The sequence below is a fragment of the Mauremys mutica genome, chromosome 9, assembly GCF_020497125.1.
Source record: "Mauremys mutica isolate MM-2020 ecotype Southern chromosome 9, ASM2049712v1, whole genome shotgun sequence".
NCBI classification, from domain to species: Eukaryota; Metazoa; Chordata; order Testudines; family Geoemydidae; genus Mauremys; species Mauremys mutica.
In genome coordinates, this window is record NC_059080.1 from 19,446,323 (window position 1) to 19,734,680 (window position 288,358).

The following is a 288,358-nucleotide window of genomic DNA, read 5'->3' on the forward strand; positions in this document are numbered from 1 at the left end:
ATTTCCTAGCCAGAAGACTAGTTTTCTCCTATCTTGGTCTTATGGATTTTCGTGTACATTCCCTCTGATGCATTTGGCCACTGTCCTGAGAGAAGATATTGGGCTAGATGGACTACTGGTCTTATCCAGTATGGCATTTTGTATAGGAAGAAGCAAGCTAGCACTGAGTGCTGGAACTTTGAAGATGTTTGCAATGCAATTATTAATTGTTTCAGCTGTTGCTTTTTCATCAATACTTCAAGAATGCTGCCATTAGATAGTTTCAAGCTTGCTGAACTTCAACTGTTGGGAACCTACAGTCATGATATCTAAACTATCCAACCATAGCCACTTAGGACTCAGTTTCTGAGAAGGTAAAATCTTTGTTGCTTTAACTGTTAGGCTTGTTTCTAGTAATAGTTTTGAATACATGAGGTACATTTTTATAGGCTCTTCAGAGGAGAACGTAGTTATATGACTGATTAGCTTTCAGGCAGTTGCAGGAAACCTGTGGACCAGACCATTTTAGTGGGTAGAGAGGAAGGTTGGCATTTATGGTTAAGACAGTGGACTTTAAGTGAAGAGATCTAGATTCTCCTGCTCTGTGACTTTTAGCAAGCCACTTAATCTCTGTGGCTGAGTGTCTCACTTACAAAATGGGGATAATGGTGTGAGAAGTAAAACATTTTCTCTGTCTTCTCTACCAAGACTGTAAATACAACGCATAGACTTGAAGGCAAGGTGAATTAAAATAGAGCAAAAAAAGAGTAAGTGTTCTAATAAAGACCTGTAAGGTCCCTGTCTTGTGCCAAGGAGATCTGCTTATGGAGCTAACAGTCAGGGTTGAAATACCTACTCTGTAGAACCATTAGTTTGAATTTTAGCAGATTCCACTTGCCCCTTCAATTCGTTTAGATCAACTGGACCCCGTCAGTTTCCTCCCTGTGTGCCTTTAGACCAAGGGGTTGTCTGTTCTGTGCAGACATTAAAGATCCATTATACTGTTCAGAAGAGTGAGTGGCTCTGAGCTGGCCTTCTCAGCAAAAATTTTCCATTCCAGCATTGTTGTGGTGTGATCTGAGTTGACTGTTGCCCTCAGTTGTGCTATTGTGGTAGCTATATCTTTAAATATTTTGGAATTACAGACTATGTGTAAGTGTAAAAGTATGCAGACAGCATAAGGCAAGTACATTAGGCTTGGCTGTAAACTGCTATGCAAATTGGGTTTACCAAATCATGTAACCAGACTGTCAGACTAAGCATTTCCAGTCTTAGAATTTAATTCTGTTTCTTTAAAAAAACAAAAATAAAACTACACTTCTCTGGAGGTGGAGAGAAATCAAGTAGCTTTTTCTGGGTAATGCAGCAGCAGTGAACATAGGGGCTCACATGTAATACGGCAGTGGCCACATTTCATATTGCCTTTTCCTCTTCGCATAAGACAGTCATGCTTTGAAGGGAGAGTTCTTATAAATTAAATTCCCTGCTACCAGAGCAAGTTTGTGCCCACAAACCAAAGTGAGAGCATTTTATGTAGCAGGAGTGCTGCAATTAAGAGAACAATTTACTATATAAAAAAATTGTAAAAGTAGAAAAGGGGAGGGAGGGCAGTTTTTTCTCTAATGAAATAGAAAATTGAGTGGAAAATGAACAACTGGAGTGATTTTGTTTATGTCCACAAGACCTGACAATGAAAGTCTGATTCCTCAGTATGGCAGAGAAGAGAACTTGCTGGTTTCCTCCTTTTGAAGAAATGACTGAGAATGAATTCTTTGTGTATGCTAGACACTGCTTTTAGAATAATAGTAACTGAATGCAATTTTTGGGAGCCCTTTGGGTGCTAAGGTAGGTGATTGTCCTACAAAAAGGGAGTAATCTAGATGATTTTAAATCTGGTTCCATCTGGTAAATTTGTCCAAGCAGGACAAAACCATATTGTGCAACTATGCTTTAACACTATATTTCGATCATCTCTCTCAATGGCCATCAAAGAGTACTGTTTCCATGTCCTTTTCTGTAAAATGGAGAGAATTAGAAACTCATCTACAGAGGTGGTGTGAAGTTTAACTAGTGATTATAATATGCTTATGATTAAAAATAGCAATAGGTTAAAAAAAATCAGCACAAACTTTGGAATGCCATTATTTTTATTGCTTGGATAGCAAAAGTTACCAAATGCATAGAACCTAAATGTTCATTTTTTTTAAAAAGTGAATTCCTACCCCTATTGTAGTCAATAGGACCAGGATTTCACCAATTATGGACAGGGACTAGCATGAACCAGGAGATGGGGGTCACAAACAAGTACTTCTGCTGGCCCTATCAGTTTCTGCAGAATTTAAGCATTAAAGTTTTAGGCTGGATGCTTTTGAAGATAATCTTCTGAACATTACTCAATTAAATGCTCTCTTCCCCTGTCTTCCCCAATCCTCTTAATGGAATGTTTAGTCTGAAACCTAACATTGTCACTGACTGTTTCAGTAAAAACACTTACCTACTGTGAAATTTTGTGTGGGGCTAAAATACAACATTTCCTCCTCCCAGTTATGCAGGAAATTGGCTCCAGCCAAACAAACCTCTCCATTTCACATCACTAAGATGTGAAGATTAATGCATCGATGAGATTTGCTTGTTGAATATTATTGTGCTTGTAGAAGATACAGTCTCTGTCCCAAGGGTTTTATGATATAAGAATAGAAGCTCCCAGCCAAGGAATAGAAGACATATATCCAATTGCATAGCAAGGCTCATTCTAAACTTATTCAAATACATAATAGCAAAAATTATGATAAAATGGTTACCTACCTCTCTATAACTCTTGTTCTTCAAGATATTGCACCTATCTGCTCTACTGTAAGTGTGTGCATACCTTGTGCACAGTTGTTGGAGAACTTTTTTCCTCAGTGGTACCTCTTGGGGTGGCTTGAGCACCCTCTCTCATCATGTGTGCTAGTATAAGAGATGGAGTCATCCCCATTCCCCCTCAGTTCCTTCATATGGGCTAAGACACTGATAGAGAGAGGGGAGGGAGTGTGGGTTGTGGAATGGACAGTTGCAATGTATCTCAAAGAACAACATCATGCTTAAGACCTAAGTTCCCTGTAAGCTGTGCGGCTGCGCAGGAAGCTATCAAGGGCTACGCAGGCGGGGAGAGATGCCCCTACTCAGGCCCGCCACAGTTGCTGGGGAGAGGAGCCCCTCTGCCAGCCTGGCCCAGCCCTGCCAGAACTGCCCAGGAGAGGCACCTCTCCCCCGGCCCAGCCCAGCCCCACCAGAGCTGCTGCAGCCGGGGAGAGGTGCCTCTTACCCGGGCCTGAGCTGCTGCGGTGAGAGAGGGCTGGTGGGAGTCATCTCTTCCCACCACAGCCCTGGGGCAGCCTGTACCCCAAACACCTCATCCCCAGAGCCTGCACTCTAAACCTCTGTCCCAGCCCTGAACCCCTTCCCATACCCTGAACTCCTCATCCCTGGCCCCACCCCAGAGCCTTCACCCCAGCCAGAGCCCTCACCCGCCCCCACACCCCGACCCTTTGCTCCAGCTCCGAGCCCCCTCCCACACTCCAAACCCCTTGGCCCCACCCCCACCACACATCACCGCTGTAGTGGTGCATATAACAAAATTCATTCTGCATATGGACATAAAAAGTTAGAGGAAACACTGCTTAAGACCCATTCATCTGATGTTACAAGCCCTTAGGAAGTGGGATAAACAATTTGTAAACAAAAGGTAGGAAACAAATAGAACAGGTACACCACCTTCGACCAATGCATCAAAATGTCTGTTTGGATGAGGGGGCTGGACAGGATGAGCCCACTGATGCTGAAGAGTGTGGTGGTGGACGTTGTCTTCTATAACCCCTGTACTTTCTCCTCAGCAGATCTTGAGACTTGGAAGCAAAATCCTGGTATCTGCATGGCAGTTGAGGATTAAACTGTTTCCTCTTTGTTACCTGAGTATAGTACCCTATAGATTTTAATGTCGCCCTGGAATCTTTTAGGCTTCTAGGTCCTCGACGGTCTCCTGGACTTCTGAGAAGATCCCAGATGACTGTAACCATGAACATCTCATAGAAATGGGTGATGCCAGGGTTTGAGCTGCCATGTTTGTGCCATCTAAACTGTCCTGACTAGCAGTTCTGCCAACTAGCTTGTCCTCACCCACTATTACTTCAAAATACAGCCTATGGTCCTCTGGTAACTTGTCTTTAAAATTTATAATGCTATCCCAAAGGCTGAAGTCATAGTAGCTCAGCAGTGCCTGCTGGTTTGCAATCCTGAGTTGCAGATTCCCTGTAGAAGAAAGGTTGCATCCAACAAGTCCAGCCTCTTGAAAACTTTGCCTTTGGCTGTCAATGGTTGGTGTCCTTGTTCATTAGCATGCTCTCCTGTTCATTAGCAACTGCCACCACCAAAGAACTTGCGGAAGGGTGAAAGTATAAATGGTAATACCCCTTAGAGGGGATATAGTATCTCTGTTCAGCTTGCTTTGCTGTTGGGGTAAGGAGAATGGTGTCTGCCACAGTGCCTTGACTGGCTCCATAATGGCTTCATTAATTGGGACAGCCACTCTGGAAGAATGTCCACTAACTTGTGACAGCTTTCACGCATCTCCTCTGCCTGAATGTGAAGAATAGAGGACACCTTTCTCATTAGATCTTGATGAGCTCTGTGGTCTTCTGGTGGTAGTTGATTCCTTGCTGCCTCAATAGCCTCATCTAGCGATGAAGAGGATGCCACAAGATTCTGAGATGGTGGCTGCTTCATGACTTGTGCTGGGGGAAGCTGGCTGACTTTTGGCTGCTTGGTAGTGGGTACCAGAGAATGATGCTGTTGGTGCCGATAACCTGAGAGCAGTCTCAATGACAAAGAACTAGGTAGCTGAGAGGGGGTCCTAGTGGGAAGAGGGGTGCCTCACATGCCCAGAATGGCCACTCATATGGACCTGAGACCCATCCTTGACTGGGCAATTGATCCTTAGGAGGAGGCCAGTGCTGTAAGTGTGGTATGACGTATAGTTCCCATCTCTGATGGATGGTATGCCCTCTGTCTTGGATGTCATAAAGATGAATGCACCTCTGAGTCCGATGAGGAAGAATCCAAAATGTCTGACAATGGGGCACAGGGGGCCAGAACCAGTTGGAACTGGGGATGGGTAGTCTGGTACCAGGGATATCATCCTAGGCTTGCCCTTGAACTACACTGGCCTTTGCGGAAGCTTGGGAAGTAACAGTACTATGAGGGAGGCACTGCAAGCATTGGTACTGAGTGTAAACCTTCTTGTGCTGCTGAGGATATCAGTACAGAGAAGCTTAGAAGGTCCCTTGTGGCTGTATAGGCCTCCACATGGTTGAGCTGTGCTCCCAGTGCTGGTAGCTATTCCCCTCATGGAGGTGGTTTTTTTATAGCACTGGGAGAGCTTTAAAGCGGCAGTGCTTTAACATGGCTAGTGAATACATGCACCTACCTGCATGAGGCCACACCAGGGGAATTGCTTAACCTTGCCTGGAGACAGCAATGCCCACCCAGACATGTCTGGACTTGTGTTTTCCAAGCACATGGACTGAGGGTATAAAACCAAACACAGAGGGCCCATGCTTGGCCTTTCTCCTTCACCCACGTATGCTGCAAGCAACGAGGAAACTCTGAAGACTCCAACTGAGGGGACTGGCACAGATTTAAGGGACAAATCTGTATATTAAGGACTGCAATATCCAGTGGGGTGAGAAAAACTGCTTAATCTAGATGTTACCCAGTCTAATAAGGTTGAGAGTTTAGACTGCATGCTTATATTTTATTTTATTTTGGTAACTCATGCTGACTTTTTGCTTATCACTTAAAATCTATCTCTTGTAGTCAATACACTTTTTACTGTCTATCTTTACCAGTGAGTTTGTGTGGCAAATCTGCTCAGGTTTTGCAAAGGCTGGTATATTTACACTTTCCATTGATGAAGTGGTGAACCAATTAGTAAATTTGCACTACTCATCTTGAGCAGTGCAAGATGGTCTATTCCTGAAGTATAGTGCTAGGAGCTGGGGGGATCTGGTTGGTACCTTTCTGTGTGATTAATGAGTGGGTCTGGGAGCATTCATGCAATCTAGCTGGCTCTGGGTCTCCACATATGGTTGTGCTGAGTGATAACAGTACCTGGAGGGATTTGCTGCTGATCACTAGCAAGGCATTGTGAGAGACAGCCCAGGCAGGAGAAAGTTCAGGGGGCACAGCAGTCTCACAGTCCTAGGCTGCACCCTGAGGATCCTGTCACACCTGGCTATTACTTGTTTCTTACAGGTTTATGTCCCTTGTTTCTCAATTTTTTTTTATTCAACTTTAGAAAAATCATCTGTTCTTTTAAGGCCTGATCCTGCACCATTGACTTCCAATAGGTACAGGATTGAGTCCTTCACTCTGTCCCGGATACCAATTCAGGGCAACAAGTCTGTTGCTCTCATGAAAGGGTGAGAGGCTGGCAGCAAATCAAAAGTTACAAAGCTGCAGCTGACTGTCTATTTTAAGTGTTATCCTTAGCTGAAGTTACTTAATGATGCTGGGCAAGTATTTTAGGAAGGGTGCTTTTGTATACAGCTTAATGGGTATTTGCTGGATTCAGTTTATGACCTTTGAATATTTAAAATGTTATAAACATACTTATATACTTATAACTACTGGGATAGGCCATCAAAGAAATCCAAGTAAATATATTATTGACTCATGTTATTTCCGTGATTTTGCTCTTTGTCACTGATTTCTCAATTGACAGGAAAGATGCCCACAGTTAACACTGAGGACAGCTAATTACCATCTCCAGTGTTGGTGAATAAAGTGGCATTTGGATTTCCCTTGCAGATGCCATATTTCTATAGTCCATTAATTCAAACTGATTTAATTCGGGAATTCTTGTGAACCTAACTTGCGGCTTGTTAATGAGTCCCAAAAATATTTTGTGTTCCCAAGAAATTATTAATATTACAATTATGCCTAGACACTTAAACTGAGCTGAAGAGCCATAGGGCTGGGTACTATACAAAGTGTAAGAGATAGTCACTGACCTGAATAGATTACAGTCTAAGGTCCTGATTCTCCATGTGTCTACTCATTTAAATTTACAACGGTGAGTAGTTGCACTGATTGTACAATAGTAAAGTTAATCATGTACATAAATGGTCATCTCAGGGCCTAATTTATGCAAAACGTGTGAGGAAAGGGACATAACATACAAGCAGCGTGATGTAATGACTTGAAGTGTCAATCCATTTTTCTGAGTTTTAATTTTTAAATCTGTAAATACTGCAGTGCACAGACGTTTTCTACATTGATGTCTGACACATTCAAAAAGCCCATCGCTGTAGCAAAGGACATTCTCTACTTCAGTCATGAATGACACTATGTTTAAGTATCATGGTGATGATTGCATACAAAAAATAGCTAGAGACAGACACAATGTTGCCTTGCTAAGTGCCTGTGGCTGCAGCTGCCTGGGCGAATGAGATAGCTTACCAACGTAGCCGCGGAGAGGACAAAGTGAACAAGCTTTCTTCTCCTTTTCATGGGTAACGTCATACCATTCCATATCTGACGTCAAGCACTCAAGGATGACGTAACCATTATACAGCCAATCACAGCTGGAAAGATGACGTAAACGACCTTAGCAACAGGCCCAGTCGGAGCGGGCCAATTAGAAAATCGACGGGGGTGGCAGGTAGCCAATGGGATAGGGCGAGGGAGGAAGGCGGCAGGAGGCCGGTCGTCTCCCTCATCTTCCCTCCGACAAGATGGCGGCGGCGCTGGTGATGGCGGCACTAGCGGCTTTGTGTCCCTTCAGCGCCTGAGCTCGGTTCCGGCCTGGCCGGGGGTACCGAGCAGCGGCGACATGACCGCGGAGCCCATGAGGTACGGCCCGAAACACCCTCCCGCCAGGGTCTGACTAGCCCCGCTGAGGAGAGGCGGCTGGGGATACTGTAATCACTTTCCTCCCACCCGTGGAGTAGGGGCGGCAGCGCCGCTCCCCGCTGCGGGCCGGTACCGCAGGAGGGTGGAGGGGGAGGCTGGGGAAGGCAGCGGCAGGGAAGGCCGCGGGTCTGAGTAAGGGATCGCGGGGGAGGGGACCGGCGGGACGGAGGTTAAGTGCGGTCTGGCTGCTGCCTGCGCGCGCGGGACTTAACCCGGCCGGGCTGAGGGAAAGAGGGGCCCGTGGGCGCTTATATTCCTCTCGCCGGTGGCCTTGGGGGCAGTGCTGCGCCCCTGGCTCGGCCGGGGCAGGCGGACGGCCTGGTCCCTCTGCCGGTCCCACCGCGGGCGGAGGGGGCCCCGCTCCGAATCCTGCGTTCTGAAGGTTAGGGACGTTGATGCTTCGTTTCCATTCTCTGTCTTGCCCGGAGAGAGCCGGAGCGGGACCTGGCTTGGCAGAGCAGGTGGAGGGGCGGTGCCCTCTCCTGACCCCCAGCCCTGGATAGAGGTTTTCGCGTTAGCGAATGTCTTGGTACCCTAGTGGTCCTGCCTCCGCTCCCCTCCTTCCTCAACGTGTTTATCCCACAGTGAAAGTCCCTTCTCCTTTACTGCCCCTCCACAGTAGAGGATCTATTTTTACATCACGACCAGTGTCTGCCACCGCAGGAAAGCTGATCTTCACACAAGGTGTTCAGCCTAAGCATCATTCTAGACAGACTTTTCTCTAGCTTGCAGACTGGAAACGTTTTCTCTTCCCTCCCAGCAGGGGAGGCTTCTTGCAGTTCTTTGCTTTCTAGGACCTACTCTTGTCTGCGGTGTTAAATTCCTTCCTTCGCTGCATACAGTAAATTATGCTATGTCAGGCCACAAATCAGCTTCAGTGCTGACAAACAGGTGCTATGTTTTACCATTAATACATAATTAGTTTTGTGTGCCTTCCAACATGCAGACATTTCAGGGGAAGGTGACCAAGGAGCATGGTCCATCAACTGCACAGCACTCTGAATGCTTAAGATGTGATATGAATAATAAACAAATGATTGTCAGTTAACCTTCATGATTGTTGACTAGCCTTGTCCACAAAATCAAAACAAAAATTGAAGGTAAAGTAGTATCACATGAACTTGTATTATGAGCCTCAATAAAGGTTCTTAAGTAGTCATAGTTGTTTACATGGATTTTTTTTGCTCTGTAGCTCTAAACTCTTTTTGACATCTTTGCAGTTGGTAGCACATTAACATTACAGCATCGTCTTAGTGAAGTTTGGGTTTGATTACATTTCTATTTGTTTGTATTATTTTTCAGTCAAAACAAAAGGAGGAGCTGATTTTTTTTTCCTTTGCTTTCCCTTGTGTGGGTAGTTGTTTGTAATTTACCATAAACTCCCAGTAGGGTTTCTGCCAGTACTGATAGGAATGGTAATTTTCTCCCCTTATATGTTCCCTGCACTGAAAGCCCTTTAATTTCTTAGTTAGGTGTGCCTGAAGGCCTCTAGCAGTGTAAACAAAATTATTAACACAGTTAACATAAAGCAGGTTGACCAAATCCAGGAGCAGAAACTACAACAAACAAGCTGTCCCTAACATAAAATAGGGTGACCTTAAACAGATACACCATTACAGGGTCTGCGTTGTATATACATTTTTTTATTTTAAATTAATTGATTTATTATTTTACAAAAGGAGCGATCTCCTCAGACCCTCCCCTCCCCCCCACTCCTCCCCTCAGATACCCTCCATGAGCCTTTGGGTCATGATCTCCAAAGTTTGGGAAACACTGGTTTGAAATGTTGAGTATGAGAATATAAAACAAAGCAGTGTAGTCACTGGAACAAATTATCTCTTAAAGCAGGGGTTCTAACCCTTTTTCTTTCTGAGGCCCCCTCAACATGCTATAAAAACTCCACGGCCCACCTGTGCCACAACAACTGTTTTTTCTGCATATAAAAGCCAGGGCCAGCATTAGGGGGTAGCAAACAGAGCAGTTGCCTGGGGCCCCATGCCACAGGGGGCCCTCCACGCAGCTACATTGCTCAGGGTTTAGGGCACTGGGCTTCAGACCTATCCGGTGGGGCTTCAGCTTTGTGCCCTGGGCCCCAGTGAGTCTAATGCTGGCTCTGCTTGGCAGACCCCCGAGGCTTGCGGACTCCCAGGGAGCCCTGGACGACTGGTTGAGAATCACTGTCTTAAAGGATCCTTCATGAGTAATGGTAACACACTGGTTTGGGTGTGTGTGTGTGAGATTTGGTATAGCAGGGTGTAACAAATGTGAAGTTATTTTCTTAAAGGAAGAAATTAGTTAATGGAATTTTTCTGTGCTGGTACTATGGGGTGAAAAATTGACAACTTTGGACTGTACTTAGAAATATTTACAAAATATTTACAAAAAGTCAAACAATACTAAAGATAGTTTATGGAGTAGAAAATATCTACTGCTGGCTTCTTTCAAATTAAATTATTGCTGCATTACACAGCATGCATCATGTCATGCTGCAACATCACTCATTCAGAGTAAATGGATGCCTTACCTTAAGAAAGAAAAATGAGATCAGGTTTCCCACCAAGATTTTAGGTCAAATCTCTCAACATATGCTCTGTACAAGACAAATCTTGAATGTATTAACTTAAAAGCTAAAGCAAAGTTGTTAGTTCCATTGAACTATGCATTATTCATCTGTAGCATCATTAAGGCTGCATTGAAAGAAGCCCCTTTACTCAGCAGAAGACAGGTGAATTTTCTACAAAGGTGTTGCACGAAGTCTTTTCTAACTGCAGAAGAAACATTTTAAAATAACTCCCTTTCACAGTTTTCTCTGTCTTCATATTTCTTTGAGTTCCGCATAGTCCACTCAAACTTCACATCTGTTCTGGTAATATCTTGGACGTAGGCCACTTCTGAATGTTTAACATTAAACATCTAGTTAGTTATTCTCCTTATTTGTCATAACCTTAGTACCTCCCCAAGATTAGCAGCAGAACTGCTCAGTTACTTTCATTTTAAACACTGGCAACCTGGGTTACAAAAAATGACCCCCAAAAGTCTGTTTTCAATAAAATTTCATTTTTGTCTGGGTTTCCAATCAGTTCTATCCCTGACTTGCCAGCTGTGCTCTGTACCAGAAAAGATGAACCAGAAAAGCTTGCTGGACAGCATTAGGCACTGGGGTGGACTGTGGGGTGATACCAAGCAGTGAGCAGAGATGCAGGAGTCAGGGAGAGAGAACGGGGCTTGTGGGAGAGAATGGAGTTAAGCAGGGATGATTAAAGGGAGCAGGGGTGGCACCAGCACGCCAAGTGCATGCCTGGGGCGGCAAGCCACGGGGGGGGGGCTCTGCTGGTTGCCGTGAGGGCGGCAGGCAGGTTGCCTTTGGCGGCATGCCTGCGGAGGGTCCGCTGGTCCCGCAGCTTCAGCGGACCTTCCGCAGGCATGCCGCCGAATCCACAAGACCGGGGACCTCCCACAGGCAAGCCGCAGAAGGCAGCCTGCCTGCCGTACTTGGGGCGGCAAAATACCTAGAGCTGCCCCTGAAAGGGAGAGTCATTCGTGGCACAGTTTCTGTGCCAAGGCATTAGTACAGTGGCACAGTTTCTGTGCCAAGACAGTACATCAAGGGCTACCCTCATACTGCTGCTCTCCTCTCCACCTCTTCCTCTGGTTCAAGTCAGCTTAAGCCCAACTTTTTAATCATATTCCCTGCTTACTTCCCATGGTGTCCTACAACTTCATGCCTTATACACCACCCTATTTACCCATAGAACAAAGGCTGCAAGTTGTTCAAGATTAAATATATTTGGGCTATGAATTATGAAAAGCAGGTAGTTCAGGCTGAGGAGGAGAGTTAATACGTGGATCAGAGCTGGGCATCGAATGACTTAACTGCTTATTTTATTTTATTTTCATATGGGCCAGATCCAGCCCAACTGATGTATTTATGTAGCCTACGTGACATTCAGATTGTGCAAAATACCAGCTTTCATTTAAAAAAAAACAAAAAAAGTTTATGGCCCTCCCGGTTTTGAAGAAAACCTTCCAAATGTGAAAAACAACAGTAAAAAGATGTAATAATGCCTTTCCAAATCTGCAAACAACCTAAAACAAAGGCTTAGAACAATGAACTCCCATATTCCCTATTAATCTCAATGGAATGGCAACAAAAACATTTTAATGTGAACACTATCTCTTGCACTGCTGATTATTTTAACAGATGGAAATAGATGGGAGTGAAGCTCACAGGAGGGGTACAGGGAATAGAAGTTGCTGCAGGAAAGGAAAGACAGGGGAAAAAGTAGAGGAGATACAAAAAGACAAGGCAGCAGAAAGAAACAGAAAGAAGGGTAAAAAGGGAAGAAAAACAAAGGGTAGAAACAGTAGCAGCCCAAACAAGGAGAAGAGCATATTTTCACTGTAGACTAGTGCAGAGTAAGTGTGTGTTACTCTCTGCAGAAAAAACAGCATGAAACCTGTATCTGTCTGTGCCTGGATTTATCTTAGGAAAAACATCCTTTATTAAAAGTGTATTTTGTGTGGGGCAAAGTGCAGGTGCAAAGGCACATAGTCCATGACAAAACATGTCACTGAATTGGAATATTGGATATATCTGCAGTAATCATGAAGGCCTTAGTGTACTGCTGAGCCTCACATGACCATATTTCATGTCATTGGACCTCAGTTCTTCTGGCTGATGGGTGATACAGAAAGATGAACTGGTTTGTGAATAGGGCAGTGGCAAGTTGTTCCAATGATGGCTCAGAAAGAAAAAAAAATACAGAAATATAATGGCAAACTTGATGTAGTGTTTTACACTGATTCGAAACCATGGTATGTAGTGTGCTCTGAAGTTCTAACTGCAGAGTATATGGTGCCTTCACAGTTCTTGTAACATTTAGAGACCAGACAGCTGTCACTGAAAGATAAAACTAAAGCTTTTTTTCAGAGAAAGCTTGAAGCCTTGAAAAATCAACAAGGCTTGATTACTCAGACTAGCAGTGTCAACACCAGTGCCCTTCAGGCGACTTATTTGGTGTGTCTGCAAATCACAGAGTTGTGTATGGTGTATATCAGGGGTCTCAAACTCAAATGACCATGAGGACCACATGAGGGCTAGTGCATTGGCCCGAGGGCCACATCACTGACACCCACCCCTTGCTGCCCCTGGCCCTGCCCCCACTCCACCCCTTCCATGAGGCCCTTCCCCTGCCCTGTCTCTTCCCTGCCCCCATTCCAACCCCTTCCCCAAAGTCCTCACCCCAACTCTGCCCCCTTTCTTCCCCCAGGGGGTGCAGGAGGGGTGCAGGGTGTGGCAGGGGGTTGGGGGTGCGGGGTGTGGCAGGGGGTTGGGGTGCAGGAGGGGTGCGGGCTCTGGCCCGGCGCCGCTTACCTAGAGCGGCTCCAGGGTGGCAGCGCTGCACATCATGGCCAGAGCAGGCTCCCTGCCTGCCTGCCCTGGCCCCTGACCCCGCTCCACTCTGCTCTGCTCCAGGAAGCAGCCAGAGTCCCAGGGGCGGGGGAAAATGGCACCATGTGCTGCTTTTGCTGGTCCTCCAGGTACCTCCCCTAAAAGCTCCCATTGGCTGTGTTTCCCTGTTCCCGGCCAATGGGAGCTGTGGGGGGGCGGTGCCTGGAAGCGAGAGCACAGAGCCCTCTACTTCCCCCCCCCCCCCCCCCCCCCCCCCCCCCCCCCCCCCCCCCCCCCCCCCCCCCCCCCCCCCCCCCCCCCCCCCCCCCCCCCCCCGGGCTGCAGGGCCATAGTTCCAGCCACTGTGCAGGGCTCGCACTGCCACAGGGTAGGCGAGGGGGGGAGCACGGGGAGCTTGGCAGGCTGCATGAAAGAACCCGGCGGGCCACGTGTTTGAGACCCCTGGTGTATATGATTGTTTGTTTCAGAATTTTGTTAGGGTTAGAAACACCTACCAGATAATGTGGTTTCTCATGTTTGTGACATGGGTGAAGATATGAGAGAAACTGCTTTCATAACTTTGGAAAAATCTCTAGCTGGCAATTCAGCTTGATGAGTCAAAAGAAGTCTGAAGATCTCTCTCTGAGGGGTATGCCTACACTGCAAAGGGTACTTAAAGCCTCTCCTCACTCTCCTTCCACCCCCCACCCCGTGAAAGACCAAAGTTTTGCTAATGCAAGTGTCAGTGCGAATGCAGCTTTGTCTGACAAAGCTAACATCGTCCGTGGGGCTGGAAGTATTTTGTGGGCAAAAGGGCGACAAAATACTGACAGAGAGCATTTACACATGCTGACTTTTAGTGACAAGACTGTGTCGAGACAGCCTTGCTGCTAAAAGCTGCATGGTGTAGACAAGCCCTAAGATACTGCCTGATCTGAGGGGTGGTTTGATATCTCTGGTGCTACAGAGCTAATTTTTGTAAGGTAGGTTTCTGATGGTTCTGTTGAAGACTTGATCTTCTGTAAAGCACAACAGTAGAATGCCATTCAAATATTTCAAAACGTATTTAGACTTCCACATTTAGTAGGAGCTGTGTATGATAATCTGGATGCGTAGTGCCAAAGTGGTGACAGATAAGGGTAGTGTACTAGTCCACTGATCCAGAACATCACACCAAATACATCCCTGCCTCACTGTTTCATAAACTGTTGATAAGAAAATGCCTGAATGTCTGTGTCAGGTCATAGATGAATTCAGAACTTTTGCATTGCTCTGTAACTACCAACAATGCTTTCAGACTGAAGACTTGTGAGACTGTTTTCCTCCTGTCTCACACATGGCAAAGAGATGTAGTGACAAGTAAAGTGTTAACTTGATTCTTTTAATTTCAAGCAAAAGAGGAAATTTCCCATAATAATCAACAATTTCCCTGTAGTGAGGGGGCGTGGCCTCCCTCCTAAATGGACAGGCAAACTCCCTCACCTAGCCCCTGGTGGGCAGAGCCAGGGCATCCACACCCACCCCGCTGGAAATAAAAGGGCAGGACAGGAACCAGAAGTATAATGGGTGGGCCCTCAAGCTCAGTTGGGCCAGAGTCGCCAGAGGAGAAGGACATCTCCCACCTGCTGCTAGAGCTTGAGCCTGCTGGACACCACTACAGCACCAAAGCCCTAGAGGAGCTGCCAGGTGCTGAGGATGCTGAGGAGCTGTTAGGGCTGCTATTAGCTGTCTACCCCGGGAATACTGATGATGACCCTGAGACCTGAGTACCGCACAATGGGAGTGTAGGAAGTAGACCAGGGGAACCAGATGATCTGTTTGTAATGTGACCTGAAACTAGGTCAGCATGTTTTGGGCAGATCCCCACTGACCAGTGACAGAACACTCCGTCCAGCCCTGGGCTGGGACCCCCCGATTAAGTTGGGTGGGCTCAGGTCCCCCTATCGCTCCACCTCTGGGGTGGCAGCCACCCTATCTCAGGCCAAGATGCCCGCATTGGTCTGCTGTCTGCAGGAGCTAGGACATCAGACTGTTTGCTGTCTGCCCAGCCAGAGAGCTGAACACCTAACTGTTTGTTGCTCCTCCTTGCCTAGGGGCAGGGTCCCTAGACTCCTTTGCCCTGACTGCAAGGCACGGCTACTTAAATGTTTGGTGTTCTGTCCTGCTGGAAGCTCAAGCTGCCAGTGCTAATTCCCCCTGAACTTGACGCTTACAGCAAGAGGATGTGGCCTCCCTCACAGATGGACAGGCAGGGACGAACCCAACCTCCTACACTACCCTTGCTGACACTCTAAATAATTCATATAGGTGGCATATTTAGCCTACCTTGTTGACATCTTTGATCACCTGAACCCACTGAACACTTATTTCAGGGCAAAATATGAATGATTCTGCCTGCACAAACAGGGTAGAAACATTCTTTAGAAAATTTGTTCTTCCAAAGTGCAAAGAAAACCTGGAGTCATGATATTCTGTACCTTGGGGGAGCGCCCTGTAACTCCCATATTTCTCATTTATATATGATTGTGATCTTGCATATAAAGCAGGCCCTTTGAGTATCAGGGGAAAGGTTATGATCTGCTGGAAGTCATTTCTCTATCCATATACGTATATCATTAATGCATATGAAGTTATGAGAATTGTGTTGTATGGCTGTCACTAAAACATGCTATAAGTTGGGCACTCTCCCCAGAGGCAATAGAAAGGAAAGTAGCCAACACCATGGTGGGGTGTCAAGCAACCCATCACCAGCCATTGTTCAGCAAGGGAGCTATAATGCAATGATTCATCTGCGTGAGGCCACACCAGGGGAATTGCTCAACCTTGCCTGGAGAATCAGCAGTGCCCACCCAGGCATGCCTGGACTTGTGTTTTCCAAGCACGTGGACTGAGGGTATAAAACCGAACACAGGGGGCTCATGCTTGGCCTTTCTCCTTCATCCACCTACACTGTAAATAACAAGGACACTCACAAAACTGAAGACTCCAGCTGAGGGGACTGGCAAAGATTTCAAGGGTGAAATCTGTGTAAATGTACTAAGTGCAAATGTACTGTCAACTGTGGGGTGAGAAAAACTGCTTAATCTAGATGTTGCCCAGACTAATAAGATTGAGAGTTTAGACTGCATGCTTACATTTTCTTTTCTTTTGGTAACTAACTCTGACTTTTTGCCTATCACTTAATATCACTTAAAATCTGTCTCTTGCAGTCAATACATTTGTTTTACTGTTTATCTTTACCAGTGAGTTTGTATGAAGTGTATGGCAAATCTGCTCAGGTTTTGCAAAGGCTGGTGTAGATCCACTTTCCATTGATGAAGTGGTGAACCAATTAATAAATTTGCGCTGCTCAAGATGAGCAGTGCAAGATGGTGTATTCCTGAGGTACAGTGCTAGGAGCTGGGGGAATTTGGCTCTGGTGCTTTTCTCTATGTAATTCATGAGTGGGTCTGGGAGCATTCATGCAATCTAGCTGGCTCTGGGGCTCCACATGTGGTTGTGCTGAGTTATCACAGCGCCTGGAGGGGTTTGCTGTTGGTCAATAACAAGGCATTATGAGAGACAGCCCAGGGTGAAGAGAGTTCAGGGGGCACAGCGGTCTCTCAGTCCCAGGCTGCACCCCGGGGATCCCATCACAGTCATTTTTATCTTCTTTGAGAGACTTTAGGAGGCTATCGGACTATCAAATACTCATAAATCACCTTTGAAGAGAACTTACGACTTAATTATTAGACTGTTTTTCTACTGTCTCATAGTTGTGGAAAGAAGTTTACCGCTATTGTCTTTACCCTTGGTGGTGTTGATGCTGACTGGGTCATTGCAAAAAACTGATGGACCGCTCTTGGGCCAAGACCCGCAACTAACTTGTCTATGGAGTTTCTGCTAGAGAATTGTCTGTCTTCTGAAGGAATCACCAGCCATCTTTAGTTGCAGAAGCCATGGAAGTTTAATCTCACCTTCATTCCTTATTTCCGTAAGTCAGGTTTCTTTTCAGTGGTGATTTTTTTTTTTTTAAATCAAAACTGCCTTTTCTATTGACAGTGAAGTAGAATTGTATCGCCCCAATTCCATTTTGTCTAAAATATCATTCATCAACAAAGCAGGTTCATTCATCAGATGGAATTGTGAGTGTATATAGTATAGCCTGCACCCAATTAACAAAAAATAGGTACTTCTCTACTTGAAAGAGGTGAAGAGAAAGTAGAAGTCAGGAAGAATGGTTGTAGCTGAGGGTTGCACATCACCACCAAGGCAATTCAGATGGATAAAAGCACACTAAGTATAAGAACATAACTTTCTACATCCAGAATTTCAGTTTCTATGTCCATTTAGCTTCCCCCTTTCCTTTTAAAAGGCTGAATATTGAGAAGAATTACAAGTTCTCAAATGTGGATTTTTATACTCCGAAAAGAAACCTTAGTCCTATATGTATTAGTGAAATGATAACTAAAACTCAGGAATGCGCAGCTGAGAGAAAAGGGTCATATATTTATTTTGTGGACTATGAATTGGTTGCCACCTTTGTGGAAACAGGCAGTGCTGGAGCACTGGATGAGGACAGGAGAGCAAGATCAGTTCAGACATGTATCTAAATGAATTTAACAGTAACAGTCTTCACAAAGAATGTGATAGAATAAACTTAATCTTGTTTGGGGAACATCTTCAGAAAATCTGAATACGAAGAAGTCTTCAAAATAGTATCTGAGTTGCCTTTGATATCGTTTTTTTGTTGTTGTTTTATGCTGAAATGCTAATTTTTGAAGCACTGATTGAAAAATGAAACTCTTCAGAGGCAGGAGTATGTGTGGTTTTAGGATGAAATTAAGCTCAGTGCAAATGTGTACTGTATTCAAGACTAAAATAAATTGGGGCCTGGGAGGGGGCTGGGGAAGGGAGGAATTGTGGTGGTCAATGTATATTATCCAAACTCAAGGTGAAGTGAAGAGACTTGAGCCTGGATAAGACTGTGAAATAAATATTATGTAGACCAAAGGTGCCTCTGCCTAAACAGTTTTTATTGCTTGTTTACTATTAGCAGTTGCACATTTAACAGAAACATAGGGCTACCAAGAAAACTGAGCAGGAATGAAAATTGTGCAGTAAACTGGAGAGAAAATAGAGCAAACCAAGACAATTGATATCTTAAGAACTGGTGTGTCCTTGTTTCAGGCATAAATGAAATAGAGACCAACCTTTAGACTTTAATGTGAGGAAACACTAACCTGGGACCCTTTGCTGGACCTATTTGGCTGTCGCTAGTCCATGACAAAGATATTTGGCAACGTCCTAGGGAGGCCTTCATTCAAAATGAGGTAATGATGCAGCATCATAGAGAGTTTGTTGCAAACAGTTTAGAGGAAAAAACAGAAAATAATAAAAGCAATTTTTGTACTAAAGCAGTAAAGTATTTATCTGCCATTGGATGTAATCCTTACTTCTGTATATCTAAAACTGTTTTACATGAAAATGACTATTGCCTGTCTGTTCTTGTTTGATTTTTTTATGCTAAACTTTTGCTTTGATTATGCTTTTTGCGGGGGAATCTAGCATTACCATATAGCAGTGTTTCTTAACCTTTTTGTGCTGGCAACCTCCTTTGGACATTAAAAAAAAATTGTCTCCCCCCTCGCCCCCACACTTTAAGCTTGGGACTTCAGCTTCTCACGGCTCAGGGCTTCAGTGCAGCATGGGGCTACAACATGTAAACTAGCTTTACAGCATCTCCTATGGCATGGGGCCCCAGGCAGTTGCCCTGATTCCTACCCCCTAACACCAGCCCTGCTTGTGACCCCCCCCCTAAATCTCTCCAGCAACCCTTGTGAGGGTCACAACCCCCAGGTTGAGAAACACACTGCCATATGGTATATTTACCCATCAAAGCTCTCTGTATGCTTAACATTCCTACACTTGTTTTCCAGTACCTATTTTTTTTCTATTCTCAAGCTTGTCCTAAGTAGTCTTCCTAGTTATCAACTTCTCAGCTTGGTTATTTGAAAAGAAAAATGTTCACCCTTTTAGTACAACAGTGCAGCCTTCAGGAAAACCCATGCTATTGTCAGTTAGTTTGGATACCGTCTGAATAAAACTAAATTGTTTAATCTTCCTCGAATAGAGTAGAGATTCTCTTAGTGAACTTTTGTTCACCTGTTTTCCATTTCCCTCTTATGAACAGTTAGTGTCTCTAGAGAGTCTTTCATGATGTTTGCTTTCCTTACTCATTATACTCTGAGGGCATTTCATTCATGTCCCCAGGTGTCCTCAAGTTTGCTGGGTATCCTTTGATTAGACCCCTGTGATTATAAAGTCAATTCTTACCAAAATAAGATATTAATCAAGTAATAAGTTAATGAAATCTAAGAATAGCACCTCAGGATATAATACAGTAATATGGGACATGATGCCTGTGCCGTCTCTTTAAAAAAATCAGTACTTTGATAGTCTGCTATTTTTGAGGACATTCATGGTTTGAATTTTCAAGTTGCTACCACACTAAATTTAATTTAAATTGTCCTGGTAATTGAGTCGCAGATGTAAGCAAAGACTGATTTGAAACTGCTTAATTAGCATATACATTTGAAATCATTTACAAAAATGTTCAGTTTTAGCCCAATATTTTGAGCTACCACAACTGCTGCCCCAGTTGAAATCTGTTAATGAGTTTTGAACATTTAAATTAAGTTATGTCCTTTGTGGTAGTTAAATTGTTTTATATAGTAGTAAAAACATGTTTTTTATGTTATAGGATGGTTTGATTTTTTTACAATGTATTTTGGACCACTATTTGTATACTATATGGTGTGTTAAGTACTTAGTGCAAGGCAGATTTATTCACTTCTGCTATGACTGGTTATCAGTAAATGAGTAAAATATTTAATTGTATACAATGTCTACTTCAGCCCTTTCAGTTTGTCTGTTTCATGTTCTTGAGTCATTTTTCATGTGTACAACTGTCAGACCACAGCCTTGACACATTTTATGGGAGAGTACTCTGTAGTCTCTGTCCTTTTGATGGGGACCTCTGAATTGGGGTAAGGCTCTAGACATCTTTTCTTCTGGGTGTAGCATCTCTTCAGGGTTATCTCTGTGAAAGTTCTGAAACGACTGTCTGAAAGTAATGGTCTCATAAAACAAGATTCATAAAGACTAGAGAGAAAACATTTTAAAATCAATAACTGTATGCATAAAGTCCAGTTTAAAACTGAAAACCTTAACTAGGTAGCCTCACTGTAGTTTTACTTACAATGAAATAAGAATACTTTCAATTTTTGTCTGCTATTAGATCAAGGAACATTTTGGAGACATAACCCCAGAGTCTCTTTCACTTTTACTCTCTCCCACTCTTCCACTCTCTCCCCTTTCACTCTGGCTATGGCTAGCTTATCATACCAGGCACACTTCAGAGTTATTTACATAAATGTTCTCCCTGATGGGGGTCATCATTGCTTTTATGAAATAACAATTGTATATTTTAAAGTCATGCATTCTAATGTCCACTGGTCTTGTTTAAACCAATTCGAGGGGGGTTATTTTATTTACTTTGCCTTTCTTTTTCATATATTTATTGGAAGGTGTGTTCCTGCCATAATAGATTTTTCAGCCCTCCTTTGCATCTCCTCTGTCTCTTGTGTGCTTGTCTTAACAAGAGGTGTTAACTTTGAAATCAGTTAATTTTCAGCCCCTTAAAGAAATAGTTATATTTCTTTTAGTTATTCCATCTTATCAGAATCCCAACTGTAGATGAAATATGAATTCACAGATGCAAAATCCATCACATTGTAATTTACTTTACCACTTAACTGACATTTTTGGAAGTAAACATATTTAAATGTTGTAAATACTTAATACTGAACAGACATTGGTCACTATTGACATAGGCTATATGCAGCAGTGATTTTTGAGGTGAAGAAAATCACTCTTGTTACCATTCACTTTAGCCATCCAGCTCCCCAGAATTTTAATTGTGTGAAGTTGCAGGATATGAAAGAAGGGAGGTGGGTAAGGTAATATCTTTTATTAGACCAACTTTTGTTTGTGAAAGAGACAAGATGTTTGAGCTACACAGTGCTCTTTTTCAGGTCAAAGATACTACCTCATCCACCTTGTCTCTCTATTATGTGAAATGAAAGTTATAGAGGATGGGAGAGTAAAGTGAATTAGTACTCCTGTTTATGACAATTTACCCAACCTGTCTGCAGTTTAAAAAAAAAAATCTGCACAGATTTTTGAATCAGTAAAGAGCTACTTAGTGTGGCCACTGAGTACTTGTTATGCTGCAAGATGCTATTTTACCTTTTAAAGTGGAAAGTGATAATGATTTAACATTTTATAGTTGCCTAAAAAAGGTAGTGAAAATCTTGTGTACTTTAAGTAAATATTAAAAAAGCTACAACTGACTAAAGAATCTGCAGACATGTGCGCTAGTGTTCTGATAAAGTAAACGAATGAACACACAAATTGCTCTCAGATGTTTTTGAAAGATTTTTAATTTAACAGCGGTTCCTACACCATTGATTGTCAGGAACCATTCAAAATTCAATATGTTTATATGTGTGGATAACTTAAAAAGAGTGGGGTTTCAAAGAGGAATGTGGAAGTAGTTTAGTAAAAAGGAAAAGTAAATAGAAATTTATAGTTAGAGTGGATAATTAATTGTGAGGCAGTCCATACCTGTATTTTGAAGATGTCTGAGGAAAGTAATTCTAAATAATACATTTTGGAAGGTCACAAATTAATAGTTTGTATTTTTAAAGCACTTCCATCTAAGGATCTCAAAATTTTTGGCGTCTATCTAGATTAGGAATTTTTTTTTACTCATTTATCTTAGTGTAGATATACCCTAAATGTTTGTAAGGCACTTTAACTAACATGTTTTAAAACTCTAGTGTATTTTAACATTCTCTGTCTATGCTAAAGTTTTAAAATATTTTAATTGACATTAAAAAATGTTTGTCTTATCCTATGCTACCCTTATAAAATTAAGACTCACAACACCACTGTGAATGCAGATCATTAGCAAATATACTGTAGGGAACAATGCTGCATGGCAAAGGAATAGACTGTAGGACTTAATGGTTCTATTCTATTTCTGATTTTTTTATTAAGATTTTTTTTAAAATTACCATTTAAAGTGTACACAATCAGAAAATTCGATGTCCTAAAATAGTTTTAAAAAGCACAATTTGGATGTGTCCCTTTTAATGGCAGTGTTGAGGGGTTATCTTACACAGGGCTTAGTATAGCTGATTATGTATGATTTTTCAGTTACTGTACAAACAGCTGGAAAAAGGCATATGAGCACAGGTAAGCTTTTGACAGTGGTCTCCAACCTTTTTATGCAGAAGATCACTTTTTGAATTTAAGATCAACCCAGGATCTACCCTGCCCCTTCCCCAAGGCCCTGTCCTGCTCACTCTCCGTCGCTCATTCTCCCCCACCCTCACTCACCTTCACCGGGCTGGGACAGGAGGTTGGGGTGTGGGAGAGGGTGCAGGCTCTGAGCTGTAGCTGAGGGGTTTGGAGTGTGGGAGGGGGCTTGGGGCTGAGCCTGGGGCAGGGTATTGGGGTGCAGGTGAGGGGTATGGGCTCTGGGAGGGAGTTTGGGTGCAGGAGGGGGCTCTGGGCTAAGATAGGGGCTTGGAGTGCAGGAGAGGATGAGGGGTGCAAGCTCTGGGAGGGAGTTTGGATGTGGGCTCAGGGCTGGGGCAGGAGGTTGGGGTCTGAGAGAGTTGGGGTTCAGGAGGGGGCTCTGGCTGAGGCAGAGTGTTAGGGTGGAGGAGGGGTGAGGGGTGTGGGCTCTGGGAAGGAGTTGGGGTGCGGGCTCAGGGCAGGGGGTTGGGGTGCGAGGTGCAGGCTGCGGCTGGGAGGCGCTTACTACAGGCAGCTCCTGGTCAGTGGTGCAGGAGGGTTAAGACAGGCTATCTGCCTGCCCTGGCCCCACGCTGCTCCTGGAAGCAGCTGGCATGTCTCTGCGGCCCAGGGGCCCGCAGGTGGTTCTGTGTGCTGCCGCTGACCCTGCCCTCCAGTGCCGACTCTGCAGCTCCCATTGGCTGGGAGCTGCAGGGGCGGTGGGCGTGGGCAGCATGCAGAGACCTGTGCTGGCTGCTTCTGGGAGTGGCGTGGGGCCAGGGCAGGCAGGCAGCCTGCTGAGCCCTGCTGTGCCGCCAGACTTTTAGCAGCCGGCGATTGGCTGGCAGAGGCTCCAGGATCGACCAGTCGATCACGATTGACTGGTTGGTGACCGCTGCTTTAGGAGGTGGGAGAAAAATAGTTGGAGGGCCTGACACAAGAAACCTTTTTAAATAGGCAGTGCTAATAAGGTAACTGGTGAATTAGAGCCTTGTCTTATTCATAAGAAAACTTGTGTACATGGTAGAGAAATTACCAGTGGTTCCTATTCTGGAAAACTGGCTAATTTAAAATTCTGTTGGCAATTGTATCAGTAAACTAATTCAAGTAAAGATATCAGGCAATCAATCGTGATCCTACACAATTGTCTTTTGAGAAGATACACGTGTTGCTGGTTATCTTCTGAGACACTCAGTAAATAGATTGGGATGGCTGGTTTGATGTAAACTTTGTATGGATAAGCTAAAATATTGTCTGATTCCATGCATCTTTACAATTTTTTTTTCTTTAGGCCATGTAGAGAAACTGCTAGCAATTGCTGTTTGGGTTATGTATCCACAGACAGACCAATATAAGTGATTCAAATTTTTAGCTATTATTTAAGGAATCTCTTAGTTAAGCACAATGTTTTAGCTATGTTCTTTCCTTTTAATTTCTTTGAATAGCAATGCACTTTTCTTGGCTTTTGTAAATCTTTCATTTTTTTAATGACATGAAATATAGCTTTTAAAAATGTGACATGGTTTATTGTTAACTTTATACTAATGTAGTCCTAAATGCTTATATTTCAGTGCCAAATTTGCACTTACCAATTTTTTTCAAAATTACAAGTGGGTTATTTTTGCTTATTTTGGTAACAAAGTGTTGCTTTGGAAGATCTTCAGTTCTATGGATATGTAGTACTTAAAAACAAACAACATTCGTTTCATGCTTGCACTATATATTAATAAAGTAGCATGAGATAGTGAGACTAATTTCAAGTGACACTTCTGTGTTTTATCAGTGAAAGCAAGTTGAATACGTTGGTGCAGAAGCTTCATGACTTTTTGGCTCACTCATCCGAAGAATCTGAGGACGCAAACTCGCCTCCAAGACTATCTGTGAGCAAAAGTATAGGTAAAAATATATATATTTTCCCTCTTTTAAATGTACACTCTTATTCAGCATCTTGGAATGTAGTGCAATAAAATGCATTTTGATGTACAGATATTCAATATTGTTCTTACTGTTTCCTTCTTAAGTGGAGATATCTGGATAAATATACAGTAGATTTTTGGTATAAATTGCATTTCATGTGTGAATATAAATGTTCTGTATGTTAAAACATTATAAAAACAACAAAAAAGTATCCCAGTATTTGTTCCTTGGTATTCCGTTCCATGGACATTAAACTGTGTTCTTGGGGTTTGGGATGTTTGTATCTTCCTCTAGGATACTTTTGGTTCAGATTTCTCATGGTTCCCTCTATTAACACTGTGTAATAGACATATCTTGTTTTTCTGCTGAAGTTAAGATCTTTTGACCCTCACAATTGTGGAACAGTGTGTGGGGGAGTTCCTTTCATGTTAATTCACAAAGTGTTTTCACAATTAAGTCAGAAACCACTGAAAACAAAAGGGCTCTTCTAAAGTAAATGATTAGGTTTCTTCTTGAAAATTATTGGTATCTCCAAAAAATCTAATAGGTAAGTGCTGGATTTGAAAAAAACAAAAAACAAAAACTTCATTTTAACTGCTGTCAATAATGAAATCTTTTAAAATAAACAAACAGGAGAAAATTATAAACTAATGTATAGTAGGAATCTGGATTTGTTATAGATATAGACCTTTTCAGACTCCAACTTTCTTAAAACACTTTCCATAGCAATGAACTTAAAAACTGTTATGAAGTGACTGTGTGAGGAAAGTTGGGATTGTATTAGCTGAGGAGTATATTTTCTTCTGTTTGCAGACAGATCCATGGGATCACTAAAGGGATACTATCAAGATAAATAGTTAACTTTTCACTAGCAACTCATTACCTTATTAAAATTGACAAATTTAAAATCTAATTTTACTTGATTACCACCTGTGTTTTTTCTCTTGTACTTCTCAGATCATATAGTGAAATAAGTGGTCGTTTTCACTTTGTGGTTAGTTCAGCTTTCTTGATATAATAGGATTCTAATGTTTAGGAATATTTGAAATAAAAATTATTTTTATACGAAAAAAATAAGTGCTGTGTCAGATACTCAGCATTAATGTCAATGGAGCGAAGACAATTTACATCACCTGAAGATCTTTATATTCATATTGGGTTATGTAAAACTTCTGTTAAAGTCACAAACTTCTGCTATACTTGATAATATCCCTTTGATTTAATGGAGTTCTGCTTAAAATTTCATCTTAAGTTGAGCATCTCTGACAATATTGTCCCCTTATTACTGTATTGTAATGTCAACACTGAGTGTACAATTCAGTTTCTCTTTGGTGCTTCAATACTTTATTTTAGGGCACCTTTGACAAAACCAAACTGTGACATGGATAAACAGATAATATCTGTCATTGTGAAGTTGTTCTGAGGATGATACTGTTTGCAGCACCTCTTTCCCAGTCCTGTGTAGTTACAAATGTGACTCTAGCTCTTGTCCATGAAATACAGAATTACTGTGTAGCAGAGATACACCGATTGCTTAGTCCTTTTGACAAATTTCAAGGGTGTGTGTGTGATGTGAAATACATTATATATAATTACAAAAAACTACTGTTTCCTTGTGCGTATGAATAATGATAGTCTTTATTTATTTGGTTGCATGCTATTTTTCCATAGGACCTCTGCCTCATTCAATGCCCTGCTCTGGGGATGAATTGTGTAATAAAAAGGATTGTCTTTAAAGGCACCTTCCTCATTTGTTGGAAGGTGTCTAATGAATGAGGCAGAGGATTTCAGAAAGAGAAAGGATGGTCTCACGATCTTCATTGTTGTCCTGGAGTACTGGATATTAGCCCAGCCTCTGCCACAGACTTCCTGTATGATGCTAAACAAGTCACTTAAACCAAACCTTTGAGGTGCTTGCTAATTGTGTGTGTGTCATTTTCTGAGTGCCTAGTTTGATATCTTGAAGTCTGATTGGCAGAAGTGCTGAACACTCATAATTGAAATCAATGGGAGTTGTCCTTTGAACGTATTCTGAAAGTATTCTGAAAAATCAGATCCTAGGATTCTCAAATTGGGTCCCCAAAATTAGTGGATGCTTTTGACCATAATCTCTGGGCGTCAGTTCCCCATCTGTAAAAGTGGAATAATATCACCCCCTCATCTCAGAGAAGTTTTGAGAAGACCAATTAATTTTTCTTTGAAGCACTCAGCTTACTATAGTGATGAGCACCATAGAAAAGCCCACGTGGAAATAATTTTTTCTTCATAACAGGATTTGAACAGTCTACAATAAATTGAACAATGAGGAGAAAACAAAATATTGAATAGCTGATCATTAATCACTGTTTATCCAGTGAACTGAATGAGGCTGCAGTCCTGTAGAAAAATACTATGTGATCATATAGTTTAACACTATATCGTAAATCATACACACAAGGGGGCTTGAATGAAGCTTGTTCAGGCAACCTTAATCTTGGAAGTTCCTAAATTTTGTGTGCCTGATTATGCAACCTTAGTAGTCTTTTAACTTAGTTTTTGTGTGTGTAACTTTCTCTTTTTTTGTTTAAGAAGAACTTCTGTTTTTTGCTGTCATGTGGCATCACAACACCACATGGGTGGAACCTTTAGATAAACTACATAGACTTCTGCCACTTGAACTGGTGGAATAACTGATAGCAATAGTAAGTTGTTATCCTCTATGTGGATTAGTACTAGAGGGACATCAAACACACATTTGACCAGTGGTTTTCACAGATATTTGCCTACAGAGGAGGAATAGTGAGACTCAGGAATCTGCCATTCCAGGCTCTGGAGGGGAGTGTTCTCTAGTGGTCACAGCCACTTCTGTCCATTTCCTCCAAACTTGACCGCCTTCTGCCTCATCCCTTCCAAGGTGTTCCAGTCCTTCCCCTCCCCAGCTCCTTGCTCCAGTCCTAGTATCCTTGTTTTGCCAGTCCCAGACTTTACTCAAGCTTCTCGTTCCAGTCTTCTTGCCCAGCAAGTTCTTCTTTCCCCCTCCAGGCTTGCTGTCATAGTTCGGATCTCTGACTTCATCATTCTCTCATCCCCTCCCCACACCTAGTCATGGTCTCTGCCCAGCCAGTTCTGATTTCACTCCCTTTTGAGCTCCTTGCCCACTCTCTGTCCTCCGTACCCCTCTTGCTCCTCACTGCGTTCTCCTGGTCCAGCCAGTCTGCCCTTCACCAACCTGACCCCTAGTCTTCTTGCCCAGAAGTCAGTCTCCTCCCAGCTTCCTGCTCCAGCCTCTTCACTTCCAAGTGCATAACTGTTGTCTCAGTCTCACCAGACTTTGTGTGCCAGCACACTCTCCTTCCTGCCCAGTCTGGCTTCTGTCTCCTGTGTATTTGAATCGGGCAGCTTCCTCCTTCATATTGCACTGCCTGGATGCGTTACAAGGCAGTAGAGGTGTCATTGAGAACATAGGAAAGACAGGCTCCCTGCTCTCAATTCCCCAGCCTGGTGCTCTCTCAGCTCTGTACCCCTAGACTGGAGAGAACATGCTCAGTTGCTGTGGTGATGACATGTTCAGTCTGGTCAGTACTGTGATGCAAGGGGGTGCAACATGCTCAGTCACTCTGTGGGCATGGTGAGAGTCCGGTCACACGAAAGTACAGTGAGATTTGAGCCTGCTCAGTGAAGGTGGATTCTTCAGAAATTTTAGCTGCTAAAATCAAAGTATTCTCTACTGAGCATGTGCAAACTGAAATTGTTACAATTTAACCAAAGTTAGGCAAATTTTAATGCAGATGCTGAGAGGGACATCTTTAGCACGTCACCCCTCAGCCAAATTTCAAGTCATTAGTTGTCACAATTTTGGCATGAGTGTACCATATACCCCTCTCTTGGTTTCTTAAGGGCACCCGCTTAGGGTTTTCAGTACTCAGACGTCGCCTCTCTTAAGTGGACACCTGCATCTTGATGAGGATTTTAAGGCTTCCCTTCCCAAATCCCTGCACTTTGATATCCCTGGCAAGCCAGTCTCCTTAAAGGCCAGTCTACCTGTACTTTATTTTCTGTTGGAAGGCTATAAACAGCATATTACCATCAGTTACAAGTTATCATATTGCTCTTTCTAAGCAAGCATGTTTATTCTTAAGGTAAAAGCTTTGAAGGGGGAGGAGTTCCTTCAGGCATGCTAAAAGCTTACCATAGGTTACCCATTATTCTTATAGGGCCCTAGTAGGCCAGAGTCTTTCCAACTCTTCCACAAGGGTTTGGACCCACTTGGACAGAAGGTCTTGTCTGTTTGCTAGATCAGAAAGAAGTCAGTTTAAATGCAGCCCTTTTCAGCCAAAAGCCCTTTCTTGGTTTTCCTAGTCTCTTGTAACCCAGTTTGAGTCCCTCTATGCAAATACCCCAGCAGGTGGTACCTGTCTGGTACAGTGACTGATTCTCCTTAATCACCCTACAGTGTTTTAGTTCCTGAAGGAGCTTTAGTAATTCAGCCCATGGAGTAGAACACAATCATACATATAATTGCTGGCCCACAGTGATACACATAAGCATGATATAATATGTTCCCCCAAAGACACTGCATATGGTTGCAATATCTGTCACAATAGTCACAGGGTTTAAGGTCAGAAGGGACCACCAGATCAGCTAGCCTGACCTCCTGTATGTCACGTGCAACCAACACCACCCAGCACCCACATGCTAAACCCAACAATTGAAATGTGACCAAAAAGTTACAGCCCACAGGACACTAAACTGTTATGTGCCACAGGCAGAGAATAGGAGGGACTGAGGTGCACCAATGACTTAAACCCCTGCAATGGCATGGAATTGATTAAGTGAGAGATACCCAGATGACTCCAGCAAATTACATGTATCACATGCTGCAAAGGAAGGTGAACCCCTCCCCAAAGTCACTGCCAATCTGACTTGGGGGAAAATTCCTTCCTGATGCCACATGGTGATCAGAGCATGAGGATGTTAGCAAGAAAAATCCAGCTAAACATCTTGCTGCAAAACAGAGGGACATGAGAGCACTTCAGAGAAATGGTCTGAAGAATTTAATACATGGAAAACATCTTTTTCCTTACTTTCATTTTCATAAACACCTGCATTGTATTGGCTGAAATTTTCTAAAAAACATTAAGCCTGAGGCAGACACAGCCAGTGTGGAAAAATTCAACCCATACAGTTTGCAAAGTTATAAGCAGCTGAAATTAGGTCTTACGATGTAAAGAATGCTATGAGCCTAATCTATTATAATCACATGATATCTGTATGAAAAATAACATTTTTGTACGTCCCATTAATCCATTTCCTATGAGGCTACTTCTAACATTCTAAGCCTTTGAGCAGTTTCATATAGCTGCATTATAAAGAATGCTGAAACGGAAATATTCCCTTCTCCCCCCCAAAAAAAATCTGTAACATTTCTCTCAGAATTACACTAGATGGGGGTGCAGAACAGGTAGTAATCAGTCCTGGACCAATGACATGTTTAAGGTTTAATATCCCACATCCCATTAGGGCTAGAAATAGGTCTGTATATCTGGAAAAAGGAGAATCCACAATATCAAATGGGGTACATCACTTATTTTTGGTTGTGCTAGCTAGGTCCATGATATATCAGTCCTTAAAGTCACAATGTTATGTACAGAGGCTTCAGGAATGTATTGGTTGTTGCTGCTTTTCGTGTAAAGCATATATAGTTGCCCTCTGGCTCCTCTAGTATGAGTTCTTTATTGGTGGAAAAAGGTTGAAAAATAGTAGCAATGACATTACAAAAAAAATTATTTAGAATTTTGTTTTAAATTATTTGGCATATGTGCAATAAATGATGCTGTGGTGTTATGCAAAGGTTTTATTGTGATGATATAAATCTCACTCCTCATCCCCACTGACTAATTATCCATTTAGTAATGTTTTTTAATAATGCTGATAAAATGTTTATACCAAACCATCGTTTATAATTTAAAGAATTGTTAGTGATTTCTACCATTCAGTGAATTATACTTTTTTTCTCCCCCCCCCGCCTAGGTAAAAGTAGCAGGCCTGAAAATAGTCCAACTCCAATGGAAAACAACAGGGAAGAGGTAGGAATAAAGTATATGGTGCATTTGATTTACAGTAACGCTGGTAGTGCAAAAATGGCTGGTATAGAAGATACTGATTAAATTTGAATTAAAATCTGTATTGGATTACACTACCATATCTGCTGAATGTGAAAGTTGATTAGTTGATTAACTTTTTTCTAAAAGTTGAATTAAAAAAACACAATATAACCTTTTAAATGTATATGAATGACATCCATTATGACTTAGCAGCAATTAAGCATTCACAATTTAAAAATAAAAAGTAAAATAATAAATTCAATGTGCTTTCATAGTTTTGACTATTTCCGTATTTTTCCTATGGTCCTTCATAATGCATGAGTAAATGTATACTTTGTGGAAGGTATCATACTGTACTATCATGAGGCTTCTAACCACTATTAAATCTTTGCTGAGAAGTAGGGAGCTGCTGCAATTTTGGGAATTCTTATGGTTGAGGATTGGCAAATTGCATAACAGTTAGTTATACCCCTTTTCATGGAAGTATTAGGGCTGTCAATTAATCGCAGTTAATTCACACAATTAACTAAAAAATACAAACTCCTAACTGTGACTAAAAAAACAATTGCGATTAATTGCAGTTTTAATTGCACTGTTAAACAATAATAGAATACCAATTGAATAAATTGAAATTTATTGTAAATATTTTTCGATTTTTTCTACATTTTCAAATATATTGATTTCAATTACAACACAATACAAAGTGATCAGTGTTCACTTTATTATTTTTTATTAGTTGCACTGTAAAAAAGGTAAACAAAAGATAGTGTTTTTCAGTTCACCACATACAAGTATTGTAGTGCAATCTCTTTTATGTGAAAGTGTAACTCACAAATGTAGATTTTGCTTTGTTACATAACTGCACTCAAAAACAAAAGAATGTAAACCGTTAGAGCTTACATAGTCCATTTAGTTCTACTTCTTGTTCAGCCAGTCGCTAAGAGAAACAAGTTTGTTTACATTTATGGGAGATAATGCTACCCACTTCTTATTTATAATATCACCTGAAAGTGAAAACGGGTTCGCGTGGCACTTTCATAGCCGGCATTGCAAGGTATTTATGTGTTAGATATGCTAACTTTTCATGCTTCGGCCACTATTCCAGAGGACATGCTTCCATGCTGATGATAGGTTCTACTCCATAATGATCCAAAGGAATTCAGACTGATGCACGTTCATTTTCATCATCTGAGTCAGATGCCACCAACAGAAGGTTGATTTTCTTTTTTGGTGGTTCGGGTTCTGTCCTCTGGAATTGTGGCCGAAGCATGAAGGGACATACGAAGATTTAGCATATCTCACACGTAAATTTGGCAGCATTATCTCCCAAAAATGTAAACAAACTTGTTTGTCTTAGCGATTGGCTGAACAAGAAGTAGGAGTGAGTGGACTTGTAGGCTCTAAATGTTATGTTTTGTTTTTGAGTGCAATTATATAACAAAACAAAATCTACATTTGTAAGTTACATTTTCATGATAAAAAGATTGCACTATAGTACTTCTATGAAGTGAACTGAAAAAAAGTATCTTTTGCTTACCTTTTTTACAGTGCAAATATCTGTAATCAAAAATAATATAAAGCGAGCACTGTACACTTTGTATTCTGTGTTATAACTGAAATCAATATATTTGAAAATGTAAAAAAAAATAAAATCCAAAAATATTTATCATTTCAATTGGTAGTCTGTTATTAACAGTGCAGTTAATCACACCCTCAAGTGACTCACGAATATTGGTGATATGCTCTTGAGTGAGCCACACCCAGTCTTTAGCCCAGAAACTTGTGAAGTGCAAGCCTTAACTGTTAAATGGACCCTTTGGGGTGGGAGATTGCAGGGAAATAAAATCTTATGCAAAGGTCCTCTACTATTTTTAATACTTCCTCAATTTCCTGCAAATTTGGTGCATAAGAAATATGGTGTATGATTCTGTGAATTTCTCAAATCACAATAATATTCCTTTATAATTTCTGATGCAGTGTATGCTTGGTGGGGTTCAAAGTATACATTAATTTTAAGAGATCTTAATCCAGTAGTAATTTATAAACTAAAAAGTCTCATCATTGAACCCAGCTAATTACAACACTACATTTACAAGCAAAACTTTAATTTTTGTTTTGCTGCCCTTGATATGAAATATAGTATTAACAAGAAATGGGATATGATTGGTTTAAACCCAGGTAGAATTTGACTTCTGAGTTGCTGCTGTATACCTAAGAATCCAAGAAATTAAATTTTTGTTGATGTATGTTCTGGTCACACACTAACAGATGTTTGTGACTTCAAATTTTTCCTTGTTTTTAGGGCAATAGCTCTTCAGAAAGATCCAAATCTTTAGGATCATCACGTTCAAAAAGGTTAGTTTGAAAAGGAAGATGTGAATAATACTCTTTGTAACTAGGTGCCTTCCCTAACTTGGTCTACAGAAACAATCTACACAGGGCCAGATTACCATAAAGTGTAGATTGGCATGGAGCCATGTAACCTCAGGCTGATTTACACCAGCTGAGGAGGCTCACTGTGTCAAGTCCAAATTTACTCCCTTCCTGGAGTATGGCTTTATTAACAAACTCTTCATGGTATCTTGTTTTCTATCTCAAGGCTCATCAGGCATAGATGCTCATTGGGTTCCTCCTTCAGGACTACTCACCCCACACCCAGGATTTTTTTCCCTTGGAAAAGTCATTTCTTTGTATCCAAGTGGGGTAATGAGTTTACCCTGTCTCAGTGAGTCAATAATACCCAGTTTACTCTTTACCAATAAAATCAATACCTGGTAACAGTATGGGGTGTTCCAGGCGTACACTGCCAGTCTGATGCACTTCAGTTTATTAATTTTTGTTTGCTCTCTTTCAAGAAGTAATGCACTAAGGTAATTGCTTATCAGTTTGTGCCTAAAGAAAACAAATTCTCAGTGTGGCCAACAATAACTGCATTTTAGGAACCTTACACTGATCACATTCCTTTGTATCTTTTGCTGTCTTATGGTAAACCTTACAGTTCTGTCCTTCAGATCCTTTTAAAATATGTAAAACAAAACAACATATCTTTTCTCTGGGGAGATAAAAAAAACCCCTATGTATCTCTAAGAATAAAATTCCTCTTCTGTTGTTTACTGTTGTCACTCTTGCCCAGTCTATTTCTCTCTGCTTCGTCATCTCATGCAGTTTAAATTAGATTAAAAAATAGAATTTTAAAATTACAAGGTTCCCGATCCAAGAAGATTGTTTGATTGGAAACCACCATATACATCTAAATTGCTATAAAATATTTATCATAAATGTGGATTTTTTTCTGTTCATACAGGAAACCTACAGTTGTAACAAAGTATGTTGGATCAGATGATGAACAAACCTTACCTGAAACTGTAAATGAAGATGTTTCAAATGAAAACTCAGAAAATGATGTTGATATGAAAAGCTTACCTAAAGGTAGATCATGCGTTTTCTGCGTGTCTGAATTCTGCGAATTAGTGTCAAGACTATGATGGAATATGCATAATAGCCATAAAGGGAAACGTTGTATACTTTGTCTGGTTTTATTTATTTATTTATTTTTTTTTTTAATGTGCCAACCTTCGCAAGCAGGATATTGAGGACCTATATGATTATAGCATCCAAAAGGTTAAAGTATTTTGTTTTTAAATGTCTACTTTGAACCCCACATATATAAATCACTGGATCTACCAGGATGCACTGATTACTTAATTCAAAATATGCATTGAAATCCATATTTTTGTGGAAATAAAGACAACATGAAACAGGAAATGGTATTTTGGTTTTGTTTTTTGGTAAACATTCTGGGTAAAATTTTCATAGGTATCTAAATCCCATTTGAGAATGGGACTGAGTTCTCGTAAGTGACTGACTTTTTGAAAAATTTACCCTTTGCTTAAAAGTATCAGAGGTTAGGCCAGATCTTGAAATATGTTTAAAAACAAAACAAAAAAACCCCTTGTCATTATTGGGTTATTTTTAGGTACAATACATTTAAAACACCCTCTACACCATATTTTTAGTTTTAGCGTGGTTTAAAAACAACAAAAAAGCTTGCTTTTCTTAGCTCTATAAAAGCCACAGTATTGCAGAGAGACCACGACTGCCCCTTGCGCCAGAAGCAGTCATTGCAGGGTTATTTTTATAGAATGTTGTATTACTGCAAGTTCCCAGGAGACACAGGATTGAAACCCAGCTCTAAATATGAAATTACACTTTTTTTTCTTCCTGTAACTTTGGTTAGCACTGTTCGGTTTTGTTTAAACATTAGTAAATTTAAGAATTTTATAAAAAAGAAAATGAGATTTTGTCCTGTTGGTCAGGGAGGGAAGAAATTTCTCTGGCTTTTGAGAGATGCTCAGTTAGCTGTCCTAAAACTTCTGGAGTCACAGAACAGTTGCATTGCAAGCTCACCCTCATTGTCTCACTGTTATGCTTTGTTCTGTTTTTCATGGACTGCATCTGGGGGTAGAGAAGATAGTTTGCTCTCCAGTGTCCATTCAGTTTTTGATCTCTGTCCTACAATTGCAATATCAGTGCCAGTTCGATGTGTTTTGGTATTGATATTTGTAATATGGACACGTGCAGTAGAATATGTGTTGTTTATCAGTCAGTCATCATATAGCTTGTTGGGGAAAAATATATGCAGTGTTGGTTTTTATTTAAACAGGAGTCTTGCACTTCACTGGAATGTCACTTGGATATATAATGGTTTCCAACTTTTAAATGAAATCATTCTAGGTACAGTGGTTGTACAACCAGAGCCAGTGCTGAATGAAGACAAAGATGATTTTAAAGGGCCTGAATTTAGAAGCAGAAATATCGTTAAAATGAAACCTGAAGCTCCCAAAAAGCGTGGAGGTAAATACATTTTATAACTTGTTTAAAATGGGTTTAAACTATTGTTTATAGCCACATTTGGTACATCCAACAATTGTACATATTTCCTAAAAATACCTCCACTCTTCTGGCTTTTAGTTCACTATGGGTTCTGTCCTGCTGAAATTAGCCTCCATTGCTGTCCCTGCAGTGCAGCACTGAAAGCTAAGATTAGTTTTTGTAAAATCTCCTGCCTTGGGTAGCCATAGGTATTCTGTATAAATCTTTTTCACTCTATTCCCAAGAGTTTGATTCCACTCTGCTATTTTGCCATGTCCTTTTTTAGGGAACAGTGGCATACCATTGCAAACCCCCAATTTAAAAAAAAAACATGGTCGATCTGGTAGCCTATGGGCTGAATCTCACCTGCAGAATATTTCCGTCTGGCCCCTGAACACACATTATAGAACAAAATGGCATCCTCTGCATAGTGAGACCTTGTACATACGGTACATCCAAAGACAGTGTGTGGAGGGTGCAATTTTGGACTTCTTAAGGCATGCAAGTATAACTGCATGCCTTAGTAAAAATGTCATGCATGCCACTGCTAGGGAATGATGTTGGAATTCCACTGAATGTATTTTCTGAGGCTCCAAGAAATCCATACACATGTAAGCAGATATAGAACGTTAGTTGGTGAGGAAGATGTTTCTGTTTTGAAATCCCAGATTAATTTAATTTCTTGGCACTTCTCTGGCTATTGGTTATATACCTTAGGTCATCTGTGGAAAGTTGTTATGCCAGCCAATTTTCCTCGACCTCTACTAGGATTGATAAGCAAGTACATAGGTGCTAATGGATAATATAAGTTCATCTTTTATGGACTTGGCAAACAGAAAAGAACAAGCAAGAGGCCATGCATAAACTACTCTGAAAAAAAAAATAAAAATAAGTGATTTTACATTCCTTTCCCCCCTTATAGTACAGGCAGTTTTGTAATTCACATAGGAAAAATAGCAATCAGTAACTTACTCCAGCCTAATTACTCCTTTTTTAGTATATTAGTTTATATAAATAACTTTTTTCTTCATATGTAGTTTGGGTATTTAATGGGAACCAAAAAATGATGACTATGAAAAAGTTTACTTGCTCTTTTGTGTGTGCATGTGTGAGGTTTTTAGGTTTTTGTTTTTTGAACATTGATCTTTCCTCTAACTAGATTGGCTAATTCAAGGGCCACATGGTTTATTTTTAATTATATTATTAGATGTTACATTCAGGACAGAATTTCATGGTTTTGTCTGAAGTGATACAGGGCGATCACTGAGGTCGTTCCTGCCAGTGCCAGCTCCAGGCACCAGCCGAACAAGCTGGTGCTTGGGGCAGCAGGTTCCAAGGGGCGGCATCCCGCTGAATCCTTTTTTATTTTTTTATTTTTTGCGCTTCCTTCCTCCGCCCTTGCAGGTTTTTTTATTTTTGGTTTGCTGCTCCTGCCGCCCTGTAGAGGGCGGCAGCGCAGAGGAGGGGAGCTGCTGGGAGCCATGCCAGGTCTGCAGCAAGCCCCGCACGCAGACCGCGTCCTTCCCTGCCTGCCCACCGGAGCGGCGCGGAGCCCTCCCAGCAGGCGGCGCGGCAGGAGGGGCCGCATGGCGAGCACCCCGCTTAAGGAAGCCCTGGCCACCCCCCCCCCCCCAGCTGGGGTGTGCACTCGGCTGCCCGGGATCTGTAGGGCTGGGAGTCCCCCTGCACCCACGCTCCCGCCGCCCCGCAGGTATTTTTTTTGTTTTGTTTTTTCTTCCCTTCGCCGCTCTGGCCAGCTGGGCAGTTTGTTTTGCACCCACCCGCCCTTTGCTGCTCCGGCCAGCAGGTTTGTTTCCCGCCTCCCCGACGCTGCTCTGGCTGGCTGGCTTGTTTCACATCCCCCCTGCCCTCGCTGCTCCAGCCGGCAGGTTTGTTTCCCACCCTCCCTCCTTTGTCGCTCTGACCGGCCGGCAGGTTTCCTCCCCCCCCCCCCCTTCATTGCTCCGGCCAGCAGGTTTGTTTCACGCCCCCCCCTCCCTTTGCAGGTTTGTTTCGCACACCCCCCCCCCCCCTTGCTGCTCTGGTCGGCTGGTTTGTTTCACGCCTTTCCCCCCCTCCCCCCCCACTTTTGCTGCTCCGGCCGGCAGGTTTGTTTCTGGCCGGCAGGTTTGTTTCCCGCCCTCCCTCCTTCATTGCTATGGCAGGTTTCCTTCCCCCCGCCCCCGGCCCTTGCTGTTCAGGCTGGCTGGCAGGTTTGTTCTCCCCCGCCCCTTCGCCGCTCCAGCCGAGCGGCAGGTTTGTCCCCCACCCGCCCTCCTCTGCCCTTTGCTCCGGCCCCACGCAGGTTGTTTATTTATTTATTTTTTTTGCTTGTGGCGGCAAAAAAGCCAGAGCCGGCCCTGCGGGGGCAGCGGGGAGAGGGGGCAGGCTGTGTGCCCTTAGGACGGCAGGCGCGTTTCCGCGGCGGCAGCTTCTATGTTTAGCTGTCCGGGGCAGCTTCAGCTAAACATAGAAGCTGCCGCCGAATTGCCGCCGCCGCGGAAACGCGCCTGCTGCCCTAAGGGCACACAAACTGCCCCCCCCCCCTCCAGCCCAGGGCGGCAATTCCGCGCGCTGCTTGGGGCGGCGAAAAGTGTAGAGCTGGCCCTGGTTCCTGCTCATGGCCACATGGTCCGAATCGGAGCCTCTACTGGTCTCTTGTCTCTTGTGAGGTGCTTTTTAAAACACAGGAAAAAAAGACTCTTTTATTCTTGTAAATGGTATTTTTGTTTTTTTTATGTAGTTTTAGTGTTAGTAGTAGTTTTTAGTATTTTAAGGACGTTGGGACGCCATTTTGCCAGTCTCCCTCAACTCCTCTAACACCCATGCCTGGGTACTGGATTATGCTGAAGACACTGGGGTTCAAGAGCTGCGCTGTCTGCCCTTGCTCGTTCTCAGTCAGCAACAAGCACCAACACTGCCTTTATACATTGTATCCAAGTGCAGCATCTGCCTCTCCTTCTCAAGCCATACCCAAGAAGGCTGGGTTCTCCACCTCAAGAAGCACCTCATGGAGGTTGCCATGAAGCTGCAGTTGGATCCAGATCAGGGAACCCCCTCGTAGATTGGTCTGAGCAATTGAGGAGCGTGCCTCCTATCATGGAGCTCCAGTCCGGTTCTGCTGGTACCAGTGCTGTGGACCCCGGGCCAGGGCCTAGTCGTGAGGGAATGTAAGAATGGCAGTAAGTTTTCCTCCAGGCCTAGGAAGGATACTGCTTCATCCACGAGTTCTGTCCACAGGGAAGTGGCACGTTCCAAAGCTCCCAAGCATGATAAAAAGTTTCAGAGACCATTGGATCTGCTGGTTCCATTCACTGAGCCACATACACCTTCTAGGTTGGCACTGCTGGAACGTTCGGTTCTGTGGCAGTCCTCTGTTCGGTTCCTGTTCTGGCTCTGGTTCCAACTACAGTATGTATTGCTGACACCAGGGAGACTTGAGTTGGCCCCTGAGCTTCATGAGCTCTTTGTTATGGAGGAGGTGAGGTCTCTGTGTTTTCAAGTGCCATCGCCTTCTAGGGCAGTACGCTCTCTTACATTAAACTTGCCTGTTACTCTATGGCTTCCATGGTTCTGCTGGTGGCCCTGGGGCTTCTTTGGGCATGGGCATGGGCAGGGTGCTCCGAGCAAGTGGTGGGGTGGGGGGGGCCTCGGGGCTTCAGCCAGCCTGGGGCTCCTTTGGTGGGGGGGGAAGGGACACACATTCGGGGCTTCTTGGGGAGGGGGCACTTGTCTCTTGGGCCACAGCCCGGGGGTCGCAGCTGGAAGTGGCAGAATTGGGGGTTCCACCCCCTGCCAATGCTGAAGAAGACGACTGATCTTAGAACTGTCATCTTAACTGCTTCATATGCAAGCCAAAATTTCATATGGTCATGATAGCAGCCACCATTACTTTGTTAGAAAGAGGCATGTTGTTTATGGCCCTTGATCTGTAGGACGCTTACTTCTACGTGATATCCATTCTACCCACAGATGTTTCCTGAGATTCACCTCAGGCCTTTGTCACTTCCGATACAGGATTTTACCATTCCAAATCACCACTGCTCCATGGGTCTTTACCAAAGTTTGCTTGGTACTGGCAGCCCACCTCTGGTGCCAAGGGATCCTTATAGTCCCATCTCTCAATGATTGGCAGCTAGCAGCGTAATGAAGAAGGGAGGGTTGCGCCTTGACCTCCGTGCTGCTCACACTCCACTCCTCTTTTGGGGTGAGTGTAAACATTGAAAAATTGCCTTTGGCTCCTATACAGTCCCTGAAATTCATTGGGGCCTACATCCATGCAATCTTGGCATAAGCCTACCTACTTGAGAACAGGTTCCAGATCCTATAAGAGCTGAGTTTCCAAGGTGATTTTGAGTCCTTCTGTTCAGGCCAAGACTTACCTTTCTCTTCTTGGCCTCATAGCAGCTGGCACATATGTTACCCCCTTCACTCGTCTCCACTTTTGCTGCCTACAATTGTGGCTCCAGAGGACCTGTTCTCTCACATGTCACACCATGGACTTCCTGCTGACTGTTTCCCACGAGGTTCTCTCCTCCCTCAAGTGGTGGACAGACCCAGGCCAAGTCTACACCAGGATACCATTCCTTCCATCCTCACCAAACACAACAATCATCACAGAGGGGTCACTCGTCGGATAGGACGCCCACATGAATAAGCACATGATTCAGGGGAGTTGGACTGCTATGGAATCCCAGGTGCACATCAACATTCTGGAATTTCGGGCCGTGCAGAAAGCGTGTCCTGCATTTCTCCCATCTATCCACTCCTGTTATGTTCTCATCATGTCAGACAACACCACAGCCGTTTGCTACATCAACCAACAAGGGGCCTGCACTTTGTGTGGAGGCAGTTCGTCTTTAGGATTGGTGCATTGCCCACAAGATCCTTTTGTTGGCAGTAGGGATGTAAAAGTGTAACCAGTTAACCAATAAGCATCAGTCTTTCAGGTTTCATCTCATCGTTAACCCAAACCAGTGAGTCTCTGGATTAAGTTTAGAAGCGTGAGCCAGAAGGGTGATGTTGTGGTGGGAGTCTGCTATAGACCACCATACCAGGGGGATGAGGTGGACGAGTCTTTCTTCAGGCAACTAACAGAAGTTACTAGATCACATGCCCTGGTTCTCATGCAGGACTTCAGTCACCCCGATATCTACCAGGAAGTTTTTGGAAAGTGTAGGGGACAATTTCCTGGTGCAGGTGCCGGAGGAACCAACTTGGGGCAGAGCTCTTCTCGACCTGCTGCTCACAAACAGGGAAGAATTAGTAGGGGAAGCAAAAGTGGATGGGAACCTGGGAGGCAGTGACCATGCGATGGTTGAGTTCAGGATCCTGACACAAGGAAGAAAGGAGAGCAGCAGAATATGGACCCTGGACTCCCTCAGGGAACTGATGGGCAGGATCCCTTGGGAGAATAACATGACGGGGCGGGGAAAGGAGTCCAGGCTAGCTGGCTGTATTTTAAAGAATTCTTATTTAGGTTGCAGGAACAAACCATCCCGATGTGTAGAAAGAATAGTAAATATGGCAGGCAACCAGCTTGGCTTAACAGTGAAATCCTTGCTGATCTTAAATGCAAAAAAGAAGCTTGCAAGAAGTGGAAGATTGGACAAATGACCAGGGAAGAGTATAAAAATATTGCTCGGGCATGCAGGAGTGAAATCAGGAAGGCTAAATCACACTTGGAGTTGCAGCTAGCAAGGGATGTTAAGAGTAACAAGAAGGGTTTCTTCAGGTATGTTAGCAATAAGAAGATGATCAAGGAAAGTGTGGGCCCCTTACTGAATGAGGCAGGCAACCTGGTGACAGAGGATGTAGAAAAAGCTAATGTATTCAATGCTTATTTTGGCTCTGTCTTCACGAACAAGGTCAGCTCCCAGACTACTGCACTGAGCAGCACAGTATGAGGAGGAGGTGACCAGCCCTCTGTGGAGAAAGAAGTGGTTAAGGACTATTTAGAAAAACTGGACGAGCACGAGTACATGGGGCCGGATGCGCTGCATCCAAGGGTGCTAAAGGAGTTGGCGGATGTGATTGAAGAGCCATTGGCCATTATCTTTGAAAACTCTTGGCAATTGTGGGAGGTCCCAGATGACTGGAAAAAGCCTAATGTAGTGCCCATCTTTAAACAAAAGGAAGGAGGAGGATCCAGGGAACTACAGGCCAGTCAGCCTCACCTCAGTCCCTGGAAAAATCATGGAGCAGGTCCTCAAGGAACCAATTTTGAAGCACTTAGAGGAGAGGAAAGTGATCAGGAACAGTCAGCATGGATTCACCAAGGACAAGTCATGCCTGACTAACCTAATTGCCTTCTATGACGAGATAACTGGCTCTGTGGATTAGGGGAAAGCAGTGGACGTGTTATTCCTTAACTTTAGCAAAGCTGTTGATACTGTCTCCCACAGTATTCTTGCCAGCAAGTTAAAGAAGTATAGGCTGGATGAATGGACTATAAGGTGGATAGAAAGCTGGGTAGATCATCGGGATCAACGGGTAGTGATCAATGGCTCCATGTCTAGTTGGCAGCCGGTATCAAGCGGAGTGCCCCAATGGTTGGTCCTGGGGCCGGTTTTGGATGATGGCGTGTATTGCACCCTCAGCAAGTTTGCAGATGACACTAAACTGGGAGGAGTGGTAGATATGCTGAAGGGTAGGGATACGATACAGAGGGACCTAGGCAAATTAGAGGATTGGGCCAAAAGAAATCTGAGGAGGGTCAGCAAGGACAAGTGCAGAGTCCTGCACTTAGGACGGAAGAATCCCATGCACAGCTACAGACTTAGGACCAAGTGGTTAGGCAGCAGTTCAGCAGAAAAGGACCGAGGGGTTACAGTGGACAAGTAGCTGGATATGAGTCAACAGTGTGCCCTCGTTCCCAAAAAGGCTGACGGAGCATTGCCAGCAGATCGAGGGACGTGATCATTCCCCTATGTTCGACATTGGTGAGGCCTCATCTGGAGTACTGTGTCTAGTTTTGGGACCCACACTACAAGAAGGATGTGGAAAAATTGGAAAGAGTCCAGCGGAGGGCAACAAAAATGATTAGGGGGCTGGGGCACATGACTTATGAGGAGAGCCTGAGGGAACTGAGATTATTTAGTCTGCAGAAGAGAAAAATGAGGAGGGATTTGATAGCTGCTTTCAACTACCTGAAAGAGAGTTCCAAAGAGGATGGATCTAGACTGTTCTCAGTGGTACCAGATGACAGAACAAGGAGTAATGGCCTCAAGTTGCAGTAGTGTAGGTTTAGGTTGGATATTAGGAAAAACTTTCATTAGGAGGGTGGTGAGGCACTGTAATGGGTTACCTAGGGAGGTGGTGAAATCTCCTTCCTTAGAGGTTTTTAAGGTCAGGCTTGACAGAGCCCTGTCTGGGATGATTTAGTTGGGGATTGGTTCTGCTTTGAGCAGGGGGTCAGACTAGATGACCTCCTGAGGTCCCTTCCAACCCTCATGTTCTATGATTCTATGATTAAACTCTGCTGCTGCCATCTCGGCTTCCACCTGCCATCCCAGCTTCTGGCCCAGCATCCAGGGGCTCTGCTGCCACCCTGAATCCAAGGCTCAGTTGCCAATGCAGGCCAGCAGCCAGGCCCCGCATAAGACGTGGGGGTGCTGCAGCACCCACTGCACCTCTAGTTCCCCGCCTATGTGGATTCTTAACAGTTAACCGTTTAGCCGATAGAATTTTAACAGTTTTAACGGTTACTATTTTTAAACCATATTTACATCCCTAGTCGGAAGCATATCTTTCCAGGACTCAGAAAGTAATTGCAGACTCTCTTACCAGGAAATTCATGACTGACCACGAATGGGAGCTTCACGACTCCATGGTCACCAACATTTTCGACTACTGGAGGATTCCTGCCTGGAGCTCTTCACCTTCCATGGCAACAGCAAATGCAGCCAGTATTGCTCTGGGGGGGGGGGGGGGAAGAGACGGACTTGGCGCCCTTTCCTAAGGCGATGCCCTTGCCCTCCACTGGTTGGACCAGATCTATTACACCTTTCCTCCCCTACCGCTCCTGAGGCGTGAGGATCCGGCATCCGATCTACAGATGTCACCTCAGAGCTTGGTTTTTGGATGGACATCTTTGCTAGTGTGGGAATATTCATCAGCAGTACAAGAAATCTTCTCAAGTAGCAGAGAGAAGCCCAGAAGGTGGTCCTATAGGGCCATGAGGAAGCATTTCACCTCATGGGCCCGATAGAGGGGTCTTGCTCCTGAATATGTGGACATCCTTCTTTTGGACTGTCTCCTCTTCCTGAAGATGTCAGGCCTCACTCTCAAATCCATCAAGGTACACATAGCCGCTATCCGTGCCTTCCACCCCTCTGTGGAAGGACACTCCCTTCACTAACCCCCCTGACTACCAGGTTTTGGAAAGGCCTCCTATTGACTTATCCTCCTGTTCAACCCATCGCTCGCCACTCACACTTCAGTCTTGTCCTCATGGCATTGATGAAATAGCCCTTTGAACCTCTAGCCTTCTGCTCCCTGTCTCACCTCTCCATGAAGGGTGCCTTCCTGGCACCTATTACTGCCGCAAGAAGGGTTGGCGAACTGAGGGACATGATGGCAGATCTCCCCCCCACACACACACCCAGTACCATATTCATAAGTGCAAAATTTCCCTGAGCTTGCACCCCAAGTTTCTGCCAAAGGCTTTATCCCGCTTTCATCTTAACCAGTTCGTACACTTAACCTCGTTTCTTCTGAAACCTCATGCCCCAGCGACAGAATACCGCCTTCACTCCCTCGACATCTGCTGGGCCCTGACTTTCTGTCTGCAGAGGGACAAAATCCTTCAGAAAGTCTCCTAGACTTTTTATCGCTAGAGCGGGAAGAATTAAAGGCAAGCAATCTCCACTCAGAGGGCTTCTAAGTGGGTTTCAGGGTGCATTACACCCTATTATCAGTTATCGGGCTGTCTCCACTCCTTGGGGTACAAGCCCACTCCATGAGAGCGCAAGCATTGACTATAGCTGCGCTTCATGACATACTGCTTATGGACATATGTAGGGAGGCCACATGGAGTTCAGTACATACATTCTCTTCCCATTATGCTTCGATGTGAGACTCTGCAACGGATGCCTCATTAGGTGCAGCTGTTCTCCGTTCCATCGTCATCTTCACACCCTCCTCTTAGCTAGGTACCCTCAGTGGAATACACTAGGGACCATCACTTGAAGAAGAATAGGAGGAGGTTACTTACATGTAACGGGAGTTCTTCTGAGATGTGTGGCCTCTGTATTCCAGTCCCACCCTCCTACTCCTCTGCTGTGGATTTCTTGGTTTGCAATGGAGAAGGAACTGAGGGTGTGGTCGGTCCGCCCTGCCCTTTATCACCTCAGACGAAACCATGAGGTGTAGCAAGGGCACATGCATGTACCAATGGACACTACTACTTTCAAAATCTCTGGCTCCGGATGCATGGTGCATTTATATAACCCTTCAGTGGAATACAGATAGGGACCGCACATCTCAAAGAACCTCCAGTTACATTTATGTAACCTCCTCTTATTACAAATAGATCCTATCAAATTATTTCCTTTTTTGGTGAGACTAGAAGTTTGGTTCATAAAGGTAAGAGTATTGATGTACTAGACTTCTGTGAAACGCATTTGACTTGGTATTGTACAACATTTTGATTAAAACCCCCCGCTAAAATGATATAAAATCAACACAGCACATGTTAAATGGATTAAAACTATCTGATAGGTCTCAAAATTTAATTGTAAATGGGGAATCCATCATCAGGCAGGTGTTTTTCCTACTTGGGGTCCTATAGGGACTAGTTCTTGGCCCTATGCTATTTTAACTTTATCAGTGACCTGAAAGAAAACCGAATTAGAGAGTATTTGAAAATTACCCTGCATCCCCACTCAGCCACTCCCCTCCCATGTTATCCTGCACCCTCCTCCTATTCAGTGTCCCCCCAGTCTTCTCCCCATCAGCCCTTCTGAACCCCAGTCTGTGACCCTGGCCCCGAGCAACCCCATGTGCCCCATGCCGTATGTCCACCCATGCCTCCTGACCTGGCCCCACAGGCAGGGTGCTATGAGGAACACAGCCTCTTCTTTTCCCTATATGCAGCTGAGGCTGCTCCCTCGTGGAAGCAGCTGCTGTCCCAGGGCCACAGCAGCTCCTGGTGAGTGAAAGATATAATTGCAGGACTTCTCCACAGAAAATACATTCTGCTGAAGAATAAAATATTCTGTGCAGGACATGAATTCTGTAAAATAAGCACTCCCTACAGAAGGTTACCTTCTGTTAAATGGAGTTTTCCTAATATAAGGTTACCTTCTGTTAAATGGAGTTTTCCTAATATATTGCTTCTGAAGAGTCATATATCAGCCCTTCCTCCTTCAGAGTCTATAAATACGCATGAAGAGTGAGGGTCAGAGAATGTGTAGAAGGGTTATGTGACCTTTTATAGTACTATTTTCTAGAATGCTCAGATCCAAGGGCCCCATAATGGTTATACTGTTAAAGGTTTCTTGGCTCCTGAGCGTGCTGTGTGATTCCTACATTGTGGTTCTGCAGCGGTAATGCATTTGGACAACTCAGTTTTTGAGGTAGTAACTTTCTGTTTTGCAATGTTTCATGTCATCTTTATATGATATATTTCCTACAGAAATATCTATAGGTCCCAATACATGCAAGGGATGAATGGGATGTGGAGAGGATAGTTTTGCAGCAACTCTACAGTTTTTCATGTGTCTTCCTGGAAATTCGGTATTTCTTCACATTGGAACCCCTTCATGGTTTTGATTCCAAAAGATATTAATTTTCTCTCAGAATCATTAGGCTTGTATGAACTAAGAAGATGCATGGGTTTAACTAAAGGTGTGATAATATTAATGTGTGTAAGGGGGATGATGATAAATTGGTGCAGTGTCACACCTCTAATTAAAATGGTGCAACTTTGTGTTGTCTTTGCTGGTGCTTTCTACTTTTTCATGCCCAGTTGATGGGTGAGTGATCGCTCTGTGTAGATTGCAAAACACTATAAAAACAACAGTGCAGTGTTATGTAAAATTTTACATAGTGAATAGTATTCATTACTTTGTGGAAACTTAATTGTATTTTTTTCTAACATATTTAAGTGAATATAGTACTTGTGAAAACTGCCAAGTTGGTACCCCTGGAAATGAAAACCCTCGTTCTATCCATGAAACAAGCATAGCACAGGCTGTGGCAGTGCAGATTTTCCCCATGCTGACATGGTAGTATGCTTCCACCATATTTTGGAGGGACTATGTCTCTTAACCTCTAGATAGTGTCCATTGTATCTTTGGCTGTCTTCTAAATGTGACAGTTTCGGTAATATTTTGTGTGTTGTGTAATGGACAGAGACTAGCAACTCCTCTTACATTAGACACCAAGCAGTCATTGGCTGATAATGACTTTTGACAACTATCATCTTGGGCTACATTTGGTCTTGTGACCTAGTTGTGAAAGACTCTGTATTTCATTAGTGATTGCCTCATAACCATCTAGCTCCTGTAATTCTTAACTATTCCTTCTTTTCCCCCCAAATAAAAGTTTTGGTTAAACAATGTTTCTGAGACTCTTGCTGCCTGCAGATGTACTGATAGACATGGCCTCACTTTTTATCTTGAAATATTTTTAGTGATGGTAATGTAAACCATTTTAGCAAGAACACAGACCTTGTAACTTTATTTAAAAAAAACACTGTAACCTTGTAGTATAGCTTGAATAAAAACAAGCATAACAGTCAGAATATTGATATAACCAGGTATTTATCTACCATGCAAATCTGGTGAAATTTCTGTGAGGAGAAGACAGTTTTGAATGCTCTGATATTCATGAAAATAGAACACTGATAATAGCATATGTAGTATAAAATCACTGACCAGATATACTAATGGCAATATTCTTTGATTCAGATCTTGTCATGGTCATCCATATTAGTAGTCTACAGTATTGAAATAGGTTGTATCTGGCACACACCTTACTATAGGATGTAGCTATTTACTTTGTGAGCAAGAGAATATTAAACATATATTTCATACTCAGCTTTGGCAGCCCGGAAACTTCTAGGTGAAATTCAGGATTTTAATTACCATTTTCAAAGTGGCACACCTCCGTCAAGAGCTGCTTTCCACACTCTAACCTGCCAGACAGTTTTGTATTCATATCAATCTAGTGAACCAAGCTTAAGGTCCTAAAGGATGAGGCTTGAGTGGGCATGGAGTTCCTTGGTAACAGGATGTCAACTATGGAATTTTGCTGCCAGAAATTTGAGTTCAAGGCAATACCATAATATTATAAAACTACGGCTTTTTCCTATTCTTTGGTTCTGACCTTTATAAGAACCAGTTTAGACACTATGGGAGGGATAAAATCTTGAGGAGTTACAGAAATGGTGCAACTGGCCTGGGATTGGTCAGGTCTTCATGTATTCTTTTTATAGATGTGGTGCTGAACAGGATTGTAAAGTGAAAATACCACCCAAATGTTTCTCATCTTCTTCCTGGTAAGCTGAATTGTCAGTTAAGAGATCTTACTATCTTGTCAAAATTAAGGATAATATACTTATTCTGACCCAGATATAACCTGCAGTTCTGCAAGGTAAAACACCATAAATCGTTGCCTCTAGACTAGTACTTGATAAAAATGGGGTTGATCAAGTCAAACTTGTATATCCTGTTGTGAGGTGTTCGGGACTCAAATGCTAGCATAGAGAATTCCATAAATAAGAGAACTTATTTTCCTTCAGTGACAAAAATGTATTTCATGTTAGCCAAAGGAAGGAAAAGCCAAGAGTATACAACAGGGGTTGGAAAGCTGTCTTACTGTACCTATTTTACAAAACCCATCTTAAGCCTGAAGTTGGTTTAAGGATTTGAAATGCCCTTTCCATTTCATATCAAGTACTTTGTTCTAAGAATCCCAAAATATTCTCAAGTCTGTTAACCCATTCTGATGTACAGCTGAACATTTCTGACTCTCTGAATGAGATCTGTTGTTTTCACCTTTCTTTGTAAAGCTTTCTTTTTCTTTACTTATGCCTAACAGGCTCTTAGTCCATTTAAGGCTCTGTCTCCAATTTCAAAATCTCTGAATCTTTGCCAGTAGTCTGTGTTTTGTTTTGGAAAAAGTTCAGTAGGTTCCTGGACTCTTTTTGGTATTTGTGCCTGATTCTGTGTATGTGTGTTAAAGCCTTTAAACAAAGTCTCATTTCTTGGATTCACAACCTCCTGAATTGATACAGGCGGGCAGGTTGCAGTTGACATAAGTCATCCTGCAGCCTTCTCCTGCTTTACTGCTTGATACCAACTTAAAACGGTGGCTGTGGGGTTTCTCAGGTGGCTTCTCTTTTTTCTTGGCAGCGTCACTGCTTATAAGTAAGAATAAAAGTTGTTAAATTGAACAGTTTGTACTAAAAGACCACTTTACAGGTGGAAGCCCTACCACAGCAAACAGGACTAAACCAACTGGAAAACTGGGCCTGTAGCTACCAATAGGATGGTCAAAGTGTATTTTTGTCAAACTGTCATTTCAAATACAGAAAACATTTAGAGATGACAAGATAAATGTGAACTTCCAGGATAGTGTGTTGAGCAGAATGGTCTGGAGGTGTCCTGTACAACTGCTACAAAATACTGTTTTAATCTATTTTGATCTCATATAATGCTTCACATGAAACCAGAGGGGATTTTATTTATATTTTTTACTTGTTTCATAGACTTGTTTTCCTTATTTCTCATTAAGAAATACATTTAAAAATCTGAAGGAAATATAATTAAAATATTTATTTATAAACTGCCATGTATTTTATGAAGAACAACAACTGAAAGTTGAGGGATTTTACTGTACAATGCAGGACCATGATTAAATGTGTTTTTACTGACAATTCAGGTATGTCTTCATAAAATAACAATTTAATCCAAGTGTATAACCTCACAAAGGAAGACATTTCTTCTGGATAAAATTTATCCAGGAAGGAGATAATTGCCCCAAAACTCTTCATTAGCCTTTTAAGAAAAGGTGAGTGGTTATAGAAAGCTTTCTCGAAAGCTGGGTGGTAAAGCATTAGAGTGGGTTTTGAAGTAAACAAATAATTTGCCAAACCAAAATGTTGTAACAAGGAAACACAATAGTTGTTCATAGATTTCTTTTTAAAACTAATATGTGGTTTATAATCCTCTATAGAGGAAGGACTGCATGGAATTGTAAGCTGTACAGCCTGTGGGCAACAGGTGAACCATTTTCAAAAAGATTCCATCTATAGACATCCTACACTGAAAGTCCTTATCTGTAAGGTATGTAATGAGTGATTTGTACTCCATGTGCCTTCGTACTTAAAAAGTGATCTATCACTACTTGTTTTCTGTGTGTATTGTTTTCTCTTGTTAGCCTTTTAAATTTGCAGTGTACATAAACAAGGAAACTGGTAGCAGAAAAGGGAAAAGCAAGTATTAAAATGTGAAGTTACACGGATAAAGTTTATACACCACAAATGTTTAATTTATTGTGGTTTCTTTAGAATTTATTTTTAAAGTGTTAATAAGTTTGGAATACATCATGAAAGTATTCTGATTTTGGTGTTTATGGCTTTATATGCTATAATGGGGCTCCAAATCACAGTCTGCATCTCCTAAGAGGCATAGCACAGAAGGCTCAGCACCAAGGTAAAGAAGAAGTGGTGATTTTAAAGACTCTCTTGCACCACTTGGAGCTAGGCAGCTACTTGGGGTTCAAACAGCCCCTGATATAAATTAGAGCAGTGACAGGTCCATTCTAATTTATGGCAGCTTTCCCACTGGCTGTGTATGGGCAGCACCACAGTCCAGAATTCTGTAGCACTGATCACTATGAGTAGATCACCTCCAGCCCATGTCCATCCCATCATGCCCCTACATTAAAGCCTTTGAAGGAGGCAGTATAGGGTGGCTTACATTGGCCCAGTGCTGTGCCTGCAATGGGGGAATTCACTGATGCCCTGTTGTTTCAATGCTTTTAAGCTGGTTGAGTGGCATATAGGGTCTGTGATGTGGGCTATATTTGGCCTTCAGGTATTTTAGTTAGTCCAGTACTATATCCTTAAGAATTGACACACTGGATTTGAACAGGTCCATCTTGTCCAGTATCCTGACTCAGACAGTGGGCCAATAACAGCTGCTTCTGAGGAAATTAGCTACTTTCTTCAGAGTTTTTGTACAGAATATCCAGTCCACAAGGAACGTTGCTTCCAGTCCCCAGTAAAGCTCTGAATCCTTTCCATTTTGATTTTTTTAATCTTTACCATTGTAACTCTGAATAGTCTTGTTATATGTATAAGTGTCCAATCTATTTTTTTTTAATCTCACTAAACTCTTAACCTCAATTATGCCTTGTGTCAGTGAGTTCTGCTGGTTAATTGTGAGGTGATATTTACTTTTATCAGTTTTGCATTTCCTTTCTTTTAAATTCATCGAATGCCATCTTGTTTTTTAATATTATAAGAAGGGAAAACAGATTAGGAATTCTCTATACCTTTCATTATTTTCTATCCCTGTGTCATTTCCTTTCTTATTTGTCTCCTAACTAAGGTAAACAGTGCCACACTTTTCAATATCTCATAATGGGGGAATTTTCCTGCGCCTCTTAACTATTCTTATTGTCTGTCTCTGAATCATGTTTTTGCTATAATTTTTTTTGACATAGGATGACCAGGTATTGAACTCTGTATTCCAGGTGAGGGTGCATCATTACTTCACACACACCACCATATAGGCAGATTCCGAAGCTGTTTTTCAGGATTGTGAAGACAGTGGGTACAAGTGAGGGCAGAATTTGATCTACAGTCTTTAGTCAGTCTTTATTCAAGGAAAACTGATAAGTCACTGGAGCTCTACTTAAATAAAGACTGAATAAGGACCTAAGAATTTGACCTAACAAATTCAGGAACTGCAGCCATTACTATTAATCACGTAGGTTTAATGTTTAGCAGCCTTTGGTGGCACACAAATCTTATTTAAAAAGTTTTAAGCTTAATTTCATAAGCTCTGTTCTGGTACTAATTGCTGCATTGCTAACATCAACAACATGAGGTTGAAACAATAGATAGAATAAAATTCTGCATTCCAATGAAAGTATGTAATTTTGGTTCTTACTGTGGTGCCAGTGTAGCCTACTAGTGTAGATTCAGCCTACACCAACAAAAATTTTTCTTTTGGTTTAGGACACGTGACATCAGCTACATCAGCGGAAGCCCTCTTCCATCAACGTAGTTGCAGCTACACGGGGTTTTTGTTGGTTTAACTGTGTTGGTCAGGGGTTTTTGTTTTGTTTTGTTTTGTTCTTTTTTTCTTTCCACGCGTCTGACCAATGTAGCTATGCAGACATAAGTGTAGACCAAAACTGAATATAAAAAATAATAGTCAACTTGGAAGTTTTAGAATACAAAAAAACTGTGGCCTTCAAAAGAAGGCAAACATATGTAATTTTCAAATAAGGCTTGTACTATTCAATTCAGAAAAGTCATTGTTTAGGAGCTGCTGTATCTTTGGAGAGTGTTAAAATTAGTTACAATTTTGTAAACAGCAGGTGAAAATGAGAGAGAACATTTTAAAGAGGTTTCTAGTTTTCATTTATAGACAGTGATCTGAAGTTCTAAGAACATTTTAAGAGTCTGACTTTAATGCATTCATTAGATTAAGTCATAAAGATTTATTAAATTCCATCTCACTTTAATTGAAAAAAAAATTCCTTGTCCACCCATTTTCCTTGCAGACTTGCTACAAATATTATATGAGTGATGACATTAGCCGTGATTCAGATGGAATGGATGAACAGTGTAGGTAAGTATGTAAACACCACTGTAATATTACCCACATCAATTAAAGCAATAATGAAATGCCCACTGTCCAGCCAACAGACCCATAATATTATGTTGATATTTAAATTTTAATACAAACTAGGAAAACTTAAATATAAGGAAATCAAGTACTTAGCCTTGTTGGTTAAAAGTTTAATATCACATGACAAAAACCTAAACATCAGTTTATGTATACTTATTTAAGTTTCCAACACCAGCTTTATATTTGTCTTCTGATCATTATCCCATAAATAGCATTTATCAATGGGCCACTGAAGCTCACTTTCCCAGAGAAAACTTGATATATTGGTCTGTAAACTGCAAACCCACTAACATATATATGAGATAGAAGCTAAAACCCTCACTCGCTCTTATGTCATCAACCAGAGGCCACGTTGTCTCATATACTATCCAGATATGGTCCACTCAGAACTTTTGCCTTTGATTAGTAACCTGTAAAATATTATAACTGTTTGATTATTTTTAAAGTTTGATTTAATTACACTTTATTTGTCTAAACACTTAATGTAATTTGTTTTTGGGTTGCATTTTAACATTTCCCAATCATCATTTCAGATGGTGTGCTGAAGGTGGAAATTTAATTTGCTGCGACTTTTGCCATAATGCCTTCTGCAAAAAGTGCATTTTGCGCAACCTGGGCCGAAAGGAGCTGTCAGCCATAATGGATGAAAATAACCAATGGCATTGCTACATTTGCCACCCAGAACCTTTGTTGGACTTGGTCACTGCATGTGACAGTGTTTTTGAAAATTTAGAACAGTTATTGCAACAAAACAAGAAGAAGATCAGAGTTGAGAATGAAAAAAGTAAAATATATGATCACACACTCAAATTTTCTCCAAAGAGAAATATTTCAAATTGTAATGGAGAAGAAAAGAAATTAGATGACTCATATTCTGGTTCTTTAACCTATTCGTATAAAGCACTAATGGTGCCAAAAGACATGCTTAAAAAGACAAAAAAACTGGTTGAGACCACAACTAATATGAACGCTAGTTTTGTAAGTTTTTTGAAAACGGCAGCAGAAAATTCAGAAATAAACTCTACCATACAGCTACGTCAGCTGAAAGCTTTTAAATCTGTTTTGAGTGACTTAAAAAAAGCTCATTTAGCATTAGAGGAAGGTCTGAATCAAGAGATTCAAGCTTTGGATGTTAAAATCAAAGAGAAGAATACCAAAGAGAGAAAAATTGATATTAAACTAGAAAAAAATGAGGTGAAAAGAGATGAAGGAAAGGAACATGCAGAGTTGAAAGAGGACACTGTAAAGTCAGTGAAAAAAGCTGTGTCAGAACAGCCTGACAATGAGTCCATGGACCAAAACATTCCAGCAACACAACAAACAGAAAGCAAGAATACTAGCAGTGAAGATAAAAAATCTGAGACAAATGAAGAGCCTCAATATGAACCTAAGAGTACTGAGGCTTTAGACATGGATATTGTATCTGTTCCTTCATCAGTCCCTGAAGATATTTTTGAGACTCTAGAATCAGCTATGGAAACTCAGAGTGCAGCAGATGAACAGGGCAATGGAAGTACAGCAACAGAGCTGGAGACAGTAAATATGAATATAAAATGTACTACAGCTTCAAAAGACATTAAAGGAGGTACCAAGTTAAAAGCATCAGCTAAAGTAAGAAAAGAATTGTTTGTAAAACTGACTCCTGTTTCCCTTTCTGATTCTCCAGTTAAAGCTGAAGATCAAGACAGTAATCCAGTAAAGGGAGATCAGAATGCTGATATAATACCCAAGGCAGAAAACTGTGATTCTGGAAAAGAAAATCATTACATTGGTAATGAACGCTCACCTGAAAATGAAAATGCCCCCTTGGTAGAGGAATCTGATCTCAGGAGGTCTCCACGTGTGAAGACTACACCTCTGAGGCGTCAAACAGACATGAATCCTTTAACATCTAATTCAGAAGAGGACAGCAATGAAGCATACTGTGAGAAGCGCAAGCGAAAATCATCAACCCAGTCACGGAGAAAAAAAGATAAAAGAAATTCTTCTGACAGTACTACTGATCATCCTAAACCTAATAAGCTTTCTAAATCAAAAAAATCAGACATATTGGACCAAAGTTCGGATTCAGATGAGATGCCAGCAGTCCTTAAAGAAGTAGCCATGATGAGTCATAGTTCCTCAGATATTGATAGCAATAGTGAGACATCCAATAATATTCAGAAGAATGCTTTAAATGATCTAACGAAACAACCAATGAAGTATGAGAATGGAAAGCGCAAAAGAAAAAGCTCTACTTCTGGTTCAGATTTAGTTGCCAAAAAAGGCAAATCAACTAAAGGCTCCACTTGTGCAAAAAAGAAACGACAGAACCCTTCAGATTCTTCAAATTACGACTCAGAGTTAGAAAGAGAGATAAAGAGTTTGAGTAAAATAGAGTCTGCAAAAAAAGCCAAGAAGAAATACCCCAGAAAAGAAGAGAATTATGATTCTTCTTCTGAAGAACAGAATAAAAAAGGATCTACTAGTAAGAAAAAAATAAATTTGAAGAAACAGCAGGTTGAATCATCTGATGATGCTGAGAAGTCATCCCCAGAGAAAGAGGAGACTAGTCATTCTTCTGAAGATAAAAAAATTAGGAAGGGGGCAGCAATCAGTGAAAAGAAAAACAGAGATTTAAAAGAAAGAACTTCGAAGGGGAAGCATGATGGATCATCTGATACTGAGAAATCATCCTTGGAGAAGGAGGAGAGTTGCCATTCTTCTGATGGTAAAAAGAGAGCAGAAGCAAAAGAAAAGAAAAACAGAAATTTGAAAAAGAGAAAGATACAGAATGATTCGTCTTTGGACGGAACTGAGAAATCTGCAGAGAAGGAGCAGAGTTGTGATTCTTCAGAAGACAAAACCAAGAATAAAAAAGGAACAGAAGGTAAAGAAAACAAAAAAGAAAACTTGAAAAAGAAAAATTATAAGAAAGAACAAGATGGTGGTTCTTCTGATGGAGATAAATCATCCCCAGAGAAAAAGAGTTGCATTTCCTCTGAAAATAAGAGTAAAAATGAAATGGCAGTTGAGGAAAAGAGAGAGAGAAATTTGAGAGAGAGAACATTGAAGAAGTTGCAGAATGATTCATCTTCAGATGCTGAGAAGTCCCCAAAGAAAGAGGAGAGTTCTTCTGAAGATGTTAAACAGAATAAAAAACGAATAGAAGCTAAAGAAAAGAAAAAAGTAAGCCACAAAAAGAAAACTTCCAAAAAAGAACAGAATGACTCATTGTCCTCTTCTGATGAGGAGCCTTACGAAGACAATAAAAAAAAGAGTAAAAAGAGTACCGCTAAGGAGAATAAAAAGGGTAACTTAAAAGTGGAAAAAAGAATTTCTAAAAAACAGAAGGATGACATCAGCTGTTCCTCCTCATCAGATGAGGAAGAAAATGATGACCAGAATTCAGCAGGCGATGGAAGCAGTGATGAGCAGAAGATTAAGCCAGTGACTGAAAGCTTAATACTGTCCTCCAACACAGGATTTTGTCAGTCTTCAGGTGTGCAAAGGTCTACAATTTGATTAGTATATTAATATGGGGAGGTCAATAGTATGAGTTGGATAGTCATATTGATTTTAATAATCTAGTACTGCAAATGCTTAAGTGAAAATATCTCTAAATATGACTATGCATTCCAAAACTTAAGCCATATTTCTAAAACCTGTTTTCTAATGTGATGTGTTCAGAAGTTTTGTGATGCCACTTGCAATCAGTTACCGTTTGACTTGTACTAACCTTGGCAAACAGCCGTTTAACTTAATTTACAAATCACCTTGGACGTTTTATTTAATTTTAATACCTTTTCTAGGAAGAGATTTGAGAAACTCTGTAATACCAAGTGGGTTGCATTGTAGGTTGCCTTTCTTATGCCTATTCTTAGTTGCTTTCGTCTGCCTAATGAATACAGAACATGAATTGGGTTTAGGTAGTAGAGAACAGGAGAGATCACATCAGCTGTTCTAGCTTTGGGTCATGTAAGGGAGAAGAGTATCAAGCTTTGCGGTATAATGTGGCCTTTGGAGGTTTAGCTATAGTTATGCATGTGCACTTTTTAAATTGGGCCAGATTATCTTTGTGTCCCATGAAATAGATTCTAGTAATTTTATTTAACTAAAGTAATACCTGTTGCTAAAGTCTATCAGGCTGCTATTTATTACTTGAGCAGATTTTTATGCATTTTAAACGTGCTTCTGAGAGCATGGGGGCTAATTCTTTTTTTTTGCCCAGACTTGAGGGGAGGACCCCCTTTTATCAGCATCTGATTAGTCCTTTGTTCTTTTAAAAAAAAACAACAACAAAAAATCAAGGCAGCACAGCTGGAACTTTTAGGCTTGGAGAACCTAAAAATAAAGAGGAAGTGTGATCTTGAGGTTAAAAGGACACTATTAAGTTTCATTTCCTGCTGAACAACTTATATCTACTGTTGTTAATAAGATTACTCTGAGAGAGAAACTTTTTCCAGACTGTTTCCATTGACATTCTATAGTACTTCTTTCTGTACTTGATTTCACTGCATTTCACACCCTTCCCTGTGGCTTGTGAGACCGTAGCTGAAACGGAAAATTCAGTAGGCAGGAGTATGCACAGAGAGGGAAGGATGAGGGCGAGAGGGCATTGTTGCTTTTGGGTCTTCCTTCTCAAAAAAGTAACAAAACCAAAAAAATCGAAAATGTATTTCAAAGGAAATCATACTGTATCAGAAAATTGATTTTAAAAAAATTACTTAATTCAGAAAATTCAAGTTGACAATGTTCCTGTAAAGCACAGACCTCAGGAACTCCCAAGTTCTGTTTCAAGTTCTGCCACAGACTGTTTGACTTCAGGGGAATTATTGAACCTTTGTGTTTTATTATCCCTATATGTAAAATGGAGAAAATACTTGCCAATTTCACTTTATTCAGTAATGTTTGTAAATTACTTTGAGATCTTTGGATAGAAGGGACTATAAAAGAGCACAGTTTTGTTAACAATATATTGAGCCAATGCTTTTAGAGTAGTAGTTACTGATACATTTTGTTCATATATTACTATCCTGATTATAATAGGGTCAAAATCTAAAACAGGCAGAAATCTTGTAAAAAAGTTGATTTTCATGTACAATTAGAGTGGAGCTGGAACATGCTCATTTACCTAGCAAGCAGTGGTGTAATGGGTGTTGTTAAATTCTGACGATTCAGTCTTTTAGTGATTGTTTTTGTTTTTTAAATTTTCTGCTTTAGGGAGAGAGAACCTTATGCTCAGTGTTAATGTAGGAGCTTCTAATTTGCCTAGTATCAATGGATTGATTTAACCATTCTTAAATTAAAAATTTAAGGCTCTTTGCTGGTCTCTTATATAAAGAATTTAGACTGTTCAGAAAGTCTGGCAACTACGGATAGTTCAAGTTCTATTTATAAGATATGTTCCCTGTTTGAAGCTATTTTGATTTGGAATCCGTGCGTTTAATTCAGCTCTGAATATGCAGTAAGCACAAATTTTAACACAAAGTTTTATGTACGTCTCTCTTGTGTTCCACCTAAAGAATACCTTAGAGGAGATTTGGTGTGTTATAAGAGCTACTTAACACTGAGCCATTATTCAAATTCAACAGGTCATTTTAGGGTAACCAGTACTTTGAGTATGTGTCAATATGGATTCCAGTGCAGTTGTGCATGCACCACATGCATGTGAGATTGGAGTCTTTGGATTAGAAATGTCTTTTGGGACCATGTATGTGCCCTGTGTCTACTCATGCTACAGTGCCAGGGAGAAAGGGTGAAGCAGCTGCAGCCCATCCCTCAATTCCTCTTACCACCCATGGCAGTGAGATTGAACAGTGGTGCCTGAGTCGCTACTAATTTTCATTTGCTGATTATTCTACCCAACAATTATCTTGCCAATCATCTGCCTAACTAGTAGGAAATCTTAGTCTCCAGAACACCACTACACAATTTGACATGATATATACAGTGGTTGTTAAGTAGAGGTTCAAAAGTGAAGCTGCTTGATATATATGTCAATATTGTGGAGCATTAATAAAAGATTTCACTATACCTGACTTTTTTGCCAGTACTATTAGTCCATTTTTCAGTGGGCTATTAAATTTACACAGGTTCATGCCATTTAATATAAAAATGTAAAGAGAATAGCATTAAATTATAGAATGTTTTTCTTCCTTAAATGGGCCATAAACTTCAAGATACTACTCAGACAAGGATCTAAGAGTGACAAATGGAAACTTAAACCATTATCTCAATGTCTGGCAGCATTTAGGAATTCAAGCATATATATATGGTAGAGGACTATACCACAAACCATAATGGTAATGTACAATATAACATTATTTCTGCAGCTTCATGGAAGTGCAAGGTGAAGGATTTTATACAGTTTAAAGAGAGACTTCTCTTCCCCAAGTCCTTATATAAAATTACATCAAATAATCTAATAGTGATACCCTATAAGGAAAACAGTTCATCATTTTGTGAATCATATTACACGAATGATATAAAAAAATTGTAAAGAAGTAAGTAGCAGTGTAGCCCATAGGGCAAGTTTGCCCAGTGATATTCACCCCATTATATGCATTGACTTGCTTTCTATTCTATTCTGCTGTAATGCAAGAAGACTACAGGCTTATCCTGTAAGATATTAGCGGGAGCATAAGTTAGCATAACTGTGGTTAAGTAGGCCATCTCCCTTAACACAGATCAACGGTTACCTTTAGATTTGGGGAACTCAGAAGAGGTAGCTCAACAGTAGGTGCTACAATGTTCCAGTAAGTGCTACTACAAGGAACATGGAAGTAATAACTGCAAATCCACTTAAGCAAGGGATGATGGTATGATCATGTGCTGAAATGGTGGTCACACGTATCAATATGTTAACATATAAAGTAAGTACACCTCAGTGTTATACTGGTAAAAAGGCTACATGTGAGCAGATGCATAGGCCCTGTAATAGGGCAATCACCATGTGGTCCGGAGCTGGTCTTTCCCACTGGGCAACTTCCATTGCTGTCTGCTTCTTTTCTACTTAACCCTTCAACTCATTGGGGGACTTGTACCATTGGACACTGCATGCCAGAGACCGAGTTGGTCCATTTGTCCCCAGCTAAGGATGTGAGTATGCAATTCTAAAGTTTATACATGGAATGATACCACAGATTACCCTGATCCTGTATTATCTTTATTTTATGTGCCTTGGATCATATCTGGCTTTCTCCATTATTTTAATAAAGGTATCTAAGGTTTTATTTTGCCCTCAGTGTGAGTATCTTGTTACTCACCCTGAAACTCCCCACAAAATATTGAACTCCTTAGTGTGAATTCTATGTAGCCTGATTCTGGGGTGTAACTGGGTCCTTTCCTGGGCCGCCCCCATGCTGAGCTCTTTCTCTCTACCAATAATGCACGGTGAGGCTTTTCTTACTGCAGCACCCGTGGCTTTTATTTACATACAGTTCCCACCATCAGCGATACTATTTACAAACACACAGGTCTTCCTATCTCCTCTTTTACAGGGAGTCTCCCTTCAGCCTGGAGACTGCCCCTTCCCTGGCCATTCCCCCCCGCTTTGCACTGGCTGCCAGCCAGCCTTTATAGCTCTTCTACTAGCAGGCCCACAGGTGCAGCCAGTTCCAGAGGCCAGGCACCAGCCTTTCTCCCAGCCTCAATCTGTTTCTCCTGATTGGGGCTGGCTGAGCAGGGGCTAATTAGGTGCCTTTGCACCAGCACCCTGCTACATGGGGGAAGAACCTTATTGCAGTCAGATCAATTGGTCATTAATCAGAGGGGTAGCCGTGTTAGTCTGGTTCTGTAGAAGCAGCAAAGAATCCTGTGGCACCTTATAGACTAACAGACGTTTTGCAGCATGAGCTTTCGTGGGTGAATACCCACTTCTTCGGATGCATCCGAAGAAGTGGGTATTCACCCACGAAAGCTCATGCTGCAAAACGTCTGTTAGTCTATAAGGTGCCACAGGATTCTTTGCTGCTTGGTCATTAATGTAAACATTATCAACCTTAAAAAGGGTCAGGCAACAATAGGAACGAGAGAACATCTGAAGCTTAAAATAATTGGGTACTAAGGAACTTGTAAAGAAATCCAAGAGAGCTGGACACCTTTGATTCCCATTGGAATTGAATTGGGCCTTAAGGGACTTTAAGCAGAGGAGAAAATAATTTGTGTGTGGAGTGGACTTCTAAAGGAAAAGAAGCTTCTAGTGTTAACATATTAAAAGTGACCTACAAGTGGAATTTAAAAGAAATCCACCAACACACTAGGAATATCTGTTGAATGTCCCTACTAACCAAGCAGAGGAAAGTATTGAATGCAAGAACTACTGACACTTCACCATTCTTTAGTAGGTTCCCTGATAATCAGTCCTACTGCTGATTGCTTGCTGGCTCCCACTCTATGGCAATGTTACATCAACTAGAGAACTTTAAAAGCCATATGAAGTATCAACAAAGAAAACTTACTTTACCATTTATGAACCAATTCCTCTTTTCATTGGTGTTCTGTAGCTGCATCAATGTGTCTTACTGGAAACAGTCGGTTAGTAACAGTGCTAGACATCACTGGACCATCAGAAATTTGTTTTTAAAAAATGAATTTTCAGTGGGTAGACTGAATGTCCACAGACTATACTGGAAGTAGTTTAGCACACATTGCCAGATACTCTTGTGTCATTACAATTCCATTTGCAAGCCAACTTTTAAAAAACTTAATAACATTTTAGAGAAAAAATACAGTGTGAACTAAAAAGGTAGGTGGCAAGGTCAAGATCAGAATGAATAAGCTCCCTTCTCTCATATGTAATTTTAAGGAAGGAAAAAATTTCCTCCTTAAGTTGACTTCTGGTTTTAATAGATAAGTTAGGTACATTAACTTCCTGTATTTGTGAGGTATGTTATATAATAAGCTGAATTTTGATATTATTGCTCTAAGGCTAATGAACATTGTTCTCAAAATATAAGTCTTCATATATAAATGTGCATGCTCTAAGACGGATGGGTGTCGTGTGGTTTTCCTTGGTAGTACAGAGAGGGAAGTAGATCAGCAGGAGAAACTCTTCCTGCTGAAATAGCTCTTGTGAAGACTAGGCAGCTCAGTTATGAGTAAGCAAGCTCTTGTATGCTTGGAAGTTGATAGTACTGTTGCTTATTTGCCATCTTTTCAGTCTGAATTTGGTGATGGGAATCCCATTGTGAAGTGAACAATAAAATCTTAAATTTTTATTTTTAAAATACCTGAAGAGTGGAGCATTCAATTATTGTGCATTTTAAAGTAAAATCTATACAGATTATAGCTTCATTTTATATGGTATTAAAGATTTGCTTGCCACTTACAATAGTAGATATAGATGGTAACAAGGCTCTTGCTTCAAAGAGCTTTCTACTGTTAGATATTGTATGGGGGAACACTTATTTGTCTACTTTTTATATATATATATATATATATATATATATATATATTTATTTATTTATTTATTTATTTATTTTAAGGTAGGGTTGTGATATTTAGTACCATGTTATCTTTAAATTGAGTGTTTGATACAGTAGGTCACATATAATAGAAAATTTTATATTTGCATTGCTGATTTTATCTTTATGTCAAATGTCTCTGACTTTTTTCCCCAGGGGATGAAGGAGAGACTAAATCGGGGGCTGTTCCAGTGGAGGAGGAGGAGGAGGATGATGACGATCCTGAGAATAGGTATGATTCCATCCATAAGGACTTTAAAAAGATTATAACACACCCTAGGCGTGGGCGCAAACCGGCGCAGCGGAACAGCAAGCAGGTTGTAAAAACCAGGACTGCCTGCCTTGTAAAGACTCGCTCACAGGCTTCCCGCAAGTTTGAACGAGAGGCCAGAAAACAGAGGCCAAAATCCAGAAATGCAAAGAAAATATTTAGAAGTGTTAACTAACACACCTTGCATAGGGTGTGTTATAAATGCATTGCAGCACTGTCTGTTTTATATTCCTATGTAAAATGTGGGTTTTGTGATAAGCTCTTCATTGAGGCAAGTAAAAGCCTGCTTTGATAAATGTGAATTTCAGCTACTTATATGAATAGATGATAAAAAGTAGCATCTGTGCAATATACAGTGATAAAATCTTTATAGTGGATCTTGATTATTAGTGCTACATAATTTGTTTTTTATTAAAACACCTTTTCTCATTTAGAAAGATAAACCAATGAGGTTTAATTCATTGATGAGTACCTGAAATCACCTACGTGATGGTTAAGGTCTTGATGCTACAAGCACACATACATAGGCTTACTTTCCATCAAGGGAACTACTCACATGCGTAGTGAAGCATGTGCATGAGTGATTTCAGGATCTGGGCCTATATATTACTTAGTTTTTAAAATTTAAATTTATAAAAACTAATAGATGTAACTTTTAGTTGTAGGTTGTTGTTTTTTTTTAAACGTATGTCATATTTTACTATTACAATGTAGTTGTCAAAAAGTAGCTTGGATAGCGAATAAAATACAATGTAAAAGTTTGGCTTTCTAATTAGTAACATCAAGTATTAATTTAAAGGGACTCAATGCTAAACACTCAATTATGAGCAGGAGTTTCTTTTTGGAAGCTATTGTAGTTACATTAAGTTTTTCCAAGAAAACTTTATATAGTATTTCTAAAACTGAATTTTTTTTGTCCTGTAGTAAATGTGGGACTGACTTTGTAACTTTGCAACACAACTGTTGGAGTCTGCTTTTCTGCTTCTGAGCCTTATTAGCATAGAACATGGTGTCTGTTCCACAGAGTAACTGCCTTTTGTTACATAGCTGAAGTGAATTTAAAAACATAATTTTGTTATATGGACCTCAGTTGGGTACAGAAATATTGCTGCTAATCTAGCTCTTCTGTATGTTCAGTTTTAAAATTTAAGCATTTTAATTCACTTTTTAAAAATAACTTTTTAGGAACTGACAGCACAGGTCCATAAGCACAACATTTAAACATTGTTAACCTTTATTTCTATTTAAATATACTTTAATTTCACTCTACCTTTGTTATATTTTTAAGAATTTCTGGTTGATAATTCAGCTGATTTAAAGCAAATATTTATCATAGAAAGCTCAGCATTTTACAGTACAAATGCTAACTGGTAGATTTTACCTATTATCTTGGGGTGATTATCCTGTTTCTCAATACAACCCCAACAGGTCTTGAACAAAATAGATTTGATCACTAAATATCATTATATTTTCTTTTAGGTGTTAAAATTAGTTTGTGTAACTTTTCAAACTGAATCATTGTTTAAATTTTTATCTAGGAAATATTCTGAATATATATTTCTGAGTGTAAGGGGAGGTAACTGTTACCAAATAGTCTTTCCAACCTTCAGGAGGTAATTGATAACTGAACTCACTAATATTACGTTCAATACTCATTGTACTTGGTACCATAATCACTGGTACAAAATTGTAAAAAGATAGAAAACATTTTGAGAAGATTAAAAAAAAAAATTCTTAACACAACTTAAATTTTTTTCTCTCTGTTACTCAGACAAGCTGCCTCTTTTCTACCAGACCAAAGAGGGTACCTAGTACCCAATGAGATATTTATAGTGTGGTCACTCATGGTTGCAAGTCTCTAGTTTAGAAGTTGTGTTGTTTGAATACATTTGAATGTGAATGACATGAATAATTTTTTTTTAAAAGTCTTGAAATCATCTTTGCCAAAGTGCAATATATGCGTGGGTCATAATATGACAGGCAGTGCTGTATGCTGTCATTTTATGTTGTGTATTTGTTTATTGTTGGTCCTTTTGATCTTTTAAATGGTACTGTTAATATGTTTGCAGTAGTTTTGTTTATTAAGAGGTAAATAGTGTATTAATGCAGAATGCCTTTAAGTATTTGATGGATGCAATAAATTTTTGTAAAACATTTTTCTTGTCCAAGCATTTAATTTAATTGTAATACTTCTATGAGAGTTTGAAAATCAGATCATTGAAACAAAGGCATAGTACAGTCTATAGAACAAAGTATTTGGTAGATTATTAATCTGAAGGAAAGTATTTTTGTGTGTGCACTAAATGTCAGTCAAACATAAGTATATAAAACTATAAATGAAAATACAACTTAAATATTAAAAATATGCTAAAGGTTACATTTAATTAAAATTTTAATACTCAGTCTTAAAGGATGGTGCTTTCTATTAGCACAGCCTTATAGTTTTGTCTCTTTAGCAGCTTACTTTGGACAATTTGATTATACATATAACTAATGTGTGTTTATGGACACCACCTGTGAGTTGAGTTGATTTAATTAAGAATGTTAACACATAGTGTTAATCATTATTTTTAGTTAAATTCTTAGCTAAATTTGTTTTTCAGTGGCAACATTGTAGCCTCAAGATTTTGACAAGCTATAAATGAGTCAGTCTTTGCCTAAAGGTTACTGCCTATTTAGACATTACAGGGCATGGGGAACAGAGTCACAAAGGTGTGAAATAACTTGCTAAAGATCACACAGAAAGTCAATGGCAGAGCTGGGAATAGCATTCAAGTCTCCTCGCTTGCAGTCCAGTGTGCTATTGAGTGGATCGCATGGCCCCAGTTTTTGTTTTTGTTTTTATTTTCATGTAAAAGTTTTAAAGCATTTAATTGTAATTGATGTTGGCTAAGAATCTACCTCAGTTCTCTGCTCCCAGGAAAATAAATAAATAAATCCCCCACAGGTTTGTTGGGGGAGACAGATTTTCACACTATCATAACCTGTATTGTCTTGGCACTTCTACAGTTTGATGGTTAAACAAGTGCTGAAAAGAATAAAAGTTTATCAGTGTAGGTAACTGTTCATCTTCAGTCTTAATTACCTTCTAAAGATGCGGAAGTTGAATTTGAAGTTGGAATAGATTTTATTACTTTGAGGCCAGATATAATTTAACTTAATAAAACTGATTTCAAGAACTAAACATCCAGTTTCACATGATGATGTGAATACTGTTATGCCAGACATTTACCAGAAGCATGTATAGGGTTTGATCTGTTCAGCACTGTCTTTTTGGTATTGTTTATCCATTTCATTATATATAATCCTTTGATTACACCAAAAGTGGAAAAATAGTCCTAATTTCTAAACATGCTTTACATTTTCAGACTAAAGCACCACTTCAGTGGAACATACTAGAGAGAATCTAGTTTTTGAGGCCCATAATTTGAATCTTTTCTGCTAAATAAATAGTTGCATCCCCTGTTGATGTGAAGTTTGAACTTTCATTCACTAGCTGAAAAATTAGTGTTTTTAATATCTTGTGGAACATAAAAGTATTTAGTTATTTGCCAACTTCAGAAATGCTAATTAATTAGTAATCATTAAAATTATTCAGCTTGAGGAAGTTCAGATGATCGTACTGTGGACAGTGACCTGGGGATATTTAGGAGCAGTCTGGAATAGAGAAGAAATAGTATTCTATGTGTGCATACTCGAGTTTGTACTTCTGAAGAAATTCTGATGAATGTATTCTTTAGATTTCTCTCAGCAAACATTATTCTGTAAATGTGAAAAAACCCTTCCTTTTAAGAGTCAAAATCCACTTTATTTAAAATATATATTTAAAAGATGGCTTGCAATGCAGGTAAGACTTTGTTATCCAATTTCAATTTTACTAACTCTTTTAGCACTATTGAGGATAATGTGAAATCATTTAGGTGCATTGGTACAGGACAGTATGTTGAGACTTCTGAACTTAATTTTAAGTTTTGCAAATTTGTTTTCATTTCAGAACCGTAATCCTGTCCCAGTGTTTGAGTGGGTTTCTTATGTAAAAGATAGCAAACCTACTGGTGATGTCCACATTATCTAGATTATACTTTAAGGTTAAAATAATATATATATGAAAGGTACAAAATAATTTAAAAATAAGGGAATAGTTCTTTTTTGAGAATCCAAGCCTTTGTATTCTGAAGAAAATTACAACTGATCTGGGCAAATAAGTACAGTATTTTAAAAAAAACAAACAAACTACAAAATGGGAAAGATTTAATTTTCAAATACAGGTAACCATTTATTCCTCCTGTCAGATATTACACACATTCATTAATATTTAAAATTTTACTATCTTGTCTTATTTCTCCTACACGGACTGATACAAAGCTAATTGAAATTAATGGGACTTTGTCCATATGAACTTCAATAAATGTTGGGTCAGGTCCACAAAATTAAGTCTGTTCATATAAATAATTAAAAGCAACTCTTTTAGGTAAACTTGTTTTTTAAAAATAGCTTTTACATCATGACTCATCTAGTTATATATATGGGTTAAATAATTCTTTCATGTCTTAATATTTCTACTGTGGATGCTGCAGATCAGTGTGACTTAGTGCACCAACCATAAACATCTTCATGCTCTTGGATAATTCCCCCTTTCCTTTTAAATTAATAACAATTGAACATATGCTAGTCTTGAACTCTTACTTGAAAATATATTAACATGTATTAAAAGATGGAAAATATTGTATGGTTGAAGTATAATTGCAAAAAAAGGTGGGAAAATAAAATAGAGTGGTCTTGGAAAATTTGGCATTGTTTTGGGGGCACAAATTACTTCCTGGAAAATTAAATAAAATAAAATGTATATTTTATAGTTCAGTGTGACTACTAATTACTTGAATTGTGTGACATAAAAAGCAACACAGTAGGGTCAGTTGTTTCTGTGCCAGTTCCAAATGAAGCATAGAACTGTTCAGTTTCCTGGCTTTTGAACTGGGTTTCTGATTAGGTATAGATACTTCCCCTTTCTGAATAATATGTATAGAAAATATAAAATGCTTTTCATCATTACTGCTAAAATGATCGGGTCTGATTGAGAAAATACATGAAGTCTTGCAGTTAACATTACAGACATTAGAAATATATTTAAAAACATTACTATTTTTATTCCACAGTTCCATAGGACCTGATCCCCTATGAGGGACAATTCTTTTTTCCCCCCTTGAAGTAAAGTATCAGATTAAGTCCACAGTTTTCTTGTCCATTTGTACATCACTTTTCCTGTATGTATTTTCATACTGGATTTTCCTTTGTTGAAAAATCCTGTAAATAATGTATTTTTCATAGTCTAAATTATTGTATTTTAATTGAAAATATTTTTGGGGTGGAATGGGAGGCTATGAGAAGTTGATCAACCTTTTTTTTGTTCTACAGGAAGTGGGATAATAGTCTGACTCTGCAAGTTTATATAGACCCGTAACTTTTGACAAATCACTGTTTTCTTCATCTGTGGGTCATATGCCTAAGAGGGTTGCTGGCAGATATTTGAGGGGATGTGAGACTGCTCTCATCCCTTTTCTCTGGTCTTCCACTGATGTAGATTTTCCCAGCCGTTTGCAACTACATCTTCTTGAGAAACCGTGTGCGCCCTATAAAACACTGCACTTATTCCTGCTGCATCTCCTTTGAAGTACAAGGGCGCAGACATAAAGGATTGTAACACATGCCTCGGGAACAGCTGTCAGGAGCAAAATGTGGAGTTATAGTATAAAAAATTGTTTTAGTGCATATCATTTACCTTCAGAATTTAAGGTGTTCAGTGCATACTGCCTTTACCACTAATTAAATGCATAGAGGAAAGTGTCCAGAGATTGACTGTTGCTTTAACACTGTTTTTGTCTCTAATCGTTTAGAGACTTGGTCCAAAACACTTACGTGTTCTTGAGACCATTAGAGCTATAAATAAATTGTTCAGCTTAACATTGCATCACAGTTGATTAGAAGGATGACTGACATGGAAGATGGGACAGGTGGGGAGGAATAAAATGGGCCCAAGTTATTAAATGTTGCTTTAGAAAAACAGATTTGAGCAAATCTACAATAAACATGGTTTAAAATTGGAAAGTGCTTATTTGGGGGCACTGTAAAGAACCATTTTCAAACCATACCATGTTTAACATATGAAATGTCAGTTAGAATATCCTCTCATTACCACCCATGATTGCTCTCCATTCATAATTCTTTCTGAGCTCACAACCCTGTTACTGAACTTGTGAATTATATAAGATTACATATGTCATTCATTGATTTATTGTGTAAACAATGGAATACATAGTATTTTTTGTTTTACTTCAAAGAATTGCCAAGAAAATGCTTTTAGAAGAAATCAAAGCCAATCTTTCCTCTGATGAGGATGCATCTTCAGATGAAGAATCAGATGAAGGAAAAAAGAAAAGAGGAAAGAAGAATGAAAACGCAGAAGATGATGGTGAGCACCAAAATGTGGCAGAAAAAAGTGGCGCTTTAGAATCTGTCATAATTTCAGAAGTCTTTCAGGGAAAATAACAGCAAAATCAGTAAACAATCCCCAAACAACATACATTTTTTGATGCCAACTGCTAAACTGAACTCAGTTAGTATGGTTCTGCGGGTTTCTCTGTTTGATTTCTGTAAAAGTACACTTTTACTTTGTGATCATATCTTTATAACCAATTTAGAACCGAGTATGTGCTAAGCCATATTTGATTAATAAAAGACAAGAAGACATACAGGTATTATTACTGGGGGAATCCTGCACCAAAAAAATTAAAAATTCTGCATACAAAGCATTTTAATATTCTGCCTATTTTATTTGTCAAAATAATGCAATATAATCACGCTGGTTTCAATTATTTTGGTAATTAATTTAAACTACAATGCAATGGATGGAGAATGGGAGTGGGGAACACTGGAGAAAATCCCTAAGCCCCCTTGTCTAATAGTAATGTAACTAGGTTTGACCTTTTATTTCTAGTTATTAGACATCAAATATATGCAGCCATATGCTCAGTGTTGCACCATAGGCAACTGAAGAGCTACTGAGGGCTGTGGAATCAAACTCACAATTTATATTGGCTACTGACCATGTCCAGATAGGTCAGTAGCAAACAGGAGCATATTTTGTGAGGAAATTTTTTCAGTCCAAAAATTTAGTTCAGTTCTAATAATTAAATCAGTAAGCATTTATAAGACCATACTGTCCTTTACACCAGTCTGGCAATATGTAAAGGAGCCTTAAAACTTTTACACCTGTTTTATACTCCTGGGGGAATTCACAAAGACAATGGGAACAATTCACTAAGCAGGCTGGCTGCTACATTCTGCTCTCCCTTAGGGGACATGCCTACCTCCTCAGAAACACGCTGCCCAACGCGCTGCCCCTCCATGCCGAGCATGCTGCAAGAGCAAGCGAGAGGGACAGTGTATGTGTGTCTCTCTCAGGCATGATTGCCAAGTCTCCCTTCCTTCCCCTCCCCCACAACAGTGCTTTATGTCTCTACTGGCTGCTCCAGGAGCCCAAACTGACCTGTCTGCGCTGCCGGGGAGGGGTGTGTGATCACTCTTGTAGCTTTCCTTTGCTTCCCCATCAGAATTCATTTTTCTTCAGGAAAACAAAGAAATCTGTGGGGGACATGAATTCTGTGCACGCGCAGTGATGCAGAATTTCCTCAGGAGTGAAGTGCATTGCTTCTGTTGATAATCCATGTGATAACTGTAAAATCAAATAGTTTCCATTGCAAAGATAAGGTGGAGTGGGAGGGGGAAGTGCATATGTGCGTTCGTTCAATCACATCTTCCTGGAAATACTTAATAGATGAAATGCAACTTAAATGAGCAAATAGCTACCCTTATAAGTTCTGTGCTGATTTTTCTCTGACAGAGGAGAACGAAAAGGAAGAAAATTCTGAATCTGATTCAGATGATGATGAGTCTAAGAAGCCTAGATATAGACACAGACTGCTGAGACACAAGCTAAGTATGAGTGATGGAGAATCTGAGGAAGAAAAAAAAGGAAAATCTAAAGACACAAAAGAAGGCAAACGCAGAAATAGAAGGAAAGGTACAAAATTTAAATGTTTGTGTGGCAGGATGTATTTGTGATTCGATGAAATATGTTCATTTATGTGGCGTAATGGAGCTTTCCAGTGAAAAAAAGATTTCCTGGAATTCCAAGTTGTCTTCCTCACATCTCCTCTCACACCTTCACGCCATTAGTTGTTTCTTGTTTTGCAGTTGAGATTGAGGAAGTCAGTGCCATCAACTCTACAAGCAGAGAAGGGAAAACGGTGTTGTTGTCATTGAATTTTTGTCATTAAGGTTCTTGTTTGTTTGTTTGTTTTCAAAATACTCTAATTATCTCTAATCATGGGACAGTGAACGCACCATAAAATTATGTGGTAAATTCTTGATTCATTAAATAATAATTAAAAAATCTAACTATCATTGAAAGTATTTGAAAGATTTATTTAGAAGGACAAAAGCTAGCAAATTCAAAAATAATGATGTTAACTCAAACACATTTTCTTAAAGTCCATTTAAACTAAATCAATATATTTAAAACTAGAACAATTTGGACAGAACTCAAATTTTGAACTAGGAATTTTAAAATATATATTTGTACACACCTCCTCCTGTGCAGTCATCCCAGACTGTTGTTGTCTGTTTTTGTTCATTTACTAGGTTTATTATAACACAGTGACTATTCCAGGATAGTTTACTCTTTTATTTAATCCCCTTCTCTCTTTTTAATCTCCCTCCCTCTCTTCCTCCCACCCCCTAAAAATTAGGTTAATCTGGTTGAGTCCTGAAATTTTAATACCAAATCAAATAGATATAATTCAGGAAAACCCAATTTTTCCTCCTCTTCCTCCTGCAACTGCCATCTCTTCCTCACACTATACATAGGCCCTTGTGTCACCAGAAATTTCCATCATCCTAGAGAGTTAAACTCTACATCCCTCCAATTTCTTTTTAGGTGGTTCACAATGGGACTGCAGGTGGAACTCTTAAATGAAAACTTGGGTTTATTTCTCATTTTTCTTGTCTTAAAAACGCTAAGAATGCAGCTCTTCTAGCTTTTTCTGGGTTGAGGAACAAGGGGGAATGACTGTTAGTGCAGATCTCTTGCATCTAATAATAATGGGACCAACGGGTACCAGCACCGCTATAGCAACTGCAAACTCCAATAACCAGGGCATTTCAGAATGTAAATGGTTTGTTTACATTGGAAGCAAATTATCCCTATTGCACAATTTGAAAGTATAGTTATATTTTTAGTGTTGCTGTGATGGTAGTATACCATACATGAGTAGTTTCCCATGTACCTAAAGATGAATTATCCTGTATTGTATTATGTTTATAGTGTTCCCCCTTAAAACTTCTAATTTTTGTGTCTTCTGTAATATTATTGTAACTTTTACAGTATTTTAGCAAATAAAATGCCAGACCATGGCATGGCCGGACCAATCTCTAGAACCCTTTGGTTATAAGTCTCCTCAATTACCTCAGCACTGACCTGGAGCAGTAAAATTTCTTTCACTTCAAATAGCTCAATGACTTGGTCCTCCATTATTATACCTCTCCAAGTACATAAAACAAAAACTTAACTCCCAGTTACTCATATTCTTTTATTTACTGAGTAGCATTTTATTTATTTATTGCAACATATACCATTTAGTAAAAAAACCGTATAGCTTTCCGGTGTGTTCAGAATTAATCTTAAATGATAAAATAGGACTGAATAGCATACTATATCTTTAGCTGCTTATAAATGTCAAACATTAAAAAATCATGAGTCAGGCCCCCCAGAATTATGAACTATAGATACTGGCTTCTTTTTGAGTATTCATGACTTAAATGTAATGAGCTCATGATAAAATCATTATAGATGGCAACCTGGTATAAAGAGGTGACACACTTTGCACGAGATGGGAGCAATGAAATAAACTCTAAGCATAGAGAGTTTAGATTTGCCTGTGTTTATTTCTAAGAAATAGTTGATCCTGACAATGCTCGTTGGCATTGGCAATGCTGATATCCGAAAAATCCATAAAAAGGAGATAGTGTGACTGAGTAAAGCAACGTGTATTCTAACTCAGTCTTTGCATCAGCATATTAAATCCACAAACTTCACCAACAGTCACAGTGTCTCAATCTGGGTTGAGCTCTTGTTTTCATATAAAATATTCAGATTTGTGCATGTTTTAAAACTTGGTTATGTATATCAACTTTTACTGGTGGTATGATTGATTCTGTTTAGAACTCCTTTCAGCTAGAAAGGTCCTAATCTGGGATTATTTTCTTTATCACTGACTTGATTTTTGTAGTACTTATTTTAATATGAATTGGATAAATACTACATTCCACCTCCTATGCACAAAGCATAGTTACAATGGCTGTAAATAAGGAACTGCACAGGGCTTGAAGGAAACACTACTATCAACCCTTGGAAACAGTGCAGGATGCCTCCATAGATCCTCTGTTCCTGCTCTTGCAGCTCCTGAGTAACAGCTGTAATCTCTGAATGCACCGTGAATCTGCATTGTCATTATCATGGTTGGGGGATCTTGATTGGCTTCAACATCCCTGGGAGTATTTACTTGTTTTGAATAAGTATCTATTTATGTACACCTCATCTTCAGCTACCCCCTCTCCCGTTTTAATGGGAAAAACTGTTCAGCTTCCTATCCGGAGATCACAATCAACTGGGAGAGTTTCCAGGATTGACTGGTTGGTGACCACTGTACTAGACCAATAAAGGAAAATCAAATCCAAGCAAAACTGTTCAGTGAATTAAAGAGAATCATAAAATATTACTGTTAATATTAGAGTTTCTAACAACATCTTACTTACATTATACCTTTAAAAGATCTCTTTATTACCTTTTGAGTTATTTTTTTAAAATTTGCATTGGATTTTTAATATGTAGCAGTTCAAAGCTATGTGTGTGACATTTCAATTGCATTTCAGGCATTTCATGCTATCTTCTCTGCTCTTTCTATTGAAACAACTATTGCACTACCTTTCTGAGATTTTTTCTTAGCTGCACGCAAGGGCATTTATTGACCAAGAATGTACAGGTGCTGCGAGCAGCAGAAATTAATTTCAAACAAATTACAGTAATTTTGTATTATTAGTAAAGCTATATTGTTATTACTTCAGGTTACAACAGAGGTTGCTATGTTTTTTTTATTCTTAAAGTGAGCAGTGATGATTCAGATGACTCAGAATTTCATGAAACTGGAGTTAGTGAAGAAGTCAGTGAATCTGAAGATGAGCAACGTCCTAGAACAAGGTATAAATAAACATTAGTTCTAGTCCTCTCAGTTGAGCTTTTTTTAAACTGATTATTCAGAAGGTACAGTCCTGTCACATGCCATGTTGGAAACATTTATGTGTGTTGTAAGAACCTGATCCAAAGACTGCCATTGATTTCAATGGGTTTTGGATCAGACACTAAATTTTAGTTATTCACCTTACAGAATTTCGGTATCTGCAGTTTAGTTTATCTCAAAAGCCTGGAAGTTGAGTTGAGTGTCTAAGTTCAAACTTTAAGTTCAAAATTAGGAGAGTTGGGAGGTGAGATAAGACCATTAAAAACACTTGGTATTTTTCTAACAAGTTTGCTTGAGTCAAGGAACAATGGGTTCTAATTAAGGATTGAGTTTTAGTGAGGTTATTGGAAGTTGTCTGTGATGTAATCTTATTGTTTGTATAGAGTGAAAGAGACAGTTTGAAAAGAAACCACTAACATTGATTCCATTTTGCTATGGAAGTGATGTGTGTACAAACCAGTTACAATGTAGGTGTCTCAATACTCAGAACAAAACTATGATGTGGCATTTTCCTTTGCCCCTTTAGAAATTATAGGACCTAGTTGGTAAACTCTGCAGTCTACTACATTATTGCCTGATAAGGTCAATAACTCATCATTATTGCATATCCGAAAATAGTAAAGGGGTCCACAATACAGAAGAACATATTGTTTTGCATTTCTGTTAAGGAATAAACAGTTAATCATTCTAGAACAGGGGTCGGCAACCTTTCAGAAGTGGTGTGCCGAGTTTTCATGTATTCACTCTAATCTAAGGTTTTGCGTGCCAGTAATATATTTTAATGTTTTTAGAAGGTCTCTTTTTATGAGTCTATAGTATATAACTAAACTGTTGTTGTATGTAAAGTAAATAAGGTTTTTAAAATGTTTAAGAAGCTTCATTTAAAATTAAATTAAAATTCAGAGCCCCCTGGACCGGTGGTCAGGACCCGGGCAGCATGAGTGCCCCTGAAAATCGGCTTGCGTGCCACCTTCGGCACACATGCCATAGGTTGCCTACTCCTGTTCTAGAATATTGATATAATAGTGATGCTATTCTTGTAAATAATGTTAGTCTATAGGGTGAAAAGAGAGAAATACACCATTTTGTTGAGTAGTAGAGTATTTTATACTGTTTATTTTATTTTATTTTATTACTGTTTATCAATGAGATTTTTTTCAATTTCTTAGATCTGCTAAGAAAGCTGAGGCAGAAGAAAATCAGCGCAGTTACAAGCAGAAAAAGAAAAGACGACGCATAAAGGTTCAGGAGGATTCTTCTAGCGAAAACAATAACAAGGTACTATATAGCAATGCCTTATATTCTGACCAAATTGTTGAAACAATGATGATGACTAAGATTTTGTCATGGATATTTTTAGGGAAAGTCATGGACAGGTCATGGGCAGTAAAGTAAAATTCACAGAAGCCCATGACCTGTCTGTGACTTTTCCTGAAAATATCCATGACAAAATGGGGAGCTCAACTTGTGGGGGAGGGTCCCTACACTGCCCACAGTGGCTAGGCAGCTGTGGGGTACCCCTCGGAGCTCCAGGGCCCCCACTACCACCCATGGTGGCCAAGAGCTCCAAGTGCCGGGTTATCCCACAGCTCTCAGCCACCACGAGCTGAAGTCATGGGTGTCGCTGGAAGTCATCGATTCCGTGACTTCCCCAACCTCCGTGGAAAAAATCATAATCTTAATGTCAAGTATCAGAGGGGTAGCCGTGTTAGTCTGGTTCTGTAGAAGCAGCAAAGAATCCTGTGGCACCTTATAGACTAACAGACGTTTTGCAGCATGAGCTTTCGTGGGTGAATACCCACTTCTTCGGATGCAAGCATCCGAAGAAGTGGGTATTCAAGCATCCGAAGAAGTGGGTATTCACCCACGAAAGCTCATGCTGCAAAACATCTGTTAGTCTATAAGGTGCCACATAATCTTAATGATAACTAGATCTTGCTTTCACAAAGTGCAATTAGGGAGTCTTCATTTTCTGTGTGTCTTCTAACATTTAAAAATTTTAACTCAAATATTCTCTTTATTAAAATTACAAGTTTTACATTGAACTGTTAGTAGGTGATTGAGTCTGCCAAACAAGATTAAACTTCAATTGCAGATGACTGTATACCTAAGCTTCTGAGGTCTTTCAAGAGTCTTTATTTTTGGCACTTGTTCTGCCTTATGAGACTTCAATCCAAACCTAAATTACAGTATATCACAGTGAAAAAAGTTTGGTCTAAATGATCTTATTCGCTGATGGCATTCTTTATACACTACAAACTAATCCATAAAGCTCAGTACTCTGGCAGCCTTCAAACTCATACTTGATATTCTGTTCTTCTGTGACACTTCCAATATATTGCTAGTTGATAATAGGTACCTAAGAGAATTACTGATATTATTAATATTCATTCCTTTATTAATTCATTCTTTATTTAAAATATTTAAAACCTGTTAATTTTACATGCAGCTTGTTTTTGTAATCTTATTTTCCTGTCACTGTCACTCACATCCTCTGTCCCCCATCATTCTAATATTTCCATGGTTGCATCTTGTTTTAAACTAAATTGTAATCTGTTGGGATTAGAGGTGGTCTCTTAATGTGTTCGTACAGCCCCAGTGCATTGGGACACCATTCCTGATTTGGGCGACCTTCTGGGTGCTATTCTATTGTAAACTTCAATTCTTGACTCTTTTTCCTGTTTACATGGGGTCGGAGGTGCCCGCCATTCTTCGCCACGCCTTCTGGTCCGTGGCAATTGTTTGTAGGTCTTTGACTTCCAGTCCCTTTCTCTTCAAACTTCTCTTGACAGAGTCTTTCCATTGAATCCTTGATCTACTATGTTCTTCTGTGCTCTCTTCTTCCTCCCACGCTTTCTTTGATGGTCATTCTTTTCCCATTTCCATTCTTATCACATCTCCAGCCAACCTCAAATAGGATGTTATTCTAATACTAACAATACATAATATAAATCTCTACACACTTGATTTTTTGTTTTATTTATACCCTTTAGTCAGAGACCCTGTGCTGGAATAGTAGGGATATGGATTATTAAGAGATCAATTTAAGGAGCAGTGGCAGACTTCTGTGGGCAACAGCTGTCTATAGTATGCCTGATTCTAGCCAGTGGTTTTGATCTTTTAAATGTTGAACAAGAAACATATTTTGCATTTAGACAAAATTTGAAAACACACATTAAGTAACAGTTGAACACCTTTCATTATATCTCACAATATGGTGCAATTATAGTGTCCAACTCTGAACAGTGTAGGGAAAAAATGTAAATCAGGTGATTTAAAATGTCTTACTTTTTTTGGACTATCCTCTTTATTTATGAACGCACCGATAATGTATTTCTGTATATGACTACCTATAGAATAATATGTACATTTTGTTTAATCAATGGACGTTTTCTGAAAGATACAGGCATGCAGTAATAGTAAATATTCAAGATTAAAATGGGAAACCACCAAGTATGTTTGTCTTGCGTATGCAGAAAGATCCTCAGTTTATTCAAGTGGAAAGAAATATAAAAAAAAAAAAATTTCTTCCAGGTGCAATAGTGTAAAATAAAATATATACTAAGCAGATTGTTGAATTTAGTATCTTTATTTAATTCATAGAAACAGAGAATTCATTAGCACACAAGTTATAATTGCTGGCTATTTTAGAAAGTCCCTCGGCCTGCACCGCTTCCAGCAGCTCCCATTGGCATGGAGCGGCGAACCGCGGCCAGTGGGAGCCGCGATCGGCCGAAACTGCAGACGCGGCAGGTAAACAAACCGGCCTGGCCCGCCAGGGGCTTTCCCTGCGCATGCAGCGGAACAAGTTTGGGAACCACTGATCTAAAGGATAGATACAAGCTGTTAAACCATCAAAATCAGTTGCAATAGAGTCCTGGCTGTTTTTAGTAAAGTTGTTCTCCATAATTGTTGTATCAAGCAAATATTTTGTTTGGTCGCAAACTTAAAAAATACATTTATTATTGAAGTTTGTCCCTTAATTTAAGAGGGTATAACACAGCAACTCTGTATACATTTTTTTAAAATGCGGGAATTTACAGTAGTGCCCTTATGTAGTGTTGGTTAGACTAGTTAGTAGCTATTTCACAACTTTAAATAAACCCCTTACAACTTTCTTTCACTTTGGAAATAATGAAAGTTGTGTGAATTACTGTCTGAAGAGAACAGTTCAGCTGACATATTTTTTCTACTTCAGGATCCAGATATTTTTAGTTGATATCCATAATGGAGATTTAAAAAGCTCTTTCAACTGGATTATTATTTCAGGTCTCAGTTAAAACTTGTCTCAATATATTGTTTGTGAGGGGGGAAAATCCAATGTTTTTGTTACATTTCTTTTTTTCAGAATATTTCCCAAGGAGTCACATTTAGAGCTCAAAGAAACATCGTTTTTTTTTTTTGTTTTTGTTTTTTTACAGTAAACAGTCCCATTACAGTGAAGGAGTGAGAGAGTTCTTCCCAATTTTTAATTTCGCCTGCAGATCTCCAACCTGCTTATCTATAGAGATCACTTTTCAGTCAGAATAATCCCTTTTTTCTCTAACTGCTTAACAGCGTACTCAAATTTTAAACCTATAGATTGTACAGTGGAATAATTTTTTTTCTTTCATTGTCCTTAGACTTTCTAATGGTTGGTTTTTCTGTTTTAGAAGTAGCTCGTTAATCCTGTGAATGAAGGACATTTCAGATATAAGACTTTATTTTAAAATCAGGTGTTCCTGATGATAAACTATTTGATTTAGGACATATTTAATTTCTCTTTAGATTTTGATTTATATTTTTTCAAGCCATAAAACAGACCATTTGAACAGTAAAAACAAATACTTTAAGTAAAACAAGCCAAAACAGAACTTTGTTACATAACCATTTTTTCTTAAATAAGAAAACTGTTGAGCAGACTAGATAAAATTCCATTAATAGAAACTAAAACCAGCTACATTTCGGAGTTAGGTGAAGATACACAGCTATTACTTTTAAATAAAGTGGAATTTCTTAACCAAACTTGAAAGAGTCATTATCCACCTGACCAGTGGATTTTGCTGGTTATACCACATTGAATAGCAGTAATGGAGAGGAAAATATAAGCTTCCCTTTGTGTTATCACAACTGAAATTACTGGTGGTAGAAGTGGATTTAGGTTCAGCTATGGGTATGTCTAATTGAAAAGGAAAAGAGTGCTTTTTTCATTGTTAGCAACGTCATTTGAAAACACCCCTTACCATCTTTGTGTAGGCATAATTTAAAATGTAAGCTGTGTTTTTTAAATGTATTAAACTGTTAACACAAGGTGCTAAAGGTTCAAATTATGCTGGATAACTCAATTTGAAAACTCCCTTTTCTGTTTAGGTAAGAACTGTGTCACAAAGTTTGATCATTTGTTCAAAAGTCAGAATTATAATAGTCCTTGTGTCTCAGATTTTATACTAATGATTAATTGTTTTGAATTGCGATAGAGTAATTCTGAGGATGAAGATGACAATGATTCAAAATCTCCTGGAAAAGGCCGGAAAAAAATACGAAAGATTCTTAAAGATGATAAGCTTAGAACAGAAACACAAAATGCACTGAAGGAGGAGGAAGAGAGAAGAAAACGTATTGCAGAAAGAGAAAGAGAGAGAGAGAAATTAAGAGAGGTACATCTCATTTATTTATTTTTACTTTTGCATGAGATATTGTTTGAACGTTTAATTGCTGATGGTGTTTAAAGACATAAATTTAGCTAAGGATGAGGAATTTGAAGTGTTTAAAAGGTATAGATTTGTGTAACCATTTGTAATAGGATGACAAGTCCCTTAAGGATAGTAAGGATTAGTGGTCAGTCATCTTAAAGTGATGGTTCTCAACCTACTTACCATTGTGGGTCACATGTGCAGCTCTCTGTTCTTCTTTGAGTGATTGCTCCTATGCATTCCAGTTAGGTGTGCGCGCCGTGCGTGCACGGCTCTTCGGAAGATTTTTACCCTAGCAACTCCGGCGGGCTGGCTGGGCGCCCCCTGGAGTGGCGCCGCTATAGCGCTAGATATATACCCCAGCCGGCCCGTCTGCTCCTCAGTTCCTTCTTCCCGCCCTTGACGGCCGTTGGAACAGTGGAGTGCTCCTTTGACCTCCACATCCCTAGCTTTTCTCTGGTTCTCGTATTTAGTGTATATAGTTTAGTTAGTTAAGTTAGTTTATTAAGTAGATTAAGGGGAATTAGGGGGGTTTAACCCCTCTTTTCCCGAACCGGTGCGGGCTTATGCCCAAGGCACCGGGGTTTAAGCCCTGTGCGGCTTGCCAGCGGCACATGCCGATTGGGGACCCTCACGACTCCTGCCTGCGCTGCTTAGGAGAGGCCCATCGCGCAGATAAGTGCCCAATTTGCAAATCGTTCAAACCAAGAACGAAGAAAGAGCGGGACATTAGATTGAAGCAGCTCTTAATGGAGTCGGCGCTTGCCCCTGCGGTGCCGACACCATCAGCTCTGCAGTCGTCTTCGGCGCGGAGCGCCCCAGCGGTTCCCAACCGATCCGGTACCGAGACTCTTAAAAAGAAGCAGCCGGCACCGATGCCTCGGCACCGTTTCCTCTCGCCATCGGGGAAACGCAAGCCGCAGCAGAAGTCTACCAAGACACCTGCGTTGGGACCGCTCGTCCAGCCGCCAGCGCCGGCTCCCTCGGCACCGGCTACGACAGCGCATAGACCATGCGCGGTACCGTTGACTCCGGCTCCGATGGGGGCATTGAGTCCGGTACCTCCGTGCTCCCCGGTGCAAACCGTGGTCGAGCTGCCTCTCCCGTCGACGCCCGAGACTTTCTCGATGGCGAGAGAGCTCATAGAGCTCACAGAGGCACCGAGCCTCCGGCACCGCCGGTGCGGGCTGTGCAGTCAGTGGGCAAACCGGCCATCATGAGGCTGCCTTCCCCTGCCAGACGGGATTGAAGGCGTTCCAGGTCATGTTCCCGATCCCGATCCTGGAGACGGTCGCCTTCACGCCGATCTAGATTCCGGCACCGGTCACCATCCTGGTACCGTTCTCCTTCTCGGCGCCGGTCGCAGTCCCGGTACCGCTCCACATCGCGGTACTGGTCGCACTCCCGGAGACGATCCCGGTCCCGATCTCCCGACCGTCGGTACCTAAGAAGGTCCGGATCCTGGTACCGATCATCACGAAGCCGCTCCTGCCGACGTCGGTCGAGATCGCGGTCGACCTCCCGGTACCCGCACGGTCGATGGTCCCGCTCTCGCTCTCGGCACCGCGACGACCGGCACCGATCCCCGGCACCGTCCAGGGACAGACCGGCAGCATCGACGGCGCAGTCCCTGAGCACCTCTGCCCCCCCGTGGCCTTCCCGCCAACCTTCGGTCGCCTCTCTAGCGGGCAGCGGTGGTGATCTCCGGGCCGATCCCCAAGGGCAGGACCACGGTCCGCAGCAGTGAGGCTTCTGGACCCCCTGGGCCTATCACGAGGCTCAAGGGGTCCCCTCCCTTCAGCGACCCAGGACCTCCAACCACAGGGTGCCGGACGCCACGGTCAGCAGGCCCCCTCCATCACCGCCGGTTGAGGCTCCACCGCCACCTGTAGCGGCAGAGCATCCCGTAGAAGCAGAGGCTTCGCACCCCATGGACGAACCACCTCTACAAGCCATGGGCCCGGGCCTATCCTCGTCTTCCTCGCCGGATGAGGCGGTGGCGGGGGCATCAACATCTGACCCCCCACCGATTGACTTGTGGGCCCACCAGGACCTGCTTCAACGGGTGGCACAGGCCATTGACCTCCCGGTCGAAGAGGTCGCTGAAGACGAGGATCCGGTGACCAGGGTGCTTGGAGCTGAGGCCCCGCTGCGGGTGGCCCTGCCCTTTATTCGGACCATCCAAAAGAATGCCACTGCGATCTGGCAGTCGCCGGCGTCCATCCCTCCCACCGCTCGAGGGGTGGAACGGAAATACTCGGTTCCCCCCAGCGGGTTCGAGTATCTTTACACGCACCCAACTCCGGACTCCCTCGTGGTACAGTCCGTGAATGACCGGGAGAGACATGGGCAACCCGCTCCGGCGCCAAAGTCCAAGGACGCGCGGAGGATGGACCTGTTGGGCCGGAAGGTCTATTCGGCTGGTGGCCTCCAGCTACGGATTGCCAATCATCTGGCTCTCCTTGGTCACTACACCTATGACGCCTTCGTGTCCCTTTCTAAATTTACGGAGCTGATATCAGCAGCCTCCAGACCGGAATTCTCAGCCCTTCTTGAGGAGGGCAAGAAAGCCTCCCGGTCCTCCCTCCAGGCCTCACTGGACTCCGCAGATTCCGGAGCCAGAACTTTGGCATCGGGAGTGACCATGAGAAGAATCTCCTGGCTGCAGTCTTCCACCTTGCCGTCCGAGGTCCAGCACACTCTACAGGACCTGCCCTTCGATACCAAGGGCCTCTTCTCAGAGAAAACAGACTCCAGAATTCAGACTCTTAAAGATGGCCGAGTCGCCATCCGCACCCTGGGCATGCACACGCCAGCTACCCAGTGGAGGTTCTTCCGGCAGCAGTTGTACCGCCGGTTTAATCAGGCCAGGCCACGGCCTGACAATCTGCGCAGAGGCAGGGTGAACCGCCGGAGACCGTCGGGCAACCGGGGAAATCAGTCCCAAGCGCCCTCCAAAGCCCCTCAGGGGCCTAAGTCTGCCTTTTGATGGGACGCCCGAGGACGGCCCATCAGTCTCTTCACCGGATCCTTCCCCGTTATTTTTCAACCGTCTTTCCCACTTTCTCCCGGCGTGGTCCCAGATAACAACGGACAACTGGGTACTGCGCACGGTAGAGTCTGGTCACCGCCTTCAGTTTGTTTCGCCCCCTCCCTCCCACCCACTCTCCCCGTCCCTCTTCAGGGACCCCTCTCATGAGCAATTCCTCTCGCAAGAGGTCGAGACTCTGCTGAGTTTGGGTGCCATAGAGGAGGTGCCGAGCGACATGCGAGGCCGGGGATTCTATTCCCGATATTTCCTAATCCCCAAAGCGAAAGGAGGTCTACGACCTATACTAGACCTCCGAGAGCTCAACAGATACCTGCTCAAGCTCAAGTTTCGCATGGTAACCCTGGGGACCATCATTCCCTCCCTGGATCCGGGAGACTGGTTTGCCGCCCTCGACATGAAGGACGCGTATTTCCATATCGCAATTTACCCTCCTCATCGACGCTACCTGCATTTCGTCGTCAACAGCATGCACTACCAGTTTGCGGTGCTACCCTTTGGCCTCTCCACCGCGCCGAGAGTCTTCACCAAGTGCATGGCAGTGGTTGCCGCAGCCCTCCGCCGTCGTCGTATACATGTCTACCCGTATCTCGACGACTGGCTGGTCCGCGGATCATCCCGCCAACTGGTAGCAAGTCAGATGGCCACGATCCTAGCCCTGTTTCAGCGCCTAAGACTTATGATAAATGCCGAGAAGTCCACGTTAGCTCCATCACAGAGAGTGGAGTTCATCGGAGCGGTCCTGGATTCCAATTTGGCCAGGGCCTGCCTCCCTCGACCTCGGCATCAGACTATGGTTTCCTTAGTCCGGGACCTACAATCCTTTCCCACAACAACGGTGCGATCCTGCCTCCGCCTCCTGGGCCACATGGCGTCGTGCACGTTCGTGACTACATATGCGAGGCTGCGCCTTTGCCCGTTTCAAACTTGGCTTGCGTCGGTGAACCGGCCGCACCGCGACCCCATAGACATGGTAGTCACAGTCACGAAACTGACCCTCACTTCACTCAACTGGTGGCTGGACCCAGAGGTCGTGTGTGCCGGAGTCCCATTCCGCCCTCCTCGCCTGTCCGTCACCCTGACCACGGATGCCTCGGAGTTGGGGTGGGGAGCACACCTCGGCGACCTACACACCAGGGGGTCTGGTCGCCCCGAGAGCTCTCCCTACATATCAATGTCAGGGAGCTGCGGGCGATCCGCCTCGCGTGTCAAGCTTTCCACGCCCATCTCCAAGGGTGCTGTGTGGCGGTGTTTACGGACAACACGATGGCGATGTTTTATGTCCACAAGCAGGGCGGGGCCCGCTCCTCCCTGCTTTGCACAGAAGCGATGCTCCTGTGGGACTTCTGCATAACCCACTCGATTCACCTGGTAGCGTCCTTTCTTCCAGGAGTGCAGAACACGCTGGCCGACGTCGTTCCTCTCCCACAAGTGGTTTTTTCGTCCAGATGTGGTGCACACAATTTTCCGACGGTGGGGGTTTCCCCAGATAGACCTGTTTGCCTCCAAAGAGAACAGGAAGTGCCACCAGTTCTGTTCTTACCAGGGTCGCTCCCGAGGCTCCCTGTCGGACGCATTCCTCTGCTCCTGGACGGATCACCTCCTATATGCCTTCCCTCCGTTCCCACTCGTACATCGGGTGCTACTCAAGCTTCGGAGGGACAGGGTCCGCCTCATACTCGTCGCTCCGGCCTGGCCGAGACAGCACTGGTACACTCTGCTGCTCGAGCTCTCCGTACGGGATCCCATTCCCCTCCCATTGTGGCCGGACCTGATAACGCAGGACTTCGGCAGGCTCCGCCACCCGGACCTACAGTCCCTCCATCTTACAGCTTGGTACCTGTGTGGTTGACCCACGCGGAGCGTGACTGTTCGGCGGCAGTGCAGCAAGTCCTGATGGAAAGCAGGAAGCCTTCCACTGGCTCAACCTACCTCGCGAAATGGAAGCGTTTCGCACTCTGGTGCGATCAGAGAGGCCTTAATCCGTTCGTTGTCCCTATTCCAACGATCCTGGACTACCTCTGGTCCCTTAAGGAGCAAGGTCTCATGGTCTCGTCTTTGAAAGTACACCTAGTGGCCATTTCCGCCTTTCGGCCGCCCGTAGGTCACCGGTCCATCTTTTCCGATCCGATGGTTTCCCGCTTCCTTAAGGGCCTAGATCGCTTGTTCCCACCAGTACGACGCCCGGCCCCGTCCTGGGATCTGAACCTAGTTCTAGCCAGGCTCATGGGAGCCCCCTTCGAGGCCTTGGCCACGTGTTCCCTGCTTTATCTATCATGGAAAACGGCTTTTCTCGTCGCTATAACTTCAGCGCGACGAGTTTCCGAGCTTCGTGCCCTAACGGCTGGTCCGCCGTATACCATCTTCCATGGAGACAAGGTGCAGCTTCGGCCACACCCGGCCTTCCTCCCTAAGGTTGTGTCGGCCTTCCATTTGAACCAGGACATTTTCCTCCCGGTCTTTTTCCCGAAGCCGCACGCCTCAAGTCGTGAACAACAGCTTCACACCCTGGACGTCCGCAGGGCCCTCGCATTTTACATAGAGTGGACGAAGCCCTTCCAGCGTTCGCCCCAGCTATTCGTAGCGGTTGCTGATCGCATGAAAGGCAAGCCGGTCTCCTCTCAGAGGATTTCCTCCTGGGTAACATCTTGTATCCGGACATGTTACGAGCTTGCTTGAGTGCCAGCTAGCCGCCTCACCGCTCACTCTACGAGAGCGCAAGCCTCGTCTGCCGCCTTCCTGGCCCATGTCCCTATCCAGGACATCTGTAGAGCGGCCACCTGGTCTTCCGTCCACACCTTCGCTTCCCACTACGCGTTGGTGCAACAATCTCGAGATGATGCAGCCTTCGGCTCAGCAGTCTTACACTCTGCCACGTCTCACTCCGACCCCACTGCCTAGATAAGGCTTGGGAATCACCTAACTGGAATGCATAGGAGCAATCACTCGAAGAAGAAAAGACGGTTACTCACCGTTGTAACTGTTGTTCTTCGAGATGTGTTGCTCCTATCCATTCCAGACCCGCCCTCCTTCCCCACTGTCGGAGTAGCCGGCAAGAAGGAACTGAGGAGCGGACGGGCCGGCTGGGGTATATATCTAGCGCTATAGCGGCGCCACTCCAGGGGGCACCCAGCCGGCCCGCCGGAGTTGCTAGGGTAAAAATCTTCCGAAGAGCCGTGCACGCGCGGCGCGCACACCTAATTGGAATGGATAGGAGCAACACATCTCGAAGAACAACAGTTACAACGGTGAGTAACCGTCTTTTATGTGGGCCACATCCACACAGTATATGTACTACCTGTATGGCCCTGAGGATGTTGCATGGGCCGCAGCTCTGATTGGGCCGCAAGTGGGCCACGGGTTGAGAACCACTGTTTTAAAGGGACACACCACAGAACAGGTGTTGACTGATCACCCTGAAAGGGACAGTCACACCATGAGTCACACATTCATACTTAAACTTGTAATTTGTTGCAGAATAAGGCTCTTCTATTTAAGGTTAATGATCAATAAACAAGGAATTATTGTTTCGTGTCTCAATTGTTTAAATTATTTTTTGTGGAGACAAATCTTGAACAGAGATGTTAGGGGATAAAAGGGGCATATTGCTTAAAATCTTTCTTTTTGAATTTAGCAAATAGAGCCTTGCTATTTCATTGAACTTCTGTGTTTAAAAGGGCCCGAATTATTCAAGTGCAAAGCATTCTTATAATACATTATGTTGTTTACTTCCAGGTGATAGAAATAGAAGATGCTTCACCTCTAAAGTGTCCGATCACAACTAAACTGGTTTTAGATGAAGATGAAGAAACCAAAGAACCTATAGTACAGGTTCACAGAAACATAGTTACTAAACTGAAACCACATCAAGTAGATGGTAGGAAAATATAAAGAGAATTATGTTAATCAAATTTTTTTTTCTTGTGCTGGCAGGGCCTACATGTTGAACTAGTGTCTTATGTACAGTTACTTGGGAAATGCTGCTAACTTTGGGTTTTTATTTTATTATGTTGGAAATATCTTAGTTTGATTGTTGATTTATATAAAAATATCTTTTCAGATAAGTTCTGTAGTAAATTTAAAATGTTTAATACTTTTTAAAGGAGCTCTTAAAAAAAATTCTCTCCAGGTGTTCAGTTCATGTGGGATTGCTGTTGTGAATCTGTGAAAAAAACAAAGAAATCTGCAGGTTCCGGATGCATTCTTGCCCATTGCATGGGTCTAGGAAAAACATTGCAGGTAAGTGGCAAAGGACTTTTGATGAGGCATGTCCTGTACTCTGGAACCCGCTCCCTCATCTGGTCTAACCAGATGCCAAGTTTAATAGCTTTCAGGACACAGTGTAAGACCCACCCCTTCTCCTGGGCAATGGCCTGATGAGGTTGTTTAAAAAAAGGAAGTGCGTGTTGGTAGAGATTGGTCCTCTTTTCCTCAGAGTTGGAGTTAATATGTATTTGCCGTTTATAAAATATGTTCATGCACCCTGAGCTCTATCAATGTGCATATTGTACTTGCCTAAAAATAACTAAATTAGATTAAAAGCGTATGATTTGTATAGAGTTAATACATACAGCTTCTTTGCATTCCAAAATAATATATAGCTACAGGAGGATGAACACACATCTGTTATGTTCGTTTGAAACCCATATTTCTGAATTTGTTTAACATTACTCTTATTTTTCAAGTAGGCTATGTTCTCTTAAAACGTTCCTTCTTCAGTGTGTGTGCTATTTAAACTGGTTCCTTTCCTCAGTGGCTCCTGGATTATCCCCTGGTCATGTCTGAGATACTTGTCTGTTCACTGTCAATTATTTCATTTGCGGTACTACTATAGCAGAGTTCTGTAGAGATTTAGTCCTTATTTTCTCAAGGGGTATTAAGTTGTATTAAAGTTAGGCAACTCAGATGCAGTATAGATTTTAATATATTAAAAAGAATAGTCTCATTTCCAGTGTGAGGAGACTGCTGTCTTTAGAAGTAGCATCCTTTTGGAAGATATGATGCTTCTAAGAGTATCAACATTTATGGATGTCGCACATGATTATTTTGTCAGTCTTAAATCATAGGAAGTGTTATGGTTTCACATAAATCTTGAATTTGACCTTTAAGTATTTCCTAAAACAATTCCGAATTCTGGATTAGGCATAATATAACTTTTAGGCAAACCTTTAGTACCTTATACTGGACATTGCAAAATATTGGAGTCTATTAATGTGACAAATGTGCTAGTTGGATCAACTGATAACTCTTTTCTTTCAATTGATAACTATCTGTCATTAGGAAATATTTTCACAGCAGAATGTTTCTTTTTTCTGTCACCTGTAACTACTCACATGATTAAGGAATTAATGTGTGTAACTTTCCTATAATTGGACAGAAGGCTAGTAACAAACATACATTGTGTCTTCATGGGCATTCTTTGCAATCTAATCACAGTTGATTACCACCCCCTTTTTACAATTATTTTTCAGTACTTCCTCTCTAACCTTTAGCTGCTTCTGTGTTCTTTTGTCCTCCAGTTATATGCATTGTAAGAAGCGGATTTAAGAGATTTTCTATAATACCTTGAAATAACAATGAGATGAAAGTCAAGTAAAATGAGTGGTCAAAGTCTCCAGGATGGCTTAAATTACCAATTTCTTTGGGCACTCTTTCCTTTCATATTTGAATATTTTTAGCATAAGATGTTAACAGCAACTCTCATCTTAATAAGAGCAGCTCTACTAGTTCTCCCCCTGGTGATGGCATGCTGCATAGTTCCAAGGGCTGCTAAAAGCAGTTTAGTGTCCGTTGAACATTGCATATTTGCAGCACAGTCCTGAAGTTTGGAATGAACTGTTACATGGTGTACAGAACTGATCACCATACTGAAAGAATTGTTAACTTGGAAAGCATGTAATGCAAGATTGGTGCCAAGTTTCAAGAAACTCCAGTCTTTCTTTATAAGTAATTTAAGGAGTGGGCTTAGTCTCACTGGTAAAGAAAGGAGGCTCAAACACAGGGCTGTCCCCAGGGAGGTGCGGGGCCTGGGACAATATCCCCCCACCCCCGCTCCAGGCCCTGCCCCCACTCCATCTCACCCTGCCTCTGCCTGCCCCTGCCCTGCCTCTTTTCAGCTTCCATCTCCCCTCCTCCCCCACCCCACTCCCCGTGATGCCAGGAGCTGGCAGAGCAGGGTGGGCTGGGTCCGCTGCTGCTGCTTCCTGCCAGTGAGTGTGGGCCCGACCCCCGCTGTCGGCACCAGGCCCCTCACTAATCCCCTGGGCCAGCCTAGCCTCCCGCACCATAACCCTACCTCCTCCTGGTCCGGCGTAGCATCCCATGCACAACACACACACAGAGCCATCCCCCAAAGCGTGGAGCCCAGGGTGGCTGCCCCGATTTGCTATACCCTAGGGATGGCTCTGCTCAAACATGACCTAATTTTTGTAATTTTTCAAGTTTCTATTATTAATGAAATTGTGAGACGATTTTTATGCTTGTGAAATGGATCAACTACTTGGAGATATCCAAAATTAGGAAGCGGTGAATAAATTAAGAACTTTGGCGGACATGTTTCACACACAGAGTAATAAATGTATGCCATATGTTAACCAGGGAAGGAAATTTGAGACATACAACGTTCCAGAGACAGTTAGACTTGATCTTGAAAATGAGAGGATTGAAGGAAATAGTTAAAAGCAGAAAAGTGAGTTGTTTAACTACTGCTCCCCAAAAAAGGGTGAGGCTGTTTGGGTAGGAAGATTGATGTTTGTAAACTTTATATATGTTGTTTGGAGAAAATGAAGACTGGATATGGATGTGTGTGTAATGATGGTGGTTCTGTGTGTGTCTGTGTGCAGCTTTTTTTCCCCCCCCTTAAGTATTCTCATACTAAGTAGTAGTTTGCTTGGTTCCCTTTACAGGTAGTGAGTTTTCTCCATACAGTTCTGTTGTGTGATAAACTGGAGTTCAGCACAGCTCTCGTGGTGTGTCCACTGAACACTGCTTTGAACTGGCTGAATGAGTTTGAAAAATGGCAAGAAGGTTTAGAAGATGATGAGAAACTCGAGGTATTTCATTTTTAAGAGTTCTCTTTTTTTTTTAAAGTCCCTTATATAGCTGAACAGTTTGAGTAACTATGATAAACTTACACCATTCGAAATACACACTAGAGACTGTGTTTTATGTATACAGAAAATTTACTTGTACTGATATAGTAAGTGTGATCTAGGTATGTAAAAGTTGTGTAATACTCTGCAAGGCTCCTGTTTTGTCTTGGCTAAAGGCAGAGTACAACATCCAGTATTCTCTTTCAAAAGGTCTCTGAACTAGCAACTGTAAAACGCCCTCAAGAAAGATCCTATATGCTGCAGCGATGGCAGGAAGATGGAGGAGTTATGATCATAGGCTATGAGATGTACCGTAATCTTGCACAAGGCAGGAATGTCAAAAGTAGAAAACTTAAGGAAATATTTAACAAGGCTCTGGTTGATCCAGGTAAGTGAATGTTGTTAATGTAAGGATTCAAAGTAGCAATTAAGGTGCCCATTTAAGGGGATGGGCTGAATTTAGAACTCTAGCAAGTGGAAAATGTTTTAGTATTTTTCTTTTTAAATATACTTTAAGGAAAATCATTTAATGATGTATTAATGAACCCACTAAGCTATTTTATTTACAGTTAACTTAGTTTCTGCATGGGTGATTTCTATAACACAGCTATCTTACAAAAATTTGCAGTTATGACTTAGAGTATTTTAAGTTAGGACTCTCTTGCGGATATGAATGAGATATACCCATATGAAAAAAGATACCAGGTACAAGAAATATGTTGATTACCTTTCATCATCTGTTAAATTATCCCTTTTGGTCAGCCTTGTTTTTTCTTCAAGTGATTGCACATGTCTGTTCCAGTGCAGGTGTGTGCATGCCCTGAGCACAGTCACCAGAAATTTTTTCTTCAGTAGTATCCACCAGGTCAGCTCTGGGGCCACGTGTCCATTTCGCCAGTATAAAGGGCCCTGCCGACCCCACGCCCCCTCAGTTCCTTCTTACCACCCATGACAGTTGCTGAAACTGTTCCTCTCACTCTTGCAAGTTCTCAGTGGACGTTGTCTTCTCTGTGTTTGTTTGTTAGTTGGTTGCCAGTGTTGATAGTTAGTTACATCTTGGTAGTTAGTTCAGTTAGTTCTCTCTGTTTAGCATCTGCTCTCAGTACCGAGGCATGCCTCAGTCACCAGGCTTCAAGCCTTGTGCTTGTTGAAACTAGGCTATGCCCCCAAGTGACTTGCACTCCATTTGTCTTAAGTGCTTGGGTGAAGCTCATATTGGGGACTTCTGCAAAATTTGCAGAGACTTTAAGCCCCATACCAAAAAGGACAGGGAGGCTAGACTGAAGTCCCTGCTAATGGAAGCAGAGCTGAGACCCTCCTTGGAACCGTGCCATTTGGACTTGGCACCGAGTATCTCAGCGTCAGTGAGGAGTGCTCCTCCCACTATCCAGGAGTCACAGCACCGTTTGTCATCCCCAGTGCCAGGGAAGAAACAGAAGAAGCTGCTGACTGAGAGAGGACGTTCTCCAACCGCAAGGATGGCCAGACATGGAGACCAGAGCGGAGTGTGACCTGTATCAAGTCACTTCTTGGCTCTGGCAGCTCAGTCAATGCTTTGATTCCTGCCCCTAAGTGGGCTCTGAGTCTGCTACCAGCCGAACTGTCAGCACTGGCATGTCAGCATGCTGCCGGACTATTGCGATGCCATCACACCTGAGACTTAAGCTTTGGCCAGAAACTTGCTCTTGCTGTTGGTACCAGAGTTACAGACAGTACAAGAGTTGGTGGCGTTGGTGCTGGCGGGTGGAAGGGAGCATGTGGTCACTGGTTACCATTTGACTGGGGCCTTCAGTGCCATCTAAAAGGAAACTGGCCATGTTGGCTCAGTCCTTGTCTTCCCCACCCCGGCACTGGTCACCGGCACCAGTGGGAACTACTCCTCCATGGTCGCCATGGAGAGACGACTCCTCCAACAGTTTTAAATGAATGGGTAACACAAGAGATTTGGGGGGGGGGAAAGGGCAAGGAGGATCTAGTTCAAAAACCTAAAACAGGGTGAAAAGATATTTAAAGACATACTGACGAAACGTATGTGCATCTCCAGTGGTTTGATTAATGTGCAACTCTACTAATTGGGACGCTCAGATCCCTGGATGCTTTTTTTTTTTTTTTTCCTGAGTAGGGAAATTAAAAATTAAGGAAAAATCAGAATCTGGGAGGGAAGAAGTCAACAATGAACTAGATATTTTGAGCGGGTTGGGAGTCTGGAAAGCTGCAGCTGCATGAAGTGGAGAGCCATGGCAAAACTGTTTACCTAATATGTAATCTCCCTGCTACAGACAGGATTGCCTTGGCTTCCCTGTTTCATGCAGTAGGGTGGCCACTGAAGTATAACAAGAGTGAAGAAAAGCTGTGAACTCTCTTCAGCTGAAGCTAAGGCAAAGATATGGATCTTACATTGAGTTTAGGGGCTAGTTAATAAAAGATGGTCTGTGGATGTCATGTTTTATCATTATTAAGAATAGTGGCATTGTCTTTGAGTGTAGCTGACCTGCACCACTCTTCTGATGAATAGACCCTAAATAGTTCTTGGCTTTCTGATGGCTCATTGTGTTCTGCCTTGTCTCCATCTCCATCATGTCCAAACTCATGTCCTTGTTCTGGGTTGGTCCTTCACCGCAGCATGGGAAAAATTAATGGATGACCAAATGACAATGACCACAAAGCAAGAAAAATTAATTTTAAATTCTGCGTCTTTGGCTTCATGAAGGTGCATTGGGCAAGATGCATTTCGTCACAAAGGAGTTGCCAGCTTATTCTTACTGATGAGGAAAGCATGGTCTTGTGACTAAAATACATGATTAGTAGCCCTGAGATCTGTCTCTATTTGATTTTGGGCTTCTTTGTGCCTCAGTTTTCTCTATTTGTAAAGCTCTTTGAGATTCTTTAATGGAAAATACAATATAAATGCACTGTGTAATTTAATATGTATACACTCTGAGTTATGGGTCTCTGATCCCAGCATTAGTTTCTAGGAGAATGATGAGCTATTCTACAATAGCCTAGATTAGACATGCATATTTGTCATGAAAAAGTACTAGGCTATGCACAAACCCTAGTTATTTGGCTTTGACTGTGATAATGAAGGAAACACATCGTATGTTACTTGTTAAAAAAGACTACTTATCGTGGATGAATGGGCAGGTAGAATTTTGCAAAGCTGTACTGGAAACAAACTATCTTTATGAGGGATTGATCAGGCGGGTGGCTTCCTAAAAGTTGTTTTCATATTTTTTCCTCTCTCTCGCTATCTTGGCATCCGAATTTGTAGTGGTAGTTGTAAATTTTAATCTTAAGAATTTTTGTGTAAGTTAAATATCAAGAAGTGATTGAGATGTCTTGGCATTAAACCCAATAAAAATGAAGTTGTTACTTTGCTTGAAATTATGAAATTAATGTAAAAAAAAAAGTTTGGGGGAACTTTGAGTTGGGCCTTTGATATAATTTGACATCAAATAAAATTTGCCTTTTATCAGTGGGCAGATCAAGTTTACCACTTGGGTAACTTTCATCAGGCTTTCAGCTCTATCTGTTGTCAAGTAGGATATTGCATACTGCTCTATTGTCTTCATATAGAATGTTGCTGTTGGACTTTGGTTCTCTTTATAACTTCTTATCAGTCACCAATAGATGGCAGTGTAACGTGACTTTTAAAAATGTGTGCTTATGAAATTTGACAGAGAAAACGTGCATTGCTAAGATACATTTTACAGTGTTGTTGTTGACGTGTTGATTCCAGGATATTAGAGAAACAAGGTGGGTGAGATAATACCTTTTATTGGACCAACTTCTGTTGGTGAAATAGACAAGCTTTTGAGCTACCCAGAACTCTTCCTCAGGTTCAGTAAAACATATTCCCTCACTCATCTTGTCTCTATAGTATATGTTTAGACATTTTTAATAGGAATGAACTGTAAAACTTTTTCCTTAAATCTGCCCACTAATACATTGTGCACTACGCTATGTATCTTAGAAAAATCAACTACTGTGAATGCATTTGCAAGCCAAGAGTATGGGCTTTAATGCCCTTAAATCTAGAGAGCTTTATTTAAAAATAGCATATGGTTGCCTGTTAATAGAGCAAAGTCAGACTCTTGTATAGCCAGCGTCCTAGTGGTTACAGAAAATAAAGTTAATTGCATTAGACGTCTTGATTTTCTTCTAGGCCCTGACTTTGTTATATGTGATGAAGGGCACATATTAAAAAATGAAGCTTCTGCTGTTTCTAAGGCTATGAATTCTATACGATCCAGGAGGAGGATAATTCTTACAGGAACACCACTGCAGAATAATCTTATAGAATGTAAGTAAATGCTTCTGTAGTCAGTGCAGAAAACATTTCCTTCCATACATTTCTGCCAGTATAGTAATATATTATTATAAATATATTTAGTTTTGAAGTAGGAGAAAATAATGTGTTCCTGTTGGTACCAGACCACACTTTACAGCTAATAGAACAATTGTCATTACTTTTTAGTTTACCTTCTGTATAAATGTATTAGAGATGTAAACTGTTTTACATGCTAAGTCACTCTTGGAAGTCTAGTTAATTTAGAATGAAATCCCCCAGTAATGCATGCCTCTACTAACTGCCATAATTTTGTTTTCAACTATTACAAAACCTACTATAAATATAATTTTGCTATATCATTGCTTCCCTGCATATTTAAGCCCACAGGCAGTATGACATTCCAGATAAGTCTTACATCAGTGCATCAGATCAACGTTTATGCCAGATTTTCAAAAATGTTTACTACCTTCTGAAAATCTAAGTACTTAGGTGCCTAAATATGGATGGTAGGTGTTTAAGGACTCATTTGGGAAAAATTTGGCCTTAAATTACCTTGCTTAACAGAAAAGTGTTTATGAAAGGTGTACACACACCCATTCTCTGCTTTTCTTAAAACAAATCTTTCCATAGGAACTATTTAATTTTAAAGAACTGGAGTTGATCTTTCTCTTCCAGATCATTGCATGGTTAATTTTATCAAGGAGAATTTGCTTGGATCAATTAAGGAATTCAGAAATCGGTTTATAAATCCAATCCAGAATGGTCAGTGTGCAGACTCCACCATGATAGATGTTCGAGTAATGAAGAAGCGTGCCCACATACTGTATGAGATGCTAGCGGGATGTGTTCAGGTATGGAAATACTTTACCACCACGTTAACTCAAGTAACTTAATATTATAGTAATCTACTTTACTTTGAATTAAAAAATATTATAGTCTGAGGCCTCTAAAGTTGCATCTACAATTGCTACATACATAGTCCAGTAATCTCATTATCATTTGGACTCAATGTGTAGTTTTTGTAACTAGTTTGAATTGTAAATAATTCAGAAATCCCATATAAACAGAAAATCTTGTAAAAGCTTTACTGTCTTTACAAACCCTGTCAGTGTATCTTAGGGAGGACACATACAACTTAGAGAATTGTTTTCCTGACTTACTGGACAAGTAATTTATATTATAGGGTAGGAGATCAGTACTTCAGTTTTGAAATATTCTGAATTTAAACTTAAAAACCATCCTGCCTTTTACTGTTTCCTAAAATGTATGGTAAGATGGTGGTCCGTGGAGAACTGTCTAACTGTTGAAGCTGGCTCCCCTGTTTCCATTTGAGAGGATCAAAACAGATGGAAGTGTTGGGCCGGGGAGATGAAGACCAATTAACTTTTTTTAAAAAGGATGATACACCTGTTGCCCGAAAGACAACTAAAAATACATAAATCCTTTCCCAATATTACTTTTTCATGTTTAGGCAGTTGCTAGCATTGCCACAGAGATGTTATAAATGATTGTGAAGGAGAGTGATGGTGAGCCACGTGGTCATAAATAGGGAAGGGGGCTGGTCCATCAGGCAGTGTCTCTATTTAAAAAAAAAAAAATGGTCCACACTGGAAATGTTTTTGGTATCTCCTGCACCAGTACATCTGAAAATGGAAATGTACACAGTAGCAAGAGGGGCCTTACCCAGCTGAAGCTAAATATTCAGTAGTACAGTACTGGAAAACAAAGCCATTCCCACTGAGCCGTCTTGCTCATATCAGAAAGAAGGAAGTCAGCAACTATGAAAATCTTAATACACAAATAATGTAATATTTAAGCATTATTAGATGTCCTAAACTAGTCCCTGGGTCCAACAAACTTCTCTTGGTTTTCCACAAAAGGAGTAGTCCTATGACAAACCTTGGGGAGTTTGTCAGCCCCCAAACTGTCAACACCTACCATTTTGAGGGTGAGGAGGCAGATGAAGAGAGGCAGAGACGGTAGGCAAGTGAATGAGGAAATGGATTAGAAATAGCATTGCCAAACAAGCATTCAAAAATCATGAATCACACCCACCCTCCAAAATCATGCGTGACTTTCCTGTGGAGTCACAGTCAGTGTCCATATACAAACGCTGTCATTTGGGGCTTGTTCACCCAGACCTGAAGAAGGGTAACTATGCTGAAGAGAAGCAGTCACTTGAAACAACTATTGAAAACTGCATTTGACACAGCAGAGACTTAAAATGTGTGCATAGAGGAGATATGTGTAGTGTGCAACCAGCTGCACTAGATTAAATGGTCCTGTGCAGATGGGCTGGTATAATTAGCTTTCATTGTGTATTATAGTTTTTTCTCTGTGGTTAGAAAACATCCTAGAGGTGGCTTTTGTGGTACATTTTGTCTTTTAAGGTGCCAAAGGTTATTAAACTCTGAGTAAGAATCCACTTGCTTTATACACACTTATCTGTTTCACTAACATCCTTTTGTAAAATTACAGAGGAAAGATTACACAGCATTAACAAAGTTCCTACCACCAAAATATGAATATGTTCTAGCAGTTAGAATGACATCTATTCAGTGTAAGCTGTATCAGTACTACTTGGATCACTTGACAGGTAGGTAACTAAAGTACACTTAGGTAATGTGATTAATCATCATTTAATCATTTTTTTCCATGTTTTCATAACATGCTACAAATGGTCCCTTTTGGTTTGCTGTAGAAGTCCACTTTGGCGCTAATGGTTACATATAACTAAATATTTATTGAAGACTACGAATACTTACATTTCTTGTTTGTGGTTCATTACTCCTTTCCTTTCTCTTCCTCTCCAAAAATATAATTTAAGTAATTCATACATTATGTGGACTAATTGCTGTTACTCTTTAAGCAAACACGTTATTTCATATGAACTTTGGATTATTACACAAGTCTTTTACATCTGGAGCCCCACATTTGTTTCCAGAGGAAATTAGTTGATTTGATCGCATCCTAAACCTGGTTTGTCCCCTACATTGTCCCCTACGTTGTTTGTCCCCTACCACAAAGATTGGCACGAGGGCAACTCAGAATTGAAGTGCAGTGACACAAGTGTATTTCAGAATCTTTCAGCGTGCCTTTGTTCCGAGGGCAGTACTTATTAATCTTTCAAGTTATTCATTTGCAAACATGATATGGAGTTTCCCCCCTCTCTCATTCCACATCCCACTGGTCTGGTAGTGAAAAGACTTAAGTTTGTCATCAGATTTCCGTGATGTCTCAGGATCAGTCTGCCTTTCTAATTTTTAACTCCTTTAGTATTTTAGAAGCAGCAAGGCCGTACACAAACTTGTTGAATTTAATCTTACAGCTTGAGCAAAGGCATGTTCAAATGCTGTGTACTGCTGTGCTCTTGACTCTAAAACGTTGGTGGTTTTCTTGGGTCTTGCAGTTCAGCATCTTGCAAGACCTGCAAGTGTCAGCAGCACTTTTAAAGTGATAGTGTTGTATTTACCATCAATAATGGTAACTCAAGAAGCTACCAAAAGCCTTATGTGACACAACTGGACCAAATTCCACAGCAGCAGCTCTAAAGTTCTACAGCAACAATCCCTAAACTCTCTAGCAATGCTAATTTATTCTATGATGATGAAATATCCTTCATGTTAAATTCTGTAGTTGCAGAATACGTGGGGTCATGATGATGATAGTAATATTTTTATCTAATGAATAACCTAGCATACATTTGCTTTTTAGAACTGCTACTAAATTAGTCCATCATACAAATGTACTAACTTAATCGTTTTAGCATTGGACAGGCTGAAGTATGTGGCACAGTTTAAATTGATTGTGTATACCTGCTGCAGTTACTGTTCATGATTTTTTTTTTTTTGCTGTTGCAGTTACCCTCCCAAGTTTAATTCAAGAAAAGGATGATAAAAGATTAATTGCGTTTTGTATCAAACTGTGATTTACAGCAGACGTTCAACTTGGATATGATATTCACAGTGTTCTCTTACTTGCTTGGATTATAGTTGGGTGTAGTTTGTGGTGTCTTAGCTAAATTGCCAGCTAGGTTCTCTTTTTCAAACTTTGTGTGGGCTGTTTCCTTTATTTCAGTTAAGATGCTAATCTAAATAGTCATCAAGGACCAGTGTTGGTAATTTCATTTATAAAAATTGCAGGTCTAATAACCAAAAGCTATTTTTCAATTTGTTTTTTTTAATAAGGAGTAAAACCTTTATTTAAAAAAAAACCCATCTACATGAGTGTGTTTCAAAGCAGAACACACACAGTGTTTTAGTAGTCTTGTAGAGCTCATCGCTAATCAACCCTATAACTTAGTCTATTCTGTATTAACAAATTTATTTGAGCATAAGCTTTCGTGGGCTAAAACCCACTTCATCAGATGCATGGAGTGAAAAATACAGTAAACAGTATATGTATTACAGCACATGAAAAGATGGGAGTTTCCTTACCAAGTGGGAGGTCAGCATCATCAAGGATCTACAACCTATCCTGAAGGAGATCCCTCACTCTCACAGACCTTGGGAAACAGGCCAGTCCTCACTTACAGACAGCCCCCCAACCTGAAGCAAATACTCATCAGCAACTACACACCACACAACAAAAACACTAACCCAAGCACCAATCCCTGCAACAAACCCCGGTGCGTACTCTGTCTGCATATCTATTCAAGGGACACATCATAGGACCTAACCACATCAGCCACACCATCAGGGACTTGTTCACCTGCACATCTACCAATGCGATATATGCCCTCATGTGCCAGCAATGCCCCTCTGCCATGTACATTGGTCAAACTGGACAGTCTGTGCGCAAAAGAATAAATGGACACAAATCAGACATCAAAAATTGTAACATTCAAAAACCAGTAGGAGAACACTTCAGTCTCCCTGGACACTCAATAACAGACTTAAAAGGGGCAATTCTTCAACAAAAAAACCTTCAAAAACAGACTTCAGTGAGAAACTGCAGAACTGGAATGAATTTGCAAACTGGACACCATCAAATTAGGCCTGAATAAAGACTGGGAGGGGATGGGTCACTACAAAAAGGAATTTTCCCTCTGCTGACACTCACACCTTGTCAACTGTTGGGAATGGGCAACGTTCACCGTGAATGCATTGGCCTCGTTAGCACTACAAAAGTAATTTTCCCTCTGATATTCACCCCTTCTTGTCAACTGTTGAGAATAGACCAATTCCACCTTAATTGAATTGGCCTCGTTAGCACTGACCCCCGCTTGGTAAGGCAACTCCCATCTTTTCATGTGCTTTTATATATATATATATACAGCCTACTGTATTTTCACTCCATGCATCTGATGACGTGGGTTTTAGCCCACGAAAGCTTATGCCCAAATAAATTGGTTAGACTCTAAGGTGCCACAAGGACTCCTTTGTTGTTTTTGCCGATACAGACTAACACGGCTACCACTATGAAACCTCTATTCTGTATTGGCTCTCACCTATATAAATGCACTGAAGGAAAATATATTTGTATTCTGTTACTACAACATTCCAAATGCATATCCTCCTAAAGTTATCCATGTGCTTAAAAATAAGTCAGCTGTAAGTTTCATCAAAATAGGTCAGTAGGTGAAAATACCCTGCTTCCTTAGAGCAACTGTTTTCTATCAAAGCAATAGAAGTAATTTTGCGAAGTCTTCAAAACTTTTGCTGGCTTCTTATACGTGTTTGTTTGTCTGCTGACATTTTAAAAATCCATCCATTTTGCTATCTTCTAAGCCATTTGACTGGTCCCTAAATTAAGTGCCACTCTCTGCATTTGGTATTCCAGCAGTTTCAACTAAGCAAAGTACCTTTTGATTTGTATTAGTTAAATATCTGAAAAATTAATCCTTCTACTGAGGGTAAAGTTCCAGTAGAAGAAATTTCTTTTTACCTGCAAATACAAATAAAAGTAAAAAATTCAGTGTTTTTGTTGAAGTACTTTCAGATGTGGTACAAGTTGCCAGTAAAATACATAATCTTAGAACATTAGTTTTTACTCCAAATCTGAAAATAGTTTTTCCACTTTTCATTAATGTAGAAAATATTATATATCATCTGTAATAATTTTGTTAATTGCATGACAGATTTTAGGGGAGATGGTCTCTTCTGTGTTTCTGTAACATGGAGTTAGGACATCTGAACTTTGTGCTTTTGTAGGGACCCTTCCAAATCAGTGAGAGCCATCCCAGCTACCACAGTGTTATTTTTACATTTTATTAGGAACATAAAGGAATAATTATTACGTGGAGCTAACTATAGAGTAACTCTTTATAATGTGGCAAAAAGCAGCTTGCTATCATACTTTCCCTTATGCTTTCATTTTACTACAGTCTTATTCTATAGCCTGTTGACTGAAATTCTTGAACAAGTTTTTGAGCCTGGTTCACTCACAGGCATTTATTTTTGTGATTCAGAAAATATATGATTTTCCCAGTTATTTTGTTTAAACAGGCTTCACTGTACAAATAAGTCAGTTTCAAAAACTTCAAGTTGATAGTGTTTCTTTGTCAACCCTTTAGGCCAGTGGTTCCCAACCTTATTACGCAGGTGGGCCACATAAACCTAAGCACAAACGTGTGTGAGCCAACAGATTGTTTTGTATGTATTTAGATAGGTTGTTTCTATGTACGGTATTGTCTATTTAAAAACAAATAAAGAAATCCAGTGCATAAAACGTGTATCAGCATTATAGAAAACAGAAAAAAAAACAGCATAGAACACATAAAATGATGTAAACCTGATGACAAAACACTAATGAATCGTCTGTTACTATATTGTGTTGAAGCAGGCCGCAGGCCTTATGAAATGCTCTGGTGGGCCATAGGTTGGACACCTCTGCTTTATGCTATTAAAAATAAAAAAAAATTTAATCCAGTCGTTCACCACTGAAATGCTGTTCACTTTTTGCAGCAAATTCAGCTTGGTCAATGAAAATAGACAAGGTATTTACACCTTCTGGCTGTTTTAGATTCACACAGTTAAAGTTACAAAATATGTAAGGAAAATGATCTGAATTAATTGAAACTTTAAAAAATCATAACATTTATATTAATCTTAGGTTTTATAAATAATTGCTTTTACAAACTTGAATAAACATGAGTGCCCCTTCACTGGGATTTATATGAATTCCCATTGAAGAAAGAATGCACTCCTTTGTAAAAATGTTATCATGTAACTCATTATCAAGAAAAAGATGGAAATCTAATTTTGACCATTTTAACTAGGAAAAAATCTTGTAACTAGGTAATTTGAACTCTTCAAAAGAGAAATTACAATGTGAGATGTGCACCTGGAGAGAACACTCTATACTAAACAAATGTGTTGTTCAAAGGGGGAACAGTATATGGCAAACTTACTTCAAGCTTTCATTCTATAATCTGAACTTTATTGTCAGGTGTAGGTAGTGGCAGTGAAGGTGGAAGAGGCAAAGCTGGAGCTAAGCTCTTCCAGGACTTCCAGATGTTAAGCAGAATCTGGACTCACCCTTGGTGTTTGCAGCTGGACTATATTAGTAAAGAAAATAAGGTAAATTAGATATATCAAAATACATACTTCTGCCTCTATTGAAAACTTTCCAGATAAGACATGACAAATGCTAGGTAGATTTTTGGCAAATTAATGAAAATTTCTGTTGTTGTGGGGCACAGTGATTTTGCTGGCTATTTCAATTATGGCAAGAATTCCTTTTTTCCTGGAAATTTTGTCGTCATTAAAACATTTTGAAATGTTGATCTCTCACTGAACTCTTCATTTGTTTAAATGAAGAATAAACAGATGTTTAAGTGTTTAATTGAGGCTTCAGTCTAGATGATGGGACTTAATAAAATCTGTGTTTTAAGAATATTAATTTTGTTTTTCAGGGCTACTTTGATGAAGACAGTTTGGATGAGTTCATAGCTTCAGATTCAGATGAAACTTCAATGAGTTTAAGCTCTGATGATTATGCTAAGTAAATTGAGCTTTTCTGTGTGAAACATACATGCTTAACTTAAATTCTGTTCGATTAATTTCTTTTCTTTTAAAGTAACGAAAATTTAAGCAATGATTTGGGGAGGGAGTTGTTTTTTTGTTTTGTTTTTTTACTGTTACAGCTGTTGGATCTGTCGCCTGCAGATTTTTAAATAGTGAACGTACAATATTCTGTTTCTAGGAAAAAAAAATCCAAGGGGAAAAAAGCTAAGAAAGAGAGTAGCTCAAGTGGAAGTGGAAGTGATAATGATGTTGAAGTGATTAAAGTCTGGAATTCAAGATCTCGTGGGGGTGGAGAAGGAAATACAGAGGAACTTGCAAACAACCCTCCATTGGCTGTAAAGTCAGATGAAGGTGAGTGTAATGCACAAGTAAACCAGGATATGATGCTGCATCATTTTGAAAAAAGGTGATCTTGACAAGGCTGGGAAATGCCTGGTTACAACTGATGAGTCCTCAGTTCAATAAAGCCATTCTCCCCACCAATTCCCCTCCCCCAAAACAAACCCTAATATAGATACACTTGTAATGATATATCTTTTAGAAAACAAAGGGCAAATCAGCCTAAGGTGAGTTTGTGTTGTAACAGAGCAACTAACAAATAATTGTGTTTTTTCTTTTATTTTTGAGCAAAATGCCCATTCTTGTAAAACTTAAGGTCGATCCTGAGTAGAATTCAGAGGTGAACAGTGCTGCTGGATGATAGAGAAATGTGTTACTTTTCACCTTCTTCTAAATGGGATCTGTGAGGAAATCTGAACAGAAAGATTAGTGACAACAGTATTCTACATAATTCATTGATGCATCTGGAATTTTATTTGGATGTTGAGCTAGCAGACGGCTGTAATAGAGTTAGAATAAGGTGGCTGTTGTGAGATTTGTTGTTCAGCCTGCATACATCTGTAAACTTCACTTTCAAATAGTTGTTTTTAAATAATCTTGTCTTCTGTTTCTGCTGAGAGATGAGAATCATTTGTAAGTGAATCTTTTATATATAGATAATATATATAGGAATATATTACCAGCATTAATTTATAATAATAAAAAGAAGATAATCTGTCATACCATTTCTTACTAATCACAAATCACTCCAATGTTAGTGGATAATACTAAAGGTTCTACTATCCATGACCTCATCTAACTTCATATACGTAGTTTTAAAATGGATGCTTGGTACAGTGTGAGTTTGAGGAGGCTTTGCCATGTTTCCATCTTGCTTCAGATATAAAAGGTCCACCTGCACTGTAGACTGCTGTGAGTATGTCTCCTGTGTGCAAATTCTGGAATGAGATTAAGATGGGAATAGATGTGATCCCATCGCACATATAAGTATAGGCTTGTCCCCTTACACATACAGGTATCATTTTGAACTAAGTGGCTCGTTCACTGTCATTTGACTCATCTGGATTTATTGGTGGATTTTGGATTGTGTCCCGGGTCTTGTCTGAAAGGATGGGATTCAGTAACATAAGGGATGAAGACTGCCTTCCTTTCCTGCCTCCACTTCTCTTCCCACACATGATCTTGCTGATTTCTTCCAAGAAAAAGTTGATAAAATACAATGTGACCTTCTCCCTCTGCTGGGCTTAACTTCTCTTCTCTTCCTATAGTTCTCCCCTCCTCCTCTCTCAAAGACACAGAAGTTTCTCATCTATTGTCCTCCTCTAATTCCCCAGTGACCCCATGCCCTCCCATCTCCTGCTCACCTACCCACGTTCTCATCCATTTCCTTACTCTTCTCCAATACTCTGACTCTCCTCTGGGTTTTTTTTCCCTCACAATTCAAGCATACTTCAGTTTCTCTCATCTTAAAAAACACATCTTTGATCCATTTGCCTCTCCAACTACTGCCCCCTCCTCTCCCTTCCTTTCATCTCTGAGTTCTTGAATGTGCTGTCTACAGTCAGTCTCTGGGGTTCTTCTCCAGTCTATCTTCCGATCCTTGCATTCCACTGAAACCACTCTTACCAAAGTCTCTCTAATGACCTCTTTCTAGCCAAAGTGCTGAACTAATACTCCATCCCGGTCCTCCTTGAACTGTGAGCTGATTTTGACACTATTGACCACGTTCGTCTTGAAATCTTATCTTCCCTTGGCTTCCATGACTCTGACCTTTCCTAGTTCTCCTTCTCTGATTGCTCCTTCAGCATGTCCTTTGGAGAATTCTCCTCCCCCCCCAACCCCCTCATAATTTTTTGTGGTATTCCTTGTTCGCTTTCGCTTCTCCCTCTACACCTTATTTCTCCTAGATCTACCTTCACTCCAGATCTGCCTCCTTCTGTCCAAACTAAAATCTCAGCCTCTCTCCGAGATGCAGAAATAAAGGTGCGAGATATCCAACATCCTTTTCTGTGGCAGTGATGAATGTAATCTTGCCCTTCTCATATCCATTCAAAATGCTATTGTAAAGATACTTTTCCTTGCCCATCACTTTAACCATGTCCCCCCTCTTTGCATTCCTCCACTAGCTCTCCTTATGGTTTTGCATAACATAAGCTACTTGTCCTCTCTTTAAAGGCTCTTCACAGCCTATCCTTACTCATTCACTATTGAGATGTCAACTGCTTTCAGTCAGCCCATGGTTCCAGCCTCCATCACCCACTTGTTAAATTTTCAAACAAGGACCTTTTGCACATGCTTGGGAGGACCTCCCTGTAAACTTCCTCAACACCTACTTCATCATACTCCTTCAAAACCCTCCTTAAACATTCCTTCGACATGGTTACAAAATGCTTAATGACGGTTAGGCTGCTGCTGTGTTGAAACCACTGTCTAGCATGCTGACCAATATTGTCTCCATAGTTTCTTTGTACTCCCCTTTTTGTCTGTCCCTCTGTTGGGCGCAGGGTCGGAGGCCACACCACGCTTGAGGTAAACGCCGCTCGGAGCCTGCCCCCTATGTCCCTGCCCCAGCCCTGATCCCCCTCCCACTCTACAAACCTCTCATCCTCATCCCAGAGCCTGCACCCCCAGCTGGAACCTGCATCCCTTCCCACACCCCTGCCCCAGCCCTGATCCCCGTCCTGCCCTCCGAACCCCTCGGTCCCAGCCCAAAGCACTCTCTTACACCCCAAACTCCTCAGCCCCAGCCTGCACCACCACCCCAATTTTGTGAGCATTCATGGCCCGCCATAAAATTTCTATTCCCCAATGTGGCCCTTGGGCCAAAAAGTTTACGCCCCCCCCCCCCGATATATACAGTGGCTCTTTCATACACTTATGCTGATTTCACAGTCTGTTTAACTTTTTAAAGAAAATTGATATAGCAGCAGTACAACTAAATGTGTGATACATACATACTTTCAAAAACAGAAATTTATAGGTGAGACATGCACAGCCTGCATCCTTTACATGCTGCATTGTGTCAGGTATTAACAACAAACAATGTCACTAACATGACTTAAACACAGTCACACCAGCCTACATTAGGGACAGAATTCAGCATTTATTTAAAAGTATGCTTAAATATGTGCAAAGATATTTTCAAATGAGAGTTCTTTTGCAGGTTAATTTCTTCCTCTGCACTGAAGGAGGTATTTGCAGAAATGTTGAGGATGACTGTTCTGTCATGATGAAGTTGCCTTTCAGCTAGTTTGCTATATGTGGTCTTAAAAGTTGAATGTTTTGAATTAGTATCAAGATAGGAGAAAAATATTCTGTATAAGTAAATACTTCAGTAAGATCAAAGTTTTTAAGTGAAAGAAGGTTTGTAGTGTAATTCTAATAAATCAATATTTATCACACTAAAGCAAAGGAGATTAAAGGCAGAAACATACAGCACCGTAAAAAGAATTTAGGTAACATAAATAAAGTCAGCTCCTGATTCCTGTCTACATTTCAGGATCAATGATGAGGTTGCAAATAAGTCTTCATGTATATTTGAATTCAACGGTCTTTCACAACAGATAGAGAGAATACTGATACCCTGGAAGGAGAGCATGCTGTATTTCAAATAGTTCACAACCAGGTGTTGTTGAATGGCAAATCTAGAACTAAACAAATGTTGCTTGTTTTGTTGGGTATGCAGTTATTTTGGCACAGAAATACAGTGAGATACAGACTTTCCTAATTCTCTCTAGCTTGTAAGATTTACCCCTTTTAATCTTCTACATTTTTAGGAAGAGTGACTCAGATGTATCATCACTTGCTCAAAGTTTGACTGAAGTCAGTTTATTAGGATATAGAAGTGGCAAGTTAACTCAATGTTTTATGTAAATAGCAGATTAGACAACTATTTGTGATCTCAAGTCAATAACGTTATATAGACTTGAATTAGGAAGACGTTTATGTTCCAAAACAAAATGTAAACTCTTTAGGGAGAGACTCTGAGTGTACTTGTACAGTGCCTAGTACAAAGGATCTTTCCTGATGAAGGCCTCTGAGTATTACCTCAGTATGGATTTTTAATAATCATATAAAAATTGTCTCCTCCTTTTGCTTTTTTTGTTAAACAACTAAATATTAGAATCCCTTTTCTAGGCAAATATGGATGACACCATTAACAGGAATGTGTTAAAAAAAATAATTGTTTTGTACTTGATGTTAACTGTTGCAAAAGAAACAAATTCCAAACTTGAGTTTTGATATCACTTCCTGTATATTGTGCCTTTTGCAAAGAGGTTTTTTTTTTTTGTTTGTTTTTTTTAAAGTCTCATCACTGAGATAAGTTAAAACTATTTCCCCCACTCCCTACCCCCTAAATGCAAGAAAATGTATTGTTGGGAAGAATCCTGCATGGCTCTGGTTGGATGAACTAGATAACCCCAAGGCCCAAGTACAGTGTTCTTTCTAGGGGTTGTAGATATTTGCTTGGGATTTAAGATCAGTATTTTAAAAGCAGTTATATCATTCTTGTAAAATCTGTGATTGAGTTTACATTAGTTGTGGATGAAGAAGTTGAATGCTACTTTAGGAAAATGGCAGGTGACAGGACTATGAGTTAAAGCAGTACATAACACAGAAAAAGTGTGTGGTAGCTAATGACCCTCTGAGGATAACAGACTAGTCTCTTTAATTCCATACCACTAACTGGCAGAACCTTTGGTTGAAGGGATAAGTCTTCTATATCTTACAACATAAGAATGGCCATACTGGGTCATACCAAACGTCCATCTAGCCCCGTATCCGGTCTTCTGACAGTGGCCAATGCCAGGTGCCCCCGAGGGATTGAACAGAACAGGTAATCACCGAGTGATCCATCCCATCACCCATTCCCAGCCTCTGGCAAACAGAGGCTAGGGACACCATCCCTGTCCATCCTGGCTAATTGCCATTGATGGACCTATCCTTCATGAACTTATCTACTACTTTTTTGAAGAAAAAAGAAAATCCTATTATAGTCTTGGCCTTCACAACATCCTCTGGCAAGGAGTTCTACAGGTTGACTGTGCGTTGTGTGAAGAAATACTTCTTTTTGTTTGTTTTAAACCTGCTGCCTATTAATTTCATTTGGGGACCCCTAGTTCTTGTGATATGAGGAGTAAAGAACACTTTATTTACTTTCTCCACACCAGTCATGATTTTATAGACCTCTGTCATATCTCCCCACCCTCCCCGACCCCAGTCGTCTCTTTTCCAAACTGAAAAGTCAGTCTTATTAATCTCTCCTCATAAGGCAGCCGTTCCATACCCCTAATAATTTTTGTTGCCCTTTTCTGAACCTTTTCCAATTCCAGCATATCGTTTTTGAGATGGGGCAACCACATTTGCATGCAGTATTGATGTGGGTGTACCATGGATTTATATAGAGGAAATATATTTTCTGTCTGTCTTATCCTTTTCTTAATGATTCCCAACATTCTGTTCGCTTTTTTGACTGCCGCTGCACATTGAGTGGATGTTTTCAGAGCACTAGCCACAATGACTCCAAGATCTTTCTTGAGTGGTAACAGCCAATTTAGACTCCATTGTTTTATACATATAGTTGGGATTATGTTTTCCAATGTGCATTACTTTGCATTTATCAACATTGAATTTCATCTGCCATTTTGTTGCCCAGTCACCCAGTTTTTAGCGATCCTTTTATAGCTCTTCACAGTCTGCCTGGAACTTAACTATCTTGAGCAATTCTGTATCATCTGCAAATTTTGCCCCCTCACTGTTTACCCCTTTTTCCAGGTCATATATGAATATGTTGAATAGGACTGGGGGCTACCACTATTTACCTCTCTCCATTCTGAAAACTGACCATTTATTTCTTCCCTTTGTTTCCTATCTTTTAACCAGTTACCAATTCATGGGAGGACCTTCCCTCTTATCCCATGACAGCTTACTTTGCTCAAGAGCCTTTGATGAGGGACCTTGTTGAAGGCTTTCTGAAAATCTAAGTACACTATATCCACTGGATCCCCTTTGTCCAGATGCTTGTTGACCCCCTCAGAGAATTCTGGTAGATTGGTGAGGCATGATTTCCCTTTACAGAAACCATGTTGACTCTTTCCCCCAATAAATTATGTTCATCTATGTGTCAGACAGTTTTGTTCTTTACTATATTTTCAATCAGTTTGCCCGGTACTGAAGTCAGACTTACTGGCCTGTTACTGCTGGAATTCACCTCTGGAGCCCTTTTTTAAAAACTGGCGTCACTTTTAAAAATTGGCATCTTAAGAGTTTTTAAAGTCTTAAAATCTTTAAAATCTTAAGAGTTTTTAAACATTTGCATTTTAGGAAAAGTCTCTCATGCCTTCATTTTAAGGAGATTCTTTTTAGCTTAGTAGTATTTTTGTTCTACAGGTAAAGCCACATCCTCTTCCAATCCAGGCAGCCCAGCTCCAGACTGGTACAAAGATTTTGTAACCGATGCAGATGCTGAAGTATTGGAACATTCTGGGAAAATGATGCTTCTCTTTGAAATTCTTCGCATGGCAGAGGAGCTTGGAGATAAAGTGTAAGTCATGTTAAATAATATATAGATTTGTGGAAATTTTTTAAATTGTTTAAATATACTATTCTGCCTTAGCATTCTCTGTTGTCCACCCTTTGTTAATGCTTATTTTGAGCTCAGCTCTGTAGCTCAGTTTGCGTTAGAGATGTGTGTGTTTAACTTATTTTTATCAGAAGAGTGTTCCATGCTTGTCCTATACTCCACCAAAGACATTCACTCTGTTTTAAAGATCACGATCAGGGTGAAAGAAGAGAAGTAAAGCAAAACAATACAATAATTACATGTACTGAATGAATTTTAGTGGAAAATGTTGTATATTTCCATATTTCTCTTTTCAGTCTAGTTTTTAGCCAGTCTCTAATATCACTGGATTTGATAGAAGATTTTCTGGAACTGGCAAGCAGGGACAAAACTGACAAAGATAAACCTGTTATTTATAAAGGTTAGTATAGCATTTCTATATCTTCCGAAACAGTGACAGTGAAGAGAATTTCTTAATATAATTTTCTGCTACAGATAGTATAGGTGTGAATTTTAATCCAATCCAGGGTACACTGATTTTTTTTTTTCACTTAACTGACCTATTGCTAATTCCTCTGGTTTCCCTGCTTGTCACTGGGGATATCTCTGTAGAAACCCAATATTTGACATATTGTGGTCCAAACTCCTTTTTAAAGAAAAAGTGAAACATTGGGTCTATCTCAAGATGTTGTTTGATTATTGTAACATTCTCTAGAAGGATAAATTTGAGTAAAATTGATTCAATTCTCCAGATGACTTGCCAAAACCAATATAAATAAGTTGATCTTTAGCTAGTTTTTGTATTTTTGGGACAACACATTGTATAATTTGGTGTAGCATCTGTAATATTTCCATCTTTCCAGCTCAAAATTGTTCTGTAAAATTAATTTGGTGATGGAGGCATCTGCAGAAGGAAGAATTATTTTTTGCCTATGAAAGTCACTAAGAAAATTAGTTATTAAACTCCTTAATGTATTTGTTCTTGAATATATGTATGCTAATTCTGTAGTTGGAATGGTATATGGTTGTGTGGACTGAATATGGGCCCAAGGGCCAGGAAGTCTTGCATACTAATCCCACATCTGGCACAGTCTCACTGGGTGGCCTTCAGCAAGTCACTTAACCTGTCTATCTGTACCTCTTCTAAAAGAAGGGGGTGATAATACCTACCTCACATGAGTATTATGAGAATCAAACTGAAGCACAGACATTAATCAGACATGTAAAATATAATAGGTAAATATTGTTTGTTTCAGATGTTAGTTCCATTCTAAACCCCGTGGTCAGCTATGCATATCACCAAAAAAGTACATTTGCTGGTGACATTTCTCAGGCTTGGTTTCAAATGTGTGCCTCATTTCTAAATGTATTTAACATGTTGAGGAGGCTATATTTTATCTAAGATTTTTTTTCAGATGTTTAATTATTTTGCAATTGATTATCTCAAAAATGGCTCCTTTTTAAATCTTTCAATTTGGCACATTTATAATCTTGAATAAGGGCTGTGCGCTTTGTTTTTGAAATAAAAGTTCTGGATATTTGAAGAGAGCATTCTGAATGGAAACAATAGATTAGTTTCTTAAACTTTGCAAATAGAAACCACAATGTGATACTCTAAATCTTTCCTCTTAATCATTTAGGGGTGTCAAGATGAAGGAGTCCATTACACAGCTAGTTTATTAACCCTTTAAAGAGTATGGATCTGTTACTCAGGTTGAAGGCTGCTTATCACCCTTTTCCTGTGACAGTAATGCTCACATTTCAACTTGTCACCTGCACAACAGACTTTAAAATTGTGAAGCTAATTATTCTTTTTTAGCATTTTGTTCATTCTAGATGGAGGGCAGATTAAATAGCTAATTCATTCTCAGACCAGAAAAGTTGCTACTCTTTCCCAACATCACCAAATATGGGAGGGCTATTGGTCCGATTGCATGCTGTCTACCCCACCTGCTGTGGATCTTAGGCTGTTGCTACTGATTTCAGGCGTGTGCTATATTTCATATTATATATATATATATATATATTATATATATATATATATATATTTTATTCTATTCTAAGCAGATGAGATGTCTGTCTTCTAGAAATAGTGAGCGGAAGGTCTAGTCAGGGGCCTACAAAATGAAAACAATTTTACAAATGGAAAAACACTGAGTCTGATCATCATTTTTAAGAAAGGGTTATTAAAGGAAATGACTGACAGTGGTTGTGCTGAAAAATTTAACATTTTGAGATTTTAATCACACACACATTTCTAAATCTAAACCTGCTCCCTTGTGTTGCACTGAAATAGGCTTTTTCATGTTCTCATACCTGGAACAAGGTATATCGTATTAGATCATATTTTCTTAGTAATGTGTCGGTAGTGTAGACTTTTTTCTCTAACCAGAGATGTACGTGTGTACTGTAGCATTTTGCTTTACAGCATCTCTCTAATCCTGCAATGAAAGACATTTCACACTATTTTTTATATGAATTCATATAACATTCCTTAAATGTTGGCAGCATGGTGTTGGGCAATTAAATACCAAGTGATACAGGGACTTAGAAATATCAGTATCATAGTTAGATCTCCAGCTGCTCTCTATTTATATATGTATTTATTGCTCATTGCTGCTTTATTACCTGGAGCTCTGTTGTCCATATAGCAAGCTTCTAAAGAATATTTCCAGTATTTTGCTTCAGAACACTGGTCATCTGTGACCTCTGAGCTGTATATGTCATATACATGTCCATATAACCTGAGCTAATTTTAAATGGTCTTTGGTTTTTCCTGTTTTGTGGTGGTTCTGTTGATGTACAACTAGGTCATCAATTCTATATAGACATCTCTGGCATGACTTAGCATGCAGTTTCTCATAATTCATTGTCACTCAGCATTGCTACTTCCTACAAGAGCTGCTCTGATTTTAATCGATGGCACAGTGGGGTTCATTTTGTGTAAATAAACCTTGACCTCCAGAGAAAATGAAAGGTTAGTTCTAAAAGGGAAGAAAAAAATCTGCTTCTATCAGCTGTAATTTTTTTTTACATTTGGCAAGAAGTAGCCATAACTCACAGGCTAGTTAAACTCAAGCAGCTGTTCTAAATTTCAGCTCCAAAATGATTATACCTTGACTTTTTGAAATCCCCTTTCAAGCATTTACCTAAGGGGTACAATTTGTATGAGAGAGACTGCAGCCTAGAGTAATTGAAAACATACAAACTACAAAGATCAATTAGAAAATTAGGGTTACTGGCATAATGCCTAAAGGTTAAAAGTAGTTACTTTTTACAATTAACTTTTGCACTGAAATTAAACAAGAAACTCACCTGATTTTGTTGCAAATGTGTCCAGACCTCTGGAAATTTGATATGACAAAGGGGGCTGGGAAACACGCGAATCTTAGAAGAGCTAACTAAAAGTTACTGAAAATATTGCAATTAAAGTTTGCCCTCCGTGTATAAATCTTAATTGTGTCCTTGTCTCTCTAAATTGCAAGCCGTATAAAGCTGCTTGTGGAAGTTTCACTTAGCTCAAGTTTTTTAAATTGATAACTTTTCCTTGGGAAGAAGACAATACTGCTGGACCCTACATAGGGAGTAGAATCCTATTCAGACAATAAATTTTATTTCATTCTTAGCTAACTCTAATTCTGCACTTCTTATTTTGGGCAAGGCTACATGCGTATTGAGGGGTATCACAAGATATATGGACTATTAGAGTACAGGCTTTAGATACTTACAGTCCCAAATTATGATTACGACTATTTTTTCTGTAATCCTGCTGTGGATTATATTTCATAATTCAGGTTACAATGCATCAGTTTCACAGCTCAACTGAGACAAGCAGCAATGGCAGGTACCACCTTATGGGTTCTTCATTTTTTTGTGCACGTGTACTTTGGGGCACAGACATCATAGAAGCAAGTTCCTTGGGAGTAAAAGATTTTGATTGTTATAGAATAGCTGGTTCATGTGAGGTTGCATGATTGCTCCCTTCACTTTTAGTATCAATCTGGCCCTGAAAGATCAGTATTTAAATCATTGTGCTACTAATATTTTCATATTGTGCTGGTGTCATTTAATCACCTTATCTTCAAATTTCTAGGTGAAGGAAAGTGGTTCAGAAATATTGACTACTATCGTTTAGATGGTTCAACCACAGCTCAGTCAAGAAAGAAATGGGCTGAAGAATTTAATGATGAAACTAATGTGAGGTAAGATCATTCTATGTAGCTTTTTACTTCCTACCTCTTTTTTTTTTCTTCCTACATCTGTTTTATACATTTATGAACTCTTTTTTTAAGATTGTGCAGATACCAAAATATCCTACCAGTAATAGAACTTTAATTATTTTAAAAGATATTTTACATGTTTTGTACCTGTACTGTTGCTCCTTCTTCCTGTGTGTGTGTGTGTGTGTGTGTGTGTGTATGTAATATTTATAGGTAAGTTGCCCGGCACTTTCTGTTACACAATCCTGTTTTCAGTTGCTTATAACTCAGAATTGCAACAGAGGTGAATGGGAATTCTGTTCTGACCATACAAAGTGCTATCAAATACTAATTATGCTGAAATAGTAGGCTCTAGGTATCTCAAAGTGAGCACCCAGAATTAGTTGACAGTTTTGCCTTTAGTCTCTGTGCCTCAGTGCCCCCTGTGTAAAAAATATTGATACTACCGCACCTCATGGGGGTGTTAAACTTCAGTCATGAGATTATTACATGGTGCCACTATATGGCAGAGTTAAGGTATTTCAGTATCCTAACTATGTATTTTTGTACTTCAAATTTTTTTGTTTTCTTTTAAGTTTAACATTAACTCTGAATTTCCTGGGTATATACACTTGGCTTTGGGATAATTGCAAAATCCATATAATGTACATTACTCTACGTTACTAATATGTATTCTTAACATTAACTCTATCTTAATGTAATTTTTGTCTCGGAATTTTAGTCTTATCCAGGAGAGAATTTTCTGTGTGTGTGTGTGTGTGTGTGTGTGTGTGTGTGTGTGTGTGTGTGTGTGTGTGTAATGTAAACTATGCATGTGCAAGGCCACTGCATCAAGCTGTTAACATTTAAATTAGTACTGTAGTTTGTCTCTGGACACACACTCTCTCAATACTGGCCCATGTGAATGAATTTTAAAGACAACTATTTACACTAAACATAGAGATGACCAGACTGCAAAAATTAATGAATTAAATAAGGGGTAGCTTTCATATGATTTTTCTTAACTTTGAGTTAAGTCAGTGAAATAATTAAAAACAACTTTTAGTTTTGACTTGAGTTTGACAATGTGTGGTTCCGCCCTTAATGAGGAGAAATGCATTTGATGTTGGGATTTTATTTGAGAAGAAAGGACTTCTGTCATTTTGTTAAAGGTTTCCTATTAAGTTGGTTGATTATAGGGTTTACTCTATGCCACATGCCTTGTCCTTTGATGTGGCATGCTTACTATCCCTTGCACATGTTGAATATATTCAGCCAGCTTCTGAACGGAACAAATAAGAATCACTCTGTTGCAGCATTGGCCCATTAATCTGACAATAAGTGCATCTCGCTAATATTTACTAAATTAGCTCTAAAGTGAATGAAAAGGTTATCACTTATATCTCCTCAACAAGGTTAGGTTTTCTCCAATAAACAGCTCACAGTGTAACAGGTATGCTTTGTATTGCATTTTCACAGCTATTCGTGTACAATTTTGAATTTTCATAAATATAAATGTTCTCTTTCTGTAGCACCATTTCATGGATAATTTAGTTATGGTTGGAAAAGACACTATTTTCAGATGCATATAACAGTTTGAAAATATTAACTGTTGGCTGATATTTTTCATGATTGTTGACATTGGTTTTTGTGGAGAAATTCTAGTAAAATTCTAGCTGGTTTTGTTTTGTTTTTTCAGGCCCCTTGTTGTGTGTGGATAAGTTTGAAATATAAACTTTAAACCATAGTGATTAAACCTGTCCCTCAATTTCTCTGTCAATTTGGTTTTGGTTTTATAATTATATTTCCCTCTTCCTTAAAATTTTTCTCCTTCTGTTGCAATTGGAAAGGTCTACTCAAACAGGGGGAAGAAGACTGCCTGAACAGTGAAACCAGCTATACATTAAGTTTTTGTCAGATGAATAAAGCAAACTGAAAAACAGATTTTTTTTCCCCCTCCAGTCCTAATTTAGAGTCATCTTAAGTTTTATTTGTATCAATATCAGTTATGGAACTTCTGTCTGAATTTTTGTATTAAATGTTTGAAAATTTCATATCAAATATACAGGCGGCTAACATTTCTGGATCCTGACACTGCCCCAGTCTGAGACATTTGAGCCATGACATGCTTCCTGCAAATATGGGAGGCTGTTCAGATTTGTCAGTGAGGCCATTGAGCATGACCACACTCCTTCTGCTTTCATGCCAAAGTCTCTGCCTCAGTTTTGAAAATCTACAGAATCTAGAACACAAATATTCTCTTTTTATCCTCTCTAAGATACATGCACCAGTGGCATCAAATTTAAAGTATATGTCAATACCTGTTGTGAGGAGGTTTTCTTCCCTAGATGGAAAAATAGAAGTCATCCACAGAGAGAACCTTGAAGCTATTTCAGCAGCCCAAAGGGGCTTACAGGGCAACCACATGCTGCAGATGACCTAAAAATCCTTAACTCCCAGAACCATGGTTGATTCAAGTGATATGCTAAGTAGAGTGTTCATAGTGAATAGATCCATGGGACATCAGGAGGCTGGCAGCCATTGAAGCTAATGCAGTGACCTGGCATTGACTCTAGCTTAGTTCCTGAGTAGCAGATAACTATTCAAAGGAAATCCTCTGTGCATCAAAATTCTCAGATAGAATTCTGGTTGGTGAGAAATCCAATGAAGTTCAAGGAGGACTACATCCTTATATAAGGGCATAAGCTCCTTTCATTCCAACATCTCTTCTCCCCCCTCCCCCACAAAATACCAGAAAAGAGATGCCAAATGGAAGTCCAGATCAGAGAATGGGTCCAATCCCTCTTTCCAATCCAAACATTACGTATTAACACAACTAGGATTACTGCCATCTACAAATTGGTTTAGAGACAGGCTATTCCACTTCTCAGACATCTAGTTTTAATCAGCATCAGACAGGTGGGTACAGGCGATAGTGCAACATAAATACTTAGTTACTCTGGAACTTTAAACCCTCTCCATCCTCAAGAAATAGCAAGCACTTTCAAAGTGTTATTCCAGATTTTTCTTAGTATGAAAAGAACAAGAGGAAATCAAGCCCAAGAGAGTAAAAAGTTGGCGAAGAAAACAATTCAGAATGGAGACTCTAGCTTTTGCTACCATTGGAATATCTTCAGAAGACTTTGTGGACTCAACAGAACCTTTTGTGCATTTTCTAATCACACCCTATTTTCACCAGTTTCTTCATTTTGCCTACAAAAATCACCAATATTAATAAATAACATTTACCTTTCAATCTGTCCTCTGCTCCTTTGGTACTCTCAAAGCTATTTGGTTACACTAACTTACATCATTAAAGACAGATTCATCATAGCATCGTTTTCAGGGACCACAGAGGAAATTACATTAAGGATCCTCTCTGTACTTCAAGCATAAGGGTTCCTAATAAACGTATCTGTTTTTCAAGAGAATCATCCACCTAGGGATAGGTTAGTATGGGGGTGCTGGGTGGGGTTGGCAGCCTGTGATACACATCAGGTCAGACTAGATGATCTAGTGGTCACTTCTGGCCTTAAACTCTATGGTTCCATGGTGATAGAAAAACCCATATGATGGCAGGATCCTCCTTCCACTACCCAGTCTCTGAAATCTTATCTACTGATACCAGTATTTCAGATTGCAGAGCACACATGGAGGATCAAAATACAAAGAGGGATAAAAAGGTCAGAGGCAGAAAGGTTCCTGAACAACATCTTGAAAGAGATCTAGATAGAGTTAGGCTGGCTATTCAGCATTTCTGAGTGCTAAGGGAAAGAGTATATCCTAGTTAAGACAAAAAAAAGAAACCCCACAACTGTGGCATATATGAATCAGTAGTGGAGTACAACAGGTTCCAGTCTAAATGCTGAAACAATACAGATTTTTTTCCTGGACAAAAGCTCAGCTGGCCTCCATTAAAATGATCCACATAAAGAAGTCACTGAACACATAACCAGACTGGTTAAACAATCTGCAGATAGTCAATATTCTATATGGTCCCTGAATCAGGAAGTATTCTTTCTGATATCCGTAGATCCAGGTGCATGTATATGCATCCATGTGAAACTCAGAGGTGTGGCGTTTCTTCACCAGGAAAGTAGACCACAGATTACTGAGGCAAAACTGATTCACAGATAGCTAGACTGGCTTCTTTCCTTCTTCCCCATCTTTTGCCACTAGAAAGAAAGTGATTTAGTAGATAAAAGAGGAAACATCTATCATTCTTCTCTCTGCAAATTGGCCAAGAAGGTATTTAGACCTAGTGGAAACATGGCAAAAGTCCCTGCTGCATCTTTCCATTAGACAGGATCTCCTGTTCCAATGTCTGCTCCTGCATTCTGCTCTAGACTTTGGCTTTGAGTAGCAAGAACTGAACAAAATGGGATACTTCTCCTCTTCTAACCTCATTCAGGCTGTCATATTCTCTACCTATGCAAGCTTTTGGTCAGAATGCCCGTAAGGGTGTTAACATACAAAAATCAGCACCAGGAAATCAGGCATTCCAACTCTTCGGATTTCTTGCACGGTGGCCTAGACTTGAATCTTAGACTTCCTTCCATAGTATCTCATGGCTCAGTTTTAAACTATGCCATAAACTCATGCTTATCTAAATACCTGATGTCATCAAAGTAGCTTATAGTAGTATAACTGTCGAAACCAACCATTAGGTGTATCTTTCTTATCTAGAATTGGTACAAGTTCTTATGAACCATCCAGTGGCCTGAAATGCCCTTTTTTATTTCTTTTCCATGAAAGCTTTCTTCTTGGTTGTAACCAGGTTGGCAGTCTTGGAAATCTCTTTTAGGAATACACAACATCTTACTGTATCTTCCGTGATGACAAAGTAGTTATTGGTAATCAAGGTTAAATCTTTCCTACCTCATGGGAAATCATTTTGTCTTCATTTACTTTGAATCTTCGACACCTGAAAGAATAAGTACAGCATAAGTTAGAACAGCAATTAAAATATTCCTAGGTAGAACTGATCAGTATAGAAAAACATCATCTTTGTTCATTTCTATTTATCCTAAATGTCTAGCCTTGAATGCATCCAAATACTCTGTGGCTAGAAGGATCAAATAATGTGTCACTGAAGCATATTAAGCCACAGATAGACTGATTCCAGACGAGGGGGGGGGAACTATTCAATTTATTCCACAATAACATCCTGGTCAGAAAGAACATCAGCTACCATAGATGAAATCTGTGAAGCTACCACCTTGTCATCCATGGATACTTTTTTTTATCAGTACAGACAGAAAAGTGTCTCTAAACAATGTTGTCTCAAAATAGATTAATACCATTTTAGGCAAGGGGAAACAGTTTGCTTCTATCCTACTTATGTCTTCCTCTCTCTAATATTTTCTTCCTGCTCACTACATCCCAAATGTCTTGGATTTGGGGAACTTTCAGGATTGAGAATGGAAAATTTACCAAATTACTGCTTTTCTGGGTCTGACCTGTCCCAATGTCCACCAGTTTTTCAGGTATGTTGATGATGGTCTCTGCAGGGTCCATCTGTTTAGTTAACACAGTTGAATTAGGCATTATGGTTGTTTGCTTAATTTAATAAGGATTCAGAGTTTCCATAAAGCATTGGAAGTTCATATCTGGAGTAAAGGCAGAAGGGGCATCGCCAAGCCCTGGTGCCTCATGAACTACCTCTGCTCTAATATATCATACATATTGTACATATTAATTTAAGCTCTGTTTTGTTTCATGAATTTTCCCAAATACACATGTCAACATTCAGATTAATAGCTGTAATGCAGCCAGTTGTATATTTAAAAAGCAATAAATGGAATAAACTTAATTCATGCAGTGTTAAAACTTGGACTATAAAACTGCAGTAATCAGTGACTTTTAAGTTACATTTCCAAAACTCTGTCATTACTTACATGCTAAGTCACAAGTTAAAACTTATGCAGTAATAAAAATATTACATACTTGCAAAGAGGTACAATTACAGTTGTTAGAACTTAAAAATCCCTGCATTTTGTGTTTTTTAAAATATCAATCTTAACGTTACATGAGATTTTTTGCATTGTTAATTTTAAGTTAATCGTGGCTGATAGTGACATGTAAAGAAACAAAAGTGCATCGTTTATAAAAGATGTCCTAGAAACAGTTTCATGCCAAGGAATTTTTAAAGTCTGCTTTCCAGATAATAGTTCCAATAACACCAACCAGCATATATTCATTTTTAAATGATGGTTTAACTTGGCATAACTAATTTTCTTACATTTGATCCTGAATTCTAACGTCTGAAGAAAAGTTATTTTTTCTCTCAGAACAATTCTTGGTAACAAATTACTTCTTAAAGTCCCTGATCTGTAGTTCTGACAGCTGGCTAGCAGCTTTGCCCTTTTATTTAGAACATTACAGATGCAAATTTTATAACTTCATGGTTTTTAGAATATTTTGAATCATTATAATTTATGAATAATTCATAATAGGACCCCAGAGGATTTAGGTTACAGCATTTCAAAAACTTCATGTTTATAATCATTAAGGAATCCAAGGTAAGAGAAGTCGGTTTGTAAAATATTAAATTTCATAATTTTTTGTTGTTCCAGAGGCCGTTTGTTTATTATTTCCACTAAAGCAGGATCCCTTGGAATTAATCTGGTGGCTGCTAATAGAGTGATTATCTTTGACGCCTCTTGGAATCCATCCTATGATATTCAGAGTATCTTCAGGGTTTACCGCTTTGGGCAGAACAAACCTGTGTTTGTGTACAGGTTCTTGGCTCAGGTACGTGCAATTTGGACATTTCTCATTCATCCTTTAAGGCTCAGATCCTGATGTTTTATCTGTAAAGGCGGACCATTACATCCTTGTGGACTCTTGTTGAAGTCAGTGGGGGGCTACACAGGAAAAGGGGTCCATTGGTGTAGATCAGACAGTAGAATTGGGGCTTAAGATTGTCAAACCATTAGAAAAGAAAAAAACTGTGTATATTATGTCCAGAGGGGTCCATTAAGATCAGTTAGTCTGACCTACTCCATAATACATACCGTAGATTTTCACCCATGGTTCCTGCATCAAGTTCACAGCTTCTGGTTGAGCCAGAGCATATCTTTTAGACGTCCAGTACTGATTTAAAGACTCCCAAGTGATGAAGAATCCACCATATCCATAGGTATTTGTTCCTATTTTTGTTTAACCTCACTATTTAAAAATCTCTGCCTTATTTTTAGTCTGAATTTGTCTAGCTCCAGCTTCAAGCCATTGGATCTTGTTCCTTTTTCTGGTAGATTCAAGAGCCCTCTACTACAAGAATTTTTTCCCATTTAGGTAGTTATAGGTTGTCTTCAATTCATATCTTAATCTTCTAATTATTTATCTTAATAGCTTGAATTTCTTTAGTCTCTTACTGTAAGACCTTAAATCATTCTTGTAACTTTTATCTGAATCATTTTCAATTTGTCAACATCCTTTTTAAATTGCGAACACCAGAACTACAAACACGCAATTCTCATTTAATCTATATAGAATGCCAATACTATATAAGTCCCCTCCCTACATCTGCTCTCTATTCTCCTGCTTATACATTCAAAGATCACATTTTCTTACCCACCATATTGCACCAGAATTCATGTTCAGTTGAGCCCTGACCTGTCCCCTAATTTTTTTTAAAAGCTGTCGTTGAATGTAACGCATCTGTATTTCTTATTTAGTGTGATTTTTATTTTTGTTTAACTTAAAATAAGGTGAACAATGCAATAGAATTATCATTTTTTTCATATTAATATTTTTTAAACTACAATTTAGGGAGCTTGTGCAAAAGCCAGTTTCTTCAGGGAGCTAAAGAAGTTAAAATATATTGATTACTCTAATAAATAGACATGCACCATTAGTTGCATCAGCAGTTCATGTTCCTTTGTGGTGTTTCATTAAGGGACTACATTAATTTTTAAACAATTTAGCAAACTACAGGAGATGTATATGGCTAAAGTTCTTTAGCTGTTTTAACAAACATTAATGATAGAGTAGTGTTGTTCTTACCATTGCTGTTTTTCTCAGTGACAGAATAACTTTCCCATTTGTGTGTTTAGATTTATAAAAACAAATATTTGGGGTTTTTTAGGGAACAATGGAGGACAAGATATATGATCGTCAAGTAACGAAGCAGTCACTGTCTTTCCGAGTAGTTGACCAGCAGCAGGTTGAGCGTCACTTTACCATGAATGAGCTTACAGAGCTTTATACCTTTGAGCCAGACTTGCTGGATGACCCTAATTCAGAAAAGAAAAAGAAGAGGGATACACCCATGCTGCCAAAGGTAACATAATTCACAAATCTTTCATAAATCTTGAAGCCTGTTCAAGTAGATAGTGCTGTCTTTCTTAGGAGGGAAAGAGTGTTATGAAAAGATTGGGATTGTTTACATTTAAAAGGAAACAAATAAGAGGGGACATTGTAAAAGTATATAAAATAATGAATGATATAGAGAAGGTAAATTGATTTTCTTTTCTTCCTGACTCTCAACACAAGAACAAGGGGACCTTCAATTCAATTAAAAGGTGGGAAATTCACTACCAAAAAAGGGAATACTTTTTCCTGCAACATGTGATTAAACTGTGGAACTTGTTGTCACAGGAAGTCATTGAGGCCAAGATTAAAAAAGGGATTGGATATTTACATGGATGTCAGGAATATTCAGAGTTATCACACTGAATGATGACAAATTTTTAGCGGCTATTAAACCTTGTTCTTCAGCGTTTAAGTCAATCTGTCAGTCTTACAGTAACGTCAAGTAAAGAAAATGTGTTCTAGCCATAAATACACAGAGCACTTGTTTTGTTCATTGTTTTCAAAACAGATTTGAAAATAAGGTAAGTGTAAGATAGCTATTGTTTGTAGTAAATTTATTTTTATTAACTGTGATCTTAAATGTAACATTAAATATAGTCTGATAAAGGTTAATTCCTGAGTAACCAACCTATTGTGAAATTGTCTTTCACTTAGTATAACAATCATTTCATACAACTTAACATTTTCCATGTATAAAATAATCTAAGTGGGTCCTTTACTTAGTAAAGTGATCATATTTCTTTCAGTATTATTTGTAAGTCTTATGTAGTTGGCTCTTGGAGAAAATATTTAGGGCTTTTTTAGGTAGGCTTTTTTTTCAGTTTCAGCTGAATTAGTATTGAATGGTTTCATAATATTGAAACAAAGTGGACCAAACTTCAGCAGGACCTAAGAACCACCACAAACCCCACCACCAAGTGCAAGACACATTCTTTTGACTTTGCATTTGCTAATATTAACATATGAAAAAAAACTTATTTATTTAATTTTTTTTATTCCCATGCAGTTCCTGAGGAAAGGAAGGGAGAAGGAAAGAAACCGTGCATGGTAGAAACTACTCATGTAACTTAATATATTTCTGTTAGGCACTGAGGTACTACAATAATGAAGGTGCTATAAGAACCTGAAAAGAATACAGTAAAATAGAAATGATGATGTCAAAACCATGTAATCAGTATTAATTTAAATTTGTTGTAAGTAATTAAAGAGCAAATGTTCCAAGCATACCTGGATCGATCGATCTTCAGCTGTCGTTAAGACTGTGCCGATCACAACACGTCCACCATTCTTTTCGCACTCTTGCTTGCCTTCTCCACGTTCGTCCGAAACGTTTTTAACAATGTCATCTTCCCATCTTCTTGGAGGCCGACCGGGTGGTCTTTTCTGTTCTTGTGGGTACCACTCAGCAATGATTCCGGTCCACCTATTGTCTGTGAGCCATGCTGTGTGGCCTGCCCATCGCATCTTGTTATATCTCCTTTCCATAACTATATCTTTCACACCGCTGCGTTCTCTGATCATTTCATTTGGGATGCGATCCAGAAGGGAAATTCCCAACATAGCTTGTTCCATTACCCTTTCAGCTACCAACAGCCACTGCTCTTCTCTCTTCGTCAGTGCCTAGGTTTCACTGCCATACAGCATGGCTGGCAGCACTGTTGAATTGAAGATATGTGTACATGTGGTCTTGTCGATTTTTCCTTTGAGGACGTCCTTGATGGAATTAAACGCACACCATCCTGCCCGAATCCTTCGCGAGAGTTCTCCATTTAGGTCTTGGTGCATATTAACTTCTTGGCCCAAATATATGTACTATTCCACTTCTTTGATTTCTTCTCCTGTTACCGTTATTGGGGCTTTTTGTAAGACGTCTGATCACATGTATTTCGTTTTGCAGCGGTTCATCTTCAGGCCAACCTGACTGCTTTTCTTGTCAAGTCTTCATAGCATGCTCTGCAGTTGGTTGATGCTTTTGGCAGTTAGTACGATGTCATCCACGAATCTGAGATGATCATTCTCCATTTATGTTGACACCACTCCTCCAGTTGATCTTGTTCATAACCATTTTGAGGCAGGCAGTGAATAGTTTCGCCTTTCTCAATTGGGATGCAGGGGGGAGTTTCGAGGAGAGTAATGTATGTTGTACAGCCAGTATTCTCTTCCTTCAACAAACTGATGTACTGTGTGTTAATACCCTGCTCTGTGAGCACATTTAATATTGCATTAAACTCTATGCTATCGAAGGCCTTTTCATAGTCGACAAAAGCAATGCACAGTGGGAGTTTGTATTTCCTCGCCCTTTCTAGGGCTAAGGGTAAATATATGGTCAATCGTGCTAAAATTTCTTTGAAACCCTGCCTGCTCTCTTGGCTGTTGTTCATCCAGACTCTGCGAGAGTCGGTTCGTTATCACCTTTGTAAAGAACTTGTAGATGTGAGAGAGCAGGCATATAGGGCAGTAGTTGTTAAGATTTTCTCAATTGCCTCCTTCCAGCTTGATGGTATTTTTCCTTCTTCAAGATACCAACTGAATCTTAAAGCGAGGGCCTTCCAAAGCTTTTTGCCTCCTGCAGAAATCATTTCTGACTTTATTCCATCTTTGACTGGAGCTTTTCCCTTCTTCATCTGGTATAGTGTGCTTCGGACTTCACTGACCATTACTGGAGGTGGGGGAGGCGTTCTTCTGACTCTTGGAGTGTTGGGAGAGGGACATTGATTCTTGATTTGAACAGTTCTGTATAGAAGTCCTTGCAGGACCTCCTCCATCCCTGCTCTATTGATTACTGTCTCTCCGTCCTTGTTCTTAAGTGCTGTTACACTTAATCTGTACTGTGTCAATTCCCGCTTGCATGTCTTGAGGCTCTTGCATAATTCAGCTGTTTTGAGGAACTTTTCTTTCCGGGAGTTCTCAATGTCATCCTTCAGTTTTCGCCGTATAAGCTTGCACAGAATAGAGTACTCGAGGTTGTTATCCGAGCTCCTTTTCATATTTCTCTGCTTCTCCAACAAGCTTTTCATTTCATTTGAGATTCTTCCCTTCACCACCTTCAGCTTTTCAATTTCAGCTGCTTTTATGCAGTGTCTCAGCTTGTCAGCAAAAATGCTATAGTCCTCATCACACTTTTCCGTCTGGCTCCAGACAAACCCAGAAACTCCGAGCATACATGTGAGAAAAATATAGATATTTCTAAATGACTTGGTTGCTACTGTATTTAATTGATTGTAAACTGTCGAGGGGAGAGGGGGGATGCTTTTCTCCTGCTTTATTGTGACCGTGTTTCTTTTTCAATGAAAGATGGCATGTTCTCCATTTTAAAGATAATCTTTTTTAGATTACTAGAATGTGATTCATTATTGTTAAACACCAGACTGGTTTTCCTTGAAGTGTTAGATCATACACTATATTTTTTTAGATGGATTTTTACTAGACCACCTAGAGTGCCATGCAGCTGTCAGAGGGATTTAGGAGATGTCAGCCTAGTACAGAGCCACTATAGCGTGGTCATTTTAAAACACTTGAAAACAAACTTTATCGACTTAATCTAAACCCTTCTTATTATGAAGTTTTTCAATTCAAGCAGTAAGTCATAGATCATCTTCTTAATAGTGGTTTTATTGTAACTTTGTCAGTGAATTAAATTCTCTATTTCATTTTTTCATCACTTTAGAATGAACATCTGCTTTAAAAGAAAAATTATTTGTAAAGTTAATATATTATGCTATTTTGATTATTTTATTTATTGTATGTTGATAGCTCCGCAAAGAATAATTGATGCATCTCAGGATATTTCTATATTCTTAAGAATAGTTCTTCATAATATATCAAAATGCCTTTTCAGTAAAATTTGGAGTGTTTTTGGTCTTCATGAAATGATCTGATTATGCTTAGTGATTTTGGAATGTTGAGCAAACCATCTTCTGTAGTAATTGTACTCTGAAAGTTATGGATTTTCTAATGTACAATTTTAGTAATGCTCACAAGATTCTATCTAGTTGTGAATATTAAAATAGCACTAAGGAGTTAAATGTTGGAAATAAATTCCAAAAATATAGATTATTTTAAATAAGAAGTCCGTATCATTAGAATGGATATCTTGACATAGAGACATGAGTGTAGAAAAAAGACAGTTATATATGAGTTGACAAACTGATATTATAATACTTCATCTTCAGAACAAATTTGCAAACATCAACTAAATTCCTCATTCCATTGAAGTGATAGGCAAGTTGTGAAGAGACAGACTGAACACAAGGTTAGGTTATCCACCTTGACACAAAAGGTAAAAATTACCCATTCAGCATATGGGATGAGGAACTAGAGACATCTTGTAAATCTATTTAAAAAGAAGTTGTACTGATTTAATTCAGCACAAGAATTTAAACATTCATTTGTTGAAAAACACTTAATTTCAAATATTTGTTTAGGTTTTTTTATTTATATGTGAGTAGATTGCTGGCTGGGGCAGTCTTTCTTGAGAGGAAACAGTCTTCAGGGCTGGTTTTAATATTCAGAACAATTTGTGTCAACATTTAGTTTTAAATATTAAACTTCACACATTAGTTATCTTCCTATCATTCAGATAGAGACAGATAGGCCAGGGGGTGAATTCATGCTCATACACAAGTCCCCCTGCTAGAAAAAAGAAAATCTCTGTAATTCTGCTGGGCTGTTGCTTAGTTCTCTTTCCAGTCCAGTTGCCAGTCTGGTGTGCTTTTAAAGATGTGCACTTCATTATATGCTATGTACAAACTTCTAAGTATTTGTAACTTTTCACTTGAAAGGCTGTAAATTATCAGTTATCTCCTCGTTTTAGCAGCTTCTACATTTGGCTTGCACAGAATAATTTCTTGTGTGCTGTTTCCTGTACCCTCACAACACTAACTGAAAGTACTGATTATCTGTTAACTCGTAAGGCGTCTTTCCTTTTCTCCCTCCTCCTCAACTAAATTTTTGGGTAGGATAGTTTAATATCCAGTCATGTGAGGTGCTGAGCGTTCTCAGCTCCTGCTGAAGTTGGGAATTAAGGGTGCTCAAAACCTCCCTGGAGATACTCATTGTCTTGCACAAGGGGCACAAACTTGCATAAATCATGAATCTGTCAAAGGAGGTATATATTTTTTAATGTATGTTTTCAAACAACACTGTGTGGCATATATCAGCAGTTCTCAACCAGGGGCCCGGGGTGCTGCGAGCAGGTTTCAGGGGGTCCGCCAAGCAGGACCAGTGTTAGATTCACCGAGGCCCAGGGCAGAAAGCTAAAGCCCCAGGCCTTGAGCCATGTCAACCAGGGCTGAAGCCGAAACCTGAGCAACTTAGCTTTGTGGAACTTCCTGTGACATGGGGCCCCAAGCAATTGCCCTGCTTGCTACTCCCTAATGATGGCCTTGGCTTTTATATGCAGAAAAACAGTTGTTGAGGCATGGAGTTTTTATAGCATGTTGGGGCGGGGGGCGCTCAGAAGGAAAAAGATTGAGATCCTCTGGCATAGATGACACCTAGTGTCTCTTTGTATCATGGGTCAGTTTATGCTGAAACCTTACAAACCTGTTTTAAAATGTGAAGTTTTGAGGAATATAAACCATTTAAAAAAAAATCAGTTTTTGTGAAAGTCCTTCTTAAAGAGCAACTTGTGTAGATTTCCATGATTTCCCAATTGTATATTTTTTCAAGTACAATTAATTTGACACTTATTTCAAAGTTAAACATAAAAAAGAAAATTTATTCTGAACGTGGAGCCAGACATTTTTCTGTCCATAAATTAGGGCAGAATCAAATTCCATCTCCATTAGATTCAGTAGGAGAAATTGGGCAGTTTACTACTTTTAGCTAGTTTGGATTCTGCAATAATTTTTTCTATAGCTTTGTTTTATGCCTTAACTTTGGATTTTTTTTTTCCCATAATCAGATCTCTTTTCTCCAAACTGTATGCTCCTCCAAAACCAGCTATTTCCTTACACTCCTCTGCTTAATTTTTCTCACAAGGGCCAGGTTCCTTGCCTGAATGTTGCATTATTCTCATAGCTTTCCTCAACCACTCCTCCTCTTCCCACCCACAGTCTATATTTTGCTCTTCCAAAATCAGCAGCCACCCCCACACCTCCCAAAACCATTGCTGTAGGGTCAGTGAATAACTGGAAGTAGCTATACATTTATGATGAGTAGAATTTTGGGACTTAATCAAGCAGCCTAGCACTGGAGAGGGCGAGGAGGATTGGGCTGAGGTGTGCAATGAAAGAAGATGGTTTTTGAAGGACCATCAGATATGGGCATGCAAGTTACTTGTCATCTCTGGACACCATCTGCCTACAAAAAATATATAGTTAAAGAAAACAAAACTACACATAGGAGAAAAAAAATCACGTAAGATTCCAAATGACCTAAAAAATATTGTTTTCTCTCATTAAAACTAATGGAGAGTGATTTCATTCCTGTCCTACTTTGCCATCACAAGTTGGCAACCTCTTTTGATATTTGTGACTGGTTCTAACAGAAATCAGAATATTCCAAGTTCATCAGGTATTTCTCAGGTACAGTTTTATATTATGGGATTGTATATGTGAAATATTTTTCATTCTCTCTTCCTCCCTCCCCCCCCATTTACTATGGAAAAAATTGAAGATGAATCCCTGGAGTTTTACTTTAATTCCATTGGCTTCAGTTCACTTTGCTCTTTTAAGCTGTATTTATTTATTCACTGTAAATTGATTAATTCTTCCATTCTTTCCAGCACTGAGTTATGTTATCTACAGATCCTTGAGTAGTCCAGTAACCATTTTGACTGCTTCTTGATCCATACATTTTACATATAAATGTCATTGCTGATTGTGTCTTACTTATGGCTGTTACTTGTTTCATTTTTGTTTTATTTCTTTTGAATTATACCTTATTTTTAAAAAGTCTCTCTCTCAGGCTCTAGGCATCTTTAACATAAAGACAAACATCATCATAAATCTATACAAAAGTAGCATAGGATGCTCCAGCCTTCTTCCACACTACTGGTTTCAGTCCTAATAACTGTGGTTCCTACTTACTGTAATATCAACAGTTTTCCTTCTAATATCTGTGAGTTTGATTATTCATGAGAAACAAGAGGAAGTCTAAGGAAAAGGTTGGCCCATTACTCACTGAGAAGGGAAAGGCAGTAACAGAAAATGCAGCAATGGCCGGAGTCTTAAATGCCATTTTTGTTTTAGTTCTCACCTAAACGTTTAGCAGTTATCAGATGACTAACCAAACGTCCATGAAAATGGGGTAGGATCGGAGGCTAAAATAGGGAAAGAACAAGTTTAAGAATTACTTTGACAAGCTAGATATCTTCAAGTCGGCAGGGCCTGTTGAAATATGTCCTAGAATGCTTAAGGAACTGGCTGAAGAGATCTTTGAGGCGTTAGATCTTTGAGAATGCATGGAGGGGAGGAGAGATCCCATCAGCTGAAAAGTACAAATATAGAGCCTGTCTATAAAAAGGGAAATAAAGACAACCCAGGGAATTATAGGCCAGTCAGCTAACTTTGGTACCCAGAAAGATAGTGGAGCAAATAAACAATCAGTTTGCAAGCACCTAGAGGACAATAAGATAAGTAACAGTCAACATGGATTTGTCAAGAACAAATCATGTCAAACCAACCTAATATCCTTCTTTGACAGGGTAACAAGTCTTGTAGATGGGGGGAGGGAGTAGATGTGATATTTATCAACTTTATTTAGTAAGGCTTTTGATACAATCTCACATAACCTTCTCATAAGCAAACTAGGAAAATACAGCCTAAACGAATCAACTATAAGATGGGTGCACAACTGATTGGAAAACCATAATCAGAGTAAATATCAATGGTTCACAGTTAAGCAGGAAGGGCATATTGAGTGAGGTCCTGTAAGGATCTGTCCTGGGTTTGGTTCTATTCAGTATTTTCATAAGTGATTTTGATAATGGCAGGGAGTGTACACTTATAAAATTTGTGGATGATACCAAGCTGGGAGGAGTTGCAAGTGCTTTGGAGGACAGGATAAGAATTTGAAATGATTTTGACAAACAGAAGAAATTGTCTGAAATAAATAGGATGAAATTCCATAGGGACAAATGCAAAGTACTACATTTAGGAGGACAGGAGAGGAAGTAATGGGCTTAATGGCAGCAAGGGAGATTTAGGTTACACATTAGGAAAAATGTCCTAACGGTAAGGGTAGTTAAGCACTGGAACAAATTACCTAAGGAGAATGTGGAATCTTTGTCATTGGAGGTTTTTAAGAACTGGTTAGACCAGTAGTGGGCAACCTGCAGCCCGTCAGGGTAATCCGCTGGGGGCTGTGAGACAGTTTGTTTACATTGACTGTCCGCAGGCACAGCCACTGGGAGCTGCGGGCGACCGTTGCTGCACACAGTCAATATAAACAAACTGTGTCGTGGCCCGTCGGTAATCTGCTGACAGGCTGCGGGCGGGCTGCAGGTCGACCTGCCCAAACCTACATTTTTATGATTCTGTGATTCTTTCTTTAATAGTTTGAATTCAGATAGTTTACTAGCATTAGTTTCTCTGTTACCTTCCTGCTATATTGGTGTTTTCCTTATTTCAGTGTAATTTTAATAGCAATCCCTATTTCTGGCTTTATAATTGTAATACCTGCAATATTAACGAGACAAATTCAATATCTGGTTCATGCTTGGTTCTTTTGCAAAAATCAAAACAGAAGCAAGAGGCATCTAATATTAATTATATTTAGGAAAACTTTTTATTATTATAATCATGAATTGCACAGTAATCAGAGAGGAAAATCTTGGTCAAAGTCATGTTGCATAATTAGATATTTTGTTCCTGATAAATTTAGCATACACAATCTGATCTCTACAGCCTTTAGTAGGGAACAAAGGCTAGTAAAACCTATTACAAACATTTACCTGCATTTCTTCTTTTTGACACTGAACTTGCCTATACCTTTCTTACAAAGACAGAACTGTTCCTTTGTAATTATCAGAAAAGCAAGATAGGCATTTAAGCTAACGTGAGGCTTTAGTTTGGTTTTTTTACAGGTTTGGGGTATAATTTCCCCCCTTGTGTTCAGGCCCCTTCAGCTTTTATTTCTTCAAAGCATAGTTTGCTGAACAATGATGTCATTGTGGAATTTTATTACTGTGCAGATGGTAAGATAAGGAACTTTTGCCTCTGTAATCCTTGGCATTGGCAAGAAATGCACCACAGTAATCATGCAAATGTACTAGAAGCAATATGTGGAACTACAGCTAGAATCCAGAAAAACAACACCCCCCCCCCCCAAACCCCAATACATGAACAAATGTTGAAAACATGGATTTTGGAATTTAAGTGAATATGTAATCAAACCCTTAAGGCTAGTTCTTGAAAGGGGGTAGATTGTGAATTGCGTAGTGTATTTTCTCTTCCATCTTTCTCTACAACCGTCAAAATGTAGATTAGCCATCTTTCTCTCTCTAAGGTCTCCTCATGAAAAGGTTACTTGCTAGTTGAGTGCAGACCCAGCACACTTGTTGACTTCATTAAAGCCCAATAGCAGGGCTTTTCCAGCTCTGCTAGGAGGAGTTGCATACCTTAGGAAGGAATTGTTCAAGACTCCATAGTTACATTGAGTCTAGACTTCCTAGACTTATCTTTAGCACCTATAATTATGATTTGAGCAGCTGATCTGTTTGTAAATTCTTTTGCTTTAAATATGTTAGGATTCTTCAGGTGCTTTTGGAAATTTCATAATAAAAGACTTTCTTAGGTTAGATAAACAAAAATTGCCTGTTTTCTAATATTCTCAGTGTCTGTGAATTTTTGGCTTGTTTTCTTAGTGCTCTAAATTTGAGATATATATCTTCACACACATACACAGTTTCCTTATAAAGAGTAATTTGTGGAGGAAAAAATATTATAATTATGTGCCAGATCCACATGGCAAAAAAGCAGGAGTATACAAATTTACCTGGCAGTTAGCAAAATTAATCTGCATATAGCTAACAGTTACATTTTTAAACATCATGCCATGTAACATTTTACTGGTAGTTAAATACATCTGTGTTTACTGTTTTCACCATAATGGGCTTTTACAATATCTCATTACTCGGGTGTTGAATTTTAAGAGATCGTCAATAATAAAAACACAAAACATCAGAGTTGCAAGGAATGTTTTAATGTCAGATTTTCTAATATAACAATATTGCTTCCAAATAAAGAGCAATATTTGGGGACATTATGGGTGTAGTAGTAAGAGGGCCTGAGATATAAGCCCTTGTATCAGAGGCCTGGTATGATGCCTGAGACCTGTGCTAAAGTAGTGGTCAAAGATTTGCTGATATAAAACAAAGTCCTGCTGTGAGCTAGGCAGGGCCTGCACATAGAATCTGGCAAAAACAGGGCTGATATTGCAAAAACACATTCCTAAGAGGTGCTAGGCACAAAGCACGCACACAAACACATTCCAGAAGGGTGGTACCAGAGCACCTCGATACCAATACATTCCCCAAAGGTAACAAAAACACACTGACCCATTTTAAAAACAAGGTCCGGAAAACAGCATGATGGATAGAAATGTTTTAATCTAACCAACAGGCACAAGGTAATGGGTGGTGGTTAGCTAGGTCAGAGAGTGGTCTCTAGGTACATCAGAGGGCAGTAACTAGCCATGTCAGGGGGGAAATACATAACTTGTTTGTATGTGTGTATAGAAATGTATCTCAGAGGAAGTGTCTTTGGCCGAGGGGAAAATGGAAAGTCCCGCCATTCACTGAGCCAGTCCGTTATCTCAAGCATACATGTGTTAGTGTACCTGTAACCATTGAGCCTGGGCATTAGCACCATGCTTCATTGGCAATAAACCTGACCAAGTTCCTTTGCTGAAAACTGAGTCTGTGAATTTATTGGGCAGGTCAGTCAAAATCTGTCTGCGCAGAGCTGGGACACCATGTTAAAAAGAACACACGCAGACAAACATCTATCAACAATAGGGATTTTTACCGTATTTAAAAAAAAAAAAAAGAGACCCATGCCAGCAAGTCTCAGACCCTGAGTCAAGTGACTGGGGCTCACACTACAGAGCTAAAATTAGCAGTGTAGACATTTGGGCTCAGGCTGGAGCCTGGACTCAGAAACCCGGTGAGGGGGATGGTCCTCGGAGCCTAGGCTCCAGCACGAGCCTGAACATCTACATTGATATTTTTAGCCCTGTAGCTCAAGCCTGAGTCAGTTGACCCTGACTATAAGACTTACTGTGGGTCTTTTTTTGCAGTGTACACATCCTCTATTGTGAAAATTTTTATAATCATTTAGTTTATGTAAAAATGAAGAGAAATCACAAAACTTTCACAAAGGCAAGACAGTAGTACTTTTAATCAAATATTGAACAGAGGAAAAGCCACCTTACAGATTTCTGTATTGATGGTTATCAAGGCATATGTCATAACTTGTGCACATTTTTAGCCTTCTCATTACACAAAAGCAATGACACTTACAAGTTGAAGTATAACCACTGCTTATAGGCATATACTTGGCATTGGAAATATTTATGCAAAATTTGCATATATAACAGGTATGTTTCTTTGACATAGCTAGCAACATTTACATGATACAAAGGTTAACTGGAAGGAGGTAGAAATTTGTCTCTATATTTTAGTCTTTGGGATTTTTTTAAAGAAATCATCCAAGTGATTGTGTAATTTGAATTGTTTTGAAAATTCAGCTGGTTTCAATTTCATGAGATCTACATGTGTAATCCAAAAACATATTGCTCCTACAAAAATCATAGAAACTCAGGACAAAAACTTAGTTCAGCTATAGTTATGGTTGCAAAGTGCTACTAGAAAAAGGACATACTTATTACACTCATAACCTCATTTTACCACCCTTAATCACGTAAGGGTTTGAAGGCTCAGATCCTTGGTATGAAATATAATAAAGAAAGATTGGAGGCAGATGTCACTACAGGGAGAATGTTAAGATAATTGCCCAGAACATAAATTTTCAGTTCACTGGTGTGTGCAAATAAATAGTGTGGTGAGCGTGGTATTAGAACTGCTTATTTACATAAGGCTGGATTGTTAAAGGTATTTAGGCTGTTAATGCCTTTTTTAACAATATGATTATACTGCTACATCTTTTTGATTAGCACTGACCCAACTGTTGCATAACAATTTGTGTTTGTTTTGGAATAAAGATGGCATGACTGCTAGATCTTTCACTGTGTTTTGTTTATGATGTAGTATGTACGCTAGTGATTGTGTGACTCTTGTCACCTTCAAAAGAGTTAACATGTAGCTACTGTTCAGTTTTTCTGGTGGACTATATTCTTCTTCAGTCCCCATCAGTACTACCTTTTTATCACACAGACAGGCTGCTGTTGTGGTATAAAATGTTTCGCGAGGAATGCGTGCATTGACTCTTCAGTACTCCTAGTCAGCTTGAGGATTGAGAGTTTGGTTCTCTGTAAGGCAGAGCACTATTGCTAGGATTTTAATTTAACACTAGTTGCTGAAAGCCCCCGCTGTCACACAGGTATAATTCATAAATTCATGTGTAAGAAAGCTAAAAGTGGAGCTCTTGTTTCTGTGCACTGTTTGTAGTGAGCAGTGTTGCTGTTTGTACACAGAGCTGCCTCTTGGCTGGAGGCATAGCCACCTCTTGCCTCACATAGCTGTTACCCCCATCTTTCCTGATCAACTGTCATATTCCAACCTCCACAAAACTCTCATTCTCACAGCATGCATTGATGATTGAACCTGGTGATATTCTAAACAAAAAGAGCTCTCAACCATGCTTGTAGCTGTGTCCATCACTTTACAACAGTGGTCCCCAAACTTTTTACCTCACGCCCCACCTCTTACCCCTGTCCCTCCCACGACCACCCCACCCCCACCCCCAGAGCGGGGCCATGGCTCCAGGAGGGCACGATGCGGACAGTGGTAAAGGGGCCGAGGCTGGTGCCACAGCTGGGGGCGGGGACAGGAGTGGAGCTGAGTGGTGCGCCCCACCCCACTTCCCCCTCTGTGGACTGACTCGGGCCCTAGCTGTGCTCTCCTGCGGGAGCGGAGGCACATTCTGCAGTTTGGGGACCTTTGCTTTACACTGACTCAGTTGACATTTGTGGCTTCAGAGTGACACAGAAAATAATGTTGTTGGAATCTTGTTATATAGATACTAGTTTATTTTTAACAGTGCTATTACAAGAAAAGGAACCATGGGGAAGGCAGATTCAGTTTTTGATTTTTGTGTTTAAAAGGCTATTTTTATATTAAAAAGTTCTGTATAAAAGTACAGAAAAAATTGTTAAATTATCCTTAACTTTCACTGATTAAAAGCAAATTTTTATTAATCCACTATCTCTGCATCTTTGCAAAAAGGCTGTATTAAAAATGATCTCTGTCAGTCCAAGAAAAGCATACCAGGTGCACTATGGCTAATTAGTCAGTGGCTCAAATTTAGATGATGTAAGTATAGAAATAATTACTCTATATGCAGTGGGCTTTGTGTAGATTTCTGTTAGGCTGGTGACTAGTTATCTAATCCAGATTGAAGTTTTGGGCACTTCAAAACATTTTTAGTTTTGTAGAACAGCAGATTAAAAGGTTAGAAGGCACACTGGAGCTATTACCTATACCTTGAAAGAGAGAGTTTAAACAGAACTTTCTCAGTTAACATCTGAAATATAATAAAAAATATAGTAATGTTTTTCTTTGCGTTGGACTTTTTAGCAATGGAGGTGGGTGCTTTAAATAAGTTAACTTATGAGTACTATTATAGTATTTTTAAATAGATTCTCACAAATTTTTACATTGAACTCCCACAGGATTATGTGCTGGGGGAAAGATTAAGCGCAGCAATTCTCAACCAGGGGTCCATGGTCCCCTGTTGGGCAGCAAGCCCTTTTACAGGGGCCCAGGGGCTGAAGCCAGGAGACACAGGGCTGAAGCCCCAAGCCCCAGCATGCCCCCCGCTGTCTCCACCCTGAGCTACCCTCTTTCCCGTACACAGCCCCTAGTTGCCCCCTGCCTGCACCCTGAGCAGTTTTCAAACTTTTTGAGCTGAGCCCCTCCCCCCTTTGAGTTATAATTTTTGGTTGTGTGCCCCTCTCAACCAAGACAGGCCAGGTGGCCGCCTGAGATGAGTCGGGGGATGGAGGTGGTGATAGAAGTCAAACTATGTCATAGCATATTGGGTCGGGGGGTGGGGGTGGTCAGAAAGAAAAAGGTTGAGAACCCCTGATTTAGCGCATGTTAAAGTAACTGTAAAAAGATTTTTCTCCAATTGTTGTCTTGGCTTTTTCATTTTGTAACAGATACATTCAAAGTGACAAGTTCAAGTAGTTGTCACTTCACCACTTATGGCCACTGGTAAAGAGGTGATGCAGGAGCAGACCAAAGGCCAGGTGGGGAGAGGTACTACTTAAGAGTAGTACAGGGTAACAAGTCTTGTAGATGGGGGGAGGGAGTAGATGTGATATTTATCAACTTTATTTAGTAAGACTTTAAGAGGTACTACTTAAGCCCGTGCTCCTAGAGGCAGGATGTCTGCCTCAGATACAGTGCCCCAGGAGCATCCAGTAGTGTGTACTCTGTCATTTATTCTTGTTGTTGTCATCAAGTCCCCAATACCACCAGCAGCACCCTCCAATCAGCAAAAGCAAGCAATGCATTAATGCAGATGTAGTCAATTATTTTTTTGTCAAGATGTAGTCAAGGTCCAGACTCCAAAGAAAATAAAAAAATTATTACAGTAAGTACATAAAAAGATTTTGGGATCTGTTCAAAAGCATCTGGCACCTCATTGACTACTCCTGCCTCAAAGCCATAGTATTTATGTTGTTAAACGTAGGATTGGCTGAGTTGGGCTTTGTATCCCTTTAGCAGTAGTTTGCAATATGTGAGCATTAGTTGTCCGGGATTTAGCAAGTGTTTGCTTTTTCATTGTAGTCTAAGAAGAGAAAATTTGTGACTTCTTAAAAAGCTGCTAATTCTAGTATAGTAAATTTCTCTGCTTCTTTTCTAAAAGTCACTGAATTGGTTGAGAAAAGGTATTTATTTTATGACTCAGTATATAGGTTGTGTGCCCTCCTGGGTTAGTCTTCTTTTAGATGCAATTCTTCTGTTGCATTTAGTTCCATGAAAAATTGAAAATGACAACTGGGAGAAACATTTTTTAAGTTTGGAAACATTTTTCAGCCATTTTCAGTTCAGCACCAAAATTGCATTTCAGTATCGTTTTAAAAACCTATAAACCATATTGCTAAATGCTTTTTTTTTAAATTTCAGAGTACACTAATGCAAATCACTAAACTGTTTTGCTGAATTTCACATAAAATTGAATGAATTAGTTTTTCACATTTAAGAAAATGTAATGGCGTATCGTACTTAGCTTTCAATCGTCATCGCTTTATTTAATACAAAATAAAGTTTAGACAAAGAAAAGCAAACATACACAGTTGGATGTAATTTAAACCACATTTTGATGACTGTGTTGGCCAAGTGAGTGTGGATTTTATTCCAGTATTGTTTTCAGTAATAGTGTTACCATGGAAACTAATGTACATGCATGTATAAGAACCCTCCACACACTTATGTACAGCTATAGTATGTTGAGAAAGCTTTTATTGTGTTAACTTAATTTTGTAATCTCTTCTGGACTTTCACCCACCTCCCTTAAATGTTTTCTGTGTATCCTATTACCATATCCTTTCTCTTCCCCTAAATCCCATTATTTGATTCATGTGCCCTTTAGTCACACGGATATATCACAGAGTTTGCTCCTGAGGGGCTGGAGGAAAATGTGGTGGCTCCCACATGAAGAAGCCAGTTGATAGGGCAAGGATGAAACAAAGAAGTTGACTTTAAACAAAAAACTGATGTTAACTGCTTTAATACTCAAAATTATGGGTTTTTTTTGCCTGTGTAGCAGTATAAAGTGTAGAAGCAGATAGTAGTCACTTGTGATTAAGGAATTGGACTGGGATTCAGGATATCTGGGTTCGCTTCCTGGCTCTGCCACAGGCTCCCTGTGTGATCTGGGCTACAAGTCACTTTTTCTCCGTGGATCAATTCCATACCTTCTACTTGTATTTGTTTCCCTTTCTCCCATCTTAGGTCTATATAGACTGTGAGCTCTTCAGAGTAGGAACACAGTCTGCACTTTGTGGCCCCAACAGGAGCGGGATCTAGTAATCTTATGGGCCTTGGTTCTGTTGATCCTCAGAGGCATTGCTTTCATTTCAACACCAAGCATTGTCATGTGGGTGCCCATGGAGAAGGAAATGTTGACTCAGTAAAAATGAAGACTGCTAAACCTTTAACTTTAATTTAAGATACAAGCAGCTTTGTTCCATCCATTCTTTTCTCCTCCATTTGCTTTTATTTCACTTTTTAATTGAGATAACATTATCTCATTACCTGGCATCTGTATTCCTAGCAAGGACAATAGCACCTAAATATGTTAGTAACCTGCCACGTTCTCTCTTTTATTTGCTTAATTAATAAATTAGGGTTTTTTAGGTTAGTGACTGTGACTTTTGAAAAATAGTGATAATTTTTAACACAGCTCTATTGGACTTTAATATTCAGGACTTTGAATAAAACAATTTTCAGCTGATGAGGTCATTTAAATATTTTAGTTATTATAAAAGTGTGAAAGTAATATAGAATATGAGTGATATATATGATATGATAATAAGAATATTATAATATAGAATGTGAGTGTCCAAAGCATGGCCTGTTGGTCAAATCCAGCGCATGGAACCCAGAAATGTGACATTTTAATATAGAGGTGTGGAGACTACATATCCCAACACATGTATCTTGCCATTTTGAAAAAGATGGCCTCCTCCAGGGACTATTGGTGGTATAGTAGTGAAACTGCTTCTGGAGTTTTAGGTTGAAACATGCAATTTGGACTCAAATACTTTCCAACTCATAAAATCCAACAGGGAGGCTCTACCTCATCACTAAAGGAGATTATCATAGCCTCCCATCAGGGGTAGGGTACAAGCATCTCTTAAAGAAGCAATTATTTGGCACATTTCGTTCTATTTAGGTTCTATACTGCATCAGTCGTTGTGGAATCTGGGCATACTGTAGGGGTGCATTCAATGATTTGACTATCTGTTGCATGAGGTTGTTTCTCCATTACCTTTCCTATCAAGAAAACTGCATTTGTTTTTTGTTTTTTTTAATTTCTTTTAGTTTTGTTTATATATGAAGTGCTTTGAGCTCTATTATGAAAGTCAGGTCAAAGAAATATGACTTGCACATGCGCAACAAAAATATTCTGTAGCACTATTACAGATAAAAATATTTAACAAGTGACCTTCATTTCATGGTACTTTTTCATTTAAACAGGATACAATTCTGGCAGAATTGCTTCAGATCCACAAAGAACATATAGTGGGCTATCATGAACATGATTCCCTCCTAGACCATAAAGAGGAAGAAGAATTGACCGAAGAGGAAAGGAAGGCAGCTTGGGCAGAATATGAAGCTGAAAAAAAGGTAAAGATGTCGGCACTAACTTAAAGTGGGTGTCAGGTGTGTGAAAGTAATCTTCAGTTTAAAAAAAGAAATTGATTGTTCTGTGAGTATAATGAATCTTTGTAGAAATAACTCTATTATAGGCTTGAAAATGGGCTTCTGAATAATATTATATAAATGGTAATTTTAAATATCACCTCTATAAAAGCTAACCAGACTATGAAAAGATGGATGCTGTTTTGATGGTGGACTTTTTGTATGTATTTGCTTCAAGATATTTTTACTTAGTGTTTGTTACTTTTTTATTAATAATTAGCTTTGTAGTTTTCACATTTTATATTATACATCCAGCTGACATTCTTCACGATACTTCATTTTGAAAATTTATGGAAAATCTCTACCTTTGAGTTTTTTTAATGGAAAAATGGGCATCTGGTTTCAAAACAAGCCCTCCACCTTTCCCTAACCCCAGAAAATATTATCCAGTTGAGGCATAAATAAATACTGGAATTGGCCTGAGAGTTTGCAGTTTATTCATTCCCAAGGTCCTAGATTCTTAAACTAGAGACAGTTCTTTTTGATCTAGTAATTCCTGGATTATAATAATAATAATAAAAAAAAAGTGGGAGAAGGAAATTGGGTGCATAACAAGGATTTTATAAAACTGTCAAAAAGGGAGATACCCACTGATGGTCAGGTAACTACTTTGGTTTGAATTATGGACAGAAAGTTTTAGTGGGAATGGTCATTGCAGTAAGTAGAACGAACTTTCTAGTGTTTGAGAATAAAAATATCTGTTCTTAAAATATGCTTATAAATTTGTGACTTAGTTCAAAAGTGTTGAAAATAATTACATTTCACTTAACCCACTGGGAGAACAGAGAAAACTGAAACTAGCCTGCATTATCATACTGTACAAGGAGAATAAGAACTTAAGTATTGGTTTGTTTGGTGTAAATAGGAGTATTGTTGCTAGAGTATTCCTCTAAAGGACATAAAGGCAGCAGAAGTGAAAAATGCCTGAAAGTCTGAAAGATGTTGCACCTGGTGATCAGATCTGATAACTAATCTACTTTCTCTTTTGAATTCACAAAATGGGAATTATGGAAAGTTGCTGAAGATTTTAAGTGGGCATCTGACTCAGTTTAGAGAGAATTTCAGGAGTTCACAGATATGTAGAATAGCTGGAGATTTTTGGTAGTAATGTAATTTATCTGAGGGAACCGAAGTACTGTGTCAGATATGACACTAAAACATCTGGATGGCTCCAAGTTTAACAGTCATAGATATGCAGTTGTGTAGGGCCAGAAAGGACCATGAACTAATGCCTTGAACTTTGTTTGTCATCTGTTTTCAATCTATTTTTTTTTAAACGTCTTGATCTGAGGACAAAAGTTCTCACAAAAGAACACCATACGCAGTCTGGGTAGAGGACTATGGTCAGAGGAAAATGTCCTCCTGAAAAGGGATTAAACCCCCTTAATTTACTATATTTCATGTGTCTTCCAAACTTAATTTTGAACAGGACCTAGAACAAAAATACCCAAGAAACCCTTTCATTCACACCTGGGGGAGAGGGGGAAAGGCTTCTGAACAATTCTTTTACTGTTAGAAGTGCCTTTTTCCAGTTTTATCATCTTATATAGTGCATAAGACCTCATGACATTTATTTTAAAAACGTGTAAGGTAGTACCATTTCCATTAGACAAAACAACCTGCTTGAAGGATACAAGAAATCATGCATCAGTACAACCCTGTGCACTGTGCAGCTCCTGTCTGGGAGCTTGCAAGCCGCTTGTATACACTAGCGTGACCAGGGACAGCTGCCATTGACCCTAGTGCCCACCCCAGTGGCTGGGGCTGGCGTGGAACTGCTATGCCAGAGTTGCTGCCAGTGGGGGGCACTGGCTCCTGGGAGCGGCAGCCCGACATGTTGCTACTTTTGCCACTGTGGTTCCCGGTAGAGCCCTTCAGCTCTGCGGATACCGATTTATAGCCACGCATATACATTTTGTATCCATGAAGGGCTCTATGCACGGGGCTTAGAATCTAAGGACTGGAATGATCAAGCAATTGACAAACTATTTTCTCTATTTATTTTCGAATGTGAAGCCCTGCAGAATTTAGATTTTTGGAAGATTGTTGAGTAATTCCTACCAGAATTTTGAGAATTCTGTGTTCATTTGTATTTAATAGGAATTCTATAGGAAAAAGAGCTTTTTTTCAATTTTAAAAAAAATTAGGCTATATGTGAATTACAGTATATGAGAATCCTTAACAAACACAGGGTGATTTATGGCAAAGCTGAAAGTGCTATTAATACACCTGGCTAGTTACCAACTCCTAATGTTACTAATTAATTCACATTGCCACTATTCTAAATACTTAAATCATACCCTTCATAAAATAGAGTAACAGTTTATATACATATAGATTCTGAAAGAAGCATCCTCAGAGTTGTCAAACTTCATTATATCAATTCCAGATTATAAAATCTGATAGAAAGTTAACCACTTCAGACTGTGATTAAGAGAGAAAGAATAATACCTATTCAGGATTGATTCTTTGATATCCAAGATAAAATTATATAGGGGTTGATTTATGGAGACCTAGTTGTTTCCAAAGGCATAGCTTTATTACCGGTCTGGCATAGTTGCTTTTTTAACAATCCCAAAAGAAAGAATTTACTATATTGTCGTCTGTAATTCAAATTTATTTAAAACAAAAGTATTCATCTTTGCTTTTTGCAGAAGGTGGGATTATTCTTTTTAAAGAACAATGGTGGTTACACTAAGCCTATTTAGGCATTGGTGTCCCTACATTTTGGAAATACAGGTTTGCCAGAATATCCTAATGGCTTTGTGCAACCAGGCATGCCTATCAGTTGCTTTGTGGTATAATTTATTTGAATATTTTTGGGAATTATTTTTCTGCTTCAATAACTTTTGTGATCTAATTGATGTTTTTTACTTTTATTTTAACAATGGACTTGTGTATTTGAGAATTATTTCTTGCAAGGGATCTTGTATTTCTTTCTTCCAATGAATAAAACTCTGCATACTGCATTTCTATCAAGTCAGCTGGTTTTTCTATCACTAGACAAATTGAGGACATTGTTAGGATTTTCTTCTCTTACTGTGTTTATACCAGTTAATTATAGATGAACTAGACTCAAATCTCAAGACAAGTACTGAGGCTTCTCTGAGTGGTTGGAAACTTAATCATTTTGATTCCACACTTTGGAAAGAATTTTCAATACACTCAGATGGTTACAGTTTTAAGGGTTAAAACTTTATCTATAAGATGTTTGGTTTTTCTTGTAGGGTGTATTTTGTTTGTGTGTGTTCAATTCTTTCCTAGAACTGACAGCAGTGGCATGCTATAGAACTTGGTTTTAGCTACTATGAATATTCCTAAGTACAATTTTTGTTTTTAAGGGTCTGACCATGCGCTTCAACATGCCAGCTGGGACTAATATGCCCCCTATCAATTTCAACACTCAAACTCCATATATTCCATTCAATTTGGGAGCATTATCAGCAATGAGTAACCAACAGCTAGAGGTAGGTAGTGAAATCCAAATGACACAGTGTATCGACATTGCTTTGAGCATGTCTCAGATATTCTAATTAAGTTACAAATCAGTAATTACTGAAACTTTTTAACATCCTGATAGTTAATGCCTTCTAATTGAATGTCACATTTTTTAAAAGTGTGCATAATCTACTAATCTACTGATTTGTGTGTGCATATTGAAATGCTTATACCAACAGTGTATTCTGATTATAGGAAGCTGATCACTGTAGCAGATGTATAATATTAGGCATGTACTAGTATAATTTAAAACAAGAAGTAATGTTGAACACAGTCATAGTGAGTGTGAATGTGACAATTGTAATAATTTTACAATGCCAACTACAAAAAGTTTGTTAGGTGTAAAATTTTGTCACTTGGGTTTAACACTATTTTGATCATTTAAAAAGCACTGAGTGAGCAGATTATTTTCAGTTGACTTATTTGTATTTTCTGTTCATTTACTTGCCTCCAAAGTCTAATCGTGTGTGAATTTATTTCCATCTTATTACCCAACTTGTGTAAAAAAGTTTCAAATGTAGTTACATAAATTGGAGATGAAGAAAAAGCATTTCTAAATGTGTTAACTTAATCTCTTGCTTTGCACCTATCCTTTATAATTCATTGTCTGCTATTCTTTCAGGACCTCATTAATCAAGGAAGAGAAAAAGTTGTGGAAGCAACCAACAGTGTAACTGCAGTGAGAATTCAGCCCCTTGAAGATATAATTTCAACTATAGTAAGTAAAATACATATTAATCCAAATTTGGTCAGGAGCTGGAAAAATGTTAAGAAGCAGTGTCAAGCAAAGAAGTGACTACTGATTGTAAATAGTCATCCAGTTAATTGTCATATTATTTCTTCTTTATTAATAAAGCAGTATTTTTAATTAGTGCTGATTTCTGTTACCACAGCTTGTAATAACAGCTAATTAATGATGAACTGGGGTAATAGCACCTGCGTGCATAGTAGAATCTTGTAGTGCCAACGATTTGGTCCATAGCTCCATGTAAGTATTATTTACCATACAGTGAAAATGCTGGCTCCCTGCACATGAGACTGATAGGCTCAGCTGAGTGGTTTTTTCCCCATTTTCTTCTCATACGTTTTCCCCTTTTAAAATAAAATCTAAGAAAGCATGTTTTTTATTGGCAATATAAAGATCTAATAACTTCTGGTTATAGTTGTAAAACCGTACTTCCCAAGAATATTTACTGGAAACTGGGCTGTCATTCAGTGCCAACTATATTAATCCAGCTCTGAAAAAATTGTGAGAACTTGATTGCCCTTACTTTTCTATCAGAGTGACTAATAAAATGTATTTTTTTTCCTTTTCAGTGGAAGGAAAATCTGACCCTGACAGAGACCCAAGTACAGGCGTTGGCCCTAAGCAGACAGGCAAGCCAGGAGCTTGATGTTAAGCGCCGAGAAGCCATCTACAATGACGTCTTGACAAAACAACAGATGGTAAAAATTCTGAATGCCTTTTAGATGGTTATATTTATTTGGATTGGGGTGTGTGAGTGACACCAACCTGGACTAGCACATGATATTAAAGATGTTTTTGTAGAATGCCAGCTTCTTATCAGTCCCTTGGGCCCAGTAATTACCAACAGTGTGTTTTGCTCCTCCACACCAGAAAGTGCTGGGTCATACAATGTTTTGGACTAGCATTGCTCATTTAGGGAGACGTCCTGTAAAGTAGATTGCAAAATACAGTCTCCCGAATTCTACTAATAATTCATGTATTTGAAGGGCTTGAAGACTAGTGGCTTAAAGAAAACCAAATACCTAACTGGTAATAGGCATGTAGCATACAGTGGCCTTTACACCAGACCCAGTCTCCTTAAAGATGTTAACTTTCTAATCGTATATAGGAACGTGCATCTCTTTAGTGTGGTTCAGTTTACAGCATTGTACTTCTATGGGAAAACAGATCAAAAGCACTCCGCCATGCATTGAATCTGCCTTAAAACAAGTCAGAAACCAGAATAATCCATGCTAATGCTATCTGTCTGAAACCTTTCTCATCACCCTTTCTTGGTGTGTTCCTTTACCATTGACAGGCTTTGTACTGGCACTAAGGAATTATCTTATGCAGAATGCACATAACTTTAAACCACACAACGCATTAGTACTTTCTAAGTAATCCTGAGAAATTTGAAACTTTCCCAGTAGGTGCTACTCCAACTGGAAGTGTGTTCTCCTTTGGTGTTTGTCACTAAATGTTTATTTGCCCATCAACTTGTAGGATTTTCAAAGGGGTGATAAATGGTACCTGACAACAAATGCTGTAACTAATACATGGGAGTAATTTCACAGTATAGTGCATATCACTATGGCAACTAACATAAATGCTGCCTGCAATACAATAGGCAAGTCATTAGGAGAACTTAGTCCTAAATGGTGTTACTAACTGGTTTCTACAGTAATCAGCTTGTGAATGCCATCACGTTAGTGATGGTGATAACAATAATGCTTTTTTCTTCAGCCATGGTACCCCTAACAAATTGATTTTTAACTCTAAACTTGATACTTGCTGCATTAAGTCAGGTCATGCACTTCTAACAGCTCCACTTTCCCTCCACACAGTTAATCAGTTGTGTTCAGCGGATACTTATGAACAGAAGACTACAGCAGCAGTACAATCAGCAGCAGCAGCAGCAAATGTCTTATCAACAAGCAGCAATGAGTCATCTCATGATGCCAAAGCCTCCAAATTTAATCATGAATCCTTCCACCTACCAGCAGATAGATATGAGAGGACTGTATCAGGCAGTTTCTGGTGGTATGCAGCCACCACCATTGCAGCGTGCACCACCCCCAATGAGAGGCAAAAATCCAGGACCTTCCCAAGGGAAATAAATGTGATTTTGCACTAAACGGATTGTTAAAATCAGAGAAAGAACTTTTTTATTTTTTTAGGAATCAATGGCTTAACAGAACTCAACTGCATAAATAGTTTGGATCCCTTAAATGCCATGTTCCATATTAATGTTTCAACTGTGTTTTTAAATAGGATGTAACATTTTTCCCTCTCATGTCAGTGATGTTGCCTAGAATCTTCTTACATGTGTTGAATACAGGAGATATCAAATTGTTTTCAGTGAAAACAAGCCCTTCCATAATAGTAGCAGCTCCACTGGTTTACTGTCTAAAGTCCTATGCTTGTTTTTAGTAGCCATAAAACCATCATCAAACATGAGAAACTTAGGAAAGACTACAGATCTGTATGTTTCAGTATGCCATATATAAAATGTACACAGCTGAGTTCTTGATTAGAGTTGATTCCTCAAATTATGGAATACTTTTCTAGTTACCCATTTCTTGAAATTAGTGAGTGTGATAAGACAGAGAAATGATCTAGTTTCTTTTTGACTGAAGTCTGGACTCATGCTATATCATCTGTGTGGAATAAAACAGGAACTGGAAATTCTCTTGAGACAAAATTGAGTGCAATATTCTTAAATACTACGGCTCTGAAACTTTGTCATGCAGTTATATAGAAACTGTGTATACAGCCTTAAATCGTGACTTGAGAAGAGAATTTTTTTTTCTCCAGTCTTCTGCCACTTTTTATTTTCAGTTTTATGTGATGGAATAACTGGTAAATTTAAATTTACAGCTTTGTATCCTTCACGCATCATTTCACTGTTTATTGACTCTGATACAAAGCACATTTCTGTTAACTCCTTGATGCTGGTGCTAGTGTCTCTTCCCATTGCTGGCAATGGGATAGGGACCAAAAAAATCAAATTACTGGTATTTTGGAGGTTACGATAGTGGTGATTCTTAGGGTCACTCCCTGTTTTATAAACAACATCAGAGTGGCAGAACCATTGCCGACTTTAAATTCATACAATGAATGAATGTGCTTTAACAATTTCCAGGGCTGCCAGAATTGTGAAATAAATCTCCTTGTATAGATAAGGATCTCTGCCTACCATGCTCTTCTCCCTACCCCTTCTTTCATTTTTGTAAGAATATGTTAGTACAAAAAGACCTTGATCCTTTGATTTTTTTTTTTATTTTATTTTATTTTAAAACTAGACCAAGGTACGTTTCTGATTGATTACATGTCATTAACACCTACGTTCCCAACATTTTAATGGGTAGTAGCACATTTTCTGTGCTTATGGCGATCCATTTACACACACACACGGCTTTTCTTTCCATATAGTTTGGCTGATAATATTTTTAAAGGAAAACATTTTTAGAACGTAGGAGACAAATGACAGAAATATTTGAGGTGATACTGCATCAGGTATTGAAAACAGCTAGAGAATTGTTGATAAACGAAAGCTGGATGAAGGGATTTGCTGTAGCTATCACTATACTCGCATGACTTGCTGACATCAACTAGAAGTGTTTTGGTTTCTTGAATCACTCTTGAAGGACTTTTTTGAGTTTTAATGAACTCAGAAGACAAGTGTTTCCGCATACAAATCTTGTGAGATATGTCATGTGGGGATTGAATTTTGGTTTTTGATGTGACTAGAATTTGTTAGATCTGCTGCAAAACCAGCTAACAGAATTGTTGGTTTGGATTTTTTCTGTTACAAGACATTGCAAGAAAACCCTTTATGTTCTAAGCCTTTGCCAGCTCCGTAATCAGATTTATTTAATTTGCAGGAGAGGGGAGCCAAAAAAGGTGCATTCACTTTAGAAGAAGTTAAAAAAAAAATTAGACTTTGTGAGACAAGCATTTGAATGCAAATGTACTCTGGACAACTGTCACTGATATTCCTTCATGTCGTGAATAAGACAAATATGTTCTACCAGACCTGGGAATTTTCAGTGGAGTTCTACGATAACTTGCTCAAAGACTTAAATGTGGAAGTTTTAGGCAACATTGAAAGGCACATTTTTCCACTGTGGACAGTACTATGGATAACAGAAGACTAATGCATAAGAAGATTAATCAAAGAAAAGAAGCATTGAAATAAAACTTGGACCACTTTGTATACATGTTCCTCACTTGACATTTTAGCTGCATAATGTGTGTATAACATGAAGCTTTAACAAATATTTAAAGACAGAACATTACATCAATAAGGTAATAAAAGGCTCATTTTTATATTTGTTTTAGATGTTTTAACTAGTTGAAATGGCTTAAGATGACGAATAAAAATGTTGCTTGTAATACAGTTTTGCCTGCTAAATTCTCCACATTTTGTAACCTGTTTATTCCTTTGGATGTAAAGCGTTTTTGCTTAGTATTGTGATATTGTATATGTTTTGTCCCAGTTGTATAGTAACGTTTCAGTCCATCAACCAGCTTTGGCTGCTGAAATCATACAGCTGTGAAGACTTGCCTTTGTTTCTGTTAGATGGCTTTTCAGTTCCGTATTAAATATCTTAAGTACTGTAGAAAAGATGTCACCTCTTCTATAAGGCTGTTTTGTAATATATATATAAGGACTGGAAATGTGTTTTTAAAGAGAAGAAGCATTCGAGTATGACAATATACTATCTGTGTTTTCACCATTCAAAGTGCTGTTTAGTAGTTGAAACTTAAACTATTTAATATCTCATTTAATAAAGTGACCAAAATGCATAAACATGTGTGGTGCTGCATTTTTAACATGCTGTTAGATCCACATTGGTTATAATGCATGAGGAATTTGTCATTTGAGAAATAAACTAATGGTTGTGAGTGGAGCGTTAACTGACATCTCTCAGGTATAAACTCTGTCTTCACATTTTTAGTTCAGGATTCAAGAAAAATACTTATAGGGGACCCAAGAGAGAGTTCCAGAGGTATTAGCTTCTACATAAATAGCCCCTGCCTTGGAGATTCTCCAGAGATTCATGTGCACTCAGGATCTGTGCAGTGCCAGATGACCACCACCCTGGTCAGTTCCACAGATGTTGGAAGAGAAAAATACTGCAACCTCTTTTTGTGATGCATCATCTAGAAGAATCTCTGCAAATGGATCTATCGCAGCTTCCTGGGACTTTGATCTGAGTGCAAGAGCTCTCTTTTGCCCAACAATCAGATAAACTAAATTGTAATATAAAAAGACATTGTTCAAACTGAGTTTGGGGTAAGGGTAGCAGATGCTAAGAGGTGCTGAGCGCCTGAAACTCACTGACTTCATGGGAGCTGCAGGTTCCCAAACCTTCCTTAGCATTAGGCCTCTAAGTTTGGTATTCAAAGTTGTAATTTTTTTAATATTTGCTTTAATGACTGCAAATATAGTCATGTTTTATTACATACCACCTATTAAATACTAAGTGATCCATGTGACTTTAATCAAAGGCCAATCCAATCACAATTACCACTTATTACAGCAAAGAATCACACAATGTGTATCTTAATTTTCTTCTGACTCTTCTCTATACGTGTTAACAGCACAGCAGGTAGAAGCCTGTGTCTGCTGTACCTAGCATATTGATCTGCTGATGTTTGTTGCATTTTTGGTAATTTTTGGGTGGTGTAGTTAAGAAATATGAGACTCTTAAATCTTACATTAAGCCAGCCCTGCAAATTTTATATGCAAACTTACTAACACAGGCACAAAATTTACTTCCCTCACCCTCTTCCCTCCATGATGGGGAAAAAAAAGTGTAACCTTTCAAAATCAGTTACTTGCTGTAGGTGAGTAAAACTTTGGAAGGCTGTGCTATACGTACTGTAAGAATTACTCCTTAAAACTCCTTTGCCATCATCACTACAAAACAAAAATAAAGCTGTCGGTGTGCTGAGACTACATGCCTATCATCCAAATCAATATTGCCTCATTGTTTCCTTGTACTCCATCATCATCCATGGCTCTCTCTTGGGGTCTGTTTAGATTGTAAATCCTTTTGTTCTGTGTGTGTTAAGTGCCAAGCACAATGGTGTCCTGGTCTATAACTGGGTCTCTTAGGTGCTATGATAATAAGTATTTATATGAGAGAGAAGTTGAGTGAGGTAATATCTTTTATTGAACCAACTTCTGTTGGTGAGAGAGACAAGCTTTCGAGCGACACACAGCTATACTTCAGGTCTGGGAAAGCAACTCCCAGCCTGCAGCAAAATGCAACGTGAAACAGATTGTTTAGCTTAAGTTGTTAGTTGGTCCAATAAAAGACATTATCTCACCCACCTTGTCTCTAATATCCTGGAGCCGACACAACCACATGCATACAAGTATTTACATGGTCCACATCATCCCTATTCTTCTGCTCATGATATATCCTGTGACCTCAATAGTTCCACTCTCCTTGGAGTTGACCTCGCTTGACATCAGGATTAATTTATTCCTAAACTGTACTGAAGCAGATCAGACTTGGAGTTGAAATAATTGCAATACCATGCATAGATTTTTTCCTCTTTCTTATTCTTTTTTCTCCACCCAGGACCACCTCAGCCGTTACTACTTGTGCCTGCAGAAGAGTCAGTCAGTACGGTTAGACCAAATCACCTAATGTGATGAGTTTAAAACCTCCAGACAGCTATACAGTGAAAAGTCCAGCCCTTCAGTGAGTATCAGAGAAGGGGGGGAAGTCAGCTGTTTTTCAGAGTGGGGCTAAAATGCAAATCTAGAATTAAGAATTCTAGAGAAATTAGCAATTGTATTAGGGCAATGTGCAGCTCTCTACTGAAAGGAACCAGGACCTTTCTACTGCACAGGTTAGAGTTGGAAGGCAGATTTTTCTGGAGCCCAGGAAGCAGGTCTATATTCTCTGGGTGCTATGGAGCCTAGTATCTGAATCCACTGGCTGACATCCCCTATGAAGCTGAAGGAGAACAGCAACAGGGGCTACTGTGATTGCAAGGTTGGCTCTTCCATTGCTCCCTAACCTACAGGAAAGAGCCCTTTGAAATGCAGCTCCCTTTGAACCAAGTCAAGCTAAAATTGGTGCAGAAGAGCGGGTGGTCTTGTGATTAGGGAACTGAATTGGAATTGTTACTTCTTGGGTGACTGAACAAGTACTTTAACCTCTCTGTGCCTTCACTTGCTCCTGTAAATGTAAAATCCTAATAGCATGGTACTATAGTATTTTCCTAATTGCTGTGCTCTACATGCAAAATAGCATTAGTTGGGGGAGGCACTTGATACTAAAGTTCTCTTTGGCCGAAGTAAAACCTTTAAGGTTTATCTGTAGTACCTGTAACTGTCCAGGTGGGTTTCTTCAGGACTTTGCTCAAATGAAGCAGTGAGAAAGGGGCCCCCATCCGATGACATGCACCCAGCTGCCTTACTTTAGAGAGATTTTAAGGTGAGAACTTTAAACTTTCAACATAAGGAAACAATATAAACAACCCAAATATACGTTCAGTTATTCTTTCACTAATTCAAAACAAGTTTCAAATTGAAGCATTGCAAACATTATTTCCTGTGGAACAGGAGTTACACAGCACCCTTGGAACTTGTCTGTCAGTGCAATTAGTGTGTGGGATTTTCATTATGGAAATTATATGATTATAGGAAAAACATTTCACCCATCGCCTGTAATGCTGCTCTACTGTACTGATTTCCGAATCCATCTGCAGTTCTTGTCAAAAATACTACAAGCTATAGGAACTACTGACACAATGTAAAATACTAGCATTTCCACCACATTTACAAGTGTAAAAGGTACATTTTATTACACGTTTCACAAATGAGCCTGACTCTGACTTCTGATATAGGTGCTGAGACGTAGACGTTTCAGTGATGACTCAGAGAATAAAGGTAAATAAACATTTTATTTCAAACCCTGGATTAAATTCCTTCATGTCTAGTTCATTCAGGTAAAGCTCTTTTAATCTTTACCTTGCCACTTGAAGTCTGCTGTCTGCAGCGGTGGTTGCATTGCATACACTCAGCTGCAAGGACAGAAATGTTTGGGAGAGCGGAATACTGTCGCAAGGAACTGGCAAGATTGTCAAGGGGAAATGATATCAGGTAAAAAAACCTGCGTGCATCAGCCAGAGCTGTGTTAACAATCTAATACACATGAAGCAGCTGATCTAACCAGCCTTATTTTGATAAAACTACCATGGGAATCAGGTAAGGATGGTGGGCTAAGACCTACAGGAGTTTGTGGTTCCCAGATCTATTCATACAGCTCCTTAAATGCAAAACTGAAAAACAACGCTGAAAGATGAAGTTGCAAGCCAAACATTTTTTAAAGCTACAGGTCTTGATTTTCTTTTACATATGGACACTTAAGTGGCTCAGTATCTCAGCCGTTATTAGCACTTTAAATACAAAGTGCAGGTGTACACTACAAAGTGCCTATGTGAAAATGTCACGTTCCTGTTCAACAGACCTGCTCCCTACGTGTATTCAGAGTCAGACTTGCTGCTGTCAATGTCAGCATATCAATTGGGCTGTTAGTCCTGTAGAGGCCATAGAACTGAAGAGAAAGGGAGCTGGAATCTTGAGCTTTATCAGCATAATTGTTCGTTAAGTTACACTCTATCGATTGAGGGTATGATGCTGCACAGGTGTTATCAAGGCCTTAGAAGACACTGGGCAATTTGAACTGTAAAACTTTTATCAGTGATAGTGGGGGTGGGGGACAAGAGAAAGACCAACTTAATTTTCCAGAGCTCAAGCTGAATTTGCAGGTCTAGCAGGTAGAAAAACTACCGTTTAGCCCCTGAGTCAATACGTTCACCTCTCCTCAGTGCAGCATTTAATCATAGTTAAGTGCTGTGCTAAATCAGAGTCTTAACTTGAAGACTGAGCACATTTGACATGGAATCAATGGGACAAAATTAACAAAGCATCCCATAAGGTGGTTTTCACAGAGGGCACCCTTCAGAGTTGGTGCTGATTCAGGAAAGCATGTCAGAATAGCATGTGCCCCAGTGCTTCCCAGAATTAGGGCCTTTTAGCAGTAGCAGTGAAGGTTGACTGGGAAGGAGCTGCCCATTTCTTGAGAAGTTAATGCCAGACACTGGTTATTCTTCCAGCAATGCCTGTTGCTGAAATTGCCATTACTGTGATAAGGTAAATGTTTCTAAATACTCTAGAATTAATGTTTTAGTTTTTGCTATGCGTTTTCTCTCTGCAGTGTCTCTGCCTATGCTCATGTTTGACTATTTTTTGCAGCATTATTGCTAGGCTAGTTGGTTAGTCGGAAGGTTCCTCAATGTTCTGTTTAGTTTTTAGAATGGATCTTTAATCAGTCCTTAATTTTGTCGTGTGTACCAGAGTCTCATTAACACTACATGAGTAAATATTGCATGTTTGTTCAAGCTACTTTGAATTCCTTCAAGCTCTTTGCTATCCTGCAGCATTGGTTAGTTAACATTTGTAAAGTACTTTGAAGATGCAAAACACTGAGTGGTAATATACGAAAAGTGGTAAAGATGTGTTGAACATTGTATTGCCTTCTCATCGTTATACACAAGAGATCCTCATCCTTGTGCCATTGCAGGATGTCTTTTTGGAGCTAAATCTTGCCCAGTGTATTGTTTTATTTTGCCTATATTACTGCAACTGAGAAATGTCTGAGTGAAATCCTGGCTCCACTGAATTCATTGGGAGTTTTGCCCCAACAAAACTTTATCTTGACCTGATCAGGTGCTGCCTTTGAGTGCTATCTTTCATTAATGCTGGGCTTTACCGATTTGGGCTGCCCGTTACAAGGTTCTCAGCATTAGTTTGTTTGCCTCCACCTCAACCCAAAACACTGTACTGTTCGTTCTCATGGTAAGCGAACAAAACAAAGTTAGTGAGAAATCCACAATATAAAGACAATTTTATTGCCAATAAGCTCTTAAAACTCTTTTTTTCCTGTTTCAGTAGGACCTTATTCTTCCTGTTGAAAATCTGGTCATAACATCTCTCATTTAAAAATAAAATTATTTTGAAATAAATAAATATATAAAATAAATACCATATACATTTTATAAATAGTTTTGTCCTTATGCACAGTATCCATGCTTACATCTTAATAATGTTTCCCACCCTCACTCCCACCCTCAACAGCAGGAAAAAAAACACACACCCGGACCAGTTCATAATAATCCATGTCGCAAATTCCAGGGCCACTTCAGCAGGGTACCATTTGAAGGGCATCTTCTTAAAACATAACCATTCCAAGCTTACCAGAAGCATCTGTATCAGTTCTGTGGTCTTTTTCTTTCCTGTAATCAAGTTGTTGTGGTTTGTTTGTTTTTTGTTTTGAATCATCATTGCATGTGACTATTCCACCTCTTTCATAACCACCAGGTAAAGACAGTGAATGAAAATGAAAGATTATATGGAGGGCTCCCTCCCCATCCCCTATCCCCCACCCCCACAAATAACCCAGCTTTGATATACACTTTAAACAATGAGGAATGGCAGTGTTGAATTCAAGGTAAGTGCTTTTCTATGTTATCTAAGTTTATAGGAATGATGGAATGACTATTAATATAATGCTCCAGGAAAAAGCTTGGGAACCCAAGTATGTACATTGATTGGACAGCTGCAGGAAATATCACCTATAGTGGAAAAGATCTCTGTATATTGCAGGTATTTTAGCAGGGTCCACAGGTCGGGGTAAAAAATGAGTGAACTTCTGGTGTCTCTTAGTCCTGTATCCTTCACGAGGTGAGCCGTCCTTGTTCAAAGCCACATAATACTGTCGCTCCGAGTCGGAATGTTTGTAGAGGGTCGAGGCATAGGTGTTGTACCAGTTTTCTTCAAACTGCTCTCGGAAAACGCACTCCCTCGTGAGCTTCTTCTGTGTTGGAGGGTGACGAGAAGGAGAGAAAAGACACTTTATACTTGTAATCCGTGTTAGATTCCATTTCTTCCTCATCTTGCACCTAAATTTCCTGAACTTTCTTGGCTTCCTAATTCTGGCTCCCCTGAGGCTAGCCGCTGCTGACTGTAACGTGCACCCTTGCAACATGCTTCATTTTCCATTCATTAATTCTAGAGATGAGCCCAAAATTATAAAAGCCCAAATTCAAATAGCCTTGAACTTTGAGAGGGAAGGCAGCAAAATCCAAACTCAGAGCTGGAGCTGAATTTTGCTGTTTTAAAAATAGGCTGAACCAAAACTCAAACCCTGAATGCCCCTGGAATAAGGAGTGTTTGAGATCTGTATCTGAATGTTGCAGCTTGGCTACATCTTTAATTAATGCAGGGAAAGGCTCTGGCCTAAGAGGGCATCACTGTGCTTTGTACGCTGCATGATGCACAGCATTAAGGGCTGCTACAAGGAGATCAGAGTTTGCCTATCACCTTAAGCACAAGACTTGTCATCTATATCACGTACAAATACTTTTAGCTGACCAGCGATTAAAAGTGGAAAAGGGTGCAGTTAATTTCAATGGTTTAAATAACCCTGACGTGCACTTTGAGCTCTCCGAGCACACAATTATATAAAATAGAATAATGAAAGGACTACTCAGCTATAATATCTGGAAAAGCTAGAGAACTGTGGTCTGAGGCCACAAACATAATGGAAAAAGGTCTTTGTACTCAGTGGCATAGTATTGTCCTACAGGCAGGACACCAACTAATAATGGTTTGTAATGGGAACCGGGGCCCAGATCCTGAAACACAGTTTGGCTACTGAGTGCCAACGCTGCCAGCCAGTCTCAGTCATAGGCACCACCAGTCTGAACCTCCTGTATATCACAGTCCACTACCAGCCCCTGCACATTAAACCCAGCAACCGAACTGCGACCAAAGTATTACAGCCTGCAGGAGACTAGACTGTTCTGTGCCCCAGGCAGGGAATAACAGGGACAAAGGTACCAGGGAAATGATTAAGTGAGATTTACCCAGATAATCCTGGCAAGTGACTTGTAGCCACTGGGTGCAGAAAGCAACCCCCTCTCCCTGCCAAAGGTCACTGCCAATCTGACCTGGGGGGAAATTCCTCCCAACCCCACATATGCTGATCAGTTAATTGTTGGGGTAGTCAATTATTTTTGGTCAAGGTCCAAATTTCTTGATCAAGGTATAGTCAAGGTCCAGACTCCAGGGAAAATAATAATAGAAAAAATAAGTAAATAAAAAGATTTTGGGGTTTGTTCAAAAGCATGTGGCAGTCTAGATTTGGCCTGCGGTCTGCCTATTTGACTACCCTGGAGTTAAGACACTCAGCATGTGAGCAAGAAATAGCCAGCTAAGCACCTGAGAGCACGAATACTCGGTGTCACCTCGGAGCCCTGGTCCTCCCTTCCAATGCCCCATCTCCAGCTGTGGCCATCCTGATGCTTTAGAGGAAGGAGATTTAAAAAGAGAAAAAAAAAAGCCAACCTCCCAGAATACATTGGGGGAATCCTTTCCTGACCCCTGCTGGTGGTCTACTAAAACCCCGAAGCATGAGCTTTAGGAACATAAGAGGCAAACTGAAAGTGAGCCAGGGGATTGCTGAGCCTCTATCCCCACCATCACAAGCAACCCCATCAGACAATTGCACTCAGACATTTGTCCAGCTCTCTCTCAAAACTATTCAAGTTGTTTGCCCCCACAACGCCTACTGGGAGGCTGGTGTAGTCTGGGCCTGGAGCCAGTGTAATCAGCAATGGGAGGATCATCTCAGCATAGGGGAATTCTCAGGTGATACAGAGTCACTAGGTCATAAGGGACGTCTGGGGCCTCCCTCTCTCCCATTGAGCCCTGTCTGCCATAACTGCATCTTGGCTTTTGGCTGCTGGCGTTGACATTAAACAACGTGCAAGTGATATGCACCAAGCTGATGGCGTGGCATGGAGAGTAGCATGTTTCTAACTGCAAAAGGACAAGTTAGATCTGTCACAGAAAAGATTTGCAGTCAACCCTCTACATTTAGCAACATACAGATTTTATTAAATGGAGAAAAACTGAAAGCACTGAGGGAGTAGATGGCTGGTTTGATCTTTGGGGCTGTTAAATTCACACACACAAATGTATGCAAGATTGGCACAGAGAAAAATGACTTCCTTAGTGAACCTTTACAGAAACACTAGACTATTCTACAGCAGCCTCCCAAAATATGGCCCTAATACCAGTACAAGATGCCATTTAATGGGCCTTTACTGTAGAATACTGTTATACCTTTTAATAAGGGAATCCTGGTCAAAGTGTTGACACCTCTTCCAATATTTGGTGTTTTTCTTAAAGCCTTAACTCTTGGAATCCTGTGATTACAAGAGAATTTCAGTTTTCACTTTTTTTTTTTAAAGAAAATTTCTAGTCCGTCACGATTGCAGAGAAAAGCTTGCAAATGTGACCTGAGTTGTACCCTGAAGGCAAATAAAATGAATACAAAAATTATTTTATTTATTAATTATTTGTTTTTAATTCTCATGTTTTTTAACATTTGGGCTTGATGATACTGCTGTTAAAGCCACCTGGCCAGTATGAAGAACATTTTCTAATGCACCGGTCTGTGGTGGCAGAAAGGAAAAGTCCAATGATTTTGTACTGAAATTAACTCTGTTACCAAGTAAGATTATATGCTATTATATTGACATGTCTGTGGCATGACATTAATGGATTCTGTAGTTTGGCCTGATTGTGGGACTCTCTGTTGCTTTAAAGCTTCAAAGCAAAGCAAGCAGAATGCAAGTTAATTTCTTACGTTTCAATAGTAGCACTTAAGGTTCTGACCCAGAGGTGGGTCACATCTGGCTGGTGGGACTGTCCTGCCTGACCCCTGAGCTCCTGGCCCCTTCCTTGCTGTTCCCCTCCTTTGCAGCCTCAGCTCGCCGTGCCGCCAGCACTCTGGGTGGTGGGGCTGCGAGCTCCTGCCGGGCAGCGCAGCTGTGAGAGCGTCGGCCTGCCCTGGTGCTTTAGACTGTGCGGCGGTGTGGCTGACTCCAGCCAGGTGGTGCGGCTGCCAGTCCTGGTGCTCTGAGTGGCATGGTAAGGGGGTGAGGAGCGGGGAGGGGATAAGGGGCAGGGGATCCCAGGAGGAAGTCAGGGGACAGGGAGCAGGGGACAACTGGATGAGGCAGAGGTTCTGGAGGGTGATCAGGGGACAGGGAGCAGGGGGGTTGGATGGGGCAGAGGTGCAGGGTGTGGTCAGGGGACAGGAAGCAGGGGGTTTGGATGGGGCAGAGGTGCAGGGTGCGATCAGGGGACAGGGAGCAGAGGGGTTGGATGGGGCAGAGGTGCAGGGTGCGGTCAGGGGACAGGGAGCAGGGGGGTTGGATAGGCCGGGTGTCCTGGAGGGCATGTCAGGGGCGGGGGTGTGGATAGGGGTCGGGGAAGTCAGGGGACGGGACAGTTGGATGGGGTGAGGTCCCAGGGGGGCGGTTAGGGGAGGGGGTCCTGGGAGGGGGCAGTCAGAGGACAAGGAGCAGGGGGGTTGGATGGGTCAGGGGTTCTGAGGGGAGCAGTCAGGGGGCAGGAAGTGGGAGAGGTCAGATAGGGGCAGGGGCCAGGCTGTTTGGGGAGGCACAGCCTTCCCTACCAAGCCCTCCATACAGTTTTGGAAGATTGATGTGGCCCTTGGGCCAAAAAGTTTGCCCCCCCCCCGTTCTGACCCCAAGAGATGGTGAACACCCAACTCCTACTGACTTCAGTAGGAGTTGTAGTAGCTGAACTCTTTTCAGATGCAAGCCTTACTTCCTGAAGTACAATCTCATTTTTTGTTATCTGGTATAATTGTTTTTTAAATTAAAAATAAATGAAACCACATGGAAAACAAGAGTGACAAGAATGCAGATTTAGGGTCCCTGCTGTTGTGTGGTTTAAATTTTCCAACCAACATTTTTCTCAGTATTTATAGGCCAATAGACTCACAACAGGATCTCATAATGTTTCTCTAGACATTACCCCCTGAGGGCTCTGTGTATACCTTTCACAACAAGTGTAACTGCACATTCCATCCTTCTGGGTTGTCTTCCTAATCTGTGAACATGCGGCACATCAGTCAAGAGAAGAAGCTTTCTCCCTTTTGCCCTACTCTATGCATGTGTAATGCCATGAAGTACATCGATATTCTATCCTCACTTCCATCAAGATTCTTACCAAAAATTAGCCATCTAATGTGGGGTAGGTTGTAGGATGCTTGGAGGCAGCGGATAATTATTAATTTATAGGTTATAAAAGAAAAAAACCAACCACCCAAACTTCCAGTAATTTGGAACCACTGAGTCATGCTCATCACTAACCTACATAAATGTGTGATCTGATCATTGTTGCTCTCATCTTTCCTCCTTTTATTTGTTATACTCTTTTGTATAACATACATACTGCAGACTATATCTGCATTTTATTTCAGATTCGGTAAGTCTTCAGGGCAGCGTGTGTGTGTGCGGTTCTGCTGACTCGCACAATGGGGCCCAATCCTAATGGAGGCTTTGGCTCACTAGGATGATTTAAATAGTTCATCATAATGATGATGTGGCAGGTTTTGATTTTGAGAAACAAGGCTCAGGTTTGAGCATCACCATGTCATAAACCCTGTACCGTCTATATTGCACATGCCGTATATATTTAGACATGCAGTGAATAGCTTATCAGTCAGTTAAATATAGGCAATATAGGTGAATTCATTTTACTACAAACCCTTAACTGCCTTTTTTCTGTTTAAATGTGCAACCTTAACATTGCATACACGTAGGTCTCTGCATTTACATTTTGGGGTTTTTTTTATTTGGAGGGGTATTTTAAAGGACGTGAGGGGAAAAAGGGGAAATGGCCTATGCAGAGAAGCATTTAAATTATCCCTCTTAGGCTTTGAAGTTCACACCTCATGAAGAGAAATGGGCTTTGTGCCAGTGGTAGTGTGTAGGGGCAGGAGGAGGAAGAGGGTGAGTTCAGAATTTTGCTGCTATTGTTTATTCGGCTGGTTTTCTATGAAGGTTTGTACATCCAGAATTCACCAGTTTAATGTACGGTGGGATTTTAAAGTGATGTGGTTCAATCAGTGTAAAAAGCTGGGTTGTCCTGTTTCAGTTTGAACCACCTTTACTTCAATTTGGGCTACATTGATTAGGAATGGATTTAAACTACACTGAAATAAGCTCCTTTTAAATAAAAATAAGTGTGTCCACACATGGGATTGCATTGGTTTAACTAAACCAGTGCAAATTTGTGTGTGTAGAAAAGGCCTGAAGGGGATTTATTTTGCTTTAGTTTAAGTTGATTAGCTCAAACCAATCCCTGAACTGAAAGAACACACTCCTAAACTGAAATTAAAGGCTGAAACCCTGGCCATATTGAAGTCAATACCAATTTTGCCATTGACTTCAATCGGAGTCAGGTTATCATCTGGAGCATCCACAAAGAGGTTTGCACTAGTTTAACTAATCAGTTTAAAACCCAATTTAAATTAAAATTGGTGCAGTTTTCTCATGTAGACTCGGTCAAATGTTGATGGATTGTGCTGGATGTATTTTAGTAAGACATTCACGGTCTCCATTCTGCAGCAGCCCAGGGCCTATTTCATCAGGCAGAGACACTATACTATGGGGATGTCACAAAGGGAGTGGAGCTTCATTAACTTCCACTAAAAGTCTTAGCGGATGTCTGTGCCAAAGGATTTTTCAATCACAGAACTTTCTATCCTTCCCTGTCCCAAATCAGTGCTACCAAGGCCTGAGTCCTCCATAAGAACCATTTACAGGCATTGTTTGGAGGGATTTTCCAGCTATTTTGGAGTTATTGGTAAGCAAAACAAGTCTCTCTTCTTCATCAATTTTAAACAGGCTGAAGTGACTTTCCAATGGGATGATACCAAAAATGGAAAATTTCAGTGCCAAAGGGGCATTTTTTAGAAGGTTATGAGAACACAGGAGTTATAATGAAAGTCCCACCATAGCTTTAAGTACAGCTTTCATTATTGAAAAGCTATAATATAAATGTATGCATCTGCAGACGTGTGTATATATATATATTCCTGTGAACCCAGATCATTCAGAGAAGAAAAGTGACATGCTGTTCAGATGACAGAACACAAACACACACCCTGAGGGTGCGCTATAATTTATCTCCTTGCCTTTAGTTTATGATCACCACAATATCCCTGAATGGCAGAACCACAAGTGAGCTACACAAAGCTCCTAAACGAAGGCTAATGATAAAAGCTTTATACTCATGTTCTTGTCTGTTTTCTTTATCCCAAATATTTGTCAGGTTTTGTTAGAGCTTTGGTCGGTCTCTCTCTCTGCTTCTTTCTACTTCAACTTCGGTCGCAACTATGGCAACAATGGAATAATTGATATGGGTGGAGCTATGTGACATCCACAGGTGCAGTGCAGAGTCATTAACAGGCTTGCGGATGACCACGTGCTTAGGGCAGGCTGGCAGCTTATGCGGTCACCCTGTTGGACTCTCACACATTATATGGGCAGTACACAGGCTAGCCCAGCTCTCAGAAGGCACTGTGTAAGTTTTATCGTATTAAAATGATTATAAAACCTCAAACTTACCGACCCATACAGCTCGCCTCTCTCATTCATTCCGAGGTAGAGTCCTGAATCCACCCCACGGATACTAACCAGCCCCACCGCCAGGCTAATGAACTCCAAAATCCCTAAAGGGGAGGAATACAGATCATTCAGAGAACAGAACTGACACCAGGTACAAGTGACAAAGATAAATCCCCAGCCTGTTGGAAGAGCTCTTTGTTTACAGGGCCTTCTATGGGTCCTGACTCTCCTTTTGCTCACACAAATGTAACCCAGTGACTTGCACTCTGAAATCCTCACCTGGAAAGCATTGCTATAGCCTTCAGGAAGAGTAATCCTTTATGAGTAAAGTATCATTAGTTTCCTTACCAGTCACTGCAGGATGGGACAGGTGAGTATTTTGTGCCTGGTCTGGTAAATGTCCTTAACATTCTGGAAGGCTCTATAGTAACGATGTTTATTACCCACTGAAAGTGAGGTGGTGATGGTCCCCATCATGCTTTCTGTCTGTGGACAGCCTGGGGGGACTGGCTCATCGGAAAACCCTTTGGAGGTTTGCAGTGACGGCATGGCAAGGCTATGGACAATTTCCCCCTCTCTCAGTTCAGAAGTTGGTTATGTACTTGTCTCTGCCTGCGTGTGTGCGCACAGGCATCTCAGCGAATTCACTGGGAGCTATGGCATGGCAGAGAAGTGTGTGTTCGCTCCCCCAGTCCAAGCTTCTGTTTAAACTGATCGGAGAGAGATTTCCACTGACAGAACATCTCCCTCTTTCTAACCTTTCATACAGCTCTGAATCTATTACCACAGCTCCTAGAACGTCCAGCCCGGGGTGAGCACCCCTCCCCCACCCCGCTCATGTTACCTCACATGGCTCCTCTTGTGCGTGTGCCCTGGAATTCTCAATGCACCACCTGGGTGAGTTCATTCTCTGCCACCTTTCCTGGGAGTCACATGGCTTGAAACCCTCCCTTTCACCCACACCCGCTTTTGACTCTTTGGAAATGCACCTTCCAGTATGTCAGGTGTATCGCTCATACAACAAGGACAGATGTCCCACTTTCCCTGCACTCCCTCAGTCATAGGGTAGGTAGCCTTCTCACTCAGCTGTGCAGTACACCTGTGTCCTGCTGGCAGCTAAACAAATGGCAACGAGGGAGACTTCCTAGTTCAACTTACATTTTGCTCCCACAGATAAGCTGTTTTTTGTTTTTCTTCCCAGCTTGCGCCTTGACACTTGTGTGGTGTTAGAATTACTCCACCAGCAGCTATAAGACTGGTAGCCCTTCTTTTACATGTGCCAGCTGTGAATGTAGTCCCGGTTCAATCTCTCCACCCTCCTGACTAACATACCGTGGACCAGATCAAACTTCCACTAAAGTCAGTGAGAGCTGCTGGGTACTGAGCACTTTTGGAAAAAGGTCACTTATTTAAGAGCTGAAATATCAACTTCAGATCCAAAATGTAGACTTCTGATTTTTTAAATCTTGACCTAAATGTTCTTAATGGATTGGCGCACATGTTTTCTAGAGGGTTAAATCTGAAGCCATATTCGGTTTGGGAAAACCTATCCTTCCTATGACCCCAGACTCGCTTCTGCCAGTGAAGTGAGTCACCCTGTTGTGACTCTACTGCAAAAAAATGGAAGAATACAAATTGTTTCCTTACATACTCTGCTTTCTACAAAGGGATATGTGGCAGGATCCAGCAATTACTTGGTTTCTAGCAAGCAGGGAGTTAACTCCTACCTTAGACAAAAGTCCCAGTCAGACAGTCTGGGGCAATACAGGGGACTCTTTAAGAACAGGCCTTCAGTACTCAGCAAGGAGAGAAAGGGGGCTTTTTAGAAGGTCCAGTGGACACAGACCGGCTTGTGCTTTAGACTGCAGAGGTTTTCTGCTCACTACTGATATGATTTCTGTGAGGTGGCACGGTCCAGTGAACTGGGAGTCAAGAGGCCTAGTTTCTATTTCTTCCTCTGCAACTTGCTATTTCTGTAACGTGTGGCAAGTTACTTAACATCTGTTCCTTTGCAAAGTGCTTTGAGATGTCAGATGTAAAAGGCTACACAGCTCTTAACTATTATGCTACACCATTTTGTTGTCTTATTGTACATACTGACCTTTAATCCGTAAGAATCTCTTTCCTAGAGGTAGAGACCGTGCTGAATGAGACTATTTTTATTTATTCTATTTTTTTGTTGCTGAAACAACAAATTCAGTTCACCAATTTACAATACTTTGGGGGTTTATTGAATTTGTGTTGAGTACATTTATCTCCTCGCAGTTTCACAATCAGCAACATTTGGGATGAGACATGAGGCAATGTGCCAAGGGGATTAATAAATAAAAGGGTGTGTGTGTAAATTGACTGAGCAAAATCTGAATAAGAGTCTCACATAAGGGAACAGGAATATAGACCTCTACCCTGATATAACGCGGTTCTCAGGAGCCAAAAAATCTCATTGCCTTATAGGTGAGACCGTGTTATATCGGGTATGGTCCAGCTTCCCCGGCAGTGATTTAAAGGGTCCGGTGCTCCAGTCGCTGTGGGGAGCCCTGGGCCCTTTAAATCACCACCGGAGCTCCGGTAGCAGCCAGAGCCTCTGGCCCTTTAAATCCCTTTAAATCCCTGCTGGAGCCCCAGCAGATGGGCTCGGGTGGGGATTTAAAGGGCCCGGGGCTCCACATGAATTCAGATATGACGTGGTAAAGCAGCGGAGCTTGGGCAGTGCTTTAAAGGGCCTGCAACTCCCTGCAGATTTACCGTGTTATATCCAAATTTGTGTTATATCGGGTTGCGTTATATCGGGGTAGAGGTGTAGCACTATCTTAGAAACTAGGAGCCTCTTTCTCACCCAGATTGATTAATTTTTATTTGAGTGAGAAATACCTGAAAATGTTTGAGAACAATGAATCTATCTAAAGTACTTATACCATTCTAAGTGCCTCAGAACACCATGGTGAGTGCCTCATAACACCCCCACTTTACAGATGTGGAAGTGAGCACAGAAAGCCTAAGTGACTTGTCCAAGGTACAACAGGAAGACTATGACACAGCTGGGAGTTGAACCATAATTTCCCAAGTCCTGGACTAGCATCTTAAGCACTAAACTCTCCTCCTTTCCAAATGGATGGGTAAACAAAACTTATCCTACTCTGGGGGAGATGTCTACCTCTATTTTTGCAGGCACTTAACTCTCTTCCGGTATACCCATGACAATCTCTTCTGACAATGTCACTTGTAATATTCTTCTTTTCTGATCATTCGAGTGGCACTTAGAGAAGCGAACCAAGGACAACTATGTTGAAATAACATTAAGAGTGTAACTTAAACCCGCAAAAGTCAGGAGAGAGAGTGAAGGCTGAAAAAAATGTGGGCGGCCATCCATCTTGTCCTTAACTCACTCCAATTGCTAGACAAAATTGCAGCTTTATGCCTCTGATCTCCACCAGCACAGGGAGTGGCCACTGGGGTTAGATCAAGAATTTACTTTCTAACTGTACTGGGGTGTGTTTATGGAAGTACGTGATTTTCTTTTCCAACACTTGTCTCTTCTTTTGTGGCTTGATTATTCATTCTGCTTGCTCTTTGAGTCCCTCTACACAATATTCAGAGAGATTTGACTAGAACTATTGCTGGATGAAGTAAACACTGAAGGGATGAATAATCGTCGACCCTCCTTTGTAATGGCCAGATCCCACTCACTGATACATTACTAAATGAATGTTTAAGGAACTGTTCAGCTGGCTGCACCTGTCCCTTTTTGCACAACTATATCCATGTGCCTGGGTGTAGAAATATCAGATGTTGTAATGATCTCTACAAACCTAAAGCTTCAGCTAAAAACCTCAACAACTGTTTGGTAACAGGTGCACTAAAGTATGAATGTCAAAGTCTTCAGAGGAGCTTCCTCTACAGATTTCACTAGCTTCCCCCCGAAACACAAACTTAAATACAGACTTTTTAGAGCTGTGCTTGGGGGCGTTCTGTTTGCTGTCCTTATTACTTTCCAGTCTAAACTTTGACAGCCTGATTCTCTTCTCAGGGCTTGTCTACACTGGCAATTTACAGCGCTGCAACTTTCTCACTCAGGGATGTGAAAAAACACCCCCCCTGAGCGCAGCAAGTTTCAGCGCTGCAAAGCGCCAGTGTGGACAGTGCTCCAGCGCTGGGAGCTGCGCCCCTCGCAGAGGTGGGTTTTTTTAGAGCGCTGGGAGAGCACCGCGACCACACAAGCCACGTTAGAGCTACACGTATAGATATACTTATAGATGACCGGTAACTTTGTTGAAGTCAGTGGAGTAACACTGGTGTAAAACTGGCATAAGCCAGATGAGAATTGGTTCCTGGTTGCAAGGAGTTCCCCAGTGAGTCTAGCATTCACATAAGGAGTGTTTCTCCCTGGGGAGCTGCCGTTAATTCAAAATCCCTTCCAGATTTCTTCTAATCATCCATTTCTTTGGTATAGGAAAAGGTCCTGACAGACCAGTAATAACTGAGATATGATTTCAGATTCTTCCAGTTTCATCTATGATTCTTTAGGCAGGACTACTAGTTTTGTGCTGACATCTGGGAACTTCTCCAACATGAGACCTAGCTTTTCTCTACAAATCCTGGAGAGTGTTTCTCCAGGATTCTGAGCTAATCCTATTCAAAGAGGAATGTGCTTCAATCTTTAGGCTACAGTATTCTCCATAAATATGACCCTGTTACCTTCTTTATTTACTATGGACATATCTCTTGAATCCCACACTAGGACTCCCTCCCTTCGTCCCCAGAGGGTAGGAGTTCCCCATCATATTACTCTGACAGCATTTTGCTTCGTTGTCTTACTTTAAAGAAAACTTTTAAGTCTTGTCCAGATTTAGGCTCTGTACTTTGGGGATGGATCAGCAGAGGATGGTGCAGACACGGTATGCTTTTTCCTGAACCCCATCCAACATTACGAGATAGATAACAAGTCCAGTTCCACCCCTTATCCCAGCTGCAGTTGGATAGATGCCATCGCTGTGGTGGCCCAGAGTGTTATCCTTGGAGTGGATCTAATTATCTGCTTAGGAGGTCAGGGTGCACCTTCCCAGTCTATGGGTCCTGTCAAGCTAGCACCCAAATCTCAGGAGTTTCTAAATCTGGCCACATTAGTACCCTAAAGTAAACCCCATCTTTGGCTGTAGTCTAGGTCCTTCACCATGCTTTTCCACTTCCCCAGAATTGTGTAGTTTGCCTATTTCTGTAATAAGTCATTCTCTTCTGACTGCTGCATGCAAAATTCAGGAATGCATTGGTACATGAAATTCTAATGCAAACCAGACTAGTTACACTGGAATTTAAATATTCATGGCTACTGAATGCAGATGGTGAATACAGTGTGCCAATACATTATTACTTTGCGTCTCTGTTGCAGCTAAGCTCAGTCCAACTTTATCTGAACATGAGGATTCCAGTGTAATCCTCTGGGGTCTTGCCCTGCAATTACAACAAATAACTATTTATTTTACACTGCCTTTGGGAAAACCCTGAAGGAGAAATCTGTTATATTTTATATTTGACGTCTGGTCTAGTTTACGTAGCTGGATGCCGACTGTTAAAACACTTATGGAATGTGAATGTTTCAATTTATTGAACACACACTATGATTAATTCTTAATCTTAACCTTGCAAAACTAATGAAATGTATTTGCTTGTTTTAATATGTGCAGTTTCCAAACTTTGTTTAGAGACAAATTTATTTTATCTTAAGCTTCAAAAAGTAGAACTGGGTGAGGTTCTGTCATTAGATGCTGATAGTTTATATGTCTAAAGATGTGTAAAAAGTGAGCAGAAAAGTAGTAATAAAGTGGCAGAAGTAGATAAAAAATATACAGTAGATACAAAGGACTTTCTTTCTGTTCCCCTTAGTATGAGAACCCATCACATGCTGTGAGATGAAAGGGAAAAGATATGTGTCTTTCGGGAGGTAATTAAAGAGCACTTGCCCCATGAGCCTATTACTACCTTACTCTGACCTGTGGGTTATGACTTTTTTGTTGATTTAGGCAAGGACATGCAACCAGCACCTGGTGTTTATGCAAGGTACAGTACACAGTCAAGGGTTTGGGTTTTTTTGTTTGATTCCAATCAATTCAAAATCCTTGCCTTCAAACAGTAACAACACAAATATTCATAAGCTATTATTTCTCAGATAAAATTAATGAGTAACAAACCTTAGAAGACAGAACAGAAATCCTTTCAGGGAGGAGTTAAATTATTGTACGCCACAAAAAGTCACAAGAATGTTTCTTACAACCTGTTGACTGTACAGTTGAGATCACCAACCTGGGACTTGTTGATAGTTTACAGACACCTGCACTATTTGCCAAAGTAGCAGGAGTTTTTCTTAACTCTGTTCAGACTTACTGTACTTCTGTGCCTGTGGCTTGAGATGCATTTTTCATTAGCGATCTGTGAGTTTGTGTGACACTAATACAAACTCTGAAGTCTTTTCCAGCTTTGCCCTGGATGCTAGGTAAATCAGCAATGTTCTGTCTATCCTCATTTATCTTTTCCTTCTTCTGAAGGTTAAGGTCACCAAATATTTTCTCAAGAAAAAAAAATCTTTCTGGCCCTGCTGATCTGATTCTTCTTTGGGGACATTCTTAATGGCTACGCAAGTAAGGGAAAAAAAGACTTTAGTCCACAAAATCTGCAAAGGCAAAAAAAAAAAGTTTGTTTTTGTTTGTTTCCCCAACCTGCTGTCTTCTTTCTTTTGCCTTTCTAGCTACCCTGAGCTTCCAGAGGTTCGAAAAAAGCTGAAGTAACCAGCAAGTTGCTTTAAAAAAAAATCATGTTTTTGTGCACCTGCAGAATGACTTAGCACTGGTAGAATAGGAAATTGAAAATAAAAATGCCCAAATTTCTGGGGAGTGAGCGCATTTGTTTAGAATTCCAATTATATCCATTCCAGGGATGATTTATATTAATAGTGTAATTAGTTTTGTATGTGAGACAGGCGGCTGGGCTCTTTGAACAAGTTCATAAAGAAAACAGGCAGCCTCAGAGCCATCGCGTGTATTCAGCAGAGAAAAGACACCTGTTTCTTGGATGGGGGAAGATGTAGAGACCACTCTCCCACTTGGAGGGGAGGACAAAAGGGGGTTAACCCCTCACTTTCGGGGGGGAAGAGATCACAAGGATGCACTGCATCGGGTTCAATGAGGCATTTAAAAAAGGTCGAAAAGCAACAGGAATAAGCAGAGGCAAACACGTGGTTTGGACGCTAACCAAGTTCGGGGTTTTAGGGCTGTAAACAGTGTTAAAAAGGCGACTCGTGGATACTTTTCTATCCTTCCGCACGATTCTAGCGAACTTTTCCGCAAGATAAGGTGCCCTCAGTGACTCTGACCCTGTCTCACCGCCAGGAGAGGACCCGGAGCCAGGCACCGAAACCCCAAGGGATTAACCTGCCCCCAGAAAGCTTTTGCACCCTTCCCCGTTGCCCTGGCTGTGTTCAGGCGGCAGAATCCTCACTGCATCTCTCCCCCTGCTTCCCTCCGCTTCCCCGTGTGGGAGTCTTGATTTGGCATTTGAATCCGTGAACCCCAGTCGGACCAGGCAGGCAGAGAAGATTCCCTGATACGCCTGTAGCAATGCAAAGAATGTGGAGCTTGTCTTCTGCTCAGACGCAGGGGGAAGAAGTGCAAAAAGCATACTTGGCACATGCAAAAAGAATGTGGAGGCAAATGGAAGTGAACTCAGGATCCTCAACCTGCTTTGTCTGGGACTGCAGGAAACTCAGACCAGACCCTAAGCAATCAGTGGAAAAGCGAGACTGGAACACCCCGCCCTTGCATTCCCTCCCCCCCCCCAGCTCCCACACGTATAAGGAAAAATCAGTGATAAAGAATATAAGCCCCTTTCTTACCGAATCTGCTGTGATCCTGCCTGGTGCCATGCACCGTGCCATTAGGGAAGATTTCCAGATGGAAGCCCGTCCTGCAGTAGAGCTGCCTCCGCCTGAGGATACCTTTAAGGTGGGCAAAGTCAGTGGGAGATCCCCTCTGGAGCCTTCCTTCAATCTGTCCCAATCTCTCATTCAAAAAACCAGGAGAATCAGCTAAAGCAACATTCCCAAGAGAGGAGGAAAATCCATGCAAATCCAAATCCAGAGATCCAAGAAAGCCCCCTACCTCAGCCATCGCAATAGCAGTGTGTGTGTGAGAGTAAGAATAGTGAATGTCTGTACAAACAATAACAAAATTGCTGGTCTCTTTTTAAAAATGTGTGTGTGTGTGTGTGTATATATATATATTATATATAACTGATCAGCTGAGCTTGGCTGCCTTCAAGTAACTTCTCTCCCCTCTCACAGTGTCTGATTTGAACGCCTGACCTTGCTTTGAATAAAAGTATTGTTTTTCCTTTGCATTGATCTCCTCTTGCCTTTCATAGCTGGATATGTCTAGCTATCAGATGCAAACTGCACTTTATATACATACACACTCCCCTTACATTGACATATTGGATATTTAAATGCAAGCCACACCTCACTGGCATCCCCTTTGGCTATTGCTTTTTTTTTCTTTTTCTTCTTCTCTGATCCATTTGGCTTTTTTTTTTAAAGAGAGAGAGAGAAGAGGGAAAAAAAAGCTTCACTCCCTCTTTTATTATGAAAAAATGGCAGGAAAAGGCTACACATTGCAGTGAGGCATAACAGCTTTTGGCAGGTTCTTGTAAAACTGCTGATGAAATCATGGAGCCCTGTGTATGCAACCCTACTGATACACAGACTGCACAGTGCTGCTGGCTATCCACAATACTTTGTGCGTGTGTAGCAGTTTGTGTGTCCCCTGCCTTCACTTCAGTGCGTCTGTCTAGTTACACCAAGCGTGCTACTTTCGCAAAGAAACAAAACCAACTTTCCCACCCCCCAGCTCCTATTTTTCACACCAACCCTAAATGAATCGCATTCAAACCCCTTTCCTATTCAGAAATCTGTATTTCAGTCGAAGGTTTTATTTTGTGAGGCTGAGATTGGGGTTTGGAAGGGGAATGCATTTCAGACACGTTTTTTTGCAACATTAGACCCATCTGTAATTTTTTGTCCTGCACAATAGACATAGTGGTAGTGGGGGAGGGGGATAACATGTACGGAGAAGGCTTTAGAAGCGTTTTTCAGCTAAATATGTAAAAAACGGAGAGATCTTTTTGAAAAATGATACTGCAGATTTTATGACTTGATTTTACAAGCCACTCGAGAGAAGAATATATGGAAGGAGTTTCCAAGCCTGTTGTGGGCTTTCTCCCCACCTTTTTCATGTTGGAAACAGGTGTTTCCTTGCTCTCTCTTGCCCTGTGACACTGTATCTGGAACAGCAGCTGCTGGGTGAGCTGCAGACAGACAGAGTTAGGCACAGGGAGACATGGGGACCAGAAAATGCGTGGAAAAAAAAACCCTGCACAGGAGGGGAGCTTGAACCCTGCCTTGATGCAATAAAATGGACATTTTTTCAGAGCTCTTTTTCCTTCTCCGTCCCCAGGCTTTACCCTACCAGCCTCACTTTCTGGGCTGCACAGGCAGACAGCAGAGGACTCCCAAAGGAAAGGAGTGCCTGTGCTCTTGACCGCTAGACGGCGCTGTTGCTCGCTGTATTGCTTGGGAGCAGCGCTCCTGTCCTTCCACTTGGCCTGTGGCGGGGAGGGAGCGGTGTAAGCCGGCCCTCCCCCTCCCCCAGCCAGCTTGGAGTGGGGAGGGGGCAGTCTGGGGAGGGACAAGGCGATCTGCTCTGTACCGCCGCCCACTGGAGAGCAGCAGGGCAGCGCTTAGGGCCAGGGAGGCAGCCAGCCTGCAATGGAGACACAGCAAAGGGGATTAAAAACAATAATAGCTACAGGGAGCTGAAAACGCTGGGAGATTAATGTCCCTAAAACAGCCAACACCCCCTCCCCCAACAACCAACCTACCCCCACTATTCAATGTCAGCTTTTCTGAGGAAAATAATTCCCTTCCAATAACACGGTGTCCTTCCCCTCCAAGCCCATCACACCCCTTAACAGACATGACTAGAACCTCGCTGTGAGAGGAGGGGGGTATTATCCCCATTGTACAGAGGGGTAAACCGAGGCACAAAGTGGTGCAGTGACTTGCAGAAGGACAAAAAGCAAAAGGAACAGAAGCCAGAAGTCCTGATTGGCACTGTGCTGCTCTACGCCTCCCTGGACCCGTCTTTTCTTATGTGAAATATAATAAATCACTAACAATAAAAGTGAAATAACAGCCCAGGTTTGTGTCTGGAGCGGAGGTAGAAATAGGTTTTAAATGAGGGCTAATGTGTCCAAGAGATGGCTGTGAGTGGATGACTGGAATTTGGGCTGATGTTAACAGTGATATTTGAAGCAGAAAAAGGATTTTGTTTTTAAATTTCTTCCTGGAATAAAAGCTACAGAAATTTAACAATTGCCTTTCACTGTCTGTTCTTACATTGGAGAAATTATCTCTTGGTGGGCAAAAAATCTCTTGGTGGATGACTGACGAATAAGCTGTACAGGGTGAAAATGGCAAAAGTCCAAGTTAAAACAGACCCTATCAAGTTAAATAATCATTAAGGTCTAATAGTGCAAACTCCAAGTGTAATGCTAACAGTCAACAGGATACTCACAATGTAGTACACTGTGGGTGAAATCTTGGCCCCACTGAAGTTAATAGGAGTTTTGCCATTGATTTAACTGGGGCCAGGATTTCCTCTTATGTCTGGAAGTAAGTGTTTAAAGGGTCAGGGCCTAGATGTATTAGAAAAAGGAGAGGCAGAGAGAGAGAGAAACACTATTTCGTAATGGGCCTGATCCATATCCCCCTTGAAGTCTCTTTCCACAGACTTCAAGGTGCTTTGGATCAGGTCCAATATCCTTAAACCAAATCCAAAGGAGGACTAGAGGAGCATTCAGGAAACTGAGGGGTACTAAGGTTCAATTACATTACAGTAAAATCCAGGGTTTAATAAAAAACACAAACCTACATGCTTAATGTAAAACAAAAGCAGGGAAATCCCCAGCCCACGCTGACATTCCTCTCTTAACTCTGGTGATTATGGTTAGCTTTTGCAGCGTCTGCAATACAGTCTGTAGGAAATTATATAGCCCACTACAATAATGCAGGATGTTTAGGCACAATAGGGTGAGGGGAAGGTAGCTTTCACTTCCTTTTTTGTCTTTAATTTCCTGTTTTTTCGCTAAGAGGATGAAAAAAAAAAAAGAGTAGAGAAATTTGTTTCCTGCAGTGTTACAAAATATATATAATTTCAATTCAAGGGTCTGGACTGACTCCTTTAAAGGAGGAACACTTAGTTAGCTGTTTTCCCATGTATGATATAGAATATAATTTTGTTCTAATTTATTTCTTAAAATGCGGGAGAAAATTATATACAACATGTGCCACAATACAGGGGAAAACTATAATTCTATAATACATTGCATGTATGTTATAATCCATGTAGTTTCCTCCAGGTTTATGCATTGATTAAAGTGTATATTGTCTACTGGGGACATTGGAATGATTACAGCCACACTACTCTCCCTGTCTATAGAAACAAGTTGCAGCAATATTTATATTAATTTGAGCATAATGGACATTTCAGAGCCATTACCATCTATTGTGGGAATGCACATTTAGCCAGGTAGTAAAACTCCTAATTACATTTATTTGTTAAATAATTACCGTTCATGGACAACAGCCGCATTTGATAGCTCACCTACTAAATGTAAAATCAAAGGCTTTGATCCTGCAATTGACTGTTCACAGGCACAAGACTCCACCCATCTGCAACAAATTGCAGGACAGGGGTCAGAGTTATAAATTAGTTAGAAAAGAGTAAAATAAATAAAATAATCAAACCCTGATACTGTAGATCCTCTGCCCAAGACAATGCTATTGATAAAGGATCCAGGTAGGGTTGCCAGTTTTGTTTAGATGTGTTCTAGAGATTTCATCATATGACATAATCTTTAATTCCTGGAGACTCCAGGCCAATCATGGAGGGTTGGCAACCGTTGCTAAAAATTGTTAATAGGGGAATATGAGGAACAAGGCAGTTTAGAGAATAAAGAAGCATCATGGAGACCCTTTTCACTGTATTATAATAATACCTTCACTACTCTAGCATCTCCACCATCCAAGGATCTTAGTGCACTGTACACATTTTTCTGAATTAAGACTCACAACCCCATTCTGTGAGGTAGTGAATAAACAGATTTTTCGTAATGGGGAGATTTTTATAATCCTTTAATTGACTTTGATTCAATTTGTTGTTTAATTTATTATTGTAATTATTGTGGTAGCATTCAAAGGCTCCAATCTTAAATGAGGACTCTATTGTGCTAGGTCCTGTACAAACACAAAACAAAAATACAGCCCCAAGGAATCCTGGTGACTTTACTCAGGGAAGGAATCCTATTTATGTACATGACATGAACAAGGTGAGCACCTCATAGTAGGTGGCAGAGCCAGGATTAGAATCCAATGTTAGCTAAACCTGTCACATTTGGATGCCTAAACTTAGGAGACAAATCTGTAACTAGGCACCTAATTAAGTGGCCTGATTGTCACAGGTGATGAGCACCCACACTCTCATTCATTTAGGCACCCAAACATGGAGACATTTTAAAATAGTGGCATTAACATGTAGGAAACTCATCTCATCAGGTAGCACAGCTCCTTTAGAAGCCATGTCGTTACTATCTCCCTTATGATGAGGCATTATTGCTACCTGGTGACTAGGAAATCTACATTATCCTGAAGGAGGCATTCTATGAATGACAGCTCCTCCTTAGTTCCACCCTATTTGGAAGTTGCAAGTGCTCAGCACCTCTGAAAACCAGGCTTCTTATTTAGGTGGGTAAATATGGATTTAAGAATCTAGCTTGAGGCACTCAAGCTAATACACCCCAGGAGCCTAAAGAACTTTGATCCATATATCCAAACTCCCCTGCTCCAACCTCTTAGGAATCAGTGTGGTATGAGAATCTCAATCAGGAAAGGGGCATGCTTCTTTACTCAGGGAGAGCACTACATGTTACAGCAGGCTCCATTTCTAAGTGTTTTAGTGGTATCCATGTTAGACTAACATGAGCCTTGATAATTCAAGTAACAGACCCACTGCCTTTTGTGTTAATAGGCCAGGCTTGTCTATACTGGGAAATTTACTGGTATAATTATACCACTATAGTTAAATTTCCTGATGTAGACAAGCTCACAGTAAAAGTGTGGCCCCTCAGTTCTATTATCTGAATTATGGCAGTGAGCAGGAGTTGAATAAACTTCCAGAGCTCTGTTGGTTAAAGGCTTTTAAAAATGTGAATTAGCACTTTGATATGTCCTGACTTTGAAGACTTGTGTAGGATCTTTCTACCTGCCAGTGGCCTGAGTTCAGAAGCTGGTGCTATTATTAAAGAAAAAACTGTATCTTCTTTCCTCATTGTACCAGCCTGCATCCAATCTTGTAACTATTTCCTGGTAGAATATGTGCACTGGCTTTTATGCTCTGACAAAGGAGAAAATTTCTTTTCTTTGCTTTCCCTCTGTACTTACCTCACATATCTACCTTCTATGAGCTTATGGCATAATACCAGGCCAATGTAGCTTGTTAACTTGCTCAACCTGGGGTAATGTTGGTGGATGGCAGGAGTGCAGTGTCCTGGTAAAATCCCCTCCAGCTTCTTGACCAAGCCTAGTAACAATTAAGAAGGGAGAGCCTCAAATAACCCATTCTAGTAGGGTGTCTCATGAAACATGAGGACCTAGAGTGCTGAATTAATAGTGAGTCACTTTCCTCTCTGATTTCACTGCTGAAGAGGGAGAAAAGATGGCCTGGGAATCGCAAAGCATGCAGCATAGGTTGTAAGAGTCACAACAGAACAGGGCCTCAAGAGGCTGCTTGGTTGATTTGTGCTTAAGGTTGGCCCTGACCTCAAGTTTTACCCTAGGCCTTGTTGTATGCTAGGGAAAGACTTGAAGAGTTTTGGCTTGTGAGCATTACCAAATTCAACAAAGCTGATGGTTACTTGAATACCCAATCTTAGTGCATCAAGTTAAGAAGCTCTCACTCACCCAGGCAAGGTTGGATCTAGTTCTTTCTGAGTAGGTTCACCTGACCTTATTGCTAATCTGCATGAGATATAATGAAACAGAATTTAATATCCTAATTTCTCTGCAGATGAGAGACTACATGAGGAAATCCCAAAGAAACATACAAGAAAGTTCTATTCCAATGCAAATAAGATGACTGTTGCCCGGTATGATTGTTACTCTTCTGCTTAAGTTTCTATCCTTTTTTATTTCAGATACGCATAGAAATGCCTATTGGGAGCATGTCTGTATGGTAAATATATTAGTTGATAGATGGTCTTGCCATTTAAGCAAAGGATTGGGAGTCAGAACTGAGCTCTATATCTGCCTGTGCCCAGGCTTGCTTTAAACCTCTCTGTGCTTCTGTTTCCTCATTTGTAATATGGAGATGATACTTGCGTCTCTCATCAGACGGCTGTAAAGCTGAACTCATCAATGTTTTGTAATGTGCTTTGAAAGCCTCCTATGGAAGGCCCTACAGAAATGGGTAGTACTAATATTATCATATGAAATTTTGCAATAAAGGGTAGTTGAAAAGGGGACAAGAAAGTGAATGCCTGAGTATTCTTAAATGCCATGAATGTTGGCTCTAGTAATAGAGTGCAGTCTGAGATGCTCATGATGGTGTTCTTTGTGGGACCCAGAAATGGCAGAGACTGAACATAGCTAAAAATCTGGAAGGCTAACATTGCACTGCTCTATGGCCAAGGTGGCAACTTGCTGCTCAGAGATCTTGGGAAATAGGAAACATCCTGCTAGGAAGGAATTAACAGAGAAACTGCAGTTTCTATTTTTTCATGGTTCGCTGCCATTGTGGCTGTACTGTTAGGCTTATATTCATTGCACAATGACACAAAAGTACAAGCATATTTTTTCCTTGCTCACCTATTGCTTTGGTTTATGTGATTTTTTTTTTTTTAGGCAGAGTAGTAAGCCATTTATTCTGTCTTGAACTGTACATTACACAGATGATGATGTCTCTGTTAAGTGATCCTCGCAGCTCAAGGAGGAAAGGAACCAAAGAGCATGTGTTTTTTTTTTAAATCTTTCCCAGCTTTCCTTTTTCACTTATTAATGAGTCGGGGAGGAGAGGGGAGAGTGAGAATGCGTGCTGGGATGTGAACATACATGTTTGAGTTTGTATGCCTTTACAGTTGAGAGCATGTGTATGTACAAGCATGTGTGGGCATCTGCAGGCTTCTCTGAGATTTTCAGTTTTGCAGGTTAATTTGATCTTATGCTTATGACACTGCAGTTTTTGGGCCAAACCTTGCAAACATTCCACATGAGTGAAGTTGTTCACATGCTTTCATGGAGGATTGGCCCGTATCATTACAAGGTGACACATTTATACTAAGGGAGATGGTTTTAAAAACTCTGTAAATAGCATTCTTGGTTTTTGCTAATTATTAAGCACATTCCTTTCTATATAGAATTCTGTAATTTTTAATGTGTGAGTTCTTTTCTTTAATAAATTTCCTTAACTAATGTATTGCATTCCCATTGCCAAAAAGGCACCTGGGAACTTTTGAAACTAAAATAAATCTGTGTTAAACCACTAATGGCAAGCAATCAAATTCCCAGCTCCCACTCTGCCCTAGCACCGTATCTGTGCAGAGGGGAGTTAAATAGATATGAAAAGCCAACCCAAACTGGCATATCTCTGCAGAGTCCTGAAAACAGCCAATGGATAGGGAGGGAGATATTCCATGGAGGCCCTGAAGCTTTGTCCTGCACTGAGGGCTTGATCTTGCAAGTTGTTTCTACTCCCAATAAAGTCTGGATCGAGCTCCTTGCAAGACGTGATCGGTTCCTTTTCAGAACAGTGAGAAATTAGTGTAAGGTGAACTCAGTTATAACATGAGCCTCATCTTAGTAGAGCTGGTTAAAAATGGTAAAGAGAAGCTAAGAAGAAATAATAAAGCAAATATTTCCCTATATCTCATCTGACAACACAAGTGAGCTAAGTCAATTTATAACCTCCAGGAGGATCGCTACCTCCCACTATGGGTTGGGGGAGAATTCTTTATTCAGGACCAGTTCTAGGGGTGGACAAGCGGAGCAGTTGCCATGGGTGCCAGTTTCCAAGGGGCTCTTTACTGCCTTTTTTTTTTTTCCTATGCCATTTTGGGGTGAGGAAGTCTGAAAACATTTTCCACTCTGGCCTTCAAAATGGCCAGGACTGCTCCTAACTGGGAATAATAATGGAACAATTAAAATTGCCCTTATTCAAAACTATTTTCCTTTTATGTCATACTGAATGGTAAGCATAACCAAGGATCAATCAATGACACTGCATTATTTACAAATGTAGACTCTGTTCAGCGCTGTTCAGTTCTAGGCCCTGATTCAGCAAAGCACGTAAGCACGTGCTTTAAGTTGCATTGACTTAAATGAAACTACATTTCAATAGGACTTAAGTACAAGCTTAAAATTAAGTGCATTGCTGAACTGGGGTCCTAATAAATATTAATTAGAAATGAATAAGTTGACACAAACTTTCTCAGTTGCAGAGCAATGTGTATTCTACCAGACAAGTGGATAGGGGATTTAATGTAAGACTCAATCCTGTATTGTCTTTAAAAGTGTTCTGCTGAAGTCAACTTTGGAAAAAAACCAAAACACTTCAGTTTAAGGACAAAATTTAAAAAAGAAACATTGCAGGGAAAAGGGGACAAAGAATCAAGTGCAATACTTCAGTTCAAAGGAAAATCTCCATTCTATGCAATGGGACCAAATCGTTCTCATTTTACTTACACAAGGTTTCCCTTTGACTGCTATATATGATGGAGATTTACAGAGATACTCTTAGGTAATGAAAACCTAAAAGTCAGGTTTTGTTACAAAATAAAATTTTTACAAAATTAATTAAAAATAATTTCAGGAAACATTTATCTTCATTTAAATAGTTTTAATATAAAAAATAATTTGCTGTGTTGCAAACCCCACAACATTGGACTAATTTATGAGAACCAGAAAGTGAACCTGACTAGAAATTAAAAATGAAATACTCATGTAGTTTCACTGTCCTGCCTAAGTGAAATTCAAGAAGAGAATGAACTGCATAAATGGTGAAAAGTACATGAGTTTTAAGATACCATTAATTAACAGGCATTTTTTTTTTAAATATGGGGTGCCACACTAATGACAAATGCTGATACCACGTATCAATCTTGCATCATACAAGGTCATAACTAAATGTTCTGGATTCTAGTTTCTGTGATCATTCTTACACATCTTTTTATAAGAAATCTAGGGGGATGGGGAGAATAACTAGGTCAGAACAAATGGCCAAATGAATGTACAATCATCAAGGCTGGAATAAATGCAGCATGCAGTAATGACTATACTTTTAGAGGGGAGTTTCATGATCTGAAAATATTTTTACAAAAGTTTAACTAAGTCTTACAACCTCTCTTAGAGATTGCTATGCATTATTATTACTTTGAAAAATTTAGGACCAGAGAAGTTTAGTGATTTAGCCAAGGACACGCAGGATATGTCTTCACAGCAGAGCTGACTTGGATGATTGGTACCCAAGGTTAGCCTACCCTGGTTGTGAGCAGCCACACCACAAAGCCCTCCCTTAGTTACTGTGCCAACACTTGTGGTGTACTCACCTGTAAGTGTCTGCTAGGACTTCTGTGGGTATATCCTATGCTGCAGTAAGCTGAGCCACTATATGATTCTTCCCCAGTCAACAGTGGGACAATAGTCTGTCCTCCTGGGCACACACAGAATTGTGGGAAGGCATTGGAGAAATCTCAGCACTTGAGTGTCCTCACTGTGAATTGGGTGGGTTACCATCTGGAATTAAAGTCTCACTTGGGTTTGACCCTCGAGCCCCAGATAAGCTGGATTGAAAGGACCCCAAAGTTGGGAGAGTTTTGTATGTGGATGGGAGGAGGCTTAGACCCAAGTCAGAGCTCATGTTAATTTAGACACAGAGTCAGTGGCACAGCTGAGCTAGAACCCAGGAATATTCACTCCTAGTCCACTCCTCAAACCGCAAAATTCACTTACAACAGACTTCAATAAGGGAAGGAGAAGAAGAGGATTTTCTCAGATAGTCATATCAGAACATGATGGAAGAATCCTGTTGCTGGGGTCTCCTCTGGATTAGAAACCTCCCATTGTGTCTCCCCCAACCTCACAATAAATGTACCAAAAAGTGAAAGTAACCCTTTCCAGACACTTGGCTTATCTACACGGCATTTTGGACTCAGCAGGAGTGAGTCTCCCAGCTCAGGCCAACAGACGTGTGCTCCTAGAGTGATGCTAGTGTTCTAAAAATAGCTGTATAGATAGTGCTTTGAAGTTACAGCTATTTTTAGAAAGCTAGTCCTGCTAGCTGAAGAGTGTCGACACAGGCTGAGACGCTTGGTCCAAAATGCTGTGTAGACATATCCTTGGAAACATTGCCATGCTTTATACATGATGTAGTGACAGCTGTGACTCATGACTGATGTTGGGATGATGATTTATCTTAGTCTGCACCATTTCCTTTCCTTATGGAAAACAAAAGCAAACACAAAACAAAACAAAAAGCAGGTTGACACATTTCTTTGCAAACAAGTGAGAAACCTGAAGGACAGGCTGGATAAGGGCACAGTGATGCTCAACTGGAATAGCTAGGTCTAGGTTTGGTAGATGGAAATGATAGGGTCTCAGGTATACTCTACCTCACAGGAAGATTGTAATGAGACCCAGCCACCTATAAGAAAGAAAACAAAACCTACTGATTTTAGTCCCAGGGAAGAAAGAGATAAAGAACAGATGCATGCATTCTTCTGTCCATGCACAAACTGCAATCAGCAGTGCTGAGTTAGAAGTAGATAACAGCCTAGACTTCTTTTCTTATTGTACTTCCTGCTGAAGAAATGCCCTGGCTCACAGAGCAAAAAGATTTAATTCGGGGGTGCGGGGGAAGGGAGAGCAAGGACCTCACACAAGAACTGACCTAAACGCCAAGGAGGTTTGAATAATCTAATTTACAATAAAATGGTATTTACAATGTTATCAGACAAAGCTTAGCAGTGTTAAGTTAAACAGCATATAATGTGATTAGTGAGGGGGTCATGCCCATGATGTCATGCAAATTCTCTGAACTCTCAGAATGGGGAGATAATGTCTCAGGCATTTATTCTCTTGTGACATGTAAAAACTCTCTAAAGGTTTGGGGTGGATGGGGTTGGGAGGGAAGCGTGAGTGTGTGTGATGCGCACACACACATACAATATATACACAATAATAAAAAAGAATAAAATCCTAATGTGGCTTTAGTTCAGAGAAAAATTATCTCATCACAACAGAGCTCAACTGCATGTGCGTACAAGGGATAATGCAACTTAGTGGTTAGAACAGGGACTTGGGAGTTAGAAGGTCTAGGTGTTATTCCTGATTCTGTCACTGTATTGGTGTTTTACCTTGTGCAAGTCATTTAACCTCTCTGTACTTCTTCTTTATCTCCATTTTAAATATGGGATAAAGTAATAATATTCACCCACCTTTGTAAAGTTCTCCGAGATCCTTAGGTAAAAGGCCCCATATAAGTGTAAACTATTGTGATTCTGCTCCTAATGCAAAACCAATATGGAATATGCAACAGCAAGCTTCAGTGTAGATTAGAGTGGAGAACTTCATTGTGAGCAATGGCTCATATGTACAGCATTAAATCCTGGCATCCCTCTTTATGTAAAAATGCAAAAATTGTGGGTTTTTAAAAGCAAATTGTCTAGACTAATTAATCTACAGACCATTAAAGAATCAAAATGACAAAAATAAGTTAAAAGTTTTAAAATCAAAGATAATGCGATGCTTATTTTAGAACATATTTTGAGTCTAAAGGAGCTCTTCTAACAGTTAAATCAGAAACAATCCCTTTAAACTTTAAAACCCTTAGAGTGTGTATGACAGGCCAGACTGTGAACTTGGGGACTGTCTACACTTACTGAGGGATTGACATGTGGCGATCGATGCATCGGTGGTTGATTTAGTGGGTCTAGTGAAGACCTGCTAAATTGATTGCAGATCGCTCTCCCGTAGACTTCTGTACTCCACCAAATCGAGAAGAGTAAGGGGAGTCGATGGGAGAGCGTCTCCTGTCGACATTGCCTAGTGTGGACCCTACGGTAAGTAGATCTAAGCTACGTCGACTTGAGTTACGCTAGTCACGTAACTCAAATTGCATAGTTTAGATTGACTTTTCCCTGTAGTTTAGACAAGGCCGAGTAACTTCATTGAAATGAATGGGATTACTCCATATTTACACCATATAAGCTGAGCTCAGAACCTAGCCCACTTTATTTCATGCTTATTCTTTAATGGAAGCATAAAGCTTCTTTACTCCCACTTCTTGCCATGAGGTGAAAACAGTATTAATGGTTTCATTCTAACTTAGGGATTGACTATGTGGTATTTCTTTTCTCAGTGATGAAGAAAATAAGCACTGGCTAGACATAAAGTCAAGTGGAAGTCGAAGTTGCTCGGAACCTCACAAGATCAGGCCCAAAGACAGAATACAGAAAATCTTTATTTCAACAAAGGGAATGGGGTGGAAAAGGACAGACAGGATTTGAAACAAAAGACCATGCAATATAATATCCATAGGATGTGGCAAACTCAACTGCAACAGAGTTGTATGATGTTCGTCTTTTATCACGACAATGATCCTTTGTATTCGCTGGAGCACTGATTGATGTTTAGGGCATTATCTCTGCTCTGATGAAGAATGCCTACATTAATTTTATTTGACTGCAGAGGGATGCCCTTGGGAATAAATCACTGTTCGGAAAAGGGAAGCCAAACTTTTGTCTCTGCATGGCTGATGAATCATGAGCAGGAGCCAAGTGCAATATGCACAGAGCAGTGGAGCACTAGCCAGTCAGCTCAGGCATGTGGGATGTACTAATTACAAGAAAGAATGAAAGCAAAGCCTGCAGGTAGTCACCTTTTAAATAATCAGGGCTGACAGTTTTATTACAGTAGCAGAGGTTAACACGTCGTAGGTATGTGCTACATCATGTGTGCTGCCTGTATGAAATATTCTTTGAGCATTACATAATGTATTTAGTGGATCATTTTTATTTCAAACATTTTTATATTACTAATGATTCCCCCTCACCCCCCTTAGAGTTAATTATAAAAGGAATATCTTATTGTTGCTGCAGGTGCTGCCAATGGATTATGTTGGATGATGCATCATATAGAGTTTTCAAATGAGCTATGGTTAATTCACAAAGGAGGGATATACGTTCTAAATCTCCGAACATTTCCAAGAATTAATATTTCCAATACCCCTTTGTAGAATATGTTAAAATAAGTTGTTGAAGTTTTATACCTGGATGAACCAAGGCAACTGTGGTCAAGCTGACTGAGCATAGTGTGATGAGTCAGGAGATCTGGGTTTTCTTATGGACTCTGCAATGGCTTGGTGTGTGATCATGGTCAAGCTAGTCCATGCCTCTGTTGGCCCATCTGTAAAATGGGGGATAATGATACTTTTCTGATGAAAAGCACCGTGGGAGTATAAAATATTGTACTTGCATAGTATTTAATTAATGTCATAAAGTTTTGCGCATCTTAAAGCATGAATCTTTCTGCTCACAAGGTGTCCTCCTCATAGCCAGGGCTGATGAGGCTGGGGGAAAGGGAAGACAACTGTACCTGAGCCCTGCCCTGCAGAAAGTTGCAACTGGGATGAAATGGGGGGGAAATGGGAAGGGAGGTCCCAGCCAACACGATGTACCAGGGCCCCAAATTTTTCTCAGTTGGCCTGCTCATAACTCTCACAGGAAACAAGTTAATTGGTAAGCAAATAACTATAGCTGCAGTATCCCCTTGGGGCCATACTCCTGTTCCATGTTATGAAAGCAATAAAAGGTGCCATGCCCTCAGCAGGTGCCGCATGAAGGGCATGTCTCAGCTTGCCTCTGGAAGGCAGAAATTGTCAGGGCACTAGCTTCTTGAGGCTCAGCACAGATTTCCAAACCCAGTGCTAAACAGCGGTGTGATAGAGCCTTGAAAAATTGGTAGTAATCTAACTAAATAAATGGGGATTTAACCAAATAGAATGTAGCTGCAGAATAACATCCAAAACTTCTTACTATGCTCTCCTTTGGTAAAACAATCCCTCTTACTTCATCCCGTGTAATGTAAGCTGAAGATGAGAACTAATGTTTAATCATAGGATGTTTGGGTCCACACTGTGGAGTCACAGCACACAATAAGTAATGAAGTGGAATCATTTCATTAAGTATGACAGCCTTGGCTGTGTTAATTAACACAATAATAGCTTCATCTAGATCAGGGGTGGGCAAACTTTTTGGCCCGAGGGCCACATTTGAGAATAGAAATTGTATGGTGGGCCATGAATGCTCACAAAATTGGGGTTGGGGTGTGGGAGGGGCTGAGGGCTCTGGGTGGGGGTGCAGGTTCTGGGATGGGGACAGAAATGAGGAGGTCAGGGTATGGGAGGGGGCTCCAGGCTGGGACAGAGGAGTAGGGTGCGGGGTGGGGGTAAGGGTGCCGACTGGGAGTGCAGGCTCTGTGGTGGGGCTGCGGATGCGGAGTTTGGGGTGCAGGAGGGTGCTCTGGGCTGGGACCGAGGGGTTCGGAGGGCGGTAGGGGGATCAGGGCAGGGGCTGGGGCACAGGGAGAGGCTCAGAGGTGCAGGCTCTGGGCGGCACTTGCCTCAAGCGGCTCCTGGAAACAGCAGCCATGTCCCTACTCCAGCTCCTAAGCAGAGGCATGGCCAGGTGGCTCTGCGTGCTGCCCCGTCCACAGGCGCCACCCCTGCAGCTCCCATTGGCTGCAGTTCCCCCACCCCAAGTGCCACCTCCACAGCTCCCATTGGCCGGGAAGTGTGTAGAGCAGAGCCCCCTGGCTGCCCCTACACATAGGAGCCAGAGCGGGGCCATGACTCTGCTTCTGGGAGTGGCATGGAGTGCCCCCTGACCCTGCTGCCCAGCTGGAGTGCTGGAGGGGGGCCATGCCGCTGCTTCTGGGAGCTGTGTGGAGCGGCCCCTGACCCTGCTGGAGCATGGAGCAGGGAAAGCCCCAATGGCTGGTGGGCCGGATCCGGCCTGCGGGCCATAGTTTGCCCATGCCTGATCTAGATCAATCCATAAGCAATTTACACCTACAAAGATGTATCGCATCAGTCACCTCTAAAATACCATCACCTTTGTGTGGTAATTCAGGAGTTGTTTAACAGCACTCAGTTCGGAGCAGTTCAGGATGGGAGATAAGAATACCTTTGTTGCCACAAATCTTCTGGATTTTCGCTGCACTAAACTTCCTGATGAGTGTCCAGGCTTTCATGATAGATCTTGACATATCCACTTCTGAGATTGCTTTTCTCCAGTGTGCTCTTTGGGCTACATTCAGGCTCTATAGGAGGTGGTTGTCTATTTCTGGATCACTGGATTTTTATTACTGTTTAAGGAGGCCTGCACACTTTTTCATCCAGATATTGTATATAGTTTCTTTTTGTCAGCCACATGGGATGGACTTGGTAGTGGCGACCTTCCTGACTCGCATCATCCAGAAAAACATGATACCCAAGATATGGTGAAAATCTGAGGTTATAGTTTTACTTGGCAAAGCCCACTTTTTTTAGTAGCCAGCTAATACCCAAATATCACTTCTGAATTATAGCTACAAACTCCTACAGGCAGATGATCCTACAGAGAATTATGCTCAAGATAGAACAACTTTTGAGTGATGATCAGGCAGGTTTCTGAACAAATTGCAGCACCCGTGACCCAGTGATAGCACTTACTATGTACCTTGAGAGTACATTTCAACAGATGCAGAAAACTAGAGCTGTCTCTTTTGACCTTACAGCAGCCTATGACACCATCTGGCACACTGGTCTGCTGTATAAGATGTCAGCAGTTCTTCGTAATGGGTTGTCATGTCAACTGAGCTGATGCACCAAGGTAGAGATTTTCAGGTGGCTCTGGGCCACAAAACCAGCACCTGGAGATTCCAGAAGAACAGACTCCTGCAAGGCTCTGTGCTGGCACCAGCTTTATTTATTTAATGTATTCACCAATAACCTACCAAACACCATCTCCAGGCAGCTCACATACACAATGGTATCTGCTTGACCTTAAGAGACCATGATTTCTAAAAGATTGAAGAGAACTGGAACAGTGATATGGTTGCCATAGGTGTCTATTGCAAGAAATGGTGATTGAAACCAGGTACATCCAAAACTGTGCCAACATGCGTCCACTGACACCATGCTCAGAGCCAACTTGAGCTTATCTTTTTGGCACAGGATACAAAGACTCTGTATTTAGGGGTCACCCTACATTGCGCACTCCCATACAAATACCATCTTACTAAAGGAATTCAAAAGATCAGGAGCGAAACTCTCCTGAACAAATGAGTGGGGTCTATCTGGGGAGCAAATGCCCCAACACTGTATAGTTTGGGGCTTGCTCTCTGCTATTCAGTTGGTGAATAAAGTGCCCCTGTTTGGTTAATTTCTGCCCATGCTAGACTAGTAGATGCACCATGTCTTATTCATATCATTAGAATTCTCACAGGCACACCAAAGCCAACAAACTTTATGGTTACCAGTCCTAGCCCATAATCCACCTAATATCCAGTGTCTGAATGCAGCCAACAAACTGATCACTAAGGTACAGAAAATGACACACTTCAGGGATATATGGGATGCACCTTTCCACTGACTGCACAGCTGCAACACTATCCAGACAGAATTTCTTACTTTCCATTCAGCTAATAATGTCATCAGCTTACTATGGTGGGCAGAATGGGAGCAAGCCTCTGCCACTACCAGGAACTTCCAAATCATCATCAGACCAGATGCATGACTACCTGGCTTTGGGCTCCCATGCCACCTCTGGAGCCAGCTTAACAGGTTCAGATGTGGCATGTTTTGCTGTGCCAAGCTCATCCATGCCTGGGCCATCCAAGACAACCCATTGTGGGTCTGTGGTGAATGTTGCATGCAAGCTGGATGGCTGTTTATTTTGTGTTGGGCTCTCTGGAGGTCTTTGCAAACTGAACATTGCTGACTCAAAGGCCATTGACTGGCTCAAAACTCTTTTTAGCTGTTGTTTGTTTGTTTGTTATTTCTGTTGCTATCTCCCGCCCCCCGCAACCTTGCCTTACTAGTCTTGCTCATATGTAATGACTATGTAGTGATTGAGAATACTTTATCAAAATAAAACTACAGGGGGCAAGTTTACGAAGGCAAGTTTAAGAAGATGTAATTATTCCAAATGCAATTTAATTAAGACTTTGGAATTGTCTCCCATTTGTAAAAAGTGATCCGGGATCTTTGATTTTGTTTTTTTTGTTTGTTTAGTTCTGTAAAGCATTTTGAGAGGCAGATTGTATGAAAGATGGCTTACAAAATAACATTATATTGTATTAATGACCATAAGTGGTCAGGGCCATTATTGTACATCTGCTCTTAAAGATGACACATGTAGCAGCACTTTTTTGTTCAGTACTGAATCAGAGGGCAGAGTGCCACACGCTGATCACTTGTAACATTTTCTACAGCATCCTCCAGTGCTTCTTGGAGGTCTGCTCTTCTTCAAATACTGGCTAGACATGACTCTTCTTAGCTTGTGAGACCTGTCATATCCTTAACCATAATGGTCAGACTCGATAGATAAGACTAAAAAGGTGAAATGGGGGAAAACAGATATCAAATGTAACTGTAAGCTAAGTAACTACTAAAGACTAACACAGGAAAGCAGGATATGTCCAGTTAATTATTTTTCAAACTTCCAGTAGTTTTTTCTTATTTCCAGGTCATAAACCTTGCTTGCAATCTTGTATCTTTGCAGCATGCATGTGCTCTGCAAAATGATCAGAAGTTAAACAGCAACAGCTGTCAGAGAAGACCAAGATGTACTAGCAAATCATTTTAGTTAAAAGGAAGACAAAAATCTATGGAGTATAAATTAGCCATTGAACTAAGCTCAGCACTAACAAAGGACCATCTGCAGGCGTCCATAAAACAAATTAGAGCATCTAGTTAAAACTAATGGAAGCTAGTCATTGAAAAGGTTTACTCCTTATATAGCTAATTGGAAGCAAAATAATTCCTTTGGTTGTAGTTTCAGAGTAGCAACCGTGTTAGTCTGTATCGGCAAAAAGAACAGAAGTACTTGTGGCACCCGAGAAACTAACAAATTTATTTGAGCATAAGCTTTCATGGGCTACAACCCACTTCATCAGATGCATAGAATGGAACATATAGTAAGAAGATATATACATACAGAGAACATGAAAAAGTGGAAGTAGCCATACCAACGGTAAGAGGCTAATTAATTAAGATGAGCTATTATCAGCAGGAGAAAGAAAACTTTTATAGTGATAATCAAGATGGCCCATTTTAGACAGTTGACAAGACGGTGTCAGGATATTTAACACGGGGAAATAGATTCAATATGTGTAATGACCCATCCACTCCTAGTCTCTATTCAAACCCAAGTTAATGGTATCTAGTTTGCATATTAATTCAAGCTCAGCAGTTTTTCATTGGAGTCTGTTTTTGAAGCTTTTCTGTTGCAAAATTGCCACCTTTAAGTCTGTTACTGAGTGACCAGAGAGGTTGAAGTGTTCTCCTACTGGTTTTTGAATGTTATGATTCCTGATGTCAGATTTGTGTCCATTTATTCTTTTGCGCAGAGACTGTCTGGTTTGGCCAATGTACATGGCAGGGGGCATTGCTGGCACATGATGGCATATATCACATTGGTAGATGTACAGGTGAATGAGCCCATCCACCTCAGCCTAGACCAATCCAAACAAGCTGTCCATTTCCTGGACACTACTGTGCTAATAAGCGATGGTCTCATAAACACCACCCTATACCGGAAACCTACTGACTTCTGTTCTTACCTACATGCCTCCAGCTTCCATCCAGGACACACCACACGATCCATTGTCTACAGCCAAACTCTAAGATACAACCACATTTGCTCCAATCCCTCAGACAGAGACAAACACCTACAAGATCTCTATCAAGCATTCTTAAAACTACAATACCCACCTGCTGAAGTGAAAAAACAGATTGACAGAGCCGGAAGAGTACCCAGAAGTCACCTACTACAGGACAGGCCCAACAAAGAAAATAACAGAACGCCACTAGCCGTCACCTTCAGCCCCCAACTAAAACCTCTCCAGTACATCATCAAAGATCTACAACTATCCTGAAAGATGATCCCTCACTCTCACAGATCTTGGGAGACAGACCAGTCCTCGCTTACAGACAGCCCCCCAACGTGAAGCAAATACTCCCCAGCAACCAAACACCACACAACAAAAACACTAACCCAGGAACCTGTCCTTGCAACAAAGCCCGATGCCAACTCTGTCCACGTATTTATTCAAATGACACCATCATAGGACCTAATCACATTAGCCACGCTGTCTTCATTTCACAAAATTTCTCCCTTTTCCTGATTTATATACAGTAAAATGAGCTTGTTAATTACAACCATATTTCTCTCTGTGCTGATTGGTGAGTGTTTGTTTGGGAAAACCTAGAAACTACATCCACAAATCAGGTGGAAAGATCTGCAGTGCAAATTCCTCATAGATTGCCAGATTAAAACCTTAATCTGGAAGATAGTGAGAGATCCTGAATTTCATTATCCTCTTCTGTGTATTAGGGCAGCTCTGCTGAATTATTTGCTGAGTTTAGTGCAATGTTGGCCTTAGTGGAAATCAGAGGAATAAACGCATTAGAAGTTTGCACTGGAGAATTGGAGCTATTGGGGATCTTTTATCAACTAAACCAGTCTGATTTCCTTCCTCATTCCATTATTTCTGGAGCTAATTTTCAGATAAAGTAGAAAGTTGTTCTTTCTTTTTGCTTTGTTTTTTTTCTAAATATTGCAGAGATTATAATTTAGGGCAGGATGCTGCCACATTAACTTGAATTCAATGACAACAGGATCAGGGCCTTAAAGCAGCAGGAAGGAATGCATAGCCATAGCCTCCCTAGAACAAGGACTTTTCTTGATTATAATATTAGTTTGGTAATGGAAGATGAGCTCAGCACTGTGAAAGATTAAATAAAGTATCACAACTTGGCTGGCCTTAAAACAACTTCATTCTCAACTATGTTTTGAAATCTTGCAGCCTACATGGTATTCTATAATTTGAAGAGATGGTCATAAAGATGTTTGCAAAAATGTGGCCAATGCCTGACTGCAAAAAGACAAAAGCACAGATGGATAAAGGGCATGACTAGAGCTGATATTTTCTCTTTCTAAAGTAAAAATAATGTATTTGAGGATTTCAAAAGCAAGTGAAATTAATCAGCCTGTACCCTGCTACTAATCTGAACACTTCTGAGCTTTGAAGTTTTTGAAATCCATATCCAAGCTTTGCAGCGCACATACTTCTCTGTTCAAAACCCATTTATGTCAATGAAGCATATAATGTGAATTATTTCTTAGGTACAAGATGACATGGCAATAGGACTGATATTTGCACATTCGGCATGGGATGATGGATGTTGTGGGTGTTGTAATAGGAATGAGTGCTCTTAACGTCGTGACTGCATATATAATAGGAGAGTTGAGGTATTATAGGTTAGCAATGTGAACTGGTCTTTTTTCCAGATTCTGTAATGTTAATAGCACATTGCTTTGTGTGGTCACTGTGATGGGGTGTGCTCCCCATTCTGGTGTGGAAAGAATTAGGCTAAATGGGCCCAATCAGCCAATTAAGCTGCAAACAGGAGAGATTTAGGCTATGTGGAGGGCACTAATTAGAAGGAAGCTTACCTGTGAGGGAATTGGTTTGCTTCTATAAAGCCAGGAAGCTGGCAACAATAGCCAGGTGGGCAGGGAGAAACTTCAGGGAAAGAGGCTGCAGGCTAAGGGAGAAAGAACCCACCCATCAGGAAGAGTTTACTTAGTAGGCCTAAGAGAGAGGGGTCTGACTAGGAAGGCTGATAAAGGAGGAGCTTAAGGAAGCATAGTAGGAAGTAGTCTAGGGAAGAGAACAGTTAGACTGGTGAAAGACCAGATCTTAAATGCTCACTGTCGGGTCCTGGACTGGAACCCAGAGTAAAGGCTGGGCCTGGGTTTCCCTACCATCCACTGCAGAGTGGCATTACTTGGGACAGTGAATGGGGAGACTGCCTGAGTCACTGTGGGAGTCATGTAGTCAGGGAAGCAGGTCTGAGGACTGCTAGTGCAGAGATACGTTGAAAGACTTCCCTAGAAGAGGAATCACAGTGTGACCTGACCGGAGGACTGAAGACGCTGTGCTGTGACACTCTGAGTGGGAGGAGAGTTGCAAGAGTGGAAGAGAAGAAATGGGGAACTGAACTGGGTGGAGTTAATCACTAGAAGGGGGTGCCACCCAGAAGTGAGTAGAGCAACCTGTAACAGTCACTTTAAAACACTGGCATTCAAGAGGAGGTATTATTTAAGCTGATTCTTAGTTTATTTATGAATTTTCTTTCAAGTTGAATAAGCTGCTTTGCTAATGACTCAAGTTGTATGTTCATTCTGGTGCCATGCCATGCCGTCTCTTGATCAAATGTATCTTTGTTGTCCTTTATTTTTAAATATTTCTGGATAGTTTGATTGTTTGGAGTGTGTCCCCCTCTAAAGACAATTCTACATTTAAAAAGTGTAGTGTGAAAGGAAGAAAAGAGCCACCGCTGATCACTTCACTGGAGTTAAAGAAGGGATTAATTTAGCTCATTATTTACACATATGACAGGAATAGCTTCTTTGGATGTGGGAATGATCTGCCTGCTGGCTACAAAACACTGCATGCTGCCTGATTCATGATATCTACCTTAAAATCAGATGTCATGACATCTGGCATTTCTTTCTTGAACAACCTCAGAAAGAGGGCTGTTAATTAGCTTATTTTCCTTCAAAATGTAAAATAAGGAAGAATATAATAAGTATTCTCTTAGAAATTCAAAGGACTGGAGGAGATGTCTGTGAAATGTACATGCAAAGTGGAGAAATTCAGGCAGACTGGCTGCCAGTAACTTGAAGACACCCATAACGACTGCTTGTACTTGCATGGTTTATTATGACTCATAACTACACAGCCAGAGTTCCAAACAGTGCATGTAATTCCTGGAAGGTAGGAGACCCCCCTCGAAAAAAGAGAATTTTTAGTTCTGTACATTTCTTTAGCATTGCCAACTACTACTAACCTGACAACACTTCAAACAGTGCTAGCCACTGCTGATCATTGCCATAGTGCTTGTACGTGGTAGTCGTCCTACCAGCTGTAGAATCCTATCCAAAACATAAGTAAATATTCTATCCAGTCTGAGGACTCCACTTACGTTAATTTGGATAGAAGTTGCTTTAGGTTTGGGCTAGCCGAGAGCTACCTATGCAGCCAAATCTTATACTAAAGGGCTAACAATTCTACAAATGTGGATTTGCTGATTATTGTTCAAGAGTCAGTCCTTTATCAAGTGTAGTTATCTGAAATCCTTTGGCTAAAACCTGTGCTAGCAAGTGCTTGTGCTTTTGCTTTTCAGAAGCAATATGGCTTAATATTGGTATACAACATGTGGCAGATGGCAACTTCATGTGCAATCAGGCATTAACGTGTGCCTCAGTTAGCCCCAAATAACCAAGATATGGGGTCTGACTCTCCTCTCCAGTACACCAGTTTTACACATGTATAACACCATTTACTTCAATGGAGTTACTCCTGATCTACACTGGTGTAAGTGAGAATGGAATTGGTCTCATAGTCTTTCTATTTTTCTGTTTCAGCAAACAAACAAAACCCACATTCATCTGTGGGTCATTTTAAGTGATCTTAAACTGCTTTGCTTTACAGAGATTTGTAGCTGAGTGGATCAAGAGAAACTGTGACTACAATGTATATAACTCTCTGACTCTTCACTGCCCTACTAGAGAGCTCAACAGAAAACTAGAATTGCTTTATGAAGCCACTTAAGTTTGAACAGAGAGGACAACAGCCTTTCTTCATTTTAAAGTACAGAACTTCAGTTAATGAGGAACCAGTTGTGGATATGAACATTGTATTTAATAGGTACCTATAGATGCAGAACCTTTAAAAGACAGAGGAAAAGAACATGGTGTATCCCTTTCTTGTTGTGTAAGGTACTGTTACGGGGATATACAAACTCCACACTGGACAACAAGGGGTTAAGGATCTGTTCTGGGTGCAGGCAGCTCTACCCTGCCACACCTTCATGGAATGCAGAAGCTGTAGGGGGAGCTTAAAAGGGGAGCAGAGCAGCTCACTTGATGGCAGACCAGGTTAGAAAACAGACCTTCAGTCCTCAGCTCTTGAGGAAAGGGCTGACTGAAGGCAGGAGCTTCCCAGATGACCACTGCCTCGAGGGAAGGGAGGACCTCATGCTGATGTGCCTTGAGAGGGAATCATTTTCCTCTATTTCTTATCGACTCCGTTTATTTGAATGAATTCCCTTTGTCTTTTGTTCACAGACTGCCCTGGAAGGGGAGAGACTTTCAAGTGACCTGGCTGGAAGCTGAGTTGGAGGAAGAGGCAAGTCACTGCAGAGGTGGAGCAGCTGTCAGCAGGAGATACCCAGCAGGGAGAAAGCTGCTACACCACACCTAGCCACAAGGAGGTGGCAGCAGTGAGTCAAACCCTTCATACATACATCCTGCGGAAGTTCCAATTTATATATTAGTCATTTCTGTGAGGGAGAGAGAATGTGATGACACAATGTGGGGCTTAACTCCATGCATTCCAGAGTTGTCCCATGCAAGTGATTAAAAGCTACATGATTAGTGGAAAATCAACCACCAAGAAAAAGACAGGCCCAATCCAAAGCTTGCTTAAGTCAATGGGAGTCTTCCCTCTGACTTTAATGTACTTTTGGCTCAAACCCATGGTTCACTTATTTGTCTCTTAATGTTCTGAACTTTCTGTCTATCTGGTTCTTGGTAAAGATGTTAAGAATATTAGAAGGACAATCAGAAACTAAGAGATGTTTTCTCTGCTGCAGAATTGAAGTGGTAATTATGAGGCACAAAGACAGGTGTGGAATAGTGATAAAGCACTTACTCTTCTGCAGCTCTGAAAAGTCTGACAGTTTTTTGGGATGAAACAGTTGAGTATTAAGGACCTCAAATTCTTTCCAAGGAATCTCACAGATAGCTGGGAGTGAAGACGCTGAGTCACTTCTTGGGAGAGGATTGTGTTTTTTACCCTCAGTGTAGGGTGGGGCCATAATATTAATCATTATTATGGATAAAAACAAATAAATTCAGACTGCAGTGTTGACCCGATCTATTTCTCTGCTTTTCTGCACTGATATTAACTACGGTGCATAGTATTCTTGTGTTTCTCTCTTCCTCACAATGGTTATGTTAATAATTACTCCAAATAGAAACAACTGGAAATAACAGCTCCCAGCTCCACAAACCAACCAGTTTTTTTAAATTCTTGAATTATGAAGGAAAGTCCTTCTATAATGTAATACTAATGTAACTGCAGTAGCCAGAAAATTAGTATTTAGAACAGAATGCCCACAGGTTAGACATTCCTTAGATGTGTAGTCATTAATGTATATGTAACTATCGTCTAAGGTTTTAATCTTTGTGCTCTTTCAAAAATGTGGTTTTGATGGAAATTTACATGTTAATTGTTTTATACTTTCCACTTCTTTAACTTTCATTTCTCAAGCCCTAATCTTTTAGGGCCTTCTGACCAACTTATACAACTCTTAATGCATCATTAGCATGCGTTGAATTCTTGATTCTTCTTACATCACTATCCCACACATCTTCTGCCTTCTCCACTACAGCTTCAATGCTCCATTGCTCTCCTTCCGCTCCCATCTCTGTTCTTTTCTCCAGGCATGGAAAGCTCTTCTTATTCCAGTTTTCCAAGCCACTCCCTTCCCTCGTTTAAAGCCTTCCTTAAGGCTCACTTATTCAGCAGGGTCAATAAGAAGTGAACGAACCAATCAGAAACATTTCTGTAACTCTAGATTATTCCTCTGGCCCCATGTATGTCATATCTCTTCTTTTCTTTTAGACTATAAACACCTCAGGGCAAGCACTGTCTCCATTCTGTGCGTTGTACCACATAGAGCATGTAGCCAGTGATGATGATTTGCACTTATGTAGCACCCTACACCTGAGTATCTGAATGCTCTTTACACATATAATCATACTGGCATTTAGAAAGCAAGATAGCTTGAGGGAGGCTGGATCTGGATTAGATTTAGACTAGAATTTAGGGTTCAAGATGGAATCAAAGATAGGGTTTGGATTTGCCAGAATTATACACTCAAACAAAATATTTTTGGCCATCAAATGGCAGAAGTCTCTTGATCGATCACCTGCTCTCTTGAAACTGATTGATCTGTTCCAGATTTACAGCTGGGTAGTTAAGAGCAGGGTCTGATCATAATTTCTTTTTTTTTTTTAGTCACTCTTACAATGTAAACTGAAAAAGAAAAGTTTTGCCGAGTTCTGGAAATATAATTGTGTGATACAGGTAAGCCAAGTGCCAACTCTGGCCAAAGCCTAGGCATTGGCTGAGAACTGACAAACTCGCAGATTGAAGCCAGGCCCATTTGCTTGTGTATTAGTATAGTTCAAAGTGATTGTTGAATGTATTTGGTGAAAACGAACGGGATGGGTGGTATGCTTTGTTTTCACTCACGTGTATCCTGTTATAATGTAATAGCAAACATTTCCATTTTATATACTCTGTAACTAAATAACCCATCAAATGAGAGAAAAGCCTTGTGTAATGCAAATGAAGAAAACTTTTTAACAGGAAATTTCTAATTCTTGTGCATTTCAAAGTAAGTGGTCATTTTCTATGATGATTGGCAGAGGTGCTGGAACAATTTTTATAGTGGGGCTTCTGAGAGCCATTGAACCAAACTGCAAGGCCTGTATATAATGGAAACTACTTCAAGCCAGGAGATGCGCAGCATGCCTAGTTTGAGCACCTATGATGATTGGAGATCAAAGACTCTAAATGCTTTCCTCTTTCTCTGTCATTACCCCCTGAGTAAGGGTCGCCCAGCTGGTGCCCAACCCCCACCTGCACCCAAGCTCCTGCCCCAGCTCTGAACCCACTCTTGCACTCCAAACCACTCGGCCCCAGCCTGGAGCTCCCTCATGCATCTCAAACCCATTATCCCCTGTTCCACCCCAGAGTCTGCATCCGCCAGCTGGAGCCCTTCCCCCCCCCCCATAACCCTCACCACTCATTTCTGGCCCCACCCCAGAGACCGCGCCCTAGCCCAGTGAAAGTGAGTGAGGGCAGGGGAGAGTGAGCGATGGAGTGAGTGGGGATGGGGCCTCAGAGAAGGGTCGGGGCAGTGGCAGGGCCTCAGGGAAGGGGCGGTGCAGAGGGTGGGGCAAGGGTGTTCGGTTTTGTGGGATCAGAAAATTGGCAACCCTACTCATCGTGTCATTACAAGACAGGTGTAAACCACCCCCAAATTGCTAGAGCTGCGATAAAATCACGAGAGCTGGAAATACAGTTATGGCCTTGGAAAATAAGAAAATGCAACTGGCTGCCTGGGATATTCTGTGAGATTGCCCTGTGGGCCTGTGCAGGGCTGCAGCGACTCCCTTGCAGTGAGGCCTCCTGGCCATCAGGGGCAGCAGCTGCTGCGGTGCCAACACTAAGGACAAGGAGACTAACTTCTCCTCGTGCTCCCCTGAGCGGGCCCCCGGCCTTGTGGTGCTACCCTGGGGGAGACTGGAAGAGGTGGCTGGAGGACCTTGCTGGCAGGGAGGTGAGGGCCAGAATGGGGTGTGGAAACAGGAGTTCAAGGGGGGTAGGAATGGGGTGGGAGGGGCTCCTCTTGACCCCCTTCTGGCCTATCCTGTTTCCCTAGACTGTTCCCCTCCTTGGGCCCCTGGCCCCTTATTCTGTCTTATTTGAGACATGATCCATGTTTAATTCTGTTAAAAACCTGTCTGTCCTGGAGCACAAGCTATGCTCAAACAGGTTGCCAAGTAGGCTTCTAGCATATCAGTTTTTAACTCTTTCTGAACATGATGCTAGCCTAGCTTGGGGCTCCGGGGAGGATTATGTTTTGATTTAAATTTTAATGTGGTAAGTGAAACCATGCTATATGCTATCTCTATGCTGTGTTTTAAATACATTTCCAAACCACAGCGTAGATTTACAGGCCCATATTTTCAGAAGCAGCCTCCAAACAGCGTACCAAATATTTATGGATGAGCAGTTTGGAATGCCCCATATTTTATATTCATGTGTGCAAATGGCATTTATGTATGTGAATTAGGTAGGAAGATGTCTTTGTCCCTGATCTGGAATGACCAATGCCTTTTTTATTCACAAACTGAGTTTGTGGATGAACAAAATCACATGCAAACTTAGAGGTGCAATGTTAATCTTGCAGATTTTAGAAGCTGCATTGAGGTCCTCTGAAAACTGTGCCTAACTTAATCCTGTTGTGTATCAAACCTACAAATAAGCTGCAATTACATTATCAAAAGAATTTCATAGGCAAGAAAAGCAGCAAAGCAAAAGTAGAGAGGGTTGGGAACCAGGTCTGACAGTTTTAGAGATGTATGTGCACGAGTGTAGCCTTTTACTAAAAGGTCAGCAACAGTCAGGTCTTGTATGTGGTCTCTTGTGAAACAAAACAGTAGCAGTTAATGTACGTTGTGAGTAAAGATGCAGGTAGTATCCTTTCAAAACTGAAAAAAGATATGGTGGGTATAAGCACAAATGAGAGGTATCGTCCCTGCCCTGAAGGTCTTAGTTTTTCGGTTCTGAGTTTATGTATCTGTTTCTCCTAGTTCAAATCCCATCCTATTCTGAACCCCACCTAAATGGCACGTAACTAGTGGAGACTTTGTAGTGCAACATTTCTGCCACCTAAGAAAGAAGAAAAATAGACCCTCACATGGGTAGCTGATCCATATAAGCCACTGTTTAGTGAATAGGCCCTTTGGTGTGTCACTTCTTTCTGCTTATTTGATAAACTTGAGACATAGTTACTTTGAAGATTTGGCATTATATACCTGGCTTGGGAATGGTGCGATGAAAACTGAGATTGGATCTCTGTGCTGCTGACTTGCTAATTTTGGACATAATTGCAAGCCTCAAGGCCAACATGCCTTTCAACAGCAAAATACAGTGTCTGATACATAAGAACTTACTTCAGAATAGAACTCTTTAAGCTTTTGAGAGTCACTTTTTCCCCATGGTCTAGTTCTAGCTCATATGTCACCCCAAAGTCACCGGTTTGACCCCAGGTCCAAAGCTGTTGATGACAAATCATTAATATGTAATGGCTTTTCTGTGCATTATGTGAAATGAGTTGGTCGTCACATTCTTTTACTGGGGACAAATGGGGATCATTTGGAGGGCGGCAGGGAAGATACTACCACAATCTGCCCTCCTGTTGGCAGACGCATCTGAGAGGCTAAGGAGACTCAAAGAGGCCAATGGGCCATGGAGGCTGAACTACTCTTATCACTAGAGGTAGTCCCTCCAAAATAGAACTCAGGCATGTCAGGAAGATGGAAGGGGGAAGATTACAGTGCCACTGATCATGCAGTTCTGTCAAACCATCACCTTTCTCCACTGAGAGGCATTGCACCGAATCTCTTCACTGGCAGTCATCCCAGCTAACTAGACGTGACTGTGATCAAGAGAGACTATTAAATGGGTTCTATGGCAGCAAACGTATGTGCATCCCTTTCATTTTTGCTAAATGGTTTTGAATAAGAGCCCAGAGCTGACATTTCAGCAGTCCAGTGCCTGATGAGTTTTCCTTTTCATTGATGTCTAGTAATTTCATTTTGCACACAAAAGAGAGTATTTTTAACTGACAAAAGTACTACAACGGTACAAAAAAAATCAACAATTATTAATAAAATGTAACTAGGCTTTGTCCTTGGACAAACTCACAATTAATTTAGTTACGCAATGACTCTTGACTCTTTATTCTGAGTATTCTTCAGCTAAATTGTGATGTGTTGGATTTAATAGCACTCCCCACACCACAGTGAGAACTGCCTTGCTTAAAGAGTGTTGGAGCCAGGACTCAATGTACCCCCTAGTTATGAGGTCAGTGTCCCTTAACAGGTGTTAGGCGTAACCAGTAGAGGAGGGTCCACCTCGTCATTGGGATGGCAGCCAGGCCTCTTACACAGGCTATTGCTGTGTAAGAACAGTATCTCCCACACCAACAAATAATGTACTTAAACTATGGAATTTAACAGCTAGCTGGAACCAAACACAACTGGAAACAGAAAAGACAAGTATTTCTAAGTGCTGCAGTTTTCAAGTCATGATTCAACAAACCTACACAGAGTAACATTTGCTTGTTTGCACAGCATAATCAGATAATGAGGAAGATGATTTTTATTTTGCATTTAATTTAAAAAGGCATATTAAGAGAAGAAATGCAACATGATCTAGTAATTAGAGTTCTGACAGTCTAGAGATGCAGGTTCTCACTGCATGACCTTGGGGAAATCGCTATATCTCTTTGTGACTCAATATACCCTCTGGAAATGGGGGAAATATGTATGTCAGATGAAACATAAGTTTATTTTTTTCTTTGACGAGGTCTTATGAAGCATATTTTCTATTTAATCCCACCACCCTGCAATATGCATGTTTTTTGAGGTTTCAGAAGCAGCATGCAAACACAGTGACTGTCTTTGGGCAGATCAAGATCAGATGCCTGCAGCTTCCCTTAGATACCATCAGAGCTGTTCTTATGTTGGCTGGAGAGGTGACTGCAGGACCCCACAGGTGATACTTGTCTGGTTGTCATCAGCACATGTCATCCCTGTCTGTCTGGAAAATTGAAACTGTCTTTGGAAATGGAGCTGGGGACTTTTGGATGGTAATATTTATAATTATTGGTACCCTCTGTTAAAGTGTTTTGGGGAGAATCAGTTGTTTATGAAGAGTCTATAATAATAAAGAATGTTAAGCTAGAGGATACCTTCCTACTATTGCTACCAAGTAATTGAGGTACTCCTATAGCCGAAGGGGTGGGCATTCTGTGTTGGAGTGCTGAAAGGCCCAGGTTCAAATCCTACTGACATCCCATGCAAAGGGTCCTCAAGTGTGCAGAAATAGGACAAGGAGGTGGTGTTCAGATTTATATTGAGTTAAGATTTGGGTGTTCAGGCGGAATCTGGGCTAGGATTGGAATTATTTGATGGTGAAAACTTACCTTTAGTTCTCGCAAAATTTTGGCCCAAGATGGCAGGACAGGGACAAAATCACTTTTGTGATATTTCCTTCATCTTGAATGGTGCTGAAAACTTATGAGAACTTGTTATGAGGTTTGGGCATGTCATATCTGGTTCTAGAATTGGGTTCTTTCTGGATTTGGCTCTGATAAGAAACCAGAAAAACAAAGGCAGCGTCTTTCGATATGGGGATTTAAATCCAAACTTCTCAGCCCCAGTGTTAAAGAGGTTCCTATCTGAATGTCTGATTTCAGGCAATTTTCATTTAGGGAGTGACTATTTAAAGAGCCGCAGGAGCCCTAGAAACTGAAGTCTTTTGTTCACAAGCCATGTACAGTGCAGATGACAGCAATCCGTTTTCCCCTTGCATTGCCAACAAGCTTAACCCTGAGCTGGAAAGACTTTATTCTGGAGAAGTGAAAGGAAATTTAATCTCTGAGCTAACTCAGCCCTTTATTTCCTTGGAACAAACATTGCCAAGTGTACAAAGTTATGATGATTATGTGATGAGGACCATTGTCCACTGAGGATTTAAGGACCCTATGACTTTAATGGAAGACTGCAAAATAAATGGTCCCACAGGGTTGGGGGTATGGAGGTAGGCAGTAGAGCCTCAATATACTTATCCCTGTTATACTTGGACACCATTGAGACTTCAAGGTAAAACTTTTGATGTCTCTTTTACAATGATCTGTTTCCTTACATATTTTGAAACATCTGTTCCAATGGTACTAAAAGTTTGCTGTGACTGATAACTTTTCCAATGCTAAGCACTTGTTAAAATCATAACATGTGTTCAGACCAGACCTGGATAAAGATTGTGCTATTCTCCAAATTATATTGAAAGTTTGGCAATTTTCTTCAAATTACAACATAACTTTCCCTTGAAGGCTAAATATAGACTTAAAAGTAAAAAGTCTTTCCTGTTTAGTGGAGAATAATAGTGACCTTTACCTTGTCCAAATCCTATTTTTAAAACCCAGTATTCAGGGATGTGGTGCTGTTTGGGTATTTTTTCAAATAACAGTTCTAATGGACAGTATCCTGTTTTCTGAGCAATGCCACTTCGGTTGCCCAACTCTTAATTTCTTTGCAGTCTTTCTTATGTGAAATGTTAACCTACTTGATCAGCATCTGATAAATGCTGCTTCGGAAGGGCATTTGTTACCATTGAATCTCTATCTATCCATCCACCCACCCACCTGGAGTGTGTACGTTTTGGGCCAGATTCTAGCTGATGTAAAATGGCCTAACTCTGACTCCACCAGCTGAGGATCTGTCCCTTCTCACTAATGAAAACCAAGGTGGTGGAAGTTTTCCCGGCCCTGCATGAAATAATAATATATTTTTTTAAAAGTCTTTTCATGTAAGATTTTCATTTGTTCTGACTTTGGGTTAATTTTGTTCTAACGTTTTTAGTAGTCAGAGCAAGGGACTTTTGGGTTCTGTTCTTCAGTTTGCCACTGACTCACTTTTCAAAGGTAGACACCTTGCAGTCTGATACTACAAACACTATTGGCTGTAGTGCTTACTAACACATGTAGTTTCAATTGTCTTAATGGGACTACTCTTGTTATTAGTACGTCGAGTCTCTGGGAGCTGTGGATGCTTAGAATCTTTGGCGTTCATGCCATTTATTTAGATGTTTAATTTTTTCAAGGCACTTGTTTTGAAAATGTTGACTATTAATTTTTCAATGCCTCTGCTTACTCATCTTACAAATGAGCATAATGATACCCAAACTCATAGGCACAACATGAGGCTTAAGAAACCAGTGTTTGTAAAACACATGTCAATCCTCATTGAAAGGTTATTTATAAATGCCAAATACTATGGGGATAAGTGATTCTGTTCATGTATTTATTCACTATTTCCCTTATATTACTAATGAAAATGATCTCTATACAAAACCTGACAGGCTTCATCTATCTGTTCAAGGAAATTGTTCACTCGGCATTTACGCTGAATGCAGGCCTAATCCTGCAAAGTGCTGAATTCTTCTTATGAGCTGCGCCTCGTTGACGTCAACATCTTGCCAGATTGGGTCCTATACTTATTCTTGATGCTTCAGACATCTTTGCTTGTAGGGCCCTAATTCATAGGGAATAATCTAAAACTGCATTGTTTGATTCTTGATGAATCTTGGATCTTCATGAAATTCTTTCTGTTCAAGCTTATTATTTTAGAGTTTTCCATTAATAGTGAGATTTATGCTAGGCAAGTATGCCAATGCAGGGCAAGAGCTCAAAGCCTTTAATACCAAGTATTTTATATGCCTTCACAGTACGTCAGATAAATTCAATTGAAAACAGCTCTTTAAATCTTTCTGTAGCAAATACCAAACAGATTTTTCAAGGAAGCTTTGTGTGTGGTTTCTCTTTTCTTATTTTTTTTTTTGAGAAGGCCAGAAGTTGTACTTTTTTTTGTTACCATAGTTTCTTCTTTTTGGATCCAAATATTCCTAATACTCATTGGGAAATTGATTTGAAACAAAATGCTAAATCATATTTTTGGGAACAAAATTCAAGTGTGTCTGTTAATCCCTCTGAAATAATATGGCTAGACAGCGACTTTTTCATTTGGTAACCTCGGATTCAATTCTTGAGTCTATTATACTGGTCAATAAACTACTTCCTTGGAAATCCATAAGGTCTTGCCATTATTGGGGGTGGGGAGGAATAGACCAAAGCAGGGGGTGGGGAAAAGAGTGGTATTTTCACATTTACAGGGTGTTACAATGATGGATAGCAAAAATTATACAACTTTAGATATTTAAAATATTGAAGGGTGTCCCTTCTGTGTCAAAGCTCTTTAATGGTTTTATAAGTAATCTAGATTTATTCAAAAACCTTCTGTTCTAAAGACTATTCTGATTTGGAAAAAACCAAAATTCCTGAAATCTCCTTAGAGCCTTATATGTCCGGCATGACTTTCAGAACAGAATTTCAGATAAACATCAGAACCTTGGAGACTTTTGGGGTTTGGTTATCATTCCTAGGTATTTTTTATAATTTTTATTTTTCTGTGAATTTAGTGCTCATGAAAAGGGGTTGGACTGAAACCATTGGAGGCTGAAATTGTCTTGTTAATCATTATTTTTTTAATTGTATTATAGTGGTGGTTAGAGGCCTCAACAAGGACTAGGATTCCAATGTGCTAGATATTGTACAAATATACTATGAAATTCCCTGCCCCGAAGGGCTTACAACATACATTTAAATTATTAAATTTAAATCTCAGTTCACAGTGCGCTGACAGTGCAATGTATGTTATCCTCCATGTTGCTTCAACCCTGACTTAGGAGCTAGGTTTTCATGGCCCACTCAGTTCTTGGCCTTGCTTCTGAGATTGCTAACTAGGTTGTTGATTTGTGTTGTAATTTTTTTCCCTAAGTACCGGTAATTTGGACTTTGGGAACTTGACTGAGACTGGCAAATTCACGGCACACATGCCACTGCACAGTCATCAAATACTAACCCCTTTCAGTTGCTACTCACCTGGGCTCAGTGAAGTAGCAACGAAAAATAAAGGGACAAGGACTTGGGAGTGCATTTATCTTACAGCCACATTGAGAGAGACAGCGCAGAGTTGTGGGGCAACATATCCCCCTCATATCCTCTCAGTGCTTGTACCTAAGCCTGGGTTGGATTTGAACAGGTGAATGACTGTATAGTCCATTAGCAATCCCCTGAACCTATTCAGGCCCCCAGTTCCCTTTCCCACCCTTGACACTCAGTATAATTTATGTAGTAATTACACTTCAGTTGTAACTCAATTCCCAGTTTTGCTCTTTGTACAGAAATTAGCACTGAAAGGCATAGCAGTGATGGAGGACCCTGCAATAGCAACCAGGCGGTTGAGCTATTTAATAAACATTTGTCAAAGATACCATTTTAATGACTTTGAGAACACAATAGGGCTAACTGTATTTCAGAAGTTCAGCACTGGTTTACACTCTCTTTGAATTTCATGCTGCAACGTCAGTGTTGAGTGATGCTATTAAAGACCTGTGAAATGGAGAACTACCCTATTCCCCCTCCAAAATAAAAAGCAGAGAAGAAAAACAATGATTCTCTGAATTATTTATCTTTATCCAGTTCCTCTGTCAGTGAGGGGATGAAGCGAAAAATTCAGAACAAAGTAACTTAAAAAAATCAAAGGATTAAAACCCTATGCATGTGATCCTGATGAATTGGATGATTCAGAAGATGTTAACCAGAGCAACAGCTGTAATGGAAGGAAAGCCTGTAACACACAGGTTTTCTGATTTATTGTGGTAATCAAGCATAGAAGTGGGCAGGCACTGGGTGGTACAGAATACCAATTCCTCTCTCCCCCCCCCCCTTTTTGGTGCTGCCTGGGAGATATATTTCAGTCTATGGGGAAAAAAGTTTAGTTTGATTCCCCTTTAAAGAATATTTTTCCCTTAAAAAATGAACACATAGAACCAGCACTTTCCTGACTCTCACCTAAAATCTTAGGTTTAAAATGACTGTTGATGTGGACTGTTCATTATTAGGTGTTTGTAAAGCAGGGCCGGCTCTACAGTTTTCGCCGCCCCAAGCAGCGCGCTGAATTGCCGCCGTGGGCAGGGGGCCGCCCCGGACAGCTAAACATAGAAGCTGCTGCCGAATTGCCGCCACCGCGGAAACGCACCTGCCGCCTTAAGGGCACACAGACTGCCCCCCCCCGCCCGCCCGCGGCAGCAATTCGGTGCGCTGCTTGGGGGCAAAACAACAGGGACTGCCGCCCCTTGTAGATTGCCGCCCCAAGCACCAACTTGGAATGCTGGTGCCTGGAGCCGGCCCTGTTGTAAAGTGCCTAGCATAGTGGGATTCTGATCCCAGCTGAGGACCGTAGGTAGTACCATAATGCAAATAAGTGACCAGAAACTGAAAACAAAAATATAGACACTCGATTGATTAGGAAAATATAAAAACTCCATAGCCATTAACCTCCATTAATTGGAATATGACAGCTTGATAGGGACTAAAGGTCATGTACTGTCCTTATGAACTGTCTCCTCGGCTTTTTGAAAAGGTTTGAGTTAAAACCAACCCTTGATGTCAGTTGCCTTGCCAACCTCATTTTTTAAAATCACCCAAAACCATGATGACCAAGATTCAGTAAGACTTCAGAGGCATCGTGAGGGGGAGCACGTGGGGTCATCCTCCTCCCTCACTTGTACCGAGCATGTTCAGTAACACAGCTGAAGCCGGCTGCCCTCACTCTGTCTCCTCTGTCAGCAGGCGCAGGTTGTCTCTGCCTGACCTTGCCAACATTCTGCACCAGTAACAGTCAAGCTTCAATCTGCTAGTACGTGAGATGGAAACGGTCTTAATCTTTGTAATATATATTATTTTTCTATCTGTTACTATGTTTTGGACCAGGCATTCAATGGGATTTGCGCTCCTTGGTTATGTAAATGCTTTTGAAAATTTTACCCAATATGTACAAAGACTGGCTGTTCCAAGTGCAGCACAAAACCTATCTTTCCACATAAGGTCCCCTTCATCAGTAATAAGGGCTCAACAATCGCTCAGTATTTACCATGATTAGATAAGTTTTTGAAAAAAGTTCTCTGGGTACAGGATTCTCTTAGCAGTAGTGTGTGTGTTTGCAAAGAGACAAGAACATGCAAAGTCCATGTAAATTGTAGGTAAACAAATTACAAAGTAAAATATTTGCCAAAACACAATCTCAAACTTTGCATAGTAGACACATGTCTATAATATTTGATTCTTTACCCTGACACAAAGACTAATTATTATCAAACATTCCTTAGGCTTAAACAATATCTCTTGTTTACTATCTCTGAATTTGTAATACAATGTACTTAATGTCTGGTCCAAAATATAATAAAACAATATCAAAGAGTAGTTTGTTTATTTCTATTACTTTTAATCCATTAACTTTAATAAAGTTTCAGGTGCTCATCGCCTCTGGAAATAAGGCCTCTTTTGCTTATTTGCCTAATATTGTTCTAGGTGCTTAACTTCAGGCACTCAAGTTTGAAAAATGTAACCTTCCTGCTGTAGCTCAACCAGAAGTTACGTACTTGATGCAGAAATTCCTTGGTGAAATTATATGTCCTGTGTAATGCTGTAGATCAGATTTGGATGATCATAGTGTCCCTTCCAGCCTTAAAATCTAGAAATCTGTTTTGACACCAAGGACTCAATCCAAAATCCAATGTAGTCAATGGGAAACTTTCTATTCATTTCAGTGGCCTTTGGATCAAAACCCAAATGCCCTAAAATATTAGAATGGGCTGGCATTGGGTACCAAAAGTTAGGCAGGAATTTAGTTGTCTAGATTAACGTACCAACTTTGTTGAATAGGAAGAATGCAAAAAACAAATGGATAGGAGAGAGCAAAATATGTAAACTCTTTGGGTGTACTTATGGTATTTTATATCTTGAGTATGGGGAACACTGCAAAGACATTGGCAGAAGTAAATCTTGTACACCCGCTTTTAATGGTGCTCACCAATAACCAAAAATGCCATTAAAAGTGCACTTTTTGAAAAATGAATCATTATTTACCCATCTATGCAATATGTATTTATTTTCATGTGGAGAGTTTTTTTTTCTTTCCAAGTTCATATCTAGAAACAAAAGTCCTATTTATTTTTGGTGAGACCCTGCAATGACATTGCAACTGCAGGTAAAGACTTGTCTCTTATTTATTTCCTCTTTATTGCTCATGAAGCTTTGCCGTGGTCCCAACAACACCATGAAATGTTAGTTTCAGGTTCCTGTGGAGTAATACAATAAACCTCCTGGTTAGCCTGATGACACAAGGACTCACATAACTGCCAGTGAACAACACCAGCCATAACTAATGGGCCTATATAAATTCTAACCATGAGTGAGATTGGAGGGGGTGGGAGGGGAGAATTATTATTATTCCCAGTGTTTTTGTTTTTAAAGGATCACTATCACTTCCTAGTCTTCTGATTTCTGTTTGTAGCACTTCCATTGTCTGTTACATTTTTGTTGAGAAAATCATTCTATTTTGCTTATCACAAATTGCCAGGGGTGGGAAAGGTTGATCGGATACCGGGGAGAATTTTTGTTTTATTTCTTATCTCAGTGCTGGATGCACAAAACAAGAAAAAGTCTCAATGTTAAGATGAGGCACAAAATGAGCTATGCCTATCAAGGGACATAAAAGGCAATAAGAACAGGTTCTTTAAATACATTAGGATAGGGTTTCTCAAACAGGGGTCACCGCTTGTGTAGGGAAAGCCCCTGGCGGGCCAGGCCGGTGTGTTTACCTGCCTCATCCACAGGTCCGGCCAATCGCGGCTCCCACTGGCCGCAGATCGCTGCTCCGGACCAATGGGAGCTGCTGGAAAGGGGGCTGCGTAGGACACCTAAATGGCTAGAGACGGCCCTGCTTCCAGCTCTACATTGCTATGATATCGTAATGGTCTAGAACTCGTGGCATGGCATAAATATATGCTTACTGTACCTGTACACCACACAGATGTAATTCATAAAGTCAAAATTGCTGAGAACTTAAAAGTACATGTTCCCCAAAGTTTGTGCACAGAGCTGCTCCCTAGCTGGAGGTACAGTCAGCTCTTTGGTATCCCACCTTGCTGTTACTCCCACCTTCTCTGATCAACAGTCACATTTCAACTGCCACAGAACTTTGGGACTCCAACATTCCATCTGGTTCGCTCAGAGAGTATGACTGAGTGTGGGTGAATGGGTGTGCTCTGGGAGATTTGTGTGGGGGGTAAATGTGTGCAGCTGTGAGAGGCGGTGTGTGTTTGGGGTTAGTGTGTGTGCTGGTTGTGTTGTTTGTTTGGTCTTTAAGAATTGTGGTAGTTGGGGCAAGTGATCCATCATCTGTGCAGTCTCTCTTATGCAACCAATGCAGTTGTTGCATGCAAAATAGCTGTAGAATAAAAGTGGTGACTGAGTTATCTGTGATATCACAGTGCGTTAGGACTCTGGGCATGGCATAGATACGTACCTCATTAGCTCTACTCCATATGGGTGTAATTCATACAATCAAAATGGCTGAGAACTTAAAAGCTGCATGGCAACAGACCATGTATCCAGTAATGACTGAACTTGGTGATAATAATCTGAACAGAAAGAGCTCTCAACCATGCTTGTTGCTGTTTCCATCACTTTTCGAGGCTTCAGAATGACAATCCTGGAATCTTCATAAATAGATGGTAAGAATCCCATTAGAAATATCAGCATGTTTTGAATAGATCTCTGTGTGTGCTGGCGTGTGTGTGTATGTATGTGCATAGATGCATGTTTCTGTTTGTGTTTGCAAAATATGACATGTATCACATTGTATTTATAAACATTTCCACTCATGGGATTAAAATTGTATCTTCCACAAAGACCAGATATTAAATTATTCCTAGGTGTATTCTAGCTGAGATAAACTAATGGATGATTTACTATGATTTAGTATGTCTAGCTGTCTCTGGCAGGTGCAACACTCTTCAAATGGTTTGGAAACTGACAGCTGATTGATCTCTCATTTCTTGATTTATTTTTTTTCCCTTCTTCACCCAATCTTTCTTTTGGCCTGGTCTAATTACAGATTAGGACAGTTAGGAAGCTATTGTTTGAGAAAACTGCTAGACAGTCCCCGGATCACACTCTGTAACTTTGCCTATTGCAGACAAGATTTTGTTTTGTAAGACAAACTTAATGGGAATGGTAAACTGTCAAAATCATGTAAACTGAGCTCTGTGAAATCTATCTGAACTTGAGAGGCACTAGTTATACTTCATCAGTGAGGTAAGAAAATAAATATATTCATGTATCTTGGCTCAAAAAATATTTTAGGCAACAGAGAGATCTCTGGTTAGAAATACAGTTAGGACTTGACAGTCTGGCAACAGTTCCTGCACTGACACTGAGAAATAATAGTGAGTGCTGTTTGTTTCACAGAAGTTGAAAATGTGTTGACAGATCTTCCCATGTTCTAAACACAGTTTCAGGTCAGAAGTAGTGGTGTCATGCCTCTTGGAGAGCCACACACAGGATGTTAAGCACAGCGGCGCAACTGGCTAATGTGTACAGTTTTAAAAAAAGACAAATTAAAGCTCCCTTTTTATCTTGCCTTATTTTTCTATTAAGACTACCCAGCAGGGAAACCTGCTGGATGGAGGAAAAGAAAAGACACTGAGAAAGGGTTAGACTTATTTATTTTGGAATAAATTTGTTTTCCTTCCCTCTCTTTTCTCCTTGTCTTTCCTGTTGAAATCATGATAGTGCTTCTTGTTTGACTGGCTACCCTTCTCTCCTATCTCCGTTAGGTGAGCACAGCCCAGTATGGGTCCCCTGCTGACTGTGAGATCACACAAGGTATTTCTGATACTCTCCAAATGGTTTTGTCAGCAAAATAATCTGGGAGCATAAATCAGAAATTTATTTTAAGAACAAAAAAGAAAATATTTATTATTTTATATTACAATAGCAGCCAAAGATCCCAGCCAGGATTGGGACTCGACTGCATTAGGCACTGATCAAACACAGGATACATTTTCTCTGAAAAGATTTCAATCTAACTAAAGACAAGATGCAAGAAGTGAATGTAGCAAACAATAGGAGGGAAGAGGAAAAGACAATGAGGGTAACAGTAGGGTACCTGAGGAGGTTGTGAAGGCTAGGACTATAATGAAGGCTAGGACTATAATAATGTTTAAAAGGGGACTGGATAAATTCATGGTGGCTAAGTCCATAAATGGCTATTAGCCAGAATGGGTAAGAATGGTGTCCCTAGCCTCTGTTCGTCAGAGGATGGAGATGGATGGCAGGAGAGAGATCACTTGATCATTGCCTGTTAGATTCACTCCCTCTGGGGCACCTGGCATTGGCCACTGTCGGTAGACAGATACTGGGCTAGATGGACCTTTGGTCTGACCCGGTACGGCCGTTCTTATGTTCTTAGTAATGTCATATGGTCCACAAATAGCAAAAAAGGAGGAGAGGTGGACACAAGAAAATCTCCCTAAGATGGAGAAATCTATGGACAAAACTGGAGCCTACAACTGTGTACGCTGCAGTGTGAACTATATTGTCTACAACTGAAAGCTTCAGGAGTTTACAGGACTGTATTTTTTCTATGTTTAACTATGTGTTTTAGCTGCCTCACAGGATTTTGGGGGTAATAGAACCATCAAAGTTAGCCTTTTTGAACCTTTGGGATGTTTAGAATCTCAATTGACTTTATTTAATAGGATATTATCAAGATGGATTAGGCCCCAAAATTGATTTACCTGAAAAGCTGTCATAATGTAAGAGAGAAGTAAGCATGTCCCTAAACTAGTTATCTTAATCTGGATAGTATTGGCAGTTTATTAATGGCAGAGAGAACTCTGACTGCTAGTGGTTGTAAATGGAAGGCAAGCTCTAACTGAAATGGTGAGAAATCCCAGTATTGAGTATGAAAGAAATGGGAGGAGATTGAGTGAGTGGACATATGGCATAATTTAAAGGTTTTCTCTGTGGCACTTGTATCATGTATAATGTGCAGAGCCCTGTTCTTACATCTGAGTTTCTAATTTGAGAGTCTGGAGAAATTGGAAATGTAATAAAACTGGCTTGTGTGCATGTACACCGCTGCCCTGTGCTGAACAAAATTTAAACTATTCCCCAGTGTCATAGCCTTGTGTGGCTAATGAAGATTTTTTCTTAAGCAGTAGAGGTTTGTGCTTTTGGAGCAGGAGGATCAGCATTTCAATCTTGCTCTTGTCATGAAACATATATGAAGCCCTGGGGGTAGTACAGTGGAAACCACAAAGTTTCTAGATGACTGCATATTAGTTAAAATGCCTAGTTAGGTGTGTGCTATCCGGCAACTCCAGAGCTGAGTTTCCAGGAAACCTTTACTGCTTTTGCAATAACAATAGCATTCATATACAACTTTGTTTGTCATCGGCCCCTACAATGAATTGTTTGGGTTTTATCTGTGAAATTTCTGGCCAGTTGAAGGACTGGTTTTACAAAGAATAAATATAGGTTGGAACTCTAAGGGACTTAAACCCTTACAAGGAGAAAACAATATTTTAAGGAAAATCACATTTTGGGCCCAACAAGTTTGACCATGATTATTACTGCCAGAACCTTAAATGCTGTTGTGTTTAGCAAACATTTCCATCAAATTCTACAGTCGTTTGGAATGTTCCCTTTTTAAGTGAAATGAATGCTTGTAAACTGCCAGATGATTAACAGTGTTTGCTGTGATGTAGACAACGGAGGGCGCCCCGAGAGAATCTGCTATGCTTTGCTACTGTAATTTCCAGTAAAGGTTTGGTCAAGATTTGAAGCTGTGTCAAATGATGTATTTTGCAGCTTTAAGTTAAATTCAAACCTGCCAAAAGGTTCTTGATTGCTAGTTTTTTCTGGCTGAAAGCATTTAAATGCGCACTCCACCAAGTCTCCATAGCGTCCCTTGTTCCCCCATTTAGAGCACCCTCTACCTTTCCCCAACATCCTAACTTTTCTCCGTTGCCCCCTGACTCTCCACGCAGAGTAGCCACCCCAGCTTCCCTTCCAATCTCTGACACCCTGACTCACCCTTCCTAATCCTGATGCTCCAACCTCCCTCCTCTGCCCTGGTTTACCCTGCTCCTCATGCAGAGAAGAGGAAAGAACTGCTTCTTCGCTGCCTTGCATATTTTTAAATAAACTGAAAGCAGCAAATCATAGTTCTTTCAGTCCCACCAAAACATTGCAGTTCACAAATTCATAACGTTGCATTAACATTACCCCATCAGCACATTCAGTCATTCTTAGTGCGATGTCAAAGACTTTTGCATGAATATTTGTTGTAGGTTATATTTATTTATGAGCTATAACCTCTTCAGCATAAGAAAAAACAAGAGCTGGCTCTGGTCAAGAAATGTTGTACACTGCGTTTTCAGGGCCATTAATTTACTCACCCTAATCACCAGTTAAATTATCTCATCCTTAATCTTTTTTCCCTTCTTTTGTCACTCCAAGGAAGGAATACTTATATCGGGATAAAGATTGTTGTGTATTCAAAACAGGAAGCAAAAAGTACTATTGACCAGCTATGCTGGAAGGACAGGAGACACTGGATATGGTTTAATTAGGCCACAACTTTTTCCCCTAAATGTAATTCCCCTAGAGGTAATTCCATAATCATTTACATAGCAGCCCCCTTCCCCATGTATGTCAGCCCTCCCCTTTACCCATACTGGTTTCCTTCCAACCTGCTGCTGGGACCCTGCCACTTTCCCCTTAGAATGAGGGTTGAGGAGGGGCTATAAAGGAGAGGGTAGTTGTTCCCTACTGTACTCATCATAGGAGCCCTGAACCTCCCTTGTTTCCATTCCTTTAAAGAATACCGCCTCCCCCCGCCCCCCATAACTAGCCAGGTTCCCAGACATCTACTAATGCCTTCTTTAATATCAGCCAAAATGTGTGGACTCCCAAGTCTGACAGGTGGACCCCATCCTCCCTGAATAATTCTGGTGCCCCATATGCTATGTCGGGATGAGAAATTACTGACCCTCCTCCCTCCCCACTATCTATGAATTCAGCCACCTCTGTATTCACATCCCTCCTAAGTTTGTTGATGCAAGGTATCTTCACAGCCCCCTGCCATACCCTACATTGCAAGTGCCTGACCAAATAACTTTTACTCCTGGAAAAAGTTTCAGGATCTGTCCCAAGTCCCTCTTAGCTCTGATCATTAAGTCCATCCCTTTACACATTGCCAAATAATTTTCCTTGAGGTGAACCACAATCAATCTGGTGCCTTGATTTGAATGTGCCTTTCATAGTAAAAAACCTCAGTCCTTCAAATTGCTGAAAACGCTGTTCAGGTGATAATTGTATTTTTTATTTAAGCATCACCACGATCTCAGCATTATACAAGAGAATAAATAAATAAAACCATTTCCTGAAATGAGGCACTTAGGCACTGTGATAAATGAAGGGGAGTGGGAGGTAGCTTCCTTTTATAGACACCCAGCCAGCCAGTAGCTATAAAATCCCTCTTAGTAGCTGTTCTCTAATTGCTCTACCCGTAAAGGGTTAAAATGTCTCATTACTATGCATAGGTAAAAGAAAGTGCGTGGGCACCTGGCCTAAAGAGCTAATGGGAAAGCTAGAACTTTAAAAAGAACAACTCCCCTTTTGTCTGTCTGTTGTTCTCCCAGGGAGAGGTGGACAGGGCAGAGCTATGCTTTAAGAAGCTTTGGCCAGATATGGGAAAAAATCATCAGTATCATAGCTAGACACTACTGATTTAAAACCACAGATAGGTAAGTAAATCAGGAAATGTCTTGGAAGACTCGATTAGATTTATCCCTTTTATTTCTTTATGGCTTGTGGATTCCTCCAGGTGCTTTTGTTTTGCTGGACCTCAAGAAAGTTATTCTTGATGCTTAATCCTTGTATTTGCTCTTTTTAAATCTAGCAATAGCCTGAGTTCCCAGATGTATTTTCTTTCTTTCTTTTTTTAAAAAAAAATAAAATTTACCTTTTTTTAAGAACAGAATTGGATTTTTGTGTCTTAAGAGGTTTGTGCATGTTTTTTTTAATTCGCTGGTGGTGGCAACAGCTAATTCTCTCACCCCTTTCCCCCCCCTTTCTGAGCTTTTCCCTGGGGTGTGTGTGTGTGAAAGGGCTTGAGGGTACCCCACAGGAAGGAATTCCCAAGTGAGCCTTCCTAGTCTGTCAAAGGGGTTCTGCACTTGGGTGGTGGCAGCATGTACCAATCCAAGGTCAGAGAAAACCTGTACCTTTAGGAGTTTAATACAAGCCTGGAGTGGCCAGTATTATTTTTTAAAATCCTTGCCGGCCCCCACATTCTGCACTCGAAGTGCCAGAGTGGGGAATTAGCCTTGATAGGCACAGAAAAGACCAGACGCCAAGGTTAAAAAAATAGTTTGCTCAAGGACAAAAATGTAGCACTCAGTGGAGTCTGTATCCTGTACAAAGAAAATTTAGAGGGAATGTTGCAGGGAATGGTTTTGTTTCAACCCGTAGTCTCAAAATGGTTTCATTTTGCTACATCTACATTCTGACAAGGCAAGTGATGTTGATTTGTTTCTCTCTGTCTTTGTCACTGTGTGTAGCATGCATGTGTTTGGTATATGCCCATTGTTCTTCTGTCCCATTTCTCTCCTCCTACAACAGTTGGATGCACAACAACAAATGTATGTGAGCATTTGTACTTTGTAGTTCTGTTAGTATGTCTGTGCAAGAAGAGAAATGTTGTATGTAGATCACTGTTGTGACTTGTGCAGTGCTGATGGATACAAGAAAATTCCTGAAAGAGGCATCCTCACCAGAACCACTGGACCCATCACCTATGAAGTGTGAGTTACTGAATTATGGGAAGATGCAATTTCTGCTAACAGTGTTATTGATGACATGTCTGCATTGTCATGTGACAAGGAAAAAGAATTTTTGAGATATGCTGTCACTCTGAAGCAGCTGCTCCTCACCAGCCAACTAACAAACTTGAAGAAACAAGAAGGCAAACAGGAAACAAGAATGAGTGCAGAACATTACAAGCAAGCTGATCCAGTCATTACCCATGGCTGAGCTTGTGTCTTTGGATAGAACACAGCATTTTTCTTCTGTTATTGGGGAAAAGCTCAAGCCGTTAACTCTGTATTAAAATAAAGCTGAAGATGCTTTCACTGAGAAGGGTTATAATAATTGGAAGAAGGTGATAGTAAGGTTTGGAGAACATGACAAAAGTGACATGATAACATTCTGGAAAACCTCTAAGAGCTGAAGACAATCCAAATGTCAATGCATAGGTTGCATAAGATTGTGACTCAAATTATCTCTCTTGCGGGAAATGTGCTTCTGCAAAGCAAATTAAGGGAAATCTACCAATAGTGTTGGTATGGTGATATTGCTGTTGAAGCCACTGACCTATCTTAAAAGGAACAAATTGCTATTTGTGTTAGATGGGTTGACAAATTATTTGACATTCAGAAAGAATGCATAGTCCTTGTACAGCTAGACAAAACTGATGCGCATATCTGTGCACAGTTGTGAAAGGTACACTGGGTAGTTGCATGTTACCCCTTTCTGCCTCACAGGTTCAAGCTTATGATGGAGTGGGTAACATAGCTGGAAAATTTCACAGACTTGCTGCACAGATATGGGAAATAGAACCATCAGCATTATATGTACCCTGTTTAGTACACTGTTTAAACTTGTGTAGACAAAGCAGGCAGCTGCCAAACGACATTAGAAGGGAGCATTACACAACTTTAAACGAGCATGTTCCCTTATTGATCAGCAACGTAACAACGAAACTGGGATGACTTTAAGTGAGGAGTTACAGTACTGCCATTAAATCAGTTATTTGAGTTTTTCTCATTGAACAGTTCAAGGTATATTTTGGCCTTCAATTAGTCCATCTAATATTCAGTTCAGTTGAACAGACTTCCCAAGTTCTGCAAAGAAAAGACATCTTTGCAAGAAGGCTTACAATCTGTTGAGCGCACTGTATCATTTCTAACACGTCAGAGAACTGATGAAGCATTTGAGCTATTTTATCAGACCGTAGTTGCAGAAGGGACAAACTTAACAGATGAGCCTTCACTACCCAGAGATAAGATGATGGATCAGATCCTCATCAATTTGAAACACCAGAAAACTTTTTAGGCAATATGTTTTTGGGTGAACTGAGATGACAGTTTGATGAAACCATTCTGGGATCACGAAGAGACACAAAGAATGTAGAAATTTCTTGTGCTAATGGGGAAAGAAACCAGCAACAAGATAGTGAAAACTTTATTCCTCAAATTATTCAGCTCATGAATGCAAAAAACTTGGATCTCACTCATTCACAAAATCAACTGTGGGCTCTACCAGATTTGATTTATGTAGCTAATAAGAATGTTCCGACACAGAATATCGTTAATATGATGAAGGTAGGCACTTTGATATGTTCAGTGCTGTCCAATCCACTTACATTTTGTTCTCTGAAGTTCATTCACTTTTGAGATGTGTTCCTCACTTTACCAGTATACACTGCTACAGCTGAGCAAAGTTTCTTGACACTGCAAAGACTGAAACTGTTCTCAGAACAATGATGACCCAAGAACATTTGAACAATACAATGCTTTTTTGCATAAACCAGCTGCAGATGAACTGAAGATGTCTGAAATTGCAAAGGGGTTCATGTCAACTAATGACAGGTGCATCCACTTTTTTGGAACACTTTAAGACAAAGCGCCTTTTCTTGTGTGTCTGGTTTCTCCATTGTTTTATGTCATGAAATGTATCATTGTTTTTGTAAAAACATAATAAAATACACTAAGCATATGAGTTTGAGAAGTGGTTTGGTGGGCACAGTTTGAGGAATGCACAGTTCAGTGTGGGGTACACGGTGTACAGAAAACTGTGTGTCAAGAGACATACAGGTTTGATATCTTAGTACACTATGTAGGACATTTATGTTTCAGTATGGACCCCAGGGCCCCTGCCCCATTGTTCAAAGCAAGCTTGTGCTGCTTATGGGCAAGAGGCCTTGGAAGAAATGGTCTTGAGGAGGGACTCAAAGGATGAGTAAACATAAGAATGGCCATACTAGGTCAGACCAATGGTCCACCTAGCCTAGTATCCCATTTTTCAACAGTTGCTAATGTCAGATGCTTCAGAGGGAATGAACAAATCATCAAGTGATCCATCCTCTGTCGTCCATTCTCAGCTTCTGGCAAACAAAGGCTTAGGGACACTTCAGGACATGATTTTGCATCCTTTCCCATCCTGGCTAATAGCCATTGATGAACCTATCTTCCATGAAATTATCTAGCTATTTGTTTTTAACTCTGTCATAGTCTTGGTCTTCACAACCTCCCTTGGGAAAGAGTTCCACAGGTTGACTGTGCATTGTGTGAAGAAATACTTCCTTTTGTTTGAAATTAATAGGCAACAGGTTTAAAAACTAGGGGTCACCTAATGTTCTTGTGTTATGAGAAGGAGTAAATAACACTTCCTTATTTACTTTCTCCACACCAGGCATGATTTTATAGACCTCCATCATATCCCCCTTAGTCATCTCTTTTCCAAAATCCCAGTTTATTAATCTCACCTCATAAGGAAGCTGTTCCATATCCCTAATCTTATTTGTTGCCCCTTTCTATACCTTTTCCAATATATATTTTTTTGAGATGAGGCGACCAGATCTGCATACAGTATACAAGATATGGGCGTACCATGGATTTATAGTGAGGCAATATGATATTTTCTGTTTTATTATCTATCCCTCTCTTAATGATTCCCAGCATTGTTAGCTTTTTTGACTGCCGCTGCACATTGAGTGGATAGTTTCAAAGAACTATCCACAATGACTCCAAGATCTCTTTGTTGAGTGGTAATAGGTAACGTAGACCCCATCATTTTATATATATAGTTGGGATTATGTTTTCCAATGTGCATTGCTTTGCATTTATCAACATTGAATTTCATCTGCCATTTTGATGCCCAGTCACCCAGTTTCATGAGCTCCCTTTGTAACTCTTCACAGTCTGCTTTGGACTTAACTATCTTGAGTAGTTTTGTATCTTCGAGTGCTTGCTCATGTCCATTCCATTGCTCCTTCAGCATCTCGATTGTCCAGTGGCCTCACTGGTTGTTTAACAGGCTTTCTGCTATTGATGTACTTAAAAAGTAACAGCAAAATATATTTTGAGTCTTTGGCTAGCTGTTCTTCAAATTCTTTTTTGGACTTCCTAATTAAATGTGTACACTTCACTTGCCGGAGTTATGCTCCTTTCTATTTTCCTTAATAGGATTTAACTTCCACTTCTTAAAAGATGTCCTTTTGCCTCTAACTACTTCTTTTACTTTGTTGTTTAGCCACGGTGTGTCTTTTTTTGGTCCTATTACTACGTTTTAAAATTTGGAATATACATTTAAATTGAGTCTCTATTATGATGTCTTTAACAAGTTTCCATGCAGCTTGCAGGGATTTCACTTTTGGCACTTCACCTTTTAATTTCTGTTTAACTAAGTTCCTAATTTTTGTGTCAGACTCCTTTCTGAAATTAAATGCTACCATGGTGGGCTCCTTTGGTATCTCTTCTCCCCTCCCCCTCGGATATTCAGTTTTGTTATGGTCACTAAGTGGGTGTTTGACAGACCTTGAGAGGGAGACTATTCAAGTGTAGGGAGCAGGAAAAGTATAGGCATAAAGTCAAGTATGAGAGAATGAAGCTAAAGAAACAGTGAGGAGGGAGGACTGGGAGGAACATATGAAACAAGTAGAAAGCAGGAGGAAACGAGAATGAAGATGCATTGAGAGAGTTCATTAGGTTCTAAATACCATTTAAGAGATCTAGATTTGATTTCCCAACCTTGGTCTTTTGCTTTCTGCAGTGCAGGGGTGTGGACATCTTGGGGGACAAGGACAAAAGTCATTATCACACTGAGAGAAGTGTATGAGTGACTGTCACTAAACTTATGCAAGGATGTACTCACTTTGAGATCAATGATGATTCATTTCAGGATGAGAGAGACTTGTAGTGACAGTACAGCATCTGTCAGTTTTATTAGGGTAAGGGGATGTTTAAATGGAATTGAGTTTCTGATTCCTCAAGATATGTCCATTTAGTGATAGTGATTCAGACAGGCACTTCCATGGACACTGCAACAACTCTATGGGCACCGTTTCAATGCAAATATATGTGACACTTTGGTTGACATCTTACCCTGTCTACAAGAACAACATTAGACACATGACAGTGGCACTGTTTTCATTTTTATTAGTGTTGTTTGTATCTCAGATTGAATATTTGGAAAACTTCCTAATGTAGGCAGGAATGTATTGTGGAATTTAATTTTCTTCCTAGATGTTTCGGTTGTTTTGTATAGTAGAACCCCGCCCCCCCTTTCCCTCAAGATCATACACACATAAAATGACTAGACAAAGTTCTGGAGAATTCTGTAGAAAAAATGAATGGGGGAAAAAAAGTGACTCACATCTCTCCTGTTTCTTATTCTTTGACAATCTCATGAAAAGTAACTCATGGGCCAATCTTAAAATAGCGAGGAATAGCTAGAGGTACAAAAATCAGGACTAAATGTCTGCAATATTTAATTTTTCAAAATTAAATTATTTAAGTTAGGAAGTTAAAATAATCAATTTTTTTTACTCCTCTGGGATTGAAAACCAGTTTAACTGATTAAGCTAGTTTTTTTTTAAATATAAAAGATATGTCTGCATTCTGGCAGCTGGCATGGCAAAATTATCAGAGGCGTATTAGAACTGCTGTCTTTTATAAACCTGTAAAACATGGGGTTTAGGATGAAAACAAGGACTGACATGGTCATAACTCAGAATAACCTGGTCTTTGTGTATACAGTTTCAGCTGGATACAGTATTCTTCATTCCTGTTATAAACTGTAGTGTTGGTATGTGCTTTAAAACAGTCACTGTATCCTGCTTCAGAGGTGGCTGCATTTCAGCGCTGGATAAGGTGATTATCGTGTTTCAAAAGCAATATAAATATGTGCCCAAATTCTGGCCAGTAGCCAGTTAGTGCACAGACCATCTATATCCTCAGATTATTTGTGCTCCTAGCATGAGGAATCTGTAAGGGGTGTGTGTGTGTCTCAGGTGCATCTTTCTGGGTCTCTGGGAGCCGAGATTGAGGTAGACGATGTCTATCCCATGTTAGTTGCAGGTTCACCGGAGGTTCCTTTTGCACAGTGCTCTGCTACATTTTCAACTGTAATTCATCCTGTCTGTGGGGAACATTTTGGGGTGAAAAGCTCTATGTAAATGTATATGTTGTTACTACTGCATTGTTTCAGCACTCAGTGGTATTAGTTACTGTAAGGAATCTTTAAAAAAGAGACACTGGAATGGTAATGATCCTTTCCTGAACAAATAGTAAAGGTGAGTTAAGAAAAATGCAAAATCCTAAAATTATTTTTGAGTACTGCAGTACCGGATAACCTTCTAGAAAATACTGAACTAAAGCCAAAAGTACATGAAAATCAGATAAATCAAGGGAACATCTGAAATGTGGATCCTCTATGAGAATAGCCAATTTTAGTTTTGTGAGTCAGTAGGCTATAAAGAGGGAGCCCTTGGAATCCTTTGTTACATAACCTTAGCGAGGGAAACTAGTCTGGGGGGCTTTTGCCAGTTTAGAGAGGCGCTGTGCGGTGATCTTGCACTGCGATGGGTGGGTGAGATACACTAGTTGACCTAATTGGCATTGTCCCATTTCTAACCGCTCTGTCATTCTGTCAAGTGTGTACACTCAAAAGTCCATTGTTAACCTCAAAGTTCTGCATTTGCTTTGTCCTTCTATCTTTGAAAAGTAATAGAGGTGGATCCTGGACAGCTTTATTCATTGTGTGCGCTAATGTGTTAAACAGTTCTAGTGTCTTGCTGTAGTATATCTTTTATTTTTAAAAATCGCATGGAGAACAAGTAAATGTTATGGTTCAGGGATGTCAGCTTAAGTATAAATGCAATATGTGTCTTGCTGGATTTCACTGAAAGACCTTCCACTCCAGAAGTGAGATTTTTCTCTTTTCCTTTGTTCACTGGTTTTACTCCCCCTCCTCCTGTGGACAGCGTATCAGTGAAGGAAAGGAAAAGTGCACCTCCTAAGCAGTACTGAGGGCACAGTAATAACAGCATGGCAGGGCACAATTATAAGGTGAGAAGCACTTTCCTCAAATGGCTTGACATGGAAAACTTTCCTGCTGAGTGTGGAAGTGTTGATGGAGAGAGTGTTTGCTTTTGTCTCTGACCTCACAGTGAAAGATGCTATTTCAAGGTTTGATAAAATATTTAAAGAGACAGAACAGTGGATTTTTTTTAAACACCTCACTATGCATAGCAGGTTTATATGATCCTATATTGACCATTGATAATGACCCCCTCCCACAGCACCCATAGCTAATGGGGAAAGTCTTTGCATACTAATTCCTAATTGTCCCTGATCATGTGTTTACCTTTATTTTGAATATGCATCGTATGATGTAAAGCAGTGATAGAAATAAACACTCTTGATGTAATAAACTTTATTTATAAAACATGTATTAGCACAGTAGAACATTCACCCATTCCCAGGTGGGCCAGCTGACATTGCCACACCAAACAGCAGTAGCAGAACCTTACAGAAAAAAAATTGGGGGAGGGGGAACCACCAAAGTGCATGAACAAGTGAAAACAGTGAAACCATTTACAAGACAGAAACGCCCTATGTTGGCATGTCTCCTGGCCACCTGTTCTCCTTTCCCCATTGGCTATGCACGTGGTGCTGGGGGAGGGAGGTGGAGGTGGATAGGTGGAAGGGTATGTCTGCACTAAAAACTTAAGTCGACCTGTATTAGGTCAACTTATAGCCATCACAGTGAGGCAGCACATGTTCACACTACCCTTCTTGGGTCAGAGGCATGCATCCTCACCAGGAGTGCTTCCATTGACCTAAGAGGGGCAGTGTGGGGAGCTGAGAGTCTGGTCTCTCAGCTCTGCTGGCAAGTCCCTGTTGGGAGCCCGGCTGCCTCCTGGGCTCCTGGCAAGCTGCTCGCCCTTTGCTCCCTGTTCCTTGTTGGGAGCAGAAGAAGTCACGAAGGCTTCTTGCCTCCCTGTTTGCCGCTGGGAGGAGGAAAGCCACCTGGGGCTTCTCCCCCTCTAGGGAGTGGAGTCCAGCTGCCCTGACTTCTCGGCCCCCTCCCGCTCCCTACCAGGAGTGAGCAGCCTTGCTGGAGCTGTGAAATTGATAAGACAGCCTGCTGGGAAGGTTGGGAGGGAGTGAAAGCTGCCCGGGGTTTCTCATCTCTCCACCAGGAGTGGGGTCCAGCCACCTGGGGCTTCTTGCCTCCCCATTCCCCACCGGAAGCAGGGTCCAGCCTCCCAACTCTCCAAGGGAGTAGGGGGCAGCTGGACTCTAGCCGCTTGGCTTTCTTGTCAAATTCATAGCTCCTCTGACAGGCCTACTGCAGCATCCTCTGGATCACATTGACATTCTTGTGGTACATGAGTAATGTTTCCACTTGGTATCTTTGCATTTGCCAGTCTATAGTCTTCAAGCAGAACATCTGAATTCAATGTTGATACTCAGAGATTTATAATGGAAATGACTCTGTAGCTCTTCAAAGAAGGACTATTACACCATTACAATTCTCCTGTAAAGCATTACAATATTCCTTCCTGAAACTGTTTGGCTGAGAAGTGGTTTGATGCCTATTTTCTTTCTTTGGACTCTGTGTCTTGCAGTATAGGGGTTTAGATTTGATAATCTAGTCAGTCTTTTCCATTTTGAACTACTTTGATCCCCAAATGAACATGTAAGGGATTGATTCTTGATACAATGCAAAATACTGCTCTCCTATCTACAATGCCAAGCTCATCCCTGCTCTGTGAATTTCCCATTGGATCTGAGATGAGTACAGAAGATGGTCTCCATAGTTTGGAGAGAAGAATTTGCCCTACGTTTTTTTTGTTTGTTTGCTTGCTTGGTTGAGGGTTTTTTGTTTTGCAGAGAGTAACACAGGGACATGATGGGAAATATTTGACCTTGGTCATATGGTAAGTCAGGGGGTCTCTGTGGTCACTGATCATAGGCTTCAGAGTAGCAGCTGTGTTAGTCTGTATCTGCAAAAAGAACAGGAGTACTTGTGGCACTTTAGAGACTAACACATTTATTTCAGCATAAGCTTTCGTGGGCTACAGCTCACTTCTTCAGATGCATAGAATGGAACACACAGACAGAAGATATTTATACATACAGAGAACATGAAAAGGTGGAAGTACCCATACCAACTCTAAGAGGCCAATCAATTGAGATGAGCTATCATCATCAGGAAAAAAAACACCTTTGAAGTGATAATCGAGATGACTCATAGAAGGTGTGAGGAGAACTTAACATGGGGAAATAGATTCAATTAGTGTAATGACCCAACCATTCCCAGTCTCTGTTTAAACCTAAGTTAATTGTATCTAATTTGCATATTAATTCAAGTTTAGCAGTCTCTCTTTCGTGCCCAAGTACTCCTGGTCTGATCATAGGCTCTGTTCCAAATGGATATGCTTCAAAAAGGTGACCCTCAGCATCTGTTTTTTTGTTTGTTTGTTTTAAACACCACTGCAATCTTTGCAAAAGGATTATTTTGGAGAAGGAAATGACATGACTGAAGAACTGGATGGCCTGCTAAGAAAGGTTGGTTGGTGGGAGGAAAAGATCAGGGAGTGATGGATCTGGAGCAGGGGTGGGCAAACTTTTTGGCCCAAGGGCCACATCTGGGTATGGAAACTGTATGGCGGGCCATGAATGCTCACAAAATTGGGGGTCGGAGTGTGGGAGGGGGCGAGGGCTTTGGCTGGGGGTGCGGGTTCTGGGGTGGGGCTGGGACTGAGGGGTTTGGAGGGTGGGAGGGGGGTCAGGGTTGGAGCAGGGGGTTAGAGTACAGGAGGGGGTCAAGATTGCAGGCTCTGGGCGGTGCTTACCTCAAGCAGCTCCCAGAAGCAGCAGCATGTCCTCTCTCCAGCTCCTATGCAGAGGTGCAGCCAGGTGGCTCTGCACACTGCCCCGTCCGCAGGCGCTGCCCCCATAGCTCCCATTGGCCATGGTTGCCGGCCAATCTGAGCTGCTGGGGCAGTGTGCAGAGCTCCCTGGCAGCCCCTACATATAGGAGGTGGAAGGGGGATGTGCCGCTGCTTCCGGGAGCTGCATGGAGCCCCGGCATGTGTGGAACGGGGCAGGCCCCCAACCCCGCTCCCCGGCTGGAGCTCAAGGGCTGGATTAAAATGTCTAAAGGGCCAGATGTGGCCCCTGGGCTGTAGTTTTCTCACCTCTGATCTGGAGGAACCAAATCTGTCTCTTATTATGACGACATGCCCCCAGCACTGGCCCTGAGTAGAAATGGCAGAGTACATTATAGTATATACTGATTAGAGTTATTTAAAACTCAAGTGAGACTAAAGGACTCAAATTTATTCATGGTGTTTTTCTATTGTCTTCAGGGATTAATTTGGATGACAAGGATGTATTTGGCCCAACAAGTAGAATTTCAAAAGAGCAAAGTTGGCAAAAGATCTGAGAAGTAACAGGTGAAGGTAAATAAAATTGAGCTCTGGAGTGAAAGGATGAAGAAGGAAAATGGAAAGTGTGCAAAGGCAAATATATGGCCAAAGACTGGGGCCAAAATCATGTACAAATACATTTAGGGCCACATTTTACCCCCTGCTGACACATACTTGCAACTTCCTCTGATGATGTTGTGAAAACAATTTCAGCAATGGAATTTAAAAAAGTAATAAGAGGCAGATGTTTATATGAACAATTGCCGTAACACTGAGTTGTAGATGAGAACTGATATCTTATGTATGATTGCATAGTCTGAGGGAGAGGGATTTATTCTTTCAGCATTCCAAAACTTGATTATGATTCCTACAGGATTTACTTTCAATAGATTTCCTGCCTGTAGCCTTTATTTTAGAGAGATTTCTGACAAAATTATTTCTTATGTGATAATATACACTCTTACTTGTACTGATGACAAAACTTTGTGCTGAAGAGTCCATTTGCAAATACTGAAAATTCCCTTCAGATTGCATCTAGAGGTCACATATGACTCCTTATCAAGATCAGCTAACACAATAGGGCTCAGTAAACCCAAAAGACAGTGTTACTGTTGTATGTAAAGACTCTCAAATCAGGGCCCTGAATTAGTAAACTGCTTAAGCATGCACTTTAAGCACGCACTTTAAGCACGTAACTCATTCCATTGAAATTAATGTTACAACTCACGTGCTTAAAGTTAAAAGCTTGCTTAAATTCTTTGATGGGCCCCAATCCAAACTGGCTTTCGGTATATTATAGGATGACTTCCTGGGAATGGCACCAAATTAGAAGTGTGCTAAAGTATTTGTAACAAGATGAAAAATGATAATCCAGGGCTTTTAATACTTTTTCAGTTTTATATGAACACAAAAATGAAACCATTTGTGTCACTTGGGTATATGAAGTTTCAAAAAGAAATGGGCTAATTTTCTAAGTGAAGGCGACTGCATTGTGAATGTATGAATACTCACATTTTTACATGTTTACAATGCGGAAGTGGTTTTCTCTCCAAAAATTAAGTATGAAGTGAAACTTTGAGGCTGTAAATTAAAATAAAAATTGGGTAAAAATATGCTGAATATTTCTCATGGTCTGCATGGAGGCAAGTTAATAGTGCTTTGCATGGGCACATGGGTGCACCCATGCAGATATGATTGCAAATTAGGGTCTATGTGTGTAATGTAGAAGTATGTGCATATTGCATTTCAGTGCTTCCTAGTGGTGGTCCTATTTATACTGATTTATAATCAGTAAAGAAATGTCTGTTGAGGAAAATAGGAGCATAAACTCTGGCAAATGAAGTGTAAAAATGCAATTAGGAAGGCCAAAAAAGAATTTGAAGAACAGCTAGCCAAAGACTCAAAAAGTAATAGCAAAAGTAATAGCAAAAATGTTTTAAGTACATCAGAAGCAGGAAGCCTGCTAAGCAACCAGTGGGACCAATGAACAATTGAGAGCTAAAGGAGCACTCAAAGACAATAAGGCCATTGTGGAGAAACTAAATGAATTCTTTGCATTGGATGTGAGGGAGATTCCCAAACCCGAGCCATTCTTTTTAGGTGGCAAATCTGAGGAGTTGTCCCAGATTGAGGTATCATTAGAGGAGGTTTTGGAACAAATTGATAAACTAAATAGTAATAAGTCACCAGGACCACATGGTGTTCACCCAAGAGTTCTGAAGGAACTCAAATGTGAAATTGCAAAACTACTGAGTCTGTAAACTATCATTTAAATCAGCTTCTGTACCAAAATGACTGGAGGATAGCTAATATGACACAATTTTTAAAAAAGGGCTCCAGAGGTGATCCCGGCATGTACAGGCCAGTAAGCCTGACTTCAGTACCGGGCAAGTGGTTGAAACTATAGTAAAGAACAAAATTGTCAGACACATAGATGAACATAACTTGTTGAGGAAGAGTCAACATAGTTTTTGTAAAGGGAAATCATGCCTCACCAATGTAGTAGAATTCTTTGACTGGGTGAACAAGCATGTGAATAAGGCGGGGTCCAGTGTTCATAGTGTACCTAGATTTTCAGAAAGCCCTTGACAAGGTCCCTCACAAAAGGCTCTTGAGCAAAGTAAGCTGTCATGGGATAAGAGGGATTGGTAACTGGTTAAAAGACACGAAAAAAAGGTAGGAATAAATGGTCAGTTTTCAGAATGGAGAGGTAAATAGTGGTGACCCCCAGGGGTCTGTACTGAGACCAGTCCTATTCAACATATTCATAAATGATTTGGAAAAAGGGGTAAACAGTGAGGTGGCAAAATTTGCAGATAATACAAAACTACTCAAGATAGTTAAGTCCCAGGCAGACTGCAAAGAGCTACAAAGGGATCTCTCAAAACTGGGTGTCTGGGCAACAAAATGGCAGATCGTAGCAGGCCACGATGACTTACCAGCGTGGCGCCTCCTGCCGGTCAACTCAGGAGCACCCTTTGCGGCCTGGTGCCTTGCTTGCCACTGGCCCCTGTGTCCCTCCTGGACCCCGGTGCCCCTTCTCTCGGGGTTCTGCCCCTGCAGTACCCTGCAGTTTAGCTGGGTCTCCCCTCCCTGGGGAACCTCCAACCCCTTATCCCACCTCGCCTCAGTCTTGGGCTACTGTCAGTCACCATCTAGCCCCCCTCACTGGGGCAGATTGCAGTATAATTGCCACTCATCATTGGCAAGGAGGGTTTGGACCTGCTGCCTCTGCCTACCTTCGGCTGCCCTCTGCAACTCCAGTACCCTTCCCAGCCTTTAGCAAGGCCTGCAGCCTGGGGGTTTTCGAGGATGGAGCTCCCCAGCTCCTCTCACCTTCCCCCAGCCCTGCTACACTCCAGGTACCTTGCTCAGCTCCCCAGCAGCGAGGACCATCTTTCTCAACAGCCAGAAAGAGAGACTGTCTGAGCACCAACCTAGCAGCCCTTTTATAGGGCCAGCTGCGGCCTGATTGGGGCATGGCCCTAGCTGAGGCTGCTTCCCCAATCAGCCCCCCCAGCCACAGCTCTCTCCAGGGCTGTTCTTAATCTCTTTGGGCAGGAGCCGGGTAACCACCCCGCTACACAGATGAAATTCAGTGTTGATAAATGGAAAGTAATGTACGTTGGAAAACATAATCCCAACTATACATATAAAATAATGGGGTCTAAATTAGCTGTTACCACTCAAGAAAGAGATCTTGGCGTCGTGGTTAGTTCTCTGAAAACATTCACTCAATGTGCAGCGGCAGTCAAAAAACCGAACAGAATGTTGGGGATCATTAAGAAAGGGATAGATAATAAGACAGAAAATATCATATTGCCGCTGTGTAAATCAATGGTACACTACATCTTGACTACTGTGTGCAGATGTGGTCGCCCCATCTCAAAAAAGATATATTGGAATTGGAAAAGGTTCAGAAAAGGGCCACAAAAATGATTAGGGTATGGAATGGCTTCCTTATGAGGAGAGATTAATAAGACTGGGACTTGTCATCTCTTTTCCAAGCTGAATAAGGGGAGATATGATAGAAGTTTATAAAATCATGACTGGTGTGGAGAAAGTAAATAAGGAACTGTTATTTACACCTCATAACACAAGAACTGAAAGGCACCAAATGAAATTAATAGGCAGCAGGTTTAAAACAAACAAAAAGAAGTATTTCTTCACACAACACACAGTCAACCTGTGGAACTCCTTGCCAGGGGATGTTGTGAAGGCCAAGACTATAACATGGTTCAAGAAAAAACTAGATAACTTCATGGAGGATAGGTTCATCAATAGCTATTAGCCAGGATCGGCAGAGATGGTGTCCCTAGCCTCTGTTTGCCAGAAGCTGGGAATGGGCAACAGGGGATATATCACTTGATGATTACCTGTTCTGTTCATTCCCTCTGGGGCACCCGGCATTGGCTGCTGTTGGAAGACAGGATATTGGGCTAGATTGACCTTGGTCTGACCCAGTTTGGCAGTTCTTATGGATGACACATTGACACTACCCAAAATCCTTCTCACGATTGGGAGTGCCTGTTATTTGCAGACTACAAATCATGGTGGACTGTCATCAGTAAATCTCAAGTACTGTCTGTCTGTCTTTTTATTTATTTCTGAAGAAGGTTTTGTTCTGATGTATGCATGAGCTGCAATATTCTTCCTTAATTAGAGCTGAGAGAATAATTTGAAACAAAATAATTTTGTTTAATGAAATTTGGCCTCTTTCTTTGCTTGCAGATGAGCAAATCCAAATTTCCTTGAACGTATTTGTTCAGATATATTCTACAAATATATTTTCACATTTTTTCCTCTAACGGTTTGATCCTCGATATGTAACATTTGAGCTGTGTTGCAGTTAGTTTTGATTACTAGAGCTCTGTGTAGCTTGAAAGCTTCTCTCCCTCCCGCCTTCCCTCCCTCTCTCCAACAGAAGTTGGTCCAATAAATCCTCATCCACTGTGTCTCTGTAAGGACATAGCATATTAGTTGCATTTCTAAAAGGTCGTTCTGTCTGTCTGTCTCTCTCTCTCTTTTATTTTTTTAATATCAAACAACTTGTTAAACATGTGTCTAGACTAGAAATTCTCCCCTGAGCCCCTAGTAACTACAGGTGCTTGTCTTGCTCAGGACACACCCTCTGTGTACATTCCTCACATTCCACAAGTGACTTTGCTTAACGACTCTAGCTCCCTAATAGCTAAACTGCAGGTTTCTTTCACTTACCCCCACATGACTATCCTTATCACTCCAGCAGAGCTTACTCTGCACAAATCCATTCTCCATTTCTTGTTCCATAACTCTTATTACAATAGCTAAACATTAAGGCCCCAGTTCAGGAAAATACTCTTATTCAGAAGAGCACTTAAACACTTGCTTATGTCCTACTGAAGTCAGTGTGATTATTCATATTAATTATTCTTTCCAGTGCAGTTTATTTTTAAAAGCTATGAGGCCATGTTTACACTATAGTACAAACTTTGGATGCACGTTATACATATGCCAAAGTTGGCATATCACTTGGGCACATGAATAGTTGGGTGCTTGCGCATACAAACCAGGTATGCTTGTGTCGATGAAAAGAGAGGTGCACCATGGGCAGGTATCCCAATGTGCCTCATGTCATTGTTCATCGCAATAACTTTTGAGAAATTTTCTCAATGTGTTATGAGATAGAAATGGCTCACTCAGGGATCTCTGGGAGCTATGGGTCAGGGTTCCCAGCATGCAGTTTTCTCCATCCCATAATGTTCCATAATTTTCATGCCCAAAATTGCATGAATGTTGCAAGTAACAGGAGAATTGTGATTCCTGTATTTGCAGACCTGCAGGAAGTACCACAACAACAGGGAACATGCCAGTTTATTTGAGTACAGTTTGCTAAGGGACATAGCAAAAAACAATTCAGAGTTGTTGGTGGCGTTCACGGAGTAGCTGCAGGTGGTGAAGTGCTGCTTCTAGGCCTGAGAAACTAGCACTGAGTAGTGGGATTGCATCATAATGCAGGCTTGGGACAGCGTACAGTGGTGTAGAATTTTGTATCTGAAAGGCCACATTCCTGGATCTGTGTGGCAGGCTGACCCTAGCCCTCCAGTGCAGGCACACAACAATGAGAGCTACGCTGACCGTGGAGAAGTGAGTGGTGATTGCAAGCTGGAAGCCTGCAACACCAGATTGCTACTAGCCAATGGGAAATTATTGGAGTTGGAAATCCACAGTGGGGGCTGTAGTCATGCAAGTGTTTAGAGCTATTAATCATCTCCTGTATGTCACTCAACAATGTGGATGGATTTTCAGTAGTGGGGTTCCCAAACTGAGGTGGGGTGATAGATGGCACATACATGCCTATTTTGGCACCAGCCCACCTTGCCACAGAGTACATCAGCAGAAAGGCTACTTCTCTATAGTTAAGTAAGTGTTTGGTGCATCACCAGGGATGCTTCACCAATATCAGTGTGGACTGCTCAGGGAACGTGTATGACACTCATGTATTTAAGAACACAGAACTGTTCAGAAAGTTGCAAGCAGGGACATTCTTTCCTGACTGTAGGATTACCACTGAGGATATTTAAATGCTTACTCCCCTAGCTCATGAAGCTGTATGCTGGTCACTTGTACAGCACCAAGAAAAGATTCATGTACTGGCTCAGCAGGTGCAAAATGACTGTTCAATGTTCTTTTGGTAAATTGAAGGGACGCTGGCTCTGTTCACTCACTAGATTGGCTCTCAGTGAGGAAAAATGTCCCAATGGTTATAGCTGCCTGTTGTTTCCTGCATAATATCTGTGAGGCAAAGGGGGAACAGCTACTGCCAAGGTGGGCAGAGGTGGAGCAGATGCCAACTCTACCTCTGTTTGTTGTATCTCTGCCTAGTCTGATGTGAGTAAACAATGAAAAGTCAATACCTTTGTCTTGTTAACCTAGGGATAGGCCTAACACCATCTTTAAATTTAAACATAAGGGGAAAATAGATGCACACGCTTACCTGAGTTTCCTTCCCCTTCATCAGGCTTATCTGTACTTGCCTGGTAGGACTGGCTAGATGGTGGAGTCGTGAACAGGTCCTGGCTCTCAGCAAGACTGGAGCTCCTTGCTGCATTTCCCCCATCCTCCTCCTTGCTTTTCATGGCAGGGGACCCTGTCTTGGGCTCCTCTGAGGTATCCACAGTGCTCTGTGGGGTGCTGGTGGGGACTCTGCCAAGTATGGCCTGCTGCTCATTGTAAAAGTGGCAGGTCTGTGGGGCACCACCAGATCTATTGTTGGCCTCCTTGGCCTTGTGGTACACCTGTTGCAGTTCTTCACTTTCACGTGGCACTGCTGCTGATCCCTGTCATACTCCTTTGCCTGATTCTATATGCAATCTGTTCAAAAATCCCCATATTTCTCCAGCTAGTCTGTGGCTATGTTTTCACAGCCTTTTCTCCTGACAGACCCAGGAGATCCAATACCTCCTGTCTACACTAAGCAGGAGCGTGTTGAGTTGGTGTGGTTGGTTGGGCAGTTGCACACAACAAAGGTGAGCTACTAGGTATGGTTGCCTAGGTGGGCAATTAGGAAAGGGCATTTCAAAACATGCACAAGGCTTTAAAGGGTGGCTTCTGGTCTTCGTGAACCCTGGGCAGTGGAGTTTACAATTGTGATCAGGACATACACTTTGCAGGGAATGGGGCATTGTGGGACAGCTGCTATAGGACTGATAGGGTTGCACCATGCCACACAGTGTCTAGGCTCGCACTGTGTTGACCTCAGAAGATGGATCATGTCTCTGGGCCATTCAGGAAGGTGGGTTTGCTATGTTGTGTCATGGGGCGCTTACATCAGCTGGAGACAAATTCCAGTGCAGACACATGCACAAATAGATCAGCACAAGGCAACTTATGTGATCTAACTTGGTAATGCAGACCAGACCTAAGATCCCAAATCAGCAAAATTTGTGATACATTTAGTGGAAGCCAGTACGGGCTGGTGGGTTAGAGCAGTGGTTTTCAAACTTTTTTTTTCTGGGGACCCAGTTGAAGAAAATTGTTGATGCCCGTGACCCAGTGGAGCTGGGGATGAGGGGTTTGGAGTGTGGGAGAGGCTCAGGGCTGGGGCAGAGAGCTGGGGTGCAGGAGGGGGGTCAGGGCTCTGGGCTGGGGGTGCAGGCTCTGGGGTGGGGTCAGGGATGAGGGGTTTGGGGTGCAGGAAGGGGTTCTGGGTTGAGGGGGCTCAGGGATGAGGCAGGGTATTGGGGAGTGAGATTGGGGTGCTGACTTATCTCTGGTGGCTCCCAGTCAGCAGCACAGCTGGGGTGTAGAGGCAGGCTTTCCACCTGTCCTGGCACCGTGGACCGTGGTGCACCTGAAGCGGCCAGCAGCAGGTCCAGCTCCTAGGTGGAGGCATACAAGTGGCTCTGCGCGGCTCTTGCCCATGGGCACCCCTCCCCCCACCTCCCCAGCTCCCATTGGCTGATTTCCAGCCAATGGGAGTGTGGAGCCAGTGCTTGCGGCGGGGACAGCGCGCAGAGCCCCGTGGCCTCCCTGCTTAGAAGCTGGTCCTGCTGCTGGCTGCTTCCGGGGTGCAGCGCGGTGTCGGAACAGGTAGCCATTTGCCTTCCTTAGCTGGGGAGCACCACCGATGGGACTTTTAACGTCCTGGTTGGCGGTGCTGACCAGAGCAACCCAGTGCCTTACATGCTGCAACCTGGTACTGGGTCGTGACCCAAACTTTGAAAAACGCTGGGTTAGAGCACTGGACTCAAAGGTGCTGTTGCTGACTCTGCATTCGAATCATAGTGTGACTTTGGGCAAGTCATTGCAACATTGTGTCCCTCTGTTTCACCATCTGTAAAATGGTAATGATAATACTTACCCATCTTTTGTAAAGTACTTTGAGATCCTTTGATGAAAGATGATTTAAGTGCCAAGTATTCTTACAGTCATTTAAAATAGTGCACTTGAAATCGATTTCCCTCTTTACTTAACTGCAAAGACCTGAGTTCAGGCTTGCTTTTTTCTCAACATTTGCTGAGCTTTTTGGTGTCATTAACCATTGAAGGGGGAAACCATAGAAACCAAGAATTCTAGGTAGATAAAAGGGAAAATGATTTTTAAAATGTTTTGTCTGAAAATAATTTTGTATTTCACTGATTTCTGAAAACTATTGAAGATAATAAATGAGTCTCAGAAGCTGTCGAGTTCCATCTTTAACCATCACTAATATTCATCTCAGAAATCTTTGAGAGAGGGCAGCCCTTTAATATATTATAAATATGACTTCTCATATTGGGAGGTATTGCGGTGTCTTTCTTTAACTATAAGCTTAGCCCTGGAAGACACTGGTTTCCAATACTGCCTTTAACTAGAATTTAGCAATAAAAATATTAATCGGGGCACAGACCTCATGAATTTGCATAACCCCTGGAATGTTAATAATTTCACAATAAAATATAGATCAAAATATGAGTTAAAAATGTCTACTGTATATCTTGAACGTTTAGCTAAGCCTCCAGACTGTCATGTCAAGCCTTACATCCATCACAGATCAACATGGATTGTCAAACTGATGCTAAGATTCAGGATCAAGATTAATAAGAACATAAGAACGGCCGTACCGGGTCAGACCAAAGGTCCATCTAGCCCAGTATCCAGGGCCGGCTCCAGACCCCAGTGCGCCAAGTGCGCGCTTGGGGCGGCATTTTGCCGGGAGGGCGGCAGGCGGCTCCGGTGGACCTCCCGCAGGCATGACTGCGGAGGATCCGCTGGTCCCGCGGCTCCGGTGGACCTCCCACAGGCATGTCTGCGGATGCTCCACTGGAGCCGCGGGACCAGTGGACCCTCCGCAGGCACGTCTGCAAGAGGTCCCCCAGAGCCGCAGGACCGGTGACTGGCAGCGCGCCCCCTGCGGCATGCCGCCGTGCTTGGGGCGGCCAAATTCCTAGAGCCGCCCCTGCCAGTATCTGTCTACCGACAGGTTCACTCCCTCTGGGGCACCTGGCATTGGCCACTAACAGGCAATGATCAAGTGATCTCTCTCCTGCCATCCATCTCCATCCTCTGACAAACAGAGGCTAGGGACACCATTCTTGCCCATCCTAGCTAATAGCCATTTATAGACTTAGCCACCATGAATTTATCCAGTCCCCTTTTAAACATTGTTATAGTCCTAGCCTTCACAACCTCCTCAGGTAAGGAGTTCCACAAGTTGACTGTGCGCTGCGTGAAGAAGAGTTTCCTTTTATTTGTTTTAAACCTGCTGCCTATTAATTTCATTTGGTAACCCCTAGTTCTTGTATTATGGGAATAAGTAAATAACTTTTCCTTATCCACTTTCTCAACATCACTCATGATTTTATATACCTCTATCATATCCCCCCTTAGTCTCCTCTTTTCCAAGCTGAAGAGTCCTAGCCTCTTTAATCTTTCCTCATATGGGACCCTCTCCAAACCCCTACTCATTTTAGTTGCCCTTTTCTGAACCTTTTCTAGTGCTAGAATATCTTTTTTGAGGTGAGGAGACCACATCTGTACATAGTATTCGAGATGTGGGCGTACCATGGATTTATATAAGGGCAATAATATAGTCTCAGTCTTATTCTCTATCCCCTTTTTAATGATTCCTAACATCCTGTTTGCTTTTTGACCACCTCTGCACACTGCGTGGACATCTTCAGAGAACTATCCACGATGACTCTAAGATCTTTTTCCTGACTCGTTGTAGCTAAATTAGCCCCCATCATGTTGTATGTATAGTTGGGGTTATTTTTTCCAATGTACATTGCTTTACATTTAGCCACATTAAATTTCATTTGCCATTTTGTTGCCCAATCACTTAGTTTTGTGAGATCTTTTTGAAGTTCTTCACAATCTGCTTTGGTCTTAACTATCTTGAGTAGTTTAGTATCATCTGCAAACTTTGCCATCTCACTGTTTACCCCTTTCTCCAGATCATTTATGAATAAATTGAATAGGATTGGTCCTAGGACTGACCCTTGGGGAACACCACTAGTTACCCCTCTCCATTCTGAAAATTTACCATTAATTCCTACCCTTTGTTCCCTGTCCTTTAACCAGTTCTCAGTCCATGAAAGGACCTTCCCTTTTATCCCATGACAGCTTAATTTACGTAAGAGCCTTTGGTGAGGGACCTTGTCAAAGGCTTTCTGGAAATCTAAGTACACTATGTCCACCGGATCCCCCTTGTCCACATGTTTGTTGACCCCTTCAAAGAACTCTAATAGATTAGTAAGACACGATTTCCCTTTACAGAAACCATGTTGACTATTGCTCAACAGTTTGTTTTTCTATGTGTCTGACAATTTTATTCTTAACTATTGTTTCGACTAATTTGCCCGGTACCGACGTTAGACTTACCGGTCTGTAACTGCCGGGATCACCCCTAGAGCCCTTTTTAAATATTGGCGTTACATTAGCTAACTTCCAGTCATTGGGTACCGAAGCTGATTTAAAGGACAGGTTACAAACCTTAGTTAATAGTTCCGCAACTTCACATTTGAGTTCTTTCAGAACTGTTGGGTGAATGCCATCTGGTCCCGGTGACTTGTTAATGTTGAGTTTATCAATTAATTCCAAAACCACCTCTAGTAACACTTCAATCTGTGACAGTTCCTCAGATTTGTCACCTACAAAAGCCAGCTCAGGTTTGGGAATCTCCCTAACATCCTCAGCCGTGAAGACTGAAGCAAAGAATCCATTTAGTTTCTCCGCAATGACTTTATCATCTTTAAGCGCTCCTTTTGTATTTCGATCGTCAAGGGGCCCCACTGGTTGTTTAGCAGGCTTCCTGCTTCTGATGTACTTAAAAAACATTTTGTTATTACCTTTGGAGTTTTTGGCTAGCCGTTCTTCAAACTCCTCTTTGGCTTTTCTTATTACACTCTTGCACTTAAGTTGGCAGTGTTTGTGCTCCTTTCTATTTGCCTCACTAGGATTTGACTTCCACTTTTTAAAGGAAGTCTTTTTATCTCTCACTGCTTCTTTTACATGGTTGTTAAGCCACGGTGGCTCTTTTTTAGTTCTTTTACTGTTTTTCTTAATTTGGGGTATACATTGAAGTTGGGCCTCTATTATGGTGTCTTTAAAAAGGGCCCATGCAACTTGCAGGGATTTCACTTTAGTCCCTGTACCTTTTAACTAACACCCTCATTTTTGTATAGTCCCCACTTTTGAAATTAAATGCCACAGTGTTGGGCTGTTGAGGTGTTCTTCCCACCACAGGGATGTTGAATGCTATTGTATTATGGTCACTATTTCCAAGTGGTCCTGCTATAGTTACCTCTTGGACCAGCTCCTGCACTCCACTCAGGATTAAATCTACAGTTGCCTCTCCCCTTGTGTGTTCCCGTACCAGCTGCTCCATGAAGCAGTCATTTAAAGTATCGAGAAATTTTATCTCTGCATTTTGTCCTGAAGTGAAATGTTCCCAGTCAATATGGGGATAATTGAAATCCCCCACTATTATTGGGTTCTTAATTTTGATAGCCTCTCTAATTTCCCTTAGCATTTCATCATCACTATTACTGTCCTGGTCAGGTGGTCAATAATAGATCCCTAATGTTATATTTTTACTAGAGCATGAAATTAGAGAGAAATGATATCAGCATAAATAAAGCATCATCAGTTCAAATGACGCTGTTTTTTCCTGATGCTTTTGCATGTCAGTCAGTCATCTGGGGTTTTAATTTTATAATGTATTTGCTCTATATCTTTATTTATTTTTAAATTCTTGGCTAATTTACCTTCATTAGCAATTTTTATAACTTTCATTTTTCATTTCTCAAATGCCTTCATTTGTGTAAGCTAATTCCTTTCCAGACTTCTCTTTATGAGGCTTATCTGTTACCATCATATCAAATGTTTTCTGTTTTTGCTGGTGCTGCAGAAATCTCACTGATGACCTCATGTTCCTCTGGCATGGCTTTTTTGCTCTACTCTGATTTTTAAAGGTGACCTCCAAATGATTTTTTTAAAAATTGGTCTTGTAGGGCTTAAGCTCTTTTTTGCTCGTCATCTTGTATATGAAGAAGGCCAGATTTTTTTTTTTTAAGAAAAAAATAATTGTTTTCCTGTTTATTTTCCCAGTGAAATGTCAGGAATGCAAAGCTGGTCTTTCCTGGTTTTCCTGGAAGAACATTTGGTGGTCTTAAAGCATGTGTATTTGTATGTTCCTTATACCTTAATTAAAGGAGTGGTGTGTGTTTTTGGAGCTGGATTTTTAACAAAGATATGTTTCCTCCAAGTTGTGCATTAATCGTTGAAGCTCAATAAGTGTTTTTATTTTTTTTAACAAAAAGTTTAAAATAGACTGATTACAAATTCCTCTCACTCCCAGTTGCTCAGCCTTCACTCTTTTGACTCTGGTGTAGTTGTTATTTCACTAATTCTCTTGTCATCACAGGGTCTTCTTGGGGAAACAATACCTGAACATCTAACGTGGAAAAACAAGCAAAGAAAACTTTTAAATTCCTTTCGGGTCATATTTATACATTAGAAAGTAGCAAAAAGGCAAAGACCAAGCTAGTTTTCCATTTTGTAGGTCACTTCTTAAAGATGCTAAAGACTGAACAAAACGGAGCCTGGTTAGGCTCAGATGGGTGGCCTTCAGGAATAAACCAATTTAAGCCCAACATGTCTCATTTTTCAGACGTGCTGAGTACTTGTGACTGGAAGTTAGTTGGAATGATGGGTGCTCAGCACCTTTAAGAATGAAATGATTATTTATCATTATTAATTGTATAAAACACAAACATAAAGTGTGTCAAGTTGGAAACCCAAAAATTGATGCATCTTTTGAAAATGTAGGCCATATTGAATATGGACATAACAATTTTCTTAGAGCAGTAGCTCTCAACTTCCAGGCTACTGTACCCCTTTCAGGAGTCTGATTTGTCTTGCATACCCCCAAGTTTCATCCCCCCTTAAAAACTACTTGCTTACAAAATCAGACATAAAAATACATCACTAGGAATATAAATATTGTACTTACATTTCAGTGTGTAGTAGTATATAGCGCAGTATAAACAAGTCGTATGATATTTTAGTTTGTACTGACTTCGCTAGTGCTTCTTCTGTAGCCTGTTGTAAAACTAGGCAAATGTCTAGATGAGTTGATGTATCCCCTGGAAGACCACTGCGTACCCCCAGAGGTACATGTACCCCTGGCTGAGAACCACTGTCTTAGAGGCCCTCCTGAATATGGACCTCGCTCTGCAAAGTGCTTTCCATTCCCACTGATTCTCAGATCCTGCTCTCTGGGCATCTTTTTGGAACTCATATACACGTGGGCCCTAGCATGCTGCTTCCCTGAATAGGAGCAACCTACCTGGGCTGGGACCAAGGGGGAAGGGCAAGCAGGGCTTTGGGGAGGAGTGTGGGTGGGGCCATGCTGGACTATTTGGGGAGGCCTTCCCCAGCCTATGCAATGCGCTGCCCATGCATATCCACACTAAATCATTCAGTAATCCTCTTTAGGCAGGCCCTGTGCTGGAATTGCAGAGGTGTCAGGTGCAATGCTAGAGAGCTTATTCATGGCTTCTCTTTGCTGGGCTTTGTTATTTTGGAGGGATGTATTGTGACAGGTGACATGCCTCCTTAATTCTCAATGTCTTCACTTCAATGTGCTCAACCCTTATCAGGACTGAGGGCTATAATCACCAAATTTTGCATCCATCTTAGAGGGAAAGTAAAATAAAAAAAAACCCTAACAGTTGTGCAAATGTGTTCTTTAAGCAAGCTGAAAGAATCTGCTACTGACATGTATCTCCTCTGTCTAGGTACTCACATTCTGTTTGTTGGTTGTAAATCTAAATTGCTGGTATAAAGATATTTACAACTAGATTATCTAGTATAAAGTTATTTAGAGAGAGATCATCTAGCAGAGGAAATACTTTGTTTGAAATAGAGAGAGAACTGGAGAAATGAACTGAAAAGACATCAAGTTTTGCACTGTTAAACATTCTAAAAATAAACTGGAAACATTAAAGTGTCTGATTTTTTTCCCTCTTTTTTCCCCCGTTTCCCTCTTCTCCTCCTCCTTCTCCTCCTCAGACATGTGTACTCATAAAATGTAATGGAGTGGAATTGCTTGAAAGATCTGGACTATTTTTTACTCCTTGATACATATGTGAACAATTTTAATAAAAAAAAAAGTTGATTCTTAAACAGCTTGTGGTTGATAATTTGTACCGGACAGATGGATTCGGTCACTGTAAGCCAAATAAATAAATTAGCGCTATCTTTGAAATGTATAGCCAAGCTTGGCATCTGCAGTTACCATACGATCTCTTCACTTCAGATACTTTCACCTACGCTGCTGAACCAGCCTAACTTTGTTCTATTTGGCCTTGAGTTAGAACAGAGGACCACCTGCATGGAAGAGATGTGAACTGTTATGCGTGCCTTTGTAATGGGATAGAGTACCAGAGTACCAAGTCTGCAAATATTTTACTGAGCAGGTCATGTATTAAGTAGAGAACTGAAAGGTAAGATGATAAATGATGAGGTCATCCCTTTAAAACTGGTGTCCAGGTGGTGAAAAGCCAGAGGTCCAAGGATAAAAAGTTAACTTCCTTTTAGGTTAGCCAGCTTAATGTATTTGCCTTAATTTTCACTGTATTTACCAGTTTGTCTCAAAGTGTTTTGGTTGTTTTTGTATAAAAATACAATGATCCTACTTTATAATTACAAAGGGAGGATGTGTTTAGCTGTTCTGCTTAAAAAAGATGAATTCAGAAAAAATAAAGTGATGCTCTTGGGTAATTTAGGCCAAAAATATACATTTTGTGTAGTAGTACCATTTTACCAAGTCTAACATGAATATTTTAATGAATATTTCCAGTGATATTTTTCTCTATGCGGAGTCTGAGGGTTGAATTTAAACATTCCACTCCAGTTTTTATACCCCGTACATTGGAGCATTGGCTAGTACATGAGACTCCAAAAGTGAAACTGAATAGAAATGAAAATAGAACTGACTATTCCAAGCTAAGTGAAATGTAATAAACAAACAGCATAATTGATGAAATGTAACTTCTGACTTACAGTATTAGTTTTATTATAAAATGTCGTTAGGTGAACGGGGAAAGAAATTGTTTTATTTGAAATGATTTTTTTATCTGAGATTGTTCCTTTAATTAAATATGCATATCAAGGTGGCCATGTGTGAACAAGTGTTAGATTTGGATGAGATTGAACAGTTAGACTGATATATTTGTGTGCATGTATTGGAGCACATTCATATGCAGGTTAGGTTTATTTACGTTTTGTGCAAATTATACCTGGCTTCCCATTTATTGGTAGTGAGAGAGGACAGTGCAGTTGGAAAGGTTGGAAAAAATTCCAACTATCAATCTGTTGATACAACTGTCAATCACAGTCAGGGAATTCTGAAGGAAATAAATTCTGATCTGAGTAACATAGTATTGCAAAGGCAGTGGGGCCCACTGAATAGGGCCCTGATGGGAACCAGGAGACCCTGGTTCTATTTCCAGCTTTCGTCATTTACTTGCTCTGGGCAAGTTATTACAATTTCTGTGATCATCCTTGTCACACTAGGTCTTTTTTGGTTTTGCGAGAGGAGGAGGCAGTGGGAGAATAGATATTTTTGCCTAACTGCAAAGTGAATTATACTTTGGGTGAGAAGGAAGACTTTAGGCTGCCAAAGCTGTAATTTTTTGTGGAATATCATTTGTGAAGCTCACAAGCACCAGTTTGTGTTCAGATGTGGGCTGAGCAATATAGTGGGAGCATTTTAAAATCATTAAAGTTGATAAACTTTCTGAAATTTACTGGGATACTCTTCATAGTGGCACATTGCTTCAGTGTGGGAAGCTTACACTTTTGGTGCATGTATGGTGGAAAGTTTTCTGATGCTTTCATTTTGCTGACAGTTTAGCAGTTAGTAGGTGTAACATTATGTTTACTTGCAGTATATTATTCAGCCGCTAGATGTTTCTGAGTTCTAGAGAGGCTGTGGTCTCTGGTAATCAACAGGGACAAACCTGAGACTCAAGCTGTGTAGAAACCTGTTTGTATGTGTCTATAGCATGTATTTAAAAAAATGCCCCCTGTTTAAGGTAGACTGTGGTTCCTTATATCATGACAGTAGGAAAACTTATTTCAGAGAGGCAAGTCACTTATGTAGGTAAATGACAGTTTTGCCAGACTAAAGCTTGCAGGATCCAGACCCTCTGTGGAAGTATTTTGCATGTACCAGATGTGTCTGTTGGTTAGTTGTGGGCAGTTCAGAGGCATATCATGTAGCTGAAAGACGTAGAGAAAGTTTTCTATATTAAAATATGTCATGTTCATTAGACATTATAGGTGGAACTTTCAAGAGAGTCAAAGTGATATAGACACATAAGTCCTATTGAAAGCCAGTGACTGTCAGTGGGACCTGTGTTCTTAAGTCACTTTGGTGGTTTGGAAATCCCCCATTCCCCATGGCTTTGAACTCATCAAGCAGTGGAACCTCTCAGCAAAATGATTAAACCAGAAGACTCCTCTAGCTTTCATATAGTAAGAGTCTACCCTGGTGAGATCATGGATGCTGCCTGTAGGGTGCTGAGCACCCTTGACTTCCAGTGGTGTCAGCAGGCCTTGAGGATACACAGCATCTCACAGGATTTGACCCTCTCAGGCAGGGGCGGCTCTTCGAATTCCGCCGCCCCAAGCAGGGCGGCGCGCCGCGCCACTCGCGCTGCTGGGTGCCCGTCCCGCGCCTCCGCGGGACCTCCCGCAGACGTGCCGCTGGTCCCGCGCCTACGGTGGAGCTTCCGCAGGCATGTCTGCGGGAGGTCCACACAAGCCACGGGACCAGCGCACCCGCCGCAGTCATGCCTGCGGGAGGTCCGGTCGTCCCGCGGCTCCGTTGGACCTCCCGCAGGCATGACTGCGGAAGGTCCGCTGGACCCGCCTGCCGCCCTCCAGTTAAAATGCCGCCCCACGCACGCGCTTGGCGCGCTGGGGTCTGGAGCCGGCCCTGCTCTCAGGGCATTGTCCTGGAGGACTGCAAAGATCAGTATAAAACTAATTCTGCAAACATTATTATAAACATAGTCCCTGCTAAAAAAGAAAAGGGGTAATAAGAATGATTGGAATTCTTTACCCATCATTTGCTTTTATCACAATAAGATATACAAATATGAAACTCTGGGGTGATTGCAGAGCCAGCTTTAGGCCTATTCCACCAATTCCCCTGAATCGGACCCCGCACCTAAGAGGGAGTGAGTGAAGGACCCGCTGCCGAAGACTCGGAGCGCCGCCCGGTGAGTAAAAGCCCCACGTGTGTGTTTGTTTGTTTATTTTTCAGTCATCTCTGCCGGGTCCCCGTCAAAACTGTTCGAATTGGGCCCTGCACTTCCTAAAGCCGGCCCTGGGATTGGAATCCTTTTTCAAGGAACTTTCCTTTTAATTAACTTAAGCGGCATCTAACAAGAGTGAATAAACTATTGGAAAGGCAAAAAATAAAAAAGCCTTCCGTGAAAAATGTGCAGTAATAATTTTTTCTTTCTTTCTTTTTTTCCAGTCTTTCCTTAGTAAATGCTAAGGAGTCTACCCTGAACCAGATGTTGGGAGTCTATAGTTTAGTGTTTCTGGATCGGTGCCCAAACTTTTACCTATCTTTTCAGCTATTTACATGGGTTTTATTTCTCCAGCTGTGCTTTCATTGATACTGTACAGTTGCAGACCTGCTAAATTAAGAGTCACTAGTATAGGGAATTACTGTATTTTCACTGAGACTAACAATGATATTAAGCATCAAATGAAAATCGTTTTGGCTTTGTTTCATGAACAAGAGGATCAGGATTAATGAAGGATGTGAAGAAATCTGCCATGGGAGGGAAGGGAAGAGTGTAGGAGTTTTTTTCCAAAACTATCAGAGAGGCAACAGACAGCTGCTGCATATGTATGGAAAAGGTGTATGGGGATGTATGGGGATGTCTTTTGTTTTAAAGCAGACTAAACTTTCAATCTATTGTTTGACTTTAAAACTATTTTTAGTTTTAATGGTTTCTACTTTAGTTGCCTTTTCAGTTTCCATCCTTACCTTGTACATTTTGTTTTTTTAGATTTGTCCTCGTGAATTAGAGTATCACAGGCTTATTCTCAAGAACATTTTTGGCTTATTTATACTCCAAATATTACTTGAAAGCACACACTCTTTCTGCCAATATAGCATAGAGCCCACATCTAGAGAGACCTCCAGGGGTAAGGTGCATGGGATAGATGAGCTGGCCAGCTTTGTTTAGCGAGAGGTAACTAAAGTACTTTGATAACTTTGTCTTTGTGGTACTGTGAAATATAAGAACATAAGAATGGCCATACTGGGTCAAATCAATGGTCTATCTTGCCTAGTATCCTATCTTCCAACAGTGGCTGGTGCCAGATGCTTCAGAGGGAATGGACAGAACAGGTCAATTTTGAGTGATCCATCCCATCCAGTCCCAGTTTCTGGTAGTCAAAAGTTTAGGGACACCTGAAGCATGGGGTTGTGTCCCTGACTTTCTTGGCTAATAGTCATTAGTGGACCTTAACCTCTATGAATTTACTTAATTTTTTTTTGAACCCAGTTATACTTTTGGCCTTCACAACATCCCCTGGCAACAAATTCCATAGGTTGACTGCATTGTGTGAAGTACTTCTTTTTGTTTGTTTTAAATCGTCTGCCTATTCATTTCATTAGGTGACCACTGGTTCTTGTATTATGTGAAGGCGTAAATAACACTTCCTTACTCACTTTCTCCACACCATTCATGATTTTATAGACCTCCATCATATTCCCCCTTAGCTGTCTCTTTTCTAAGTGAACAATCTGAGTCTTTTTAATCTCGTCTCATATGGAAGCTGTTCCATACCCTTAATCATTTTTGTTGCCCTTCTCTGTACTTTTTCCAATTCAGTATATCTTTTTTGAGATGGGGTGACCAGAACTGCATGCAGTATTCAAGGTGTGGGTGTACTATGGATTTATATAGTGGCACTATGATATTTTCTGTCTTATTATCTATCCCTTTCCTAATGGTTCCTTTTTGTTAGCTTTTTTTGACTGCTGCTGCTGCACATTGAGCAGATGTTTTCAGAGAACTATCCACAATGACTCCAAGATCTTTCTTAAGTGGCAACAGAGAATTTCAACCCCATTATTTTGTTTATATAGTTGGGATTATGGTTTCCAACATGAATTATTTTGAATTTATCAACATTGAATTTCATCTGCCATTTCGTTCTTCGGTCACCAAGTTTTGTGAGATTCCTTTGGAACTCTTCACAGTCAGCTTTGAATTTAACTATCTTGAGTAATTTTGTATCATCTGCAAACTTTGCCACCTCCTTATTTATTCTTTTTTCCAGATCATTTATGAATGTATTGAAAGCCATGGTCCCACTACAGATCCTTGGGGGATACCACTATTTACTTTTCTCTCCACTGTGAAAACTTACCATTTATTCCTACCCTTTGTTACCTATCTTTTAACCAGTTACTGATCCATGAGAGGATCTTCCCTTTTGTCCCATGGCTGCCTTCTTTGCTTAAGAGCCTTTGTTAAGGGACCTTGACAAAGCCTTTCTGAAAGTCCAAGTATATTATATACGCTGGATCACCCTTGTTCACATGTTTATTGGCACCCTCAAAGAATTCTAATAGATTGGTGAGGCATGATTTCCCTTTACAAAAGCCATGTTGACTCTTCCCCAACCTATTGTGTTCATCTATGTGTCTTCTAATTCTGTTCTTTACTATAGTTTCAACCAATTTGTCTGGCACTGAGTTAGCCTTATCAACCTGTAATTGTCAGGATCTCCTCTAGAGCCTTAACTAATGTGATGCTGGTTTTTTTTATCTGCCAGTCATCTGGCGTAGAGGCTGGTTTGAATGATAGGTTACATACCATAGTTAGTAGTTCTTTAATTTCATATTTGAGTTCCTTCAGAATTCTTGGGTGAATACCACCTGGTCCTGGTCAGTTACTAGTGTTTAATTTATCAATTTGTTCCAAAACCACCTCCATTGACACCTCCATCTGGGGCAGTCCCTTATAATTGTCACATAAAAAGAATGGCTCAGGTATAGGAATCTCCCTCACATCCTCTGCAGTGAAGACAGATGCAAAGAATTCATTTAGCTTCTCCACAATGGCCTTGTTTTCTTGAATTCTCCTTGAGCACATTGATCATCTATTGGCTTCTACTGATTAACTGGCAACATTTCTGCTTCTCATGTACTTAAAAATGTTGCTGTTAGGTTTTGTTTTTTGCTAGTTGTTCTTCAAATTCTTTTTCTTGGCCTGCCCAATTATACTTTTACACTTGACTTGCCAAAGTTTGTTTCTTTCTATTTTCATCAATAGGATTTGACTTCCAATTTTTAAAACATGTCTTTTGTCTTCTACTCTGTTGTTTAGTTATGGTGGTGGGGTTTTTTGGTCCTTGTTAATGTTTTTTTTTAATTTGGTGTGTGTGTGTGTGTGTGTGTGTGTGTGTGTGTGTGTGTGTATCTATATCTAGGTTGAGCCTTGGTCATGGTGTTTTTAAAAAGTTTCCATGCAGTTTGCAGGCATTTCACTCTTGTGATAGATCCTTGTAATTTCAGTTTAACTAGTATCCTCATTTTTGTGTAGTTCCCCTTTTTGAAATTAAATGCTACTATGGTGAGTTTCTTTGGTATTTTCCAGCCTACAAGGATGTTAAATTTATTTACGTTGTGCTCAGTATTACCAAGCGGTTCAGCTGTGTTTCACCTCTTGGACCACATCTAGTGTGCCACTTTTATGACTAAATCAAGAATTGCCTTTCCCTTCATGGGCTCCAGGACTAACTGCTCCAAGAAACATTAATGGTGTCTAGAAATTTTATCTCTGCATACCAGTCTGAGGGGGCATGTTCCCAGGCAATATGGGAATTGTTGAAATCCCCCATTATTATTGGGTTTTCTGTTGTTTTTTTTTCAGCCTCTCTAATCCCACTGAGCATTTCACCATCACTGTCACCATTCTGGTCGCCATCCTAGCATATTCCTACAGCTACACTCTTACTATTCAAACATGGACTTTATATCCATAGACATTCAGACATTCAGACATTCTGTTTGATTCATTTAAGATTTTTACTATATTTGACTCTATGCTCTATTTCACATATAGTGCCACTCCCTCTCCAGTGAGACTTATTGTGTCATTCTTATATATATTGCACCCTGGTATTACCATATCCTGTTGAATATCATTGTTACACTGAGTTTCTGTGCTGCCTATTGTATCAATATCATTTAATCTCAGGCACTGAAGTTCACCCATTTTAGTAGGTATTTAGACTTCTTGCATTTCTATAGAAACACTTATAAGAGCTGTCACTTTTTAGTTGTCTGCCTTCATATAATGTAAGTGAATGTGACTCTTTTTCATACAACTGTTTCTCTTCAGCTCATATCTATAATTTATCAACTTCTATCCTGTCCTCTTTACTAGTATATAGAGTATCCCTTTAATAAATCCTCCCATAAGGGATGTGTCTGCCCAAACCATGTGCTCCTGCGCACCTGTCAGCTTTCCCCCAGCCCTAAGTTTAAAACCTCTTCTATGACCTTTTTAATATTACATGCCAGCAATCTGGTTTTGGTTTAGGTGGAGCCTGTCCTTCCTGTATAGGCTCCTTCTTTCCCCCAAAGGTTCCCCAGTTCCTAGTAAATCTAAATCCTTTCTCCGAACCCCATTATCTCATTGACGCATGGAGACTTTACAGTTCTGCCTGTCTAATTGGCCCTGCGCATGGAACTGGAAGCATTTTAGAGACTGCTACCATGGAGATCCTGGGTTTTAATCTCTTACCTAGCACCTTAAATTTGACCTCTAGCACCTCTGTGCTACCTTTCCCTATGTCACTGGTACCTACATGTATCACTACCACTGGCTCCTCCCCAGCACTGTACATAAGTTTGTCTAGATGTCTTGAGAAGTCTGCAACCTTTGCACCCAGCAGGCAATTCAGCATGCAGTACTCCTGGTCATCACAGACCCAGGTGTCTATATTTCTAATACCCAAATCTCCTGTTACTATTGCCCATCTCATCCTAATAACGGGGTCCCCGTCCCTGGAGTGGTTTCAGTGCAGAGGACATTGTCTGAATGGAGGGTCCAACTATGGGATTGTTTTCCCTCTGCTCCAGCTTGATCTTCTCCTTCCCCAAGACTTTCATCCTCCCCAACAGCACAGAGGCTGTCAGAATGGGGGTGGGACTGCTCTGCTGTGTTCCGGAAAGTCTCACCTGTGTAGCTCTGTCTCTCCAGTTCAGCTACTCTGGTCTCAGTAAAAACAACAAAGAGTCCGGTGGCACCTTAAAGACTAGCAGATTTATTTGGGCATAAGCTTTTGTGGGTAAAGAACTCCACTTCTTCAGATGCATGGAATGAAAATTTTCATCCCTTGGCCCGCGCTGCTTCCCGCAGCCCCCATTGGCCTGGAGTGGCGAACCACAGTCAGTGGGAGCCACGATCGTCCGAACCTGTGGATGCAGCAGGTAAACAAACTGGCCTGGACCACCGGGGGCTTTCCCTGAACAAGCGGCAGCCCAACTTTGAGAAGCACTGACTTAGGCTACGGAAACAGGTTCAATAAGGGCAGTGACAAGGAAGGCTTCCCCCACAGCATGTCTAAACCCTATTTTACAGAGCGGAGTTCAGTTTTCATACCTACTGTCTGATCAAAAACCATTGAATTCATTAGAAAGACTCCCATTGACTTCAGTGGGGTTTTGGATCCTATAACCTTGGTCTTTCTAACAAAATACCTCCCAGCCCAGGCAGACTTGCGCTAGCTCTGCTTGAATTGACATGCTAAAAAGAGCAGAGTGGATGTTGTGGCATAGGTGGCAGCTTGGGTTAGCCACCTGAGATTGGGTCAGGTGGGCTTTGGACTTGGGTAGTTAGTATGAGCTGCAACGTCCACACTGCTATTTTTAGCACATTAGCTTGAGCAGAACTAGTGAGTCTCTACCCGGGCTGGGAGTCATGTTCCCTGTTGCAGTGTGCACATTCCCCCAATGCTTTAGAGAGAGTACAGCTGGAGAGCTAAAAGCAAATAACAGAAGGAGAGAGAAACGAAGAGCTACAGGCAAGGGAAAATGGGGAGATTCAGGAAGGGTGTTCTAGGATGCTGGGTCCATTGAGACAAAGGCTGTCTGAGTGGCAATAAGAAGTTTGCATAGCTGGGTTAGATTTGGAGGAACTGGACAATTACAAATCAGTTTTTGTCATCAGACTTGCAGTGTGAATACTGTATTAGATGAGATCCAAACAATTTATAAAACAGTCCAGGGGAGAGAGAGAACTTGTCAGGATGGAAATAGAGGGCTCCAGAGCTACTGTAACTCACCAAAACTGAAATGAGAGAGGCCTTGCAGAATGGTTGTATTGTACAGGAACACCACGTGTGCCTCCAAGTGGGCTAGTTGTGGGCAAGGAAACGTTACAGACAAAATACATGGGATGCTCAAGATGTTATAGACTAGAGCCATCAGCATCTTTTTGGGACGGCATTCTTACAAGCACCCTAATGAAGTCATAGATATGATGTGTACAAAGAAGGTGTGTCTGAGTCTGGTGGACTGAGGTGGACTGGATTGGCCTGTGGTTTGAATACAAGATGGGGGTCAGGCATCCATGTGTTCTAATCCAGACTTTGGTACTGACTTCAATCTGTGGAGCTAAATTAATACCATAAAGCTCTTGCTCCTATAGTTCCTGTGCTTCCAAAGCATTATCTGCTAACAATGTTATAGTTCAGGCTAAGATTTTGTCATGGATATTTTTAGTAAAAGTCATGGATGGGTCACAGGCAATCAACAAAAATTCATGGAAGCCTGTGACCTGTCCCTGACTTTTACTAAAAATAATTGTGACAAAATGGGGAGCAAGGAGGGTCAAGCACCCACCACTGCTGGGCAGCTATGGGGTCCCCCCAACCACTCACGGCGGCTTGGCAGCTGCAGGGTCTCCCTGTGGCAGCTGGGCACCTCCAGCCCCGCTATCCTAAGCCTGAAGCGGAAAATGTCCTGGAGGTCTCTGGAAGTCATGGATTCTGTGACTTCTGTGACAAAATCTTAGCCTTAGTTATAGCATATACCTTTTTAGTAAGGAATTAGAGATTTTTACACACATGATTTTTGGCAGCTTTTATCATTTTTATCCTAACAAAGTGTATAGGTTGCCAAGCTGATTATGGTGGTTGAAAATAAATAAACTGCTTCCTTGCTTACGTGTCTTTCCCATTCCAAACAGGTTCTTGGAAATTTGGGCCTAAGTTTTTTTTTTTTTAAAGATTTCTGAAAATGCACATAGAATATTTGCAAATGTACTCACTTGCATTTGCACACTCAAAACTGGTATGCACAAATTTGTGAGTATACAAATCCTGCTTACAGTGAGATGGGTTTGTGCATATGTAGATGGCTATCGCACACACATAACAAATATCTGTTCAAAAGTGCCTGTTTTATGCACATAATTAGTTGCATTTACAGATACTGTATGTGCATTTTTGGAGGTTGTTTTAAAATTAGACCTTCTACCTTACAACTCACAAAGCTGCTATGGGACCAAATCCTGGTCCTATTAAAGACAATGGAAGTGATTGTCACTGATTTATCTAGACTAGGATTTAACCTTTATTTCTATAACTTTCATAATTCACCTATAGTCTTCTGATCATCTGTTTCCCTTCCCAGCAACCACCTGGAACTTTCACCTTCTTGTTCTGGGAACACAAACACCCCTTGGCCAGCTTTCTGTTCCTTAATTGAAGTAGCAGTTTGCTGCAGTCTGTACAATTCAGCTCTGTCTCTTCTGGAGTCTTTTGTACATAGTCATGGGTGAGGGAAATAACAGATGTCACTGGAAAAGCTTATTTTCAAGAGGAAAATTTGTGAAATGTAATAATTTGTTGACATTTCCCCCCCCCTTCATTGGACACACTGAAAGGATTTGCAGGCAAATATTTGTGAACCCTTCTCTTTAGAGCTAGAAGGTTCACAAAGTTCATGAGGTATCCTTTATGTAAGCCCATGGACCAGCCAATTTCAAGGCTTCATGGTTTGGGTCTCAGCGCAACAAACTTCTTCTCTGAGCGACAGGAGTTGGGATTGGCCATAGGTTCTCCCCTCATGACAGGAAAGTTTTATTCTGGTCAATTTTGGTTAAATTGAGAGAGGTTTGTGTGATGATTTCTCTCTCTCTCTGACTCAGAAAAGCAAAACAAAAATGAAATGCACCTCAAAGGTAATTTTTGCCCTGCATTATCTTTGTTCCTTTTATAATGGAAAGGGAACTGATCTAGTGCATTAATCAGTCAAGAAGCAACCTCTTCTGCATTCTGTCCATAGTTTATAAGAAGTGTCCAAAGAATAGAATTTGCTTGTGCATTTTTTGATTATTTCAAAAACCGTAATGGCTACGTTAGTAGTAAAAGTGTCATGAAATTACTGTAAGGTTGCATGAGTTTTGGCCATAAATCTTATTCGCCTCAGCTAGATCTCATACTTTAATTCACAGGGGTATAAAATACTATTTACACTACTTCTTAGTTCACTTAATCATAATTAAATGACTTCAGCGGGCAATAATTCCTAGAGACTCTTTCTTTGATGTGACACAAATAACAAACTCTTTGTAATGTGTAGGTGTTCTACTTCACTTTTACATTTGCCACAGTGTTATACAACATATAATGTTCTCTTAAGGTACAGGCATATGCTCTAGTTACATGCAACATATGGGTCACAGATGGGCTGACATGGCCACATGACATCTTTTTTAATTTCATCACACAGTATTGAGGATATGCTTGGACCTTTTCATAATAGCTTGAAAGAGGTCTACTAAAGGTTTTCTTTTTCTCCACCTGTGCATTTGTGTACCAGTTTTTTGCCTTTAGATTGCGTCATTTTAATAAACAACATTATCCAAATCATACTATGATGATGACAAATTTATTGTTGCCTTAAGCATGGCTTCATTGCAAAGTATTCACAGCTTCTTTTCTGATTTTTGGATATGCCTGACATGCTTGGGCTTGCTTTTTCTCCACTGATCCCCAGCAAGAGGACATTCTTAGGAAGCAGAGATTGGCCTGCGCCAAAACCCTGGCTCCAAATATCCCTGATTTCAGAGAGGTTTTGAAATCTAGATTTGAATTTTCGAAATCTGAACCAAAATAACAGTACTTTGCCCTTCTATAGCACCTTCTATCCAAGCATGTGAACCATGGCTGCTGATACCATGATTGTTAGCCAGAGCCTCCCAGAGGATTCAGGGGGCCTGGGGCAAAGCGGGGGAGCTGCGGCACTTGTACTTACCCGGCGGCGGTCCGGGTCTTCAGCGGCATTTTGGCGGCGGGGGGCCCTTCAGTCGCTTTGCGTCTTCGGCAGCACTGAAGGGCCCCCTGCCGCCGAAATGCCACCGAAGACCCGGAGCGACTGAAGGGCCCCCCGCCGCCGAAATGCCGCCGGAGACCCCGAGCGACTGAAGGGCCCCCGCCGCCGAAATGCCGCCGGAGACCCGGAGCGACTGAAGGGTCCCCCGCCGCCGAAATGCCACTGGAGACCCGGAGCGACTGAAGGGTCCCCCGCCGCCGAAATGCCACTGGAGACCCGGAGCGACTGAAGGGCCCCCGCCGCCGAAATGCTGCCGAAGACCTGGAGTGACTGAAGGGCTCCCCACTGCTGAAATGCTGCTGGAGACCTGGAGTGACTGAAGGGCTCCCCACTGCTGAAATGCCACCGGAGACCCGGAGCGACTGAAGGGCCCCCGCCGCCGAAATGCTGCCGAAGACCTGGAGTGACTGAAGGGCTCCCCGCTGCTGAAATTCTGCTGGAGACCCGGAGCGACTGAAGGGCCCCCGCCGCCGAAATGCTGCCGAAGACCTGGAGTGACTGAAGGGCTCCCCGCTGCTGAAATTCTGCTGGAGACCTGGAGTGACTGAAGGGCTCCCCGCTGCTGAAATGCCGCCAAAGACCCGGACCGCCACCGGGCCAGGGCTTGCGGGGCATTTCGGTGGCAGGGGGACCTTCAGTCGCTCCGCATCTTTGGCAGCACTGAAGGGCCCCCCGCCGCTGAAATGCTGGCCGAAGACCCGGACCGCTGCTGGGCCAGGGCTCACGGCCCCCTGCAGGGCCCGGGGCAAATTGCCACCCTAGGCGGCCCTGTTGTTAGCATGGATCAAACTCAAGAGCTTCAGCAACAAAAGCACAGGTCTCTAGGCCAGAGCGTGAATGAAACCTTTAGGTTCTACCAAAATAGACATAATAAATAATTTTTAAAAATAGTAAATTGCAGAGATTCATGTGCTGTGCTTGAGGAACTGAGGTTATCAAGACGTAATCCTGGTTAGGAAGTGAATGATTTCTTTAATTTCAATACCAACACATCAGCGTTCTCAGAACCTTTGTCAAAGGTCTGATTCTTGTTGTCTATGGTTGAGGAGCTCTGACATGACAGCACATTGGATTAGTGCCAAGAGGAAATATAGGTTTTACCATATAAGAACAAACCACTGGGTCATTTATCCAGCCTCCAACAGTGGCCAAAAATACTTTAGAGGAAGATGAATGCCCCATTTGTACAAGGCTGTGTAAATGTGAAGATGGGAATTATTTGTTATATTATGTCTGGTAGCCAGAATATAAAAGAGAATAACTACAGGATGGTGAGTTTGATTCCTTACAAGTATTGCTGGCAGTTGATCCATTATGATAGAAGCAATCCCTGTTCATTCAACAGTGAAACTAATACTTGGCAAGACTGACTAAGCACTCCAGCCTCTGACCTTTGTTTCCCACTGTTAGTTGGGTGTTCTCCTCCTGGCCTAATGTTATGGTACGGAGATTGAACTAACACAAAAGCTCAGAAAAAGGAGGTGGGGTGAGGGATACTAGAGCACCCATCCAACTCATAAATTGTCTTTCCTGCCCTTTGAAGTTGTTTTGTACTGCCCATGAAAGCCCTGAAGCCTTGCAGGTTTGTACTTTCTGTAATAGAAAAATTGCAGTCAAGCCAGGAGTTAGTCATTAAGCTAAAATATTTTATACTTGAGAACGTTTCTTTTTTCTTTTCCAAAACGTGAAAAATAAGTGGCTACTTCAGGAGCACTTGTCAGATGTGCAGATATAGCATTTCTTTTCCCCAAAGTGACCAGGTCTGAAATCAAAGCTGAGAGGAGGTGGGGTAACTAGGAACTGCTCCAGTAACTCAGCAACTAAGTTGTAAGTCTGTTGTTGTTGTTGTTGTTTGTTGTGTTTCTAGACCAGATTCCTTTATTCCTGAATTTCAGATTTTTGGTTACAAGTTGACACAATGGATGAAAAAAGAGATTTAAAAAAGTAGGTCTTACAGTTGTGTTGAAGTCTATTTCTGTCACGTGTTTTAAATTTTGCTAATCCCTTTTAAAATGCAAAGCTTTCTCTGTGACATACTGGTCAGATGGTTTGATTAAGCAAATATAACAACATGTTTTTTCAATTATCTGACCTACAGTATCTGAACTTACATCATGCATTTTCTTTGGAGGCAATATGAACTCGGAACCAAAACTCTCTAGGTAAATAACTGGGAATTTTACCTTTATTTCAGCTGACTATTTCTTTAAGGAACAGACTCAAATCCTATTCCATTGTTAAGACTTCGTGCTGAATTGCATAAGTTTTTTAAGGCAAATATCTATTAAAACTAACCCAGAATAGGAAAGTGTCATGAAAATACACCAGTCTTTGGATAAATTTGTTTCGCATATTTCATATACTTTAATTAAGAACAATACTACTGGCTCTGGGTGAAAAAAATGATTTTTGGGGGGAGAAAAAATATATTTTCAATAGAAATGTGCTTGGACCAATGCCCAGATTAAAATCTTCCCTAATTTTGTGAAAATTTAAATCTAGAGCTAAACTTTGTTTTTGCTGGCTATCTATAATTTTACGTATAACATGATACAGTTGAGATTTTGTTAGTTTTAAGGTAAAATCTATAATCACTGATATACTTGCACTTGACAGATAAGATTTATCCTTTGAGAGGAAAATTATTTCAAATCATCTACAGTGGATTCAATATTATAAACTCATGAAGGCTAAATTGATGATAGTTACTTCTATAATCCCTTTAAAGTACTTTTCACCAGCAGAGAGGGGACTGCAGTAGCATTGATGCAGCCCTCGAGTGTATTAATTCTCTGGAAGCTTTTCCACAGTGTTAGGGGGAGGGAGGGGAAACAATGCATATGGTTTTTCCACCTTACCAGTCCTACCTTTCCTGTCTCTGACCTGCTCCTTCACTAGTCACAGATCTTCAACCCAACTTGTATTTTGTCAGGATAGAGTGGAATTCTGACCTCTCAAATTTTTAATCTGCTCTAAATCTAGAACCCACCAGTTTGTGTAGGTTTTAAATTTGGCAGAAGTTATTGCACTCATTCCAGGAACAGAGGGATGAGAGCAGAGAACAAAATAGGAGAGTTTAATTCAGTTCTCCGTTTTTCTACATCAAGCTTACGGACATCACTTGTACTATACTTATGGGCTCCGTGTTTTCCTTTGGCCACTTGGTTTATTGACAAAAAATGCATTATTGTCTTTAAAGATGTTTTGTTCATTCTGTTATCCCTTTAATATGTATTCCCCTTGAACTGAATACATTTGTCCCAGTTTTCTCTGAATAGTTCCCTGCAAAATATTTTGTTTTAGAAATAAATTAGGTTTGTAGTTTGTGAATACAGTACACTTACCAAAGCTTGTCACTTTTCCGTAAAACAGCCTCTGAAATCCATCTCCCTCTCCATCTCATCAGGTAACACCCTGGTCTAGTCTTTGGCCATTGCTTACCTGAAACTCTCTCTCATCTCTGCCATCCCAACACCCAACCTATTCCCTTTTAGTATATGGTCCATTCAAAATGCTGCAACCTATACAATCAACCTCAGTCACTGAAGGGTTAAAGATTAATGTGCATTTTATATAACAACCTGGTATATGGATTGTGCCAGCTCTTTTCCAGGCCCAAAGTCCAGAGTTTGGTCAAGAGACCAGAGGCCTAGCAAATAGTGATCAGCTAAGAGAAAGCTGGGGTAAACAGATAACCTTGCTTTTGCTAAAATAAACCTAGGCAGCAAATTGCCAGGTGTTGGAGCTGAGTACTGAATCATAGAATATCAGGGTTAGAAGGGACCTCAGGAGGTCATCTAGTCCAACCCCCTGCTCAAAGCAGGATCAGCCCCAGACAGATTTTTGGCTGAGATCCTAAATGGCTCCCTCAAGGATTGAGCTCACAACTCTGGGTTTAAGGCCAATTCTCAAACCACTGAGCTACCCCCCCTAATAATTGTGTCTTATTCAGAGTTGCATATTGAACAAAGAAGCCCTGTTTCTGTTGTGTTAGTTTCCTTTGTAGGGAGATGTTCTTCCAACATATCCAACCTTGAGTTTATGAAAGTTTGGAACATGTCAGTATAAGATATGGCCTCCTCCCACCTCCTTTTCCCAGGGACCAACGCCTGCCTTAAGACACAAAGGAGAATGTATCTGTTGGACAATCAGAGGAGTTGCTTCATTCCTATGGACCCCAAATCAGAATTCACACATATATATATATATTTTATACTAATACATTTATCAAAGTATTAATTAAATGTTAACTCGTTAACTTGCTCTGACCCTGTTGGTTCTCAACAGGTTTTCCATCACCTGTATCTTTTCCTTCATCCTCATCATCAGCTATAACTCTGCTGTTGCCTGCATCTTAAATCTCATCTCTTACCACTTCCTGTCCCCCTTCACTCCACCAACACCACAGTCCTGACTACCTTCCTTCAATCCTACCCGACCTCCTGGGTATGTACTCGGATGGCTAGCCCAAGCCTCTGCCCATGCCAGCGCAGTAGTCCTGCTATTTTTAGCCTGCTAGGTTGAGCAGAGCTAGTGTGTGTATGTCTACCCGAGCTGGGACTCTCACCTCCAAGTTGCTGTGTAGATATACCCTTTGTATTCTTCTCCTAGGTCCTGGCTACACTTGCGAGTTACAGCGCATTAAAACAGCCCCGGGCGCCATAGCTCACTACCCGTCCACACTGGCAAGGCACGTAGAGCGCTCTGACTCCAGGGCTAGAGTGCTCCTGGTACTCCACCTCGGCGAGAAGATTAACGCTTGGTGCACCTTGGCTGAAACACCCGGGCCTCAGTGTGAAAATGGTGTTGCATTACTGCGCTCTGATCAGCCTCTGGAAACGTCCCATAATCCCCTTAAGTCAAGTGGCCAGTCTTGTCATTGTTTTGGAATTGCTGCAGGAATGCGGATATGCCCTTTGAAAGCTTCGTTTCTGACAGCCAGCTGCTTATCTGCTCCGAGACAAATCAACCATTACTGTGGAATGCTGTGTGTGAGAGAGAGGGGTGGGGGGAGGCAGGGTCTGCTGCTGTCTGAACTTACAAGACAGCATGCTGACGTGCTCTCAGCCCCCCAAAAACCCACTCTCTCTCCCCCCACATACACACAACACACTCCCTGTCACACTCCCCCCCCTCCCCATTTGAAAAGCACGTTGCAGCCACTTGCATGCTGGGATAGCTACCACAATGCACTGCTCTCTGTGGCTGTTGCAAGAGCTGCTAATGTGGCCATGCCAGTGCGCTTACAGCTGTCAGTGTGGACAGACTGCAGCGCTTTCCCTACTGCACTCTACGAAGCCTGGTTTAACTCAAAGCGTTCTACATCTGCAGGTGTAGCCACGCCCTTACTCTAGTCTCGGGGTTTCTCCCATATTGCCCCTTAAACCTAGAAACATCCTAATGCAACTAGTTCCAGTCCTCTCCTCTTCTTATTTCCTCCAAAGGCCACAATTCTTCTAAGAACACTATCAGTTAATGCTAAAAAATAACGGACAAAACCAAACTGCTGCGGCCCTGCAATATATCTCCAGCAGGGACTATTTGTGCCTATGTTTATTTTGTTTCTAACTGTTGCCTATGTTTGACTTCCCTAACCGTGAGTTTCTTTGGCCAGGACCCTCTCTCCTTGGGATCTGTACAAGGTTGAGCACACTGTCTGTGTTCAATAAATAATAAATAATTATTACTAAAGGGTCATTTTGCCTCTCCCTCTATCAATTTTTCTCTTTAGCAGAGTGGAGTTACATGTCTCTCTCATATGAACATAAAAGAACCTGAAGTCTGAAATGATCCTTTTTAGGGGATGAGGGCCTGCACCCCCGCCACAATAAAAATGGACTCAATAGAAGGTATTAACGTGGAACTGGAATTTTTCAAATTCAGTTTAAAGGAAAAACGCACAATTTTTGACTTTGTATCAATAGTGTTTTGCTCTCTCTCAGTACAAAGAGTGCAGAGACGTCTAGTTATTGGGAGTGAGGAAATGGAAGTGAAACCAACTCAGGTACTGCAAGGAGGACAGTCTGATTTCTGAATGTTATCTCTTGGATTTTACAACTTCGTTTTGTGATTACTAACCTAAGATGGGTCTGAAATCTGTGGATCCAAACCTCTGGATCTGAATAGCATAGAATTTTGAGAGATTTAAAACAGATCCAGATTTCAAAAATAAATATATTTGTAGTTTTACTATTCTACAAAAAAGAGCACCCATCCAGTGCTCTGGATAATCATTTAAAAATGCACTAATATAAAGATTCCCATACACTAAAGGGTCCCATCAGTTTTCCCAAGATCAGATCAAATCAAATATTAATTAACTTCACAAAACACAAAATCTCTGACAGAGTCCCACACCATTTGTATCCAACTCTTCTCCATTTCTTTGTGGGCCAGGAAGAAGAGTTGTGCTCAAAAGTATAGATGGGCTTATACTGCTAAATGTGCATTTGTATTTTGCACTCCTCAGTGAATGAAGCTGGTGATTGGAACCAGTCTTTTGGTTCAGGATCCATGTTTGCTCCAAACCTCTTGAGGTTAATTTGTTCATCCACCCACAGAAGATGTCCAAGGTGCTCCTTGATTTTCCACAGTTGTTTAATGAATTGGTTTAGGTTACAGTGTTGCACCTTTTGTCAGCTGGCTTTTGTAAAAGATTATACAAAGGCAAGTAGTCCTATTTTTGTAGACTTATCTTTCTTAAAGGTCAGGGACTTTCTTCCTCCTCCTGAAACCTTAGAAGACCCCTAGGCCCTGTATCTTCCTCCAGACATTAAAGGGTACATTTCAAAGCAGTGAGTGTGGGAGGTACACACACAAATCTTTTTAACAAATAATGGGATTTATTTCCGACTTGATCCTCTTGAACACCACTTAAAAAACTCACCTCTTGAACATGTATCTGAAAAGTCCTTCAGTCACCACTCTTTGGGATACAGAATTTGTTGGCAGGCAATTAATGGCTTCTTAGCCATTTAGTTCCCTTGAGGCAGCTGTTGCCTAAGCTGACCATGGCAAGACGCTACTATTCTGGAGCTTGCATCCAAACTAGATCACCTCTGTGAGTTAAAAAGAATGTATGTAGGCCTTTGGCAATGAAAGAAGCTCCCATCATTTTCATAGCCCTGCTGCAAGCATATCAGGGCCACGCAGATCACATTGTTAAACTTGCATTGTGCACTGACTTCTTAACCAATCCCAGGTCTGTCTGAGAGCCTGGCCCTTATTTTCAAAGCACGAAGTTTTCCAAAACTAAGTTTTAAGTGATCCAGGCCCAAGTTATTGGAGAGACTGATTATGACTCTACACCCCAATGCAGTGCAAACAGTGAGCATGCTGAAACAGATGGAGCCCAGATTTAAACTTGTGGGAGCAGGCAGCCGGGCATTCTCAGTGGAGGAAATCATTACCACCAAAGGGAAGGCTGAGTCCAGAAGAAAAGTTATAGGAGGAATGTGAATGAAATGAGAGCAATGACTGTGGATAAGAATGGGGAGGATATCCCGTAGGTAGGAAGCAGCATAGAAGAAAGGACAGTGATGGCTGAGGGAGTAGTGGATGAAAGGGGCATCAAGACTGAAGAGAGTTTGGCTGTGTGGCCAGGAAGATTTATGTTGGGCATTGAAGATGAAAACAAGGAGCCTAATCCTTCGTGTCTGCTCATTCCCTTTCATGCCGTACAAGCAGTGCAAAGGGGATGGAGAGCTGTCCTAGCAGGGTAACTTGAGATTTCTCTTCCATAGGTGAACCCCTAAATGGCATAAAGCCATACATAGTGTATGTATATGGCACTTACTCCTGGGCCTCTGCTCAATGTAGTGGGTGTGCAGGGGAGGGAAGGATTGTGGCTGGAATACTCAGAATGGGAGGCGATCCTGGGATGGCGTAATTGTCTTTAAGGGGCTATCCCAGGCAGTGCAATTTAGAATAGCACTGAAACATCTTTAACATGTGCTGAGTGGGCCAAACTGGCTCCTAGCTGCTCCCAGTATTGGTGTTGCAGAAAGATGACAGAAAGCTTATCTATGCCTCCTTTCCTGAGGTGTTTCAAGCACAGCTCAGCTGCACCTGAGAATCTGATCAAGAAATTGATGTAGAGGTGAAGAGGAAACTAGTGAAGGGATTAAATAAGGGAGATGATGTTGTCAGATGGGGCAAGAACTAATTTTTGAAATCTGTTTTAGATTTAGGGTCTTGGACTTTAAATTCTCTACTTCACACCATAGTCCCTTAACCCAACTAACATCTGCTCAAAATAATTCAAGAAAAAAAGTTTGATTGTCCCATAGAATACCGAACGTTTCCTTTGTTTTGTTTTTTAAATTTATAAAATAGTTTTAGATGAGATATTTCTTTAATATTGTGTTGCTATGAATATATGACCCCTAGCAGGTTTATTCCATCCGGATGCACGGTTCACTCAAATGAATTATTAGAGCAATCCCAAAATCCATAGTAGAAAAGTGAGCAATTAACCTTTACTAATAAGAGCCAGAGGTAGGCTTTGAGAGAGTAAAAATGAAGTAGGTAGCTGGTGTTTAGTTTCAACAGCTAATTTTAACACCAGCAGATGGTGCTAAAATATCCATTTTTTTAAAACAAACATCTCAAATTTCCTTAAAATCATAAACTGTCAGGGAAAGATAAATTGAGATACATTAGCTAATTGCTGTGGAAAGTTCAAGCTAGGGTGATATTAGTCATCATTTTATTTAGACTAGCATAGCACGCATGGAAAGTTATGTAGCCCTTTTTTATTTTGCTTTTAAGATGTATCAGTTTTCCTTGAGTCGGGTCTTTACCTTGAGTTAAGGTAATTAAAGTATTTCAGGAATTTCCATCCATATGCAGATCTGAAGATTAAAAACACCCTGATGTACAATTGTTACAGATAATTAAGAGAAAGATTTATGCGTTTGATTTATTTTTCCTTTATCTGAGTACAAGCTACAGAGGAAACAATTGGTAATTCTTCATTCCCAAGACATTACTCTGCGGCTTTGAAAAATGTTGCTTTGTTAGTTGCTAGTCTATTTGGAAGGACGTACTACAGTATTTTTTAACCTGTAGTAGCCCTTAATACCAAATGGAAAATACAAAAAATTAAAGTACAGGAACTGACTGGATAGCTCAGGGACACAGAGGCTAGGCTGTTCAGTGGTCTATGTGAAATGAGTTGATGTGTCTCACAAAATAGCTCATAGTGGGTAAGAGTCCATATACATAAAAATGATGACCACAACTGGCACCATTGTTGGTAGTTTCAATAGAGAGGCAAGGACTGAACAGGCCACTTAAAATGAACTATTCTCTAGCTATTAGAGGGAATGTAATGTGTTGGATTGATATGCAGATGCATGTCCATGTGATATGGGGGACAAGACAGAGAAATACCATATTTTCTGTGGCTGGCCCACAGAGTGGGTAAGTGACCCCACAACTAGCAACAGCTAAGAGTTTTCCTGCAGCTCAAATAGTACAGGTCTGCGTTTCTGGATCAGAAGGACCAAAGTTTGAGTCTCATCTCCTCATGGGTGAGTGTGAGATTAATATAGTAATTGTCCGCTGCACATGGATTTGTAATAGCAGTCTCTTTAAGTAAGAATTGAGGCACATTTCTCAAGGTAGAGTGAGGAACTTGCACTGCCACTCTCCAGGCTTTATATGTTGTGTGTATAAACTGAAGGTTTCAGTCTCAAGGTCAATCCAGCACCTTTCATTATTATCATCATCCTGGTTTGTAGTCTGGTAACACCTAAGAGTGAGTTCCAAATTCATTTTAAACACACAGCTTTACTCTCTGTAGATATATATTACAGTTAGTATGAAGAAATGAATATCGTAATAATATTGTACCTTGTTGTACAGCACCAGATAATACAGCCACAGGGCAGAAACCAGGCAGACAACCAGCTTGCACCCTCAAATACTATAAATCCGCTTAAAAAACAGACATGGGGGGTGGGATTTTGACTGAGGTCACTGGAGCAAACTCAATTTAGGTCTTTGGGTTTTTTGGTAAGCAGTATTTACAGAATACATAGACCTCAATTTATGTACCTTAGGGAGATGGAGTACAGCAATCCTGTGGTTCTGGGGAGTCTGGGTATCTCAAACCTGAGCCTACAAAATGAAACCATCCTTTCTAATGACCTAAAGACATATGTAAAAGTTGCTTGTCTTTGTCCTGCAAGTCTGGAGATTATTGCCAGTGAGGTATTTTAATCATTGTATTCAGTAGTTGTGAGCCAGACCCTGATGTGTCTTCCATTGACTTCAGTGACAATTTTGCCTTAATAAGGATTGAGAAATAACTTCAGAATGTATCCCCATAAAAATAACTTGATATGACTATTGAATGTTTTAGCCAGCCATGAGCTCACTTTGTACAATGCAGCATCCTGCTGCTCACTTTATAAATACCCCTACCATAGCAGTCGCCCAACTGATGCAGCAGACTAACACCATGAAAAGGTATCCACAAAGACTTATTAAAAATGGTATGTAACTATTTTTGGCAATGATGGGTGTATAATTATTTGCTGACCTATTGAATTGGTCATTGAAACACTGTGAAATTCAGGTTTTAATAAGCATTGCCATCGTGATAATTAAAGACTCTGTCTTATGGGAATGTGTGCTTGTTAAATTGTAATTTGGTTTAAAAAATAATTAAAGACAGAGGTTATTTAGGAAGGAAGGCTTAAGACCAAGATTGTATCTGAAAGAGATTAAAGACAGGAAGCCCCAGGGTATTGCAGTCCTGCAATGCAACTCTTATTAAAGAAAATAAAGAATTATAGGCAGCACAGGTAGTGATGCCTATAGTTAAAGTTGTCCAACACTTTCTATTATAAGATTCTGTTTTCAGTTGCTTATAACTTTGCCAAACTTAAACCATTTGGGCTGAAATTTTCCATGCCAAGTGTCTGCCTCAGACTGAATTTTTTGGAAAGTTTCAGCTAGAATGGTTCAGCCATTTCTCAGAATGAGAATGTGGTTAGGGAAAAATACATTGTTTTGACCATGTTAAAAATCCTACAACTGTTTCCTTGAGAAGCTCTAATGAATGCCTCTATCCTTTGGAGCAGGGATTTGAAATTTTGCAGGGGAGTTGCCCTAATGTCAGGGCTGTGCCTTTTGCCACCCCTATAAAAATTCACCCAAATTTGGCCAACTTAAAAAAAAATCAGTTTTCATGTGCCCAGAAACTTGTTAGAGTCTGGCAGCCAACTTCTCTGAAGATTCAGCTGCAGTTGGCCTGCTTTATCTCTTCACTGCTGTATGTACCAACTGGACTGCGTATGCACCATCCCCAGAGTGACTGAGCATGTTCCATCCTGGGACTGCAGGGGATGATCAGGATTCCCCTGCAATTGCTCTTCCTGGTTGCTAGACGCTGCTGTGGCACTCAGCATAGGAACTGAGAGCAAGAAGATAGTCTGTCTTATGCTCTCAGTGGCCCTCCTGCTTGTGCTCAGGCAGTGTAGAGGAGAAAGAAGAATCTGCTTGACTTGAAAGCAGAGGGACAGGGAGTGGAGCGAGGGGAAGAGATGCAGGGTGGTGGGGACAGTGGCAGGAGTAGGATCTCAGGGGCATGGGGGAATAGAAGCCTGGGAGGGAAGGAGCAATTGGAGCAAGAGCTGGGAGAGGATACAAGACTTGGAGGATGGCTAGGAAAAAGAGGGGGAGAGTATGGGCAGGAGTCATGGAATGGAAGGATAGAAGCAGAAGGGGACAGGCAGGAACAGGTATAACTGCAGGAAGTGGGGATAGGAGCAGAAGAGGAGTCTGGGAGGGACATGGGCAGAAGGGTCTGTAATCACTAGAGGACACTCCTATATAGAATTTGGAACTCAGCCCATTATTCCTGGGTCTCAGCTTTCCTTTTCTGTTTAGCAAATAGGTTTGAAACCCTCTGACAAAGTGTGTTTCTCCATCCCCGCTAGTGGCAGGTCCACACAGAAGATAACAGCCTTCTCCTACTAGCAGTTGCTCCGTCAGTCAAGAGGATTGTAATGTGGCTCTTAAGGTCCCAACCCTGTGGATAACTCACATTGGGGAGTCTGTATGATTTCACCTGATACATTTTTGTTAGTTTCTGAGGAAACTACAATGCATTGGTGACCTTCCAGAAAACACCATCCTGGCCACCATGGATGTAGAGGCTCTCTACACAAACATCCCACATACTGATGGAATACAAGCTGTCAGGAACAGTATCCCTGATGAGGCCACAGCACACCTGGTTGCTGAGCTCTGTGGCTTTATCCTCACACACAACTATTTCAAATTTGCTGACAATATATATCTCCAGATCAGTGGCACCGCTATGGGCACCCATATGGCCCCACAATATGCCAATATTTTTATGGCCGACCTGGAACAACGCTTCCTCAGCTCCCGTCCACTCACGCCCCTTCTCTACCTACGCTACATCGATGACATCTTCATCATCTGGACCCATGGGAAGGAGACTCTGGAAAAATTCCACCACGATTTCAACAGCTTCCACCCCTCCATCAACCTCAGCCTGGACCAATCTACACAGGAGGTCCACTTCCTAGACACCACGGTGCAAATAAGTGATGGTCACATCAACACCACCCTATACCGAAAACCTACCGACCACTATGCCTACCTTCATGCCTCCAGCTTCCATCCCGGACACACCACAAGATCCATTGTCTACAGCCAAGCACTGAGGTACAACCGTATCTGCTCTAACCCCGCAGACAGAGACCAACACCTAGAAAATCTCCACCAAGCATTCTCAAGACTACAGTACCCACACGAGGAAATAAGGAAACAGATCAACAGAGCCAGACATGTACCCAGAAGCCTCCTACTGGAAGACAAACCCAAGAAAGAAACCAACAGGACTCCACTGGCCATCACATACAGTCCCCAGCTAAAACCCCTACAACGCATCATCAGGGATCTACAACCCATCCTGGACAATGATCCCACACTTTCACAGGCCTTGGGTGGCAGACCAGTTCTCGCCCACAGACAACCTGCCAACCTGAAGCATATTCTCACCAGCAACTGCACACCGCACCATAGTAACTCTAGCTCAGGAACCAATCCATGCAACAAACCTCGATGCCAACTCTGCCCACATATCTACACCAGCAACACCATCACAGGACCAAACCAGATCAGCCACAACATCACCGGTTCATTCACCTGCACTTCCACCAATGTAATATATGCCATCATATGCCAGCAATGCCCCTCTGCTATGTACATCGGCCAAACTGGACAGTCTCTAAGGAAAAGGATAAATGGACACAAATCAGACATTAGGAATGGCAATATACAAAAACCTGTAGGAGAACACTTCAACCTCCCTGGCCACACAATAGCAGATCTTAAGGTGGCCATCCTACAGCAAAAAAACTTTAGGACCAGACTTCAAAGAGAAACTGCTGAGCTCCAGTTCATCTGCAAATTTGACACCATCAGCTCAGGACTAAACAAAGACTGTGAATGGCTTGCCAATTACAGAACCAGTTTCTCCTCCCTTGGTTTTCACACCTCAACTGCTAGAACAGGGCCTCATCCACCCTGATTGATCTAACCTCATTATCTCTAGCTTGCTTCTTGCTTGCTTATATATACCTGCCCCAGGAAATTTCCACCACTTGCATCCGAAGAAGTGGGTATTCACCCACGAAAGCTCATGCTGCAAAACGTCTGTTAGTCTATAAGGTGCCACAGGATTCTTTGCTGCTTCTACAGAACCAGACTAACACGGCTACCCCTTTGATACTTTTGTTAGTTTGTTTTTTTAATTTTTTTTTGGAAATTACATAATAAAAGATATTAAGAGAATGTTAAGGTTGCAAAGTCAAGCACTAAAAAGTTAGGAAGTGGCGGAATTAAGTTTGCCATGGCCATGCAAACCATCTTGATTATGCTGTCAAAACCAGCATGTTGTTTTATGCTCTCCATCCAAAGCTCTTTCTTAACAGTCCAATCACAGTTCTCAATTCAGATTTTTTGTTTATTTTTAAATTATTATATATTTTTTTACAATTGCTGCAGTTCAGTTCAAGAACCAGTGATGATCCACACTTTAAGGTACAGCTGTAATCAGAATGCAGCAGTATAAAAATAGAATCTACATTAGAGATAGACCAACACTAGAACCTTTAATCCAAACTCTTAGGATTTTTTGGTGGGCCTGTATGAGTGAAGCATTAATTTCAGATTCCTGTATCTATACCCTGCCTCTTTAGTTTTGTTTCTGGATTGAGTCCAGAGCTGGAAAGGGCCTGGTTTCTGGTTCAGTTCTCACAAGAACAGCTTGCAAAATGTTGATCCCGTTGAACCTACATTGCTTCCCTGACTTAGTCTGAGCATTAGCCTAAACCTGATTTCGAGCTGGATCCTCATCTGAAGGCTTCCTCCTCATCCCATCTGTACAGCTTACTCAATGCTGCTCCTTTAGGTTCTTGGATTCACATATGTTTTATCTTGGATTCACAAAATCTCTGTCCGCCTCTCGACAGCAGCAAAGAAAAAAATTATAAAAAGTCGATCATCTCTCAGACAGTACCTACAAAGGTGTACCAATAAGAAACTAGCAATGCAGGATCTTCTTTCTGAGGTGAAACTAAAAATCTATTCTAAACGAGAGACCATCTTTAAATGAAATGAATTTTTCATAGACTTAATGTGTAAGACACAGTCTTTGGCATTTATTACAGTTATTAGCCACACTGAAATCCAAACCAATTATTAGCTTGTCCACTATCTCAGCTGTCCAATCTTAAAACCCAGTTTTCCCAGTTTTCAGACAGGTACACATTCCTCAGTCACTGTCTCCATTTGAGTTCAATTTTTGATCCCTTATTTCCTAGCCTTTTTTAGCATGTCTATTCTAATAACTGTTACGTATGAGCTGGTGCCCACTATTTCCATGCATTTCATAGATCCTATTACACATTCAACAGCCAAACTCCCATTATTGTTTAACTGTTTAGATGTAGACAAAAACTGTGGGGCCCATCTTTGCACCTCCAAGCTTTGCCCCTTCAGCTTGACCATTTCCCAAATTGGGAGTGGGGCATTCACTAGACACTTGTCATGCTCTGTTCTAGCCAGTCTTGCATTTTTAACTGTCCTTGTTTACAAACCAAATTTATCACTTTTTTTCTAGTCATTCAAAATGAATCTCCTTTTCCATCATACATATTAGTCACAGAGTTGTACTTACAGGACTCCTGGTGATCAGCTTCCGTCTTCCTCACCCATGGCTGCTTCCTCTTCTGGTACACTGCTGCTAATTTTATAGTCTCACAGAGTGTTTTTGGCCTTTCACCAAACTTGATCTACAAGTTCAAGTCTAGCTGTCTATAAATTGCAGGGGCGGCTCCAGGCCCCAGCACGCCAAGCGCATGCTTGGGGCGGCATGCCGCGGGGGGTGCTCTGCCGGTGCCGCGAGGGCGGCAGGCAGGCTGCCTCCGGCGGTTTGCCTGCGGAGGGTCTGCTGGTCCCGCGGCTTTGGAGGACCTCCCGCAGGAGACCCTCTGCAGGCAAACCGCTGGAGGCAGCCTGCCTGCCGTGCTTGGGGCGGCAAAATCCCTAGAGCCGCCCCTGATAAATTGGTCCACTGTCAATTTCTCTTGAAAGTCCTTGCTGGTGTCTCGGTATGCCTGGAACACAAGTCTCCACAGGTCCTCTGCCAGTTTAGGTGGGGAATCTCTTTTTTCCCCTCCTCTCTCCTAGTGCTTAGTTGTACCAGGCTGGCTTCAAACAACATATCAAGGGCTTGTACTATATCTGGATAACTCAGTCTCTTTTCTGGGGGTAAGTTCTGTAGTACCATCAGAGCTGGGCCGCTCTGGTTGGCTGCTGGGATTCCCCGTTTCTGTCCATCTTCCCAGCCATTCACTTGGGCTATGATGTTGAACTGAGTCAAATACCCCTCCCAGGGAATTTTTGCCATTATTTGGCCTGGGACAATTTGACCTCTCCCCTCTGGGGTCCTTGTGGGTAATAAACAGGTTAGAAAAGTGTTGCAAGTGTTCTATCTTACCTGGTTCTCTGGCTGGCCCAGTTCCTCATTTAAGTAGGTTCTTACAACTATCTTAAATGAAAGGTGGTGGTTGCACCCAATCTATAACATAAGCAGTGCAGCATACATTGTTTTTTCTCGCTGTGGACAGGAAGTCTGAAGCACTGCACCTTTTGAACCTTGTTGCTCCATTCCACTGTGGAGTCCCTGGTATTTGTAAATTGCTCAGCCTCCCTGTTCCAAGCAAGAGTACAGAGTGCCATGGGATCGTTGCTTGAAAAGTCCTGGAATGCATTGTCCTTTAGTGAGGTACTGTGGATAATTGCATGACTGTCAATTTCATGGATTTGGTTGAAGATAATACAGATGGAATCATTAAAATTGATTATTTTTTTCTGCTATTGAATTCTTATGGCCTGTGTTATGCAGGAGGTCTGACTAGATGATTACATGGTCCCTTATGGTATTATAATATATGAATCTATTGAGCCAATTAATATACTGAATTGATTCCTCATTTATTTATTTGCTACGTGGTGGCTTAAGTTCTTAATTGTTTACTAATCATGTCTGTTTGCCCTTCACCTATTGCTCTCACCACACTCTTCCTTCCCCTACTCTCATCACCCTCCTCTTCAGTGACTTGCTCTATCTGCTTGTTTGCTTGCTATTACCCTCTCCCTTCAGTTTCCACCAGTTCTGTATACTCTTCTCCCTCTCCCTTTCTCAGATCCCCACAAATCTGTACCTTTCTCTACATCCTCCTCTTACTCTAGTGCCATGAACAACACGCCATCTCCCAGTCGCCCAAGACCATAATCTGGGCTTCAGTTTTAACTTGGTCCTCTCTTTAGACCCACACATCCAGGTCAGGTGTAAATCATGCTGTGTCTTCCTTCATTACGTATCAGAGATCTGACATCTTATTTCATCTCACATTTTCCAGACCTTTATCACCTCATACCTTGAGCATTACAATCTCCTCCTCTGTGGCCCTGACTTCTGCAAACTTGCCTTTCTGAATTCCATGCAAAACTCTGCTATTTAGATCATCTTCCTGGCCCGTCATTCTCACTATTTCACACACACCTCTTGAATCCTTCCACTGGCTTGTCCTTATCTTTTCCAATTTAGCCCTGCTGTATCTGTCAGCTTTATGATATTATTATATTATGAGCTGCTGTCTTTGCTTTGCCAACAATACCAGCTTTTACAACCTGTTCATCCACTTCCATAAGCACCTTCATGCTTTCTCTCCTGCCATCCTCTTGTGCAATATAATCCCCCTGAAAAAGTCTATAAAGCTACTACTTTATTCAAATCCTTCTTTAAAACTCTGCTGCCATGATGCCTAAAGAACAGTGCTAGCTGATAATGATTAGGCAGATGACACACTAAACTGTGTGCCCAGCTGTACTCACATTATTGTTACCTGTTCCTTCCCTTTCCTTTCCATCCCTCACCCTCACTTGTTGTTTCATCTGTCTGATTCTTGTCACTACCCAACATCATAAAAACGTTGGAGCAGGGAATGTCTTTTTAGTACATTTGTACAGCACCTAACACAGCATAGCTCTCATCCCTGATTTGGACCTGTAGGCCCAGTTGTTATACCAGGAAGGAAACATATCTCAGTCTGAGAGATCTAAAGGTCTACAAATGCATTCAAATTGCGTCCTGAAAAATTATGCTTATACATTTTTTGTGTTCTCATAAGCTGCCAGGCTATGTCATCAGTGTGTGTCTATCAAATAACAGAAAACTCTTCTTATTATGTAATTTAAAAATCGTACATTATGGATGAGTTTATCAAATATTTTTGGAAGTTTTTTTTCTTGAATGTACCTTGCGTATGTTGTCCTTGCAACAATGCTTTTTGCTATGGTAACAACTTTTTTCTTTATTGGAATGGAGCATAAATGTGTAATGCTGCACCAACCCCTTTACTCCTGAGAGAAATTAGCTTTAAGAAGATTTTTCTGCCAAACTTTTTAGGAGGGAAAATTGTTGAAAAATGTGCAATAATTGAGAAAAACAAGAGTATTTTATTTTACATAGGAATGTTTCCCAATAGGATGTGTCATTGTCTGCTTGATTATGGTCCTATATTTGGAAACATTGACCATTTTTAAATAAAGGGGTGGCAAGATGTTATTTTGCACCCTATATTTCATTTCTGTTATTTGTCATATCAGAAAGTAAGTGGTTTCTTTCTTGAGTCAAATGAGCAACAGCTGGAACTTCCTGCTCCCCTCCCATACTTCCACTTGAGGATCAACATCAGCTGTGACTTTGTGGAGATGCATAGTATGGGACTGAGATTGCAATTTAGCATCTGATTTGAGTATGTAATAACAATTAGGCACTCCAGGCTCCATCAGCACAATTATGGGCCTTGGAATATACTTGTATCTGGATGTGTTCTAAATCTAAGCTCTCTGGAGGGTAATAAGTCTGCAAGCAGGCCAAGAAAAGGAAGAGGAAAGAACTTGGTTTGGAGGTACTTTAGGACTTCCCTGGAGGTCCTTCAACCAGTGAATCATCAATGTTGAAATATTTGCAGCCAAATTCCAAGCTCAGGCTGAATTGTGGAAAGGGAAAGAGGGAAGCTATATAAATTGGACAGCTGAATTGTCGCCTCAGGATGCCTAATAATTGATAGACACTTCATACTATCAGGTCTGTAATCATAATGGATACAGTTATGCCACATTACTGATACTGCAAGATGCTCAGGAGTTCCTGCCAGGTTCTAACTACCATCTCTTCCCAATACAGTCAACAGAAATATCTGATCTGGTGATCAAGAGCAGACTTCAGTCTATAGGGCTGTCTATCTTGTACCTTTTTTGTGAACTGTTCTGCCATGCACAAATAAATGAAATTTTAGATTTCTCAAAGGTACAGTGAGAATACAAAATGCTATATATGTGCAGTCACAGTGCAGGATAACTGTATCTGTATTTCCTCTCAGTGGTCCAGCAAGGGCACCCACTCTCAGGCTTCCCGCTTCACAGCCATTCGCTTTCATGTGTGGAGATGTGACCAGGACAGTGAGACGCAGGTCTCCACCAGGCTGCACAGTTTCTTGCCTTCACTGTTATTCCCAGCAGAGACAGGCTGCCCAAGCAAGCACACCTGCTGGCTTTCACTTCAGAGACAGTTAACAGCGTGACTGCCACTACAGAAAAAAACATTAAAAGCAATGAAAGAACCTACATGCATGCTTATAAGCTTACCAGAGATCACTTCAGCTCTAACGTGGGCTCTGGCAGGAGCAGTCCTTCAACACCCCACTCACAGTGTTTCCTTGTGGTTTCAAGTTTATCTCAGCTTCAGCTCAGAATAAGCACATAGTCTTACAGCGCCTCAGAGTAGGTCCAGTCCTTCCAACTCTTCCCTAAGGATTGGGGTCCTTCATGTACCGGGAGTACTGTCCATTTGCTGGATCAGGAAGAAGGCTTTGAGCCTGTTTAAAACCAGGCTCTTTATCCAAAAATCCTTTCTTTGTCTGTTGTCCTTGGAGAATCCAGTTTGAACTGGCATATACACATCTCTCCAGGTGGGTGGCTTCAAAGGGCTGATAATGGAGGAAGAACATTAGCATCCCTCTCCTCATAGGGGAGTTACATACAATTCCACAGTAACACATACACAATTGCATTTTTAATACAATGGATGCAAAAAGTATTAAACCTAATCCAATAAGGTTTAATTTAATTCAGTAAAGTTTGTCCAGGATATTGTCATTCTATCACAAGTGTCTCTGAGGTAATTTGTAAGAGAGAGGATATTGTAAGACATTGCTGCTGAGAATGCGTCACCACACTCTTGGTGGCACTGTAACTGCCTGAGACATATTACAGCTGGGATCTGCTGCCAGTTTACAGGCACTTCTTGTTCCCCACTAATGCAAGCAGTGGTTTAAACCACAATCTCATTTTAACAGTGGATGGTCCTCATGATTCAACTACAGTGTGATCTTTGCCCTACCCTGTAAATTAGCTCTGAGCAGACCTGTGAGTTAATTTTGTTGACACACTTTCAGATGTCACTGGTCTTCATTTCCTATTAATACAACTTGCATAGGGAAAAGAAATTAAGATACTATTTAAAGGGGCTAATCCTGCAGTCTTCACTCCAGGCAAAAATCTATAGAAGTCAATGAGTGCAGAGTTCATTCCGAAGTGCAGCTACGTTTAGAAAAAAATCACCTTCTTACTTGAAAAATCTGTTTCCTGTGTGTCTTTGAGTCTTACCTTCTTATTATAGTGACATAAGCAAATGTATATTGTTGTTAGTACCGTATAGCCCGAGGAAGCTGGGGTCTATTCTGCCTGGTGTATCCTTAGTGAAAGTGCTAGAAAATATCCAATTCAAGAAGCTTTGTAGCTGATGAGGATGTAAAAGTCGGAAAGTCTGTAAAGCACTTTGTGATCTTTCAAGATAAACAGTACCATATAAATGTAATCTGTTGTTTAAATATAGAGGGTGAGAAAAAGTAATTTAATTATGATTAAAAATACCATGTGTCTTTTTTAATGCAGAAAATTTCCCCAAAAAACGCCAAAAAACAACTTGCAAATTAAAAGAATAACTGCATAAGATCAGTTGTGTCAGAGAATATTATACTGAACTTGTTTTTAACCTGCTTCCCAGTGGTTTCTTCCGCTCTCTAAGTTAGTGAGTGGGCAAACATTTTTTTGTGTGGTGTCATTCCCAGGAATATGGAATGGGTTACCACTAGAAGTATGTCCTATCTATTGCTCCACTCTCTGGAAAAGAACTGATTACATGTATTCCATATATTCTAGGGAGTTTGAGGGTAATCTGGAATTTGGTTTTACTTATAGCAATATTTGAGGATGATGGACTGTTTTTTATTTTTATTTTATTGACTTTACAAAATTGTTGCACAGCCAATGAAGAAACCATCTAAAAATTAAGTCAAATGTTCCAAGTTGAACATTTTTACCTCTCTCAGCTCCCAGTGGTTTAATTTGGGACACACTAATAATTTTTACTTCTCTATGTACCAAATACAGAGATTCTTCTTTGTCCTATGGTCCACAGATCGACTACAATGGGTACTTCAGCCTGTTTGCAGCTTGGGGGCCAAACCACACCTGCCAGTCACTGGCAGGAGGTAAATGCTCCACCACCTGCAATTCTCACTGTTTTTACCCTGTCCCCATAACAGCAGGCAGGCTGAACCACTCTGTGACCGGTGGGATCAATAACAATGAAAGGATATTACAGATTGCCAAGAAAATATTCATTTCCCCAATACTGGCTGCCGGGTGAAGGTAGCTGTAACTAATTTTGTATGCCACTAACAATATAGTGATACCATCTAATTTTAAAGAATCATTTGCATGGATGTAACAGTGTGTTGTGGGAAGTTATACTTGTAGGCTTTCTGTGCTGCAGCTACTTGATACAACAGGACTAAGTCGAGAGTGCTTTCGTATCCCCAGTTTATAAGCTCCCTGGCTTCTGTGGGTTTTTTCTTCACCCTAATTTTATTTAAGTGTAGCTTTTCCATTTTTAATTCTGTTCTCATTATCTAATCCAGTATGCTAGATGGAGGAGGTGTAGGGAGTTCTGTGATTGTAAACCCCAGATTCCTACATATGAGGTTTTTTTCTCTTTCAGCATCAATATGTGTTGAGTCTTCTGAAGCCATGACATGGCCAGAGGGTGCCTGATAATAGAGGTACCATAATTTATTTCTATAGTCTGCATTGCTAAATGAACGGCTGAAAGCAGAGAAGGGTAGATACAATATTCCACCATTTACTCCTATTTCTAACAGTTTCAGCTGATTCAGTCATCCTAATTTTATTTCCAATACCAACAAAATAGCATCTGCAAGTTACTCTAGATAGGATAAAAATTATAAAGAATTTGGTTGTCATCCTTGGACACAGGGTGATCACCACTTGGGTCTCTGGAAGGAGTTTCTTCCCATGATTCATAATTGGCTTGGTGTATTATTATTTTTTTTATGCTTTTCAGTGAAGCGTCTAAAGTTGGCTACTGACAGAGACAGGATACTGGAATAGATGGACCATGTCTCTGTTCCATTATGGCACTTTCTATCTACTTAAATCTAAAATCTGTCAAAAAGATGCTAGAAACATTTACTTGTAACTGTCTAGTAAGGTGGGTTTCTTCCCTGTCATTTGGAAAATTTGAGTTTTGTATGTTCATACAATAAAGTTGCTCAGGTCACTCATTTCATATTATCTTTTTCTGTGAGACTAGAGATGTCACCGTGGAATGGTGGGCGGAAAAATGCAGTTACAATTAAAACATACCTTTTAATAAAAATAATTGAAGAATACAATTAAGAAGTTTTGTTTGGGGGAACTATTTCAGGATTTCTTATTATGTACCTGGTGTCGTTAACGTATAAAATAAACTAATGACAAAATATAAACTGTTCATCTTAAATACTTAATAACAGACCTCTTGCTCACTATTCCATAAATTTGGTCTATGAGATGGACTCGCTATCAGGATTCCCAAAATCAGTTTTCCAAATAAGAGTAGACAAGTTTGAGATACATATGACAAGAGGGACTATTATGTGAGTGGCTACCTGGAGTAAAGTTTTGGCTGAAATTAAATGTAGTATCAGTTTTATATCTGATCTGACTTGTATTAGGAGAAATCAAGCTGAAGTAGACTCCAGGGGGATTGACTCAATCTAATAGGCTGCTTCCATCTTTAACTATGATCCTATGGAAATAGGAAAAGATAAATAAATCCACAACAAAAATTCATTCTATTGGGAGAGGGAGGGAAGGAGAGAAAATGCTAATCTAAAAAAGACCTGACAAAAATGACACTTTAGTATAACTAAGCATGGCAGAATTAATATAGATTTGGAAGAGTGAGTTCTATTCATTGCAACAAAGCTATCTGATAAATTTTTACAGAAACGTAATTATGTCGTCTTATCCTGCTATTTGTCAACGTCAGTGACAGTGGGACAAGTTAGATGGGATTCTCCCATCAATCCACCAGGGTGCACTGTACTAACATTAGTTCCACTAGTGAAACTGTTTAGTAATCACTGCTCCTTCCCAAGAGGCTTTGACTAAGAGTGCAGCTGCACGATGCATGTGCTTACAGGAGGGCACCTTCAGGTTAAGAAAACACTAACTTATGTCTGAAAATGGTTCTAGGGTCAACTGCTACCAAAACATGAAAAACTGGATCTGAAGGAGCACTATCTCAAGGAAAAAAACTACAGTATAATGCCAAAGATTCTGTGGGTTATTAGACCTACTGTATGTAATCAATATATTTTAATATAGAGATTATTTATATATATGGCTTGATCCTGCAAGGTATTGAGCACTCATGACTCCCGCTGATTCCAAGAATATGGTCCATAATCTCTATATTAAAATAATGGTAAAGGTTTGACATAACCCTTCAAAAACCATGTCGTTCAAAGTTAAAGCTTCACACTGGCACTCTGAGGGCTTGTCTGCACATAGTTATTCAGGAATAGCTATTTGGAATAACTCCATGCATGGACACTCTTATTCCAGAATACAAATGTTGATGCTTAGAATTATTCCAGAATAGCTATTACACTTTAAATTGACAACTATACCTTATTCCAGAATAATTTTCATGTGTAAACAAGCCCTTACGAATGTTGGCATGCCTGCATGTATGGATCTGTGTTTTTTGGGGCTTTTTTTGGATCATGTATGTGTGTAAATTTTAGAGGTCCTGGAAGAAGGTATATCTTGAATGAATGCATTCTTCTGTTATCTCCAGAAAAGAGAGAAGTTTAGAAATACAAACATCCACACAGCCACACCAATGTGCTTATCCCTGAACAGCTATGTTATATGAAATGACTTGATTATTGCAGTTTTTAAATAGGTGACCACATCAGAGAACCTACAAAAACTGGTACCAATTGGTGGCATCCTCTTGGTAGTCTCAGAAAAGGAGTGAATGGACATGCAGATTGAAATCCTTTCTCACGCCTAATAGTGATCTCTTCAGACTCCAAGTCAAGATTGAGGTGTATAGGTTGGGCTAGATGGAGGAAGCTTGTATGTATTAGTACTAGGAGCTAAACCCTAGAAAAAGTACTCTACCTGATACATTTTACTTCATAAAATCTAGCTAAGTTCCATGCCTTGTTTTTATTAGCAACAAGAACCTGACAATTAGCCAAAGGGAAATAGCGAATAAACAAGAAATAGGTTAGGAGGCTTTTTTGATTTTGCTTATCCATTCTATTTGCTTTAAAACTCCTTATGTTACATTCCTATATTAAAGTGGGCTTTCTGCTGTACAGTACTGGCTGTATCTATTAGCAGGCAGGGTGAATCAAAGCTAAGTGCTTCCCAAACTAACTAAAAATGCAGGTCCCAAACCTTTCACTTATGTTTGGGGGAAGAAGGGGGCAGAAGTACCGATATTTGAGTTGGAAAATTTTGCACTGTATTTGGCATGCAGTACATAAGTCATCTGATCCATTTGTTCATCAAATATGACTTTCTCAAACTTTTTAAAAAAAGATTTGTTGGGTCCTTTTCTTTTTCTTTCTTTCTTTTCTCCGATCTCATTCTGGGACTCATCTGGTGCTATCTCACTTGATTATTATGCTTGCCTCCCCAGCTCTGCCTCTCTTAAGAGAATTGCAACCACTCTAGGTGAATTCCTTGCATTCCAAGCCAAAAGCAGAACAGATTTAGAAACTAATACTGCTTGGCTGATGATCAGTGCCATTCCCTTTTCAGTCACTTTTCTCTTTAATTTAATTAAATCCAAGACCTTGACATTATATTTTTGGAACTGGACCTAGAAGCTGTGCTAGCTGTTTCTCTGTTAATGGTTCTCTGAATCCTTGCATCTGTGATAGTAATAAGAAAAATGACACACACTCCAGGTCTGAACTTGGAAGCTGCCACCTGTTGCCTTTCAGTTCAGGAGTCAACTTGATTCAGAATGAGATGGAACTCTACTGACTAAGTACATTAATATGGATTAAAATGTAGCATCACTTAAAGACAATCAATTTTATTTCTGTTCAATGAGTATCTTCTTGGCTGATTTTAAAAAAATCAAATATTGTGAATTCAGTTACTTGCCAGTCATTCGCACATGTGAATCTAGTGTTAACAGCTCAATAATGCTCTTGTTGAGCCCCAATAACATTTAGTGTTCGTTTTTTTTCATGAAATTTAAGATGCTATAACACCTCAAACGGTTTGGGCCCTGACAATCTAAAAGACCCTCCTTGTTTGCTCTGAGCTAATCCTCTGTTTTAAAACAAAGGGGTCTGTTGATAGCACCTCTCTTCAAAAGGGATCCTTTACTTTGATATGTTCTGGAAAAGACGGGATTTATTTACATTCATGGCCTGGCTCTTCTTGGATTTTTTCAGGAGGGGTACAGGGTATTGGGATGGCTGATTACTGGGCGTTAGTGTCAATATTTGATGAGGTCCTTAAGTATTGTTGATCCGTCTGTATATGTTGCAAAGTGGCTCTTGCTGGTGAAATATATTTGTGCGAAGCATGCTTATCCTTGGGTATAATTTATATGTGCACAAATCCTTATGGTTTTAGACAGTCAAAATATACAGTGATAGTATGTACTGTAGTTAACCAGTGGAACAACAATCATTCCCCCTTGCCCTCACAACACATAAGCAACGCTAAGGTAATGGCACCACCCAGCAAAAGCCTCTAAACATAAAGTTAAAGCTAATAAGTAATTTTATATGAGTAGGAGGGAGATTTAGTTGGCATATCCTCAAAGTGGTTATCTTACACTGCAGGTTAACTCTTAATAATAGATGCCCAGGTCTGACCTCTAGTGGTTAACTGTCTGCATTTACTGAAGGGTAAAGGTTAAAAGAGAACGTGGTCATCCTGAATACATTCCTTGTACATTTAGGACTCACGGACTGCAATAGAAGATAAAGTTGCATGGGAAGTACTAGCATGTACATGGGGCACAGGGAGGGATAGCTTGATGGTTTGAGCATTGGCCTGCTAAACCCAGGGTTGTGAGTTCAACCCTTGAGGGGGCCATTTAGGGATCTGGGGCAAAAATCTGTCTGGGGATTGGTCATGCTTTGAGCAAGGGGTTGGACTAGATGACCTCAGGGTCCCTTCCAACCCTGATATTCTATGTCTGAAGCAAAGTGAGAGAGCAGAAAAAGTGTTACAGCATAAAAATCTTTGCTACTCTAGTACTGTCAGTATATGTACAGTACTCCATACTAAAATTCAATATTTGGGAGCCATGGCCTGTTTCCAAACCTGCCAGCATTTGAGATGTAAAGTAAATACTGAAGGGAAATACACCTTTTAAAGTAATTGAAATACATTGCACTAGGAGATATATGCTTTAAACGTTCTTTTTGAGATTCAGAGGAGAAAACACATGAATTAAATATGAACAGTTGGAATGTGTTATTGAAAGCCTCTGAAGCCTTGTGTAGTTAATACCATAATAAGGGCTGATGGAGCATTATGGGCCAAATTTGGAGAGCTACTGAGCACCTGCAACTCCCATTGTAATCAATGGAAATTGCAGGTGTACAGCTGCTGTCAGGTTTTGGCCCTGAGCTTGGATGACTGACCCAAAAGGAAAAGCCATAAGGGAAATTAATTAGTGGTAGGGAAGAAATACGTCACTGCCCATGCTCAGCTGGTAGGTACTTATTGGAGAAAGATGATATTGGGTATCAGGACCTACACCAAAAAAATTGGCAGAAGTCAAAATGCCCTGTTGTAGTTACGAGGCTTGAGAAAAACTTTCATAGAAGATTATATAACCCCTAGTATATTACACTTCTTATATAACACCAGAGAGAGCCTATTTAGGGCACTCTGATATCTCTCGTAAAGGTAAATATGTACATAAATCTTATAAAATATGCATTGAAAATAAAATTTAGGCGTTTAAGTGACATAATGGACCAAATTCTTTCCTGGTATAGCTCCATTAACCTAAGTTGATTAATCACAGCTGAGTGTATTTGCTCCATTATTTTCCTGGTTAAATATCTATTTTGGTATTAAATTTATTTATTCAACAAGCAAACAAAATACCGATTTTACTATGAGTGCTAATTTAGGAAAGTTATATTATTTACTCAGATCATAGTTATTCTAAAGAAGTCATTACACTGCTAAACAAAATCATTTTTGATCCAAAAGATGGTAAAACCTCTGAAGAAGTTATTGTCCTTTGTTAGTAATGGCTCCAAAAGAGCCAATAAACCAAGAACTAAAAATCCTGTCCGTATGACTACTGCTCATGTACTGTCAGGGATGAATGCTGCGAAAGAGCACACAGCCAAAACGAATGGGTTGTTGTGCTAGGAAAATACACTTAGACTTGTGGATCTTTGTACACTCAGTTTCTCATGCACTAGCTTAAAGCTGTTTGTTTGGGTTTCCAGCACTGGCTGTATTCAGGAACGTTTTTATTATTATTACTGCTACTAGTACTATTGTGGTAGAGCCCAGAGGCATCAGTACGTGGACCAGAGCCAGGCAGTGCACAGACATAGCGGAAATACAGTCAGTGTCACAAAGGACTTAAAATCAACATGTTAAACAAGAGACAATAAGTGGATACAAAAATCATATGAGGGAATGCAAGGAAACAAAATCATATGATTGGTGTGATAAGCAGTGGTTAGAGCATACCAGTGTTTAACCATTGTTATATTTAAATCCCCCCTCTTGCATCTCTCCCCACACAAAGAAAAAAGTGTACATAGATTTTTTTTAATTTAATTCAGTTTGGTTTGTACTACTCCTTTCCACACAAAACCTAGAGACCCAATTCTGCTTCCATTCAAGTCCAATGACTGTTTGCTTCAAAAGGAACAGGAATGGGGATTAAATGTTGACCGTTCTACCAGATGATTCCTGAAATAGACTGAGATTTTGCCTCAGCTCTGTACAAAACTTTGTAGTTTGTTTCAATTTATTTCCCCATAGTATCTTCCGCATATTGTGTCTGCATCTCAGAACACCACAGTGAGATGTAATAGTATGACATATAAACATTTTGCATAGTAATTTAAAGTAGAAATGAGTCTGAGTTGAAAAATGTTATGTCTGAGACTTTGGTTCAGCCCAGGGGCCAAATGCAATGTTCACATCCACATCAGGTGCTGACTTTTCCCAAAGTTTAGGGATGAGTGGATCCAGGGCTCTGGTTCAGACCCTTCTTTAAATAACAGATATGGGAGAATGGAGAGAGTAGTTGTAGTATAGTCTCAGTCTACGGTTGAATTGAAAAGGGGAGCTTTTAAGGTAAGATTTGAAGACAGGGCTGCTCAGAGGACAGAAAATAGAGACTGCCAAATAAATGGGGCAGCACAAATGTAGGAGTGAGCCTCAAGGTCACGGAATTTGCAGAAGGGAAGGGAGATGAAGATTCAATAAATATAGAGAGTGGAGAAATAAATAGGTTGATGTGAAATGAGGTGCATACAATGGAGCAAATCTATTGATACTATGAAAACCAGAATGGCAATTTTGAGTTTCATCTGAATATGAACAGGAAGCTGATGAAGAATGCAGAGTTAATACTGTATATGATGCGACTGTATTTCCTGGACCAAGACTGAGTAGTGTGGATGTCTGAGGCCCTATGTTCTATTTAGACCCTCTGAATTTTTGAGAATGGGATTTAGGAAGACTATAAAAGAGCTTGCTTTGTAGTAGTGACACCTATTGTACTCAGAGGGGTGAATAAAAAGAAAATAAAAGCAACAGCGATGGGAAATCCTGTAAAGCATTTTCACCTCAACAGAATTTATACTTGTCAAGGAAAGAAGACTTTAAAAACCCCACTGAAAAAGTTTGAGCTCTGCTACTTTCATCTTTACCCTCTGAGAAGTTTCAAATATCAAGAGCAGAGAGGGAGATTGAATCTCTAATTAGTAAAGGGGGCAGGTAAGACATTAATTGATTTGTTATGCTACCGCTTTGTCCTATGCTGTATTTCAGAAAAATAAGACAGCTGTAATTTCTTCAGCAACAGAGCACAGATTTTCATATGCTACAGAGTTAGAAAATGTTGTTGCCTATTGTACTGCTGAGCCTATACTTTTCACCTTTGTGACAGTCTGTACTGCTAAGTTCACCCCTTTTATAGGACTCTGATAAATCTTGTACAAAGGAAGCCTTGGGAGGTATCATTTGAAAACTCATAGTTTGCTGATCATTATTATCCTGGTAAAATTTGTGTGGCAACATTGTATGTAAAGTAATAAGATTCTATGGTATGGTATTACTAAAAGCACCCACAAATCAGCGAGCCAATGCCTCAGCCAGGTGTCAGCAAAATCAAATGGACTATCACCTGGTTAAGTGGCCATTCTTTGGAAGGAGACAGGATATGGAAAAATTTACATTTTGATGAAAAGCAGCAGGGGGTTCCCACCCTTATAGATTTTCTGTCTCCTGAAATTCAGATGGAGATGATTCTCAAAGAAAAGGAAAAATGTAAGAAGGAAGAACAAAGCCCCCAAATCATCTCTCCTCATGGCATTGACAACACTTGAAGGACAAAGGAAGCATCATTGGGTTGGGGAGGGATTCTGGCTGAAAGGAATTCAGCCAGTAAGACTGCTATAACATTGGTGAGAGAGACCTTTGCTTTGAATTCACTTTAGCTTGTTAAGTTAGGCATTAGTTGTGATTTACTTTTATTTTCTTGTAATCAATTCTGACTTTTCTTTTTCATTACTTGTAATTAGGGTTGTCAATTAATCACAGTTAACTCACGCGATTAACTCAAAAAATTAATTGTGATAAAAATTGTGATTAATTGCACTGTTAAACAATAGAATACCAATTGAAATTTATTAAATATTTTTGGATGTTTTTCTACATTTTCATATATATTGTATTCTGTGTTGTAATTGAAATCAAAGTGTATATTATTTTTTATTATAAATATTTGCACTGTAAAAATGACAAAGAAATAGTATTTTTCAATTCACCTCATATAAGTACTGTAGGTGCAATCTCTTTGTCCTGAAATGTAGTTTTTTTGTTACATAACTGCACTCATAAACAAAACCATGTAAAACTTCAGAGCCTATAAGTCCACTCAGTCCTACTTCTTGTTCAGCCAATCACTAAGACAAACAGGTTTGTTTATATTTACAGGCGATAATGCTGCCCTCTTCTTATTTGCAATGTCACTAGAAAGTGAGAACAGGCATTTGCATGGCACTTTTGTAGCCGGCATTGCAAGGTATTTATATGCCAGATATGCTAAACATTTGTGTGCCCTTTCATGCTTTGGCCACCATTCCAGATGACATGCTTCCATGCTGATGTTGTTCATTTAAAAAAAAATGCGTTAATTCAATTTGTGACTGAACTTCTAGCGGGAGAATTATATGTTCCCTGCTCTGTTTTACCTGCATTCTGCCGTATATTTTATGTTATAGCAGTCTCGGATGATGACCCAGCATATGTTGCTCATTTTAAGAACACTTTTTCACTATAGATTTGACAAAATGCAAAGAAGATTGTGCAATGTGAGATTTCTAAAGATAGCTACAGCACTGGACCCAAGGTTTAAGAATCTGAAGAACCTTCCAAAATCTGAGAGCATGCTTTCAGAAGAAGTCTTAAAAGAGCAACACTCCAATGCAGGAACTACAGAACCCAAACCACCAAAAAAGAAAATCAACCTTCTGCTGCTGGCATCTGACTCAGATAATGAAAATGAACATGTGTTGGTCTGCACTGCTTTGGATTGTTATCGAGCAGAACCAGTCATCAGCGTAGATGGATGTCCCCTGGAATGGTGGTTGATTTCATGCAGAAACTTTATAGTATCACTGTTGAGTCCTTTGAAAGTTATCATCAATTAAGGTGTTTAGTAGTGTTAGCTTGATTAATGATTTGGAACCAAAGCTGCTTTTCATTTCAAGATAGTATATAAGAAGTAATATTGTGATCTAGATTTGGATTTGGGTGTTACAAGAATCGTTATAAAAGCATATATGCATATGTATCATGTAGGTATGTAGTTAGTTAATATAATGAGCTATTGACATAGAAGAATGTGTAGCATTGGTCGTTAACACTGGAATAAGTGACTTTTTCAGTTTATTTTATTTCTCTTTGGAAGGGATTTAATCTAATCTCCCCCAAAAGGCAATCTTTTTCTGGAACAAGGTTGTCTACATGGGGAGTTATACTGGTATAATTAAACCAGCAAAGCTATATCAGTATTAATGGACTGATAATAACTGGTAAAACTCCCATGTAGACAAGCACTTAGATCAGAACAGATTAACATTGTTCCCAATGGAATTACTAAAAAGATTACTGCAATAGGCGGCAGGTTTGTATAATTTTTGGTGGTGCCCAAAATAGTGGTGCCCCCCCGCTCCCGTCCAGTAAGCCGATATAAAATGAAGCTACAACGCGTCAGTGCCACAAGATTACAAGGTTGGAGAAGGGGTAGGCGGTTCCAGGGGCCAGTCAAGGGACAAGGAGCAGGGGGGGTTGGATGGGGCAGAGGTTCAGAGGGGCAGTCAGGGGACAGGCAGCAATTGGATAGGCATGGGAGTCCAGGGGGTTTATCAGGGGACAGGTAGGGGGTGGGGTCCTGGGGGGAAGTTGGGTGGGGTCTCAGGAGGGGGCAGTTGGGGACAAGGAGAAGGGAGGCTTAGATAGGGGCTGGGGTCCCAAGGGGCAGTTAGGGGCAGTTGTCTCGGGAGTGGGTAATCGGGGGACAAGGACCAGTGGTGCTTAGATAGGGGGTGGGGGTCCTGGGAGGCAGTTGGGGCAGGGGTCCGGGGAGGGGGCAATCAGTGGCCAGGGGCTGGGATTCAAAGGGCTCTGAGCTGCTGGCAGCCGCGGGGAGCCCTGAGCCCTTTAAATCCCAGCCGCCGCGGCTGGCATTCAAAGGGCTCTGGGCTCTCTGCCCCTGCGGGCAGCCCAGAGCCCTCTGATTCCCAGCCGCGGCTGGGATTTAAAAGGCTCGGGGCTCCCCGCGGTTGCAGGCAGCCCGGAGCCCTCTGATTCCCAGCCGCGGCTGGGATTTAAAGGGCTCTGGGCTCCCCGCGGTTGCAGGCAGCCCAGAGCCCTCTGATTCCCAGCTGCGGCTGGGATTTAAAAGGCTCTGGGCTCCCCGCTGCTGCCGGCAGCCCAGAGCCCTCTGATTCCCAGCCGCGGCTGGGATTTAAAGGGCTCTGGGCTCCCTGCCGCAGCGGGCAGCCCAGAGCCCTCTGATTCCCGGCCGCGGCTGGGATTTAAAGGGCTCTGGGCTCCCCGCGGTTGCAGGCAGCCCAGAGCCCTCTGATTCCCGGCCACGGCTGAGATTTAAAGGGCTCTGGGCTCCCCGCGGTTGCAGGCAGCCCAGAGCCCTCTGATTCCCGGCCGCGGCTGGGATTTAAAAGGCTCTGGGCTCCCCGCTGCTGCCGGCAGCCCAGAGCCCTCTGACTCCTGGCTGCGGCTGGGATTTAAAGGGGCGAAACCTAGCTCCAAATATTGGTGGAGCAGAGCCCCTGATTGTGAATATTCCTGGGGCTTTAGCTCCACGAGCCCATATAAGTTGGCGCCCATGATTACTGCATAGTTTCCACAAAATATTGTGAGCCTCATTTCTGACTTGGATGGACTGATAAGCGATCAGTAGTGCATTCTCCATGTCTCTTCTGTCTTTGTTCTAAATGCTGAGACTTATGTTGTTACAACATAGGTTCCACAAAATAATGCTTGCCGTTTCATTCATGACTGAGCCATATTTGTACTTCATTTGCCATGCAGAATGCCCAGTGATGTCAATTGGGTAACATATGTGGATTGAAGGCTCTGTATGGCTTTAATAACCCCTCTTACCATGATGGTATGTAAAGACAGAAGAAAGGCTGACAATTGCATTTTCTGGAGAACTAAATTGCTCTTGTCTTTTTAAAAAGACATTATCATTTGATTGTTATTCTCTCCCTGACCCCTCCTCTGAAGTCAAATAAAAAAAAAGATAAAATGAGTGGCGAAAAAAAGAAAGCCCAGTCCTATGGTTTTTGGAGAGGGGTGAGTGTGGGGGGAGGGGAGACACCAGCCAAAATAAGTGTTTTGCAAGATAATCTGTACAGTGATGTAATATCAGGCACCTGGTGCAATCACATCATCATTGGTTTTAGCTTTTTTTATGACTAACAAAAAAAAATTAGCCAACATGTAGAAAAAAAAGCTGTAGGCCAGATGTTCTTTGAGAATTGAATAAAGTGAGAGGTGAAGTAAGCGTTTGACAAGAATGCACAGGGAGAAGATTAATCACCACTTCAGTGTTCCATGTCCAAAATGATTGTGTCTGTGCTTGTTTGTGAATGTCTGATTTTGAATTAGACAACTGGTGTTCTCATCAAAATACAAACACACAGAATGGCTCATTTGAATAGAGAACTAATATCATACAGATGTAAGTGATTTGGATGCCTTTAAATAAAGTAGAAACCAGCAGCAGACAAACTATTAAAAGAAAAAACTAACTGTTTGATCAAAACTACCATGATATGACTTGTTGATAGTATGTAAAATCAGCTTGTCACTTCTGTTTTAAGTACACAATCATTATCATCTTCTTTTTCCAATCTCAAAGTTGGGTAGGGCTGACTTCTGTTTGGTTCTTCTGTTTGTTGCTTAGTTAAGTACCTAGACTGCCAGCCACCTCAAGTCTAGGCTTAAGTACAAAATAGTAAGTGCTTAAACTGTTGAGAAGATCAATCACCGCATTCTAACAGTGCACATGGCATTGCTTTTAAAATGATAAATTACATATTTATTTTTACTGAGATTAATAAGAATGAACTGGGAAATATAAGAAAGGTACAATATATACAGTGTATATGCCGCCCAGGTTGCAAGCAGCAGAATTTAGTAAGCAGCAAACTGTTCCTGAATGTAATAAATAAGTGAAATAAGAACATAACAGAAGAATATAAGAATGGCCATACTGAGTCAGACCAGTTGTCCATCTAGCCCAAAATCCTCTCTTCCAACAGTGGCCAATGCCAGATGCTTCAAAGTGAATGAACAGAACAGGGCAATTATCAAGTGATCCATCCCCTTTTGTCCAATCCCAGCATCTGGCAGTCAGAGGGTTAGGAACACCCAGAGTGTGGGGTTGACCATATTGGCTAATAGTAGGGTGACCAGATGTCCCAATTTTATAGGGACAGTCCCGATTTTGGGGTCTTTTTCTTCTATAGGCTCCTATTACCCCCTGCCCCATGTCCTGATTTTTCACACTTGCTGTCTGGTCACCCTAGCTAATAGCTATGTATGGAGCTCCTTTCCATGAACTTGTCTAGTTCTTTTTTGAACCCAGTTATAGTTTTGGCTTTCACAACATCCCCTGGAAACAAGTTCCACAGGTTGAGTGTGTGAAGAAGTACTTCCTTTTGTTTGTTTTAAACCTGCTACCTATTAATTTCATTAGGTGACCCCTGGTTCTTGTGTTATGTGAAAGCAGAAATAATACTTACTTTTTCCATACCATTCATGATTTTATAGACCTTTATCATATCCCCCCCTTAGTTGTCTCTTTTCCAAACTGAACAGTTCCAGTCTTTAATCTCTCCTCCTAAGGAAACTGTTCCATACCCATAATAATTTTTGTTACCCTTCTCTGTATCTTGTCCATTTCTAATATGTATCTTTTTTGAGATAAAGTGACCAGAACTGCATGCAGTATTCAAGGCGTGAGTGTACCATGGATTTGTATAGTGTCTAACATGGTTAGCTTTTTTGACTGCTGCTGAAGGTTGAGTGGATGTTTTCAGAGAACTAGCCACAATGACTCCAAGATCTCTAATTTAGACCCCATGATTTTGTATGTATAGTTGGAATTATGGTTCCCAATATCCATTACTTTGTATTTATCAACATTGAATTTTATCTGCCATTTTGTTCCGCAGCCACCCAGTTTTGTAAGATTTCTTTGGAACTCTTCACAGTCAGCTTTGGACTTAACTATCTTGAGTAATTTTGTATCATCTGCAAACTTTGCCACCCTCACTCTTTACCCCTTTTCCCAGATCATTTATGAACATGGTGTCAGTACAGATCCCTGAGGTATACCACTAGTTACCTTTCTCCATTCTGAATACTGACCATTTATTCCTACCATTTGTTTCTTGTCTTTTAACCAGTTACTGATCCATGAGAGGACCTTCCCTCTTATCCCATGACTGCTTAGTTTGCTTAAAAGTCATTAGTGAGGGACCTTGTCAAAGCCTTTCTGAAAGTCCAAGTACACTATATGCATTGGATCACACTTGTCCACATATTTGCTGACCCCCTCAAAAATTGATATGATCTGTGTATATGTATGCACAGTAGAACACATGTGATATACATTCTGTGTATATGTGTATATTTTCTTAATCAAATAATTATCTTATTTTAGGATCTGGCATTAAATATTAAAGCTGCAGGAAGTAAATTGGAGATATTTTAGAAAACTACAAATACAAAAAATAAAATTGGTTGGATATTTTTACACTGTACCACAACAAAGATGAATATGTTTTATTGCTTATTTATGTATTTGGTTACATATTCTGTTCAGAATGAATAATGTTGTAACCAAATCTTGGAAGCACTGATCATAAATATAAGAAAAATTTTAATTATGCTTTTCATAGTGGGACCCTGATATTGATTGACGTCTCTATGAAATACTGTAATAGTAATAATAATAATAATAATTATTATTTATTGCTGATCATAAAATTACCCTATGACACTTCTCACATGATGATCAATAGACACTTTACTTCGTGCAAAGAAAACAAATAACCACCCTAACTCATGCATGTGAGATAGATATTGCTATATAATGGTATATATGCAGTATCATCTTTGTTCTCCAAATATCAATTATCCAAGTGTCATATCCTCTGTCTACTAATTAACTCAAACATTCTCTTGATTATTTGAATGTATTCAGTGTTCCCCATGACACTGAGATTATTAACACTGCTTTGTAAATATTGTTGAGGTTTTTTCCTTTTGTCTTCAGTGCTGTGTGTTTCGTGATCAGTGGAACTGGAGTCAGAGGGCTCATATTCTCTGGAGGGTCTATTGTGGAGCGTGTGACAGATATGGCAATTTTCTGCAAAGGAGTCGGGGCGGGGGTACTTTATCCAAACATTTCAGAACATTAAGATTCAGTTTAGAATTTCTGTCTAGAAATGGCTGAAGTACAGGATGTGAAATGGGATTGTTATGTTTATTGTGTCTCAGTGATCCCTGGTTAGGTCTAAAAAGTTTTTTGTTTGTTGATTTTTTTTTTTTGTAAAGAAGCTTTTTCTGCTGTGCTTTTTGGGATCTGACAGGCAAGCTGCATTCTATCCTTCACATGTATCACCACCATCTTATAGATATACCACTTCCTTGAAGTGTGGTTTACATTTCCTCCTTTTTCTCACCCTGGTGCTTGCTATCACCCCTTTTTGGAGTGGCTTTGCACCTGAGTCCAGGCTTCTTTTCTGGAGCCTGATGACTCCATCCAAATGGGCTTCTCACTGTGCCTTTTCACAGGTGCTGCTGCTTGAGAAAACATAAACTAATACTGCTATCTGACAAGGAGTGTAAAGTCTAGTATGCAGGAGCAATAAAGTAAATGCAACAAACCCCAGCAAAGGAATGACACACTCAAAATAACAGTATAACATAGGGAGACTTTATTGGGAACAGGAAAATAGGATCTGGGGAAGGAATGGGCTAATGATAATAATAAATGTTAATAAACCAATACCTCATTTCTTAATACTCACCCATGGTCCAACCCCCAGCTTCCTCCCTGGCACTTTCTCAAAGCAGATTGTTCACTGAAGTTTCAAGTCCTGAGGTGGTGGAGTATTGCAGTACTGTTGTGTTGTCCAACTTAAATAATAGTTCCCTTATTTTCTCTTCACTCCTGGGGTCGTCTTCTGACTCCTGCTGGGTTTGCTGTTCCCTGGTCTCTAATTTTCCTGAGATGTTGGCTTGCTCTTGATACCAGTTCAGATCTTTGTCCACTGGATACTGATGACAACAGTGCTGGAGCTGCTTGATGCAAGCAGCTTAAGAGTGTCCACATGAACAGCTTAAGAGTGTCCACATGAAGAAATCCTGCAGTAGATAGCTACTGAAGAACCTGCCCATGGGAAATATTTCTTCCTAACTCCTGACAAATAGGGAGTTGTGTATGCCTTGAAACTTAAGGTTTTATATCCCTTCCAAAACTTGTGTGTTTTTAAATTTAAAAAAAATCCTTACTAATGTAACTCTGGATGTTCTTATTATCCATATAATGTTCAAATCTTTTTGTTGTTGAATCCAGCTAAGCTCTTGGACCTAACAATATCTTATAGCAGGGGTCGGCAACCTTTCAGAAGTGATGTGCTGAGTCTTCATTTATTCACTCTAATTTAAGGTTTTGTGTGCCAGTAATACATTTTAATGTTTTTAGAAGGTCTCTTTCTATAAGTCTATAATATATAACTAAACTATTGTTGTATGTAAAGTAAATAAAGTTTTTAAAATGTTTAAGAAGCTTCATTTAAAATTAAACTAAAATGCAGGGGCCCCTGGACCAGTGGCAAGGACCCGGGCAGTGAGAGTGCCACTGAAAATCAGCTCCCGTGCCGCTTTCATGCCATAGGTTGCCTACCCCTGTCTTATAGCATTACATGTTCTTGAAAGAGGCTGGTTTGACAGCACTGGAGATGAAGGTCCTTTTTATCCACCCAATAAATACATCATGGGGGCTGCAGTACATGGTTGCCACACTGCCCTGCCAACATTCCTCAGCCCTGACCTGAAGGCACCACCTATGGAGATAAGATTTTATTCTTATCATTCAGTTCTAGGTCTCTCTGTCAAGAGTGTTAACAAAGAGGCCAGATAGTGCCAATTGTAGTGATAGCTTTGTGATGTGGAACTTGTTCATCAGGATGTGATCTGAGATCACTAGATTAATTTTCACAGAGGCTGCCTAATGGTCGCAAGTGTGTAACAATTTTGATCCCCTTTCAACTGGGATGGATTTAAATAGGCAAAAACCAGCAAATTACTTATTACCAATCCTTTAAATCATCCAGTTCCCCAATACTTTGAGATGCCTGGATGAAAAGAGGTACAAAGTGCCTTATGACCAAAACAGCAAGATACCCTTTGTGAAACAGGTAAGTATTGGGGGATAGCCATGTTAGTCTGTATCCACAAAAACAACGAGGAATCCGGTGGCACCTTAAAGACTAACAGATTTATCTGGGCAGAAGCTTTTGTGGGTAAAAAAACCCACGATGCATCTGAAGAAATGGGTTTTTTTTACCCGTGAAAGCTTATGCCCTAATAAATCTGTCAGGTAAATGTTGTTATTCCCATTGTACAAATGGAGAAACTCAGCCTCAGATATGTTGAGTGTCTTGCCCAAAGTCACATAGCAAGTCAGTTGCTGAGTCTGTTGGGGTTTTATGTATGTTAATTAGGTAACATAATTTGGTAATCTGAATACAGTATTTTGTATGGCCATTTTACTTGCCAAAATCACAAGAGCCATTTTAAATCTCACTATTTTAATATGGTATTGTTTCCCTCCATCGATACTAAACAAAAATGTTTTAATATATCAGTAGTCTTTGTATAATTAAAAATTTAATTGAGGATAAATGAAGTTTCTATATTCACTATCTTAAAAGATTACCGTATTTATCGGCGTATAACACGCACAGGCGTATAACACGCACCTTCATTTTAAGGGGGAAATTTCAGGAAAAAGACTTAC

The 288,358-nt window shown here is 40.8% G+C and overlaps 2 protein-coding genes across 7 annotated transcripts; one reads left to right on the forward strand and one right to left on the reverse strand.

Moving 5' to 3' along the window:
• Positions 1–7,713: 7,713 nt before the first annotated feature.
• Positions 7,714–147,557, forward strand: ATRX (ATRX chromatin remodeler). Of its 5 annotated transcripts, XM_045029588.1 has the most exons (38): positions 7,725–7,869; positions 17,077–17,294; positions 18,491–18,633; positions 24,450–24,562; positions 30,593–30,648; positions 32,969–33,021; positions 33,971–34,095; positions 35,401–35,520; positions 49,720–49,829; positions 52,282–52,349; positions 52,943–53,994; positions 54,076–55,890; positions 62,012–62,087; positions 68,465–68,595; positions 70,027–70,206; positions 73,347–73,440; positions 74,650–74,758; positions 78,937–79,116; positions 85,937–86,078; positions 86,331–86,440; positions 89,107–89,253; positions 89,503–89,680; positions 93,458–93,595; positions 94,259–94,434; positions 96,062–96,179; positions 100,973–101,103; positions 101,439–101,527; positions 101,729–101,901; positions 108,280–108,433; positions 108,769–108,872; positions 112,545–112,653; positions 119,226–119,403; positions 120,740–120,934; positions 138,299–138,448; positions 141,865–141,990; positions 142,644–142,739; positions 143,339–143,467; positions 144,593–147,557. In XM_045029588.1, exons 3-38 carry the CDS (start codon positions 18,584–18,586, stop codon positions 144,863–144,865), a joined length of 7,248 nt encoding a protein of 2,415 aa, XP_044885523.1. In that variant the 5' UTR covers positions 7,725–7,869; positions 17,077–17,294; positions 18,491–18,583; the 3' UTR covers positions 144,866–147,557. The 5 variants fall into 5 exon arrangements, with proteins under 5 accessions (XP_044885521.1, XP_044885520.1, XP_044885523.1 ...); XM_045029585.1 differs by having other exon boundaries at positions 7,724–7,869; positions 52,943–55,890; XM_045029586.1 differs by lacking the exons at positions 17,077–17,294; positions 18,491–18,633 and having other exon boundaries at positions 7,714–7,869; positions 52,943–55,890.
• A 5,634-nt stretch (positions 147,558–153,191) lies between these two features.
• FGF16 (fibroblast growth factor 16) lies at positions 153,192–168,546 on the reverse strand. Of its 2 annotated transcripts, none has more exons than XM_045031565.1 (3): positions 168,172–168,546; positions 160,290–160,393; positions 153,192–153,649 (listed from the first exon to the last, which is right to left on the reverse strand). In XM_045031565.1, exons 1-3 carry the CDS (start codon positions 168,443–168,445, stop codon positions 153,407–153,409), a joined length of 621 nt encoding a protein of 206 aa, XP_044887500.1. In that variant the 5' UTR covers positions 168,446–168,546; the 3' UTR covers positions 153,192–153,406. The 2 variants fall into 2 exon arrangements, with proteins under 2 accessions (XP_044887500.1, XP_044887499.1); XM_045031564.1 differs by having other exon boundaries at positions 153,192–153,652.
• Between the last annotated feature and the right edge of the window lie 119,812 nt (positions 168,547–288,358).

Bases quoted from the DNA above. Each gene is read 5' to 3' on its own strand.
- ATRX (XM_045029585.1), top strand. From the start codon at position 18,584: ATGACAAAGATATTTGGCAACGTCCTAGGGAGGCCTTCATTCAAAATG. The intron at 86,441-89,106 runs GTAAGTGGCAAA...TTCCCTTTACAG, and splicing joins GTCTAGGAAAAACATTGCAG to GTAGTGAGTTTTCTCCATAC. The intron at 142,740-143,338 runs GTAAGTAAAATA...TTTCCTTTTCAG, and splicing joins AAGATATAATTTCAACTATA to TGGAAGGAAAATCTGACCCT.
- FGF16 (XM_045031564.1), bottom strand. From the start codon at position 168,445: ATGGCTGAGGTAGGGGGCTTTCTTGGATCTCTGGATTTGGATTTGCAT. The intron at 160,394-168,171 runs GTAAGAAAGGGG...CCTCCCCTTTAG, and splicing joins GCAGGATCACAGCAGATTCG to GGATTTTGGAGTTCATTAGC. The intron at 153,653-160,289 runs GTAAGTTTGAGG...CCTCCAACACAG, and splicing joins GAGGCGAGCTGTATGGGTCG to AAGAAGCTCACGAGGGAGTG.